This window comes from Neovison vison, chromosome 1, assembly GCF_020171115.1.
Source record: "Neovison vison isolate M4711 chromosome 1, ASM_NN_V1, whole genome shotgun sequence".
Lineage (NCBI taxonomy): Eukaryota > Metazoa > Chordata > Mammalia > Carnivora > Mustelidae > Neogale > Neogale vison.
Window position 1 is genome coordinate 268810442 of NC_058091.1, and position 288358 is coordinate 269098799.

The 288358-nt window shown below is 44.3% G+C and overlaps 6 protein-coding genes and 1 non-coding gene across 11 annotated transcripts; 4 read left to right on the forward strand and 3 right to left on the reverse strand.

The window, feature by feature from the left end:
* Nucleotides 1–18214: 18214 nt before the first annotated feature.
* On the reverse strand, nt 18215–144039 carry CYFIP2 (cytoplasmic FMR1 interacting protein 2). Of its 2 annotated transcripts, none has more exons than XM_044230560.1 (31): nt 143965–144039; nt 122933–123132; nt 121337–121426; nt 116446–116523; nt 114829–114930; nt 111217–111398; nt 109378–109474; nt 107930–108058; nt 104810–104914; nt 102714–102805; nt 100769–100886; nt 98240–98359; nt 97600–97725; nt 94017–94183; nt 93158–93305; nt 89920–90073; nt 88839–88995; nt 88198–88294; nt 84404–84480; nt 81441–81549; nt 79558–79677; nt 73789–73988; nt 72191–72278; nt 56794–56937; nt 55300–55390; nt 54015–54145; nt 31392–31464; nt 30828–30922; nt 24819–25057; nt 23769–23916; nt 18215–21161 (listed from the first exon to the last, which is right to left on the reverse strand). In XM_044230560.1, exons 2-31 carry the CDS (start codon nt 123047–123049, stop codon nt 20994–20996), a joined length of 3762 nt encoding a protein of 1253 aa, XP_044086495.1. In that variant the 5' UTR covers nt 123050–123132; nt 143965–144039; the 3' UTR covers nt 18215–20993. The 2 variants fall into 2 exon arrangements, with proteins under 2 accessions (XP_044086495.1, XP_044086505.1); XM_044230570.1 differs by lacking the exon at nt 143965–144039 and adding an exon at nt 90963–91037 and having other exon boundaries at nt 122933–123065.
* Nucleotides 66961–72073, forward strand: FNDC9 (fibronectin type III domain containing 9). The gene is made up of 2 exons (XM_044230580.1): nt 66961–67482; nt 69446–72073. The coding sequence occupies exon 2, from the start codon at nt 69453–69455 to the stop codon at nt 70170–70172; it is 720 nt and encodes a 239-aa protein (XP_044086515.1). The 5' UTR covers nt 66961–67482; nt 69446–69452; the 3' UTR covers nt 70173–72073.
* LOC122898248 lies at nt 96546–96648 on the reverse strand. The gene has a single exon (XR_006382933.1). It is a non-coding gene; the product is annotated as a U6 spliceosomal RNA (small nuclear RNA).
* Nucleotides 144040–154040: 10001 nt separating the features above from the next.
* ITK (IL2 inducible T cell kinase) lies at nt 154041–219372 on the reverse strand. The gene is made up of 17 exons (XM_044241064.1): nt 219096–219372; nt 197620–197724; nt 195508–195589; nt 193671–193799; nt 190408–190448; nt 187703–187854; nt 183052–183117; nt 178620–178674; nt 168701–168783; nt 166843–166976; nt 166377–166451; nt 164119–164290; nt 163576–163792; nt 162580–162644; nt 162369–162487; nt 158458–158615; nt 154041–154790 (listed from the first exon to the last, which is right to left on the reverse strand). The coding sequence occupies exons 1-17, from the start codon at nt 219231–219233 to the stop codon at nt 154719–154721; spliced, it is 1863 nt and encodes a 620-aa protein (XP_044096999.1). The 5' UTR covers nt 219234–219372; the 3' UTR covers nt 154041–154718.
* Nucleotides 219373–232496: 13124 nt separating this feature from the next.
* On the forward strand, nt 232497–235321 carry FAM71B (family with sequence similarity 71 member B). Its single transcript, XM_044241076.1, has 2 exons — nt 232497–233117; nt 234122–235321. The coding sequence occupies exons 1-2, from the start codon at nt 232497–232499 to the stop codon at nt 235319–235321; spliced, it is 1821 nt and encodes a 606-aa protein (XP_044097011.1).
* A 15040-nt stretch (nt 235322–250361) lies between these two features.
* MED7 (mediator complex subunit 7) lies at nt 250362–257418 on the forward strand. Of its 4 annotated transcripts, none has more exons than XM_044230591.1 (2): nt 250362–250416; nt 256079–257418. In XM_044230591.1, exon 2 carries the CDS (start codon nt 256096–256098, stop codon nt 256795–256797), a length of 702 nt encoding a protein of 233 aa, XP_044086526.1. In that variant the 5' UTR covers nt 250362–250416; nt 256079–256095; the 3' UTR covers nt 256798–257418. The 4 variants fall into 4 exon arrangements, with proteins under 4 accessions (XP_044086526.1, XP_044086547.1, XP_044086534.1 ...); XM_044230612.1 differs by lacking the exon at nt 250362–250416 and adding an exon at nt 250484–250505; XM_044230599.1 differs by lacking the exon at nt 250362–250416 and adding an exon at nt 250514–251111.
* Nucleotides 257419–265331: 7913 nt separating this feature from the next.
* HAVCR2 (hepatitis A virus cellular receptor 2) lies at nt 265332–286036 on the forward strand. The gene is made up of 8 exons (XM_044241086.1): nt 265332–265614; nt 271061–271120; nt 272376–272714; nt 273612–273695; nt 278445–278485; nt 279918–280044; nt 283734–283770; nt 285558–286036. Exons 1-8 carry the CDS (start codon nt 265521–265523, stop codon nt 285715–285717), a joined length of 942 nt encoding a protein of 313 aa, XP_044097021.1. The 5' UTR covers nt 265332–265520; the 3' UTR covers nt 285718–286036.
* The last annotated feature ends 2322 nt before the right edge of the window (nt 286037–288358 follow it).

Consider the following 288358-nt stretch of genomic DNA (forward strand, 5'->3'; position numbering starts at 1 on the left):
GAGGTGGAAGGAGCTGGGATCTGCTGAAGGGCCTTTCACACCCTCTCTGGGCCTCAGGCTCCTCATTTGTTCTAGAAGGAGGCGGGGCTTCCCCAGGGCTGGCATCAGCATCCCGGGAGCACAGAAATAATGAATCCCATTGAACCGCAGTCTCCTCGCCTGCTGTCCTGACAAAGCCCTTTTCTCCCTGAGCCACAATAGCACTGTCAGGCAGGTAGCAGGGCCTGTAGCATTGTCTCCCCAGAAAAGAACAACAGGGTTCACTGTCTGTCCTAGGCTCGTTGACCAGGGGAGGGCGGTGGCTTTGGAAGGGTCTGACCAGCCAGAGACAGATGGGCTCTGTCCTTAGCCGGCCAGACTATGGTGAACCAGTCACATCTCCTGTGGCCAGTTAGCTCTCAAGAATAGGAGAACTAATTTGCCGAAACCCAAACATGTCCGAAAGTTTTATGGTCTAGAACTGAACTGTTAATATGGTAGCCACCAGTTCCGTGTGACTATTCAGGATGTGGAAAGTAGCTAATGTGAACGATGCTAAGTGCATAAAACAGACACTGTTAATATTTGGAGCCACATAGTTGTTTGCTGTGGGGGGCTGTCCTATGCACTGTAGGATTTTTGGCAGGGTCCCTGCTCTCACCCCAGCGCATACACGGCTGCCCATTCCCAGGCTCCCCACATTATGACAGCCAAAAGCATTCCAGACAATTGCCAAAATCTCCCCAGGTTGCAACCCATGCAGATTGCAAGGACTTAAGGAGAAAAACAATGTAAGCTATTTATAACTTTTTAGTATTGATCACATGTTGAAATGATAATATCTTGGATACAATGAGTTAAATGAAATTTATTATTCAAATTAATTTTCTCTACTTCTCTTTACTTTTGTAAAGTGGCTACAGAACAATTTAAAATTACATAGCGGCTCACATTATATTTCTATTGGGCATTGCTATTTTAGAGAGCTTGTTATATGGTGTATGCATGTAAGTTACATGTATATATGTATACACATGCTCATTTCATCTTTGCAGCAATCCTAGGAAGCAGATTTTATTATTATCCCCATTTTCCAGATGAGGAATGAAGCCCAGGGAGGTCACTGAGCCTATAAGGAGAGAAGCCAAAAATCAAACACACACATACTTTTCAGATCTGCACATACTAAGTTTCCTAGGTCTAATAACATGCCACGAGGCTTCCTGGGATGTCACTTCCCCTCCTGGCATCTTACCCCAGGTACAAGGGCTGGACAAGATGCAGCTTGTGGTCCTTTCCCACCCTGCAGAGCTGGTCTTCTGGGCAGGGCGGGGAGGGACAGATGGCTATCACCTCCTTCAGACTGACCTGGAATCATGGGAATCTTGCCTGTTGGCATGCAGAAGCCGGCCAACTCCTCTTCTTTAGGTGGGTCCCCGGGATGGCTGCTGTTCTCATAAAAAGCTTTATTGTCACTAGAAATAATACTTGGGATGGTCACAGGTACACTCAGACTGACTCTAAGTAGAGCACTATGCCTAGGGATGAGTCCAAATGCAGCTGGCATCAATAATGATGATTAAAACAACACACTGTTACTGACTTCTTCTGTGTGTTAAGCACTTTGCAGGCATTGCCTCAAATGGTCATTGCAATCCCTTACTCTGGATACCATTTTAGGTCCCATTTTACAGATGGAGGAATAAAGGCTCAGAGAAATGAAGTGACTGTACCAAGGTCACATGCAATGGTAAAGACAAAATTTCCAGCTGGGCTTGTGTGTCCCTAGAGCAGCTCTCCTAACCAAGGCACTGGTTTTGGGAGATCAGAGGCTTCTTTCCAGACCTCTTCCTGGTCCTGCTGTCTATGGGTAGCTGGGAAGACCGGGGCCATCCAGAAGCCACACAGAGAGCCACAAAACCTTCAGAGTTAGAGCTGAACTAATCAACCCTCATAGTCTACAGATGGGGAAACTGAGGCCCAGAGAGGGGAAAGGTCACACCCAACATTGCTGCTAACTCATGGCAGAACCAGAAACTTATTGATAATCACTCCAACCCTGATCTAGCACTTTTATATCCCACGATACTTTTTTTATGAGCAGAAAAGATTGACTTTAGGGCAAATAATGAGAGTTATTATTTTTGGCCACTTTTTGAGCATGAGCCAGTGCACTAAGGATTTCACACACATGGATTTCACAATAAGCCTCTAAGTCAGGTGCTGCTATGATTCCCATTTTAGAGATAAGAAAACTAAGACTAGGAACGGCTAAGGAAGTTGTCTGCAATTAAATACTGCAGCCAAGAGGAAAACCAGCAGATTCTAGAGCCATTCTTGACCACATTCCTCAGGCTGATCTCACTGCATTTTAGGGGATCCCCTATCAGAGGATCTGACCACAGGTGGGAGACGTTTCAAATTATTACAGAGAGCAGAGCTCATGGGGAGGAATGTATGTGGAAGTGCTGCATTGCTTGGCCTTGGCATGGATGTGCAGAGAGCCTAATGCACTTAATTCATGGAAAAGAGCTTCAGATCTTATAAAAAACTAGCTATGGTCCCCTTCCTATTGAAATGAACTACGGCAGTGCATCGTCTATGTTGCAGGTTCTCTGATCCTCGTGGCAGTCCCATGAGGCAATGGAGTTATCCTAGTTTTATAGTTAGCTGATGACAGAAAGAGCCTAGGAGGGCTGGTGACTTGCTCAAGGTCACGCAGATAAGAAGTGGCTAAGCCCAGATTTGAGCAGGTCCTCAAAGGTCTGCTTCAGTCTCTTCCTCGTTCCCTGTCTTTCGCTCTTGGGAGTCACCGCTCAGGCTGGCGACTGAAAGTGGGGGATCTGGGGGACCATAGTGATGCTCCTCTCCCACACCTGTTTGTGGGAACAGAGAGGGTAAGGGCACAGGGTGCTCTGTGACCAGAGGGAGGCCTGTTTTTAAAGTGGGAAGAGTCACCCTGAAAAGGAAGGACAAACTTGGGCTCTGTTTTTTCCTTTTGAGCTTTAATAAATGAACCCATCTTAGACTTTGATATCTAAGAGGTTGGTATTAAAGGGTTAGGGGATGTGAGTTCTAGTCCCCATTCTGCCACTAATATACTGGGACCAGGGGCAGGTCCTTCTCATCCGAATCTCAGTCTTCCTAATATGGGTAATGAAAAAGGAGGACTAGATAGTGGTTTTTAAAGCTTTTTTTTTTTTTTTTTAAATGAGATGGGGGTAGATACCGAACTTTTCTTTTCCCAAGGAGAACGTTAAATGGAAGGACAACATACAAATGTCCTTCAAGAGGCACTACTTTCATTGTTTTGGGGGAAGAGCCTAGAACCTTGCCTCCTTGGCTTCCATGTTGTCTCCCGGCTGCCCCTCCCCTGCTGCTGACACCCCCTACCCATGCTAGGGCTTGGAAGATCCTATGTTGATTGTGGGGTGCCTGTGTGGCCTCCTGAGCACACAATGTTTGCATCTTACGGGATGCTTCCCTAGAGCTGGTTTGGGGTTCAGAAGAATGGCCAGAGACTTTCCTGCACAGGGGGCTCTTGAAGGGTTGTCTGTGGGCTCAGGACCTTAGTTCTCTAGGCCCATTTGTTCTCCAGGCCCCAAGACACAGTCATACAGTCGCCAAGTGGGTCTGAATCCCCCTGTGTAGGTGGTACAATCTGAGTCCCAAGAGGAAATTCCCACACACTCTGGATGCATTCAGCATTGGGTGTGATAGCGCTGTAGGCGGAGTGGGCTGGGAGAAGTGTTTTACTTGCCAGCCTGTGAATAGCTCAGCCTCCTTCAGGGCTTCTGGGGAGGAAGAGCAGGTTTGGGGTGCGTGTGGGTCTCACCTCCATTACACACAATGGCTGTGTGGCCCTAGGCAAATTACTTACCTTTCCTGTCCCATCTGTAAAACAAGGATAATGACGATGATAACAATGGTAATAAAGTTACTTACCTCTCACTGAAGACCTGCTCTGTAGATTCTGTGTAAGTGCATCTCATCTGTTACTACCCAGCAAATTCTCACGTTAACCTTATGAGGCGGGTGTTACAGCATCCATTTATAGATGTAGAAGTTAGTAAGTCACAGAGAAGTTAGATGGTTTGCCCAAGGCACACAGCTCCAGCTAGCACGAGGCAGGAAAACTCTTGTTTTTCTCACTCCGAAGTCAACATTTTCACCTGTGATATTATACTACCTTCTTAAACTAAACCTGCCTCCAAAGGCTCTTTTGAGAATCACAGAAGACAACCTACATCATAATCACAGAGCCGGCATGTAGTAGGTGTTCAGTAAATGGGTTCTGGTTCCTCATCTTCTGCCAGATGCCCCAAACGTCCCCTGCAAGCCTGAAGGGGGATGTCCATCGACAAGTCTCTTCCCAGTAAGTGAAAGTAGGGGAAGGGAAGAGAATTTTACCTGATCTCAGGAAAAATTACCTTTCTCCTGCAAAAAGTGCTTCTTTAGCGACTGTTCCCCAACCCGTGATCCATGCAACACCATTCCACATCGTCCCATGTTCAGTGAAGTCTGGGAAATGCTACATCCTCAACTCTCCTCTCAGAGACGCTTATCGCATATTAGCACGTTAAAGGCACAGAGAAGTCCTACCCACAAAGAATCCTGCTCAGTTTAGTTTAACCCAGAGTGCTCCAAACCCCCCCCAATCATGAGAGTCCCATGCCTCACCCCACAAATATCGTATTCCCATAAGACCTATTAACATCCTGTTCTAAAGAACACTCCTGGGAAGGAAGCGGATTCTTTCCCATTCCTGCAGATAAGGTGACTAGAGGCCAGAGAGCTTACTTGGATTATCCCAAGTCATACAGCTATAAGGGTAGGAGCTCTAAACTCAAACCCACTACTGAGGCACATGCAGGGCAGAATAGTGGTTAAAAGCAGAACGTGGAGTTGGACAGACTGGGTTTCCATCCTCCTCTACCATTCCCTAGCCAAGTGTCCCCAAGCAGGTTACTTCATCTCCCTGGGCATCAAGTTCCTCATCAGTTCCATGGGGACAAGATGGCATTTATCTCCTCAGGAAAACTGGGGGACTCAATGAGTTAATACAAGAAAGGTGGTCAGATCAGCAACTGGCATAACGTAGTGAATGATTACTGTTCCTACTAGAGTTTGCATAAAGTGAAGTTTACCCGAGTGTCCGTTGCCCTGGAGGGGAGTTTACTGCTATTTTAGAGAGTCAGCTACTGGCAGCCAGGACCCACAGGGCCTTGCTGGAGGGAGGCCATGGATTGCCAGCAGCTTTCGGGGGCCCCTTCTCCAGCCAAAGTTTCTAGAAGGCATGTGTGGAGGGATGCTCCTCCCCATCTTCCCCCGGGGCCAGGCCTCTTCATGGTACCAGACCCAACAGCCCACATGGCTGCCTTCTCTCCCTGTCTCTTGTCCAATCTCAGAGGAATCCTTGCTGGAATTGTCACTTTGCAAAGCTGAGATGGGCCCAGGAAGGAAAGCTGGGATAAGCAGGAAGCTTCTTTCATGAAACGCTGGCTTTCGAGCCAGATGGTCCTTCTGAGCCAGGCTCTGGCACTTTCTAGTTTCGTGGTTTTAGCCAGATCTCTTAACTTCTCTCAGTCTCGGTTTCTTTGTTTGTAATATGGAGATACTAATGGTACCCACGTCCTAACTTTGCTGTGAGGTACCAAGTAATAGAAAGTAATGTCTAATAGGTGCATGCTGTATGTCAGTTCTAGCAGCCCGGGATGGCTAATCTCATCATAGACAGGATCCTGCGCTCATGGAGCTCACGTTCTAGAAGGGGCAGACATGATACAAACAAGCAAACAAACAAATAAAAAGTAAATCAGAGTAGAGTAGCTAATGCAGAGAAAATAAAATAGAATAAGGGGCAGACAAAGACTGATAAAATGGTCAGGGAAGGCCTCACTGAGGTGGTGATATTTAAACTGAGACCCGACTGACAAGGAGTGAACCATTAAGAAGATGTAGGGAAAGAAGCTTCCGGACAGAGGGAACAGCTAGCACAAAGGCCCTGAGGGGCAAGAAAACTTGGTTTGAGGGGCAGAAGGAATACCCCTTTGATGAAGGGGGAGGAAGGTGGTATAAGACAAAAATCATCCGCTCCTCGTAGAGACCTAAGAGAAATAAAAACACCAAAACTTGTCCTACGAAAACTTGTACACAAATGTTCGTATCAGCGTTAATCACAATGTCCAAAAAGTGGAAGCACCACAAATGTTCATCTGATGAGTGGACAAAGTCTGGCACATTCATTCAATGGACTATTACTAGGCCCTGAGGAGGACGAAGAGCCCGATACATGTTATAACATGTGTGAACTTTGAAAACATTATGCTCAGTGGAAGAGGTCAGACACAGAGGTCACGTGTCATATGAAAGGTTGAGAATAGGTAAATCTCTAGAAACAAAAAGTAGATTAATGGTATTCAGGAGCTGGAGTGCAGGTCGGAGGAGAGATGGGGAGCAGAATGTGGAGGGATTGTTAACGGATATGAGGTTTCTTTTGGGGTGATTAAAATGTTCTAGAATTAGATGATGGTGATTGTTGCACAACTTTATGAATATATGAGAAACTGCTAAATTGTATACTCGTAAATGAACTTTATGGTAAGTGGATTGTATCTCAAGTTTCAAAAAAATCAGAATTCTAGGCAGGGGCCAGGTTAGAGGTTCTGCTTAAGAGTTTAGGGTGGATACTGCTAGTATGTCCATTACTAGAGAAGAGGGTCCTAACAGACACACACACACACACACACACACACACACAGAGTACACAGCCGGCCCAGGGCCGCACAGCTACAAAATGGTCAAGCTGTGGCATTCACACCTCAGCCCTCTCGTTCAAGCCCCCCCCCTTTTTTTTTTAAAGATTTTATTTATTTTTTGGACAGAGAGAGATCACAAGTAGGCAGAGAGGCAGGCAGAGCGAGAGAGAGGAGGAAGCAGGCTCCCCGCTGTGCAGAGAGCCCGATGCGGGGCTGGATCCCAGGACCCTGAGACCATGACCCAAGCCGAAGGCAGCAGCCCAACCCACTGAGCCACCCAGGCACCTCAAGCCCTTTTTTTGATGTAAGACTTGTGTAGAGCCCAAGGCCTGGTGTACATCCAACACGCACTCAATACAGGCAAGTGATGAATTTTTTTTTTTTAAAGATTTTTATTTATTTATTTGACAGAGATCACAAGTAGGCAGAGAGGCAGGCAGAGAGAGAGGAGGAAGCAGGCTCCCCGCTGAGCAGAGAGCCCGATGCGGGCCTCGATCCCAGGACCCTGAGATCATGACCTGAGCCGAAGGCAGAGGCTTTAACCCACTGAGCCACCCAGGCGCCCAAGTGATGAATATATTTAAGGGTTTCCAGCTCGTGCACCTCAGGGCTTTCATGCTCAAGGCCGGCCTCCACTCTCTGAACTGCACCTCTCCCATCCGTCTCTATTGGGAGAGAAAGACCGGATCCACTGCAGAGCGTGCAGAGGGCGCCCAAGCCTCCTCCTCTGTTGCTCGTTAACTGAATACCAACACAGTCACACTGGAAATTCTGGTTTGTGAGCCGGGACTGGATAAGGAGGCCCAAAGGAATCCAGAGCGTGGGTTAAGGTTTCTCCACGGCTTGTCAGGTGGGAGAGGACACTCAGCCCCGCCCCTCTACCAGAGGACCTCTGCCTCCAGGGGCCTGGGATGGGGATGTGGAGGAGGGGGCGTGGGCAGAGCCACGAGCCTCCGGATTGGACGCAGACCAAGGTTCTGGGCCAATAAAAAGCCACGCCCCTCCTCTTTTTTTTTTTTTTCCCCCAGTTGAGTTTAAGATGAGCTGGTGATAATTATCTGCATTTAGCTCTGCGAAGAAAAATGTAGATGTTTGTTTTGCGACCAGTCCAATAAATATGTTTGTGCCTCTCTGTCTTGCACTCTGCCTTCCCAGAAAGCCTGGTCTGTACAGATGGGTCTGACATTTAGTCACACCCAAGCAGAACCAAGAGTGAGTAGTCCTCATTTTAGGGAAGGGCCTGACTGGTGGTTTTTACTTTTTTAGAGATCCCCACATCCCTTTAAGACTCTGACAAAAATTGTGAACTCTTGCCCCAGGAAGACACACCGAGCTCTCCGTACATACTCTTCAGGGGGACTCAGGTTCATAATTGATTTTTGGCCAAAGGGGGGAAAATACTAACTTTTTGAATGTACATTTCATAAAGAATAGTGAAGATCAGGAGTGTTCTATATGGAATCTGGATGACAGATTCCTCTGGAATCGAGACTTTACACACGCGTACAAATCCACTATCTTCACACTTGGCATGGTAAGCCTTGAAGGTGCCTTTTCTGGTTAAGTCACTCTTAACTAATAATCACAACTACAAGTCATTGAGTGCTCATCCCACAAACCATGGAGTACTAGTAATCACAACTCTAAGTCACTGTGCTGCACATGACATGCCTAACTTAAACTCTCACATCAAAGGCAAGCGGTGTTACCACCATTTCACACAGAGGTTTACTGAGGTTAAGAGCAAGACCACAAAGCTGGGCAGCAGTCACAATGGAATGCAACTCCGGGCCTATGTGACATCACGGGGCCACCACTCTAGGCTAACTGTCCTCTTTTCTTGGCTCTAGTAGCAGGAGGGAGGTGGGGAGTGGGGAAGGAGGAGGGTGGGAGCTGAAATTACAGGAAGAGTTTATTTATTTGACAGAGAAGGAACACAATTAGGCAGAGAGGCAGGCAGAGGAAGAAGGAGAATCAGACTCCCCACTGAGCAGGGAGCCCATTCGGGACTCCATCCCAGGACCCTGGGATCATGACCTGAGCAGAAGGCAGAGGCTTAGCTGAGCCACCCAGGTGCCTGGAAGAGGAGATGCTTGTTCTCCCTCATGCCTCCTGCTCACAGCTTCTTAAGGATAACCTCAGAGTTGGGACTCCACTCCCACCACTTTTTTTGCTCAAAGTGCTGAATTTCAGTTGATTTCAACTGAAATTGAAATACGGGGTTTGAAATATGGGGATTTGAAATTGAAATATCGGGTTTGAAAGATTTTTTTTTTAAGTAATCTCTGCACCCAACATGGGGCTTGAACTTACAACCCCAAGATCAAGAGTGGCATGCTCTACCCACTGAGCCAGCCAGTCGTCCCTACCCCTTAATGTATGGCTTTGGCTTTTAAATTATAAAACTCATAATAGTTTTTAATTAAAAACATTATAGTTCAGGAGGGTATCAAATAAAGGATAAAAGCCCACCGGCTAACTGTGGTCAAGAGACAGTTGCCACCAGTAACAGATTCTCCAGTATCCATCTAGAAATGATGTGCACATACCCACAAAAATGTGCATTCTTTTAAAAAATGGGATCACATTACACAGATTGTATTTCAAGTTTTTTTTCACCTTGAGGTATCTTACAGACTTTTTCATATTAGTATATATGAATACACTTCATTATATGTAGAATGCTGCCTTTTTAGGATATCCCAATGTGGGACTATTTCATAACTTAACTACATTTCTACTGATTATCAGTAAGGCAGGTTGTCTTCCGGTTTTAGGGTTATAAACTCTGCTATAATGGACATTCTTGAACATCTATCTTCACACATGCGGCAGTTATACCTGTAAGAGAAACTCTGGAAGTGAAATTGCTGGGGTAAAGGGTTTGCTTATTTAAAATGTTTCCTCCTGGGGCACCTGGGTGGCTTAGTGGGTTAAAGCCTCTGCCTTCGGCTCGGGTCATGGTCCCGGAGTCCTGGGCTCCTGGGATAGAGCCCCACATCGGGCTCTCTGCTCAGCAGGGAGCCTGCTTCCTCCTCTCTCTCTCTCTCTGCCTGCCTCTCTGCCTACTTGTGATCTCTGTCAAATAAATAAATAAAAATCTTAAAAACAAACAAACAAACAAAATGTTTCCTCCTAAAGGGCTGTGGTAGGCTGAATATTAGTCAGCGCCCTGCCCCGCCCCCATTCACATCCACATGTCTGGAATCTGTGAATCTGATACCTCACATCCCACCAGGGATTTTGTAGATGTGATGAATTGTAGAGTCTTGAGGTGGGCAGATTATCCTGGGTGGTCTGGGTGGACCCAACGTAATTACTAGAGTCCTTTCAGGAGAGTGCGGGAGGGTCGAGTCAGAGGAGAGGGCCGGGAGAAGGTGGAAGCGGAGACTGAAGGGACATGGCTCTGAGCTGCAGCCTCTGGAAGCCACAAGAGGCAAGGAACAGGTCGTTCTCTGCAGACGCTGGAGGAAACAGGTCCGCTGACATCTAGATTTTTAGCCTAGTGTCCAAATAAATAAAATCTAAAAAAAAAATTTTTTTTTTTGTTAAAAAAGAACAAAAAGGGGCACCTGACTGGCTCAGTGGGTTAAACCTCTGCCTTTGGCTCAAGTCATGGTCTCAGGGTCCTGGCTTGGAGACCTGCATCGGGCTCTCTGCTCAGCAGGGAGCCTGCTTCCTTCCCCCCACTCCTGCCTCTCTTCTTACTTGTGATTTCTGTCAAATAAATAAATAAAATCTAAAAAAAAAATTGTTAGTTTTTTTTAACCTAGTGTCTAAATTGGAAGACTTTGGTCTTCCGATGTCCGTAATTTTAAGATAACAAATTTGTATTGCTTTAAGCCATGAAATCGACAGTAACTTGTTAAAGCAGCAATAAATTGGAGACCATGACAGGGCTGCATCCTCTTCCGACCAGAAGTTGTTAACCTGTTTAGATTCCTTTTGGAGTATGAGGAGATCTATGAGGCACTCTCTATGAGGAAGAAAAAAATGCACCTCTTTATGTTTCTACTATTTCCAAGAAAACACGGACCCCCCGAAGCTTGTCCCTGGACCTCCTAAGGTTAGAGCTGTCCTTGTAGGGCCCCAGCTTCCTCTTCCCTCACCAGCTCCCCGAAGGCAGGCTGAGATTCGTATCTGTGGTCTCTGGTTGGGAACTAGCCGCTTGTTGGTACAGGAGGACCCCTTGGAGGCCATGTGTACCACACTCGCTTTAGAGATGGAGGAAAATGAGGCCCAAGGTAGAAAAACTAGGACCAGACCTAAATCTCATGATTCCTGGTCCTGGATACTCTTTGGTCTGTATACCTTTTGTCTGCCAGGGAGGAGGAAGTAGGGAAGTATTTCTGGGCTCAGCTGGGTGTTGGAAACACTTCAAGTTACAGGTGAGGACAGTTTTCTTAACCCATCAACTGCAGACCATAAAGGCCTCCCTGGGTTGCCCTTCGGCTCTGTTGGGGTAGGGAATGTTTCCATAGAAGGCCTGTTCAGGGACCTCTGGCCTCAGGCTCCAGGTCCTCTGAATTCATTATGGGTTTCTCTTGAAGTCAAGGGCCTCTCAAAAAAAGGGGTGGGATGGAAATAGACCCTGCCTTTTCCCCATTGGTTTTTAGGAACAACCCAATATGATTTCCTGGCTTCTTGATTTTGGGGACAGTACCCTCCAACCAGGTTCTTCTCCCTCCTCTAAGCTCTTTGGTTGAGTCTGTTGGAAAACAGCTTTGGATTGAGAAGCGGTGGGGGAGAAGTGGTGACAAGATCTTCCAAGATATGCTTTGACCTTCCCTGGGGTGTCCTGAGAGGAAACTTCGGTAGAAGAGAAGGAAATAGGGCCCCCAGCTGCACAGGGAAAAAAATGAATGATCCTGGCAGGCTGAACCCCCTTTTCAGAATCACTTCCTGTCATTGGGCACTGCCAATGTGCAAGGCATAAGGTAAGATAATTGGGCGGACAGTAGTCCCCCCTTAACCACAAGGGATATGTTTCAAGGCCCCCAGTGGATGCCTGGAGCTCTGGATAGTACTAAACCCTTTATATATATTGTGTTTCTTCCTACATACATACCTATGATCATGCTTAATTTATAAATTAAACTGTAAGAGATTAACCACAATAAAATAGAGCAATGGAAGGAAAACACTATAATAAATGTAATGTGGTCTCTCTCTCAAAATGTCTTCTTGTGCTGTCCTCAGCCTTCTTCTGATGATGATGTGAGACGTTAAATGTCTACGTAATGAGATGAAGTGACGTCAATGACGTAGGCATCGTGATGTAGTGTTAGGCTACTGTTGACCTTATGACAAGACGTCAGAAAGATGACTATTTGCTTCCAGAGCACAGCTGACCCTTAGTAAATGAAAACGTGGAAAATGAAATGGCGGTAAGGGGGGGATACTGTAATATCATTCTATCCTTGCCACAACCCCAGAAGTAGGGATTATCACTGTTACTACTCTTATCCATAAGGAACCTGACATTCAGAGAGATTCAGAACTTGCTAGTTTCTGGCAGAACTGAGTTTTCAGAAACTGAGCTTTCAGCTAGTTAACCAGTTAACTCTTTCATCCCCATTCTTGGAGGAGGAAGGTCCCAAAAGGGAGGGAATCACCATCACCAACACCAACGGCTCCCAGCAGGTTCTGCCTGCATGTGATCCCCCAGGCCTAACACCCCTCCACTACTCTCTCTCTTTCCTGTATTTGTCCCTGCCCTCCTGCTTCTTGCGCACCTCCACAGTGCTCCCCACAGCCCTGGAGAGTACGCCTCGAAGGCTTACGGGCCACACCAGACAACTGGTCCTTTTCTCTCTTGTGTGATAGCTGTCGTTTTGAGGCAGGCTAGCTTGTTGACATCAATTACATGGTGTCGTGGAATGACAGGGGCAGTATGACACCATGACACATGTCATGTAATGACACATTGAGTTCGTCAGTAGACACAGACGGAGCACTTATGGGTCTGTCACCTGCTGTGAAAAGCACAGCCCTGGGGATGGTGAGCAAGACAGATGCAGCCCCCGTCCTCACGGACTGTATCACTCAGTGGTCACAGTTCACCTTGAACCACAGTTGCGACGAACGACAAGTACAGAACGCACGGGGTATTTAAGAGGGTGACCGGGACTGAGGTTTCCAGGAAGAAGGGCATTTGAAGTGAGACTTGAAGGATGATGACAGAACGCCTTAATCTGTGAAGATGGGTTGGGGGTGTGGGGGGGGACAAGCATTCCTGGCTGCCGGGGGTGGGGGGCAACGTGAGCATATGAGAGGACGGGGAGAGCCTGTGTCCAGGACGAACTGAAAAAGGCCAGTGGTGTGGTGGCTTAACGTCTACTGTTTTCTGAGTCGGGATCCTCGAGTGGAACATGGGGATGCTGGTTAAATGAGACTCGGTGGTAGCCAGGGCTGGGCTGACTCAAGGCTGTCCTGTCTGTGGCAGCCGCCCATGAGGCCAATGAGCTCTCTCCAGTCCAAGGCCTGGCTCCTCGCCAGAAAGGTTTTTAGAAAAGCCCCAACCAGGAGGCTCTCTGATTTCCCCTCTTCCTGTCGGTCTGAAACTCCAGAAGGCAGAAATCCCTGGGTTTTATTCTGACGAATGAAGGTGGAGCTCAGGGGCTGCGTATTTTTAGCTCTGATAGCATCTCACAGCATATTTTCCCAGGGAAACCCTCCACTCTCCCCATTCCGCCGGAAGCTCTGGGCTAGTGAGACGGTGCGGCATCTGGGAACGCGGGAGTGGGCCGAGAAGGGAGTGGACTGAGGCGATCAGAGTAAATCAAACCAGATGGGGACGTGGGGGCTGGCTTGGGGAGCTGGTTACTCTCCTCCTTGCCTAGATGCACACGGGTCTTTGTCTCTTTCCCCTTCTGGCTTTATTCACATTAGGGGAACTGGAGGCAGAAGCAGGGCCCTTCAACCATCTGTAGGGTCTGGGTCAAAGGTACCAAATACCAGATGTCTCTAAATAAAAAGTTCTCAATCACACTATTGAATGGTTAGAAAATACGCTCTTTCTGACAATGAAATACACCTTTACAACACAAAAGAAGGTGCATGTCACGTTGTGGGTTTTATAGGGCAGGAAGCTGGCAGAAATATCAAAGAGGACTGAATTCACTACCATTGCGTATTTCCGGGTGTTCTGTTGTTGGGCTGGTGGTGTGTGGATGGATAAAACAGAGACATAAATCGAATTTGTAAATCAACAGGCATTTACACTAGACTTTTTTACCTCTCTTGCCTTCATTTCAGCCCCATTGAATGGTATAATCAAGACCTCCCATTCCCTGGCTTTATTGAGATATAATTGAAATAAAAATTGTATCTATTTAAGGAACATATGATGGTGCATATGTGTGTTCACAGTGAAATGATCATCACAACCAAGTTAATTAACTCAGCCATCACCTCACAGATTACCTTTCCATTTTTGGTGTGGTGAGAACACTCAAAATCTCGGTATCATCAGGCGTTTTCTATCCTTTGTGCTCTACCGTTAGTGACTTTCTTGAGTCACTATTCCTCTCTGGTTTTCACTAATTTTAGTTTGAAGAAATTCTGCTCTTATAAGAAGATGGCACCTGAAATTGTTGATAGGACTTTTTAAGCAGTACTTAGAATAAAAAATAAGCAAGATAGTTTACATAGCACGTTCAACTCCTGATGGGGTCACATACAATTATTATAACAGAAATATTATGAAACATTTTCATTTTATTATATAAATATCCCTGATGATAGAATTTTCACTGTCTCTTAAAGCAGCATCTGGAACATATAGTATTTTGTGTTATTTCAAATTTTTCAATTTTTGAGATGTTATAAGGAACACCCCCCCCAAAATTGGCCTGTGGCTCAGTTTGTTCTGGTCTTCCTCAAGACTATACTTTGACCAATCATGGCCAAAAAATAGTTTGTAAATAAGTTAGTTTGGCATTATTTGCATATGAATCTTCTTAGTCATGCAAAATATTTTTTGTTTCACTGTTTTGATTTCTATTTCATTGCAACAGCGTTTTTGTTGCATATTTCACATGCATGTTCGCTTAGGAAGGTCGATTTCTCTAAAATTTGTAAAAATATTTGAGTCCCCTTGAAGAAATTAGATAGACCTAGATGCCATTGATTTTGGGGGTAATGTTAATAACAGTAAGCAATAGTGCAGACCAAATGACTATCGTGTAATCTGAAAATGAATTTGATTGTCTCTTAAGATTGCTTCTCACTTTTTTGGGGATCTTCTGTGCCTTTATTTAAATTTTTAGTGCATCTTTCATCTTATCTAAATTAAATCTAATTACTTGAACAGCATTTTCCAGCAGTTTCCATTGAGTGTCTGAAAGTAGTTATGGTGTGAAATCTGATATGTGATTCATCAAACATTCTACCTTTGGACAAACAGCTCCATACACTGTCATATATAACCTTTTTTTTGGTTTCAAAAACGGTGACATCATTAGAGGCAGAGTTGTCACTCATGTTTTCTAGCAACAAATTCAAGCTGTGTGCCTTCTGGGGCACAAAGATGCTCCCGCATTTTTGGCTAAAGTAGCCATTCTCATAGTTTTGACCTCTTTCCTCACCTGTGTGCCTCTGCAGCTCCAGCTTCCACACTTTCCAAGCAGGACGCACCCTGGTATCTGGCAGCATGATGCCTGAACCCTTGTTATACTTGGAAGTCACTGCGTTCAGTGGGAGAAAGTTCTCGGCGGGCCTGAACAGCATTGGTCATGGGGTGGGGGTGGGAGGTTATGTAAGATTATAGGCTGTGGTGGGCCCCGCACTGAGTATGGAGTGACGTAATTGCATAACGCTACTTAATAATTGCACTTCTATGTAAGAATGTGATGTTCAGGGCCTGGTAGAGTGTAGGGCTAGGGGCGGGAGCATGTTGCATCTGATCTAAGCCAGTCAGGGCCTTTTCTTGGCCAATATTTGATGCTGGAAGATTCTTTCTCTTCAGTCTCTTGCTACCTGCATTTCCTTATGTTCAAATGCTCATTTTTCAAGTTTAGACTGAAATGGAACCTCTTCCATGAAGGCTTTCTTGATATTGCCCTTACTCTATCCTACCCCAGCTGGAAAAACACTGTCCTTCCTCTGATCTTGAAAAACACTTAGTCTGTCGCTAGGGATCCCTTAGGATAGAGGTCCTGCTAACATATTGTCATATGCTTGGTGGTTAAGAGCTTGGGCCTGGATCCAGACTTACTGGACTTTGAGTTCTAGCTCCTTTCCTTCCCATCTTTGCGCTCTGGGCCTCAGTATCTGTATCTGTAAAATGAGGATAACTAACAGCACCCACTTCCTATAAGTTGTGACATTTAAGTGAAGAATTTCCTATAAGTTGTGATATTTTTCTGATGCCTGGCCTGAGGAGGCCCGATAATTGCTAGTGATCATTAGAATCACCATATTCTCTCCTTCGTTCTCATCCACTATATGCATTTTTAAAAATCCCTCCTTCAACTCCCAGGAGTTCCTTTAGGTCTGTGGCTATGCTCAATTTTTAATCTTATAGAGAGTCTTGCAAATAGTGAGTATTCCAGATGTGTTTCTCAAAGCAATGGTCTCCCAGCCTTCAAACAAGTTCAGGGACCCCAGAGACAGAGGCTTTTTTAGCTCTAGCCTTTCTCTTCTCCAGCGTTAGGGACCAAATTGTGTCGTCCTCCGCCCCCTCCCCCCAGAACTCATGTTAAAATCCTAACGCCCAGTACTTCAGAATGGGGCTGTATTTGGAAACAGAGCCTTTAACAAGGTACATTAGGTAAAATGAGGTCATACGAATGCATCTGAATGCAATATACCCAGGGTCCCGCTACAAGAGGAAATGAGGACCCAGACACAGCCAGAGGGAAGTCCGCGTGAAGACACTGGGAGTAAACACCGTCTAAAAGCCAAAAAGAGACACTTAGAAGAAACCAATCCTGATGTCACCTTGGTCATGGATTTCTAGCTTCCAGAACAGTGAGAAAATAAACTCCTGCTGTTTAGACCATGCGGTCCATGGTATTTTGTAATGGCAGCCCTGGCGAATGGACACGCTCCACCACCCTATTTTCTCCCATCGTGAAAATGCTTCCCCTTCCCTCTGAAACCCTTCAATACATTGCCAGGTCCCTCTTCCCCTATTGTGTCCAGGTGTTGCGACTGCCTGTGAGGCAGGGGTCCTTCTCCGGTGGGAGTTTTACTGTTGTTGTTGTTGTTTGTTTGTATTCATTGAACATGGATTTCTATGTTTTCGACCCCGTATTTTTCAAAGCATGTTCCATGAGAAGCTCATTAGTGCTGCTGAGAAAGGGGTTACCGAAGTCATGAGCACTAGGTTCTGGGGTGCCATTCTGGGCTGGTTAGCGCTGCAGGACTCAGAGCCCTACAGATCTTCAAGGAGGGACAGAGCAGAAGACATTCCTCAAATCCACGTGACCACCGTACCCTCTTTTCACTGAGCATCTCTCAGGATGAATACCAACTGCCCCCCAACTACAGCAGCTCAAATATGCAGCCCATAATGATGAGACTCCTTGGAGGGGGAGACATCCGGCTGAAAAAGATTTCAAGTTTGTGAAGTAGTTGGGCCCCTCGAAGTACCTCACTGGGACATTCCCAAAAATCAGGGAAGTAGAGCTGGAAGGGACCTCAGATTATTTTGTCCAACTTGAACAAGAGGGAACCAAGGCCTGGAGACACAATAGGGTTGGCTGTCCAAGGCCATAGCCAAGGGGGAGTCACTAATGCCCTAGGACTCATCCTTGTGGATGGTCTTCGGGAAACTTGCCGCTGTGTAAAACCCGAGACTCCATGAACCAGTGTTGGTCTTAAACACAACCTTCTAGAGCACTTCTGGTGTCATCTTTTCTGATGAAGGTGAGTTACCTTCAGCCTGGAGACAATCTCCCCCGCTGCCATGCTGGGCCTTCTCCTGATCCCAGGCTCTGCTCCGTCTTACTCACCGAAAGCCCTGAAAAGTCCAGTGGCCCTAAGTCTAGTTTAGGGGTCTAGCCTGGCTGATCGGTTCATTATAGTGTGCAGGCAAACACTCAGGCTTTGAAACTGGGTTCAAATCAGAATCATCACTTACTCACTGTGTGAAAATAAACACGCCACAGAGCCTCACTCTAGAAGGTGGGAAATAACAGATAAATTGATTGCAGCTAATTCAACAGGCGGGAGGAATGGGATTTAGCCTGAGGCCTGCACACATCAGACCTCATTAAACATTGGTTCCCTTCCTTCCTCTGAAACTAGGGATCCCTCAGTGAGACTATGAAATTCTGAAGCACAGGAACTACTGCTTGAATCTTGGCCAGTGTCAATCAACCAGTAAAGGTAATACCCCCAGCGAGAAAGCACCGACTCGCTGTACCCCATCTCCTTCCCTTCTCTTCAGGATGTTTCCTTACCAGCCAGTGTTCACACGACCTTCCACAGATCAAGGAACCTTAGAGTAGGACCATAAATGGGGGCCAAGATGCTGGTTTGGAAGCAGTTTTAATGGAGATGGAAATGTTTGTCAACTCAACACAGGTACCCCAAAATACAAAGCAAAATATCATCTTCAGCTGCATAGCAAATATGATTTAAGAATTTAACATCATTATTTGATCACAAGCGTAAATATAAGTCACCATAAATAAATGTAAATTCATTGTACAAAAATCCCCAACAACTCTTAATACAAATATGGTACATTTGACAGTTTCTGAAACATAATTTTTTTTTTAAAACTTTTTAAAACCTAAGATTTTTTTTTCCTGGTTCTTAGACACACACACACAAAAATCAAATCAAAGGGAGGCAGGAATACCAGGGAGGAAAGAATATTAAACCTGTTTGGTATTCATAAATAAATGCGCCAGTGAGCTAGGGAAGTGAAATGTCTCTCCTTAAGGTGAAGACCTCAATTTACCAGGGTCAAGTCTCTTTAAGATAACAAGATTCTATCCAGGAGTCAGATTCAGGGTTACAAACGCAGGATGGAGGGGCAAGTTGTTAAAATAGCAATCCCATCAAATGGATGATCCAAATCTCCACCAAAGCAGTGGGCAAGGATTTGGAAGAAACTCTAGGACTTAATAGCGGGTCATCTATCTGAAGGACCCACTGTCCACACACAGGACTAAAGATTCAGAAGATTCTGGAGCTTAAAGATTTTATCTGGTTTTGGAATGCGGGTTCTATCATATGGTGTAGCCTCTCCCATCTGCCTTTGGGACATATCCATGGTCATCAAGAGGAATAAACAACAAGAACAACAAATCAGAATAGGAAGTGACATCTCTAGACAGGGGGATCTGCCAGTTCCTACACTGAATTGTTCTCCTACCTTACCAATATTTTCTTTCCTGGCTCAGAGGGAGCTCAGGGCCCAGGCTCTCGATGGAGAGACCCTCCACAGCAGCCATCCTCAGATTTCCATGGGCAACAGAACAGCTCAGAATGCTTGTGAAAGGTGCAGATTTCCCTACCTGATTCCCAGGGATGCAGACTTAACTGGTTTGGGGGAGAGCCCGGGAATCTGCACCAAATGCATGAACCTCAGGACATCCTGCTGGAGGCCTTAGGGCCACACGTGGTGAGTCCCATCTCTCTCCTCCCTGGGGAGCACAGTGTATCACACAAACCTGCTATAGACTGTTTCTGCCCTTTCCACGAGTTAAAATGGGCCATCTGAATGACGGTAACCATTTCCATTCATCTGCCCTGAGGGAGGGGATCATTGTTGTTCTATTTTCTCATTTTTCTTTTTGTCCCTGCATTCGGGGAGAGATATCAAATGTCTCACTGTATATTTTCTCACAAGCTCAGGGTCACAGGCTCCCTTTGAAGAAGAGGAGCTCTGTAATGAGACAGTCATTCCCAAAGGCGTCCATCCTTCTCAACAGGCTCCCCATGCGCGGTGGGAGATTCGGCAAAGACTTTGGGTTCTGTTGGAGAAATGGAAGTAGACAGGCCCCTGTGATAGGCATATGCCTTGAAATCTAGGTTAAGGAACACTGGGGATGTTGAGAGCAGAAGATTCACTAAATCCCGATTCACTAAAACAGGGCTCCTTTTCTGGAGCGTATCCTGGTATTAAAAACTCATTGACAAGGACTATTTATATTCCTCACCCCCCTGACCCAATACATTTTGGGCTTCTGTTGAAATAACCCCTTAATATTTTCTTTCTCCTGGGAGCTTTCCTTGATGAGAGAGTCTGTGCAGAGAAGCCGTCCCGAATGAGGTCGCCGGCTGCTGCTGCGGGCAGCACGTGCCTGCCCTTGTCCAGGGCTGTGCTCCCACCGTCCGCGGCCCTTGGCACCTTGCTGCTCACAGGATTTGCTTCATGAATAAAGGAACCACCTCGTCATCAAGCTGAGATAGTCCCACAGCTTTCTGTCTGGGCCTACGGAATTTCTGGCTATGTCAATAAACATTGCTTCCGCACAGCAGGCCGGACCACCTTTCTACCCGAATTCCAGTCAGTGAGACACGGCTGTGAATGTGTTTCTGAGTCCTCTCTAGGAGTGCCCTGAGAGGGGAGTGTGTTTTGGGGGAGTCCAGGGAAGGCCAGAGCCAACACCATCTATCATGGTGCCAGTACCAGGCACCCAGCCTGTGGCTTCTCTGAAACTAGAGATCCTGTGGCTCTCTGTTTCCTGTGGCTCTCAGCGTCTGGTCCACAAGCATTGTTGGTGGTTGAATCCTCAGCATCCAGAGTAGGAGGAGAGGCTGCCTGGGAAAATGGGGGCTGGGGGAAGAGGCACAGGAAATGAAGAAGCCAGGAAGTGGAGACATGCCTGTCAGGTCGGGCTGATATCTGATATCTTGGGGTACGGCCATGCTCTTTTCTCCATCTCTGAGACTTCACTCTGAGGTCGTACGTGGGCCCTGGGAAAGAGGTCACCATCCGGGAGGAGGTCTTGAGAAGCAACCATGTAGGGGGAGGGGGCTGTGAGATGGAGAAGGGGTGAAACTAGGGCTCTTAACACGGCTGAGGGGAAAAAAGAAAAGAAAAGCACATACTGCCCTGTTTCTTTTCTTTTTTTTTTTTTTCATTGACGCTATGGAAAAACCACCATGGAGATGTCATGGGACAGCATGCACAGGCCCAGCCCTTGGGAGGCGTAGATGTGTTCGGGGAGGTTCTTATTTGCTTCCAGGCTGATCCCATACGCTGTCCAGCCGGACCCAGCTGCAGGCTGGCCATGGCTTTCTCTCTCCTGCTTCTTCTCCTCCTCCAGGTCAAGGGTCTGCAGGCCCTTCCACCTAGCAGGTGGTGGCCAGGGACTGGTGGATGGGTGGCTGGAAGCAACGCACGTGCTCTACGGTGGAACTGTCTGTCTCCACGGACTTCATGTACTTGTTCAGGATGGCAAAAACCTCATTGTTCAAGATCTGGTACTTCCTAATTCTGTCTGCCATCTTCTTCAGGGGCTGCAGAAGGACAGGGATGTGCAGGTTTGGGGCAGGAGGAGGGGACAGAGAAATAAAAAGCAAGAGCAAGAAAATGCAGTGAGGTTGGGGTCCTGGGTCCCGAAGCTTCGATGATCATGTCACTTTCTTACTTACAGGCCTTCTGTGGGTTTCCAGAGCTTAGCAGTCAAATGTTAACTTGGCCATAAAACCCTTTGTGAGTTTCAAGACTTACTACGAGACTACAATAATCAAAACAGTATGGCAGTGGTATGAAGATAGGCCTATTGATCAATGGAATAGACAGCCCAGAAATAAACTCTTCCATTTATGGTCACATGAATTTTCACAAGGGGGCCCCAAACATTCAGTGGAGAAGGGGTGGTATTCTCAATAATTTGTGCCTGGGGGAGGGGGCGGGCAGGAATGGCCAGCGAGCTCTAGGAGGATCTGTTTACGGGAGAGATACGGTATGCTAATCTGCATGTTCTATGAGCTCTGCTAAACATAGCCTAGGGGACAATGCATACATCTCTTAGATCACAGGGTGGCTGTTTGGGCTAAGAAAGCTTGGGAAGGCAACTCCCCATGGGCATTCCTACCACTGCTTGGTCACGCAGGCCTCTGCATTCCAAAGACCTACACCCTTCTCCAAAAGCTTCCATCGCCCCCAGTGGCCTCCATTACATGTAACACAGTGGCCTTGTGTTACATTTCAGCAAGCCCGGTATTCTGGATGATGACATGCTCTACATTAACCCCAACATTGGGAAAACTGGATATCCACATGCAAAAGATTGAAGCTTGATCCTTATCTTATATAATATACAAAAAAATCCCCTACAACAACAACAACAACAACAACAACAAACTTCAAAATGGTTTAAAGACCTAAACATAGGATCTAAACCGTAAAACTCTTAGAAGAAAACACAGAGGAAAATCTTCATGACATTGAATTTGGCAATGATTTCTTAGCCATGACACCAAAAGCCCAAGTAATAAAAGAAAACATAAATTGGACCACATCAAAATTAAAGACTTATCTGCAAAAAGGATACTATGGACAGAGTGAAAGGGCAACGCACGGGACGGGAGGAAACGTCTGTAGCTCGAATATTGGATGAGGGATTCATATCCAGAATATATAAAAAACTTCTACACCTCGACAACAACCCAGTTACAAAGCGAACAAAGGACTTGACAGACAAATAGCCAATAAGCAGGTGAAAGGACGCTCAACATCACTCGTCGCTAGGGAAATGGGAGTCAAAACCAGAATGTGAGAGCACTTCACATCCATTACGATGGCAAGGATCCCAAACCCCAGAGAGCCAGTGCTTGGAAGGCTATGGAGAAACTGGAACCCGCGTGCACTGCTGGCGGGAATGTAAAGCAGAAACAGTATGGCAGTCCCTCAAACACAAAAAGTGGAATTAGCACGTGATCCGGCAAGTCCATGTGTAGGCAGATACCCCGAAGCAATGAACACAGGGGCCAGAACAAGCGTCTGTACGCCCACGATCCCAGCAGCGTTCTCACAAGAGCCGAAGAGTGGAAGCAGCTCAAGTTCACTGAAGGAGGAGTGGGTAAATGGAACATGGTGTAGACATATAATGGAACATTACGCAGCCTTCCAAAGGAAGAGATTCTGACGCAAACTACCACATGGTGGCCTCAGGCATGTCACGCTTAGGGAAACAAGTCAGCCATGGAAGGATAAAGACTGCAGGACGCCTCTAATCTGAGGTTCCTAGAGTGGACAAATCCTAGAGACACACAGCGGAAGGGTGCCTACCGGAGGCCTGGGGGAGTGGAGTTAGTGCTTGACGGGCGCAGCGTTTCCGTTGGGGAAGCTGAGAATGTTCTGGAGGGGAGGGGTGGGATGGACACGTACACTGCACTGTACATGTAATGATGGCTACAATGGCAACGTTTCCGTTTATGTATGTCCTACCACAACAGCAACAAAACACAACAAAACAAAACACACCCCTTTCAGAGGTAGTTCCTGCTTCCTTCTCCTCTCAGCTGGTCCCGGAGACCCACTCATTGTTGCAGCCGTTCCCCCTCACATCTCTGTGCCTTTGCGGTAGCTAGCTATTCCCTCTGAAAGAGCACCCCTAGCCTGCACCCCATTTTTGGCTGGGTATTGGCTGGTGGTCATTCTGGACTCAGCCCAAGCATTGCCTCCACAGGAAGCTCCTCTCTGGCCACCCTCCCCACCTGTCCTCTCGGCCCAATTTAGATCGCCCTTCTCTGTGCCCCCACAGCAGCCCTGCTTACCCCACGGCCACGCTCCTCCCAACCCCGTGCCTGCACGACTTCCATGTTCAGTGAGCGTCTGCGTGCACGGGGCACCAGCATCGGCCGTCTGACGGGCACAGGGAGGGGGTAACTCAGGTCTGGAGCCCGGCCCAGCCCTGCAGGGTGACCCGACTCATCCCAGCAGGTTATGAGCAAGTGACTCAAGGCTTCTGACGAGAAGGTCCCTGGCTGCCGAGCATCTTTGTACCTACCCGTGGTGTGGGGACTTGGCCTCCGTAAGCAGCTCGCCCTCTTTTTCAGATGAAAGCCTGCTTGTCAGGTCTGGCCCCACTTCCCAGGCCCCAGCCCTTGGCTGCTTACCACATTCTTAATGACCTCATCCTTCCCGTCCTGCCTCTGGACTTTCAGCAGGTGGTAGCAGAAGTCAAACAGGTCGAAGCGACGTTGCTGGCCCAGCAGGACGATGATGGAGCAGCCGGCCCAGTTCAAACCGTCACCAAAACATTGCCTGGGAGCGGGGAGAGGAAGCAGCTGGAGTGAGGGGCACGGGAGGGTGGGGGAGGGCCCGCATCTTGGGCCAGGAGTACAGGGAGGGAGCGAGCCAGTCCCGGGCCAATCCTCTTAATCTGTAAAGTGGGTACAAGGGAAGATGCGAGTGTACGTTCATTTGTTCCAGGGACCATGGTTATGAGTCCCTCCAGCCACAAAGAGGTGTCAGCCTGTTAGCCACTGATGTAAGAAAAAGAAGACAATTTTGCAGGGAAAAGATTCAACTAGTCCTTGAGATCTCTATGGCTGATTAGAATTCGGATGAGACTCTGTCCCGCCTCTGGGAAGGAGCCAGCAAATGCTTGGGAAGGAAGGACCATCCGAAACCAGAAGCCCAGGTGGCCCATGTAGGCTGAGAGGGTGGAGACAGGGTATGGAGTGCTGGGGTGCGGGGTCTGGGAGCGCTCTCGGTCTGGCGGAGCTCGGCCGACTCTCTGCCAGCTCTCACCGGCATCCTGGGCAAGTGCAGAGGCTGTGGGCTCATCTCTCTGCTGTTGTTCTGTCCTCAAGCAGCAGCTGCAGCCTAGCGGGCAAGTTTCCCTGCATCCCCATCACTCTGGCTAGAAGTACAGGCCCAGCAGCTGCTCTGAAAACAGCTGGCCCAGCCCAGCCCAGCCCCAAAACCACTTCCTCAGGGAAGCCTTCTCTAGCCCTCACTGGCTTGTTCTCAAGAGCTCCCGGCTCCTGGATGGCAGCATTGGTGTCCACCCAGCCCCTCGCACATCATAGGTCTTCCATAAACAGCTGGTGGGCAACCCGCCCCTGCTCCCCGTTCTAGTTGAGCCCTGGTAGCCTAGAGACTCTTGGTGAGACCAGAGGTGCAAGCGGGGCAGTGAGCCAGCCTTCCCTGGGGGAACTCACTCAGCTGTGAACTCGTTGGTCCCCACGGGGATGCAGTAGACGAACTGCATGGCACTCCAGAGCCGGTGGAACTCCACGCACTCGTCAACGTGCATGACGCCGTTGGTGGGTGGGGGGCCCCGCCAGATGGGGTCTTGCAGGTAGCTCCGAATGCGTGTCAGGATGACCTCGAACATGGACAGGCCACAGCACAGCCGCTCCTTGGTCAGCAGGTCGCCCTCCCGAGCGATGGCGATTTGCTGGGAACAGAAAAGTGCATCAGCCATTTATCCTCACGCCAAACCTCACTTTCTACCTCTCACCGGAGATTCCCATACCCCGGAGCTGACTGTATCGGGCATTCACTCACCAGTGTGGATATCTTTTTTTTTTTAGGATTTTATTTATTTACTTGTCAGAGAGAGAGAGAGAGAGAGAGACAGCGCAAGCGAGCAGAGGCAGAGGGAGAAGCAGGCTTCCTGCCAAGCTAGGAGCCCGATGTGGGACTCGATCCCAGGACCCCGGGATCATGATCTGAGCCAAAGGCAGCTGCTTAACCAACTGAGCCACCCAGGCGTCCCCCAGTGTGGATATCTTGCCCAGAGCTGGGCACTAACTTTGTAAGCCCTCGTGCAATAGAGGGATCTTGTGGTAAGACTTACTTGGGACAAGTGAAATCTAGGTGGCATCAAGGAGTAAGAGTCAAACTAAAAAAAAATTCCGTCTACCACATAATGAAATGCCATATATCTACTGCAAAGACAGATGCTACTACTACTAGTTCATACTCGCTGAGTGTGTGTACAATACATCAGGCCCAAATTCCTCACATCGACACCATGAAATCGGTGCCATTGTTATCCCCATTTGACAGATAAAGAGACTGAGGTTCAGAAAGGGAGCCACTGAGTGGTAAAAGCTGGCCTTTGAATCCTGATAGTCTACATGTACGGGTTAAATTCTTAAGTGAATATAGAGCAAATTTCAGGAAAGCCTGTATACTACAGTCCTATTAAAAACATCAAAAACAGAAAAAAATAAAATAAAAAAACCAGAAACATCAACAACATGCAATCACACAGACAAACAAACAAAGCCATATGTGAGGTGTGTGTTTCTGTGTGTCTAAACTCATTTAGAAGGAAACATCAACTGTGGGAGCAGATGGGCTTGGATAAACAGGCAGGATTTTCACTTTTTACTTTAAATACTTTAGCACAGTTGAATGTTCTGCAGTAAGCATATGTTACTCTTAAAATTTGCCACTGATTTTACAGCATCATTTCCTCCCATTGGAAGTCCTCTGACCATCATAAACGATCTCTATTAATAATTTAAACTAGTTTCACATCTGGGTCCTGGTTATTGCATCTCTAATAATCAGATGGCTAGACCAGCACATCGAAACACATTACTGTCTGCATTATGAGTAAAAATACCTAGAAGTAGAGGTCTCAAAACCACCTGCAAATAGTAGATAGATATTAAAATCTGAGGTCAAAGGAAGGTCTCCAAATCTAGGGACAAAGCTAGAGAAGGCCGGCCTCGGAGATGGAGAGGTCCACGGAACGCTGGCGGAGTCAGCTCCCCAGAGGGAAGTCTCCCCAGAGAGCTCACGTTACAGAGTGCCTGGGAGGGGGGCACCTAACTTTCCCCTATGAGTTCCCGCCCTGGAGCCCCCAGAAGAAGGGCAACCTTTAAATTAATCCACAGAGGGAAATAAATCAGGAAACACAATGCGGGAGCCTGTTAGGAAAATGGGCCAGGAGCTCAGTTGTCATGACAACTATAAACTGAGAGAAGTCCAGGACAAAACTGTGAATTGGGGAAGATGAGTTTGACAATGTGTTTCAAGCATGAAGCAGAGGGAACTCTGATTCATGGTGATGCATCTTGCTTCCTTAGGCAGAGAAAGCTCCTGAGCAGAAAAGAGATCATTCAGGTTGCCACAGGTGGCTAGAAATAGGACTTTTAAAAAAATCCTGAGCCAGGCAGAGCCTGGGTGGCTCAGTGGGTTAAAGCCTCTGCCTTCAGCTCAGGTCATGATTCCAGGGTCGTGGGATCTAGCCCTGCATCAGGCTCTCTGCTCAGCAGGAAGCCTGCTTCCTCCTCTCTCTCTCTGCCTGCCTCTCTGCCTACTTGTGATCTCTGTCAAATAAATAAATAAAAAATCTTAAAAAAAAAAAAAATCCTGAGCCTAGTGCTTGATTCTGTTCTTACCAGGCAACACTCTGTGCTGGTATTTGGACCCTGAAGGGCCTCTCCACTCAGAGTGTGCCAGGTGCAAGGAAGATGGTCAGTAAAAACATAAAGGACCCATATTTGTTCTCAACTCATGAATATTCTTCGTCGTAAATTAACACACTGACTTCTGGTTTATGAATTAATCTCGTGTGCATCTAGTTAGTGGAAATCAACCCCCAAGGCCTGACTATCGTGGTGGGGAACTAAAAATTAGCCATGGGATTTACAAATCTGCAGATAGACTTGGAACTCTTGTGACCTCCCACGACAGCCAACCAAAAAGGGCCCCCGAAAGAACACGTCCAGGGGCTTTGCCGTTCCTCAGAAAAGCGTTCACCCTTCAGTTTCTCCTGGGAACTGGAAAAGTAATACAGTAGCTTGGGTCAATATGGAAAAACGCTTCCAAAAAGTCATTAAGAAAATAAAAGTCTCCCACAAACCCCATTACCTAGAAATGAAGTTTCTTAGGATACTGATCTATGATTTGTGTTAATGTATGTGAGTGTGCCTACACATCTACAGCTAACAATTTGGATCAGATTATCTTGCTTTTTTTTCTCTTCAGATAGCAGCAATCTCCAAAGCCACTTCCTTCAATATTTTCAGTAACATAATTTTTTAATGGCTCCAGAAAGTGGCCACGGACAGAGCCACCATTTATCAAGCCTTCTATGCTTAATGGTTATTTTTAAGTGTTTACAATTTTTCATTATTACAGATAATTCTTAAGCAACCGTCCTCACACGCAACCCTTTTTAAGCTTGTCTCTGATTATTTGCTCAGGATTAAATCCTAGAAATAGAATTCTGCAGTTGAAGTGGGTACATATTTTAAAAGGCTTTTGCAACATCGTAGCAAACCAGTCTGAAGGAAAGCTGAGCCACTCTGTACCATCCCCTTCTTTTTTTTTTTTTTTTTAAGATTTATTTATTTATTTATTTATTTGCCACAGAGAGAGAGAGAGAGAGAGAGATCACAAGTAGGCAGAGAGGCAGGCAGAGAGAGAGAGAGAGGAAGGGAAGCAAGCTCCCCGCTGAGCAGAGAGCCCGATGCGGAACTCGACCCCAGGACCCCGAGATCACGACCCGAGCCGAAGGCAGCGGCCCAACCCACTGATACCTTCCCTAGCTCTCTCTTATCAGTAAGGAAAGTTCTCTGCCAACTTGAAGGATGAAAAATTATACCCCTTCTTCTAATTTCCATTTCAGTGATTGCTGGTAAGGCTGAACACTTTTGCTGTTTTTTAGGGTGTGAGTTTTCTTCCATGTCCTTTTTCCTATGGGTAGGTCTATCCTTCCCTTCTTGCTTTGAAAAAGTGCATTGAACTGTTTGCAGCAAAGGCCCCCACTTTGTGACTTGGTGTTATATACATATATATTGTGTATGTTTCACAAAAATTTCATCCATTTCTTTTCTGTTCTACTCAGTGCAGGATTTTTCTGCCATGCTTTTCTGAATTAACAAGAGAACAAAAAAAGCATCTGTGAAAATAAACGTGGAAATACATTTCTGCATGGAATACTTTCATTACATTTAGTACACGCTGGAGGAAAATGATAGCTCAACAATCCTTTCTATAATGCCTTGTGTTTTTTGAAAAAATTTTTTTTTACTCATTTTTGTTCATCATGACATTCCTGAAAGGCAACAAAGGCAGCAAAGCAGCTCTTAGCCCATTTCACAGGTGGGGAGACAAAGACTGAGAGTGGCTAGCTAAGTGGCTAGCCCCAGATTGTGCATCAGTTCAAGTGTGAAGCTGGGACAAGAACCCCTGTCTTCTGACCTCCTGCCAGAGTGTGCTTTCCATGAGAGTACCTTAGTATGTCCCCAAAATAAACGGAAATAGGGCAATACCATTAAAACCTCTTGACTTTAAACTACGGGGCGGAATCTCCCCGCCTTGGACTGAGATATTATGTAAGTCCCCTACACTCCAGCGAGCTTGGAAGGTAACATTTTGTTAACTTTTCTTTGGTCTATGGGACGACTAAGTTTCCTTGAGGGCCAGTGAGTAGCAAACTGGTACTTCATTTGCAGCAGAGCGTCTAGGCTTTTGTTTGACAAAGACTCGGCATTCGACAAATTGAGATTTCTATCCGTCCCAAGGAAATCGTGTTCACCAGAACAGGGAAGGAATTCATAGTCTCCTAAGTGGAAACACATGCCAAACCCTGGGTGCGAGAGGCCAGATTCTTGTAGGATGACACCAACAGTGGAGCAGACACATTTCTATGTCGCTGGCTTGGGGGATTTCTCCCTAAAAGGAAATCTTTCGAGGACTCCTCTGTTCAGCCTCTGAAGGCCAAAAAAGAAAATGCGTGCACTCTGCAGGGTCTGAAATCTCTCTGTGGTGACTCAAAGAACCCAAATACCACTGAACATTTAGTCACTGTTTGCAGGAGGAAGTGGGTGGCACGCAGGTGGTCCGGCGAGGGTTGCTGATCGGGGGACACCTGAGCGGATCTCGTCCTCAATGTGCTCCAGATACTTGCCCTGATTTCTGAGTGAACAGGCTGCCTTCTGCCCCCTGCTGAGGATCCGAGCCCTTCAGGCTCCTCTGCTTTTGTGATGAGAGCAGAGAGGAGCCCCAGAATGGAAGTTCAAGTACAGATTTGAATCCTAACCCTTCGACACAGTTGGCAAAGGCAGGAAACGGACCACCCCAGCTTGTCTCACCACGGTGCCCCATTTCTCTTTCTCAGGAATTTCTCCTCTGCCCACTTCCCTAAAATGGGCAGATTACTCAAGTCACTGTGAACGGAGACACAGCACATGCTTTTGGCCACCTCCCTCCTCTTTTCTCTTCCTTCCTGACTCCTGCCACAGTCTGTGAGTTCTCTGAGGCAGGGGTCCTTCCCCACTTGTCTCCATGTTCAGAGCAATACTGGTTTGTCAAGCTCAAGTTTATTTTCCAAGATTTTATTTTAAGTAATCTCTACACCCAACGTGGGGCTCAAACTCACAGCCCCGAGATCAAGAGTCATGTGCTTTACAGACTCAGCCAGCCAGGCACCCCTGTAAAACTTAATTTTAATTACAGATTTAGCCTATGAGCTTATTCACTTTGGAAAATATTTGAACACTACAGAGAAAGCTGAAGTCTCCTGACCCAGGAGATCATCACCTCATTGCTGTCTCTCTTATCTTTCTTCAGAGGGTCTCGCCATGAGGAACCATAAGTATTATCATGTTTTAGGAATACTTTCACTGGTAGGGTTTTTGTATGCTTTTTTCTCCTAACCACACGTTTATGCTCTGTCCACACTGATGCACCCAGACCTCATCTTTCCTTTCCATTATTATTTACCAAGTAGTCAACATTTAGATAACTTTTCCACATTTTATTTAGTCAACTCTCTACTGGTTGTCTCTAGTTTTTGCTTTAATGAACAATGCTAAAGTTAACATCTGTGTTCTTGCAGGTGTTTTTCTAGCAAAGATACCCAGAAGTGAACTGCTTCTGGTTCTCAGGGAGTGTGGAGTTTTAATTCTGAGGGTTGACTTAGCCGAATTCTTGATATCAAACAGGAGCATAACAGATGATTGCCTGACTTCCTTCTTTCTTGACACAATAGCTGATATATGGCGTAGAAGAAAGAACTCGGGCCTGGGAAATAGCAAATCTCCTTCCAGACCCGACCCTGCCACTAACAGGCTTGGTAGACATGCTTCCTTACCCTCTCTCTGGGCCTCAGTTTCCTAGTCTGTAAAATGATGGGGTTGGACCAACTGCTCTCCCTCTCAAGTTCCTGTTGGTTCTCAGAGTCTGGGGCAGAAGGGTCCTACCTGGGGGGTCCCCAGCCGCTCTATCAGAGGGACGAGGTGAAGCGGGGCATACTTGGCTTCCAGGCGTTTCATGCGGACCTCCAGACGCTCCCCTTCTGCGAAAGAATCAGCAGAGCAGAAAATGAGACTCAGGGTACCCGGGGGAAACTGAGGAAGGGAAAACTCTCAGAGGACCACTGACCAATCTGTGCTCTCAAACTTGGATGGACTGTGCAGAACTGCTCTCCTTCGTTCTAAAGTGTGATTCAGAACTCACTACAAGGAAAAACGTTCTGGTGTCTGTCCAATGACAGAATTATCAGCCTTGTGGGGTGGTGAGTTCCCCATCATTCAGAAGAGTTAAACCAAGGCTAGACAGGAATGCACTAGGAATGATCTAGAAAGACCAAGGAACAAGGCCTGAAATGTCACTTCCAACTCTGAAATTCTATGAATATTGAATAGCTGCCCAAAGCTTTATTTAACCTTTTCCTTTTCTGATGGCAGATCTGAGTTTATTGGGATTAAGTGAGTGTCAAGTTCAAATGCAAGTTGGCTATTTAGCTGTTGTTAGTGGTTTCTTACCTTTGATGTAGACTCTAGGCAAGATGTTTTGGAAGGGTGCAGCATGGAGCAAATCACAGACTTCCTCCTGAGACTGCAAACAGAGATGGAAGGAAAGAAAGGAAAAACAATTCTTATTTTATTTTATTTAAAGATTTTATTTATTTATTTGACAGACAGAGATCACAAGTGGGCAGAGAGGCAGGTAGAGGCAGAGAAAGGAGGAAGCAGGTTCCCTGCTGAGCAGAGAGCCCGATGTGGGGCTCGATCCCAGGACCCTGGAATCATGGCCCGAGCAGAAAGCAGGGGCTTTATTTAACCCACTGGGCCACCCAGGTGCCCCAACAATTCTAATTTTGAACCATGAAGAATTTCCATTCCTAGAACTTTGAGCACCCCAGTCAGCCAGGGGTCGAATTCTGGTTTCTCCTCTTACTAGCTGTGGCACCTTGGACAAGTTGCTTAACCTCTTTGAGCCTATTTGTCTGCAAAATGAGGACCAGAAGAGTACTTATTTAATGAGATTTTGTAAAGATTGAGTGAGAGAATGCATAACCTTTTAGCATAACCCCTGACACATAATGAGTGTGCAATGCACTTCCATTCTAATCTTATGAAGAATCTGTGGAGGATTTCACACGAGTGACAGAGGAATGGAACAGAGCTGGTGAGCCCAGACTGGGCTGTGAAGCCTGTAGGCTCCAAGTAGGCGCCTGGGCCCATCTGCCAACCCACCCTGTAGACAACCAACTATGGAGAAAAGAGAAACCAAAACCCAGGACAGATGGGTTTTGATGGTGACCTGTTATGCAAATAAAGTGAGCTTTACAACCACTTGAAAAGAGGGAAACATCTGGGAAGGACAGGCCTGGGGGATAGAGTCTAATGGGCTTGCTGTCCCAGGGCCAGTTTGTGATCACTGGACTTCAGAACAGGGGATGGGGTAAGGGCTCTAAGTCAGAGAAGCCACTCTCCATGACTCTTGGGTTTCTCTTCCTTAAACTGTGGGGATTTGGACTAGGTAAGATCCAGACTTCATTCAGCTCTGGCACTCTTGGATCTGAGAAAATCAGGATTGTGAGTGCTCGTGGCTTGCCTTCTCCAGACATGGGTGGAATGCGCCGCCCTAGAAATCTGGAAGGCTGGCTGCTCACGGTGGGGAATCTCCAAACTCCTTTTTTACTCTCGGTCACTCCTTAAAGTGAGGCTAGCAGAGCAAAAATGAGTGAACCCTTCAAAGGGCCCTGCCTGAGTGTCATGCTTAATTTATTAGCCAGAGGGGAAATTTTCCCTCCTTTTTAAGCTATGTCTCTCATAACCACTAAATCATATAATCTGGTATTGATTGCTATTTCTAAACATAGGCCCTTGGATTCATCATATAATTATAACTTGGCTTACTGGTCACGATATTCTTTAATTCACTAATTACACTGATTGATTTTCAATGATGAACCAGCCTTGCATTCTGGGCAGAAATCTCACATGGTTGTGATGCATGATGCTTTTAATATATTGTTGGAATTGATTTGCTAATATTTTGTTGAGGATATCTACTCTATATTCATGAGAGGCACTGACTTGCTGTTTTCAAGTGTCTTTGATCTTGGTAATAGGATAATGCTGATCTTGTAAGATAAATTGGGATGCGTTCCCCTCTTTACTGTATTTTGGAAACAACTGTGAATTGTTATTATTTCTTCCTGAAATGTTCGGGAGAATTCACAAGTGAAACCATCTGCATGTGTAGTTTTCTTTGTTGGAAGTTTTTTGTTTTGTTTTTAAATTAGAAATAAGATTTCTTTAATAGATGATTCAGGATACCAATTTTTTTCTCAAGTGAGTTTTGGGGGTTTATATATATCAAGGACATGGCTCCTTTCACCAATCCCAAACTCCAGACTTGGCTATCCAGTTCCTTGCTGGATATCACCACTTGGATATTCTGCACCTCATTTCCAAAGTTGACCCTTTCCCCACTTCCTGCCTAGGGTTCCTCTGCTCACAGAAACACATGACCATCTCCTTACCTGCCCAAGCCTAAAACCTGGGGCTCATTTCCTCTCTCTTCTTCACTTCTCATGACCATTAAATCCTGTCTCTGGCTTCTTTCCACATTCCTTCCCACTGGCCACCACAACACTCTGAGCTCCTTTATGTGTGGGGATGCTGTTTCTAATTTTGCCTCTAACATCCCCTAGGATGTAACAGTTTCTCAATAATTATTGATTAATGAATGAATATTTGTTAACTCATATTTTTCTTAGAGAATAAATTTATTTAGCCACATATTTAGCCTCCAAGTATGAGAATACCATTACATCCATTCATCCAACAAATACTGGTTGAGTGTCTGGCACTGTTCTAGGCTTTGCAGATATGATGTTGAACACGTTAGACTGGATCTTTGCCCTCATGGAATTTGTGTTCTAGTTGACAGAGACAGATAAAAGCAAGCAAACAAATCAGAAAAGTTCAGATAGTGATGAAAGAAAACAGGGTAATAGGCTAGAGAGGACTGGGAATGGAGGGGGTACTGTTTGAGGAAGGGTGATTAGGAGAAAACTCTGGAGGGAGAGACTTTTGAAAGATGGAATGAAGTGAGGGAACCAGCCTTGCAGATATGAGGTCAGACCATTCCAGTACAAAGGCCCTGGGGCAGAAAGTAAGCCAGAGCATAGTACGCCATGTTGGGAATCACGGTCTAGACTGAGGCCCTAATGATAGGGAGGGACCACATCATGTGGGGTCATAGGCATGGTATGAAGTCTGGATTTTCTCTTAAGTGCAGTGAGGAACCATGGAGGTATTTTAAACAGAGGACTGGTTATGATAGCTCTGCTGACAAGTCTTCCTATGTTTCCTCTTTTCTAAAAATTTCAGTTGTCCCTAGAAATTTCTTACTAGAAAAGCTGCCCATTGCATGAACTTACTAGAAAAGTTGCCTATTGCATGAACTATCAGCTTTCTATTTTATTAACGTAAATAAAATTGACGTTGGGTGCCACCTTAGGGGATGGCCTTCCACTGTGCCCAGGAACCCATCCAGCCCTTGGCATGTGAAGTGCCCAGAGAGTGGGTTTCTTCCCCACGTGCCCCTGGCTCCTTCTGCTGCAGCCATAACTAACAGCTTTTGTTATCTGAGTGTACCATCTGTGCTCCCATCATAGAATTTTTACCTTCTCTCTGGAAGGCTCCCAAACCTACCTCTTGCCGCACTCCCTTTGCTTAATAAATTCCCACTCTTCTTTCAGATCTCAGGTCAGCTACCATTCCTTCAAGGGAGACTTTCTTGACCCCCTCAAGGAAGGGGGGTGGTCTGAGCCTGGGTGGGTTCCTTACGTGTCCTCAAAGAATCAAGTTCTTTTCCTTTCAACGTTTGAACTCAATTTTTTTATACTTTATCCTTGCCTACCCATGACTATTTGATTAACATCTACCTCCCCCTACTGGAATGTAACCTTCACGCAGGTAGGGACAATGTCTATTTTTGACCATATTTTAGTCCCAACAGTGAACCCAGTTAGATGGCAAATGCCCAGTAAACATGCACAATGAAAGCTTAATGTCTGCAGCATATAAGGGAATTGAGACTTAGGACAGCATCTCTCCTGTTCTAGGATGTGGGCCCATCTTATGTGGGTCTGCACGTTTCCTTTTACTACTAATGAAAGTATTTTTTTTTTAGTTTTATTGATTACCCTGTGTAAATTATATGAAGCATTTTAAAGAAATGCTACAAGTGGTGGGATTTTCAGGTGTTCTTGATTTTCTATCCCTCTCTTTCTCCCTGTTTTTTGCCCCCTACTTTTTATGTATATACTGAATTTTCTACATTGAACATATATTACTTTTAAAACAGTGATTTGAAAAAACTCTGAAAGTAACTACTTTTTAACTTTAAAATATGGAACTATGGGGGTTTTGAGCTGGCATTAGAGAGAAGGAAATGAATTCCTAGCATGCCACATGGCCTAGCAAGGAATAAATATCTGCATACATTTAACAACGCAAATCGTGTATGCTTTTGCTTTGTTTTGTTTTCTTTAAGCTACACTGAAGGGTAAGTTACAGATGCAGAAGAAAATACAAATGCTACAAAAATACAGCTTTGAGCACAGAGAAGTAAAAGTATAGCTGACACAGGGTACGAGTTTGTGGAAGTGTTAGAAGTGAAGTTGGGGATGTTAGTTTCCTCATCTTGTACAGACAGGAGTCAAGATAGTAAATACTGTTACTATAAGAAGCCACAGTGGTGTAAGTATATTATCTGTAAGTATATTATATTATATGTAAGTATTATTATATTTTATGTAAGTATATTAAGAAGCAACAGACGTAATAAGTAACAATCAAATATTAAAAGGAAGTGAGGGGAGAGATGTAAATGAGCTGAAATCTCATCTTTCCAACTGGGGAGTCAGTAAGTCGTGTCTAGAGCTGCCAATAAGAAACAGAAGCCATCCTCCTATTATTAAGCATCATGGAGAGAACGACAAGAGCTAGAAACAGAAATGATGAACACAAGTTGCCTTGGGGGCTGGGATACAGGTGGGAAGAGGTGCAACGGGGCTTAGAATGATGATTCTCATCATAAGCTCATCTGTATTATTTGATTTATCATGTGCAATTAAGAACAACTTAAATGGAACAAAATGAAGAGGTCGGATTAAATGGTCTCTGAGGGTCTTTCCCTAGAAGCGAGAACCTATAACAACATAATTGCTTCTTTCTTCAGGGAAGGAGAGGCAATGAGCACTTACTGAACGCTAACTCTGTGCCAGGTGCTTTGTACCTGTCATCTGCTTTGCACTTCAGAATAGTCTAGGAGGTAGATTTACGGTTTCCATCCTTCAGACCAAGGCACTAAGACTCTCGGGGAGGTGACGTTTCCTACCCAGGCCCATGTGGCATTAAAGAAGCAGTAGGGCTGCCAGGATTAAGGGCAAAGGCCGCTTCACTTTGATACCCATGGTTTCTCCTTGGCAGCCTGTGTGGGCAAAGCCTGAGGAAGTGTGGATTATTTCCCCCCTCATGATACATACGCACGTTGGAAAAAAGAAGTAAAATTATCAAAAATAGAAACAGGAGAAGATTACTTAAAGCCTCATCACCTGAGAAACTTCTTAGCCTCACTCATATCTGATAGGATCATATCATTTGTTGCTGTATTCACTGGGTTTTTAGTTGTAGCTACTAACGTTCCTTAAACTTAAAAAGTTGTGACATATACAGGCAGTTTGAAGAATGAAGAGTCTTGAGCCACATTCTAGCCCAAGCAACAGGGAATTACTGAAACCTCTCTTTTCTGATATCCAGAGGTAACCCCCATCCTGAATTTGTGTAAGTAATTTCTTTGCAGGCCACTAATTTTCAGAGATCTGCTGGTTTGATACTTAGGCAAACAAGAGGACCGCTCACGTGGCCAATTTGCACCTATAAATTGATTCTTTCTCCAGCCTCCCAACCTCTACTCAACCTTATCCTTCCCTGAGAGCCCCATTCAAACTTTACCTCCTAGGAGTCTTCCAAGCCCCTCCAGTCTACAGTGGTTTTCTTTTTAAAAACTTACCCGAGTCTTTATTAATTCAGGGCCCCCACCAAGCTGTCTGTGGGCTGAGCGGTCTAATCTAGTCCCAGTCCAGGGCCCTAAAGTCTGTGATTCATCCCATGAAAACACTGACTGATAGTCTTCTTGGAAGGACCAGCTATAGAGAATATGGGTATATCAACTAGAGATCAAAATCAAGCAAGGTCTAAACTGAACACTTTCTTTTGGACTAGGATATAGTCTGAGCAGAAAAGAAATCATTCATTTCAACAAATGGTAAGAATGTATTATACACAAGTCTCTTGGCAAGGGGAAGACCTGATGCATGGTGCTTATCAAAATGATGAGGAAAACAAGCAGATTGAAAATCGTGGGAATTGCTACAGTTGGGGCATGCATGGGGCTAGAGCAATACATAAGAGGGGCAACCAACTCAGGCTTTTGGGGAGGATGATAAGGTAAGCTTTCAGGAGAAGGGGACAGTAAACTGAGACCCAACCCAGGTGTAAGTGTTGGACAGGTGAGGGGGAACACTTCCTGCAAAGGCCCAGGAGCGAGAGGGAACAATAGGGTAAGGGGCTGACAGCTGAAGAAGACTGAAGCCTCTGGTGCTGGGGAAGGTAGTATGAGATGAGGAAGGAGGGGGAAGCAGGAGGCAGATCAGGAAGGATCTCACAAGCCCCACTCTGGCATCTGAATGCCATCTTGCTGGTTTCCATCAGGGAAATTGGCAGTTTCACCTTCTGGTTGCAAGAGAGAGAAAGGATTGTGGTGGGGGGTGGTGGGGGGAGGACAGAGGTGTTGAGATAGTCCAAGCAAGAAAGAGTAGGGGTGGTGGCAGAGGAGACAGAGAGGAGGGAGCAGATGTCAGAGACCTGCTGTCAGATGGGAAACAGGAGCAGAAAAGGAAAGGACACCCACGCCCACCTATTGACAGGGTCCTAGGACACAGTGAGTTTGCAGGCAGCAGGGAGCTGAGATCAGATCTGGGCAGGATGAATGTCTGATATCTGTGCACGTCCAAGAGAAGATGTCTAAAGGGGACCTAGAGGTAACGTGTGGGGCCCTAGAACCTGGGGAATGGATCTGAACTTGGGAATCATCTTCATGAGGATGGAAAACTGACTCGAGGCGAGGGAAATAAATCAGTGAAAGGGCAGGTGTGGGGGGGCATTTCTCAAGGTGACCAGACCCTTACACATACTTCAGCTCTTTGGACACTATGAGACCAAAGAAAGAGAGGGTGCAAAGAAATCAAAGTGGGACTGATAAATTCTGGGCACTTTGGTGTCCACCTGAAGAGAGATGACAGGCCACCTGACAAACCAGGTGTAGGGAAGGTTACTCCTATGCACCTGGTGCTGCCCCTTCCTCCCTTCACCAAATATCCTCTGAGCGCTTGCTCTGTGATCCGACACACAGCCTAAGAGCACAGAGATGAGGATGGGGTCCTTCACTGGGTGCTGAGGGGCCTGGATGCTGCAGGAAACTCCGAGGGCAGGGAAGACCAGAAAAACTACATTTGAATGACGTTTCCGATGTAGTGGAGGAAGAGCTCAGAACACCTGTGACTGGGAAACAAAGGGCTCTGAAGACTGGGAGGTGGGACAAGGACACCAGGTGCCTGGCAGAGAATAGGCCTTTGGTAAGGTGTGTGCTGAATGAGCTGGTGAGGGCCCCGGGACGGTTCGAGAGAATGGGCCAGGTCCTGAACCACAGGCAAGGTGCAATTGTGCACTCGCAGGCAGAGGCCGAGGGGGACAAGATCCAGATCAGTGTGAAGAGAGCAGGAAACCATCTGCTGGGGCTCCTAAGAGAGGGGTGGGCTGACAGGGCTGCAGGCAGTCAGAAGTTAGGCTCTCGGTCTTGCGGACTTGCAGAAAAGGCTGGGCCAAAGCCTCTTTGCTCTGGGAACAGGAGAGAAGAAACTCACGGGAGCTGTGGGCCTGCGTATGAAGCCCTGGTGACTTCACCTTCAGAAATCAGAATAGGTATTCCCCTGCTATCCAGAAGTAAAGCGTTCGAATGAAACCTTTCCTAACCCCAGTGGCAGAAAGCAAAGCAATGATCCCTAATTTATATGGAAAAAATCTGAACATTCCTAGACCTTAAAAACAACTTCTCTTAGGCTTCTCTGCTACCTCAGGACACATCTTTCTAGAGAATGTGCAAAATAAATTAAGATGAAGCCCAGACAGAGCCCAGTGCAGAGCGCTGGTGGGCTGATGCTAGGTTCTGAGGGTAGTTCCTGGGGCAGAGCTCTGTGGGGGGTAGCGGGGGGCACTCGTGCTGCCTCGAGAGAGAGACTTGTTGCAAAACAACAGCTGAATGCCGCTCTTGCTTTTCGCCTTTTTTTTCCCTGAAAGCAAGAACCACTGTAAGATACCACTGTAAAAGCAAAGTGGCAGAATGTGAACTTTCAAAGACAGGGGATCCTTGCCCTTGGCCCCAGCATTTTGGGGGTGTGGAAAATAAGGCTGAGAGGATTTCATCTCTTCCTTGGACTCTCTTAGCTATTATGTACGGAGGCCAAACTTGAACCCAGGATTTCTAACCCAAAGATGCACCTGGGAGTCAGGCTGACATCAGGCTGGGACAAACCCATATAACTCAGCCTTGCCTTTTCCTGGGGCTCTTGATGCATTTCTGGTCTTATTCTGTGTAACGGTCTCCAGACTTAGTGACACTCCTTTAATTGTAAGGCACTGTGTATTCTTCCGGATGTGGGCAGAGGAAAAGAGCTGAGATCTCTCAGAATTCTCTTGCTGACCTGGGCCTGGCCCCTGGGCCACCTTCCTAAACCAGCCTTATCCTGTTCTTTCATTCGGCTCTACTGTCAAGCTCTACAGCCTTGAGTGAGACACAGATCCTTCTCCTGAGGACAAAGGCAGGAAGAGCGAGTGCTTGTAGCAAGTCTCCAAACGGGAACGCTTTTTTTTTTTTTAAATTGCAAGTGGCCATTTGGAACCTACTGGGTGGTAAAGGTTCTTACCATCTGAGTTTCCCTTACTCCTCATTAGGTCCAGTGGGCACAACCCCCACAAGACATCTCCTTCCCAACCACTGAGCTGCACACCCTACAAGCTGGGTGTTACGAGGGAGGGCCTGGCCTAACAATGTGGCCAATGCAACAGCAAAGACCCCAGGGAACGATGTTCATTGCAAATCACTGGAATGAGAAATCAGCAGATTCATGGACTGGGAAAAAATGGAATTAAGTCTGAGTCTTCATTGGAACAAAGACCCACGGTCTTCCTTGAATCGTGCTGCCTTGAAACAGAACTAGCTGACTGGTTAATAATATCCAGCTTGTGTTCTATGCATTGCCATATTGCCTTGCCGTCTATATTGGACTTTGCATCTGACCAAGAAGACGTGGGCATCTTGGTTGCCTCCTAGATCCCAAAGCAGGATGCATTCCGGCGCCGAGAGGGTAGGATGCCTGAACAGGTTCCAGGGGTCTTGGGCTACTTTGCTTTCTTTGGGGGATAACGTCATCTTGTCAGGGTTTGTTTATTTTGGGGGAAGGGGCTAATAATTTCCAGCCGAGGTGACAAAAAGCACGGCCCAGGATCGCTAGGAGTGGTTTAGGAAGACAGTATCCTGTCCACCCAGTCTAGCGGGCGCCACGCACGCCACAGACACCAGAGACTGACTATTTATAATGATCGTTTTCTGGTGGATGTATTTGGTTCTTTAAAAATCAATATATTATGGTAATATTTCAAAAGAATGAAGGGAAACATATCAAGGAAGGAGACCTTCTCATGATTTGCGGCAGGCAGCATGAGGCAAGCAGAGGCCCTGGGGTCATCTCCTGTCCCACCCCTGACTGAGGCAGTGGCTCCCTTTGGAGAGCATTTTGGAAGGCAGCTATGCTCACCACTATACCACCAACGCTGGAGAGGATTTTGACTACACGTTCAGGCTCAGCGGGATCCATTATGACTGCCTGCCTTGGGCTAGCAGAGGAGCAAGGGCACTCAAGTTACGAATTTGTTATCCTTGATCTCTAAAAACCCCCACCCCCACCAACAGACTAGTTACTTTATATGTGTTCATTGAGCTGACATTTGTCATTTTTTTCTGAAAATTCACCCAATATTTAATTCAGGCAAGGGCTGTCCCCTGAAAAACTGTTAATTTGGTAGATTTTCCCCCAGGCTTTACTAAGATATAACGGACATACAAAACTGTTTAACTTTAAGGGGCACAATGTGATTTTTCTTTTTAAAGATTTTATTTAGTTATTTGAAAGCAAGAGAGAGCGTGAGCAGGGGGAAGGGAAGAGGAAGAAGCAGACTCCCCGCTGAGCAGGGAGCCCCATGAGAGGCTCAATTCCAGGACCCTAAGATCTTATCTTGACTGGAGCCCGCGGCAGACATTTAACTGACTGAGCCACCCAGGTGTCCCTGTGATGATTGGATGATTGGGAAATTGTTATCAGAACACGTCTTTCACCTCATACAATTACCCTTTTGTATTGTGGTGGTGGGGCTGGGGAGGTCCTATAAGATCTACTCTCTCAGTGGCTTTCAAGTATACGACACAGTATTGCTAACTCTGGGTACCATGCTGTATGGGACATCACAGCAGATATGTTTTTAGAGTTCCTACTCTAAGCTTCTTTCTTTTTGCTGCTCAAGTATTTATGCTCATTTTTGGAAAAAGAAGAAGAAGAAGAAAAGGAGAAGGAGAAGAAGAAGAGGAAGAAGAAGAAAGAAGGAAAAGAAACTGCCCATGCACTTTTTTTTTAAAGGAAGAAATTTATAATCCCACCACCTAGGGGTCATCACTGATAAATTTTGGGCTTTATCCTGTCAGGATCTTCTACACATGTATTTTACAATAATGAGATATGGCTCAGTTGGTTGAGCATCTGCCTTCGGCTCAGGCCATGATCTCAGGGTCCTGAGATCGAGCCCTGCATTGGGCTCCACACTCATTAGGGGTGTCTGCTTCTTCCCCTCCCCCTACCCCTCCTCCCCATTCATGTTTCTCTCTCTCTCTCTCAGATAAAGATCTTTTAAAAAAATAAAATAATGGAGCATAAAACATCTACTCTGCTGTAATCTCTTTTCATCCCTTAGCATATATTATCAACATCTTACAGAACTTCTCCTTTAATGTTTGCTTTGTCTTTGTTTTTGTTTTGGCCTGGAGGAGTCTTATGCTTCCCCACACCCTTGCCCGAGTGACACCCACTTCTCAAAATTATTTGATAAATGATTACCCACTAAAGTACTGGCTATCTTTCTCCAAACCCATCTCAGCAGACTTTGTGTTTTTAGTGGCACTTTTAAAGATCAGGTAACATTCCAAATCAAAAGTCTCTATTAGGAGAATTTCAGACACTGATGGAAAGGGGAAAGGATGCTTTTGTTTGGGGTTGGGGGGAGTCCTCTTGGTGCCCCTTGAATTATAACACCAAGGAAGTCAATGTCAATAAGCATAAGGGTAGAAGCCAAGGATGGTAGGATCTCACCATACCCTGACCAAGACCTTCAGTGCACCTTGGTTTTCTTGTCTGTACCCTGACCTTCCAAGTCTGCTGTGAGGCTGCACTGTGCACCCAGGGACAGAGAGTCGTAAGAGATGAATGAGGGTAGGGGATAGGCATGGCTGAATCTTCTGGGTCTCGTGGGTCATGGCTGGGAGCTAGAATTTTAAGTACGAGGAGAAGCCACCTGTCAGTTTTAAGCCAGAGAGTAACAAGATCTGATTTATAATTGTATGAAGGTGCTTTTGCTGCTACCTGGAAAATCAGCTCTGCCATTTTCTTCCCAAATGCTTCACCTACTAGTAAATTCCACCCTTAACAAGAATGGAAAGGCAGCAACCCTCAAAAAAGCTGGGCTTGAGACATTGCTCTTAAATGGCACCTAGGGAGAAGGCATTATTGTTTTCTTTTCCCTAAAAGACCCTGACGTAGCGGGAAAGCCTCCCCACCGTGGCCCTCGGGAAGAGGGCAGCTGACATGGCCCACTGGCTATTCACTCAGGGCCGCTCACAATCTTTTTCTAATTTGGACCAGACAGCTTTCCTGGCTTCATCTGCCTTTCCACGATTCTACACGGATCTTTCCTGCTTATAAATCAAATGGATGGGCAGCAGGAGAGCCCTGGCTGAGTTTAGCACTGGCAGATGCCTCTATAAATTAAAAAAAAAATGAGGTCAGAAGTAGCTCCTAAGCATATGTTACCAAAAATAAATCTCACCCACTAGCAGAAGTAGCTGGAAAAAACAAAAACCCTCATAACTTTTCTTCCTCCTTATACACTCTGACCTTGTCTGCTTAAGTGACCCTTTTTCTTCTTAACTTCCCAGATTCCGTAATGAAGTTTCTCCCCCCTCAACCCTGTTATGAAAAACACCGAACCTATAAAATATCCAAAAGAACAATGCACATCCTTACAGTCTTGTCATAGTCAGAGTGACCCATTCTTTTCCCATTTCTGCTTTGACTCCGTGCATTTTACCAAATCACCGACAGCAAGTAGAAGTCATTGTTTTCCTCAGTCTTTGCTACTTCAGCAGTAAAACTGAGAGGATCCTCAGTACTGTTAAGTGCAGGCATTCAAAGATATTCTTGATTTCATAAAAGATGCAGCTGATACTACAATGTCCTTAGTTGTCTCTAAAATGTTATTTTATAGCCCCCCCTTTCTTTTTTTGGAACCAGGATCCAACCATAATGGGTTTTCTAAAGTGTGAAGAAGTGTGACTGCTCTACACAAAAGGAATTCAATGAATTCCTTGCTGGGGAACTGCGGCACGCTCCTGCTTCCACATGGGGCTCTCTGCATGGGGCTCTTTCTGGAAGGAGCTAGTGAGTGACCATTGCCGTCAGGCCACTTTTGGACTTAGCGAGTGCCATGCTCATGCGTATTATTCCTGCTGCTTAGGACAACTCCTAACACCATATGGCTATGAGGGCAGAGATCCTGAGATGATTAATAAGAACCAAAAGCTACTGTGAAATTGTGCTCTGTCAACAGAGCGAGTACAAGTGAAGATGTTTTGGAACTGGGTTGCAAACATATTTTATTGTAAGGGACCCTCATATAAATTCTTCAATGGATGACCACTTTATTTTTTGTATTGGCTTCAGTTTTAAAATTTTTTCTTTGCTATTAAAACTCATGGACCATGAGGGATTTCTTTCCTTCGTTTCATTTTTTGGGGGGGGGGGAATATTTTTAACTACTGATTTAAGTTTGGGTTTTTAAATTTTTTTTTATTTTTTATTTTTTAAGTAAACTCTTTGCCCAACATGAGGCTTGAACTCATGACCCCAAGATCAAGGGTCAGATGCTCCACTGACTGAGACAGCCAGGAGCCCCGACCATGAGGGATTTCTACCAAATACCATAAAACCTCATGTTCCCAACTCACTCAGCCTGAGGCTAACTGGAGACTTGATTTCTCTTATGTAAAGGACACCCTACAGATTCAGGATACATATTAAAAAAAAAAAAAAAGTGTCAGTGTGATCCTACACATGTTGGATTTACATACAACAGCATCAGATGCTACCTTTAGGCTCCAGTTCTGGGTGGAAAAAACTATGTATCAGTTTTAGCCCATCTCCTAAAGGGAATCATCAAACCAGTCTCAGAACACTGTTTTCCTAATATTCTAAGTTTTGAGGTAACAAAAAGACAGTTACACTAACACTAATATTTTATGTTTTTGTCTTTGTCAAGCGAGTGTGGAGAAATGAGCTGGGAACTGGAGGCCGAGGACCCCTCCGCCCCCCAGGAAACCCCACTCTGGTATTCTGGTGGGAGGAGTGGGGGGGGAGCACGGGAGGGGGATGTACAGGGCCTAACCAGAGAGCCCAGCACTCTAAACATTTCCTTATATGGACACACATGGGTGGTTAGTGAAGTGTTCCTTGCATGCTGATGTTAAGCCCCAAAGGTATAGGGCCCCAAGAAGCAAGCAACAAATTAGGCTTCCCACACCCAGCTTTGCAAAGAAAGCATGAGCCCCAGCTTCTAGCCCCTCCTGGCCTGGTTCCAGATGCAGTAGAAAGCTCGACAGTGATACAGTCCATCTGCTCCTGCTCTGTGGGGCCCTGACTTCCAGGAGTTCTTTGTAAACCTGGCCAAATAAATCTGTGATCTTATCTGATTCTGTGCATCTGTGGGTATGTTTGTGTGTGGGCGGGTCTGTCCCCACCAATCTGCCCCTCATTTGAATAATGCTGTATGTTACCATGTCTCACCTCTGCTCTTTCTCCCTGCTTCCTGAAGGGTCAAAGGGAAAAGGAATTATGATTCGGGATCAGAGTCATGTCTGGTCAGCTGGGAAAGATCTACAGCCAAGAAACTGGTTTAAGACGTCGCTCCCCACCACCACTCCCCACCCCCGGTGCATGTCAGTGTCTTCCAAGGCTGGCATTTCCTAAAATATGGGTATTGGAGATGCAGGGAAATGATATTTAACAACACTGAGTCACGGTGAGAAAGTTCTTTCCTTCTCAGTTTCTGACAGCTGCAATGAGAAAGTCTCCATTTGGCTCCAGCACCTCTAACCCCCTCCCTAACATGTGCTCACTCCAGTTTTAACAGAGAGCAGGCCTCAGGCTCAGAGGCCGGGGCAGGTAGCAGCTGGAATTACATTACTCTGTTTCATTTTGATTGAATTTATTGCTCTGGTTGCTTTCTAAAGATGGCAAGAGATAATGTTTTTTTGTTAATGAAAGTGATATAAAGCATCCTTTTAAAATAAACTTAAGTTACAAAGTTAACTTAAGGGGCGCCTGGGTGGCTCAGTGAGTTAAGCCTCTGCCTTTGGCTTAGGTCATGATCTTGGGGTCCTGAGGTCGAGCCTTGCATTGGGCTCTCTGCTCAGCGGGGAGCTGCTTCCCCCTCCCCCCTGCCTGCTTGTGATCTCTCTCTCTGTCAAATAAATAAAATTTTAAAAAAAGTAAATTTAAATAAAAATATTTTGCAAACAAGGGGACTAGGAGTCTGTAGATATGGCAAAAATTGTGACAACACATCAATGGCTAACCTCTGGAAACCGTGGCTAAGAAGATTCCTCCTAAACCAGGGGTTCCCCATCCTGGCTGCACATTGGACTCCGGCGTGGAGATTTGGGCCTGGGGTCTCCGCCAGGGCCTCCTCGGGGCAGGATGCAGTACAGGGGATGCTGAAGGAGCTCTGCGAGCGACTGTGCTGAGTAGCCACAGCTGGGACCACGACACCACTTCCTGGAAGCCTGGAGACATTTGCTCCCCAGTAACTTGACGGAGAACAAACTGCATTATGACTCCCCGAGTCCTTGGCTTGTAGGCATTTCTATCCTTGGGGGCTCCCCACAGGAAAGTCGTTGGTCCAGAACTAAATAACCAAGGCTCTAATTTCTTGGCAATTATTGGCAAGTAATGAAACAAACAGGACATGTCTCAGGGACCGGATATGGCTTTGGATTAAGGTGACTGGCCGTCTCTGTCTCAAACAGAATACTCTTACCTTGGAACAGACTGGAGGATAAACAGGGATGTTTTTACTTGTCAGCTAGAACGGAGCTAAAATGCCCCTTGTTTAGGCCATAAGAGCCCTGTGTTAGGCATGGAGGACATGAAAATGACCTTCAAACAGGAAATCTGTCCTATCATTTCCTCTTCCCTGTTTCCACCATTTTATAACCTTATCACTCTTTCGTTGTGGACCATGGCTGGTGGTCCCCCCATTTTTTTTTTTTTTAAAGATTTTATTTACTTATTTGACAGAGAGAGAGAGAGATCACAAGCAGGCAGAGGGGCAGGCAGAGAGGAGTAAGCAGGCTCCCCGCTGAGTAGAGAGCCCAATGTGGGGCTCCATCCATCATGACCCTGGGATCATGACCTGAGCCGAACGCAGAGGCTTAACCCACTGAGCCGCCCAGGCGTTCCCAAACTTTTTTTTTTTTTTTAAAGACTTTATTTGTTTATTTGACAGGCAGAGATCACAAGTAGGCAGAGAGGCAGGCAGAGAGAGAGAAGGAAGCAGGCTCCCCGCTGAGCAGGGAGCCCGATGAAGGCAGTGGCTTTAACCCACTGAGCCACCCAGGCGCCCTTTCCCAAACTTTTTTGATCACAAGCTTACCTCAGTTAAATTCTGAGCAAACACCCCAACTGACATGTATTTATTTGATCAACTCCGGATAGCTGTCATTTTTGAACAGTGTATTAATAAATAGGAAGGTTTAATTTCTTTCTTATTTTTTGAGTAACAGGTTAAAAACGCTGAGATCATCTTGCCTCGTCCCTGGGCAGCGAACCTTCTATGCTGTAGACTGTAGGTGTTGACTGGGAATGGCGCCGTCAGGGAAGGGATCCTGTCCAATGACCTCTGAGTCCTGAAGTCCCACACACTGACTGGCCCATGGCGGGAGAGGGGGGACTCTCAGTCATGTCTGCAGAATCTGTGATTCTCACTAGTCGGACCAAGTCTGATGAAGCTAGTGGGTTTGTTTTCTAGATTGGGACATAGCTGAAAGGAGGTCAAAATACTTAAAAACTGTAAAGCCATGGGGTATCTGAGTGATGCAGTCAGTTGAGTGTCTGACACTTGGTTTCGGCTCAGGTCCTAATCTCATGGATCATGAGATCAAGTCCTGAGTCAGGTTCTGGGCTCAGTGTGGAGCCTGCTTGAAATTCTCTCTCTTTCTCCTTCTGCCTATCCCCTGGCACACTCACTCATTCTTTCCTTCTCTCACATAAATAAATAAATCTTAAAAGACAAAAAAACAAACAAAAAAACTATAAAGCGGTGTACGAGAAAGTTATTACTGGGAGTCAAGGTGCCTCCTTTTCACAAAGCCTGGCTCATGTTCAATCTAGAACATCACTGGGCTCTGAGTCTGGGCAGAAGACATGCTGCTTGCTGGTGGGCTGAGGGGTGCTTCTTAGTGGTGCCTGGTTGTGGGGACAGAATGTGTTTCCTCAGTGGCTGGAGGGGTCTTTGGTCAGGGCAATGGGAAAAACAACCTTGGGTCAAGAGCAGGTGGGAATATGGGATGAGGGTCTGAGATGGACAGTGAAGGGTGGGCTTTGCTGTTTTACTCCCCATGCCTCAGGATTGTGTACATTTGTTAACTGTGTACTTCCTCTTAAGGGAAAAGAAAGCAAAAATATTTATTGCACAAAATTCAAATAATTAAGAGTGTAAAGTGAAAAGTGGGAGACCCCTATCCTATCTCTTGCTCCCATCACACCCCATGTAGGTAACTACCCTTCCTAGCTCAGTGAACATTACTTTTAACTAAACAAAGTTTAAAAAATGAAAAATTAATATTAATAAAATCAATATTAATTTTATTAATTATTAATAAAATCAATAATATTAATATTAATATGCAAGGATACCCTTTGGAATGTGAACAGTGGCTATCTTTGTGTGGCAAGGTGGTTTCTGTTTTCTTTTTTCTGCTTCTTTGGGTTTTCTAGCCATGAATTCATTTCAGTTATGCAATAAGAAAAACAAAATTAAAGGAAAAGGACTATAAAGTGGAAACAGGAGAGAGAGGGGTCAGATGTGCAGCTGGAACCAAAACCAAAACAGAAACCAACAACGCCATGGGCAAGGCACTGCCGAGCAGACCGCTGTCCCTGCGTGCGCGGACTGTGTCTTTGCGTCTCACCCCATCTAGTTGTAACCCTGGGAAAGTCATCTCCCTCATGGGGCCTTGGCTTCCTATCTACAAAATGTGGGATTGCACTAGATCAGTGATTCTCAACAGGGGGAGGTTTGTTTTGTCCTCTAGAGGAATAACAGGCAGTATCTGGAGACTTTTTCTGGTTGTCACAATGGGGGAGGGCGCTACCAGCACCTAGAGAGAGGGTAGAGCCCAGAGATGCTGCTCGACATCCTAATAGGCACAGGACAGACCCCTACCACAAAGGGTTATCTGGCCCACACTGTGAGTGGTGCCAGCGTTGAGAAACCTGGCTTCCACCATGCTCGGTTCTGTGAGTTTGGGCCCGGCCTGTCCAGGAGCCTCCTAAAGAGGAGCCGTGCGTTCATGACCCCAGACTCTGTCTTGGCCCACTCGATAGGAGAGAAGGAATAAACAACAGGGCCCAAGGCAGGGAACATTGGAGTCCTGCAGGGGAAGTCCTGCCATCAAAGGCAGACAGGCCCTCAGACAGGCTGTCTTCCTTCAAGGGCCAGGCCCTCCCTTGCTCACGTGGACAAACAGGGCCCTCTTTTGGCCTGCGTCCTCACAGTGAACAATGGGCCGGTGGCTCAAAAAGCACACAAAATTTGAGCAAAGATTCCGTGACTGTGCAGTATTTCCCTGAAATACTTACAATCTCTCAGGGTGGGGGATACTAAAGGAAATACAAGTTGTTAATAACTGAGTTTCCTTCAAAAACATAACAGGACTTATAAATAGATACCTAACAAATGCTGATTTCTTTCAGGCTAGACCCAACAAATATTTAAGAGGCTACAGAGGATAGACCCTTTGTGGGCCCCTGATCATTGACCACCATGGGGCAGGGAGAAGCAGGTCTTTCTAGTCGCCTGTGCTGGGACAACTGAGGAAGGAAGGAAAATGCATTTCTACCTCCCGTGAAACACACACATCAATTCCAAGTGGATAACAGACTTAAAGGTCTGTTAAGCCTCAAAAAGTTAAACTCTAAAACTTTCAGAAGATAACACATCTTCATGACGTTAGAGTAGGAAAGATTTTTTTTTTTAAAAACAAGTCACAAAAGCACCAACCACATAGGGGGAAAATGATAACTATACTAAGTGTTAAGAACTTCTGTTTATCAAAAGACACGCCACAGAAATATATTTACAATTCAGGTACCCACAATATATCAGGAATACATATAAATCAACAAGGAAAAGATGACCTGATTTAAAAACAGGCAAAAAGGGGCACCTGGGTGGATCAGTGGGTTAAGCCTCTGCCTTCAACTTGGGTCATGGTCCTGGGGTCCAGGGATCAAGCCCCGCAATGGGCTCTCTGCTCAGCGGGGAGCCTGCTTCCTCCTCTCTCTGCCTGCCTCTCTGCCTACTTGTGATTTCCGTCAAATAAATAATAAAATCTTTAAGGAAAAAAAAACAGGCAAAAATATTGAACAGGCTTTCTTTCACAAAAGAGGCTGTCCCAACGGCAGTGCCCTATGAAAAGAGGCCCGGTATCCATGGTGATCAGGGAAATCAAAGCCGTGATGAGATATCACAACACACCCACCAGAATGGCAATGACGGAAAAGACAGACAGAGCTAGTGTTCATGAGAATGTGAAGAAATGAAAACTCTCCCACATCGCTGAATGAGCGAATACATTGGCACAGACACTTTGTAAAACTGCTTGGTAGTGTCTAGTCTAGTCATGCACTGACCTAGCCATTCTACGACACGGTAAATTCACCTAATAAAAACGAGAGCGTAGATTTACCAAAAGAAACAGACAAGAACATTCAAGGCATCTTCGTTCATAATAGCCTCACTATTCACTCTGCAGACAACCCAAACGCCTACCCACAGTAACATGGATGATTTGATTACTCTATGCGGTGAGAAGACTGCATATTCCATATATTGATATATGTTATAGATCATAATTAAACACGCCAAGCAAACAACCTGTTCACAGGTATAGAGGATTCCATACTAATACTACCCCCTGGATTTTGAGAAATATTCACAAGCACCAACTTAAAGAGAAAAAAATATACCATTGTGGAAGTAATCAATCTTTTCAATTTATATTTTGCCTACCTACAAATTAATGATACAGTAACATCTTGGTAAAAAACAAAAAGATAAGCCACAGAATGAGAGAAGGTATTTGCAGCAAAAATTTGATATGGAATCCCCAATCAGAAATTCTACAAATCTATTAGAAAAAGACAATGTGAGATGAATAGGCAAAAAACTTCATATTTTGGGGTGCCTGGGTGGCTCAGTTGTTAAGCTACTGCCTTCAGCTCAAGTCACGATATCAGGGTCCTGGGATCAAGTCCCACATCTGGCTCCCTGCTCGGTGGGGGGTCTGCTTCTCCCTCTCCCTCTGCACCCCCCGACCACCTGCTTGTGCTCTCTATCTCAAATAAATAAAATAAATAAAATCTTAAAAAAAGAAAAAAAGCCTTCCTGCTTTGTGCTTTTCAGTATTCTTCCAGTTTTTCTGTTATTATTAATTTATTTAGGTACTATTATTTTTTGAATTAATTTTTAGTTTAATAATACATGAAAATACTTTCCTTGTAAAATATTAGACATTCCAGAAAAAATTAAAGTCCCTGTTGACCCCTAATCCCAGTTTTCTCCCTGATACCTAGAGAAAAAGACTGAACTATTTGGTATACTTTTCCTCCTAGATTTTTGTTTGCAAGGCAGTGGTATTTTGTGGGTTTTATTTCTTGTTTATCATATATGTATGGCATCATAATGTGTGTTTTGTCCTGTGATTTTTTTTCTTTCACTCAGTACCATGTCTTTCAGCATTTTCTATGTGGGCATACACAAAGGTACTTGAGCACCTTACTCTTTTTAACTGTTTCCAAGTCCTCCATACCAGTAGACGTTCCACAGTTTAAATAGTCCTTCCTCTGTGGATGGTCCTTAAAGCCCCTCCCTCCCTTTCTTTTAGTGCTGGTAGTACCCCTCTTTAATTACAACAATGCATATGTCATGCCTCTTTCTCATCTCAGGAAGCACTGTCTGGTTTGTGGAGTCCCCCAGTTGTCAGGTAGAAAGCACGGGCACAGCTCTGGGGAGCCCTAGCCCTTGCTATGTGGGCCTCCGTCAGGCCTGGAATCAGTCCTGGAAACCGGGGCTTTCCTTCCTCCACCCCTGCCGCTGACGCACCTGGGACCCCAGGAGAGCACTCCACTCTCTGGTTCCCACTGCCTCGCGTATGAATGGAGGGGATGGGACCACAGGCTGGGGCCTCTCTTGGCTCTACAGGTCTTTTATCCTGAGTGTCCTCTTGTCTTCAGTGATATACGCAAGTGACCACCCCGACAGGGATGCCTGAGAAAAAATTTTCCTTTCCTTGTATCCCCAATAAATAATTCAATAAATAGTCTGCCTCTGGGGGCTTGTACAGGGGAAACTTAATTGCTGCTCCCCAGGTCACAGCTCCTCATGAGAGAAGGTGCTAACAGGAGACACATAGGCCCTGGGTTTCCAGGGGCCAGCCCGCCCCCAGCTCCCTTCCTCCTGGTGCCCCGGGAGCCTCTCGCCATCTTCCTGAAGCCTTGAACAGAGCAATGTTTCCTCCTCATCTTGTCCCTGTGACTTCTGAAGGCTAAGTTTCCATGGCAACTAAGGCCACTGAACCCTGTTCAAAACCTATTCCCGTAAAAAGGAACACTTAGCTGTCTCAAGAGTCTATTGAAAGGGGAACAGAAAGGCAATTACCCCTTATGCAGGGGGAGCAAAACCGTGTGCATCTCTGAGTCTTTCTGCAGGGAAGGGTCTGCGAGAGCATATGGGACGTGTCCCTTGTAGAGGTGGGGACCCCAGGATGGAGTGAACCAGCTCACTCTCATGGGCGATGAGGACAATGAAAAGTAGGAATCTTCGGTTCTCATTCTGAGCTTCCTTCTCTGGCTCTACCTGGGTTCTGCCTCCTCCCCAGCTCCTTCCTTCCCTCCTGCCCTCTCCACACACCTCCTGCTTCCAGAATACTGACCTGGGCGGCTGCAAACAGCCTCGGTCTGCTTACGGTCAGTGCTTCTCTGGAGGCTGAAAGGGCCTTTCGCCAACAGGAACCGACCCCTTCATTCTCCATCTCAGGAAACTCCAGTGGTTCCCCCCCGCCCCCCGGCCCGCGACTACCTGCCTCTCGCTCCTCAGCCACTCTCTTATCCCCTTTGCTCCCCACTCCAGCCGTTCCAGGGTTCTTTCTCTTTCTTGAAGACATCAGGCTCCACCCTCTGCAAAAGCAGAGCGGCCGGACACCCAGCGCTCACTATCCTGTTTTGCTTTTCAGTCTTTAACAGCACGTCGCACCCTCTGCCTTCCCAGTTTTCGGTTGTTGACTTCTCCAGTGGTGCTCCTCTCGGGAGCTTAAGAACGCGGTAATTTGTCTCCCTCACCCGAGGCCGTTCACCCACAAGCTAGCACTGCACGAGCAATGAGGGGGCTCTTGGTCCCCTTGCTCTGAAAGAGGCTCCCACTGCCTCCTGGGGATTAGGCCTCTCCCTTTCCTTCCAATGCTCCGCTCCACTGCACCTGTGCCCCCAGGGCTGGAGGGCTGTGGACCCCACAACACGGAGGGAAGCAAGCAGCGCAGAGCACTAGGGAGAATGAGAAGAAGGCAGCCTCTGTGCCTGAGCCATGAGGGCTGGTGGGGGCAGATGAGCCGTCAGGGGGGGAAGGGTGTGCTGGGTCCGTGTGGGCCTGTGAGGTCGGGGAATGGGGAGGCAAGCCTCTGTGCGGTGTGATAACTACGAGCAGTTATTATGCACTTTGCATGCCTTCTCTCCTTTGGCCTCTGAGCTACCCTGAAGGTGAGAATGGCCACCTCCCATCACGACCAATGAAGAAAGCGCTCCGAGCTCTTTCCTCAGCCTGGACCCTCACCCTGGTTCCTCACCAGGCCAATTCCTGGTCATTCTCCTGGTCACCTCCTCAGGGAAGTCCTTCTCCCCCAGGACCATGTTCCCATGAAACCCTGCACCCCTCCCTCCGAGCACTTGCGGTAACATACACACAGCATCTCTGCGTAAATACTTGCTCAGCGTGAGTCTCCCTGCTACTGTCCAGGACACGGGGCAGGGACTGGCCACCACTATATCCGCCGGGGCAGTGCCTGGCCTGTGGCGTCCAAGTGGTTATTATTTAATGAGAGGATGGAAAACTAAACCCGGCTGGGTGGCCAAAATCTGCCGCTGGACAAGGTGGGGCCGGGACAGGAACCCAGGTCTGCCTAGCGCCCATGCCTGCCCTCCTCCCGGGGTTCAAGTGGTCAGAGCTGTGTAAAGGCAGAACGGAGATGTCGGGTGTGCCTCGCACGGGAGGAGCATGAGTCTATGCTGCAGGCCTCCCGGGCAGGGTGCGCTAGAGGGGCCTCAAGTATCTGGCTGGGGGGTGGGGGTCCCCAGTGTCTTTGGGCTCAGGACTCACCAGAGCTTGCTCTATGAGCAGGCAGAAGAGGATGGCATTGCCCACCTCCCTCAGGCTCTGGAACACGTCTGTCTTGAGCTCTGCGTACTCAATGATGTCCTTTAGCTGGTGGTGGAAGAACTCCAGGATCCCTGGGGGACGAAGGCAGCTGGTTAGCGGGAAACTGTCGCTGCTCGGCCGGGATTATGGGAAGTGCTGGGAAGTATTATGGGAAGAAGTATGGGAAGGAGTATGGGAAGGATTATGGGAAGCAGCAGTCCCAGGCCTGAGTGGGAAAGCGGAAAACCAAACCCATGCCTCTCCGTATCTGGGCCAGGGGTGAGATTTCTTTCAGGGCTCAGGACTAAAGAAAGCTCAGGAGGCTGGCTCAAATCTTTTTTGGGGCAAAAGAGATGTACACAAATAAAGCATCCCTAGATCTCTCCCAGTCCCTCCAAACACTGATAATGATCCTGATAATGGCATGAATGAACGTTTATTTATAAATGTAGGTATTGCGCGAAGCACTTTTCACAACCTCTCATTTAACACTCACAAGAATACCATGAACTGGGTGGGCACTTTTATTCATTTTCAGATGAGGCTCAGAGAGGGTAGGCGGCATGCCCACAGTCACACAGCTAGTAAGTGGGGCAGCTGGGATTGAAAAACCAGAGCTTTCGAGTGCAAGCCCTTTTCTCTTCTGAATCACACCCACTCAGCACCAGACAGCTTGGTTTTTAGGAAAAAACACCAGGTGCCAAACTCACAGCCTCAATCTTTCCCCATCCCCCAGGCCCCAGATTCAGTCCCTGTGCCATTCATGCTTAAGGAAGGAAAGAATGAGTCCTCTGCCCAGAGGCAGAGTGGCAAAAACTCCTGTTTCCTGACTCACCCTGGAAATGTCACTTGTGCCACCACCGGCAACACCTGCCTCCCACAAGCGGGCAAACGGAAAAGGGACCCTAGAGGGGCTGAGCTAGGAAAGACTTTAACCAGCAGACTGTAAACGCTCCCGCCCCTGCTGTCCTCTCCAGGCCCGCAGCAGTGAGGCAGGTCCAGACACATCATTTACATTCATCCGGGAAGGTGCTTAGGACTGCCCAGAGGGGTTAGAAGTGGGTCAAGGCTATGTAGCTAGTGGCAGGGGCAGGACACAAACCCAGGGAGGACCCAACTTGTCTGCATGTTAGAGAGGTGAACATTCCCAGGGAGAGGGCCAGGCCCCCTGCCCTCCCCCCAACGTGGGATGGGCCTGCAGGATTTCCCTGTCACTACCCTCTGCCCCTGGAGCCCCCTCACCCACCTGGAGAGCCATACTCGTGCCGGGGCAAGCGGCAAATCTTGGGCATCACCTCGATCAGTGTTTTCACGTACTGGAGAATGGTTCCTTGGAGCTGACAAGAGAAGAGGGCCACGTAGGTGAGTAACCACTGTTCCTGTACAGGCGCATCTCTGGACTGAACGCAGGGCTACTGGGGTGTACGGGGTTCTGCTGCAGCCTGTGGGCCAGGGCTAAGGATGTAATGTTTGTGTACCCCCCCAAATTCATATACTGAAATTCCAGCCCCCAATGGGGTGGCATGTGGAGACCAAGCCTTTGGGAGGTCATTAAGACACGGGAATGGAGCCTCAAGATGGAATTTGCGCCCTTGTGAGAAGAGATTAGAGAGAGGGGAGGACACGGTGAGAAGGCAGGCATCTGTACAGCAGGAGGGTCTACACTAGAGACCTACCCCGATGCCGACACCTTGATCTTGGAGAGCCAGCCTCCGGCACTGTGAAAAATCAGTAGTTGTTGGTGAAGCCACCCAATCTGTGGTATTCTGTTCTAGCAGCCTGAGCTGCATAAGACAGGAAGACACTGCTCCTTAGGAGGTTCCTCCTAAAGCTGGGGCACAGCCCCATCCTCCTTTATATAGAAAAATGGGCCCTTATGAGACAGAAGAGATAGCTGTCTCAGTCCGTTAGGCATAGAGACTTCCAGGAGGGCAATTTCTAGGCACAGGGTCTTTCCTGGGCATCGAGGCGCTTACATAGGATCCAGACTAAGATCTAAAATGTCATGGGCCAGGGAACTGTGGAGCCTGAGGCACGTCAGGTAATTTAAACACAGACAATCCATAGGTTTGTCCAAGGCAGACGCCTTTAATCCGTTACATTTTCTGGCTTTAGCTCCACAATCTCTAACAACTCATGGCTCTACACAGCTGTCCCCAGAGGGCTGCCGTCAGCAGGTGAATGCTCCTTCCCACCTCCGGCATGGTTATTCATTACTTTGTTTACTTCTGTTTCATCATCTCCAAATTTCGGGAAAATCCGGAGTGTCATAGGGAACTACATGAAGGCTCTGATGATCATATTTGGGGCGGACATAGAACTCTCTTGAGGCCAGTGCAGTACTGCAAGTGTTTAGCAAGAGATCCTCAAGAGAGAGCGAGGCATGGTGATTGATTAGAGATGTCTGCCGTGAGCACGGGTTCGGGGGGGAAATGGTGGCACGTGTGTCATGGATTTCTCATGCTCAAATTAGAAAACGCTACATAGGAGGACGGTACAAGCAGCAATTAGTAGACCCTAACAGTCCAAATCAGGATTGCTGAGTTCAGTTATCAAGCACAATGAGTGAGCTCTGGGTCAGAAAAGGAGAGTCAAAGCCACAAGGTCTGAAGGTACGCAGAAGTGTCACAGAGCGCTAGGTAAGAGGAACCTGGGGATAAGGACACAGGATTCCCAGGCTGATTCCCATGGGCAGAGCTGAAGGCATGTCCCACGCCTCATGGAGAGGGCCTTTCCTTACCAGGCTCTTGACGATCTTCAGGAGTTCCTCCATGACCACTGCGATGCCCTGGTAACCCAGGAGTCTGCAGATGGTCTTGAAGTGAGGGGGGCCCACAAAGTTCCTGTACGAGCTGTAGATGTGGCTGTAGGCAATGTTGAGAGGCTGGAAGACAGGTTGCGGCAAAGTAAGAGGCTGGGAAGTAAGTGGATGCTGGCATGCGTCCCGGAGGGAGATTTCTGGCTGCTCAAAGGGACGAAAACCTGACATCATCTGTGATCTCTCACTGGGGACCCCCACGATTATGTTTGCAAGAAGATGGTCACGGAGAGCGGTGTGGTCCGTGACCACAGGGTGGCGTGAAGGCCACTCCGTGAAGAGTGGTCCCCAGCAGCAGAGGAGGACGGGTCTCCAGGCAAGTATCTTTTTTACAAGCACCCCTGCCCCCCCCACCAGGACTCTGACAAATTGAGGCACAGGGTGGAGGTAAAACCGATGATTCTGTCTTTCTAGAGACATCTTTGGGACCAGAAACTGACTAGAAGAACCGTGTGGCAACTCAGTAGCTGACTCAGCACTGCCTCCTTCTACTTTTCCTTGTCTCCATTCGTAACGGGGTGGGGTCCCGGGACCGTATGGGACTGGGAGGCAGGAGACCTGTGCTGAGTGGCTGCGAATCACCAACACGTTTCCGAGCCTTCCATAGATGAGGGTGGTGGATTAAATCAGGGGTTTCATGACTACTGAAGTAGTCCAGTGAAATGTATCATGTAGCTGGGGTATGAAAGAGACCAAAGCAGAGTGGCATTGGGGGCCCAGGGCCCTGGCCACTGACCGGCCACCTCTATTGTCCTCTAGACTCCATGACACACCTTCACCGAATTCATGGAATTTGTTTTGGATTTTTCTGTCTGGGAATATGTGACTAAAATATAGGGCCCCGAGCTGGTCTCGCTCGGTGGGTGACTTACAGTTGACTTGATTTTTGAAATGCTGCTACTTAAAAAACACCTCATGTCAGGCTTCGTGAAGCCCTCCATGTGCGTTCTCGTTCAATCCTCACAACACACACATGCACACTACAGACACCTCTTAGCCCCATTTCACAGATGAAGGGACTGAGGTTCAGGGTGGTAAAGAGCTTGTTCAAGGTCACGGTCGTTAGGTAATTGAGCCCTGACTTGAATCCAGAGAGGTCTGATTCCAAAGCCCACATTCTTCACCTCTATATATAATAGTGGACTTTGGAGGCTGAATTCTATTAGAGACCATACCCCGTTTTTTAGATAAGGCGTCACTTTAAAACTTAGTTCCGAGTGTAGTTTCCTACCTGGAATTGTAAAAATCTTATACATGGAGCATGAAAATATGTAAAGACGACATCTGATGTTTTATTAGTGGGAAATTTTCTATTAGTTGGCTATTAGAAATTCTATATAAATTAAATACAAACTGTAATGATGCTTTTGGAGGACATAAGAGTCTCAATTCCCTTTGGAGCTATTGAAGGAAAATGTAATCATGTTCAGTCTAGGCTTTGTAGTAAGTCTGTTTTACTATATATGAATTCTAAACTTTACAACATAAGCATCACATTCATAGTACTCTCTAATAACAAGGATGCATGAAGAATACAATTCGGGAACCCACTAATAATAACTTGTGAGGAATCAGAACACCCCTGCATCCAACAGGTTGAATAATAGCTCGTTTGGTAAGGGAATGCGTACATCTGGTAAGGCTTGGACATGAGAAGGGGCAGAATTCTGCACTCGACACTGATGTACCATCACAGTGAACTCTACTTGAACCTGGGGGAGGATATCTTCTACGTAGTTACTGGAGATTTCTAAATGTTGTGAGGCAGGGAAGGTTTATGTAGGGAGGGAAATATAACGGATTGAAATGCATGAAGTTCACCAAAGTCCATGTTCAACAAACCCTGGAAATGTATGAATGAGTTGTTGAGTTTGATTCAGCCAATCATGGAACCAAGCTGGGCACTTTCTGTGTATGAAAATAAACCATTTCACTGTCTCTGTAAGAGGCCACGCAGCAAACAGGGCTCGGACACCGTGTGGTGAGATGCTCACTCTCCTAACTGAGTGCATCCTAGCTCTGTCTCTATTATCAAAGCCCTGTTCTGTCTTCTCCTGCTTCCAGCACTAGGGATAAGAAGTATACAGCAAACACCGCGGCCAACTTCTGGTTGGGGAAGGAGACTGAGGAGAAAGGGGCAGGAGAGAATTGTCTAGGGGTTGGAAATGCCCCACCTGGTGCGGGGGTTGCTGTCTACACAGATAGATGTATACCCTTGTCAAAACTCATGAAACTATATGTACACTCATGACTGTGTATGGTACAGACTGAAAGGTTGGATTCCCTCAAAATTCATGTGTTGAAATCCTAACCCCTGCTGTAATGGGATTAAGAGGGGGACCTTTGGGAGGTAATTGAAGCCCTGAGGGTGGAGGCCAAGTGAATGGCATTAGTGCCCTGTAAGAAGACAAGCAAGGACTTGCTCTCCTTCTGCTCTCCATCACGCGGGATCCAGTGAGAAGGCATGTGCACACCGTCAAGTGGGTCTGTGCCAGACATCCGATCTGCTAATGCATGGTCTCAGACTTCCCAGCCTCTAGGCAATAAATTAATGTTGTGGAAGTTACCCAGTCTATGAGAGTCTTATTAGAGCAGCCTCAAATCATTAAGACTGTACAACTTCCTGTATATGATTCTAACTCATTGTAGAAATAAACTGAGTAAAACCCACTGGACCATACCATAGCCTAATTTACTACCCAGCATTTGTTTTCAAAGCTTAAAAAAAAAAACCAAAACCATGATTTGAATTTCCTCCTGAAAAGGGCTGCAACTCAAGCCTGCCCAGGAACAAGGGAATGACAACTTGGCTGTGCTAAGGGCATGTGCCAGAGCTCACTGACTTCCAGAACCATCTTCTCATCCTCCCACATGCACCAGGCCCTCTGGACCCCTGCTCAGAGCATTTCTCCTTCATCCCTTCTCAAGTATCCTACGAAAGGGATTTCTGAGCAGCAGGGAGGTTTCCAATGGATACCCCTAAAGGGCACAAAAATAATCAACTACTTTTTTTTTTTTTTTTCGGATTCTCTTTTTTGTCTTGCTTTGTCTGATTCTAAAGGATCGACTCAAGGGTGGGTATACCTGAGTTTGAATCCCAAGTCCACAAATTTACTAGTTAGATGATTCTGAGCAAATTATTTAAATAGTCTAAGCTGTGGTTTTCCCTAAGTAAAGATACTAATTTGAACTCCAGTGGGGTTGTTGAAAATTTATTTTTATTTATTATTATTTTTTAAGTAGGTTCCATGTCCGGCGTGGAGCCCCAGGAGGGGCCTGAATTCATGACCCTGAAATCAAGACCTGAGCAGAGCTCAAGGGTTGGCTGTGTAACTAGCTGAGTCACCCAGGTGCCTCTGGGTGATGGAAGTTTAGATGAGAGAACACATAGAAACTTCACTCTACGTGTGGTGCCTGACACAGTGGGCAAGTACATGGCAAGTACTGCTGTAAATATTCCTTTGTCTGGGGGCACCTGGGTGGCTCAGTGGGTTAAGGCCTCTACCTTCAGCTCAGGTCATGATCTCAGGGTCCTGGGATCGAGCCCCGCATCAGGCTGTCTGCTCAGCGGGGAGAGCAGGGAGCCTGCTTCCTCCTCTCTCTCTGCCTGCCTCTCTGCCTACTTGTGATCTGTCTGTCAAATAAATAAATAAAATTTTTTAAAAAAATATTCCTTTGTCTGATAATTTGGTAAGTGAAGATGAAGAACATACAGATTCTTGGTCACATGGCCCCCAGCAGTGTTAGTTATAGTCACACTCCCCTGAACGTGGAGAGGGGAGTGCATACCTGGGGTACGATTTTACACAACACATGGTATATCCCCCGTGGGGATGGGGCAGAGGTCATAAGGGCTGGGACTAGATGATGGGACATCGGAGATGTGGGTTAGCTCCATACTGACAACACTTTTAAAGTGGGAGCTGTCCAAGCACAGACTGTGTTGGGCAGAGGCTCTCACGGCTGCCAGGGTCTCAGGGAGACTGAGAAGCTGTTGCTAGAAGGGACGCCGGCCTGCACTCAGGGCTGGATAGATGTGTTGCTCCCCCGTCAGAGTTCCCGGCTGTGGGTCTGGCTTCCTCGGTGCCCGTCCTTAGCAGTCCTAAACTTCACTCCCACTCAAGGAGCTTCCAGGACCAAGTCTCCCTTAACACATGTGGCAAGTGCAAATAAAAACATATTCCAGTAGATGGAAACTGTTTGGCAGCTTCCGCAGTTCTGGGCTGAGAAGGAGAACAATTTTGGGATCGTTTAAGGACACACAGGGGTGTAAAGAAGTTCTCTTACAGACCCGCTCAGGGCACAGTAGAGGCCTCTTGTAGAGAAGCTGACATCAGGCTTGGATTCTGGTTGAGACCAGAAATATTTAGGCCTCCGTCGTTGTCCCACGCTCAGGAAGGATCAGCACGAAATGAGCGGAATCCAAGTCCCCCCAAGTGAATACGCTCACCGGACCCCCCCAGCCCCCCAAACCCCCAAGCCATGCAAGAGAAAGCACACACACATGCTGCAAAGTGCATGCACACACACACACATACACATATATACACACACACACCCCCCCGCAGGGCACCCGTCTAACCTGCTGGCTCAGTAGGAGGCTGGGCCCTATTGAGAAAATGTGGGAATATGGGAGCCTGGCCATTTTCTGAGGTTTGGCAGAGAAAAACAGGAAGGCAACAGGACTTGAGACATTGGAAACTTGCCACACATCTCTTAACACAGAACCAATTTCGCTGACTCAGGTGACAACCCACCAGCCTGCCTTGCGAACTCATCATGTCCACTAGTTAGGATGTCTCACTTCAAATCAAGCTTGTTGGAATCCATACTGCACGAAAGACCTACCTTTGTGAGATCTCAAGAATAATCCTGATTCAGAAACTAGAACCATTATTTTTAAAACGTGACATCGATGTGCATTTTTATTTTGTTATTTTTTAAAAAGGCAGGATAGTCTTTTAAGGAAAGACAATGAGGTGAGTTTGATCTGGCAGATCCTGTGCCCTGTGATATATTATGATATGGATTTAAAAAAAACCACACCTGTGGTAATGTATATATCACATGAAAGTTACCAGTTTTGTCATTTGTAAGTGCTATATAGGGGCTTTTAAGTCCTAAGGCCTCTACCTCTCATTGACAGTAAACACAGCGAGTCCCTCCAGACAGCGAGGACTATGTATTCGGCAAACGGAATCTGCAAGCAGCTTGCATCTCTGCTTTCTGGAATCACAATCCCTGTTTTCCGAGATCCCAAGAGGAGTTAAAACTGTTTCTAATTTCCTACATTAGTCACAATTTCTCTAATGAAATCTGAAATCTGAGTAATCTGAATCCCAGCAGCCCAGGGACACAAACACGGGCCCCCAATCCAGGCTGAATTCAGGCTGCAGCTCAGCTCTCTGAAACCCACAGGGCAAGAAGACTGAGAGATGAGTAAAACTGCACGCTGCCATCCTTGTTGGGAGATCCACTAGCTAAGATGGGTTGAAGGACTGATACATCCTGAGTTACAGGTTCAAGTGCATCAGGACTGCTTGCTGGCGTTTCTGTCTGTCTCTTCTTGATATGTAGTGAGCCACAGGCTGGGTCTCCAAAGTATGGGTTCCTTCTTGGGCTTCTCAGCTCAGAGGTTAAAAAATCCAAGGGAACTGCTCTAGAGACCTCAAGGGTTGATGCTCCTCCCTTTCTTGTCTCATGAACAAAGACGGAGAACAGGAGCTGGAGATCTGTTCGGCAGTGTCCTACCAGTGCTATGATACTTAGAGATTCTAAAAGTTTTGGAAGAAACCGATGTCATCGCTTTTTAAATAACCTGTACCCATACACAAGTGTATAATGCGTCTTGGCTCGTGAATAATTCCTTCATCACTACCCAGGTGTATCGTTTTCTGTGGCAGCTGTTAACAAATGACCACAAATCTGGTAAAACAGCAGAAATACATTCTCTTATAGTTCTGGAAGCCATAGGCCAAAATCAGTATGACTGAGCTAAGATCAAGGTGTCAGCAGGGCCACACCCCCTCCTGAGGCTGGAAGGGGAGAACCCATCTCTTGCCTCTTCCAGCTCCTGGTGGCTGGCTTGTGGCCACCTCTCTCCAATCTCCTGAGAGCTGGGCTCCTCCTCAGTACTCAGTACTCCCTCAGAGGGAGTGCTCCTCCCTCTGCCTCCCTGATAGCATTAAGGACCCATCCTGGTAATTATATTAATCTTCCCATCTCCTGGTCCTTCACTCACATCGACAAAGCCCCTATTTCGAATAAAGTAACATTTCCAGGTTACAGGATTAGGACCTGATATCTTTGGGGGCATTACCAGCCTCCTACACCAGGTAAGGCAAGGTACAATCACCCCCATTTAGCAGAGGCAGAATCTAAGGGAAGAAAAACACAAAAGGCTGTTTTGCCATGCATGCCAAGTGCCAAAATAAAAGCCTTCTAGACTGGTGGATTGAAGATGCTGTGTAGCTGGGGAGCGGTGCCATGCAGATATGAGGGCGGGGGGGGGGTGCGGGGGGGGTGCACAGCAAAGCCAGTGGTGCGGCTGGTGGTCTTGTCAGTGGGGCTGATGCAGACTCCCTGGGGCAGGCAATGGTGGGAAATGCCGGTGGCAAGGCATGGACCCAGAAGGGACGTACTCAGTTGTCTGCAGCAAAGCACTGGGCCCTAGGTCCTAGGACCATGACATGGAGAAAGCACTCCAAGAGTGGGATGAATTTCCCTGAGGTCAAATCATGGCTTAGACGGGGTGACGATCACGCCAAACACAAGGTCCCACCGACAATTTCTAAAGACTGAAAAAGTGTTGGGAAATTATTGGTTATCATTTAAGGTCTGCCTTGTGTGACACTCTATGTCACCTGGAAGGTGGTATTTTGATAGACTCTATATAATTCACTTTACTTAGAGAAGTATATGTTTAAAACTTAGGCTCATATACTAGTTTCCATTCCTAGACCAGTTGTGAAAGGTTTTTTGACATTGAGGATCACCCCTCACCCTAAGTGACAGAGCTCTTGGTCAGGGGTACATGGACTCCAGGCTCCAGAGCAGGAAGCAGAAACAGTCACTGAATGCGTTTCTCCAGGTGTATTCGATGGTGTCCCTGCTTCTGCTGGCTTCACTCAGGTGGTTGAATGTTCTCTCTGAGGTATTTTAGTTCCTTGTCTGCTCCCATCATTCTGGAGTCCACTAAACTGTGAAGTCCTGTCTCTACTTCTCCACAGAAGCTGAGTGAGGGTGAGTGTTCCTGTTGACAGCCATTGACGGAAGAATGACAGTGGAGAGGAGCAGTGTGTCAGGGAGGCTGGCCAGGAGCTCCGGCTCTAGGGACCACAGACCAGAAGGTGGCATGGCTCTGCCAAACCCCACTTCGTGATGATGGTCAAGGTAATGAACCGCTGGGAGCCTCAGTTTCTCCCTTTGCAGAATGGTGATAAGAAGCCGAAGGCTCAGGTCATGATCCTGGAGTCCTGGGATCGAGTCCTGGGATCGAGCCCTGCATCAGGCTCCCTGCTCTGCAGGAAGCCTGCTTCTCCCTCTCCCACTCCCCCTGCTTGTCTTCCCTCTCTCACTGTCTCTCTCTCTGTCAAATAAATAAATAAAATCTTAAAAAAAAAAGAAGCCTACCTCAAAGAGTTGTTTCCTGGGTAAAGTGACAAAGCCCAGGTAAGATGTACTAGAATGTTCTCACTGATTATTTCTGAGTTGTACAGGTTTGATTCCTGTCTTTGGGCTTTCTGTATTCTTTAATTTATATACAATGAGCATTTTTTTTCGTAAATAATAAAAGCAAAAAAAAAAAAAAAAAGGAAGGAGGGAAGCGTCACGAAGTTGTCCTTGACAACTCCTGGTGAAGCTACAGTCAACTCAGGAAATGGCTCTGGCCCACAAGCTGGCCCAGCACTTATGGGGAGAGGCTCGTCTCATGGCCCAACACTTCACACAGTGATTCTTGATATTCCCATCTGACAGGAGAGTTAACCAAGGTATAGAAAAGTGAGGGGATCTGCCAAGTCTACATAGGCAGGATTTGCAACCAGCCTTGGGATTTTAGGGCCTGAACTCTGAACAACTACCTTCTCCTGGGTGCCGTTCAGCTTTGGGATTGGCCCAGGAATGCTCTCTCATCATCCCTTTGCTGCCAGCTCCAGGAAGGGCACGGGGACACCTGTAGGGCTGATCTCTGGCAGTAATTTACTAGAGGTGTGAGTCATTCAAGGCCCTCCCAGGCTGCCTGCGCACGAGGCTACAACTTGGACACACTACGGGAAGGTCCTCCGTGAAGGGGGAGAGAGGGGGGTCTGGCTGGGGTGTGATCTCCTGAGGCCAGTGCCCCGGAAGATTTACCTCACACCCTGAGGGCTGCCCTGGCTCCTCTGCTGCTGGTGAACAGTGATGGTCCAAAGGGGCATGACGCACCCAGGCCTGCGAGTCGGGGACTGGTTTCCACCCCTGGCTTTGCCACTAGTCAGTCATTGGGCCTGAGGAACGCCACCCTTCTCTCGGGACCTGGGAAACAGGAAGGTTTCTAGGCCTCACTCCCATTCTCCATGTTTCAACTTCTCAAATGAAGAGCTTAGTGTTAAAAATGGCACCCAGGAGCATTAAAAATAAATCTCCATTTTCTGTGGCAAAGGTTTGAGCTTTGTCTCGTCACTCTACAGGCCTCCTAAGTCTGGTATTTTTATTTCCCTCAAAATAACCTTTTCAAAAGGCACCTGCAAACTTCCACACTGGCCTTTCTGGGGCGCGGACACTTTGATGTTCTGCAGGGAGCTGCCATGAGCACACATTACAGCAGAGTTTAGACAGGCCCCCGGGAGGACCTAATGCCACAGGGAAGCCGCAGAGCAAGTGTCTAATCAAGGCATATCCCAAGATGCGAGGCCTCACAGAGACCCTTGGCCAGGGGAGGGTCTGCAGCTCCCTAGGAAATTCTTCTTAACTTTTTGATTATCACTCCTGTGAATCACAAGGAGACTTTCATGGGTTCACTTGGATACTTTGGCCAAGAACCAAGAAGAGGAAAAAAATAAAAAAAACAAAAACAAAAAAACCCCCTGACTTTTAAAAGCACATAATTTGTGTAAAATAATTCAGGTCTAAATCTGGCTGGAGCTGCTATGACAAATTTCCACAAACTTGGTGGCTGAAGATAACAGAACTTTATTCTCTCTGTATTTCTGACATGCTCTGTGATTGTCCCAATAGTGATGGCAACCAGGAAGGGATGGAATCTCAGAGGCAGGTACACCTTTATAGGAAATGGAAGCAGAGTCAGGATTCTTCAAAGAAGAGGAACTTGGAGGACCATCCCATCTGGGAATAGTAAGCAGTTTCCATTTCCGGGATTTACCCCAGGTGACTGGCTGGTAGGCAGTTTTTTGGGATGCTTGTTTCTGAGCCCAACTGGAAGGAGGGCTGTAGTCGTTTCCCCAAGCCGTTGTAACAAATCACCACAAACATGGTGTCTTAACACCGTAGCATCTCAGTAGCATCTCAAAGTTCCGGAGGCCGAAGCCTCAGCTCCGGGAGCTGGTGGGGCCACGCCCCCTCTGAAGGCCCCAGGGCAGACCCCTTCTTTTCATTTTCCAGCTCCAGGTGCTGCTGGCGCCCCTTAGTTACAAAAGCATTATCCCAACCTCTGCCTCTGTGTCTACATGGCTTCTTCCCTTTGTGTCCCTCTGCGTGGAAACTCCTTCTCCTGTCTCTTATAAAGACACCAGTCATTGGATTTAGGGCTCCCCTTAAATCTAAGATGATATCCTTTCAAGATCTTTACCTTATTCAATTGATAAAGACCCTATTTCCAAATAAGGTCACACTCTGGGGTTCTGGGTAGACCAGAATTTTGGATGGGACACTCAAATCAACCCAGTGCCAGTGCTGGGATGGTTCAGCAAGTCCGACAAGGGTTCTGGACTGGGCAGGGGTAAGCTCCTGCTTTCCCTCTGCCATCCCCCTCGAGCCCAAACCCAGAGCTTTACAGAGGATGGAACCGAGGCCCAGAGAATAAAAGACTCTTGACCAGGGTCATACATATAATTGGAGAATGCCACAGGAGGTAAGAATGAAGAAAGAAGGTGATATAGAGGGAGGGTAAGGATGGGAGGGCTTGGGATAAAATTACTGTTTTAATTGTTGGATAACTGAGACGGGCATCTTTACATTGAGCCATTGTCCAAAGAGGGTCTAGATGGGGCAAAAAACGATCACCAACCAATCACAGAGAAAATTTGGCAGTCCTGGAAGAATTAGTACCATTCTGAGGATTAGTTTGCAGGAGACTGTTTGCCTTTTTTTTTTTTTTTTTTTTTGGCCAAAGGAATGAGAGCTCCGCTCAGTGGGCAAAAGCCTTTCCAGACTGGTCCCTGAAAGCATCGTGCGTACAGATGCCTGCTGGTTGCCATGGTGAATGATGCTGATCTGAAGAAATGAATAATGTGAGCGTTGGGGGCGACAGTGGGATTACTCAGACAGTGGCGAGAGAGGCATCAAGGAGAGCCCAGAGCAGAGGAGGGGAGAAGGCTCCATCCCTTCAGCTTTGGTCCACTCTGTCCCTGCCTCTGCAGGCTGCGTTCTAACCAGATCCACCGCGAGCATCAGGTAAGGGACATAAATGGCTCTTCTTGGAAATGGAAATGGTTTTTCCTTTCACACTCTGCCTGGCGGAGGGCCAGGCGATGGCAATACGAACAGCTAAAAATAGGGGGAATTTAGAAACAGAAGCAGGAAAGGAAAAGCAAATAAGGGAGACTCATCTGGTCCCCAAAGCTGAAGATGCTGCTACAGTGTCTTGCCAGAAAGCTCTTAAAAATGTCTGCTGTAGAGAACTCAGTCTGCAAAGACAGCCAGCAGCAGATGCGAAGCAAACAGGAGAAAAGATTCATGACGAAACACGGGATTCCTGATCACCCCTGATGGAAGGGGTTTACAAAGGCCATTGCCTCTGTATTATAAGCAATGAATTAAGCTCTTTTCATGGTGGTCAGAAGTGTGTTTACAGGGATGTGTGGGGCGGAGAGGATGGGGGAGATCACAAGAAGGGGGACTGATGAAGAGAGCGCAAACAGTCTCCTTCGCAATGACCTTCCCGGGAGGGATCTGAGCACACCTGTCTTGTCCTTTTCATTACCCATGTTTCTGGGAAGAAATTCCCAACCAAACAGAAGGGAACTCTTTCCCTTCCTGAGCATTTCAGCTCACTGTCATCCTTAGAGAAGAAAAACGAGGATTGAAAAATCACTTAGTGCTGTGCTTTTCTGCAACCCACCTCCTCTAGGTAACCGGGCATGGAAATAAAAGGTTGGAGGGAGGCAGGGAGGTGAGAACGCAGCTTGTCATGGAAATCACTTTGGCTTCACATCCAATTCAGGTTAAAATCTGGTTGATGGGTTTTTACTAGGTCATTAAGATCTAAACCACAGGCTTCTGCATTTCACTTTCACGTGAGACAGGAAGGGGAGAGAACAGGGCTGGGGGAGACCGTATGTGAGCACACACAGGCTGGAGGAATATGGCTGCCCCTGAATTTTACCAGGGGAAATTCAGTGGAGGGGACATTCTCTCTCTCTCAAAGAGACAGTATTTAAGAGAAACTAAAAAGCTTGAAGATGGTGCTCTCTTACCAAAGCGGGAGGGCTGATCATCTGAAGAGGGCTCATTTGATTTGTGGAAAAACAGCAACTGGGTGTTAGTACCAGCACCTCAATGTGCAATGACGATCTGTAACTAAACCCAGCAGCCTTGCCTCTGGAAATGCTCAGAGGGTGTGACGAAGATTAAGGGAAATTTATTACAGTATGTGAGCATCAAGCATGACACATACTAGATGTGACCCAGCAGTCACTCCCTGACCGTTGGTGATGACTATCATTGTTAACACGCACAGGACCTGAGGTAAGAAACAGCAGCATTTATGCTAGTCTTAGGAGCTGACTGCCTTGACCTACACAACAGATTTCCTGGGTACCTCCGGCATTGAACAAACAAACAAAGGAACAAAACATGAGCAGAGGCTTTGGGGAGAAATCAGCTGGCAAGGAGTGATGACGCAAATCTCCTCTCTCACGGGCAACAGAATTGAGAGGCTAAAATAGCAGTGGGCAGAATGTTCTAGATGACTGAGCTCACAGCACTGGAGGCAGAAGCAGAAGGTCCAGAAGGGATACTGTAGGTGATAGAATGGTCTGACTTGGTGACTAACAAGGGCACGTTAATCGGGTTGTCTGATTTCTTTTATTGCCTTTCTTCGTTTTTTAAAGGGTTGGAAACTATGTTGTATCTAAAGGACCTGAACCAGGGGAGGATGAGGCTGGGGGACGTGGGTGTCTCTTTTTCAGGCCTGCAGGCCAGGGCTTTGACATGAGACAGCCCCAATGTGAACTTCCGATCTCTTATTTCTTAGCTACACCTTTGCTGAGTAAAGTAACCTCCCGATCCCCATTTCTCTGTGAAACAAGGGCAATCTTAGTTCCCACCGTGAATGCTCAACATATGGTGGTTATGAATATCGTACCTAAGTGCCTCAATAAGGGGATGTCATTTTTCACTTTGATTCTGGTTCTAGAATCAGGATGAACATCGAGGTTGGGAACGTTTCTCACACAGGAGCCATCATTTCCTGGTCATCCTCGGAGCCCTGCCTGGAGGACTATTACCATATTATGTATAGGCCCAACTGGAATAGCATCTTCTCCGGCTATCTTCGCTACAGCTTCCACCACGAGGAGAAGGTGCCTCGAACCATCAGCTCCGTGGTGCTGGAACACCTGGCCCCTTCCACTCTCTACTTCCTCTGCATCAGCTGCAAGAAGGCTGCCTTCCCCTATAGGCACTACTGCACCATGTTCCATACCCTGGATAAGAGTCCGCTGGCAGCTGGGAGCTCGCTGGTGGACCCCCAGATCTCCCTGTGGGTGTTGATGGCCATTCTGCTGGCCTGCTTCACAGCCGTCTTAGCTTTCATCTGCCTCCAGTTCTGGTGCATCCGTTGCCATGAGCCTCGATGGTCTTACAGAGCCGGCCACATGGAGGAAGCCAATGGGTTGGTGAGATGGCCAGAGGAGGCCCCCGCCCTTGGGCAGAGAGAGGAAGACCTGCAGGGCCTCCCCCTGGTGGAAATGCCACGCAAGAACTCCGGAGCAGAAGCAGAACCAGAAGCCGAAGGGGAAGCCAACCAGGAAGACGAGGCTGATGAGGATGCCGCCAATCAGGATGTCCCCGACGTGGGGGCCTTACTGCAGGGTGGTGGTGGGGGAGATCATGCTGCCATGCTGCCTCATTTTAGGGAGTGAGGGTTAGGGAGGAGGCGGCCCGCATCCCGTAGCTTAAAGCCCTCCATACAGTAGATCTTTCGTAAACATGTGTTCCTAGACCACCCTTCTGCCTCCCCTCAATGTTCTTGTCGAAGCTGTCCAGGGTCAGTGCTCCTGTGGGTCACGCGGGTTGGACGAATGCCCTATGACAAAGCTTCTCAAGCTGCAAAGCATATACCCCCAGAGTATGCCAAAGGAGAACACGGCGTCTCTCAGGAGTGTCCGTTTAGGGGACCCCCGTTAGGAATGGAAAACAGCATTTTAACGCTTAAACAAACATGAATATATTACGGCACAGAAAGCAAAATTTGCATGACTGGATAAAACACAGTACTTTGAGGAAACTTTTGAGTTGAAGATGGGCTCTTTGGGGGTATGTTCTCAGTCAGTGGAGGCGGACGTCCTGTCCCCTTTGCTGTTGGGGGGATGGTTTTGGAAAGACTGGGAAGCCTTGCTCTATAGTGTTGTCTGGCTTTCAGGCTATCATATACCACCTTGTACCCCATCTCCATTTTGTTTAAACCACAGGCTATCTTTACTATTATTAACAACATTTTTCTTTAAATCAACCCAGTTTTAAAACCTAAACTGGATTTTAAAAGATAGACTTATATGACTCCATAAATGAAAAACCAGTACCCTCCTGCTATAAATAGAAGAGGCATAAGAATAAATACAATGGAAACAAAATAACATTAAGCTTGACTTAGATTCTATGGCCTACTAACAACTCTGAGCTTAAGGTTGGCTCTCTTAGCTTCGACAAAAAAGGAAATTGGAGAGCAGAAAGTACTAAAGACATATAAGCATCAACATAAATGTGTCTTTCTCCTTCTTATAATCACAAAGATTGAAAGAGATTTGGAAAGGGGGGTGTTGTTCTTACTTTGTGAGTCAGGGTCATTCAATGACATTTCTGTGAACTATCCAAAATGCTGGTTCCAAGTGTCCCTTGTTTAGAGAAAGCTGCCAGAAAGCCTGGCTGTCCTTGAGAGGACATATGCACTGTCCCAGCATCATCCCAAGATGTCTAAGCCTGCCTGTAGGCCTAAGTGGTAGGAGCACACGGGTTCACCACACTTCCCAGTTGAGGGCTCCCTGACCTAGAGGAGTACCTTTTCTTACATGTATTCAGTTCTTCTGGGTCCATCTGGGCTAACTTTTTGAAAATGGGGTCAAAGGTGGCCATTTCTATTCCATCACAAAGGAAAACATTGGCTTTGTTTTCGTGGACATGTTTCCCTCTTGCAGTGGCATTCTTCCCCCTCAAGCCCACAGGGTAAGAAACAGATCTCCTACGTCTATCATAGTGGTGGTGAGACTCGGTGAACATTGCCCTCTGTCCCCACCACGGGTATAGAGATTCGAGGAGGGTAGAGATGGTGTTTGTTTTAATCTCTGATACATCCCCAGCATGCAGAATCTAGTCCAATATCTGGCTTATTGTGGGCGCTTAATAAATGTTTGCTTCATGAATGGCAAAGGACTGAAGGTCTAGAACAGGGCACCTTTGGGAGGCCTGGTTAATGTCAGGATGCGTACTGTGAACGAAGCAGCCGAGAGATGGCAGAAGACCCGTCTCCTGGCTCTAGCTCCAGCCTTCTGGGATTTCCTTCAAAACTATACCTTCCCCATGGCTACCTCTCAGCAAAACCCTTGCCTTTCCAGAGCACAAAATCCCAGAATCTCACGACCACACTGCAATGAATCAGCTGAGTAACAGGAGGACACAGGATGAAGACGAGAAGCCCCACACACCTACTTCCCTGCTCGCCTCAGTGAAATCCTCCCAAATAATCCTCACCCAGCAACCACCCTGCCAAGTCTGCTTTACCCCCAGCCTGGCTAGCTGTGCACAAATAAAGACGAGTATACTTACAGTTGGTTCTGCCTCTCTAGCTCTGTACCTTTTTACTTTTTCTGATTTGGGGAACACTTTTGTATTTGCTTAAGCTCACTAGTCTTCTTAGGAGGAGGACACAGGCAAGACGACTCACCTTGGATCCATAGAGGTAATAAGGCTGGACGTTGGCGGGTTTATCTCTTTGCGGTTCTTGGGTAAAAGGAATGGCAGTTCGAACAAAACTAGTAGAGGAAAAGAGAGGGGGTGGGAGTTAACTGGGTCCTGAGAGCATTCTTCATGGGACACCACCCAGCCAGAGCCCTTTCTGACCAGGTGCAACCACAGCGTTTCCAGGTGGCTGTCTATAAAATGACTAAACTCTTATGACACAGTCCCATTCATTCATCTGCTGTCTCCTTCCCATAGGTGGGAAAACCGTGCTGCAGACTCCCAGGCTAGCCTCTGGGCTATGGCTGCTCATAGGGACAGCGGGCAAGAAAGGGACCACTGGCTAGGCCTGGAAATGGCCTTCTCTGGGGCTCTGATCCCTCCCTCCACCCCCGGCTGGCTTCTTCAGAGCAGGGTTTCACAAACTCTTTCTGGAAAGGCCCGGATAGGAAGTGTTCTCAGCTTTGCAAGCCAGATGGTCTCTGTCACCATTACTCAAGTGTGGCTCGTAGCGTGAAGCGCCCAGAAAAGACTATAGATGAATGAGCACAGCGGGGTTCCAGTCAAACTTTATGAATTTCAAATGATTTTTCACTTGTCATCAAACTATAATTCTTTGGATTCTTTTTCCCAACTGTTCAAAAACGTCGATAGCATTCTTTGCTCCCGGGTTGTACAGAAACAGTTGGCAGCAAGATGTGGCTTGTGGGCGATCGCTTGCAGACCTCTGCTTGAGAGGATTCAAAGTCCCAAATGGTTACAGAACCACAAGTCTGGCTTGCTAAGTGTGTGGGCTCAGGCTCATCTGTGGGTTCCCCCCCCCCAGCGCCTTCGTTTCACTCAGAACAGACTTATTGAATCCTGGCCGTGAACCAGGCCCTGAGGGTTATCAAGAGGACCTATAAACACACGCACGTTTGTGGGACCTCGTGGACTTGTTCTGCGGGTGAACATGTCTCTCCACTTCCGGGAGGATCTGAACTTCTGTGAGGATAAGGGATTAGGTCATGTCCTCCCCTCGGTGCCTGACACAGGGCTGTGTGTGCCCACTTTGCACGAATGTATGCAGGTGTGTGGATAACGTCATCCAAGTACCATCCGCTCAGAAGGCGCCATGCCTGCCCCTAGGCTGGGCTGTACTAACCCCCGTGGCACCGCCTCATTCCGCTGGTGCCATTCCCACCGCACACTCTCGGCTCCTCGGAGACGTTGCCTGGGAGAGTCTTCTCCTGTCTTTTCACCTTATTTACTCCTACTTACCCTTCACATCTCTCCTCAAGCACTACTGGTCAGAGGAGGAAGCCTCTCTTGGGGTTCCCATCACTTCCCAGGCCAGATCAGGTGGCGGTGTTTTCTCTCTCATGCCTGCAGCTTTCCTCCATCTCATAATTCACTCTTCCCATTTTTTCCCTGCGTCCTCCTTGCCTGAAGGCCCTCAGAGGCAGGCCTGTTCCCTGTGGCCTCCCCACCCCCAGCACAGAGACTGTGCGGACACGGGAACTCCCCAAGACACCTGTTCCAGGAAGGGACCGCTTCCCCGCCCCCCAGCCCACCCCGGCCCCCTGCGCACAGGGACTCCCTTACCGGTTGGTGGACCCGTTGTAGCAATAGTTGGGGAGGAAGTCGAAGTTCAGCTCCCAAAAGACGTGGAGGGTGATGCGGCCGTAGGGGGCAGACACGTTGTGGTTGGCCTCCCGGAACATGGCGTCGAAGCTGTCCAGGGTCATGTGCTTACAGAGCAGCCGGTGCGTGAGCCGGTTGATCTCCAGCAGCCACTCCAGCTCCTGCCAGAGAGAGCCCACGGCTGCTGAGGGTGGACGCACACACCCTATATGCTCCCCATGCGGCCCGCTTCACCTCACAGCTTCCTTTCCCGCAGGGGAGAGCCCCTCAGGCAAGCTCCCCACGTCTGAAGGGAGACCATGCGACCACATGTCCCTCTTCGGAGGAGGGATCCCCGGACTGTGTGCAGGAAAGCTGCACGCCTGGCCTGGGAAGGGGGCCACAGACCGCGTACGATTCCCGTCTGTACCCCCTTGGGTGGAGACATGCCTGCTTGCCTTCCAGTTTCCACAGTGGTGAGGAAAAGCTTGCTTCTCAGTGTTGCAGGTAAACAAAAGGAAGGTGGGCCTGGCCGTTACCAGGGGCTGTATGTCTGCCCTGCAGAAAGCTATCATAAGAGTTACCACCTGTTACGTTCTTACTACTTGGTCAGACCACATAAAATTACTGTTTTTTTTTAGATTAAATACCATCGAATAGGAGTAGTTTTGTGTGGTTCAATTTAATATACACCAAATAGGATCCTTGGCACTTAATGTGTCCTAACTCATTTAATGCTTAAGAAACCCCTTAATGCATTAGAGAAACTGAGGCTTGGAGAAGCTGAATCACTTGACTCCAAATCCAGGAAGCTGGGCTGCGAAGTCCATATCCTTAATCACTGTATACTACAGGACTCTTAAAACTAGCTGGAGGCAGAATGCCCCCTCCTTTGGATTCCTCCTGGGTCTGCCGGTCACAGGGTTGGTTACGAGTTGGCAAAGGTTGCAGCTGAAAGCCGTGGGCTGAGGTCTCACATGAGCTGTGGGCTGACTGCTTGGAGCCCTGTCTTCAGGCAGAGAATGGGAGCAAAGCAGACAATATGCAGACACGACAGGTCACCACATTCATTGGCAAGTATAAGGAGGGTGAAACCCTCTGGGCTGGCTTTAGTCCCCTGTCGTGCTGCTATGAAAAAGAATCAAAGCACAGTCTTGTGCAGAGAGAGAACCTGTCCCCCTTTGTGAGGCTCCAGGACACTCCCACATTGTTGTGGTCAAGCCCTCTTTTGAGACGGGTACGACGGCTCCTGTTTCATAGAGGGGACACATGAGGCTCAGAGGGTGAAGTAACTTGTCCAAAGTCACACAGAGAACACAGACCACGGTTTAGTGAGTGATCCCAGGTTTTTTGCCTTCAAATCACATGTGTCTGGGCCCCTAGGACAGAGCTGCCTGGAATAAAGAAGCAATTTGCTAAGAAAGCCCTTGGAAAAGTAATGATGATTACAGTAAAGATGGTCTGACAATTAAAAAAAAACTCCACGAACACTGGCAAGGGCAGTGGACCAGAGGGCGGCCAGGAGGTGGGACAGCCACAGGGCCAGCTTCAGTGGCTGGGATAAGAAGCTCAGGTCCCTACAGTCGGTTATAGGACACAGCCCCACACCAGGGAATCAGTTTTGTTCTCATCGACCCCAAGGCACCCTCCCATGCTGGCTGGGGTCCCAAGTGTGGCCAGGTGGAGGCCCCAGAACACACTTCCAACCTTGGAGCTTTGTCCTTCTGAAAGTCAGATGCTGTGGCTCTAGACTGGGGGTGTAGAAGTGGTCGGAAGCTGGCCAACTTCGACGGCTGTGGAAGCCAGCCAGCTCGGGGAAGGGAGACGGGCAGGGGCAGGTGGGATTCCTGGGGTCTGGGCTGCTGGCTGGGGCACAATGTCTGGCCAGACAAGTGTGGAGCTGCTACTTAACTCCACAGAGCTGTTGCCTCCTCAGAATGGGCTCAGTGAGGCCAGCGCTCACGGTCTTTCAAAAGAAGGTCAAAATCGAGATTTCAGTTCTGGAACAGCAGCTGCAAGAGCAAGTCTCCAACCCCTGTGCACCGTGAAGTCGATGAAGGGCAGAGACACAGAACCACCTCTCAGCTTCGCTCTCTTGGGGCCGACCGAGCCGGACCCTTTGTGCCCATTTGCTTCGGATGGGTAAAAAAAATGAAATATATAAAATAAATGGAGTAAACGTCAATGACTTTACGGAGTCCCGTGCACACGGAGGGGCCGTGTTACCAGGAAGATTAACTGCCAGTGAAGAACCAGGCAACAGTTTCTGTTCTAATGTTCTGTGATTTTAAGTCTCACAAATGCGTGTCAGCATTTACGCGGGAGACCGCAGGAGGGAATTCTCAACGCTGCTGATGTGGGGCTGCTGGAAACGCGGGTCCACCTCTCCCTCCACGCAACAGTTTCTGATGGGTGATCCTATCGAGGTTTCTGATAGGTAATCCAAGCCTAGTGTTGCTCTCACTGGTGTTCTTCCGGCCTTTAAATTACCAGAGGGCACTTGCCTCTGGGATGTGGAGCTCAGGGCATCAAGCTTGGCGCAGGTAGGAAAGGCCTCCTGAGAGGTTCAGCCGCCTTCTGGGAGGGTCTCAGTTTTCTGCAGTAGAGCTGGTTTACTGGGGGGAACACAGAGAAGCAGAACTGGGGACATAAACAGCTGGTGGGGCGACTTCTGTGAAGGCTGGAGAGAGCTCTTGGATGGGAACCAGAAAAGCTGTGTCAGCCACAGCGGACTGCTGACCAGCTCTGCGGCCCTCGGCGGGCGAGAAGAACAGGGGTCTCGAAGTCAGGTGCCGCGGGGCATGGAAGGTCCTACAGAGGAATGAGGTGTGCCAGCGGGGCTGGCCGCAAGCTGAAGAGAGCAGAGCCTGGCTGATGAGATTGTCTAGTCATTTCTAGATGATCGCTGCCATCTGGAAAGGCTGGTGTGAGGTTGCCAAAGCTTCTGCACTTTTATTCAGATTCTTCCAAATGTTAAATGTTGGCTCAAAATTTCACATGTGCTCTGCAGCAGAAACAAAACACAGCCTGCAAGCTGCCAGCCCTCAGATTCAGCGTCGGATCTCTCTGGGAATCTATTTGCTTGACTGCGTAGGATGAGGACGGCTGACTGAAGAAATCTCTGTCACCCTCCCAGCTTGGCCTCGTCAAGCTGCCTTCCCAACTCAGGATGGAGTTTCCAAGGTGGAGGGAAGGGCTGAGGGAGCAGATTCTGCAGGCGTTTCTCAGAAGAGGCAGAAGCTTCTCAGCCAAGGCCAGTAGGGGCCTCCAGACCCCACAGGAGAAAGCATCCCTGGGGTCTCCTCCTCCTCGTCTTTGCAGGGAGTGGCTCCTCCCTGAGGGCTGATGTTCTCACCTGATAAACAACAGCTTTCACTGCTTGTTTTGATTTTGCTCTCATCTAAAAGAACATTCAGTGCCTTTCAAGGGATGGGAAGAGGCTGTGGACACCCACACACACCCCAAACCAGTTTTTCCATGAGATATGCCCATTCATTACTGGACAGCTTGAAGATACTGATAAACAACAAAGATGAAAACAAAAAATCCCATCCCTTGGAGATGATCACTGCTAACATTCTGGCATCAACAAACAAAAACCTGTTCCCTCGTTCCTTTCAAGAAAAATCTACTTCTTAAAATAGATCTCCCAGAAGATCATGCGCTATATGTTAGTCTCCTAAAGTAACTGACCCAGGACTTAGGTGGGTAGATGGGGGCAAGTCCTTGTAGGAAACGCTGCTGAAAATTCACCCTGAGAATGTCTCATTGTAGCCCCAAATTTCTATGCTCCTATCTTTTTTTTCCCTTTCTTTTTCTCACTTTTTTTTTTCCAGAAGCTGTTATTTATTAAGTGCAAGGGAAAGAGTCATCCTTATAAAAACACTGTATGATGAATTCTAATATTCCTCCATCGTGTAGATGGGGAAATGAGCCTGTAGAAATTAAGTAATTGGCCAAAATTGCCGGCTAGTAAGTGGCAGGTCCAGGACTGGAGCCCCAGGTCTTTTTGACTCTAGAGCCCTAGTCTGTAGTCACTTTTTTTTTTTTTTTTTAAAAACGATTTTGTCCATTTAAAAAACAAAATTTTTTAAATTTTGAAATAATTTTAGACTCACTTTTCTGTGAATGAAAAAGCAGAGTTCCTGCATATCCTTGACCCAATTTCCCTAATGTTAACAGCTTACATAACCTTGGCATAATTATTTAAAGTCGGAAATTGACATTGGTCCCCTTCTATTAACTAAATGACACAACTTACTCAGATTTTCCAGATTCTCCACGAGGGTCCCTTTCTCTGTTCTATGATTCAACTTGGAATCCCACACTGCTTCTGGTTGTCATGTCTTCTTAGACTTTTTTCAATCACTGACATTTTTCAGTCTTCGTCTTTTTATCATCTGGATGCTTTTGAGGAGTGCTGCTCATTTTTTAAATGCCATTTAATTGGGGTTTACCTGATATTTTCTCATGATTAGATTGAGAAGATGCCTTTCAGCAAGAATACCACAGAAGAATACACAGCAGGGGTTACATGAATATAGCTTATTGTCAGTGTTGTTGACTTCTGATGCCTGGTTAAGATGGAGTTCCCAGGGTAAAATTACTAATCTTCCTCTTGGAGTTCATAAATATCTTGAAGGAGATAGTTTGAGACTATGCAAGAATCCGGCTTCTTCTTTTTTTGTTTGTTTTTTAAATTTCTGAGTAATTTTTAAAATTGTGGTCAGTTTTACATTTACATTTATATTTTTTATTTTTATAAAAAATTCCATTTATATTTTAAAAAATATTTATATTTTTATATCTACAATGTAAGTAATAGAAAACTTACCACTGACACCATTTTTGAGTGTATAGCTCTGTGGCATTCAGTTCACTCACATGACTGTGCCACCATACCACCACTGTGCTCCAGAACTTAATTTCCCTCAACCAAAACGCCTTACACTAATACCCTTGTCCCCGTAATCATCATCGCACTTTCTGTCTCTATGCATATGACTACTCTAAGGACCTCGTAACAAGAAGAACTATAAAATGTGCTTTTTAAAGTCCCACCTACTAATTTTAGCATCCATTGCTGGATTTTGCCCACAATTGTCACTGTGGCATTCTCATGGTGATTTTCTGCTTCTCTCATTCCTCCCACTCATCTGCTTTTGAGACATTAAAATCTTCTGTTGATGCAGACTGGTTGATCAAGTTTATTCTAATCCTTGGAGAGGAAGAATGAGCAGAGAGCATCTCAATGAAGGGAGCCTGCTCCTTGCTCGTGCATCAGGATCAATGACAGGGTTTTCAAATCCCAGAGCAAAGTGGAAACGTGGGAACCCTTATTTAAAAACCAAGGATTTCAAGATGGCAATGGCAGAGCAGTAAACCCAGCACAGAGCCCTTCTGACCCTATACTGCACACCCACGATGCCCACACTGTGTGCAAACTTCTCTAGCTTCTCAGGACCTCCCATGCACTGGCTCAGCTCTGAAACCCAAAGGACTTTGAAACCCAAAGGACAAGCAACTATGCCCCAGGGCTAGGCATGTCAGAGATCTCAAGGCAATCAGGAGACTAAGATCACTCTCATTCTTTTTAAGTCCCCTTCTCCCCAACCCTGTTCTATTCAGTTGGGAAAGAGACTAACTGCTTCTCTTCAACTATAGCTCCGTACTAGGCTAGCAACGCCTCCAACTAGGCTTCAAGTCTAAGGAATCCCAGGGCAGAACTCCCACGGGCCCCCAGTCTCGTACCACAATGGAAGTCAGGTCCTCACTCTCGAAGCGGCTGATGGCCTGGTCCAAGGATTTATACATGGCAGCAGAGATACGCTGGGTAATGAGTCTGTTCAAGTCGATTGATCTACCCAAAAGCTGCATGGAAGTGATGGGGAGAGAAGTTATTTAAGGTTCTCATCGGCACATGACAACTAAATGCAATGCAACATAAGAAATTGGATTAAAAGCATAAAGAACATTACTGGGCCAAATGGGGACTCTACGCATAAAACAGTATTGTTAAATATCCTGAGTATGATCATTCTATCTTGATTATGAGATAATGCCCTCATTCTTAGGACATAAATCCTGAGGTATTCATGGGTAGTGTCATGACATCTGCAACTTACTCTCAAATGGTTAAGAAAAAGAGTTCATATATTTAAAACATAAATACAATTTAATGTTACATATATATATTCTTTTAAATTATTTATATATACTATATCTTTATATGCTATATTTATTTACTACTTGTGTATTTATTTACTATTTATATGCTATTTCATTATATGTTATGTTTATAATATATATTATATACTAATATATTTATATACTATTTACCTATATTTTAGATACACACACATACACATGCATATTCATATATGGCTCTTGGCTAAGTGTCCGAGGATTATTCTTAACTATTTTATTTTTGTACTGTATTCACGAGAAAGAAAAAAATATGTATATAAGAGAAAGTAAACCAATTGGGTAAAATATTAATGATCACAAATCTGCCTGTAGAGTGTATATATATTCATTGTGTTTTTCCTTCAACCCCTGTAAGTTTGAAATATAAGAAGCTGAGGAAGAACAGGGTGCCTCCAGACTGTTGGAAAGGCTCAGGACAAGCTCTGGCACCCCCTGCAACGTTGGCATCCTAAATTTAGCCGTGAGGTCCTTCCCACAACGGTCCTGTGCCCCACCTCCATCACCGGAGAGTACCAGCTCCCACAGCAAGGGCCTACTGCCGGCCTTTCTGGGGATGAGTACACAAGCATGAGAATGCAGGGCTGGATGGAGAACGGAACTTCTGCTAATTCCCACCAGGGCACACCCATGTAGGCTTCATCCCAGATGCTGTGCAAATACCAGTAAACATCTACTCGGTACCCGCTGTGGGCACTGTGCTTTGCTAGGTCTCCACTTCCCTTTGATTTCTCACGGCAATGAAAACGCCCAGGGTTTCCTGGGTAACCCCTTCCTCTGCACCTAGGGCACTTCTCAGCTGTGGCCCTTCACCTGGGTCTGCCCCACAAACCCCGTGCCCCACATCCTGAGCGCGGCAGTCCTGGCATCAAGGCCGTACCAGCTCCTCGTGGCTGACCGCAGGAATATCTTGTATTTTGCCTCCCTGCCTCACGTGAACATTTTAAAGCAGGAATATGTGTCTGAGCTCCTGGCAGCATTTATTGCCTCTACGTCTGGGGTCAAATGTGAACAGAAAGCAACTCCACAAAAACAAAGTGATTTCTAGCGTGGGCTGGCGGACACGCTTCATTTCAAAGCCCAGAGCAGCCTGCCTTCGCTTGGACCAGTGTGCGGGCCCTGCTACCCGTTTCTGAGTGGCAGCCCCCATGGAAGGAAGTGAGCCATGGCTTAGGACAAGACAAAGGCTTTAGTGGCCACGACTCCCCAGAGGTGAGCTGCAGGTGGACTCAGAAGCCAGAACTTGAACCACAGGATGTCAAAGCCTCTTTATCGCTTGTAAGACTGAGGCTGTGCCATACCTATGCTCAGAAGTCCACACGGGTGGCATGTGGGGTGGAGAGTATGCGGTCCTGATCTCCAATCTCCCCGCTCACTTCATGGCTACTCTCTAGCCTGTCCCATTTGCCCTCTGGCTTCCTTAACCGTACCTGTACATGTCTCTGTTTCAGCAGTGTTTCGTAGCGGTTGGATGGTGGGTATGGAATGATGACTCCATAATTCTTACATTCAGCCCTAAAACGTTTATCCAACAGGACGCTGCAAGGGAGAAAAGTTACGTAAGTAAACATGACCATGGATGGTTTTCAGACACCCAGCCACATCTATTTCCGACCAGAGGGTCTACTCTAGGAAGCGCTAGCTTATGTATTTCAATTACAACTGTTTTTTGCTTTAGAGCAAAATGCAGATCTCTTTTTAGCCACAAAGCTCAACATGAAGCATTATTTCTAAGTTGAAGACAAGCAACACAGAAGTGGAACCACTTCCCTCTTTTATTCATTTACCAAAAAAGCAATCGAGTGCATGCTTGTTATATCCCAGGGAATACTCTGGTACCAGGGACACAAAGTTCCCGTCCTCATGGAGCTTATGTCTAGTGAAGAGAAACTGGTAACTGGATAAATAAAGGAATAAAATAGTTTCAGGGAAGAGGAAATAACTGCACGGCATTTACGACTTATCAGGCACACACCTGCGTGTACACAGTCATTTTTAATCTCATGACAATCTTCTGTAGATGTACTATTATCACTTTTTATACCGAGGTACAGAGTAATAGTGCTCTAAAACTAATAAAATAGGATCATTCAGTGTTTGGAGGTCAGGGAAAGCCTCTCTAAAGCAGTCTGGCTGGATGAACTCTCAAATGCTAAAAATATTAAGATCTGGAGGGGAAGAGTGTTTCTGGCAGAGAAAAGAAAAGAAAAGCTGGTCAGCATGCATAAAGGACCAGGCATGCTGGAGACCATGATGCAAAAATGAATTGATAAAATTCACCTGGGGGGGGTGTCTAGGTGGCTCTGATCATTCTGATCGTTAACTGTCTGCCTTCGTGATCCTGCGGTCCTGGGATCAAACCCTTTTTTGGGCTCCCTGCTCACTGGGGAGTCTGCTCCTCCTCTCCTTCTGCCCCTTCCCTGGCTTGTGCTTTCTCACGCCCTCCCTCTTTTAAATAAATAAATAAAAACTTAAAAAAAAAAGTTAACCTGGGGGCCGGATCACATGGGACGTCAACCACAGTAAAGAAGTTAGATTTTCCTAGATGTCACTGGCAGCCATTGAAGGGCTTTAGTAGGAAAGTGACGTCATCTGAGCCATCAGGCACAGATAGTGGCCACCAGCTGCGGAGCTTCCCGGGCACCTGCAATGTGGTGGGTCCGGGTGGAGATGTGCTAGCAGTATAAAGCACACACTAGATTTTGAAGACTTAGAAAAAAACAAGAAAACTAGCTCTTTAATAATTTGTATATTGATTTCATGTTGAACCCATATTTTAGATATACTGGATTATATAACATATATTACTCAAATTAATTTCGCCTATTATTCTTTCCTTTTTAAAATATGACTACTAAAAAATTGTAAAATGACACTTGCGGCTCACATTTGTGGTTTTACTGCATTTCTAAGGGACAGCACTGACCTGGATCATTCTTTCCCTGACGTGCTTTCTGGGACTCTCCTCACCACTCTCAATCTTGCCCAGCCCCCCATAATTTTGGAAACCATTGATCTTATAGGGTGTAGTACAGACTCAGGGGCATTTTTTCAGATTAGAATATTCTGTAAACTCAGTATGCAAAGACCCAGGGTTTGACAAGTCTGAGTTTGTGTATACAGCATATTTGAAAGGAGAACCATCTTAGAGACACTGGAAGCCCAGCTCCCTGTTGTAACTGCATCCTATACAACCCAGATGCTAAGTGACTACTTCATGGAAGGCTGTGTAGCCTGTGTCTTCCCTGGAAGTACATGCTTTGTGTACTTTCCATCATCAAGAGCTGTTCACTTCACTCAATGTGCATCTCTGTTAACAGAAACTGGTGTGTTCTGACATCAACTCCTATCTGAAGTATGTCAGACCAACTCTAGCTGTCAAAGCCAAAGGAAGCAAATGCCCCATGTGGAAAGAAAAATAATTTATGACAGTGGAGTAACTATTCTTGACACAACTGGTTTGTACATTGGGTTTCCAGTAAGAAGGGAGGTACCTATTTTGAGGTTTTTCTTGACTGGTACTGTTATGAGTTCTTGAAACCCAGGAATTCACTCAATCCACACATACTGGCACTACCAATGAGCCTCCCAACCCATGAAAAGTATCTTACCCCGACTTCTTCACCAGTCTCCTATCTGGCCTTTATATACCCATTCTTGCTCACCACCAATCCATTCTCCACATTTTGTTTTTCACAAGGGCAAATTTTTAAAAATAAAAATTGAACTTGGTCCTTGTCATTCTTTTGAAATCATCCTTGGATTCGATTTCTCCTAGAGAAATGCCTACAAGCCTCATCACGTGAGCCTGGCCTATCTCTACAGCTTTTTTGTGTGGCTTGCCTCCTCTTGTGGCCTGTGGACAAGACATTTACAGGAACTAACTCACAGTAATGGTCTCAACTGCCCTATGGAGTGGGCATGCTGTCAGTATAATATTTCTGCCACAGGGACTTTGCACAAGCAGTTCCTCTGCCTGCAACTTCCTGTCCCATCCTTAGTTTTATTTAATGTCTATAACTTCAGATAAGAACTCAAATGTTACTTTCTCAGGACAGCCATTCCAGTTCCATTCCCCAAAGACTAGTTCTGGTTTAACTGTCATAGATTCGCAGATTACCATGAATGTTTCCTTCGTGGGAAGCATGCAACCTCACTTTCGTTGTGCTCTCATTGGTTTGTATTAATGTCTGATATCCCTCCTAAACTGTAAGCTCCATGAGGGGCAGCACCAAACCTGCCTATTTTCCTCTCTCCTATATTTTAGCACCCAGTCCAGGCCCACAAGATCGCTCAATGGCTAAAGAAGAAGAGAGGATTTATGACAGGAAACCATGTCTCACAGGTGGCTGACTGAGAACGCTTGCTGCTCACAGCCCCGGGACCCTCATACCTGCCAGCCATGGCTTTGTAGTAGGCGAAGATCTGGTCTGCCAGCTTGTAAACAAACTGATCAAAGCACAGGTTCACCTGGGGACAGGGAAGCAGGAACGTCAGCTGTGCGTGTCTAGCTTACATTATACGTGAGAGGCAAGGGGATTGCTGGGTGGTATTGTGTGCTGTGGGGCAAGACACTTTGAATAGCAAAAAAATAAAGATTCCAGAGTTAAGGAAGTTAAGAGGTTTGGTCCCTCACTTTCAAGGCCCTTAGGCAAAGAGAAGGCAAAGTTCAAAGAGCTGTTGGGGAACAGCCCTCCTCGGGGAAGGCAAGCTAGCGCTTCATACCCTGTAGACGCTCACATTGTTCTACCCGTCCTCTCTCCTGCTGGACTTCCTCACTTTCCTTTCACTCTATTTGCCCTTGCTTGACCAAGGAAGAATTGGGTGGTCCTTGGAAACTGAAAAGTCTCTTTTTTCCAAACTTAAAGTTTCATTAAAAACCTTTGGTTCTTAATGTATATGGGATGCTTGTGCCATTTCGACTTGTCACATTGGTGGCAGACCGTGAGGCTTGGGTGAGACGTTCCTGTTGGACACAGGATCAAAACCAAACCATCCACGGAGGGCAAGAAGGAGCCAAGGGTGGGACTTCGATGAGCCGGGGCTGCGTGGTGGCAGGGCGCCATGGGACTGCCCAGTGGAGCCCATTTAGGTGACTGATCTTCCAAATTCTCAGCTCCAGAAGGTTAATTCTTTATCTGAGGGGCTCCCGCATCTCTGATTTTATACCCCAGATGTTATTCTGAGCATGCAACCCAGAGCTATGTGCAGCTCTGCCCTCATCTGCAGGGAACCAAGGCCTCTGCTCTGGACTTTGTGCTTCAAGGGTCCCCACTGGGCCATCCTCCAACTGAAGAACCTACAGAGTCAAGGTGGGGGTGCCCACTCATACCCTAAGCCTTGAGTGTCCTTGCCCCAGAAGCCCAATCCCCTTCCAGGCCTGTCTGCTATTCTACCTGGGATCACCCCTGAGGGTGGACCCCACGGCAGGTGTCGGGAGTTAGCTCAGGGGCTACGGTTTGTGGGCAGCGGTGGCAGCCACAGCTTGGCTCTCCACACCCAGGCACACGAGGCCCTTTGTCATGCAGGATAGAGTTGGAGGATAGAAAGAGAAAGGGGGCAGGCCACAAGTTGGGGGTCTCAATGTGTACTTTGGCCACACGCCCTCGAAATATTACCCAGGGCCTGCCTGGTTGTGTGCTTTCTTTCCATTTATTTTAAAAAAATCTTACTTGGCCACATGACACTCTAGATCTGTTTTGTTTTTCACCTGCTGGAGAACACAAGTATATAAGATCACGTCAGAACATGAAGTTGTCAGAGCTGAGATGCAACCCATTCCCTGGTCTCCTGGAATCTCTCTTCCCAACTCTGTGCTTGGGAGAAGAGATCTGTATCGGGGCCCATGAAGATCTTTAACTCCCATAGAAATCGGAGGCTAGAGAAAGCAAGCAGCATCTCTACTAGATCTCCTTTGAGATACATAAGCTGTCAGACTAAGTTGGTGGCGAAACGTTCATGTCTTTCCTTTATAAATAAGAATGTGGGGCGCCTGGGTGGCTCAGTGGGTTAAGCCTCTGCCTTCAGCTCAGGTCATGATCTCAGGGTCCTGGGATGGAGCCCCGCATCAGGCTCTCTGCTCAGCAGGGAGCCTGCTTCCCTTCCTCTCTCTCTGCCTGTCTCTCTGCGTACTTGTGATCTCTCTCGAATAAATAAATATTTTTTATTTAAAAAAAAAAAGAAAGAAAGAATGTCATAGATTTCTATGACATTTTCACCTAATGGGCCTCAGTCTGTGTTTATATAGTCCCATGCAGTTAAGCCGAACAGAGACTACCAACCCAGTTCCCAGAAGGCAAAACTGAGAAAGTTTGGTAGCCATCACTACTGTTGGCCTCATGCTTCTGGTCCTTGCTCGTGGCAGAGTTGTACTTCCTTGCTCCTCTCTGAAAAGGAGGTGTGGTCATGAGACTTTCTTTGACCAATGACATGTGTCATTTCTAGGTGGAAGCTTTAAGTACCAGGAACACCTCCCCCCGCCATGGCAATCAGTGAATGTTCCATGTGTCCGGACTTGAAGACTATATGGACCAGAGTTCCCAACCAACCTGTAATGGAGAAATAAGCCTTTGATTTCAAGGTACTAAGAACTTGTGATTATTTGTTACTGCAGCATAACCTAGCTTATCCTGACCATCAGAGAAATAAAGCTACTGAGTGACTCTCTAATAAACAGCTTATAGTTGGAAGGATGGTTTCTTCAGTCCTAGTAGTACTAGCCAGTGACACCCTAAGCTGTGTGACCTTGGCATAACAAAACTGACCACTTCAAGTCTAAGACTTATTACCTGTAAAACAGATAATAGCATACACCTCTTTAAATTGCTGTAAAGGTTATTGAAAAAGTCTCTCTCTACCATGGGTAACCCCGCACCTGGCAAGTTGTAAATGTATAAAAATTGATACATGATATTGTTGTTGTTATTATTATTAGCCAAATAATTCAACCATAAAAAACCTATTAGAAAATTAATTTTACTCATGCAGTTCCATCATCTGTCGTCCCTTAATACATTTGAAAAAAGAAAGACCATCCTCTTGGTCTGGGTCCTTTTTGATGATCATTATTTGCAAAGACCACCCTCCATGTAGTGAATGATATTATAATAGCTCTGCATGGGGACAGGCGGGAGCTCATCTGTGGTGAGCACAGCAGGATACACAGAGTTGTAGAATCACTGCGTTGTACACCTGAGACTAATGTAGCATTTGGTGTCAACCGTATTGCAATCTTAAAAAAAAAGTCATAAAAAGAGATCACTCTCCAGAACCAGTCACTGCTCCCGCACTGCTGCAGTCTGAATGTGTGTGTTCCCCCAAAATTCCAATGTTGAGATTCTAATCCCCAAAGTGAGGGTATTAGATGATGAAGTCTTTGGGAGGTGATTAGGTTATGAGGGTAGAGCCTTCCTGAATGGGATTAGTGCTTTATAAGAGAGAGACGGGGACACCTGCGGGGCTCTGTCGGTTAAGTGTCCAAGAGATTGGGTGTGGTGAGAACAAGCCCCACCCTGTGTTCTACGCTCAGCCTGGAGTCTGCTCCAGATGTTCTTCCTCGGCCCCTCCCTCCAGTTGTGTGCATGAGCTCTTTCTCTCTCTCTAAAATAAATAAACAAATAAAATCTTTAAAAAAAGAATGGAAAAAAAATTAAAAAAAAAAAAAAAGAAAAAAGAATGAGAGTGAGGGCACCTGGATGGCTCAGTGGGTTAAAGCCTCTGCCTTCAGCTCAGGTCATGATCCCAGAGCCCTGGGATCGAGCCCCACATCAGGTTCTCTGCTCAGCAGGGAACCTGCTTCCCTTCCTCTCTCTCTGCCTGCCTCTCTCCCTACTTGTGATCTCTGTCTGTCAAATAAATAAATAAAAATCTTAAAAAAAAAAAAAAAAAAAAGAATGAGAGTGAGCCTGCCCAGAGCTCCCGCACCCCTTCCACTACGCAAGGACTATGAGAAGTCTGTGACCCAGAAAGGTGCCCTCACCCAACAGTGCTGGCTCCCTGATCTAGACTTCCTCCCTCTACAACAGTCAGAAACACATTTCTGCTGTTTATAAACCCTCGGTCTGGGGTAATTTGGTACAGCAGCCTTTGAGTGGACCAAGACAGCCCACTTTGTGCTGATAGCAACAGATTTAAAAAGTCCAAACTCTCGGAATAAGATTACAGGAACACAAGAAGCGTATCACTTGCCTCGGCTTCAATCTCATCGTACAGGAACTGCTTTTTAAACTTGGTCAGAGCATAGTAGGCGCTGTCATTGTACAGGTCCAGGGGGTAGAGGACGTACCTGAAGAGAGAAAAGCAGAGGCCGGCAGCTTACTAATCCCTCCGAAGGCAAGTCAACTGATGCAGCTTGGGAAACACAGAGGGTTGGGTGAACACGGGAACAGGCTTGGGGTTGGGAAGAGAGAGCCTCCCAGCACTCGGATGTTTCCAGGCTGCCTCAGGAATGCCTTACTTTAGAGTCTGCCTGTAGAAGTTGAACATTCATGATGCTAATAAATCCAAGGCCTGAAAAAATGAGTCTGGGACCAAAAGAAATGAGGTGGCAGTTAAGGACATTAGCTTCCTGGTCCCCAGAGATGGCTATCCTCCAAGCACAGCTGCTTTGAGATGGACAGAACCCAGGAAGGGCAGCTGGGCCAGTACAATCCTGAGCCTATCTACAAGGCTGAGTCAAATCTGGTGTGACCTGATCCTTGGGATGAGCGTTCTCCTTAGAAGGGCACACTGCCTAATCTGGAAAGTTCTGGAAAGAACAGAGCTCTGAGGCAAACTACTCTCCATCTGCACCCTGGGAACCTCCTTGCGGACCCAAGCCTGCCTCTTACTCCATCATGGAAGGTTCTTTGGTTTCCAGGATATGGTCTGTTAGAATCCAGGGCATGGACATCTCAATTGGGAACTGGATTCGCCGGCCCATGGTTAACTCCAGGAAGAATTCTCGGAACCAGAGCTGAGAGAGGTCACAACACTGCTGCAGGGCTTCTGAAAGCATAAAGGAGAGAGTCGTGGCTTATACACAGAAGCACCAAAAAGTCTTTGCTCTTATTGTTATTAACTTGTTCTTACTGCTTTTTTGTTCTTACCCCTACACTACTACACAGCAGGTGCTCATTAAGTACGACTTGATCAGTAGGTCCCACTCGCTTGTACCTGGAGGTCAGTCTAATATCTATTTAGAAAACAGCATTTATTAAGCTCATGGTAGCAGCCCCAGGCAGGAGGAGAGCAGTGATGTTTTAGAAATGTAGAGGCGCCCGCAAACTCCATGATCCCCCTACAAGGTCATCCTAAAAACCCACAGTGAGGCCTCCTTGTACATGGTAATTCTGGCTTCTATCCACTTAGGAGCCTTGGAGGGCCCTGGTCTGCATTCTGATGGAGAAGTTCTCAGTAACGACAGACGCATTATCCCTTCCACGTCCCTGGATGCCGCTCTCTACCGCCCCCCTTGCCCTGTCCCACCTGCACAGTCGTCCTGCTAACAGGGACACAGGAAACGGGGACACAGGGCTGCGTGTAGCCTAGAAGCCTCCTTCGCTACAAGCAGCAAGACTAATCAGCTCAAAGCTACTGCTTAGAAACAAAAGACTGACCGAATGCCTGGTCATTGTGGGTGTGCTGCTGATTTAATAAAGTCCTCAGTAGAGGGGACTAAGACCAGACAAATTTAACAGAGTGAGAATAGCTGGACTGAGTCTGGCCTTTCCAAGCCCACCAGAAAGGGTGCCTTTTTTTTTTTTTTTTTTATCTCGGTAGCAAAATGTGCCTCTTTTGATCAATGACCGCGTTTTTTAGGTTTGTTGTTGTTGTTTGTTTGTCTTCTTTTACAACTTTTAGTCCAAAGCCTTAGTGGGTCTGGGACCTGGGACCCTCATCCTCTCCCCATGCCTGGACACGGTGACTCACCACTGATATTGAGCAGGTGCGTGAAAAAGAAGGACTGCTTGTGGAAGTCCTCTATGGCGAGGACAATGGGCCCATCAAGGCTGCTTCTCAGCGTCTTCTTGGAGCCACTTTTGTCTGCGATGAGCGATTCGAGCATGGTCCGCACCATGTACAGCTTGAAAAAGAAAGTAAGACCAGAAGGTCAGGGGCTGGCTCTCTACCCTGGGGTAAAGGTCTCTGAGCTGTATTTATGTTTTTCTTTTTTTTCTGCAGATGTCTGCTCTTAAAAAGCACTGTCTTAAGGAAGCACCAGTTTAGGGTTGGAGAAGTGAATCTGGAACATGTAAACCCTCAGGAGGGAGACTGGCCAGCCCAGGAAGGAAAGTCTGCCCAGGGCCTGATACTACGTCATTCAAGGCCCAGGTTTTTGCCCATTCTGCTTGGCCAAGGGCGTGGGCATCAGAGGAGAACCCCAGTTCACATCACTCTGGAGTCAGTCTCTGCTTTACTGGTTGGTTGGGTGGCACCATGGGTAGAGCCCTGGACTTGGGTCTAGGGCCAGGCACTGCTACTGTCTTGCTGTGTGATCTTGGGCAACAAAGTCCCAATTTGGGCCTCAGTTTTCTTATCTGCTTACATGAGGGGTTGCACCAGATGCTTTCTCAAACCAGTCCCTTCCAGCTCTAATATTTTGAGGAACTGCGAAATGCCATTTGATCAGAGCAAGCCCCCCCACCCCACCACCTCAAGCTCCTGATCCTTAGCACTCTGAATCCATTGCCGAGGAAGGCGCCCTCTGGTGGCGCCAGCTGCGTCGCACAGCCAACCAAAATCCTGGTGGAAAGCGGGTGAAGACAGGTACTTACACAGGAGGTCTACTAGACAACCAACTCCCACTTACAGAGGGCCTTAAGTGCAAAGGGTGCAAGTGCTAATCTAGATCTTTCCACATCATATGCCTTTGAATCTTAGGGCTGGAAGGGGCCTTGAGGAGCCAGGCTAGTCCATTCCTGCTGCCTCCTGGAGAAGTGTACCCCAACCAACCCAGCCAGGCGGTGTTATACCAGGGATCGGCAGCCTCTTCGGCCCTGTGTGCCACCAGTGGGGTGAAACAAAGCCCGCGGGGACCACTGGCAGGCCTAAGACATAGATAGGAGAAAGGAGGAGGGGATGGGAGGGCAGGAGAGACAGGGAAGAGGGAGAGAGAGAAGAGAGAGAGAGAGAGAGAGAAAAGCAAGAGGTATTGTATACGGTGGGAAAGCCGCCGCGAGTGCCAGGGGCCACTTGCCGACCACCTCTCAGAAGCTCCAACCTCCCTCTGCCACCACATCCGCCCTGGCTGCCTCCAGATCTCCTCCAGGACTGTCCCCACCATGCGCTTGGCCCCGGGCTGGGGGGGGCGCAGCCACAGAGGGAAGGGGCACAGTGCCCCTACCGCAGCACTTCCCGTGACGGTCCGCGAGCTAGCACGGTGGCCGGTCCACCCTCGCCAGCCTGATCATCCCTCAGCACTGAGAAGCACCGTTCTTATGATGGCCTTGGGAGTTATCCAGAAAAGGATTCCTCAAGTACAATCCATGTGGGATTGATGGATTTGTATAGAATTCTATTTGAAAATCCATCCTCTCCCCACCTACTTCTACTGAACAGGGCGCCAGCCAACATCCCAGCTGGGCTAGGTGCCCCTGTCTACGGTGCTCGGAAGGCCCTCAAAGAGCCCCGGGGTGGGAGTCAGGAGACCTGGGTTCTTGTCCCACCTCCACCTGTGACTCGCCTTGTGACTTAGACAAGTCACTTCCCCTCTCTGGACCTCAGTTTCCCCATCTGTAAAACAGGGAGGATACTGGGACTCACTTATCTCTAAGGGCTCTTCCAACTCCGACTGTTGGGGTCTCCCCGATGCACCGTGCCACCTCACAGGATTCGGCGGTGGTGGGGGGTTAACTCCTGGTCACACTCCCCTCTCAAAGCACCTGTATAGACACTCCTTCCACTCCTCTGCTTCTCTCCCTCCCTCTCTGCCTGTTCGGCCCTTCGCCTCATCCTCCTTTCCTGTTTCCCTTCTGCCTTGTCCATGTCTCCCTCACTCAAGTCTTGGGATTTACAAACACACCCAAAAGCCCTGCTTAGCCCCTCCAGGATAGTCTAGGCTGGAGAGGCCTCTCATCCTGGACATTACACAGAAGTGTTTATAGAAGCTTCCTTGGGATTTCCAAGGCCAACAAGTTTAGTGCACACTGGCCCACAGGCTCTGAAGCCAAGGGAAGTTACGGTGCTGAGAAGCCGTCCTGCCCCATTCCTCCTCCCCAGGCACAGGCACAGATACAGACACAGACACACACACACACACACACACACACACACATAGAAGGGGGGTGGTGGGCTCAGACAGCTTATCTCAGATGGTTCAGATTCATGGCTGCAGAGCTGAGACTGGCTGAAAGGTCAAGTCAAGGGGGAGCTCCTGTAAGACCCCTGAACATTTGATGGACCCTTATGCTTTTTTTCTAATACCTCAAAAAGCCTACCTTTATCCTTAAGGAAGTGACAAGGATTCAACCAAGATGCCCAGATTCTTTTTGACTTGTGTGTGTGTGTGTGTGTGTGTGTGTGTGTGTAATTTAATGACTACCCTGGGTAAATCACAGGCGACCTCTTGCTCAGAAGCTTCGCTTAGCCACTCTGAATATCTCCGATTACTAGGCTTTCTCTAAGGGGTCAGGCTTCTGATATTTGTGCATTTGAGGGGATAATCGTAATAATGTTTGGTCGGGAACATGATCTCCTTCAAATTTTTCACCAAATGGAGATGATAATCAGAGTACAGAGAGATCACGGCACTTGCCCAAGATCACACAGCACGTCAGAGGCTGAGCTCCTGAGTTCCCAAGCTAGAATGTCAATGCAAGGTGAGGGGGCCCGGGTTCCATGAAGAGGGACAGCATAGATGCATACAGAGTCTACAGGAAACTCCTCCTACACTTTGAAGCCTATACTCCACAGGGCTAGGAGAGAGCCAGTCCTGGTATGACCCCCATTTACCAGATTAGACAACTGAGGCACAAAGAGACTGTACAGCGTGCCTGAGGTCACATGGGTTTCTAGGACTAGAATCCAGGTCTCCTGAATCTTAAGCTGGTAGTCCTCCCTCCTGTATTAAAACAAGATGGCAGAGTAAGACTAGCACTGCTGGGGACCTGCCCTCCTGCCTGAAACCCCCTGCCCCTGAACTACCATGGCTGGCCTCAGAGCCACTTACCTGTGTGCTGGAGGGCCCCACAGCACGCCGGGGCACCTTGATGTCAAATCCCCCCTTGGGATCCTTCTCCCCTCTCAAACATGGGTCATTGGGGGGCTCTCGGCCCCCCTCCCAGTCACAGATGGTTTTTCGAATTGCCTGCAGGACACTGGGAAGGAAGAACCGATACTCAGACCTGGCTTTAGCATTGGAAGGAGGCCCTGCAAGCCTGTTTCTGGAGTCTGTGATGGCCCAGGACACCCTGTCTTAGAATTCCTGCGCACTGTGGAAGTACGCACATTCCTGCCCCCCACCTCCCTGCCAAGAGATTCTGGTTTCCCAGGCTTGAGCCACGGTCCACAAGTCTGCTCTTCAATAAGCACCACAGGCGACTCTGATGCCCATTGGCTATTTTTCCTTCTCATTACAGGGGAATTTCATTAGTCCAATTACATTTCCGTATGTTTGAAGTTTTAATAATAGCTTACATTTGTTGCATACTTACTCCGTGCTGCCGTGTGCTTAGGTCAACACGATGATTACCTCAATTTATCATACCAACAGCCAATGAAGTAAGTACCATTATATTCCACATTTCACAAATGAGGAAAACTGAGGTTCAGAGAAAGTATGTTACTTGACTAAGTGCACACAGCTAGTGATGGGTACAGACTTCAACCCCAGAGCCTGAGGCTTCATTCATTTCAAATATCTGATCTCCTAAGGAGGCCTCCTAGAACATGCTGGAACTTGCTAGAGAGGTCTGTGTGTGTGCAGAGGTGGTGCTCAAGCTACCTGAGCCAAGAACTTCCCCTGTGGTCTGGACCTAGCACCTCTGATTTTTGATGTGACCCCTGGAAAGGGCCATCTGAAGACCCACCTGATAAGAACGTTCTTCTTCTTCCGCACTGCCTGTCTCAGGGGCTCACGCAGAGTCACCTGGGCGAAGTCCTGCAGGGCCGCGTAGATGGTGTTCCTGATGGCCTGGTTGAAGACGCTCTCCATCCTGCCCATGAGGACCTGGAGGCCTTTGATCATGGCGATCACCTGGCCGGGCACAGATCAAGGTCAGTCTCCCCGGGCCTCAGCTTACCTATCTGTCCAGCACCCTGCACCACAGTGCAGGAGCGGTGCTGAGTGAGATGTCCAGAAGAGAGAGGCCGGTGCCATTCAAAGAGCCGGTTCACAGTGAGGTGAGAGACGTGTGCCAGAATGGAGAGGAGCGCTCTGCTTCTTGCATCAGACAAGTCCTGCCGCAAGCAGAGATGTCAGCTAAACGGAACCGTGACCTTCACGATGCGGGGGACGTCCACTCTGACACCAGCTCCCCATCTTCCTGCTAATGGCTGACCAACAGCAGCCAGTTCACGGTTCTCTGATTTCCAGAGACCTCTCCTACCTACCATGCACCCAAGACTGTGTCAAATAGACCTTTGTTTGACCATAACATTTTCTATAGAATTTTTACAATCTTTGCCTTTGAAATAACTTGGCCATTTGCTGCTTGAGTCCAGAGAGCTTCCTCTTGTGACATAAAATTTCTACAGAAGTCTCAGGGGGGGAGGGGAAGCCTCTGCCCCTCTGTTTGCCGCTTCCCTAGTCCCTTCACCTGCTCCCTGGGCTGCAGACATGGGGAGACGCGTATTTGGAATGAGTGTATCCTGGCCTGTGTGCACATGTACCTTCTCTCCCGAGTTCCTCTCTTCTCTGAGCAATTACTCCTCCCTCCCTGTCCCGAGGAAGAGAGGCATGTGTTTCTGCCAGTGCTTTGTTGGTTTCCCAGTAGGTAAGTTTAACGGGGTGGAGGAGGAATAAGAAGTCTTGGGTGGCCTTGGGTACAAGCCACATCCCTAGTCTAGCTTCCCCAGCAAGAAGCCTGAGTCTTTGGCCCCTATCAGCCACAAGTGTTAACATCTAGGGTGATTCAGAATTCAGAGGGTGTAGCGCAAGCCATGTCAGCCCCCGACATGATGGGTCGGGTCTGATGACATGACAGCAGGTCCTCATGATGATGTTCCAGACTCCCAGGCTCTGCTCTGGGCTCTCAGTGCACAGGGGCAAGGCCCAGAGACACCCTGCATGCCCTACGTCCCCAACTCGGGCCTGTAGTGAGCCATCAGAATATATTTGTTGAAAAGGAATGAATAAGGCAATGAATGAGTTTACATGCTAAGACATTTTCTTCCTCTAAACCTTAAAGGAATAATAGAACATATATCTGAGTCAGAGGAAAGGGTGAGAACAAAGTTCAGGCAGTGAGGCTTTTCATTAGAACAACAAATATAGTGGTTTTGCTAGAGAGAAGCTTTAGTGCAGAGAGATAATGGGACAGAAGCTTAAGGGAAAATTACATCACAAAAGTATCTGGGTTTCTGGCTAGAGATGAATATATATTCAGGAATAATGAGACAATAGAAATAATGGGACAAAGGAAGGAAGAGATAATGGAGATGTTTCAAAATATTTCCAAACACAGCAGAGTGTACAGATATGTTACACCTAAGGGAAAATCTTTGCAACTCTGGGCGAGGCAGAGATTTCCTAGCTAGAACACAAAAATCACAAACCCATAAAATAACTAATAAGTCGGACTTTATCAAAATTAACAACAGCTGTTCTTCAAAAGGTACCCCCCCCAAGAAAATGAAAAGACAAAGTCACCAATTAGAAAAAATAGTTACAATATATATATGACTAGAGACTTGTATTTGCAACAAAGATTCTCATAATTCAATACAAAGAAGACAGAAACCCGATTTTAAAAATGGGCAAAAGATTTCAGAAGACAGGATTTCTCAGGGAAGATAGATGAGTGGCCAATAAGCACATGCAAAGATGCCCCATGTCATCGGTCTTCAGGGAAAGGCAAGCTCAAACCTCAACTCAATAGCCACTCGAATGACTAAAGTTAATAAAATTAACCATGTCAAGGACTGGGAGGGTGTGGAGCAAAAGCACTCTCAGATACAGTCAGCAGAAACATGAAACAGCACATGCGTTTTGGAAAACCACTGGACAGTTCCTTAAGAAGTTAAGCATTCTCCAACCATACGACCATTCCGAGAGAAAGAAAAACCTACATCAACAGGAAGACTTCGGCTCAAATCCTTAAAGCGACTTCAGTCATACTGGCCGAAAGGTGGAAATGCCCGATGTTTATCAACAGCTGAATGGGTAAGCAAATCACAGTATGTATCCATACAACAGAATAGTACTCGACAAGAAAAAGAAACAAACGATTGATACACAGAACAACGAGGATAAAACTCAGAATTATGGTGGTGAGTAAAAGAAGCCAAACACAAAAAAAATACCAACCAAACAAAAGGATAAGAGATTTGGTAATAAAAGAAAGTGAGCAACACAAAGTCTTTAAGGGGAGATGGAAATGTTCTGCATCTTTTTTTTTTTAAAGGGAATGCTCTGAATTTGTGTGTCATCCTTGCAGAGGGGCCATGTTAGCCTTCTCTGTGCTGTTCCCATTTTAATAGCCGTGCTGTCAAAGCAAGCACAGAAGGTTCTGCATCTAATATTTGTGGTTTTACAGGTGTGTATACAACAGTCAAAACTCTTGGCATTATATGCTTTAAGTGGATACATTTATTGACTATAAATTATACCTCAATAAAGATAATAAAAATAGCGTACTATCCTCATGAAGATTTTGCACACATGGCACAAGAATGAGGTCTTCTAAAAGGAACATTCAGAGGACAAGACAGAGCTTCTGGACATTAAAAATATAATAGGCATAATGAAAAATACTAATAGAGTAGAGAGTGGAACTTTAGGAAACATCCCACAAAGCAGAACAAAACTGAGCGATGGACATAAGATAGAAAAGATAAGAAAATGAGACACTAACTCCTGGGGGTCCAACCTGTGACGGCTCATCTCATCTTGGTTTCCACCTGTAGTTCTTTGATCATTCATCAGTCTGGACATTTTTCTTATCTCTTTTAGCCATTGTCTGTGTTTTCTGCTGTTGGTTTCCCTTTGCCCATTTTTCTAGTGGAGTGAGTGCTTTCCCTTGGATTCTTAGGAACAGAATGAGTTTCTAATCATTTTTGAATGGCAAGTTTTTTGTTTTTTTTTTTTAAAGATTGATTTATTTTAAAGAGAAAGAGAGCAGGAGCAGGAGAGCAGGAGGGAGAGAGAACCTCAAGCAGACTCTGCCCTGAGGGTGGAGTCCAACACGGGGCTCCATCCCACCACCCAGAGGTCATGACCTGTGCCGACACCAAGAACGGGTTGCTTAAGCCACTGCAACACTTGGGTACCCCTGAAGGGTCACTTTTGAAGAGATGAATTCAGGTGGGAGGGGGAGGACGGGAGCGTATGCACACGGAAGGCCCATGGCTGCCACCCTGTGCAGAAGCCCTCCTGGAGCCACCAGGATCGACACCAAGCAGCAGCCTCGGGGTGGGAGCAGGGGCGGGGGGGGACCAGGGGTCAGCACCCACCTCCACGAAGGCGAACTTCTCCTCGCTGGTATAGTTGTAGCGTGTGGCTCTCTCATACTCCTCCGCCGTGCCGGGGCAATCCTTGTTGCAGAACTTGTCTGTGGGGTGAACCAGCTTCCAGGAGTACTGGGGAGAGAGGGAAAACCCAAACTCCGTCAGCGGATGAAGGGAAAAACCAAACGTGCTGTGTCCATGCAGGGGAGTATGACTCGGTCATAAAAGGGAATGAAGTTCTGATTCATGCTCTAACACAGATCCTGGTTGAACGCATGAAGTGAAAGAAGCCAGACGCGAATAGCCACATAGTATATTATCGTACTTGTGGGAAACATCCAGAAGAGGGAAATCTTTAGAGACAGAGACAGATTGCTCAGGGCTGTGGGGATCGGGAATGGGGGCTGATTGCACAGGGTTTCTTTTGGAACTGATAAAAAGATTCTAAATTTGACTATGGTTGCACAATTCTGCAAATATACTAAAAACCAATGAATCTACATTTTCAATGAGTGAATGGTATGGTGTGCAAATTATATCTCAATAAGGCTGTTAAAAGAAGAGTGCTGGGACAAGGCAGGGGCAGAACAGAGGTCAGGCTGGAGGGGTTCGGGGAGGGCAGGCCCTCTGCCTGCAGGACACCTACCACCTCCATGACATGGGCGCTCCACTTGGATAAAAGCTGCAGGCCCCGCAGGGCCAGGTCGAAGAGCTCTCGGTATTCCTCATCTGACTTCTGGCTGTCCAGTCCGGAGCCTGTCACCACCTGGGAACATGGGCCGTCACCCTCACCATGGACACGCCTGGCCCTTTTAGACGTTATTTCTCTGATTCCCCCAAGAATGATATAAGGGAGGTGCTATTGTTATACCCCCTGGAGAGACAAACTGAGGTTCAGACAAGTTCTTTGTTGAAGGCCACATGGCCTGTCCATGGTTGAGGGCTTAAACTCAGATGGTGTGACCCACAGCCCCACTCAGAACTACCCTGCAGGGCTGTGGCTTTCAAATTCTTTCAACTGCAAATACAGTAAGAAGTGCACACCACATAGTGACTCAGGAACACATACCTGCCTAGAGATCCTAAATATAAATATAAATATAAATATAAATATAAATATAAATGTAAATATAAATGTTTTATATATATATATATATATATATATACCAACTCTTTTCATATAGTTACTTTATCCTTAGCACATGAGAATTCCTCTGATGGGCTAGTCCATGTCATACAAAATGCCCATCATAAGTCACTGAATTAATTGCACAACTCCTTAATTAGATACGACCCACCAGCTGAAAAGCGCTGAAGACTAACATCTATCTGGATGTGCACTATTCCATCAGGCAATACAGATGTATGCAGGTGTGTATGTGTAAGAATGTGCACATCCGTACACACGTATCGAGTCAGTCCTCGTTATTGCTGAGTTCTGTCGTTGTGAATTTGCCCACTCCCTAAAATGTATTTGTAATCTCCAAGTCAGTACTTGCAGTCCCTTTACTGGTCATTTGCAGGTACGTGCAGAGTGGTGACAATTCTGAGTCATGTCCAGCGGAGGCTGAACACGGCGACTGTGCTTTCTCGTTTCAGTGACACTACTGTATATATATGGTTCATTTAATGCCATGTTTTCCACATTGTACTTTTTACTGGTGATTTCACTATTTAAAATGGCCCCAAGAGTAATACTACAGTTCAGTGCAGTCATCTTAACTGCAAAGAAGGCTATGACGTGCCTTAGGGGAAAAGCACCTCTTTCAGATCAGCTTTGTTTGCACGTTAAATGACAGTATTGTCGCATGTGAGTTAATGTCCATAAATCAACAATATATATTACAAATGGCATCTTTAAATGGAAATGCACAGAAAACAAGGTTATATATTCATCAGCCTATGAACATGTCGTGACCAGAGGAACTTAGCTCTGTACTTCCTTTGGGAGGAATTGTTCAGTATTCGCTGATCCAGGCTTCATGCCCACTTTTCAGAATACAATTACTGCAAATAACGAGACTTGTTTGTGGATACACATGCATAAAATGTACAACTCTAAAAAACCTTGACGTCAACTTCGCTCTTACATCACACCAAGACTTGACAACGATGAAGGAGGCCTGGCTTTGAAATTATTCCCATTGCTTTAGTTCAGATGATTGTGGCATGTGGTCAAGAAAGCCGAAGGGTGGGGCTTGACCTCGGTCCATGTCTTCCAGGAGCCCTCATAAAAATATGGGCCACCTGTCTAACGACCACACGGTGTGCACATGTCTGACTGTCCTCATTTCAACTATGCTGCCCTTCGATCAAAGACCTTTTCAGAGTTTGGGTTTGGAAAGCATGCGCACTACGGCTGCCAGCCACACGGTGGAAGCAGTGAGCAAACATGGGATAGTACACAGCCATCCGGGTTCAAATCAGGGACCGTGTTTATCAAACCAACATACACATTTAATAGAAAGGTATATATGGGCAGAGTCCAGGAGGATAGATAAACCCAAATATTAATCACAGTTGGTTCTGGCTGGTCAAATTTTACATGGTTGATTTCCCTCCTTTGCATATCTGTAATTTTTCTGAGGTTTGTGCATTGATTACCTTTCCATATTAAAAAAAAGAAAGAAAGAAAAACGTAACACCAGTAAAAATGTAATTGGTGGGATTACAAGAGATTTTACGGGCTTCATCTGTCCCAAATTGCATTTTCTGATGTGTTACAAGCATAATTATTGTGGAGTTTTAAAACACTCCATGCTTTGACCAAGTGTTCAGAACTGTTTCTCTTGCCATCCAGGGTGGAAATGGCTGGGATCTTGTGCAGATGAACCACATTACTGGGCCACTGTTATCTGCTGCGCAGGATGCATTTTCCATGCATCCTACTGTGTTAGCCTCTCAGTGAACCTTTCCAGACACGATTATCCCATTTTACAGATAAGGAAACTGAGGTTCAGAGATTGTGAATAACTTGTGAAGGTCAGTGGCAGAACCGGTTCTGTCTAGCTCTAAAACCCATGCCCTTGGCCCCTTTGCCCTCTTGCCTCCGATATGTATGGCCTCACTCCTGCTCTCCTTCATCCTTGGGATCATTTCCTTTCTGGCCAGTCATTGCCCCTTCACACCCTGAGCCCCCACTGGGCTCCCTTCTCAGCAGGCAGGGCGAGCTTACCTCACTGTTGCTGTAGCGAGCAAGTTCAGAGATGAAGCGGATGTGATCGTCCCGGATCTGAACCATCTGCTCGCAGATGTTGTACTGGGGGCTGATGCTGCTCTGGGTACACGTCCACCTGGGCAGAGAATCACACGGTTGGAGAAGGTCCTGGCCCGATGTGCCACAGTGGGATGGGCTCCTTGCACTCACTAGTTGTTCTTGGTGCTCAGCCAAATGTGGCTGGCTGCCCTGGGTGGACCCAGCACGTGTCCCAGTCACAGAAAGACAGCCTGCCACAGGCTGAGCAGAATAGTCTTCTTCCTCCTCTAAAACCCAATCACAGGCTTTCCCAGGTAACTTGTGTCCACAGTACTTACCAGTTATACGAATGAGGAGCCTCTCTAGGGCTACAGAGAGCTGGAAACTGAGCAAAGGAAAGGCCAGGTGGGCAACCTCCCCGGGCCTGCCTCCCGACTGTCAGCACGGACATCCTGGGACCGAAGCTAGCTTTGTTGCGGCCGTTAGCATGGGACTGGGGAGGCTCACAGGGATCCTGCCTCTTGTTTCAACAGTGATCGGGCAACATGAAAGGACTCCACGTGATGGATAACGTGTGTTCTCAGAGGTATTGCTGGCATGGTCTCCCTCCTTCCCTCTCTCTCTCCCCCCACCACCTTCTTGCTCCCCTTGCCCCTCCCCTTTCTCCTTTGGAAAGATATCATTGGGAAAACCATCCTAAAATGGAGAGGAAATCAATGAGTGAAAGATTTTACTTCCTCCCCTCCTCCCCCCACAAAAAGACAGGCCCCTTCACCGCCTTCTGTCATCTGGTGCTGGGTGACCCAGGAGACAGACTAAGCATGGGCACCAAACAAGACAGATAGACATTCTGGAAAAAATTTAGTCTCTCAAAAGGATCTCCTTGAAGCGGAAGTGGTTTTCACAGGAGTGCCTGGACTGGGGATGGACTTCCTCATGCTTATACTTTGCCCTGACTTTTATCTTGGCTTACTTGTCCAGGAATGGGGACGCAACCACTTACACCTCTGACACCCCTCTGTGGCCACATCAGCTCCCACCCAACTTCAGGTGGCCCACAGTACACACAGGAAACGTGAAGAAAGGAGTTCAGGCTTCTCGGTTCCATGCTCTTCCGAGAAAACCTCCTCACACGCTAGCAGCAAGCAGGTTATGAAGAGACTAACCCAGCTTCCTTGGTGAGACTCCCTCTCGGGGGCTCAAGGCTGTTAGGGTTCAAGGACACTCCGTTTACCTATTTTTCAGGCACAAACCCTCACTTGTGACTAAAGGACAGTCAGCCCCTCTCTGTAGGGAAAGGTCATATTCATTCAGCTTTGGGCAAGATGCAGACAGAAGGAACCTTACTAACAAGCCCCTAGATCAAAGGAGAGGCCCAGACCGCAGCTGGGTGTCACCCACCTGCTGTGAGTCCCTGACACCCCAGGTTTTAGCACAGATGACCTAGAACAGTGGCTTAAAAAACAATCCAAGGCAAAGCTATCAACTCAGTTCACAGGCAGAGCCGTCTAAACCATATCCTCAATGACATACTTACTGCACGGACACAAATCGGAGGAGAGAATGAACGTGCTGAAGAATGCCATCTTGCTCCGCCCGGCCACTGAGGGCCAGCCAGTCCTCCCCCTTCTCCAGGGAAGGAGGGCTCCTGCTGTCCCACTGCGGGCAGCATGGGTCAACGCCGGGACACAGAAGGGGCGTGGCTGTGCTCTGAGAGCTTTTGAACCCTGGCGGCAAAGGGCAGATACAAAAGGGCTCAGAGCACCCTCCGCTGTTCCCTTCCGGCCGGCTGGGTGCCAGTGTGGCGATGGAATCCACCTGCCCAGGGCTCTGGGGAGGGGGGAGGGGCTGAAGTGGCCCCTCGGCCCCCTGCCCGGGCCGGGCGTCCTCACGGGAGCCGAGAGACATTACGGCAGGCACTCACTTGGACTTGTTCTCTTCATAGTGAGCACTGGTCTTAATGTATCTGGCCAGCTCTATCTGCATGTCGCCGAAAAGGGGCACCACTTGCAGCTGCTGCAAAGGAAGCAAACACAAGGCATGAGATGCTGACGGAGGGGCCGGCCAGCTGCCTTCCCCTGGGGAAAGCAGGCCTCCTCCATGGACCTCTGGGCCGACCCCTAGGCTCTGCTTCTGATCAAGCTCCTGGGTCACCAGACAGTATACAGGGCCTCCCCTGCCTCCAGCCAACCCATGTTCCAGCAACTGAGCTCAGAGGGGCAGAGCGATTTGTCCAAGGTGACACAGCAGCCAGAATGGATGAAGGAAGAGGACCAGATGGCCTGCCTCCCAGGGCAGAGTTCTCTCTGCTCTAACTTCCCTGGGATTCGTGGGTCCTTGCCGCTGTGAATGCTGGACTAGGAGTGGGTACCTGGACGCCGCTAGCTGGGTGAGGCAGACAGGTCCTAAGTGAAGACCAGCCCAAATGGAGAGGAGGCCGGTGCGGACTGCTGGCTTCTAGGTGGTAGGCACCCATGTCAAGTTCTTCAAACCCCCAAGATCCTTAGGACAGTGGTGGATACACATCATTCTGTGTTCGTCAATGTTACGTAGAATGTAAAACGCCAAGAGCGATCCTTAATGTAAGCTATGATCTCTGGGTGATAATGACGTGTCAGTGGAGGTTTGCAGATTGTAGAGGATCCAACACTTTGGTGGGGGATTTTGATAGTGGGCGAGGCTGCTCATGGCAGGGGACTCTGGGGAAATGGGAAAACTCTGCCCTTTCTGCTCGATTTTGCTGTGAACCTAAACCGCTCTAAAAAATAGTCTATTAAACAAAAAACAGCATCTCAATCCCTACAAACACTCTGTAAGGTCAGTACTATTATCATCCCCAATTCCCAGATGAAAAAACTGAGGTTTAGGTAACTCAAGTGATTTTTACACAAAGGACCCAGGACTATAATCCAGGGCTCTGACCCACCTATGTCCTTCCTCCTGAATCCTCAAGGGAACCCTAGAAAGTAGATACCCTCAGTGTTCACATTTTCCAGACTGGGGAACTCCATTTCAGAAAGGTTTAGTGATCTCCCCAGAGTTATCCAGCTATCGAATGGCAGAGCCAGACTAAAACCCAGGTCCGACTGTGGCAAACTGTATTCTTCAACTGCACCCCGATATCATTCATGCTGACTGAGGGCAGGGAGGATTTTGCAAAGTTTCCTGAGATGGCCCCTGTTTTCATTTGGGGCAGCTCCAGAGAAAAGTGAAATTTCCTGCCCTGAAAACATGCAAAGCCACAGGATACCTTTTCGTGATTTATTTCCTCCTTAACCTGAAAGAGTCAGTGAGACCCAGGCCCAGCCCAGCATCCCCCATGCCACACTTTTGAGGGGTTCCACTCTGAATGTTAAGCCTGGTTTTTCCATATCTGACCTCTGAGGCTCCACTCCACCTTGGCGTGCCCAATGCTGGTACAAATGAAACCATGGAATTCAAATCCAAAGCAGGAAATCCCTTCATGAAAGCCTCAAAAGCTTCATTTAATCCCAAGGTTTTATTTTTAGAAATTTGGGGCCATAAGATCACACATCTGAGGCACTGCAAAGGTCTGAGTATATAAGGGACCATGATGAGGCCTAGTGCCCAGAGGAAGGGGCAAGCCAAGGGAGCACCACCCCTCACCAGGAGAGGCTGTGACTTTGCAAATGAAAATCAATTTAAAATCCAGTCTTTAATCCTCCTGCTTCTGTGAGCTCTGATTTACGTGGAAAATTAAGGCAGGCACTGTCTTCTGGGATGCACCTCTTTCTTTAGTTGGCAAGGAATTTCAGGAGAGAGCAAAGGCAGTATGCAGAAAAACTGTAAAGCCTCTCAGCCAAGCCCTGAGCAGACTTAGATGGTGTAGCAGCTTCTACGGACGGACGGCAGCGGGAAGCCCTCTCATTCTATCCTCCTCCTCCTCCTGGGGGCCTTTACCAGCTCCACCAACAAGCCCCACTGCTCGGAGCCGATTTCTTCCCTTTCCCCAGAGAGACCACCCTGCGGCCCGGCCCGGCCCCACCCTCAGGTGCTGACCTTAAAGAACTTATCAATTTTGCTGAGGTTGATTCTCTTCTTGGCATCCAGTTTGTAAATGTTACTGACGTTTCCATCCATCAGGTAGAGACCAAAACCCATTACCTAGAGTGAGAAGGGGCAGAGCACAGAAGCCCATTACAACCATTAGAAAAGCTTTAAAAAAAAAAAAAAAAGGAGGACCGTGCACGCACACATGCACATCCTGTAGGGATGCCTCCTCTTTCAAAACCCACGTGTCTTCAATTGAAGAAAGGAGACATAAATCTCACTTGAACTAAACTTGGACTTCTGTGTAGAGGTCCAGACCACCCCGTAGTAGGTTATCATGGTGGTCGCTTGCTGAGTCCTTACTGGGGCCGGAGTCCGTGCGTAGGGCTTCCCTGGATATTTTCCTCAATTCTCACAACCATCTTAGGAGTCAAGTTTACACAGTGACCTTATTCTACAGACGAGGAATTAGAGACACAGAGAGGTTGGCCAGCCTGCTAAGGTCACACAGCTAATAGGTTGCAGAGACAGGGTCTGAAGGCAGATCTGACCACAACTTCTATTTAAGTAGAGGCTTCCTGCAAGACAGGGCTGAGCGCTGCCTGTTGCTGCCTCCCTGGGGGCTAGCCCATCAGAGGGACTTGGGAATACCTGCCCGTTGTTGTATGAATGTGTAAACTATTCACTTCTTTCCCCGAGGAAGCTAAAACAATGCACGGATTCCCAAGGAGCTGCTGGTGACTTCATTCAGAACACATTTTGTTGTTGCCGGACAACGCTCTATAAGCAGGTCACCAGGCTGACTCTTGATATGCCGGTCCATTTAATAGCTTCTTGAAAGCTGACATGTTTTGCTCCTTTTATCAAATGTGCAGCAAGGCCGACCAGGGCCTGAACAGCTAGGCTGGAAGCAGCTTCTCCTGGCTCGCAGCTACTGTGACTGTGGGGAATTCACCCTTGACACGTAAAGGCCTGGACCAGAGGACCATGAAGGTCACACCCCCTTCTTTGTCCCATTCGGTCCCGTGTAGGGCGTGTGCCAGACTCTCCCACCTTAGATGAGAGGCGCCCTGGTGGCATCTGAGTTCATGAACACTAACTGCAAAATGGAGGAACAGCCAGCGTCGAGACCCGGAGCCTGGGCTGGGAGAGGTGGAGAGCTCAGGGCTGGGAAGCAGAGGTGCGGCGACCGTAAAAGCCGGTGAGAGAAAATCTGCTGGCAGCATCTCAGAGTGCTTGGTGGGCTGGGATTTAGTGAGCTGGTGTGTGGCAGCAGCCATTCCGGAAGGCACAGCAAGGGGCAGAGAGAGACTACTAGGCTCTGGGGCACTCTGGGTTTCTTTCTTTTTTTTTTTTTAAATACTCTTGGGATCCTCAGTAATTTTTTTTTTTTTAATTTTATTTATTTACTTGACAGAGAAAGATCACAAGCAGGCAGAGAGGCAGGCAGGCAGAGAGAGAAGGAAGCAGGCTCCCGACTGAGCAGAGAGCCCGATGCGGGCCTCGATGCGGGGCTCGATGCGGGGCTCGATGCGGGGCTCGATCCCAGGACCCTGGGACCATGACCTGAGCCGAAGGCAGCGGCTTAACCCACTGAGCCACCCAGGCACCCCGCACTCTGGGTTTCTGATGGTGCGGAGGAAGCCGGAGTGAACAAGTCACTGAGCCACCCTGTCCTGCGAACACGATCAAGGCACGATGGGAATAGAAAGAAGGGAACCCAACAGGGCTGGGGTTTCTAGGGTAGAGGGGGTGGTACGAAGGAGAGGAGGAAAAATAAAATACCAGAGAACATCAGAAGGGGAGGCTTTGGAGAAGAAAGACTCAAAAGGGGCTGGGCGGCGTGTCAGAAGAACCTGCAGAAGGCCACTCGTCTCTGTGCTACCGCTGCCGAGAGAAATCAGGCACAACCCAAGCAGCCAGAGGCGGAGGAATGGGTAAGAAATGCAAGGGTAGGGACACCTGGGTGGCTCAGTTGGTTGGACGACTGCCTTCGGCTCAGGTCATGATCCCGGAGTCCCTGGATTGAGTCCCGCATCGGGCTCCCAGCTCCACGGGGAGTCTGCTTCTCTCTCTGACCTTCTCCTCCCTCATGTTCTCTCTCACGGTCTCTCTCTCAAATAAACAAATAAAATATTAAAAAAAAAAAAAAAAAAAAAAAGAAATGCAAGGGTATCCAGACTGCATCACTGAGCGGCAGCATAACACTCCCGCTACGTCTAATCAAATGTGATAAAAATGACACACACACATAATTTATGCATATGGCATATGCTGAAAACGTCTGTACGCACAGAAAAAGTACAGGAAAATACATCAGAATGCTAAAAATGTTACCTCTGGATGAAAAGACTGTGAGGGAGAAAAATTTTCTGTGCTTTTCCATCTATTTCTGATTTTCTACAATAACTATTACTTGATAATTTAAAAATGACACTTGTAAACTGCTAAAACCAACGTGACCACTTTGACAAAATACAGCAAAAGCTGGAAGATGCTGCTTTCCCTCCGAGTCAGCGATTTCTCCTCTGGGACGTCTGACTTGGCAAGAGTGTGGACACAGGGGTTGTGCTGTAAGAATGTTCACTGCAGTTTAGCAAACAAATGGCCAATGACAGGATTTGTTTAATGACATGTCCACGGGCATTGGGATACTAGCAGCCATTAAAAACGACATCACAGGGGCACCTGGGTGGCTCAGTGGGTTAAGCCTCTGCCTTCGGCTCAGGTCATCGTCCCAGGGTCCTGGGATGGAGACCCGTATTAGGCTCTTTGCTCAGCAGGGAGCCTGCTTCCCCACCACCCCCCACCCCTGCCTGCCTCTCTGCCACTTATGATCTCTTGCTCTGTCAAATAAATAAATAAAAATCTTTAAAAAACAAACAAAAAAACCACATTGCAGAAAATACCCTTAACAACATCTGGAAAGGTATATATGACATATTAAAGGCAAAAAAAAAAGGCCAGGTTATAAAAAATGATGTCCAGTAAGATCTGTATCAGTGTTTAAATAAGAAAAAAATAAATGTGTGTTTTTTTGTTGTTGTTTTTTTTAAGATTTCCAGTAAGCGGGTGGGGGGTGGGTGGGAGGGGCAAGCCCAGGCCCGGGCTGTGTGGCTGCTGTCATACCTTGAGGAGCATGTGCTTCTCACTGGGGGTCAGGTACATCTTGTTCTCGTAGTAGTCCACGCAGATGTTGACAATGTCTGCCAGCAGCTCCTCATAGCCTGGGATCACTTCCAGTTGCTGATGGAGACACTGAACAGCAGCGCCCCCCCGCTGGTTAGCCCCTTTCCTGCTCCGTGCCCTCCCCCCAACTGCCCCCACCCTGGAAGGCCCACAGTTGGTTGGCAGTGACAGGGCATAACCCCCCTGACCATCCCAGGTGGACGGAGCCTGTGTCTCCTCCTCAAAGTCCCCACAGTGGTTGGTCAGAGCTCCTGCGACTCTCCCACAGCAGGGAAGCCACCCCGCTTGGAGCCTCCATTTTATTTCCTGGCAATTCTGACAGTTAGAAATTCCTTTCTTGGGCTGAACTGAAAAGCAGTACAGCTTTCCAGCAACAGGCCTGCGGTCATCTAGGCTTGGTTTTGAGGGTGTAGACTTAGCCATGACATCTCAGATGATAACAGAAAGACCCAGTCCAGGGGAGGAGAGCAAGACCAGCAGGTGTGCCCCTCCTGCAGGGCACGGTGGTACAGAAGCACTTCTCATCAGAGAAGAGTCTGCGGTGTCCACCTCAGGCCCTTTCTCTCCAAAGGGACAACCTGGGGCCCCATGGGGGAGGCCATGGGAGGTACTGCTACTGCTTTCCACAGAACCTGCGGCTGAGTCTCAGGAAAGAAACATATCAACACTGACAGCCTTGTTCAGTCAGCCAACAGGAGGAAGGGCCCAGTGAAGCCAGCAGCATCCCCAAGAGAGGTCTGGGCCTGAAAACATTTCCAAGATGGAGGGCCCTCTCAGCCTGCACCCTGCCCACATTCTCACTGGCGCCCGTTTAGGCTGGCCTAATGGGTGAGCAAGACGGGTTACATAAAGTCGGAGCGGGAGAGCCACAGCTGCAGGGGTGCCCGGCAAAGTGGCGGCAGTAACCATAGCTACGGCAGCTTATGCTCTTACCATTCGTCAGGCTCTGCTCACCACGGCCTTTGGAAATGGTCTCTCATTCCTCACAACAGTCCTAGGAGATGGAATCTCATATTCTCAAAATAACAGCTCTACTTCACAGATGAGGAGATGGTGGCTTAGACCTGGCTCACGTTCTCACAAGGGGTCAGTTCTCACAAGGGTCCAGGATTAGAAAACGAGGCCGTCACACTCCAGAACCCAGGCTCTGTCCTCACTGACGTGAGGGCGGCATGTGAGGGCTGAGAAGACTTTCAGGGAACAAAACCCCGCAGAGGGTAAAAGGGTCATCCGTGCTTGGGAGAGGAGAATTATGTCTGCTAACTCACGAGTAGGAAAGTGGGGATGCTCATCTGGACTGGGCTTCCCTGCTCGTGGTCCCTCAATCGTCAGGCCCCTGCCTATGTCCTGAGACCCCAGGCCCAGATGAACAAGGGACGTGCCATCACCTGGGTGATCCTGTTGTGGTTGGCCAGGAACATGGAAAGGTTCTGTGACTCCTGGATAGACTGAGGGTCCGCCATCTTCCTCAGGAACTGGGCTGCCCTGTACATGGTGCCATGGAGAGGAATGCTCAGACATAACCCGCCCAAGCCAAGCCTCAGGGGCTCCCACTTCCACCTAAGCCAGAGTTCCACCGCCCCCTGGGGTTAGGGAGCTCTGAATATCACAGGTGACTCTGACATCAAAGGAGAGTGTGTTCTGGAGTCATTTCGTCTGGGGCTATGTACACCCTATATTAAGGGCACCTACAATTAAGAGGCAAGAATAGGTCCAACCCAGCAAGTTTACGGGCAACTAGCATCCCATCAACCAGCCAGAGGTGACAAGACAGAGTGAAACGAGCACCCTCGTGCTGGGCTGTAACCTGTCCTGAAACCGCAAGTGGTCATGGAGAGGAATCCCAGGCAGGGTGTGTTGGTTTTGCGTGGATTATGTTATTTACAGAAAACCTCCAAGTTTCTAAAGCAAAGCACTGCGTGGAAACAGAAGTCTATTCCACCTAACAGGATTGGAGGTGAAGGGATGGTGGGCATGGGGAACATACACAGGGCCCAAAGGGGGAACCACACGGCACCCTGCGCTGTTCCAGCCTAGCCTGGTGGTGGTGTGTCCTGAGTTGTGGCCAACTGTGAGAGCATAGACACGCCTTGCTCAGGTGGTTGGTGAGTGTGTCACTTGGGACCATAATGCAAAGAGTAGCCCAAATGGGGAGAAATGGAAGGGCGGTGGGGAGGGACATGGGAGATACTATGTATGCCATGTGTGCTGTCTGCGAAATCTTTGTGAAAGCGGCCGTTTCTGAACCAGGCTGGAGAAGGGGCTCTGCCTGCGGACATGCACCCCGGGGTTATACAGTTCCCTTGGGAGGAGAAAATGGTGGGAATCGGTCTGTTGCCAGGTTTCTCCAGTTACCTTGGAGGCCCAGAAGGATGTGATTCAAGGAGGAGGAGCCCTCTTCATCAGTGACACAGAAAAGCCTTCCTAAGACACGTCTCCAGACATTGCAGGGCTCACGTGAGCCTCAGCAACATGCAGGAAAAGTATCTGTTGCTTTCGAATGCCCACTGCCACCTTCTGCGTGGCTGTATCCTAATTTCTGGAGAGTGACAGTCCCTGACCCACTCAGTCCTTCTTTCAGCTGACGCTGGCCAGCACCTGCCCCTTGGAGCCCCCACTCCCGGCAGTAACCGAGGGAGGGCTCCACACACCACCCAGACCAGAGCCAGGACAATCCTCCATGGGACTTTGGCAAAAGTACTTGAAAGAAGTGCCCCTTCTTTCCTTGGGAGCTGGGGCTGCCACGCTGGTCAGAGGGAAGCCGCCAGCCATCAGCCACCAGCCACCAGCCACCACCCCAGGGCACAGGCCTGCCTGTGAATGAAGCTGCTCTCAGGGAAGGCTGAGCCAAGGGGTAGCGGGAACTGGACCAGCATCACCTGAGGATCTGGATCCAGATAGAGTGAAACCGTTCCATTCCGGGGGCTAATCCAGTTCCTTCTTTTACAGAAACAGTGTGAATTGGCTTTCTGAATCTTGCAGGAAATGACCGATGTGACCATCTTACGATTATTTTTCTGGTCCCAAGCTGCATGGGAAACCACTATAGGTCGGGGAAAATGAGACTGACCCGGTTTTGAGACCGAACACGAAAACAGAGAGCCCGCCCCCAGCCGTGGCGGGGAATGGCTGGTTGGGTTCTGGAGGAGGAGCCCGGCAGAAGAGCTCCAGGCTCTGCCTCCCCCAGGCCGGCTCTGCAGGAGGAGGGGCGGGGAGGGTGCCCTGACCTCTTATAGGCAGAGTGGTCGTTCTTGACGCTGCACTTCATATTCTTTAGTTCATCCAAGACGGCAAACATGTTGATGAACTTGCCCAGGGTCAGGAGGTAGGCCTCGGAGACGAAGTCCTTCCTGCGCTCGGCATGGCACAGCCGCTTCACCTCACTGCAGAACCGCTCGATGGCCTTGCGCTGCGGGGGGAGGGGCAGCGGGTAAGGACAGGCGGCCTGGAAGGCGCTCGGAAGGCGCTCGAGATGCTCTGGGTGGAGAGGAGGATCAAGACTCCCTCCTCTGGGGCTCTGGTCAGAGTGTGGACATTTAGAGAGAGTCAGATCTGCCAGGAGATCTTTCTTAGCGGCGCCCCTAAATCCAGAGCTCCTTTGGAGAGGGGAGCCTGGGACCTGCAGCCAAGTGAGTCAAACCAAGGAATTCATTCACTATGCCTTTGCTGAGCAACATTATGTCTTATTCATTTTTTGTATCCCAGCACCTAGGACAGTGTCAGGCACCAGACAGGGTAGGGTAGGGACCAAGAGTGAGAGACACACTCATAGAGAGAGGCTTATGCAGCCAGTAAATTGTATTTATTGAGCATCTGCTACGTGCCAGGAACCATTCTAGGTACTCCAGGAAAGTAGAGAACAAAACAGAAACAACAAAAACAACAACAACAACAAACCCTGCCCTAAAGTGCTTATATGTGAGTGAAGGCAGAAGACAAAACAAATACTCTGTGTCAGAATGTGATATGCACTGTGGAAAAAAATAAAGCAGGAAAGGGGGATAGGGAGGGCAGGGAGAGCTGTACACTTTAGTAGGAAGATTAGAGAAGAAATCATGCAGAGGCGACTTATAGAAAAAGAGTTTGAAAGAAGAGGAGAAAGACAGGGATAACTGAAGGAAGTGCATTCTGGACAGCATGAGTGCCCAGTGCAAAGGCCCTGAGGTAGAAGTATCCCTGACATGTTTGAAGAATGAGCAAGAAGCCAGTGGTTGAAGTGAAGTGAGCAGAAGGAAGAAACTGGAGGCACAGAGGGACCAGGGCCACTGGCTCTCACAGGACTTTGTGAGGGCTCAAGTCTCTACACTCAGTGAGTCAAGGATAACATGGTCTGAATTATACTGTAAGAGGATCACAATAGCTGCTGTGGTGAGAATCCACAGTAGGGGGCAAAGATAGAAGCAAGGAGAATAGTTAAAAGAAATGAAAATATGTCTATCCCAAAATATATACATGAATATTCACAGTTGCCTTGTTCATAAATAATCCCAAAGTGGATATAACCTTAATGTCTATTAACTAATAAATATGTAAATAAAATGTGGCAGATCCATACAGTAGCTTAGGATTTTGTCATATATTTTGGTACATGTTACAACACGGATGGATCTTGAAAACAATATGCTGAGTGAAACAAGTCTGTCACCAAAAATCACATTATTCTGTGATTTCATTTATATGCAATGTTCAGAAGAGGCAACTCCATACAGACGTGAGACAGATTTGTGGTTACCTAGAGCTGGAGAGGGGGAGGGGAGGGTATAATGGGATGGTAGCTAAAAAGGATGAGATTTTTTGGGGGCGGTGAGAGTGTTCTATGACTGATCGTGGTGGTGGATGCACAACCCTGTGAATATATGAATAAAAAATGGTTGAATTGTCCAATTTAAAGGATAAATTGTATGGTATATGAATTACATCTCAAAAAATCTGTTACCAAAAAAAGCAGCTGACCAATAACAAAAATAGGCTAAAGCAGCAATTCAGAGAGAGACACAGAGAGAGGAGGAAGTAGAGGAAGAAGAGGGGGAGGGGAGAAGGAGAGAAATCCCTCCTGGTATGTGAACTTCACTCCATGGACATGGGATACCCTGTCCCAGTCAGTCATTCCCCTCCTCCAAAGCCCAGACGAGCCATCCTCTCTCCTTCGAGTCCAGGTCCAGTGGAACTTTCCACAATGATGGAAATGTTTCATAACTGCACTGTCCAATATGGAAGCTACTCATCACATGTGGCTCCTAAGCCCTTCTCACCTCATGGCTAGTGTGCTGGGGGACCTGAACTTTATTTCATTTTCACGTAGATCGTCCCATATGGCTAATGGCTACTGTGTTCAACAATATAGTTCTAGATTACTCCAGATCCTCCCTTCTCTAAATTCTTTGTCGGAAGACCCCCCCCCCTCATTTAGCACTCAGTCAGCGTCTGGATAGTTCTCTCTTGGGCCTGCCTTCCTGAAGAGACCAGGCCCCTGAGGGCAGGGCCATGATGCTAGTCACAGCAGCAGCCATTTGTCACACCTACTCTGCAACCAGGGCTCCATCTGGCTCTCCACAGAGAACTCCTTTATCCCCCCACACACCGGGGATGAGGCATGATTTCCAGTGTGAGAGAGCCGAAGGGGTAGATGTTACAGAACACACAGGCTCACAGGGACAGTGTGCAGAACCTTGAGTTTCTCTGCCTCGGAGGCAGCTTTCCTGCCTGGGCTGCACGCGTGTGCGCCCTCCCCAACCATTCCCATCTCCTGCCCCCAGAGACCTGGGCAGAGCTGGGCGCGGGCTGGACACCCGGCCAGGGTCTGCGAGGCTCCTGATGACGCTCAGCTCTTCCGTGGAACGTGTGGAGGGCACAGAGTGTGTGCCACGACTCCCGCCCCAGGGTGCAGACCAGCCTCGAAGTCTTCAGCCTGCATTCCCGCACAGGGTCCGACATGACTGTCGGAACCAACCACTCTGCTTGATTCTCCCTTGGCCATTCCTGTTTAAGCAGCCTGCCCTCTTGCCTTCCATTCATGGAGGCCCCACGGCGCTCTTTTCTCTTTTCCTCCTGAAATGATTTCCTCTTCCTGGCTTCCCAGCTGGCATCCCTACTGTCACTCTTCTCTCCCCTCCCACCTTCTGCATCTGCAGCTGTCTCCCCACCTCCGATCCATTTCCCACACAGGGGCCAGAACAGTGCTGCAAAACCTCAAACCAGATCGTGTGTCACGAGGACACAGGGGTTTCTATGAGGCCTGAGTGAAATGCACGTAATCTTTTCATGTCTGACCTCCCGGCCTAGAGTGTCCTAGTGATCGGGTCCTTTCTACCTCCCCGGGTCACCTTCCACCAACCACCCTACTCACTGCGGCGCCCTGGTTGCCCGTTATTTCTCAAACATGCCATGCCCCTTCAGGCCCCAGGACCTTTGCCTTTGCAGTTCCTTCTGCCTGAAACCTTCTTTCTCTGGTCACCACACGCCAGATGATTGTCACCTACAGAGTTCAGTGCAAAGGCCATCCCCACAGCTGCCCCAGGTCATAGACACCCTCCACCCCTGACTTAGGATTTTTTAATTTGGTTTTACTCACAGCACTGACTACACCCTAAAAAGGATTGTGTGTTTTTTACTGGCAGTCTCTCCTCCTCCCGAAACACACTCATGGGCTCCCTAAGACGTAAATCACGTGGACAGAGGGAGGCTTGTCTATCTTGCTCACTGAGGGGTGTGTCAGGAGCACACAAGGGGTATCTGCTCGGTGGGTAAGGTAAATAAGCTGGGTCAAAAATCCACGCCCCAGCAGCTGGCAGAGCCACGCCTCTCTTAGTCTTCTGATTCAGACCCACCCTTACCCTCACCTGAAAGTACATGAACTTCATGAGCTTGGTGACCTCCGGCTCCAGCACCTCCACTGTCTTCTCATAGATCTCGACCCGGTTGGGCTGCTCATTGCATTTCACCTGCGGGGAGAGAGGGGGATCACACACCCTCCTTTGCCAAGGCAGTTCTGATTCACATCTGTCGTCTTATTAACAGAGCCCTTCTGCACCTCATTTAGGATGATACATGCAGTGATCACCCTAGTGAGTAGGGGGCTGGGGGAGCCCTGTCTGATGGGTCTGACCAAGAGCAGAACTGCTCCCCAGACCCTGGCTGTGGGAAAGAAACCAGCTGGTTCTGAGATCAAACCCCACTCCTCTTCAATCTGTTCAGTGCCCTGACCTTGAGCTGTTTACACACCCACCCTCGTCTACAAGGTCTCTCTCCTTCAGCCTTTCCCCCACTCCTCACCCACTGCAGCCCACCAGCATCTAAGCAGAGAACAATGTGCCAGCCACTGCTCTGTGTGCACACGGCGTGAGGCCCCCTGGCCATGCCTGGCCCCATCCAGAAACCCATTTTTTCTGTCCATTGGTTTTCAACATATCGGAATCTCATGGAAGCTGTTTCATAGCCTGCACACACAAGACTGCTAACTGGTCAGGTGAAATTGAACAGTGAGCGAAGGATAAGAATGAGGACATTCTCCACACCGTTGCTTAGGAATCCTTAAAATGGTAGCAGGAAGGTAAATACCCACCAGTCGATGATTAAGTGGATAAAGTATGATATATTCATATGATATCATCATAAAGCTGCTAGAAGGAACATGGGAAGCTAGAAGTGACATGGAGAGATTGCTACCATAAACTGACAGGTGAAAAAACCGGCAGGACGCGCAGGGTAATTGAACTGCATGTTTGTTAAACAAAACACAAAACAAAACTGTGTGTGTGTTTGTGTGTCCGTATATAATAGAGGCATAGAAAATCTGAAAGAGTTCAAAGCAAACTGTTAATAAGAAGTTACCTCTGGGGACTAAGGTTAGGAGGAAGAGAGAGGAATAGCTTCTGTTTACTTTGCACACCCGTGGTTTGTTCATTTTGTTATAATGGACCCATGAACTATATGATGTTGATAATTACGGTAAATACAATAGCTACATGAGTCAACACAAAAAAGTTACTAAAAAGGAATTAAGTGGAAAAAAGCAAATGGCAGAATAATATAAGTATAAACAACATACATTTATAAATATAAGTCAATGATCATTTACAATAACATTTGTAGGAACAGTCGTGATTTCAAGGAAAAAGATCCAGAGGAATATGCAGCAAACTATCCATAGTGATTATGCTTTGGTGGGAGGTGGGTTTGGGTGGTGGGGTTGAGGAGATGCGGATGTCTTGCTTTTTACTTTATACCTTTGGGCCATGGTTTGGGTGTCGCACAGGCAGTCCATACTGATCTTGAAATAAATTGAACAAATATTTTTTAAGTTGTCATCAGTGGTATGGGAAGCTCTCCACATGTCTTGAGCAAGCTCCTTTGACTACCAGGCCCTGCCTCACTCCCCGTCAGCTGGAAAAGCTCAGCTCTCTGGCTGGGGCTGAAGCGGACGGCCCCAGAGAGCCACCGAGCAAGGACAGGCTCACCTGCGGGATGGCCCGGGAACAGCTGCGCCAGGTGTAAAGCATGACCGCATACTCGTGCCCTTCCTCCAGCATTTCATTCTGGAAAGCAAAACATGCCCTCAGCAGGGAGAAATTATGCTGGTGACAGAAGGCTCCTTCAGGGCCCCCCAGAGCCTCAACGCCTCACAGTGGCTGGGGGACTAGCAGCATCGAGGAGACCTGGGAAGCGGAGGAGACATGCAGACTCTTAGCCTCACCCTGGGCCATGGAATTAGAATCTGTATTCCAAAGTACACCCTTAGGTTTAAGAAGCCCCGGCTTCAGGGAGCCTTCTCAGACACCCCAGGGAGCTACCAACTGGTCGCATTTTTCAAAGATGGGCAAACACCTTAGAAAAAAGGCGGCAGATCAAAAGTTGTCTCGGTATACTGTGAGCAAGAAAATAAGCAAGTAGCAAAATAGTATGTACAGCCGGTAGGTTAAAAAAAACAAAGAGTAATAATTATGAAAGTGTACTGCTGTGTACTGAAAAATACTTTGGTACAACAGGCATGAAGCTAACAAGTGAGCTCTCCGTGGGGCTGGACACACAGGGGCTTTCACTCTTCATATGACAGAGTACGAGGTCGCCCTTTTATAAGAGGCCATGCTACTATTCCAGAATCAGGAAAATGATTAAGCTCCATTTTTTTTAAATAATTCCCAGCAGATGGCAAAACCGGTAAGAGCACGGAAAACGAATCCGAAAAAAAGAGTGACAACTCCCCTCACCTCGCCAAGAGCTAAGAGCCCTAAACCCAGGTTCTACATAGCTGGGCTCAAATCCCAGTGGCATCACTTCTTGGTCCTTTGATCGTTAAGAAGTCAGTTAACCTAGAATTCTCCATTTAGCATCTGTTTAATGATAATGACAAGGACAACCTCCAAGGATTTCATGAAAATTAAATCACACACACACACACACACACACACACACACACCACGTCAGGTGGTCCATAAAGGGAAGTAAGAGTATTTCTAGGAAAAAAAGAGGAGTCCGGCACTTTCTCAAAGAGTGCAACACGGAGTCACCACGTGACCCAGCCATTCCACTGCTAGGTACATACGTCCAAGACAAATGAAAACACACGGCCACACAGAGATGTGCACCCTTGTTCACAGAAGCGCTCTCCTCACACCAAGAGGTGGGAACTAGCCAAAGGGCCACTGACTGCTTCGTGGATAAACATGGGGTGGCACAGCCACAGAAAACAGCAGTGCTGGTCTGTAGGTGGGAGGGAAGTGCTGATATGGGCCGCGGCGTGGATCAATGCGGAGAACCTTCTGCCAGGCCCCAAAGGCCACCTGGCGCGTGATTCATTCAGAGGAGCTGCTCAGCACAGACAGATCCACAGAAACAGAAAGCAGATTGGGGGATGGGGAGAGATAGGACTTAGGAGTGACGGCTAATGGGCTTGGGGTTTCTTTTTGTGGTGACAGAAATAAAATGGCAGTGATGTTTGTATGACATTGTAAATACACTAAAACCCACTGAATTATACCCTTTAAATGGTGAATTTGATGCTGTATGAAGTTGACAAAAAAAGCAATAAAAATGGCATCGCGAGACAATCTCTCTTGTAAATGTCTGTGCTGATAGAAAAATGAACCTAACTTTTTTTATTAAAAAAATTTTGGGGGGGGGCACCTGCGTGGCTCAGAGGGTTAAGCCTCTGCCTTCGGCTCAGGTCTTGGGATCGAGCCCCAAGTGGGGCTCTCTGCTCAGCAGGGAGCCTGCTTCCTCCTCCTCTCTCTCTGCCTGCCTCTCTGCCTGCTTGTGATCTCTGTCTATCAAATAAATAAACAAAATCGTTAAAAAAAATTTTTTTTAATGAGCCTAATTTTTGTATTCCATGTATCACATCTACTTCATAATATCTCCTTAGCACAAGATTGAATTTGGAATTTATTACTTCTTATAATTTTGTTTTCCATGGCAAATGTCGATGAGGAGCCATACTTTCAATTCTTAATTTGGACCCCCTTTAAAATCAGTAACATGTTGTCCTTGGGACCAGAGAGCACCAAGATCAAGCCTGTGGGTCTCCTGCTGCTCCTGCTTCAGAACAGAGATCAAAAATGGGAAGGGATAGCATCACACAGCCCACCAGCAGGGGGAAGAGTCTGACTTTCACTCCGTGAACGCTTTACTAAGTGGTCGGGGTCCCAGGCTCCATGCTGCGTGCGGTGAACAGGGCAGCAAATGAGAACAGTGTAGACTCTGCCCTGTGGGTATTTCAGTGCCCATCCACCAGATCTACTGTATGCCTGGAGGACAGGGGTCAGGACGGTGTGGCAGAAAGAGCCCTAAGTGGGGCCTCAGGAAGACGTAAGTCCTGGTCCTGGCTCTGCCTGGGCTCACCTTTTACCTTGAAAGTGTCACCAGTTTTCTCAGGTCGACTTGGCCCCAATCACCAGTTCACTCCTGATGCCCAGGCCACGCCCCACCAGAGCCAAACCCTTATTCCTGGGGGAGGAGCCAAGGCCCCAATAGTTTTTAATGCTCTCAAGGCAATTCCAGTGTGTGGCTCAGGAAAGGGAATTTAGGCACAGAAAGGGACATCGTATATGTGCATGCGCAGAGACACCCGAACCCCGGGAGTCTCTGAGAACCTCTGTCTGTGTCTTTCCTCCAGCTGTTTCCACCACCGACGATGTTTTCCCCACCTCATCTCTGACAGATAAGTTCCAACTATGTGGGACAGCAGAGATGCGTGGAAAGAGATCAGGACTCGGAATCAAAAGCCTGGATCCCAGGTTCCACCCTGTGATTTACTAGTTGTGGGATCATGAGCAACTTGCTTGTTCACTTCTCCAGGTCTCAGTTTTCTCATCTCTAAAATGGATGTAATGATCCCTTTGCAAGTCACAGGGCTGTTATAAGGCTCCAATGATATCATGTATGAGAATATCTTATACATTTTAAGTCATCTTACATATGGTTGAAATGTGTGTGTGTGTCTATACATAGAGTATATCAGGCCCTATTCAAAAGCCCCTTCTTTCATCAAGATTTCTCTGACCCTCTCAAGGACCCTTCAAAAACAAAGAGCTTTAAACTTTTACCATGTCAATTACCTTTGAATTTGTGCATTTTCTATTTGCCTGCAGAGTAATCCAGAACATGGGTTTTGTAGTCAGACAGACCTGCATTTGGCAACATCACTTCTCAGTGGTGGGACCTTGAGTAATTTACTTAAATTTTCTGGACTCTGGTTCTCCCTGTCTGTGAAATGGGTATTGTGATAAAGCTTATCTCACAGGGTAGAGGTGAAAACTGACTCAAACAGTGCAGTTATAATATCCAAAACATAACTTACGAACAGACATCTCTCCAAAGAAGATATACAGACAGGCCAACAGACACATGAAAATGTGTCCAAAAAGACAAAACATCAGGGAAGTGCAAATCAAAACCATGATAAGATATCACCTCATATCTGTCAAAATGGCTAAAATCAAAAGCAAAAGAAACATCAGGTGTTGGCGAGGATGTAGAGAACAAGGAGTCCTGTTGCACTCTGTTGGTGGGAATGCAAACCGGTGCAGCCACGGTGGAAGTCCATTTGGAAGTCTCCCCCAAATTAAAAATAGTACAAGAACATTAATTTGAAAGGATATATGGACCTGTTTATTGCAGCATTATTTACAATGGCCAAAAGATGGATGCCACCTTTGTGCCCACTGATAGATGAATGGATAAAGAAGATGTGGTAGAGATATACAACGGAATATTCAGCCACCAAAAAAGAATGAAATCTGGCCATTTGCAACAATGTGGATGGACCTACAGAGATCTAGAGACTAAAATGCTAAGCAAAGTAAGTCAGTCCGAGAAAGACAAATACCATATAATTTCACTCATATGTGGAATTTAAGAAATAAAATAAGCAAACAAAGAGGAAAAAAAAAGAGACAAACCAAAAACCAGACTCTTAACTACAGAGAACAAACTGATGGTTACCAGAGAGGAGGTGGGTGGGGGCTGGGTGGAATGGGACGGAGAGGATGACCCCCGAGTCATGTACAGAAGCGCTGAATCACAGGATTGTACACCTGACACTAAGATAACCGTGTATGCTAACTACACCGGAATTTTTAAAAATTTTAAAATAAATAAACTCTCTACACAAAAAGTGTTCAATAAAGGGAAAACTTGTCTATTTCCCACTTGCCTCACTGAGAATCAAGACTGGTCCCTACTTGTCCTTGGACATCCCCTTCCAACATCTAGCACAGTCTCTGCAGGAACCAGGTACACCGTATTTATTAAATGGATGGGGTCAGGGACGGTAAGTCCAGGCTTTAGCATATAACTGGTACAGTGAGGTGCAGTGAGCTGCAGACGAAGCCTCAGAAGGAGGATTCTGGAATGCTTCAAATTCCAGGGCTGCTGGAGAATAACATCAATGAAAGCCCAAGAGGAAAGAGGGGGCTTCCTCACAGATGGGTCAGGTACAGACCTATCTGACCATCCCCCCCCTCAGACCACCAACTTCTTTGGGTCAATAACATATTATTCTACAACCATCATCTCTTCATTCTGAGAAATCTTCTGCTTTGGTCAAGAGAGAAATGTCCACCCAGCCAGAAAGTAACCTGTAGAGTATAAGACAAGGCAGGATCTGATCATATGTTAGCCTACACTGCTCCAGAAGTTCAGCAACGGGAAGAGTAGGGTCAGATGGGGCCCTACAGGTGAGTAGGGCTTGCAAAGCTGGAAGACGGGAACAGCGTGCCCCGGGCCCTGGGAGAGGGTGGGGCAGGGGATAAGAAAGGGCTTATGGAGACGGGTCTGACTGAGGCAGGCAGCTCCCAGGAGAGCCGAGCACCTGCCCCTCCCTCCAGTGCTGGCAGGATCGAGGCAACTTACCATGCTGGAATGGACCGTAGCCTGCTCAATGTACCTTGCAATGCCTGTGACAAATGCATTCCTGTCCTCGAAGTTTGTGTCAAAGTTAGCCTGTAGGAATTAGAGGACAGAAACGTTTGTTGGAAAACAAGTCCAAGGTGGCTAGGTGTCCAAAAATGAGTCCAAATCGCTGCCAACCAATGCCACAGGTCTCTGTGGAAACCTATCTCCACATCGTCCTCTGATCTTCCCCCAAGAAAATCCCACTCTGACTCACTCACACTGGGCAGGCGCCGGCGAGACGGGGCCCGCACCTGCTTCCCCAGGTTGCCTGAGACTTGGAAGTAAATGGGTAAACTTCAGAAACCTAACTAGCTGCTGAATGTCAAGATGGGCATCGCTTTCATCCGGCAGTTGCATAAACACTCACCTGAGGCTGCAGATGCTTACGTACAAGGACGATAACTGTGGCATTTTTTGTGACAGAAAAAACTGGAAACTGTCCAAATGTCCATTAACAGCAAAAGGCTAAATAAGTCATAGTATATCCATACGATGGACTTTAAAGTACTAGGTCGTGGTTAAAAATAAAATGGTGGCATTGCAGTGTTGTCATGGAAAAATAACCCTAATAAATTTTAAGTTAAAAAAGCCAAATCATAGACCAATATATGTAGTATGGTTTCCTTTTTGGTTAAAAATATCTCTATCTATGTATGATATATATTTATATCATACATATAGTAAAAAGGGGTGGCATGTGTGTGTGTGTGTGTGGTTTGTGTAGTCACAGTTACAGGGTGATTTTTATGTGTTATACTCTTCTGTATTGCTTATAATAAAAAACATACTTACGTAATCAAAAATTCAACCTGGGTTAGAAAACGTGAATAAGCCAAGTTTGTGACTTGACCCTTCAGCGAAGTTTGTGCTTAATAAAATCTAACTACTGAACGAAATTACAGATATATTATGCATTCATATTTAGTCTCAGTTTGCAGCCCCAGAACCTACAAAAGGTCAAACACAGCTAAAAATCTGTGTAACTTATTCTTTCCTCACGTGGCATACTCAACCAGCATGCCCAGACGAGGGGCTGTTTGCGAGGCTGACTCTAGCTACACCGATGCCCTTCCCAGCTTGCCCTAAGGTGAGGAGGGGATCAGCCATGGTTTTAAGCAATCTGATCATGGTTTGTCACAAGCTCAGGCAAAGGCAAACAATGGTGACTGGCTTCCCTGAGCCATTAGCTGCTATGGGGAGCTGAAAGCTCTTCTCACATACATGACGGAAAAGTAATTACCCAGGCAGGCTCCAGGGGTTTCTAAATTGTAATATTTAATTCATGAAATGAGAGCTGCCAAATCCTTGGTTGGTGCCGCAGCAGGAACCGCCGGGAAGGTATTTGGGGTCAGAGCGGATCAACAAGCCTTCCCGGGGGAGGAGAACAGCCCTGGTGTACGTTTACGAGCTAATCTATTCCTCATCCTCAGCTCCGGCAGGGCGCGAGGGACTCCATCAGCTCGGGACCTTTCACCTTTCAGAGGCAGCCAGACCCCCTCCCCGGGCCTTCAGGGCAAGCCCTCGGGGGACGCCCGGGGCTCCGGGCAAGCAGACCTGGTACATGATGGAGGACGGCGGCGGCTCGATGCACGGCTGCTGGTCGGGGAGGGGCAGCTCCTCCAGCAGGTCCACGTTGGACAGGGCGTCCTCCAGGGTCACGTGGGTGGTCATGGCTGCGGTTGCCCCGTTCTGCGCTGTCGGAGAGGGACGTCAGGGGCCTCCAAGGGTCTCTCAGCCTCCCCCTGGGGGGGCTCCTTCCAGAGAAGAAAGAGGGTTTACACTCACTGAGACCACTTCCACGCACTCCTTCTTCACAAAGTGTTTGCAACAGATGCCTGATAGTTGACTATCTCTTTGCAGTTTGCAAAATCCTGTGCTGTTTTTTTTTTCTTTTGGAACATCTATGTCTGGACGGGGCCACCCCGCAACCCCCTGTGATCAACACAGCGGGTGGTATTTTGGCCACAGAACCGATGAGGAGGGAAGGCTCGGCCCAGTCATGGGACGCCCAGACAAGCACCGTGATGAAGGCCCAGCGGCCCCCAGCTTCAGCTACTTCTGAGGATATGCAGCCGGTCCGCACCTGAATCACTGCACAGCACCAACACTCATGCGGGAGAAGCCACGATTCTCCACTTGAAACCAGGGCCTACGTTTTACAGGCCAAGTAAGCCAGAACTGAAAGAATTCAGACTCTAGCATGCGTAACCTTATTTGCAAAAATGGAAGTGCCATGATCTTCCTTGGCCTGGAGGGGTTTTGTGAGGCACACCAAACAAATCAGTCCTAAAAATGGATATTTTTGTGTCTTGGACCCTGACGGAGTGCGGTGGCTTTGATGAGAGCTGCATCGGGCAGTGAGGCTAAAGGGAATCTGAAGACGTGCTTACTTACCCAGGCCGAGCTAACTACTATTTTAAGAACTCAGCCCCCAGCAAACAGAATACTCATTTTTTTCAAAGCCTCTGTGAGACGCTGATAAAAAAAGATCATGATTTAGGCCGTAGAACAGGTTCTCAGGAGTTCCCCCAAACATGACATCCTAGAGGTCACATTCACTGATTACCATGAGTACGATTAAAAATCAAAAATGCAGATTGCAGCCTAAAAAACACCCCTACCTATGAAGATCTGTAAAAAATACCTCAAGGCCATTCGTCGTTAAAGAGGAATTCAAATAGAAATTATAAACCATTTAGGACTGAAAGAGAACATAACGTTTTAAATGCATTTAGCAGAAAATAAGAAAGTAAAACTAAATGAACCTAATTTTCACTCAAAAATCTAAAAAAAAGGGGGCACCTGGGTGGCTCAGTGGGTTAAAGCCTCTGCCTTCAGCTCAGGTCATGATCCCAGGGTCCTGGGATCCACACTGGGCTCTCTGCTCTGCAGGGAGCCTGCTTCCTCCTCTCTCTCTCTGCCTGCCTCTCTGCCTACTTGTCATCTCTGTCTGTCAAATAAATAAATAAAATCTTTAAAAAAAAATCTAAAATAAGAAATCAACCCAAAGAAATAAGAGTGAAGGCACTGATCATTACAAAAGCTGAAATAAATGAAGCAAAGAACAAAACAAAGAGCAGACTAGGTGAACGAAAGTCTAAAAACTGAGTTTCATACGATTAATAGTAACAGCGAGCTGCCCCTTTAGCACACTTGGATAAAGAAACCAACAGAAAGCCCACTGTGCTGACGGTCTGAGCACCCCTCCCTTCCCCAATCTCAGGCAAGTGTGAGACAGGCTTGCAGACTCGAGTTCTGAAGTGTCAGAAAATGTGTCTTGATTGCTTGTCAGGAAATGTGGTGTCCAACACAAGGGCAGAGAAGGGTCACGGACATGACAGCTGGGTATAGGGGCTGCAGAGTGTACCCCAGGTCATGCTGCCCCAAACCAGTGTCTCCTTCCCACCCATGGCTGGGAGGGCAGGTCAGAGCCGAGCAGCTAGTGTTGCTGCACCCATCACTGAGTCTTCTAGCACACCTCCCCATCATGCCTGGGACAACAGCAAAGGCCATAGCCAAGGAGGGCTTGAGGAGCCCAGAAGTGACTTCCCCTCTGTTCTCTGCAGGCACTCAGCCTCATGGGGGTGGTTTTAGGTCCTCTCCATACCTACGCTTCTTCCTGTTCTCTCCCCTGAATTCGAAGTGTGGTATCCAGTTCTACAGCAAAACCATTTGCCAACCAACACACAAAAAATTGTCTCCCTTCTTACATTAGTATTATGTTCATTTTATAGGAAGGACTAATAATTTTATAGAGCATAATGATCTACAAGCACCAAAGCCCTAAGAACCTTCTTCATTCATTAAAATAATAATAGTAGTAGCAGTAGTAGTAGTAGTAATAATAATAAAACCAACATATCTTTACCCTTTATGCTCTGCCAAGCACTCCCCTATTTTAATTTTGCATGGACCCTACAAAGGTAGGTGCTATGATTATTCCCATTTTACAGAAGAGCCAACAGAAGCTCAGAACCGAAGTAATTTCACAAGGTCAAGTGCTGAAAAGTGTGGGGCTGGGGCTGGAATCTAGATGTCTCCAGCTCCAGATCTGGGGTTTCCTTCCAAGTGCTGAGATTCATATTGCAAGTCTGTATGTACTGACAAGAGGTCCATCTCCATGCTAGGTCTTCTCTTGAAAAAAAAAAAATTTGCTTTTTTTTATTTGACAGAAACAGAAAGAGTAGAAGCACGGGGAAGAGGCAGGCAGAGGGAAAGGGAGAAGTAGGCTTTCCGCTGACAGGGAAGCCTGATCCCGGGGTCCTGACTAGATCTCAGGACCGCAAGATCATGACCTGAACCGGAGGCAGACACTTAACCGACTGAGCCACCCACGGGCCCTGTGCTAAGTCTTTTCAATTGTTGGTGCTTATGCCAAAGTACTACAGGCACAGCATTTTTTTTAAAGATTTATTTATTCATTTATTGATGGTGGGAGGGATAGAGTGATAGGTAGAGAGAGAATATCAAGCAGACTCCACACAGAGCACAGAGCCTGATGTGGGGCTCAATCTTATGACCCCAACATCATGACCTAAGCCAAAATCAAGAGCCAGATGCTTAACCTGCTGAGTCACCCAGACACCCAGCACAGGCATGGCTTTTTAATAATAAAAGGCTTGGGCTCCATCCCTAGGACCTTAGTAAGGATGTGAAAGAGCACAAGCAAGGAAATCTGGCAATACCTAACGAACTCATATAAGCATTTCACTGTTTGACCAGTAATCACTTCTAGGGAACTACCCTAGAGACACGTCGATAAAAATGCAAAGACGTTTGCACCAGACTATTCCCCGGGGCACTACCTGCAGTAGCAAAAGTGTGCAAAATGCAAACACGCCTCAACAGAAGATTGTCTGAATAGACCATGTGCCGCCACACAGCGAGATACTAGGCAGCAGTAAATAGGAATGAGGAATCCATCTGTACACGCCAAGTCTGGGGTGATCTCCAGGATATGCTGTGTACAATACATTGTCATTTATCTAAGAAAGGAGTGATGTATACATGCACACACACATTAAAAAACAAACAGTGGAAGATCAACCATCTAATTTTAAAATCTGGCCATCCCTGGGGAAGAAGGATAAGCAGGAATCTGGTTAAATGGGTACTGATAGAGGCACGATTGCTTTGAAAATAACCCATTTTGTAGATTTGACTTTGAAACCATATATTTTATATAATTATAAAATATTTTTAAATTTAAAAAGCAACCACTCCGGGTGGCTCTGTCAGTTAAGTGGCTGCTTTTGCCTCAGGTCATGATGGCAGGGTCCTGGAATCAGCCCCACCTCCAGTGCCCTGCTTGGGGGAGAGTCTACTTCTCCCCCTCCCTCTGCCTGCTGTTCCCCTACTTGTGCTATCTTTTGGTTAAATAAATACATAAAATCTCAAAAACAAACAAACAAACAAACAAACAAAAAAACAACCACTACCCCGCAAAAGTAAGATAAAACAAATTAATGTGTATGTGTATTAGTTTTCGGCATAACTACACAGAAAGAACCTATTCCACGTGATATTTTCTTAAGATTTTATTTATTTATTTGAGAAAGATCACAAGCAGGCAGAGAGAGGAAAGGAAGCAGGCTCCCCACTGACTAGAAAGCTGGATGCAGGGCTCGATCCCAGGACCCTGGGTTCGATCCCAGGACCCTGGGTTCATGACCTGAGCCAAAATCAGAGGCTTTAACCCACTGAGCCACCCAGGCGCCCCTCCAAGTGATTTTAAAACTCAGAAATTTCTGGCAGAAGATAGCTTAAGAATGATGAAGAGTTGCAATAAAATATCTCGAGCTTTTTTTCATAAAAATGGTTAACTGTGGCAGTGAGAACGTTTGAATGCACTGTAAGGTAAGACAAATTAGTGATTGTGGAATGCTCTATCATTCCTGATGGTGCTAAGAATTGGTATTTTTGATGAGAGAAAGGACATACAAAACCAAGTCAACTATGAATATGAATTTGGGGTATCAGTAGGAAGTCATCACATGTTTTGACTTTAAATATACCATATACACACATGTTTGTATGTATGGGTATGTGTTTATCTCCTAGCTCTGTGCATGTAAAAGACAAGGACACAATGACCAACCCATGAGCAATGAGCACTTTTACTGCCTGGCTTTGGTCTGCAAATACTATTTCCTGCTAAAAGAACCAATATATTGGAGAAATAGCTCAGTCCAGGTCTGGGACAGAAAATATATAAGAAAGGCTTAGAACAAGTTGTCAGAGCAGAAAGCAAAGCAGCAGCTCTCTATCTAGGACTCCTGTGGTATGTCCAAGGGACCCAGGAGCCAACTGGAGGCAGCATCCACTGGCCAACGAAGGGGCACTGTGAGAGCATCAGTTAGTATAACTCAGTACAACGGAAGCAATATAAAATATGTGTAAATCCATGAAATCATAAGGACACTTACTAAAATGTTGTCTTTTTAAATTACTTTGTTACTGCTGGAGGATGCCAGTGAACCACCTTTATGTTGAAAGTAGGCACAAAAAAGCAAAGAAGCAAACATTTAACATGCCTTTCCTATACACACTGACCACTGGGTAAACAAGAGGAATGTTCATCTCTAGAGATAGAGAAGTTCTTTTTTTTTTTTTTCCAGAAATACTGACAAATAAATTATCCCTGGGTGGCTCAGTCAGTTAAGCATCTGCCCTCAGCTCAGGTCATGATCCCCAGGTCCTAGGATTGAGCCCCACATTGGGCTCCCTGCTCAGCAGAGGGCCTGTTTCTCCCTCTCCCTCTGCTGCTCCGCCTGTTTGTGTTCTCTCTCTCTCTCTCTCTCTCATTCTCTCTGTCAAATAAATAAAATCTTAAAAAAAAAAATTCCCTATATTTCTAACTCCTCAAATGGATATAGGCACAGATGATCATCCACCGCTAACATCCCTAAGTGAAAGACAATCAGACATCATGTGCCTCCTGATAGAAGAGCACACCATCGCCTTACAAAGAATGCTGGACCCAAAGCAAACACTGGACCCAATCAAGTCCTTGACACCCATTGATAGTAAATGAGCAGGACAGAAGAACACGTTAGAATATGCCACAGTGATGTAATCAGTAAAATATAATCTATGGGAAACTATGCAGGACGAATGACTCAGTGTCACATAAATTCCGTTGGGGTGAAAACAAGAGATCCAGGGGAAGCCATCGCTGATAGGGGACTAACAGACTGCCACAGTGTGTCCCCTTGTTTGGATCCTCTTTGAAACAAGCCATCAGAAGAAAATCGTATATAAGGAAACTGGAACATTTAAGAGTGACTGGGTTCTTGATTGTATTAAGGAAACGTGCTATTATTTTTCGGATGTGAAAATAATATCAAGGTTATATTTTAAAAGAGTTTGCACCTTTTAAAAATATCTACTAAAATATGCATAAAATGATACAGGGGTTTGCTTCCAAATATTAGAGAGGGAAAAAGTGAGTAACAGAGGAAACAACTGTGAACTAGTAACTGTTAATGCTGTGTGATGCTTACACAGGGATTTATTGTATCTTTCTATTCAATGCCACATGTTTCAGAATGTTTGTCAAATCCTCAGGCTTGGTGTATACACCACCAGCTCGAACTGATCTCCCCTTCCTTCACCTTCCCTGACTCTCACTTGCCATGATCTTTCCCTTCACCTTCCTCCTACACCCTGGGTTTCTTCTGGACTTCACACACTTCAAAATAACTCATCTACCAGAATAACCCTAAGGTTTTCTCTTTAACACAATAACACCCCTGCACTTCCCTCGAAGAGAATCAGTAAGTGAACAGCCTACCAGCCAGTAAATTAGGAGTCTTTATTTCTGTTAATGCAACCGTTCTTTTCTCCTTGTAAATGCAGCTTCTCTAATGGATTCCTGTGTTTGTTTGTAGATCATTCACTGTCTCAAGGAGAAGGAAATCAGACATTTTTAACTCAAGGGCTATAAGTGATTGCCAACTCCAAATCAATCAGAAAGAAAAAAAAGACATTCTGGAAATTTTAAGCAATACACATGAAAATAAGGACTTGCTTTCTGGCTCAAGTATCCTGCCTATTTTGCAATCTTCCAAAGGAGAGTAAGTCTTTATATCCAGTCAATGAACACGTGGCCACTTTGCCAATTTGGAAGACAAATTCATAAAAATATTTAAAAACGAACAGTGTTCTGGGAGTGTCGCTTTACCAGGCACAGCTGCGGCCTCTCAGGGTGGGGCATTCACAGCCGATTTAAATTCAGCATCTCTCTAACGAGCTCGAACGCAGTGGCCTGGTTTCACCGAGGACTAACAGCACCGGGCTCCAAGGCAATCTGCTTTGGAGAAGGGCTTTAGGGGCACCCTGGCCGACATGGCTGATGGAGCCCGAGCAAGAAGGGGTAGGCCCCCAAAATGCCAGGTGGGTGCCAGGAGAACCTGGCTTGGGGAACACAGGTGCTGACTAACCACACCCTAAACCCAGCAAAAGATCTAGAAGCAAAAAAGATCTGCATTGTCATTTCCTATTTGACTTTCTGGAAGGAAAAGGAAAAATAACAAGATCTTTTTACTGAAGTGGAATACCGGGCTAACTATAGCATGGGTTCAAATCTGTCATCTGCCACCTACTAGCTACATAACCGTAAGTGTATTACTTAACCTCTCAAGTCTCGGCTTCCTTACCTTTAAAAGGGCAATAATTAATAATGGTCCCTGCCTTCAATGATTTATTCTGGGGATTATATAACATTACAGAATGTGGAATGCTGCCCAATAGCAGGCAGAAAGTAAGCCCTTGGGAAATGTTAGCAGGAGGGTGGCCTCTTTTTAACGTGGTGAATGGATGAATCAAACATTGCCACAATTCTATTTAAAAAAAAAGGAGGGGACTACTATTATCTCAGCTCTAGCATCTCAACTCTATAGGTCTTTCATATTGATTTCCTCAGTCGCAATCACCCTGCAGTTTCGAGAGGACAGGTGTTATTTTTGCTGTTTTTCTAAGGAGGGCACAGGGTTACTGAGAAGTGAAAAACGTTCTTTCAAAGTCACGTGGCCAGCTGGTGGCTGAGCTAAGGGCAGAAAGCGGATATCTTGACTCCCAATTCAATGCCCTTTCTTCTAGACCACATCTACTTTTGTACCTTTATAAAAGGTACCAAGCACTTTACTTCTTTTTTTCGCCTCCAGGTTGGCTGCTTTTTTCCCTCCTCAAGAAGGACAAGACTCTGCCAACCTAGAAAGATTAGGTAACTGTCACCTTTGGGTCCTACAAACATCAAGAGGTCAGGAAATATTTTCCCTGCCTGTAAATCTCTCCAGCTAGAAAGCAATTAAATACATAGTTAAAAGTGATAAATATGTGAGTATGTATGTATAGAAATATTGTATAATTAAATATGTAAATAAATAAATACATAGGAAATAAAAGGAGGCTTACATTGTCCCCCTAAAAAAATGTATTCTTGCACAGCATTTGACTGAGCAGGAAAAATCCTAAGAAGGAAAATGGAGTGTATTATGCGTACATGGGCATGTTGGGGACTGTGCAGGGACCCAGGTTTGCAGTGACAGGACATGGGGCCATGGGTCAGTATTTCCTCTGCAGCCGAGACCCTTCCACATGTCAGAGGCAGCTCTTTCACAGGTGCGGGACCCAGGCAGGCTCAGAGTCACCCGTGTGCATCTTACAGGACTTCCAAAGACCCCACCAGAATGGAGCATGTGTTTTTTCCTGAACAGTCTGGGGGCGAAGAATTTTACAAGAACATTCCACTGACCCCATGGTCAAACCTTGTGGCTCCAAACCTCACTGCAGCCACTTGGCACTTCTTTTAATGCATCGCCCGGTCCATAAAATAAAGCCGTAAGTTAGGCGCTGCCCCAACGATGACAGCAGCAAACCTCACCGTGGTGCCTGGAGAGGAGAGGCCGAGCCATGCAGGATGGAGAGGAAACTACAAGCATGAGAGCTGGGGCCACATAGTGCAGAAGCAGAACTCTACATATTCCAATAGCTTAAGAATATCAGCAATATCACAGCACACAACCACCAAACACTTCATACACTGCCAGGATGACCCTAGGGCTCGGGGAGACTGAAGGGAATGGTTAACTCCTTAAGGAGCCTTTCTGACTCTCTTACCCACTACACAAATTCACTTTCCCTTTGGCTCTCCTTAAAACCCAGTGTGCCCCTACTTCTGTGGCATCCATAATGCTTTATTACACCTATTACCACATTTTCTCTCCTGCCCTAAATGACAAATTTCTTGAGGGCAGGAGATGTCTAACACCCAACTCTCAGCACAGTTTCTTTTTCTTTTTCTTTTTTAAAGATTTTATTTATTTATTTGACAGAGAACACAAGTAGCAGAGAGAGAGAGAGAGAGAGAGAGAGAAGCAGGCTCCGCACTGAGCAGAGAGCCCATTGCGGGGCTCGATCCCAGGGTCCTGGGATCATGACCTGGGCCGAAGGCAGAGGCTTTAACCCGCTGAGCCACCCAGGCGCCCCTCTCAGCACAGTTTCAAGCACACATTTGTAGCTACATAAAAATTTAGTCGATGAGTAGGTGCATCTCGGTGGCTTAGCTGGTTAAGCATCTGCCTTTGGCTCAGGTCATGATCTCAGGATCCTGGGATCAAGCCCCGGGTCAGGCTCTGTGCTCAGCAGGGAGCGAGCAGGGAGCCTACTGCTCCCTCTGCCCCTTTTCCTGCTCATGTTTTCCCTCTCTCTCTCCCAAGTAAAAATCTTTTTTCACGAGTAATGGCCAGGGAACCCAAGACCTCAAGAAAGCCATCACTATGTCCAAGATACCAGGATTTTAAAAGTGGGAATGGAGGAAAAGGAATATAAATAGCAAAAAACCTGTTTATATTTTAGAAAGAACTCCTTCAAAATGGTTCAAATAGTTAACATGCGAGCACTTAAAGCGAAAAGCTTCAATGTCTTGTATACAGTTATGTCTGAAATAAACTCTCTCCCTTCTCTCACTGTATGACCTGATTTCACTCACCCTTCAAGGTCACTCACGCTAGGATGTAATTGCTCCCTTCCAGTGTTGGTGAGGCTGTGAAATAGGAACCCTCAGACATGGCCAGTAGGAAAAGTAAAACAGTGTGGTACTTTGGGAAACTGTAGCAGTTCCTCAAATTTTAGAACAGAGAGTGACCTTGTGACACAGCAATGGCACTCCTAGGTCTACCCGCAGTACCTCTCTGCTGACATGTGCTGCCTGGGAAGGGGGCGAGTACCGATACTTCCTCTTTCCATGTCAGGGCCACCGTTACTAACTGATAATGGCTTTATTTCTCAGTGAGTCCCCAGGCAGCCTCAGAAGCCTTCTCGTGAAATACAGAGGTCCAGGTGGCCACCGGACATTGATCTGCGTTTGCCCGTGAAAGAAAACACAGATGTGTAGAATGAGGTATGCGTGTGTAGGCTCCATGAGGTGACAGGCCATTTCTTAGCCGTCACTGAAAACCTCAGAGACCTTAGCAGAGTTCTGAAGACAGATTAGGCACTGAGGAAGTAGCAGATGAATGCGTGAACACATATGAATCCCCTGACGACACAGGAGAAATGAGATGACCTGAATTGGCCATGTCTTCATTTCTAGTTTTTCCATTCCTTCTCCTTCACTACTGACAGCACAGATAACTTAAATCAATATGAAATATGCAGTCATACCCATAAATTGTCTATACAATTACTTACTTAATATTTTTGTCTATAAAGAATTTTTATGCTTAGTTTTATAAGTATACTTTAAAAGGAAGCTCAGATTACAATCACTAACAGAGACCTAGTATCACTTGGCCATAAACAAAGGGAAACTATAAAATATAAAAACAATGAAAACAATGGGTATCATCTGAAAATCACCTCACATCACTCTTGGTATGTTCATGAGAGGTGGTTTATCTGGTGAGAGTGGGATGCAAAACTAGCTCGAATCCTGACTGCCACTGCTGGCTCTGTGACCTTGGGAAGATGGCATTATGCTTCTGAGCCCCAGCTTCCTTGTCTCTGATAGGAGGAATAATAACAGTTCCGACCTCCTAGGCTTTGAAAACTGAATGAGTTAATTCATGTAAACAGCTTGCTTGGTAGAGAGTGCTCAATAAAATCTGCCCAACAAAACCAAATCCAGCATTGTATAAAAGGGATTATACATTATGACAAAGTGAGATCTATTCCTGAAATGTATGAGGGTTTAACATTAACATCCAAAAATCAATTAATGTAATAAGCCATATCATAGAATAAAGGACAAATCCCACAGGGTCATCTCAGTATAAGCAGAAAGAAAAATGGACGAAGTCATACGCCTTCATGACAAAAACACTCAGCATACTAGGAACAGAAGGGAACTTCCTCAACCTGATAATGGGCAGCTAAAACAAAACAAAATCTACAACCAACTTCAGACTTAATGGTAAAAGACTGAATGCTTTCCCAAAATTAGGAAGAAGACAAGGATGTCTGCTCTCTCCATTTCTATTCCACATTATATTGGAGGTTCTAGCCAGTGTATTTAGGAAAGAAAAAAAATAAATAAACGGTATCCACATTAGAAAGGAAGGAGTAAAATTATCTCTATCTGCAGACGCTTAATCTTATACATAGAAAATCCTTATGAAATCCACTAAAAACTATTAAAATGAACAACTATGTTCAGTAAGGTTACAGGATACAAGATCAACACACAGATGTCAATTGTATCTCTCTATACTAGCAATGCATGGTCAAAAAATGAAATCAGGAAAATATTCTATTTATAACAGCATCACAAATAATACAATACTTAGGAATAAGTTTGCCCAAAAAAAGAGCATAAAATGTACACTCTGAAAACTATAAAACATTGTCAAAAAATTGAAGAAGACACAAATAAATGGAAGATATCCCATTTTCATAGATTGGAAGACTTAATATTGTTAAGATGGCAGTATTCCACAAACTGATACAGATACAGGGTAATCCCCATCAAAATCCTAGCTGGCGTCTGTGAGGAAATTGACAAGCTAATCCTAAAATTCACACAGAAATTCAAAACGATCCCCCAAAAGAACAAAACTGGAGGACACCCACTTCCCAATTTCAAAACTTAGTCCAAACCTACAGTAATCAAAACAGTGTGGAAAAAGAAAGTGTGGTATTGGTATAAAGATATAAAACAGAACTGAAAATCTAAAAATAAACCCTCATATTTATGGTCAATTGATTTTTGACAAGGGTACCAAGACAATTCAGTGGGGAAAGGATATTCTTTTCAACAAATGGTGTTGGGACACCTGGATATCCACATGTTAAAGAATGAAGCCAGACTTCTACCCAACACCACACAACAAATCAACTCAAAATGGATCAAAGACCTATAACGGCCAAAACAGTAAAAATCTTAGAAGAAAACACAGGAGTACATCTTTGTGACTTGGGAATATGTAATGACATCAAAAGTACAAGCAGTGCAATAAAAAATAGGTTAAGTATCTTTGATTTTATTAGCTGTCTATTAATAGCATCAAAATTAAACTTAAAACTTTGGTACCTCAGAAAACATCATCAAGAAAGTGAAAAAAACAATCCACAGGGTGGAAGAGACCACCTGGATGTCGTCTGCTATTTACATAGACTATACAAAGAATTCTTAAAATTCAGTAACAGAAAGGCAACCCAATCTTTAAAATGGGAAAATGATAGGAACAGACCTTGCTCTGAAGAAGATATACAAATGGGCAATAAGCACATAAAAATTATTAATATTTTTAGCCATTGGGGCAATGCAAATCAAAATCACAGTGAGTTATCATTTCCTATCCATTAGAACAGCTATTCTCAAAAAGACAACTAACAACAAATGTTGGTGAGGATGTGAAACTGGAACCCCCATACCCTGCTGAAAGGAAGGTAAAATGGTGCAGCAACTTTGGGAAACAGTCTGGCAGTCCCTCCAAGTTTCAAACACAATGTTACCAAATACGACCTTGCAACTTCTGTGTCTAATCCCAAGAGAAATGAAAATATATGTCCACATAAAACCAGGTACATAAATGTTCACAGCACCACCATTTGTGATGGCCCAAGCCTGGAAATGACTCAAATGTCCATCAGCTGATGAATGGGTAAATAAAATATGGTATATCCCTGTTACGGAATATTATTCAGCCATAAAAAAGAATGAGGTAGAGACACATGCCACAACGTGCACTTCAAAAATCTGATAAGGGAAAGAAACATAGTGTGCTTTTTAAAGGAAATGCCCAGGGTGAGCAAATCAAAAGAAACATTAAGTAATTTGTGAGTCCATAGGCTTGGTGTGGAAACTGGAGGAAATAGATGATGCTGCTAATGGGCATGAAGGTTCTTCTTTCTGGGGTGATGAAAATGTTATAAAATCAATCACGATGACTGTTGCACAACTCTGTGAATATACTGAAAATTACTGAACCATATGCTTTAAGTGGTGAACTGAAGCGTCAGTACCAAAAAATGTTCTTATATGCGTGAGTACTTGGGGACAGTTTGGGTATTACATATGCAGGAGTGGTACAAAGAGAGGGAGCTGGAGTAGGAGCTTGGCAAGTTTGGGAACCACGATGCTGCCTTCCGGCAAGCACAGATTCCACTGAATAAAAATCACCAGAGGAAGTGGGACAGAACCAGAGAGCAACAGACACACCCATCCAAAGGACCCCATGGGGCAGCCCCTAGACCGCAGGACAAGCTGGACCACCGTGGGGCAGGGCCCAAACCAGCACCCCAAACCCCCCAGGTTGATTGCACTGCCATCTGTTGAGGGGGTGGGGGGCTGCCCCACCCTGGGGAAGAGACTGCTCAGACAGCAACAGCCTCTGAGATGGGGGAATGGGCTTTGAGGTTTAGAATAAGAAAAAGACCAGTTTGTAGTCCTCCTCCTTCCTTGAGCTCTCTTTCTGCTGGGAGTGTGGGGGGGGGGGGGGAGTGGGCACTGAGGCTGAGAGATAAGACAGACCAGTGCAAGGTCACTTAGCTAGTTAGGGGCGGAGCTGGGGTTAACAAAGTAACTTCCCCGGAAGATAGGAGGATCTGATACACTAACAGATAGGACAGAGCTCTTTTAAAAAAAAAAAAAAAAAGTGATATTAAATAGGAAGGAAGGAAGGGGAAGGGAGAAAATTCTAACTCTGCAATAAAACAAAAAAGCCATATAGGAAAGGAGATAAATCAAAGGACATTACCTATCTTTTTTGTGATCATCATTTACATGTCTTAATAATATAGATGCTTCAGACATGATTTAGGTTAAAACAGAGCTCTTGCAGTGGCGCCTGGGTGGCTCAGTGGGTTAAGCCTCTGCCTTCAGCAAAGGTCATGATCTCAGGGTCCTGGGATCCAGCCCCACATCAGGCTCTCTGCTCAGCAGGGAGCCTGTCTCCCTGCAAGCCCCACCCCTCACCTGCCTCTCTGCCTACTTGTGATCTCTGTCAAATGAATAAATAAAATTTAAAAAAAAAAAAAAAAGCCAGAGCTTTCACTATATTGGGAGATGGGGACAGGGGAGGGAGGTGGATGGTATAAGAAAGCGAAGTCTTCATCTATCACAGCAGGAAGTAAACAGACAATGCATAGAGCAGATAAATCAAAAAATGGCAGCGTAAGCATATTCCTAAGAGATCTGGAAGCACGAGCTGGGAGAAACAGTGAGTTAGAAGTGACAGCCTCTCTGGGGAGGTGGGCACTGGATGGCTATTTTCATTATGCGTCTTTGAATACTATTTGATCTTTTGTTTTTGTTTTTTAAAGATTTTATTTATTGATTTGACAGAGATAGAAACAGTGAGAGAGGGAGAAGCAGGCTTCCTGCCAAGCAGGGAGCCCGATGTGGGGCTCCATCCCAGGACCCTGGGATCATGACCTGAGCTGGAGGCAGCTGCTTAACGACTGAGCCACCCAGGCACCCCACTATTTGATCTTTTGAAAGCATGTATTGCTTTGATCGAAATTTTAAAATTTACTTTAAAAGACAACAACCCAAGGCCTCCTTCCTAGCATCGCTGATGCCATCTGGCCAGTTGCTAGCACTGTCTTCAGGCAGCCTTCACTCCTGGACTCCCTCACTGCAGGTCTTCTGGGACAGAGACCCCCATCCCCAGCAGCTTCTCTCCACACAAGGGACAGGAGGACAGAGCAGAGAAGTCCACGCCCTGGGCCTCTGGAGAAGGCCTACCCTCCTGGTTGTTTACAGCCAAGAGAAAGACCCTGGCTGAGTTAGAGACATTGCCACCCCACCTCCTGCCGGCCGTTTTACCCAGCTGCTTCCTGTGTTGTCAGTGTTGAGGGTTGAGGGGGCCTTTCCGTTGATAACCCAACAGGGCAGGGCAGATCCCATCCTCTGGCAAGGCGGGAGGCGGGGGTGGGGTGGGGTGGGCAGTCATGTCTCTGAGAGCAGCTTCCCAGCTTGCCGATCTGCTCCCAGTGGGGCCTCCTGGGACAAGCCACCACGTGAGGGGTGCCAACGAGACCTCTGTCTGGGGAGAGGAGCTGCGTCTCAGCAGCACCTGCTCAAACTCAGTCACCCTGCATCTGCCCTGGAAACAAAGAGCGAGACGGCAAGTTCAGCCACAAGAGCAGACCATGCAGGCCTGTTTCACGAGGCTGCAGCTCGACTATGGCTCCAACTGAAGACTGACTTAGGCCCTGGAATCACATCTTCACTCACTCTACAAAGGTCATTTCCTTGTCGGTGAAACAGGGAGGTTGGTCGGGCAGTGGTTTTCTACTGTGATGTCAAAAAATGTCCATTGTCAAGATTCTTATGGGCAACTTTTACCTAGTGACGGTTTAAGTATGAGGTTTGCAAACAAGGTACTTTTTATTACATGTTTGGGAGAGCTCCAAGGGCTCCCATGTTACCCCTGCTTGCAGGTTTATCTCTTTCCCTGAGTGGGGGTGCATTGGGGAGGGGCTGGCTGTGGCTGTGGTGGGTTGAGCATGTCAATATTGTCCATGTCCAACTCGAAAAAAAAAAATGACATTGGCAGCAGACGGACCCTCCATGCAAAGGGCTTCCTTCAAGACCACGGTTCTCTAACATGGACACCCACTCTGGCCAAGATGTATGAGAGGCCATGAACCTGCCTATGAGCATTCTTGCCTTTGCTCCAACTCTCTCCACTCTCCAGTAGACTGTCCTCTCCCCTTCTGGAATCCTACCCTTGACCACTGTCAAGGCGCAATTCAAGATAGGCCTCCATGAAGTTCTGAACAGTCAAACTCCACCAAACCTCCATTTCTCTGGATTCTTAAAGGGCTCAGTCTCAGCGTTCACAACTTCCTACTGCATTATAAATTGCTTTATGTGTTCACTAATTCTTTGGATCACCAAAACCAGGAATAGTCTTTTATTTTTTATTTATTTATTTTTTTTAGTTTCACCCATAGCCCTAGTACAGATCAGGGCACATTCTACACATTATTTAGTTAATAAGCACTACAGGAACAACTTGTTGACTATATTGGCAAGTGACCCAAATTCGTGTCTTCTGGTAAAAAAAAAATTTTTTTAACTTAAAACATTATAGTCCTCTATGATATCACATCTAAGTCAGCCTTATTGCTAGAAGACTCTGAGGGGACTTCTTTAGAGCATACCGATCTCACCTTAACCCGTAAGACACAAGTCCTTATTTCTCTTTCCCATGTGACAGTATAACATACTTGAAGGATGATGGCCAACCCCTAGTCCTGAATTCTTTTCTCACCCTTCATACCTTGCCAAAATCAGTCTTAAGACGTCACGATTTAAAAACACAAATTGGCAGGCGCCTGGGTGGCTCAGTGGGTTAAGCCGCTGCCTTCGGCTCAGGTCATGATCTCAGGGTGCTGGGATCGAGTCCCGCATGGGGCTCTCTGCTCAGCAGGGAGCCTGCTTCCCTCTCTCTCTCTGCCTGCCTCTCTGCCTACTTGTGATCTCTCTCTGTCAAATAAATAAATAAAATCTTTAAAAAAAAATAAAAATACGAATTGGCTATCTTTCTCAGGTATCCCTTCACTTAATACTGGGTTACTGAGTATCTTCTAGGAGGGTCAGCTCTGCAGATTCTCTGGTCTCAGAAAGTAAGACAACCCTCTCATTCATCCCAGCTGATTTCTTATTCCACCCACAGAGGCAGCTGTTCCAAACCTCCAGAAGTCTCCTGAACTTTCCTAACCAGTCTGCCACCTTTACTTTCTGCAGAGGACATCATCTCCTCCCTTATTTAGAAGACAGACACCAGACAACATGGACATACTAAACATCCTTCTATCCCATGAAGAGATTAAAATCTGAGAACCGCAGCTCTAAGATGACCTAATGATGATGCAAACACACAATCAAAAGGCCTATTGATGAAGTCATCACTGGGTCCTTCTCTGGTATCTCTCCAGAAGGTCACATTTACTTCCCTCTCTCCTTGCACTATTTCTGAGTTGCTGTAAGTCTAGCCATATGCCACTCAGCCAGAAGGGTCCCTGCAAGAAATTCTGCCTGAACCTCAGCTCTACCTCCTCAGAGCAATCTCTTTCAAGGATCTTGCACTGAACTGGTTTCCTCCTCTACTGCCAGGGCCCAAGAAGTACGGCTTGAATGGTACTTCCTTTGAGGCACACCACACACAGCACTTGGCATAATGGTCATGGCTAGGAAGCCAGTATCCAAACTCTGCATCCTGGGAGGCGCCCCACACCCACTGACTGAAATCTGAAATGTCTTTGTACAGACAAGGCCGTCCAGGGGCCGTGACAGAATCTGTGAATCACACAGTGCCTTTCAGTGTCCCCTTGGCTTGCTGTTACAGAGAGGCCACAGATTTGTCTTCTTAAGTTGACACACAATATATAATTAATAACTTGTTCCTCTAGGAATAAAGGGCAGTCCTCCCAAAGAGCCACACATTCAGAAACCTCTTTCTCTTCTGTTTCCATGGCCTTTTCTTCTAAGACTGGGATTTATAGACATTATCTCATCTGCAGGCTCCTGTGGCAACAGGTAGGTAACAGGCTGGACAAGCTGCTTTCCCGTGGCCAATTCGGAAAGTCAGAGAGAGGCAGTCCAGGATTTAAAGGCACACAGCAAGTCGAGGATAACTCCTGTGTCCGAAGGCCACGGCACTGCTCTGTCTGCCTGGGAAGTGAAGCGTGCACTTAACATTTTTGGCTGATTGCAAAATGCTAAATGCACACAGAAGGAAATTTCCTTCCTGACCTCTCTTTGTGTGTTGAAATGTGAGAACTACCTCTGGGCTTGGGCTCAGTGTACTCCCTCCCCTTCTTTCTGCCTACTCAAGTTATATTCACCGTCAGTGAGCTGCTCAAGAGCACTTCCTACCTGAAGGCCTTACTGGTAGCACATCCTATCACTCTCGTGGCTACCTTTTGCAGGTAACCCTGCCGGGGCTAGCCAACTCCCTGTGGGAAAAGCAAAATCCAAGAAGGCCCTGGAGGTAGAGGAGTGGGAAGAGCTATGGATTGACTACACACATGAACCATATTCTTAAGGATTATGTAATTAGTACATTAAAATAATAAATACATGGGCACCAGGGTGGCACCTAAGTGTCTGCCTTCGGTTCAGGTCATGATCCCAGGCTCCTGGGATCAAGTCCCACATCGGGCTCCCTGCTCAGTGGGGAGTCTGCTTGTCCCTCTCCCTCTGCCTCTACCCCCTGCTCGTGCTCTTTCTCTCTCTCACTCTCCATATCTCAAATAAAATAAAATCTTCAAAATAACCAATAAATACATAAATAGAATAGCACTTCACTATGTGCTAGACACTCTACTCAACATGTGCGTGTGTCCCTCACTTAAAAAGAGCACCCAGTGAAGGACCAGCTCCTTCCCCACCTCTGCTGGCTTCCCAGTCACTGCCCAGCATGCTCCACTACCAAAACAGGTCTATCCTCTAGAACCTAGGCATGGGTGTGCTCCTCAGAACGACAAGACCGAAGGCCTGTTACAAAGGCTCCAATGAAGTGACTGATGTCTGGTTTCATCAAGTACAAGTGAATAATTAATACTTGCTAGTAAAGAAATAGACTCATTATTATGGTGGCCACACGGAGGCTACAAAAGACCATTTTGTGAAGTTCTTGGTGGATCCCTGAGGCCAAGAGCAGCCAAAAGAAACCTCTCTGAGTGAGAGTGTAGGCCAATCCTCAAATATAGGGACCAGAGCCTGTGCTGTTTTCCAGGAGTGCTGTTTCCAATGCTAATTAGCTTGTTGCTTATTCATCACCTCATTCAGCTTGCTGGTCAATGACAGCAGTGGAGGCCCACGGAACTCCCAAGAGGGCACAATTTATCAGAGGGGATGTGGAGTTTTCTCCTGGGGTGCTTTTCCAGATTTTAAATTCATGTCTACCTTTTCTGGGCCGGTCTCCGATTTGATTTGAGGAAAAACTGTCCAACCCTACTGGATCATATACCCCATTCTTGGCCTAATGCCCTAAAGCAAGTATTTCCTTTTCCACTTTCAGCAGGGACAGAACAAGGCAGGCTTGGGTGCCTCCAGAACTGGTGAGAACTGGCCAGGAAATATAATAAAGAACCTTAGTGAGCAGAGAGCTAATGCCCACAGCCAGAGGCTCAGTGTTCAGAACTAGAGAGAAGCACTAGCTTTGTAAGCAACAACACGCTCTTCTTGTGGCCTCGTAACTGCCCGGGCAGATGGCAGCCGGTACCAGTGAGTAACTCTCTATAGGAAAGTTTTACCCTCCCCCCCCCAAGTGGATACTGGGTGCTCCACACATACCTTCCAGTGACAGTAACCCCTGGCCAGTGACACATACACATGCTCCTACAGTACTTCTGCCCCAGCAGCAAACGGAGCTGACCACCGCTAGTTACTGTCATTTAAGTGAGCTGTTCCCCAAATTGCTACCCAGTTCCCCGTTCCTACTCGCAGCCCACTGTCTGAAATTCCACCGCTAGAGATATCAAATATGTTGACTTAAAGCTTTGTTTTCCATTCAAATGCCTCCTGGCCTCTGTTTCCTTTCCAGTTAAATGACTTCTAAAGGGCCTGTTCTGCATCGAATGGCAAATTCTTTTGTATTTAGCTCTTAAAAGATAAACATGTTCACTGGCTCCTTTCTTGGGAATAATTTTTGACACAGGAGAATGGGGGAAGCACAGAACATGGAGGTGGAGGTGGGAGGCCTCAGGGAGCATCACAGAGAAGGTCTTATGATGCTGAAACAGACTTCATGGCTTTTGCAATCTTGCTCAGGAATATGGACCTAGAAATTTGCACTCTAACATCTGTAATCTCCGGGGTTAGCAGCATGGCTCCCAACAGGGCCTGTGCCCAAAAGTAAGTAAGGTAAGACACAATGCCCTAAGGGAGACCTAGGTAAAAGGTAGAAAAGTGGAGTATGAGAACGAGCACTCCCCTAATTCGTTCCTCATGTCTGCAGGACAGCCCCAGTCTCCTCATCCACGCCAGGAAGGCACAAGCACTTGGGAGCTAGCAGGAAAAGATCCTTGCCACCTTCTTGTCCTGGCTGGAAGGGGAGCAGATGGCCCATCAGCCCTAGGTGAGTGTTTCTGCTGAGCTGGAGACACTAGGGAAGCAGAGGTCAAAGTCAGATCCCCTGGGCTGGGAAGGGCCAGGGCAGTGCCAGTGTTCTTTCCTGCCATGTTCTCCTCAGCACAGAGAACCATACTCCTGTCGGACCGTGCTTCCTGCCCCCACCCCCACCCCTAAACAGAGAGCACCCCCTTCTCTTCCTTTTCACCCACCCATCGAGGGGGAGGGCTGTCCTGAAAAGCAGAAGCTACAACAGACAGGTAGGCAATCTTTCCGGTTCTCCAGAGCTCAAGAAAATCCAACCTTTTCCCCAGGAGTCAGCCCACTCATCCCCTTCCCCCTGTCATCCCCCGCCCACAGCCAACCGGCTGGGGGAGTGATGCTAGTGTAGGCCAAGAGGCTTCAAAGCGGGTCAGACTTGCCTTCTCCCTCATTAAATCCCCCACCCCCGAACACTGGCGCTCCGACCTTCGCCCCACCCATCTCTCGTTCACTGCAGGGCGCTGTGTGCCCCAGGCGTCTGCCAAGCAGGCCCACGCGGCTCTCGCTGGCCCTGGAGCAGGTGATGGTGGCCTTGGCGGCAGAGGCGGCGGCCGGCGCTCTGCAATACCTGGGCTCGGGGATGTCAAGCCGCCGGGCTCGCGGCCGAGGCAGGTGTCTCCCGTGCTTGGGATTAGCGCCGCTTCCTCTCCGGCCCGCGGCTCCGGCCCAGGCCGCGCACCTGCTGCTGCTGCTGCTGCTGCCGCTGCCGCTGCCACTGCCGCCGCCGCGCCCGAGCTCCGCCCGAGCTGCTTTGAGTGTCCGCGCCTCCTCGCAGGGGGTCCGCGCCCCGGGGCCCAGGGTGGGCCGGAGGGCTAAGGGGGCCGCGCAGGGCCTGGAGTCCAGCCTCCAGGGGCTTGTGGGGGGGAGGGAGGCCGCGCTAGCCTGAGCGCCGCGCCGAGCGCCCCCCTCGGGCTGGGAGAAGGGGCGCCGGCCCCTTGCGCATCCTCACGGCCGCATCGACGTCCCCCGCAGCATCCCGGTCCCCATGCCGGCCCCGAGGCCTGCGAGCGCCGCTTACCTGGGTCTGCGGCAGGTCCAGGGGAGCAGCCCAAGGCTACGGCGGGGCCCCGCGCCGGGGCGCAGGATGCTCTGCCTGGCTGGGCTCGGCTCGGCCGGCCGCGGCGCTCGGCCCCGCCCTCGGCCCCGCCCCCCTGCCCGCCGCGGCTCCTCCCCGCGTGCGGTGCCGGCCCCTCTGCCGCCGCGGCTGTCACACAAAGAGCAGGAAATGGCTGCGGCAAGGGGCGCACGGCCGGCGCATCCCTGACCTGCACCCCGGCTGCTGCCCCAGGACAGCCAGCCGCGCGGCCCTCGGGGTGGGGAAGGGAGAGAGGACCTGCCGCCAGGTCTCGCATGCCTGGGAGCCACACCTGCGGCAGTGGGAGGGCGGAAGCTCTGGGCTCGGTTCGGGTCTCATCGATCTCACGTTATTTCCAAGTGCTCATTTATCTACCTAATATTTATTGAGCAGCTACTTTGTTCCGAGCCCCATGCCAGAAGCTGAGTACGCACTGGTGTACTGCCCTTTTGGAGCCTGTCATCTACCAGGAGAGGCAGGGCGTAAATTAACCTAGTACTGTGCAGTTAAAGCTGGAATAAGTTCTGCGAAGGAAAGAAACAGGGTGAAATGATGGAAAATAGAGCTGAGGTTTGGGGAGAGGGGACTCCCACCAACTGAGTCTGGTACCCAGTGCTGCGCCTCTGCTCAGGAATACCTTCTCAGTTCCTTGGAGTCAAATCCCTGAAGCTGCCGTCTCTTAAGCAGGGACCTGCCTCAGCTTCATTCAGGAATTGCCTAATGGACAAAAAGGAACACACAGGGTGGCAGGAGGAACCTAAAAGGACAGGCAGGCACCTACCTTTCTCTTCAAGGCTTATCTGCCATTCAGGGCTGGCCAAAGAAACGGTTCTCCCTGAGCTGCAGCCTGGTGGACCTTCGGATCCAACCTCCAGACCCCCTGCTCAAGTCACTTCAACAGTCTTGTTCCTGAGAAGCCTCAGTAACTAGAAAGTGAGGAATAATATCTGCCCTTCTTACCTCACAGGTAGACACACTGGAAAGCATTTGAGACATTTTAATGTGTGTGTAGATATATAAGATAAAGTCCTGTTATAAGGGAAGCTTTCTGAAATGTTTGTGTAGGGCCCACAAATTTATACTTAATCACTTAGCTGTTCCTGTTAGGGGCTATTTATAGAGGAGCCGTATTACCCGAGTCTCTAGCAAAGGACTTGTGAAGTCTTTGCCCTCACTGATCTCATACCATTTCCCAGACACTCAGAATTCATGATCCTTTATGGTTTGATGTTACATCACTCATTCTAATTTAAATTGCTATTTCAGAAAGGATGACTTATCTATATATGCACACACACACACATTTCTGTCCCTGTGAGAAAGCTGTGGAGGTGTTTGTGGAGGATGGCTTTAAAAACTGAACTGGTTTCTTTCTTTTCCTTCCTTTCTTTCTTTCTCCTTCCCTCCTTCCTCCCTTCCTTTTCATTTCTCCCTTTCTTTTTTAATTTTTCATTTTCTACCGTGATCCTTAGGATTTTGAGTGTCAGTGATTATAAATGTATAACAAGAGAGATTGGATTTTCATTCTAAAGGGACAACTATTTTGGATATTGTAGATTTCTGGAAGACATATTTCTCCCTGTTGTTCCTTTCCTGTCTTTTCACCTTTCAAGAACAAGTTGCTTAAAAGAAACAAAGAGACCATTACATATATATTTGTTGAGATCTTAGGCAAAAATAATTCCCTGACCCCTGATTTCCATTTGCTTATAAGGGGAAGCAAGGTGGTTTGTTCAAACCACTATGTTGGAAATCCAGAGGCTTGCCTTTTGGTCCCAGTTTTGCAACTAAGTGACCGTAGGCAAGTCACTTCACCTGTTTCCTCCTCTATACAGTGAAGTAAGACGGATATATTCCAAAATCCTTCTGCATGTAGAAAATCACATAAGTTAAAATAAAAGACGTGCTCCTGCCCTGCTTAAAAGACTTCACTAGCTCCCCATTGTTCTCAGTGTGGAGCCCACACTCCTTAACAAATGGCCCACAGGAGTCTTTCTTCATGATCTAGCATCTACCTCTCCAGTCTCTTCTGTTGTGAGCAAGCTCTTTGCTTTTAGCTAAAAGCAATCTTTTAGGTTCCCAAATCTGCTGTGTTAGGCCTTTGTGTAAGCTGGGCTTTTGCTTAGAATGGTCTATCCTCCTTTCCCTCCCACTTGTGCACTTGCCCACAGTTTGCTGCCTAACTTCTATTCATTCTTCTGGGATCCATTTACCTGTCTGTTCCTTCAAGCTCCCTTCTTGTCTGCATTAGGCTAGGGTTAGTCATTCATGCATCCAGAGCCCCCTCGACTTCCTCTGTCATCCCCCCTTGGTGTGCTGTGTGGTGATTGCTGACATAATTTCCTACACACCATCATTAGAGCATAAAATCAAAGAGGGAAGGGATGTGTCTTTCTTGCTTCTCAACATTTCCTCGGAGACTAGTACTTAATAGGAGTTCAGTAAATATGAGTTGAATGAATAATCAAAAGTAAAATCTTAGCTTACATGTTGCCAGTGAAATGTGTAGCCATCTGTCTACTGCCTCCAGATATGTTTCATGTCCAACCCCCGGCTGCACCATCAGCAATGAGAGAATCGAAGCTATCAGGCAAAAATTGCTTTGCCACTTGCTAAGCTGTGGCCCACGCACTGTGGTTCCATGTGTGGCAACATTGCCTTGTTTTTAGAAGAGTCTCGGGTCACTTAGGACATCTAAGACTCTGTTTAAAATTCACAGATCCTGCTTCAGAGAAACCAATAGCAGAGAATCTGAAACAGGTATAAGAATTGGTTCTGGAGAGAGAAAAGATAAATACTAATATTAACAATAATGGCTAAAATGCTTTAGTGTATATATATATATATATATATATTTTTTTTTTAAGTAGACTCCATGCCCAGTGTGGGGCCCCATGCGGGGCTTGAACTCACGGCCCTGAGATCAAGACCTGAGCTGAAATCAAGAGTTGGGCACCTAACTGACTGAGCCTCCCAGATGCCCCTAGAATCACAAATAAATTTTTTAAAAGATGTTATTTATTTATTTATTTATTTGAGGCAGAGAGTGAGAATGAGCACGTGAGTGCAAGTGGGGGGAGGGGCAGAAGGACAAAGAGAATCCCAAGCAGTCTGAGCTCGAAGCTAAACTCAAGGCTTGATCTCACAACCCTGAAGTCAACCTGAATCGAAATCAAGAGTCGGAAGCTCAATCAACTGAGCCACCCAAGTGCCGCTCAATGATAAATTTTTAAAAAGAAAGAAGGAAAAAGGTGTGAGATGGCGAGAAACTGTGAATAATACAAAACAAGTTTCTAAGTGCAATGGGTGTGCTCCATACAGTACGCTCACACACTTGGTGCATGTTGTTAGCAGGAAAAGAGAAACTTGATGGTCAGTTATGCAATTTACCTTGTCCATTAGATAAAACCTGAGCACTTGCTCAAAATTGCTTCAGTTTACAGATGAAAGAACTGGGGCCCAGAAAGAGGAAGGGTTGCCCAACAGCGGCTGGACCCAGACCCAGGTCTTTCCATAGGAAACTGGGTTGCCTATTTCCTTCTTTGAATCTGAATAATTTGTTAAAGCATATGCTTTTTAAAGATTTTATTTATTTATTTGACAGAGATCAGAAGCAAGCAGAGAGGCAGGCAGAGAGAGAGCAGGGGAAGCGGAGTCCCTGCTGAGCAGAGAGCCCGATGCAGGGCTCAATCCCCGGACCCTGGGATCATGACCTGAGCTGAAGGCAGAGGCTTTAACCCACTGAACTACCCAGGTGCCCCTAAAACATGTATGTTTTAACTGACATTTATTAAATGTCTTTTGGGGGCCAACCTCTGTGCTAAGTACTATATATGAATTGGCTCATTTCATCCTCATGAAATCCTAAGAACTAGCCCCATGATTTTATAAATGAATTATTGACAGCTGGTGTGCTGCTGAAAGACTGCAGCTCCAAACTGGGCCATTTGGAAATGCATGTCCTCCCTTCATGCTGCCTTTCTCTCACTTTGCTCATTTCTCACGACTTCTACGGACCTGGTCTCGCTTGAAGGTCAGATCGTTTGCACATAACTTCACAGCAAAGAACCTTTCATCTTCATTTAAACAAATTGTATACATAGTAATTGTAGATAAGAACTGTTAAGGAGGGTAGAGCATATTCTGAACAGAATTTGGAATGCAGCAATGTAACAGGCACATGGCCACGTGCTGCTGTACAGTCCGAGGCTAGCAAAGGTGACCTCCAGTCAGCCCCACAGAAGGGATGGGAGCATGGCATTTGGGGACAGACAGGTCTGGCTTCAAGCCCCCATTCTGTCACTCATTAATTGTGGGACCATGAAGTGTTTTCCTAATGTACAGAGACCCATTCTCATCTGTAAAATTCAAACGATTGTAATTGTACCTACCCCTTGGGCTCTTAGAAGATTAAATGAAATAATAAATGTAACATGCTAAGCAGAGTCATCATAAGTGCTCAAAAACAGAAGCTTTTATTGTTATTATTGTTATTAACATGGTTGGAATTTTGGTGTGACCTCTAGGAAGAATGCAGGACTTGGAAGGAGATCTGAGTTCTTTTTTTTTTTTTTTTTTAAAGAGTTTATTTATTTATTTGACAGACAGAGATCACAAGTAGGCAGAGAGGCAGAGAGAGGGAAGCAGGCTCCTGCTGAGCAGAGAGCCCAACATGGGGCTTGATCCCAGGACCCTGAGATCATGACCTGAGCCAAAGGCAGAGGCTTAACCCCCTGAGCCACCCAGGTGCCCCGAGATCTGAGTTCTAATGTCACCTTTTTAAATAGCTCTACAGCCTCTGGCATGTTCTCTATCACTTCCTTTTCTGTAAGGTGAGACCCATGCACTCCCACTTTTATCCCAAAGGTGCGGAGAGATCAAACATCATCTTAGATGGGAAAGTGCTTTGAGATATACAAAAGAGAAAAGCAAATGAAATGTTTGTATCGATTATTTCACCTTATAGGCACTTGTACTCCAAATCATTCTGAGAAGCTGGAAAGGGACCAGAAACTCCTTCACCGCTACAGATGGGTGTCGATGGGTGTGGGTAGAGGTGGACCTGGATGGTGAGGAGTCACAGTGCACTCAGCTCCTTCGACTGATTGTCCTGTGACCATGTTAGCTAGCACCTATTGCCTTTGTCCTCCAGGTTCCCAGTCCTAACTAAAAAATAATGCAAGGGAAGAAGGTGGAATAAGATGTATTTTTTGTTTGTTTGTTTTGTTTTATTCTGGTTTCTCTCCCTGAAATGTCCTTCCAGACTCTTTCTTCCTTGCGAGCTTCTATTTACCCTTCAGCACAGCTCAAACATTACTTCCTCTGGGAAGCCCTCCTTGAACCCTTAGGTGTTTTCACCCTCTGTGCTCTCGTATTGTGATCACTGCTCCATCCTATAATCTACAACAGCCCTTTGCAATCACAGGTGATTCTCATTATTTGGTATGTATGTTCTATAAAGTTGCCATGGACACTGAAGGAGTGAATACTGAACCATTGCTCCTAGCGGAAATATAGGGATAGGTTCCTGTGAGCCTCTGGTCACATTTTCATCAACAGATCTATACATGATCCTGTTTTACCCATATTTGTGTTTAAAAAAAAACAAACCACTTTATTTAATATACCTGTGGGTTCATTAACATTAAACTCACAGTTAACAGCATTATAACTCATGCCTGAATGAAACTTATCTGACACACACTTTCTTTGAAAGAAATGTCACAGCCTTCTTGCTCTTAGGAACACTACACAGCACTTCAGCTCTGTGCTTAAGGACCATTTTAAACAGCAAAATGACCAACAAAAAGTACCCAAGTGCAAAACATGGCACTAAATAGACCTCAAAAAGGATACTTGTTTACAGAACGAGAGCTGAAACGAGAAGGCTGAGCACCTCCTTGCTCCATCTCAGCTGGGGTTGTGCGTGCAGGGCAGCTCACGGTTTTCATGGCGCTGGCCTGGGCATGCCATGTATGACTATGAGAGGACTGATTTGGGAGTTACAAATAAATGTCAGCGAGCAGACAATCTGCACGTATAGAAGCTGTAAATAATGAGCATCAACTGTATTTGTTTATGTGTTGGACTTTCTTTTAGTAGTGTGAGGACTTCTTATGGGAAGGCTGGTGTCCGTGCTAGGTAACCAACAAGAAGTCCCAGCAGTTGATGGGGTAAGAGAGGAGAGTGTGTAAGATTATGCATAGATCAGTTGATGAAAGGGTCAGTGTATTTATTCCCCTGGGCTCCTCTTTGTGATGGACATTGCCTTGCTAACTGAAGGTCTTTTCCTCTCAAGGCAACCTCCTCCAGGGGACTGTCTGCTTTCACATTCAAATAAGCACTTCCTCCTCCTGTCTCTTCAGGCCTCCAGGTAGCAACTGCTCCTTGGCTTATTTTCCTCTGTACTACTTTCTGTGGTTCTCCTAAACCTGACCCCACACTCTTTTAAATAATCCTTTCCCTTTCATAAATAAGTCCTCCTTGATGTATCTTAATTTGAGTGTGAAGTGTTTGGTGTGTAACTGATAAGATATCCTATTCACCTTATACACCTGACAGTACCAGGCAATGTCAGGTGAATCGGTAACTATTATTTATGAAGTAAAGAAATGATCTCTAAAACTCCTTCTGACAGTTACTTTGTGACTCTGTGATCCCACAAGCCAACTACACATCATGACTTGCAGAGAGTCTCAAAGTCATTGAAGACACACGCACACACAGAAATACACAAATACACAGGGCCCATCTTGCTGAATGGATTATGTTCCGTCTCTTCCTCCGAGTGGTGGATGTGTGTCTTGGGAGATTCCAGAGAAAGTCGGGTCTGCCAGATAAATGCTCTGAGAAGCAGAGCTGCTCATCCAACTGCTTCAGGAGTTTCATATCCGGGTCATTTCCCAGTGGGAGGCAAGCCCAAAGGACTGTGTAGAAACCACAGACATTTTCCCTCATGCTGAATGGTCCTCTGGTGCATGAACCAGCTCCTGCCATAAACGTGGGCATTTGGCAAACTAGAAGGTACAGGGAGAGCTCAGCGGACTGAAAATACAAGCCGGCTTTTATTTCACTGGGATTTTAAGAGGCAGGTACAGGTACTTTTCGCTGCCCAGCTGTGACTGAAGAACTCCGAATTACAATTTCCACGTGTCACTCACACAGCAGATGACAATGAATGAGTATGAACCATACTCTGGTACTCAGAACAAGGCAAAAAATCATCTATACATTGGCTTCTTTTCCATCAGTGTTGCTCTCTCAAATCCACTGACTATGCTGCTGCCCAAATGCACTTTTAAACACAGATTTGACCTTCTCTCCTTGCTCCGTGACATCTTTCCTATCTAGCAGTAGAGTTCCCACATTTCTTGTCTTTCAAAATATGGTCTTTATCTAGATTTATAGCTTCTGTTTCAATTTGCTTAACTCCTTCCATCATCCTTACCTTTGCCAACACCTTGCGCCCACCCCCATAACTTAGGCTCCAGCGACATAAACTGATAATAGCTTCTGCACACGTTCAGTTTCCTCTAACCCTACCTGGAAAGTATTTCTCTTATTTCTGCCCACTTACTTCCTAAAAAAACCCCATAATTCATCTTCAGAACTGAGTCGGACATTATATCCTCTATGATTGTACTTCTCAAACTTTAATGTGCTTATGGTCACCTGTGGTTCTTGTGAAAACGCAGATTCCCATTCAGTGAATCTCAGGGTAGAGTCAGAGAATTCAGATTTCTCATAAGCTGGTCATATTGCTATTGATGGTCCGGGGACCACACTTGGAGTAGCAAGGTTCTAGAAAGTTTTTCCTGATGTCCCCCTTCCCCTGAGAGATTCCATCACTTTTTCTGAGCTCTTCTCCCCTTTGACCAATTTCTGTTCTTTCCCTAAATGATGGATTATAATTTTACTGCTTTTTTAAAAAAATGAGTTACCTGGGGTTTCTAAAAAGTAAAGACTGCTTTTTTCATCTTTGTTTCCATAGCTCTCAGCAGAGTGTATCATAGGAACACAGGAAGAATTTGGTGTTTACTTGTTGAACAAATGTTGAATGATATGTAGTCCATTTTATTTTATTTTACTTATTTTTTTTTTTTGTGGAACATGAAGCCATGTAATTATTTTTATTTAAGGAAAATTTTTGGTTGTTTGACATTTAGGCAAATACTGAACCCAGGCCATATATATTGTATTTATTAAAACATACAGTTTCATTTGCTAGAACAAACCTTTAACTATGTGTGATTTATAAATGGTTAGAGATATTTATAACATTTTCATTGTGAATCCTAGAAATCACTGTACACTAATAAATATTCAAAACATCCAAATATAAATAGCCTCAAGAGGTACAAAATGCAAAATCTAAAAAATGCACCTAGAACCAAAACCTTGGATAAGGGAATTCCCTGTGAATGCATGGTACCATTTTCAAAATGTGAGAGGGGTAGCAAAAAATCAGGCAGGTAGCCCATTTTGTAAGATAGGACACTGGGGAATTAACATATTCAGTTAAGGCCCCAGTGAATCTGAGCTTGAACACGATAACACCATACAAGGGGCAATTTCTGAAACCAGACCAGAGAAATCAGTCAATTTTGATGTTTTCCTTCAGGCTGGATGTTCCGGAAATTATCTCTAATTAAGGGTTCCACAAGAGAATGTACAAAATGCCAGAAAGTAAACAGGGATGATTTTGGATATGTTAAGTAAGATCATCTTCTGAATGATAGAGTTTTATCTGGAGGCAACCAGTTTCACAATAATTATAGTTACAAGTTATGCATCTGAATCTCCAGCTGGTCAAAATATCACACGGTTTAGAAAGAGCTAATTGCAACACCATCTAATAATCTCTCTGAAAGTTTTATCGGAACGCTGCAGGAAAATGAAATCTCTCTTACATCAGGGAATACCCTTCCCCACAAAGTGTGGAAGACCGCTGCAGCTGGCTCGAAGTCGAAATGATAATTAAAGGAAGCATTTATATACCTGCAGGCGGAACTTTCAAAACTGCTTTGAAGCTCACCCATAAATGGCTTCATGCAACATGACTCTGGAGGGGTGGGTGAGTCAAAGGGTTAATTAACTGAGTGACTCCAAAGTCATTAACTCTAACAAAGGTGAGAAGACAGATGAGAACAAGAAGATCCTATTCCAAGTTGGAGGGCTACACGACCAACCATAGTGGCCTCTGTGGGAGAAAGAGCCCTTGGTGGTTGACTTCTTTATTGGCTTTCTCTGTCTTGCTCCCCAGCTTATTTAATTCCTCTGCAATCCCTTTCATCCTCAGTAGAAGACAGCGTTGAACAGAAATAAAGAAAGGGCATTGGCAGCAGACAGATGTGGGCTCTAAATCTCCTGGCTCTGTCATTCTGGCAAGCTCTCTTGGCTTTTTAAAGCCTCAGTTCCATCATCTGTAAAATGGGAATAAGAATACATTCTCATGGGGTTGGTGGGAACGCAGGACGAAATGAAATTGTGCAGATAGGCCTGTAGCTCAGTACATATTCACTTGGCATATTTCAGTGCTCCATCAACAGTGGGCTGTCTTATGCCTCTTGGAAGCACCCCACTCAGCTTGACTCACTTTCCATCCAGATGGTTTGAGTGAGAACAGACCTCTCGTTTCTCTCCTAGTCTTTCAGAAGACTTGAAGCCTCGGCCTTCAAGATGGAAACCTCTAGGGCCTAAATAAGCTTCCAGGTCTCTGCGAGGCCACCGCCCGACACCCTGCTGCCCTCTGCTGATGAGGGTTGGAAGAGCGCAGAGAGGGGACTAACCCCAGAAGCCAAACTGATGGCGGAGTCCTCAGTCAGAGCCAGCAATGCGAAGCAAGCATCTTCTCCCAGGATGCCCGTGGAAGCATTCTGTGCAGAGGCAAGGCACAGTCCCCTGCCTGGCTTGGTACCAATGCCACTTGGTAGGTGGGCATTGGAGTGGTAACAGCCTAAGGTCCATCTCTGTACTAGCCAGTTCCCCACCATCTGAAGTGCTCTTTCTGTCCTGATGCCATCTCCAACCATGCGGTTGGAACTGTTCACCCCAGTCCATCATGTCCCTTCAAGGAGGGAGGTGGCAGTATGTTCGATGAATAAAACCTCCTAAAACTGCTTCTCAGCCTACCTGGCCTCAGATGGGAGCAGGTGTTCCTGAGGATGGCAGGAAGCTGCAGCTGACAGGATCACAGCAGCTGAGCTGGCACTTCCTGACCTTAACTAACTCACCAGGTCTCCTTGAAAAAGAGTCACACTCCTCATTTCTCTTGCCCCACCATCCTGGGATTCTGTGTTGCCAGGTCAAGTAAAAACCCTCGACCATACCATTCAGATCCATGTTTGAAATAATAATAAAAATAATAATCCACAGCCCTACCATGTCCCTCCTCTTCTCTAAGAAGTGCAAGAAATGGTGCCTGCAATCTGTCAGGTTGAGGTTTGAGGACCAGATGAGATAAGAGGCTGGAAGGAAGGGAGAGACTTCGCTGCTGCTCGGGCCTCCCTCCCAGTTCAGGGCCCTGAGCCTCCCGCCTCCGTCAGGGTGGTGCCTGCGCCATGAGGCTCAGGGACTGACGCCACAGGCCAGTTGCGTCTGGTGAATGCTGGGCTGGTGGCAGATTTTAATGCTCTGTGAAGGGAGAACTGGCTTCCCCCATGAGGATCTGCAGCCCCGGGCCTGGTGCTGAGTCTCTGCTAAAGTCCTGATTCTGCAATTTCAGCCAGTTGACTCAAGAGTCTGCAGAAAGGTGGCCGGTCTTCTGGTTTCTGGAGAGGGAAGAGAAGGACTCTGTGAGTTCCTTGTACTTGTGTGTCATAGTTAATTCCAAAGCAACCCAGAATTCAGAAGCCCTCTGCTGACTGTTAAATATGCTTCCATATGTACTGTTGAAGGCCATAGTGTCTCAGTTGTTAACAGCAAGGATTCTGGAATCAGATGAACTGATTTTGAATCTAACTAAGCTTTTCCTTTCCTTAGCGGTGTGACTTTGAGCAGGTGACTTAACTTGTTTGAACCTCAGTTTTGTTGTCTGTAAAATAGGGATAATAGTAGTATCTCTCTCATAAGATGGTTGTGAGAATTAAATAAAATCATTTATTAAGAATTCATCATAAAATAAGTGCTAAATAACATAAAAAAAGAAAATCCTTAGGTATAAATCTCACAAAATATGTATAGGACCTATATGAGGAAAAATATAAAATTTTAAAGAAAGAAACCAAAGACCTAAATAAATGGAGACATTTCATATTCAAATATAGGAAGACTTTATATTATTAAAATGTCATTTCTTCTCAACTCGATCTATAGATTCAACATAATCACAATCAGAATCCCAGAAAGTTATTTTTTAGATATTGACAAACTGACTCTAAAGTTTCCATGGAAAGGGAAAAGACTCAGAATAGCCAACAAAGTACTGAGGAAGAAGAACAAAGTTGGAGAACTGACACTACCCAACTTCAGGACTCACTATCAAGCTACAATAATGAGGAGAATGTGGTATTGGTGAAAGAATTAACAAACAGATCTCTAGGACAGAGTTGAGAGCTTGGAAATAGACTCACAGTCAACTGATCTTTGAAAACAGAGCAAAGGCTCCATTCAATGGAGAAAGGGTAGTCTTTTCACCAACAGTGCTGGTACCATTGGACATTCACGTACAGTATAATGACTCTAGACACAGACTGTATTAACCCTCACAAAAACTAATTCAAAATGGATCAGAGACCTTCATGTAAAATGCAAAACTTAGAAAACTCTAGAAGATAACATAGGAGGAAATCTGGGTGACCATGGGTTCAGTAATAGGTTTTTTTGATACAACACCAAAAGCATGATTCATAAGAGAAAAAATTGATGTTGAGCTTTGTAAAATCAAAAATGTCTCTTCTGTACAAGACACTAAGAGAAAGAAAAGACAAACCACAGGCTGGGAAAAAATATTTTCAAAACACATATCTGATAAAGGACTTGTATCCAAAATATACGGAGACCTCTTCAAACTCAAAAGCAAGAAAATAAATAGTCCAATTAAAAAATGGGCAAAAGATCTCAACAGACACCTCATTAAAGAAGATATACAAATGGCAAATAAACATATGAGAAGATGCTCCATATCATATGTCATTAGGGAACTTCAAATGAAAACAATGAACTACATACCTATATGTCTATATACCTATTAGAATGGTTAAAATACAAAACACTTGATAACATCAAATGCTCGTGAGGTTATGGAGCAACAGGAATTCTCATTGCTGGTGGGAATGCAAAATGGTACAGCCCTCTTCAGAAAAGTCTGGCGGTTTCTTACAAAGCTAATGTAGTGCTATCATATGATCCAGCAATCACACTCCTAGTCAAGCTGAGAATTCATGTTCATACAAAAACCTGCACACAGATATTTATAGGAGTTTTATTTACAATTGCCATAAACAGGAAATGATCAAGATGTCCTTCAGTAGGTGAAGGGATAGCCAAACTGTGGTACAGCCATACAATGGAATATTATTCAGTGATAAAGAGAAATGAGCTACGGAGCCATGAAAGGACATGGAAGAATCTTAAATGCATAATTAAATGCATAATGCTAAATGAAAGAAGCCAATCTGAAAACGCTACATACCATAAGATTCTAACGATATGACACTCTAAGAAAGGGAAAACTTGAACACTAAGAAGATCAATAGTTGCGGGGCACCTGGGTGGCTCAGTGGGTTAAAGCCTCTGCCTTCAGCTTGGGTCATGATCTCAGGGTTCTGGAATTGAGCCCCGCATCGGGCTCTCTGCTCAGCAGGGAGCCTGCTTCTCCCCTCTCTCTGCCTGCTGCTATGCCTACTTGTGATCTCTCCCTTTCTCTGTCAAATAAGTAAATAAAATCTTAAGAAAAAAAAGAAGATCAATAGTTGTCAGGGTTTTGAGAGAAGGAGGGAAACGTAAATAGGTGAAGCTCAGTGAATAGTGGGGCAACAAAACTATTCCATATGATACTATAATGGTACATACACAATATTATGTATTTGTCAAAACTCACAGAACTGTACAGTACAAAGAGTGAACCTTAATGTAAACCATAGTCTTTAGTTAATAATAACGTATCATAGTGGTTGATTAATTGTAATAAAGTACCACACTAATGTAAAATATTATTAATAGGGAAAGAGGGTATATGGTAACTCTCTGCACTATTTGGTCATTTTTCTGTATATCTAAGAGTTCTAAACAATAAAGCCTATTAACTTAAAAATTTAAAAAAAGTTTAAAAAAGGAAAAAGGGCTAAGTAAATTCAGCTTTCTTAATTATCATAGTATGTGGGCTTGTGAAGTGGACTGGATTTGTTTTGTGCCCTTCTTTATAGCTTCCTTGTTTGTTTGTTTGTGTCTGAGTATGTGGGCTCTATGAGCTTATAGAGCAATCATTATTTCATTCTCTTATCAGTAAAAAAAGGAGGCTCAGAGAATTGTCCAAAATTAATGCTTAAGAAATGCTAAAGCAGAGACAAAGCATAAGTACCCTATACTTTTCCCCTTCCACCTTGTTTCCCTTCAAAAATCTGAATTTGTGTTCATTCTCTATTCAGCAACTTTCTTTTTCTTTTTTTTTTCTTTAAGATTTTTTAAAAATTTATTTGAAAGAGAGACTGTGAGAGAGAGCATAAGCCAGGAGAAGGTCAGAGAGAGAGAAGCAGACTCCCCGTGGAGCTGGGAGCCTGACGAGGGACTGGATCCTCGGACTCCAGGATCCTGACCTGAGCTGAAGGCAGTTGCTTAACCAACTGAGCCACCCAGGCGCCCTATTCAGCAACTTTCAGTTGTGGTTGAACTTCGAAATTTTCTAATTCACCAAAGGACATGGACACTTCTGCTGATGTGGCTGAAGCTACAGCCTGCCCCCCAAGCATGGGATAACTGGGACATCTGGGAGGGTGCAGAATAATTGGCTTCTCATTCTGAATTGTTGAACAAATAAAATGAATTTGAATTAAGTCTTTTTAATATTTTCAACAGCGCAAGTGAACTTCTGCTCATCAACTTCTACCACTACCTTCATGTACCCTTAATGGTTTTGTGGTGTTCCAGTCAGGATTTTGGGGACAATGATGGAATTGTAAATAGGTGAAACACAGTGGATTTTAGGGCAGTGAAACTTCTGTATGATATTATACTGATATCTTACCCTCTCTTCCTCTCTAACAGTGTGTTAATGGCTGGTGACATTCTATTACAGATCAAATAATATTTAAGGTCGCTGCCAGCTCTTTTAGGGATGGGCAACCTCTTTCGTTAGTAGACGCTCAAAGCCACTTCCTTGCTAATCTACTTCAGTATACCTACTTCCTCATCCTCTAAGAGGGTTTCTTTCTCTAGGGAAGGGGACAGACCCTAAAGTTGTAGATTACAATGTAAGGGGAAACCACTTCCTTTACTGACCTCTTTCCAGCAATGATTCATGATCTGGTAGATATTCGCAGAGGCCAGCCGGGGCTTGTACAAGCGAAATCCAGTAGTGATGTCTTCTACCACTTCTGAGTTGCTTCGGTTTTCATACGGGATTTTGCCTTCACTGAAGACCTCCCACATCAGCACGCCTACAAGAAATGGTGAGTCCAGCACAGTGAATGATGAAGTTCACAACTAGCAGACAAATAAGCCTACATCGAGAAAGGCAGATTCCTCGCCATGCAGATTCAAGTCCTTACCTTCAGGAAGGAGAATACAAAACTATCTGAGGCTTCTTAAGCCTGGACTATTTCTTAAGAACAGAGATTTCCCAGTCTTCCTAGGGGTGAGGAAATTTCAAGCTCAGCCCTTTTATATATCTAACTCAAACGCTTCTAGTAAAAGTTGCAGGGAATGTGAACTCAAATGTCTACACATCATGTAAATGGATGGAGTGGATGAGATGTGCCGTAATGGAGATTAGGGAGGACTGCGGAGAACCGGGAGTCTAGTTCTGTTTTCAGAGAACAGCTGTGATTTAGCTCCAGCCACCATAGAGCACATGGGGATGAGGGTTTGGGATTGCCACATTTTCTGATTTTTTTAAAAAAAGAACTCAAAAATTGAGAGTTTAGAAATAGAAATTCAATTTGATTTTTAAAAATACTGTGTAGACAGAGCAAAACACGTCTCTGTGTTGTCTATTTTTGACCTGTGATTTAATCCCCTTTCCTCTTCTATCTTTAGCAGAAATGTCACACCCAATTTTATTATGTACTAATATATGTATAGGATGTCAGTGTGGGAAGAGAGCTTGCCGATCACCTATTTCAGTGGTTTTCAAAGCATATTTCGGAGATTCTTAGGACAAGGTTTTTCAAAGTATAATTCCCAAAGCAACTGAACAAAAATCACCTCAGAAGTTTGTTCAAATGGCAGCTCCCGGGCCTTGGCCCACACCTCAGACTAGGATTTCTAATGGATTCTCAGAGGTGCCTCTGGAGTTTTGGGAATTTGGAATCTATCTGTAAATAAGACTGTTTAGCTCCCCAAGTTGCCAGAATTTCTAGTGAGATTTCTTTGGAAAATTGAAGCCTCTTGCTCAAAGTTCTTTTGAAAACAATTGCTTTCATGCAAACCTTGTAATGCATTGATTGGAAACTGAGTGGGGTGCAGAGAGTTTACTTGCCTTGCTTGAAATAGCACAGTTGATTAGGGCAAAAACCTTAAAATGCATGACAAAGCTCAACGTCTTAGAAGCAGGCATCAAGCTCTCATCATCAGGGTTTCTGTTTCTCAGGCTGTTATCTCGCCCTCTCTACCCTGCTTCCATTGGTCAGTCTCATTTTCGGACACTTCAGGGGGCACATCCTAGGCAGTGATGGACTGTAGCTCAACCCTCTAATTATATGATGCAACACAAAATTCCCAGGCTGACAACCTGTGGCAGAGTAAGCCTCATGCAGAGTAAGCAGGTGAATGTGACAAAATGGCCATGGGAAAGTGGGCTTGGTGCAGTGTGACCAGCTACATCGCCCATAGAGATGGCCACACATCAGCCATACCTTTCTCCCCTTCACTCCCACTTTGGTCTCTCTTTTTTAAAATCTTTTTTTCTTAACATGTAATGTATTATTTGTTTCAGGGGTACAAGTCTGTGATTCCTCAGTCCTACACACTTCACAGCACTCACCATAGCACATACCCTCCCCAAGTCCATCACCCAGCCACCCCAACACTCTCACCCCCCCTCCCCTCCAGCAACCCTCAGTTTGTTTCCTGAGATTAGGAGTCTCTTATGGTTTGTCTCCCTCTCTGGTTTCGTCTTGTTTCATTTTTCCCTCCCTTCTCCATATGATCCTCTGTCTTGTTTCTTAAATTCCACGTTATCAGTGAGATCATATGATGATTGTCTTTCTCTGATTGACTTATTTTGTTTAGAATAATAGCCTCTAGTTCCAACCATATCTTTGCAAATGGCAAGATTTCATTTTTTGATGGCTGCACAATATTCCATTGCACATATATATATACACATATATATATATATATATATATGTCATATATATATATATATATATGATATATATATATATGTCACATCTTTTTTATCCATTCTTCTGTTAATGGACATCTAGGCTCTTTCCATAGTTTGGCAGTTGGTGGACATTGCCGTTATAAACATTCGGGTGCACGTGCCCCTTTGGATCACTACATTTGTATCTTCAGGGTCAATACCCCATAGTGCAGTTGCTGGGTCATGGGGTAGCTCTATTTTCAACTTTTTGAGGAACCTCCATACTGTTTTCCAGAGTGGCTGCACCAGCTTGCACTCCCATCAACAGTGTAGGAGTGTTCCCTTTTCTCTGCATCTTCTCCAGCACCTGTTGTTTCCTGACTTGTTGATTTTAGCCATTCTGACCCGTACTTGTAAACTTCTGAGATTGCTCTGGTGCAGTTTTATTTCTTCCAAGTTCATCTTTAACTTAAATTTGAATAACAAAATCTTACTGGGTCTGTCAAATAGGGAAGCTGTTTTAAGGAACAGTTCAGAAGAACTAGAGATATTTTTTTCATTTTATTTCTTTTCAGTGTTCCAGTATTCATTGTTTATGCACCACACCCAATGTTGCATGCAATATGTGCCCTCCTTAATACCCACCACCCGGCTCACCCAACCCACCCACTCCACTACCCTCCAAAACCCTCAGTTTGTTTCTCAGAGTCCATAGTCTTTCATGGTTTGTCCCCCCCTCTGACTGCCCCCCAACTCACTTCTCCTCTTCCCTTCCCAACCACTCTGTTGTCAGAAGTTGGCTACTCTAAAATACTGGGAGAAACTTCATAACTAGTTCTCTGAAGAGATTTAATTAGCTTTCCCCTGGCTCCCACTCTTAAATCAAAACACTTGGCAAAATCAAACTCCAACTCATTCCTTTCCAAAGTATAACTCTTCTTATGATCCAAATCAAAGAGTTTGTCCAGTATGTTGGACAAACAAACTGTGGCTTAGGAGGATATGACAAATCCAGCTTTCTTTCTGCCACACCAGCATCATTCACTCTGCCTTTCATTCATGCCCATTTGTGCTTATCAGAGTCAGTCTGATTCCTTATCATGGGCTGCCAACTTCATTGCCTCTCACTAAGACAGTAGTATCCCTCTTTTCTTTGGACACACCAAATTTTTATACTTGCTGGTTTTTTTGGTCAGGGACACCATTCCCTGGATCTTCAAGTGAGGATGACTCTCTCATCATTCAGATCTATGCTCAATGGTCACCTCCTTGGAGAAGCCTTCTCAGACCATGCTATTTAAAACAGACGCTCCATCCCAGTCATTTTCTATTCCATTACTGTTTTATTCATAGCATTTACTTACCACTATGTGACCTTGTCTCATGTACCTACCTATTAGTTTGTTTATATGATTGTTATCTGTCTCCTCTTAAAATTTGCCTCCAAGAGAATAGGGATCTTTCTTATCCTATGCATCACTGCATTGTAAGCACCTAGATTAGCCCTGGCTTATAGTAGGTGCTCAATAAATTGCTGCTGAATAAATGAGTAAAATATTTATTGAGGGTTAAGTGTTGAACAAAATATGCTCCTGGTCCTTGAGGAACTCATATTCTAATCTCCTGACTCCTCCAGCTTTTGATCTTACAGAAGCTGTCACCTGAATCTGTCTCCATCCTCATTTTAAACCCCACTTGAAAGATCTCCAAGAACAAATGCAATAATGAGGGCCTCTTCAAATTTTCAGAGCAGTTACCACACATAGACTATCAGTGGGATGCCCTCACCACCCAGTCCTGGGCAGGGAGAGTTCCTAGTTTGACAAATAAGACAGGTGGCTGGCAGTCCTCTATCATGCGGGTGTGGGGCCAGGATGACACTCACCAAATGACCACACATCCGACTTGCTACTATAGCGACTGAAGGAGAAGACTTCTGGGGATGCCCACTTCACTGGGAACTTGGTGCCTGTGGAACTGGTGTATTGATCATCAAGGACGAACCTGGGTAGAGAGTGGAGAAAGAATGTGTCTGAATATTCTGGGGGCCTGTGTCCCATTCCTGAGACATTCCTGGCGCCACATGTCCATGTTACCTTGTCATCCCAAAGTCAGACACCTTGATGACTTGGTTTTCTCCCACGAGGCAATTTCTGGCAGCCTGGAGTAGGGACAGGCAAACAAAAGGGAAAGGAAAACTGTTGGTGGAAAATCAATGCAAGGAATCTCCTATAATCTCAGGCTTTTGGGTTTCTATGTGCTGCTGTACAAGGGCTTTACAGATGTTAATTAAGCTTCACTAGTGCCCAGAAGTGAGCTAAAATCAAAAGATCCTTCATTAGGATGAATAAGTTTGGTCTTGTAGCTTCATTCTTGAGATCCTAATTAGAAGAGAAATCTGGTGTTGTCTAACCAACGATGTGATCTAATGCAACCTGATGCAATAGACAGTGTTAACATTAGGGATGATACGAAGAAACTGTCACCCATTTGACTAAAATAAGAATGTTTTGAGGTTACTAATTTTCTTAAAACTATTCCTCAATAAGAAGAGTACCTAGTCCCGACTTAGTATCACAGAACTGCACTGGAAGAGCCCTTAGTGTGAAAAGAACCCACTTTTTTCTCACAGTTGAAATGTACCTACAAATCCCAAGGGGGGTATGTTAAAATGGATATCCTGAGCCCTGACCTCCAGAGATTCTGAGGATGGTTTGAGCATCACCCCAATGTGATTGTAGTAGATTCTTGGGTAACAGTTTGAGAAAAAACTGTGCTTGTCCATTTCCGTCACTTTATCAAGAGGAAACCGAGGCACAGGGAGGTTAAGGAGAGGCTATAAGCCTCATTTTGGAAAAATGTAAACTCAGACTCAGAGGGTACAAGTCAGAAACAAGACTGGGATTAGAACCCAGATCTGAGTCCGACTAAGACATCGCCTAGTGGGTGGAAGAAGGAAGAAGTGGAGAGTAGAGGGGAAGTGGTCTGTGACCTCTTGTTTATCAGTGTATTCCTAGTCTGCGTAGTGCACATTTCTGTTGCACATAGCCCTTCACCCCAGACCTACAGATGTTGGCCCTGCATCCTCTTACCAGGTCTCTGTGGATAACACATGCCTCCTCCAGGTACGCCATGCCCTCGCACACATCCAGGCACATGCCCAGCAGGGTTTCTGCAGCAAAGAGACCCCGCTGGCTGCGCAGGTAATCTGACAGGCAGCCATGCTCCATGAACTCAAACACCAGGCAGATGGGGGCCTGCTCTAGGCACACCCCATACAGCTGGACCAGTTTGGGGTGAGAGAGTTTCCTGAAGGAAAAAGGTCAGGGGTGAGATGGTCTAAACTCAGTCTCCCAAAAATGCATTCCCTCCCCCAAACAAAAACAACCTGAGGGATGGTGAAGAGTCAGATGGCATGGGTGACAGTGAATGGAGGTCAGTGTGGCTGGGGGATGAGACTGGTAAGTGGGGGGAAGGGCAAGACCATGACGGGCCTTCTAGGCCACGGTGAGGATTTTGATTTTATTTTCTGTGCCACTGGAAACCATTGAGAGATTTGAGCCGCAAAGTGGCATGACATGGCATCAAATATCCTCCCCAAGACATCTTTGCATATGCTCGTTTTGGCCACTCACATCATGACTTCAGCCTCCTCTATGAAGTCCTCTTCAGACATAGCCCCTTCTTGAATGGTTTTGATGGCCACCTTGTCCTTGTTGAGCCAGTAGCCAAGATGTACCAACCCAAACTGCCCACTGCCAATCTCCTGCACAAAAGTGAGCTCGGAGGGATGGATCACCCATTTCCCTGGAAAAGAGGGAGAGGTTTTTTCCAGGAATGGCAAGCAGTAGATATGAGGTATAGGGCTACAAGGAGACTATCTGTAGCCCTAGGTAGCATGTTACCTTATTGTTAATATCACCCAAAGATGGCAAATAGTATAAGCTTTACACATAGAATGATCATAGATAGGTAAAATTATTATCTTTGTCGCCCAAATCATAATGTAGGATATGCACTTAAAACCATGAAAAATGTATGTGGGGGGAGATTACATGAAAGGAGGAAGGAAAGTGACATTAATCAAGGTATCAAAGAAAATAAATGAAAGGGTTCTTATAATACCTCAACTATTTTCTATACCTGATTAAAAATGTTTTATTGCCATTTTTCACATAGAGCAATTTCATTTGAGCTGATCATTCATTCATTCATTCACTTATTCATTCATTCATTTATCCACCAAGTGCATCCACAGCACTCTGTTCCGCCATAGCAGGGGTTGGGAATAAGTATCCCAAGGGGTCTCATACAGAGGTACCACTCAGCACAATCTGGCACATGGTAGGCTCTCAAAAAATGTTCGGTAAATGAATAAAAGGAATCCGATTCTCAATTTTTACATTGACAAAATGAGTGGGTTCATAAAATAATCTCTGAGATTCCATCCAGCATGGATACATTAAGATTCTACAGTTATTAGAATTACCTTATTTTCATAAGGGGACTACAGAGACATTAACCTTTCCTGGCACTTGGCCTAATACTATAAACAGCTCAATTTCTACCTCTTTGAGGCAGATTTAACAGAAAATAGTGCTGAGTTCCCACTGTGTACCAGATATGGTGCTATTTAGTGATGGAGAGCCCATACAAGTGTTTCTCAAAGTCTGAATTTCTAATTACCTGTGTCAAAATCACCTAGAGCATTTGTTTAAAATGCAGACTTGAGGATTTTATGATCAGGGATTGTGTTTTGATAAGTGTTAGGTAGTGTCCAGGAGCCAACATTCTTTTTTTTTTCTTTTTTTTAGATTTACTTATTTATTTTTAGAAGGGGAAGGGGCAAGGGAGAAAGAGTATTAGGCAGACTCTGCGCTGAGCACAGAGCCTGATGTGGGGTTTGATCTCACGATCCTGAAATCACAACCTGAGCCGAAACCAAGAGTCGGACACTTAACCGAGGGCACCACCTAGGTGCCCCCAGGAGCCAACATTATTATTTTTTTTAAGATTTTATTTATTTATTTGACAGACAGAGAGCACAAGTAGGCAGAGAGGCAGGCAGAGAGAGAGGAGGAAGCAGGCTCCCCGCTGAGCAGAGAGCCCAATGTGGGGCTCCAACTCAGGACCCTGGGATCATGACCTGAGCCGAAGGCAGAGGCTTTAAGCCACTGAGCCACCCAGGTGCCCCAGGTGCCAACATTATAATAAGCATCCCAGATGACTTAGATATACACTGGAGTCTGAGAACCACCCATCTAGGAGACCCAAAATGAAAATTACTAGAGCCTTCTCCTCGACCACAACTGTTAAGACCTGAGGATGCAAACTGAAATGCCTTTAGGCGCCAAGTCGATAATAAAAAAAGGGGGAAGCAGTTCCAAAGGATAAGAGGGAATAAGATGCAAGCTTTGCCTAAAGGCATTGGAAATTAACACCGTGTTATGCAGACAAACACTTCTGAACACTTCTAACTTTCAGCCCTTGCAATGGACCATACCCAGCAAACTAGATGATACAGAAGTTCTAGAAGATGGGTGGTAGTAATAACGGTCCTAAAGCATCATTTTCTAACATTTTTTCCTAATAGCATTTAGTAGATAGAGTGCTCTGTACGGAGTAGGTGCTCAGTAAACACTTCATTGATGAACTCTTCAGTAAAACCGATAGGCATTGATTTGACCTCGGTAAGTGTGCTCATATTGACATCTCTCTTACACACTTTGTAAATATTCCTTTGTGCAGACCATCTCCGGATATACAGTGTACCTGTTGTAATGGTTATTTTAAGTCTGGGGAAGAATTACGTATGTGGAAAGTCCACTCAGAATTTGATCTTTAGGGATGTGAGTTAGTGCAAATACTTAACATCACGGAATGCACGGCTCACCGTATCTAAGTCCTGCTGTGACCGGCGCTTTCTGCCTCCAGGAACAAACTGGGTACCGGAGTCTGGTGACCAGACCTGGGTTGAGTAAAATGTGAAGGGCGGTAGTAGTTAGAGCTTAGCTGTAGCAACTGTTTAAGTTAAATCACCAGCAAAAATATAATCCAATGCAAAAGCTATTTTTATTCTGGAAAACAAATCCCAAAGCCTAGTCACTGACACTATATCCTGTCCGACAAGAGGGATAAATACAGCTGGGCAGGTGGCAAAATCCCGTGAGTCTAACAACAGAATTTGGTAATGGAAAATACATAATATGATCAAATATTTGGCATCTTTTTTTATTTGGAGATTTGGGTTTTATTTATGGTCAGCTTGTCTGAGATGAAGAAACCTGGCGGGGTGTTTGTCATTTTTTTTCCAAGTTCTCCTGCAAGGGTTCCCCCCAGCCTCATCCTTTAGCACTCACCTCCTCCATTATGCTGGTGATAATTGATGAGGAGAGGGATGGAGTCAAACACATACTTCTCAGCCACATAGTAACGCTTGGGGTTGTCATTTGTTTCTTTGATGTGATAGTGCTTTATACAGGGGTTGTTCTCACTGAAACAGAAGAAACATAAATGTAGTGGTTATTAATAAGCAATATTTAGACACAAACATGTCTACCAGTATCAGACTTTATTTTTTACCCTCTCAGAAGGATGGCAGGTGTATTTTAACTTGTGTGTCCGTCTTGACAGGGTGGCCCTGGATGCTGGGGTAAGAAGGACTGGGAGGCTGTATCTAGTCCCAATTAGAGTCAGTGCCATGATGGGCTGGTGATGCTTCCTCTATAGCCATGAAGTGGGGAACGTTCTCGTGTGTGCTACATGCTTGCCTCCTCTGCTGTGTGGAGCAGACGAGAAGGGAACATTCTGGACCCTTAGCACTTACGTGACTTTACAGAGCAAAGTTAACTGAACAGCTCTGAATGCTCTCTTTAGAAAGGCCTGCTCGCAAGGTTGCCCTGTGGCTGGCATCTGAGAACTGGGATTTAGGAAGGGCTCTTACCACTGTCTAACTGATAAGGATGGCTGTTCTAAATTGCTGTGGTTTATGTTCCATGCCTGCTTTTCTTCTGAGATAATGGAATTTTGCTATGTGCTAGGCAGAGGGTGCCTAGGTGACCAGTCCCCAATGAAAACCTTGAGCTCTGAGTCTCTCATGAACTTCCCTGGTAGACCCCATTTTACCCTTGTCAAAGCTTGTTGCAGGAGGCGTAAAGCATGTCCTGTGTGACTCCGCTGGGAGAGGACTCTTGGGAGCTCAGGTTTGGCTCCCTCTGGATTTTGCCCCATGTGTCTTCTCCCTTTGCTGCTTTTGTTTTGTCTTCTTCTGCTATAATAAATCTTAGCTTTGAGTATGACTCACTACATACTGAGTCCCGTGAGTCTTTGCAGTGGATCACTGAACCTGGACATGGTCTTGGACACCCTCAGCATAGACTTTGTTTCTCATTCCTTCTCCATCCTATCTCATGGAGCTGCAGCTCACTGTCCCCATTGTCCACAGCCATGGCAGAGGCACAGCCCCTCCGTGACATGCATTGTCTGCTTTTCCATCCCTAGGCAGCAACCTTCTTTTCCACCGGGCCCTGCTCTTGCTCCAAGTCTTGCTTATGCCCTCCTTCTCCAAGAAGTGATGCCTCATTTTTTTCTCTTTTCTCTTAATTCTTACTGGACCTTATGCATTGACAAACTTCTTTTTTCTTACTTATTTTTTAATTAGAAGAGAATTTGAGACCTGGAGAGGCTCTTGGACATTTGTTTTACCGAGCAGGAAACTGAGGTACAGAAAGGGGAGACAAGTGGGGTCTTGCAGTCAGCCGGCTGGAGCATAACGCTGGTGTGGCGATGTGAGTTGCCATCTGCTCTTTGAGCCTTGTTCTTTCCTATTACGGAAGGATCATAGTAATGCCTGCCTTTGGAACTTGTTAGGATCAGAAACAATAACACTTTGGCACATGGTAAGGACTCAGTAAATGGTAGGGAGCTTTATTAGCCAAGCCAGAACTAATACCCCGATCTTCTCACTTCCGTCTGAAAGTATCTTCTCTGTTAGCTGTGGGTTATATTATAAACTCATCATCTGCAGCTCAAATACTTTATTTCTTTAGAGCTCTGCACTCGTGAGTGCTAACTTAGAAGAGAACCTGGGGTCTGGACCCAGTTCTGTTACTTTCTAGCAAAACGACTTCAGCTTTGTCCTTCACCTCCCTGAACTTGGCTTTCTCAGAGGGATCAGGGAAAGCACACCGTTTCTAGTGAGCTGACTTGGTACCATACCTTACAACGGCTTTGGTGAAAACAGACACGGTGTATGTTCCCGGGGTCCTGGAATCTCGTACCATGAAGGCTCCTTCTTTGCCCTAGAATGGTTAGAAAATACAGAGGGTTAGTGATCCCAGGAAACCAGCCTCATGCCTCCAGCTCCACTGGCTTGTCTGTGAAAGGACGAAATACAATACGTCAGCTTCACACAGAGCACACTTTCAGCAATACTGGCTACCGTTTCATTTGTTCGTTGAACAGGTATTTCCTGAGGGTCCTATCGTGGATCAGAGACTTCTAGTGATGACGTAAGCAGGGAATGAAGACAGATAAATGGAGCTCTGTTCTTTTGGGGCTCCCCACATACCAGGCTTGTACAGATGTTACCCACCCCTCACTACAACATGCAATCTAGATTTTATATCCTCAGTTTACTGATGAGGACACTGAGTGCCACAGGGCTGAGGTGACTTTCTCATAGTCCATAGCTAGCAATTGGCAGACCTGGGTTTCGAACCTTGAATGTGGCCAGTGAGCAAAGCTCATGTTCCTTACACGGTTCCATGATACCGCCCCTCAACACATGTTAGAAGCCACTTCTCCATTTCCCTCCAAGAGCACAAAGCTTTCTGATCTTGAAGCTTCATCAGTTCCTTAATGGGAAAGGATGTATTAGCTCCCTTCTAGAGTGCTGATTTTGCTGTGGGCAAAAGGAGGAAAAAAACCATGAAGTTCCTCGTCTAATGAGGGAAGTAGAGAGAAGGGAAGGTCCCAAGAATGTACTCTTCACTCCTACCACCCCTCAACAGTTTTGCCAGTGCTGATGGAAAAAGTACAAGCAAATGCATATGCCAATGTGTTCATTCCTGGTGGGAACTTTAAGTCTGAACTCTGTCTGGAGTACTTCATGTCTAATGCTCTGTTCCTATCCAACTGTAAATCTGTGCTGGTAATTTTTTTTTTAAAGGTTTTATTTATTTATTTGACAGCTAGAGATCACAAGTAGACAGAGAGGCTGGCAGAGAGAGAGAGAGAGGACGAAGCAGGCTCCCTGCCGAGCAGAGAGCCCGATGTGGGGCTCGATCCCAGGACCCTGGGATCATGACCCGAGCCGAAGGCAGAGGCTCTAACCCACTGAGCCACCCAGGCGCCCCTGTGCTGGTAATTTTTGCAAAAACTGTTATTATGATCTACTCAGCTTCAACATGGTGAGGGCCTCAGGTGAAGGCCAGCGAAACACATGAGGCTCATGTGTGTGCCACACATACTGGTAGCACACGAAGCAAAGCGCATGCAATTTAGAACAATGTAAGTTGTTTCCCCAAGCTCCAAAGTGGATTGTCTACACACAATAAAAGCAAGATACACAGATGGCCATGCTAATTGTTTGACTCCTAGAATCACAGCATTTTAAGATGTCTAACAACATCCCTGGGCTCTAGCAACTGGATGTCAGACCCTGCCAAGTGTTCCTTGGGGGACACAATCATCCCGGTTGAGAACTATGGCTCTGGCTTAATTCCCTACACCCCTGTGTCCCACACTTTGTTGATTATCACGGTCATCTGAAGAAACTGAGACATAGAACAAGACAAACACCAAAACAACAACAGTGAACCATGCTTCACCTCTTACCTACACACTTAGAATCTCTAGGACTGGCACCCTGGTTCCTGAACTTTCTAGAAGCTCAACATGTGATTCTTATAGACATCCAGCTTTGGTTGCCATTGACTCAACTGGACATGTAGCTCTTACTTATAATAGACCCGATGAGTAGTCTCTCACTCTCTAAACAGCGTTAAAAGTTAGAAAGCTCATCCAGAAATATAACCTGCTACCTCTAACTTGGCCCTAAACCTACAGGGGTGTGTGTGTTGGGAGCAGGGGAGTTGGGGGGGGGGCGACTGGAGACAACTGGCCCTTATATCATTGTGCATTCTTGTCAAACCTATAATTTACCACATAAATGTGAAACTCCCAAAACTCTTCTTATCTCTTCTGGGATTTCAAGAATCTATTTTGAAAATCAGAGTGGGGGTGGAAGGTGGGGGAATTGGATGAAGGGGGCCAAAAGGTATAAATCTCCAGTTATAAGGTAAATAAGACCTGGAAAGCAAGGTCCAGACTGATGACAATAGCTAACAGTATTGTACTTTCTATTTGAAAGTTGCTAGGAGAACAGAACTTAAACATTCTCATCACAGGAGAAAACAATCTGTAACTATGTGTAGTGATGGATATTAATGAAACTTATTATAGTAATCATTTTGCTATATATAGATATCAAATTATTACATTGTACATCTTAAACTCATTACACACATATGTATATATATACTGATAAATATACATATATTTACATATTTATATACACACATATGGATAAATATACATATATATGTATAATATACATATGTATATATATGTATATATACACACATATATATATACACATATATACATATTATACATATTATACATATATATGTATAAATATATACATACATATTTATCAGTCATATCTCTATTGAAACTGTGGGAGAAAAAAGAAATTTGAAGCTGAGACCTGAATCTTCAGGTCCTTCTTGCTTAGCCGTGATCTCCCTATCCTAAGGTTGTAAATTTGGGTTCCTCTGGCTGCTGCCTGAAAACAGGGCAAGAATTGAGAAAAATGCAGAAAGCTACTGGATTTCTTTTTTCTAAGACATCCTGAAACAGTCCTAATATTCTTTGTTCACATAGAATTTATTTTAATAATTTTTATTTCATGATTTCTTTTTAAATCTAAGAAAATCCCTTATAATCTTTCTGGAGGAATATAAGATCTTGAGCCTGTAGTTAGCATCCTACATTACCCACAATGTGTTCTGTGCAGAATCTTGGACATGGTGAGAGCAGATGAGTGCTAAACAGATTCTTATTTTCCGTTTCTCAGATATAAATGTAAACCATTTATCCAGTGAAATTTTAAAGACCCTTTTAATATTTGCTTACAAATCCTCCTTTAAAAACCTTGATTTTTCAGGTACCTGGGTGGCTCAGTTGGTTGAGCGACTGCCCTCGGCTCAGGTCATGATCCTGGACTTCCAGGATCGAGTCCCGCATCGGGATCTCAGCTCCTTGGGGAGTCTGCTTCTTCCTCTGACCTTCTCCTCTCTCATGCTCTCTCTCACTCATTCTCTCTCAAGTAAATAAATAAAATCTTTAAAAAAGTTTTTTTTTTCTAAAACAAAACAAAACTTGATTTTCCAAGCATTTGAATTTTTTCCCCTTTAGGGTTAGTAGCGTATTTGATTTCTAAAATAAAGGCAAGCTATATGACATAAAAAATCCCAGATTAGCTCATTTGATTTTAAAATAGCTTTTGAGGGGCCGCTGGATGGCTCAGTATGTTAAGCCTCTGCCTTCGGCTCTGGTCACGGTCCCAGTGTCCTGGCATCTAGCCCCACATCGGGCTCTCTGCTCAGCAGGGAGCCTGCCTCCCCTCTCTCGATGCCTGCCTCTCTGCCTACTTGTGATCTCTCTCTCTCTATGTCAGATAAATAAATAAAATCCTTAAAAAAATAAAATAGCTTTTGAAGCATAATTTACATACTATGAAATGCTCCCAGTTCAAACATACAATCCAATAATTTTTAGTACACTGATAGAGTTGTGCCATTTAATCTAATTTTAGAACATTTCCATTACTCCCCAAATATACCTCTGTTTTTTGGCACCCCTGCCACACTAATATGCTTTCTATCTCTATAGATTTGCCTATTCTAGACATTTCATGTAAATGAAATAATATAATAGGTGGTCTTTTGTGCCGGGCTCCTTTCACTTGACATGTTGTTTACAAGATTTATCCAAGTTGTAGTGTGTATCAGTACTTTGTTCCTTTTTATGGCTGAATAACATTCCATCATATGACCATACCACGTTTTGTTTATCCATCCATCAAGGGACAGACATTGGGCTGTTCCCACCTTGCGGCTACTGTGAAAAGTGAATCCGCATCTGGCTTCTTTTGCTCGACATCACGTTTGTGATAGTCATTCCTGCGCTACATGTAGCAGAGTTTGTCTTCAGGGATTTCCCCCTTTGCTAAATACTGCAGCTTTTTCTCTTGCCTAAGTGGAATGTGATGGGTAAAACTCAAGGCAGGAAGAAACCAAACTTTAGCAGAGGAAGATTTTGTCTACAAATCTAAGTTATTCTAAAATGGGAAGAAATAAACCAACAAAAAAACAAACCTCACAACAACAGTAAAACAAACGCAGATGTTTATCAAGTGTCTATAAAGAGGGGAGTGCAAATATCTATTTAATTAGGAATGTTTTATTTTTGTTCTAATTCCTCCAAAGAAGCCATTATTATTATTTTATAACACTGTGATCAGAGTGGGGTCCAACTGTTAACAAGAGTAATCCACAGATGTGAGAAAAAGGGGAGGTGAGGTTTGCAGTCAGCTCAGCTGAGCATGGGAGGCTCTGAGCCCTTCCCCCATCATCGTTGCTCTAAGTAACATTCAGTGAGGTGACAGGAAACTCTGGTCTGTGGCTGAGGCAGTCTAGAGTTCTGAGGAAAGCGAGGCATCTAGAATGTGCTTTACCACCTACTTCCTTTAAGGGGCTCGTTCAGAGGAAGTCACAACCACCAAGAACACTGGAGCTTAAAGGGTATTTGCTCACATCCCGCCATGCCAAGGGGCACTGACTTGTACAATACAGCCGAAGGGGGGCCCTCATTCCCTTGGGACACTTTCAAGTTCTCAGTTTACCTTGTACTAATTTACCTAGAAAAATAAAGAGGCAACAATAGGGAAAAATGTCATGGAGGTGGTGAAATACATTGATGGGAATTATGGGGATGGGAGAATGCAAGTTAACTCATATATTTCCTTACTACCGTGTGTGTGTGTGTGTGTGTGTGTGTGCCCACGCACACCTGTGGGTTTGTGTGTGTATGTACCCGCCCTCTAGTCCAGAACCATGCCACCGACTCACACTCTGAATTTGGCCTCAGTTCACTCTTCGGTAACACAAATGTTCTTTAAATGGAATTCTTACTTTACCAGCCTATAATTCTGTGAATTCCAGGTATTTCCTGATTAAATATATGAGCTTTGGTTTCCTCATCTATAAAATGTACAGTTGTTGGGAGAATTAAAGTGCATAGAAGATTTCCTGGAATCTGCCAGAATAAGGACTCTTAGGGCTATTGTTATTATTGTTATTATTGTCACGTGCTATGTTACACCATCTGTTAGAAGTATTAACTCTACTGTTTGCCTTTATCTGAGATATGTTGACTTATTAGGAGTCTGTTGCCTTCTTTCTGTCCATATGATTTAGAGGTGAGTTTACAGAAGGTAAACAGGGTAGGTTACTGCACAAGCCAGACTGATAATTCATAGCCTGTCGTGTGGCATTACACTTAGGAGAATGTCACTGACACATTCCGGAGCTGGTTGTTTTCTTCTCCTGAAATAAATCCATTATTAAGTCAATATTGCATCTTTAATGACATCTTTGAAATAAGATAAACCAATGCCTTGGAATTAGGCTACTGCCTGAAATTCAGGTCACCCATTGTGTGTGAGGCTGTAAGGTATGGAATACCTGCTTCGAAGGACTTTACCCTCTACCTAAATGGGTTAAGACCGAAGAGAAATTCCTGAGACCCATTGGAATTAGGCTACTGCCTGAAATTCAGGTCACCCATTGTGTGTGAGGCTGTAAGGTATGGAATACCTGCTCCCAAGGACTTTACCCTCTACCTAAATGGGTTAAGACAGAAGAGAAATTCCTGAGACCCAAGGCAGAGTGAGAACAGTACCACTGGAGAAATAATGACATTGCACCATCAGGGTTCCAAGGCCAGGCCACCACCTTCCATGGCCAGGGAGAGGGAAAGCATGAGAGGCTTCTTAGAGGTGGTGTTATCTGAGAAGTTGATTGGACGGTATAAGAGATGCCTTTCTGCGGTTCCCAACTGGGGTAAGTCCCAGGAGAACCGCCTGGGGGCCACGTCCAGAGCTTCTTCCTGGTGAGGGCTGGAGTTTGGAATTTGTATTTTTAAAAAGATCCCCCAGTGATGCTCCCAATCAGCCAGATTCTCTTTAAGCATGGTTGTTTTTTGTTTTGTTCTGTTTAAGTATTTTATTTATTTGACAGACAGAGATCACAAGTAGAGATAGAGGCAGGTAGAGAGAGAGGAGGAAGCAGGTTCCCTGCTGAGCAGAGAGCCTGATGCGGGGCTTGATCCCAGGACCCTGAGATCATGACCTGAGCTGAAGAGAGAGGCTTAACCCAGCTACCCAGGCACCCCTAAGTATGTTGTTAATGGAAAAACCTTTGTGAAGCATTTGATGTATTCTTTCATTCAACAACTATTTATTGAGCAACTGCTCTGTCATAAATCCAGTTTAGTTTTCCAGGTGCAGCGGGAAGATAAAGCCTTTACATCCTAGTGGAGCACTATAGATGGGGCCGTACGTCCGGAGGTCTAGTCAATAAAAATATATCAATCCACCTCTTCAGGGTCCTATGCTTGTCAGACAGATACTAAGCACACTCAGGAAACAATTCTGCTTTTGTTTCAAGCAGTAGACAATACAGGGACTCACTGAAGTTTGCCCTTATATTACCCAAGGAGGTGAAGTGTTCGGCATAGGAGTAAGGAGGAATGTTTCAAGTATTCCAGCAAGCAAAATGTGTTTAAGTGTCTCCAAAGTACTGCTATAAAACAGAAAACCTCTTCCACTTGTCATTCATGTGGGTTGTTTCAAGTGCTTCATGGGTAACACTTCATGAACCAACGTGTGATTGAAAATAACACAACTGCACTTGTTCAAACATTATAATTCAAGGTTTTAATTAATTCTGCAATCATCTCAGTTAGTTCTCATTGGTCAGGTTTTACTGTGTTATCCGATAACACAGGCTGGGGAGCTCAGGGCTGAGGCGGCTGCCCAGGCATCACAAGTTTGACTTGGAAAAAAATACAGATGCCCAGGGACTAAGTCTGGAGATTCTGATTCTAGCTCTGGGGCAGGGCCCATTCGGATTCTGGATTTTTAAGAGTTTCCGGGTGATTCTAATGCATGACCTCCTGGGGATCACAGGATGTGATCTTAAGTGCTGAGTTGATGTGGAACCAAGGAGAAACCAGAGTCCATCCATGACTCAGCTCAATTATTCTCCCCTCCCATGAGATGTGACTCCTGGGAATCTTGTCTGAGCTCCGAGGTCACTGAAATCCTGCCTCACATTCATAGTTTACCTTGGATTGTCCTCTCTCTAGTTTGTCTTGCTTCCCAGCAGAGTTTAAAGCTTACTGAGGCCCAAAGATCCTGTCTCAAGCACCCTCTAAGGGCTTCGTCCTGCGCTCAGCAAAATGGTAAAGTATTTGAGTTTGTAGCCAGCGATTGTAATGAAGGAAATGGTGTGCACACAGCGTAGGTGAGGTGGCCGCTAACGGAGACACAGACGGCGGCGGCCAGAACACGGGCGGCCTCTTGTGCCTCACTCCCTGGTAAGCACAGAGTCCTTTGGGAAATCCATAAACAACTGAGCTTCCTGTCTTTGATGAGAACAAGTTGCTGAAGGGCAGAACATCTCACCTTGTCCTCTAGGCTAGCTGCTTGCTAATCGGCAACTTACTCAAAGAAGATGGGGTTCGTTGCTACTGGTATGACTGTGGGTTTTCCTTCTCCCCACCACCTTTCCTCTTTTAGAAATTCTATTTTTGCCTTTGATAGGATGAATCAATCTGTTACCAGTTTCCCTTTCTACAAAAGTACATAGCATGATAATAATTAACTGTGTGCCTTTAAATTATTCTTTGATAATATTCATCAACCCTCCACCTTCCCATCACAGCCTTTCATTCCCTCCCTGGCATGGTCCTGGGTCCCCTTCTTTGTGGCTCACCCTTAACCACTGTGCAAATAGTGGCTATTGGGTTGGGTGACCAGCTGTCCTAGTTTGTGCAGGACTGAGCAGGGTAGGGATTCCTGGACACAGGACTCTCAGCTGGGACCCAGGCTGACCAAGATGAGTAGGTCACCCCACCTGTATTCTGTGCAGGAAAGATCAGCAATTTAATTTAAAATTCTTTAAGATAGGGTGTCTGGGTGGCTCAGTTCGTTAAGCGTCTTCCTTCAGCTCAGGTCATGGTTCCAGGGTTCTGGGATGGAGCCCTGCATTGGTCTCTTTGCTCGGTGAGGAGCTTGCTTCTCTCTCTCCCTCTGCCTGCTGCTCCCCCTGCTCGTGCTCTCTCTCTCTCTCGATCCTGCTCACTCTCCCTCTTTATTAGAGATTTTGTTTATTTAATTAATTAATTAATTAATTAAAATAAATAAATAAAATCTCTAATAAAAATAAAAATAAAATAAAATCCCTAAAGATAGGAAAACCTCAAGATCCAAACTTGAAAATGTTATATGGTGAAATGGCAGGAATAGGGTTGACATTTTGGCACAGAGAGACTAATGCTTCCATTAACTCATACATACTGTACTGGTGTCACCAGTAAGGCTAGTGGTGGGCACAGGTCATTAACATCGTCTGAATATCAGACTCACCTGGAGAGATTTTTCTCTGAATTGCTAATGCCTAGATCCTACCAACTAGATATTCTGATTTAATTAATCTGGGGTGGGGCTTGGGCATTGGTATTTTAAAAACATGTTTCCCAGGGGATTCTAATGTGCAAACAATCTTGAGAACAACTGCTCTAGGCACATATGCTGGTAAATTCATTGACTGCTCTGTGGAAGACCTTTTCTCAATAACTCCATGCATTTGGTTTCTCTGAAAGAGCCATAAATATGCAATTTTCAGTGCTGCTCAAAGTGCAGTCTGTGGATGGGGGCCAGTTGGCACACTGTTGCTGGTCTGCCACCACACAAAAAGAGAAATCAAGAGTAGGCATTTAGAAATTTTTTTCATAGTAATCAGAGTAATTTTATGTCTAATGAATCTAAGACTAATATAAAACTGAACTTGCATTTTTTGTGTCTTTGCTTCTTTATTTTTTCTAGGAGTTCATTTTCATTTCTTTTATAAAATATAAGTGCGTGACAAATTAGAAATTGAAAACCGACCACAAAAAAGCGAGCCATCAACACAGATATTGGAGAGGCACTGTCCTGGAATAACAAATGGCCTTCTGGTCCAGGCAGAGAGGGCTTGCCTTGGGTGCCGGTCACCTGAAGGCAGCTGCCTGGAGCCCCATGTTGTGGAGGATTCCAAAGCCATACACCATGAGCAATGGTGTCATAGAAGATCGGGAGCAAAGGGTAACAGCATGAGGACTGGGTAACTGTCATCACTGACTTAATCCAACACTCATCCTGTACTCATTGAGAAACGAAGGTCCAGGAAGAAGAAACATCCCCCAGATCAACCACTGTGTTGGTGAGAGAGCAGGAACTGGGACCTGTACTTTCCCCACCGCATCCTGCTTTCTCTCTTCTCGTCCCTCTCTCCTTTTATTCTGACATCGCGGGGCAAGACCAGTCCTGCTGCTTCTACTGCATGGCTCTTAAGAACTGCTGCATTAAAAAAAAGTTGAAACAAGGGATGTATTTCTTCTGGACACACAACCCAACTAAGTAGTATAAGTCACACTCACCCCTGACCTCACCAGAGAAGCAGGCAAGACAAACTAGCCCCAGGGCTCCCTGGGGTCAGGCATCGTGGCTGGAAAGGCCACCCTACCTGTTGTCATAGTTGCATGTCAATACCAAGGCCTTGGACGCTCCCCAAGTTTATCCTATTATATGCTAGTTTCTAAAAATCCCCAGAATACTTCCATTGGACACGAAAACCACTGTAATCCAGTATGTCAGTTTACCGCAGTGGCATAAATGACAGCGTGGCTGGAAAAAAGAGCACAGTTCATTTTATCTTAAGTCAAAAGGTAGGTTAAGGCGACTTACTGTGTCCAAAAGAAGTTTTTCAGCTTTGTCTCGGCTGATACTCTTATTGTACCACCTGAAAGCAGGAAAAAGTCATATGTCAATGACAGTTGAATTTTTTTTATTATTTACTTGTAAAAGATAATGCTAGAAAATGATTTGGTTCTTTTCTCTCTGCGCCAGTGCTTTCCAACTCAAAAACAAAGGCACAGACCATTTCCAGGTAATAAAATGTCTAATTGGAAGGGAACAAATGAATCAGAATTGGTAAAGTATCAAAATGAATCAAAATTGGTAAAGTATCAATAATTTTTGAATTTGGGTTTTGGGTATATGGAGGTTCGTTATGTTATTCTCCTTACTTTTGTGCATTTGGAAATTTTCCGTAATAAAATTTTAGAAAACCTTCACCTTTTCCATTTTGTAAGTCAGTGGGTGGTTATAAGTAGGATGATGCTAGGACAGCTATAAAAACTGAGCACAAATTTGAAAGTTTAGTCTTGTAAGGCAGTTGTGGGATTTTCCTCTTTTAGACTGGTTTTCAAGATCTTCTGCAAAGTAATTATATTATTTTTACAATTTTGAGGTCTGATAAAAAAAAACCTACAAAATGGTAAGAAGATTATGAGGGATTTTTAGAGGTGAAGCTTTTGAATGTTGCTGGTAATGCTTGAGCCACCACCTGGCTTCCTTGGCTACTGATTAGATAAGAGGGGATAGAAAGATCATCAGTTAACAATCAGTTTCAGGAAAGTATAAACCCCAGAGGAGAGAAGTTCTGGGTGGGGAAGGAACATTACTTATCAAACTCGTGTGGCTACTAGAAAGCAGCTACAAATTAGGGAATTAGTGGATGTGCCTGAGCTTTAGAACATCACGCAACTGAATGGTACTTTATACCTCGGTGGGCTTTTGTAACTTATCCAGTTGAGGGATGGCAAATACGCTTCATCTCATGTGCATGCTCTGAACAATTAGTCATAGCTGTCTAAAGCTGCACACCTGAGCTCAGTGGGTACATGTGTCACTAAGAGTGATGTCTACCCTGAGCTCAGGAGCGGGGAGGGAATGCCAGTTAGGTGCCTCCTTCATCTTGTCTGACCCTTCATTTTAAAAGGAAAGGGATCTAAGATCCAGCCTCGTGAGGAAACTTGCCCAAGGTTATGCCCCCAAATCAGGGCAGGAGACCTGAAGCCAAACAATGGATGTACCAAAGCATGATTATGCTCCCAGATGGTACCTTTTTGAGTTCTTATGCAGATGTCACTTGAAACTAGACAATATTAAGTTCACGGATTAAAAAAAAATCATCATATTGGGTATCATACACACACACACACACAGTTCTAAATGTCTGGATGTTTGCTTGTGAGTCATATTATTCTCTAGTGGTGATCCCATAATGTGAAAAATGCAAACCAACAGTGTATAGAATAAATAGGGCTCACAGACAGTTTTGCTTCTATGGTCCAGTGTTTTGTTTTCTTTTGTTTATGACCTAAAATACCTTTGGGAGAAGGAATATCTTTTTTTATTTGCCCCAGGCCCCACCATTCTCTAGTGGTTTATACTGTGCTAGAATATGAGTTTGCCCCCTCCATTATAAATGATGAGAGAGTCTGATTAAAAGCAAAAGCAAACAAAACTTCCCAACTTAGTGATCATTTGAAATAAATGCCTATTTTTTTTTCCTAAATACATTGGCTATAAAAAAAAAAAAAGGAAAGAATTTTATTCTATTTCCTACACGTTTCATTGGTGCTCAAGTATTCTTGGAACCAATGACTCTGCCGTTAGGGGAGGGAGGGGCTACTCACACATACTTGATCAAACCTACTCTCAGATTGAGAGACTCTCCAGAAAATGATGGCTCTTCACTACAGAGTCTGTTAGAATTTCAGCAAAGAATAACTTGACCACCTTTGAACTAATAAGAGCTCAAATAAGTTAATGGAAGTCTTCATCAGCTAATATTCTTCAACCCTGGCATCTTACATTTGGTGAGGACTTGAACATTTTTCATCTTAAAAAATTTCAAATGTATAGAAATGTTATAAAATACTGTAAAAGAACACCTATATACACTTGACCCAGATGAACTAATTTCTGACATTTTACATGTTTGCTTTACCATTCCCTCTGAATAGACAAATACATATATATGTTTTCCAAACCATTTGAGAATAGACTTTTACTCCTAAGTACTTCAGAATGTATTTCTAAGAAATAGAATATATACTTATATAAACACAGTATCATTACCAAAATCAGAAAATTCAACATTGGTGCAATACTATAATCTGATTTCAGACTTTATTCAAATTTCATCCATTATCCCAATAATGTGTTTTGACACTTTTTGGGGGGTGGGGGGGGAGGGAGGAAGAGAGAGAGCAAGGTGGGGGGAAGGGGCAGAAGGAGAGGGGGAGAGAGAGAATTTTAAGCAGGCTCTATGCCTAGCATGGAGCCCAACATGTGGCTTGATCTCACAACTCTGAGATCATGACCTGACCTGAAATCAAGAGCTGGGCACTTAACCGACTGAGACACCCAGGTGCCCCTACTTTTTTTTTTTTTTAAATGGCTCAAGATCCAATTCAGGATTACAAGTCCCTTTAATCAACACTCATATCCTTAGGCTCCTTCAGTGTGGACCAATTTTTCAGCCTTTTGAGTCTTTTATGATATTAACATTTTTGAAGAGCACAGACCAGTTATTTTGTAGAATATGGATTTCCCTATTATTTCCTCACAATGAAGCTCAGATTATGTGTGTTTGGGCAGGAATAGCACAGAAATAATGTGTCCTTCTCAGTGTGTCATATCTGGAGACCTGGGTGGTCTTGTCCTGTTATTGTTGTGAGCTTGGATCACTTGGTTAAAATGGGGGTCTACCAGATATTTCCCCTCTATTACTAGTAAGTGATTTCTGAGAAGATACTTTGAAACTAGGTAAATATCAAACTTTCACCTCCCTCGTTGTGAAATTTTCATTGAAGTGTCTTGCCTGAATTAGTTGATGCTTTGAGTTACAAATGATGATTTTTATTTATTTATTTATTTTTAAATAAATTTTATCTATTTATTTATTTGACAGAGACAGTGAGAGAGAGAGAGAGAGACACCACACACAAGCAGGGGGAGCAGCAGAGGGAGAAGGAGAAGCAGGCTCTCCACTGAGCAGAGACCCGGATGCAGGGCTTGATCCCAGGACCCTGGGACGGTGACCTGAGCCAAAGGTGGATGCTTAACCGACTGAGCCACCCAGGTGTCCCCAAATGGTGACTTTTTAAAAAGATTTTATTTATTTGACGGAGAGAGAGGAATCACAAGTAGGCAGAAAGGCAGGCAGAGAGAGAGAGGAGAGGAAGCAGGCTTCCTGCGGAGCAGAGAGCCCAACGGGGGGCTCCATCCCAGGACTCTGGGATCATGACCTGAGCCAAAGGCAGAGGCTTTAACCCACTGAGCCACCCAGGCACCCCTCCAAATGGTGACTTTTAACCATGATCATTCCTTCTACATTCATTAGCTGGCAGTCTATGGTAAGAAAGAACTTTCTTGTTTATTCTTGTATTTGCTTACTTACCTGTCAAATTATCTGTTTGTTATCGATTCTTATTTTATTGTATGGATTGTAGTCCATTACCCTTGTTACTTATTTTAACACTCAAACTGTTGTATATTTGGCCAGAAGGAACAATTTTAAGCTGAATTCTTTGCTCATTCCACAAGTCCACATCATTAAAATATTTTGGGAGATGGGCAGTAGTTCTTTACTTTCTGGTGCAAGGTGTTCCAAGTTCATTCTGTACTTTCCCTGCCTTGACTCTGAATCCCCAAGCCATTTCTTCAAGAACTCTATTTCAGTGGGAAGTGCTATTTAGAAAGGAAGATCTGTGAACACAGAGTTCTCGTGGTGCTTTGGGGCTATTGCATCAAGACCTCCAGCCGTGGAGCTAGGGAGCATATATACATGGTGAGTGCATTGTCCGTTACAATTGGATTTTATTAAATACTAAGTAGTTCCATTAAAATTATATCCATGTGAACTCTTCTATACATGACAACTTGAAATAGACCATACAAGCTAAGCAGATATTTAATTCCTATTTGTCTGCTATTCTGGTATTAGAAGTATTGCCTTAAAGCATGTTTTAAGTGAGTTTGCATTTGATCCAGTGTTCCAACTGCTTTTTTCCTTCTCAAGTGAGACAAGATTCCCGGAAGAAACTTTTTCCTTTTACCCAATCTATGTGGGTATCTTAGAGTCATCTCTTTGATAAAAGGCGAGGTGGGTACATACATCGGCCCCCTTCTCCTATTTAAAGTGTTCCTCTACTCTTCACTTAGGGATCAATGTACAAGAAGAAAAAAGATGCCCAACCAATAATTTATTCCTAATCTAAGGAGGACCTTAATGACATATTTTTAGAAAACAAGGAAAATTTCTTACTCATAGGTTTCCAGGCTGTTTGGAGATTTTTCCACCAAATAACTGCTTGGTACATATCCTTCATGCCTGTTAAAAGGGAAATTCATGTTTAGACTATTACAGGATAAATTTTCACATCTCCGTTTTAGAGGTGGTTCAATCCGCTAAAAAGTCATTTGAAGATGGGGGAGTCTCACATTATTTGGCATTCATGATAAGACATTTTAAAGTTTCAGAACAAAAGTTAAAATAGAATAAAAGCTAAAAAGAATGAAAATCTGCCATCTGCTAAAAGAGGTAGATTTCACCACTAAAATATGAACCATAATAAATAAGAAGCGGCTACTTCACTTAAAATGCTTTGTTTGTTGCTCTCCTCGTCGTGAAATTTCCTCTCATGGAAAAAAGATTAATGTTCGGTCTCTATTTTCTATAAGGAAACATTTTCTTTGGGGTGTGACAATCAATATTTTTTCCACTTCAGTGCTACCATTTCATAGCCAGGAAACCAAAATAATATAAAAAATCACTTTCCACCCACAGGTTCCAAAAGATACTGCCAGTCAGCATTGTAAACTTTTAATGCAGGGCCTCCCTAATATTTTGTTGTTGTTGTTAATTAAACTCCTTCAGATGTAAATGGTAAAACAGGAGAAAAAGAATAGAGTCACCCGGGATTTAGAGATGGGAGTTTCTTCTGAGCAGGAATACATAACTGGGCATAAACAAAGACATATGGAAGAGACTAATCGACATATCAAAATACTTTACATTTGTGTATGGTCTTGTATTTTTCAAAGCAAGTTCACATTCATTACTGCAATTAATATTACAAGGTGAAAACAATGTCCTTTCTACTCTCTGGGCCTCTGGTTCCCTCTCTGTAAAATCTACACGAGATTCCACATAGAATTCCTCCCAGCTCTGCCAGTCTATAAAAAGATGCCAGAGAGTTTCTTACTCTTTACTTTATAAAGCATATTTCAATTTTTATATAATAAAGCCATTTTTTTAAATCTGGTGATGATGTTTAGGGAGGAATGCATAATCTGTCTCACAGAATTTTTTTTTCAGTTTTTTTAAAAATTAATTAATTTATTTTCTGCATAGCAGTATTCATTATTTTTGCACCACACCCAGTGCTCCATGCAATCAGTGCCCTCTATAATACCCAACACCTGGTACCCCAACCTCCCACCCCCCGCCATTTCAAACCCCTCAGATTGTTTTTCAGAGTCCATAGTCTCTCATGATTCACCTCCCATTCCAATTTACCCCAACTCCTTTCTCCTCTCTAACAACCCTTGTCCTTCATGCTATTTGTTATGCTCCACAAATAAGTGAAACCATATGATAATTGACTCTCTCTGCTTGACTTATTTCACTCAGCATAATATCTTCCAGTCCTGTCCATGTTGCTACAAAAGTTGGGTATTCGTCCTTTCTGATGGAGGCATAATACTCCATAGTGTATATGGACCACATTTTCCTTATCCATTCATCATTGTTTTGAGGAGTAGGGATATCAAGAATGGGGATGCCAAATATGGGACAACTGTCTCATATCCTGGGCCCGTGGCTGAGTCAATAGTGACATGCTTCCCTTGGAGAACTGAACACCCGGCTTCCCTATTATGGTGTTCAAGGCAGTCTGCTCCAAATGATAGAAGTCAAGTTGTTCTAAAATTTGCTATTTCTTTTATATCTGTCTTTTGGAATCCACTTGATTATGTCTGGTTTTGCCACACCATATGTTTACAATTCTAATAATAGGTCAAATACTATTTTTACTTTCAAATAGATAACTGTGTTCTAATATGCCAACCACATAACATTATGTGATAATATGATTATCACAAATGGTGATTCTCTTTATTTGTATGCGGATGTAGAATTTACAAAGCTCGTTTCACTTGTAGCATTTCATTAATTTCCTCAACCTTGTGAGATAGAAAGAGCTGATATTATCATCTGCATTTCATAGATAAGGAAAATGGATGCCCAAAGTTTAAGTGACTTTTCCAAAGACCTACAACAAGAGCAGTGGATATTAAAATGAAAGTCTTCTGTCTCCTCATCTTCTGTATTTTCCACTATATTGCATTATTACAAAGCACACTGGGGAAATTCCCAAAACACCAATTAGATTCTCGGGTGTCCTCTTTGATGGCCTTTGAAGTGCAGAGCTGATCATTTCCACAGGCCACTGAACAAACGGTAAACTGTCATTTGGGGAAGTGAAACCTAGGAAAAGACATTTCCTGGCACATTAGGTATGCTAAATAAATGTCATTTGAGGGGCACCTGGGTGGCTCAGTGGGTTAAGCCTCTGCCTTCGGCTCAGATCGTGATCTCAGGGTCCTGGGATCAAGCCCCACATTGGGCTCTCTGCTCAGCAGGGAGTCTGCTTTCCCCTCTCTCTCTGCCTGCCTCTCTGCCTATTGTGATCTCTCTCTCTGTGTCAAATTAAAAAAATAAAAAATAAATGTCAGTTGACTGGAGGTGTGAATTTCTGAGTAAGTTCTGGTGTTTGTAGAACCGGGCAGTCTTAAACCTGTTTCTGATATGGGACACCTTATAATAGGCAAAGAGAGAGGCATGTGACAGGCCTCACGTGACAGGCCTCACTTGCCTTCACAAGTCAGCTAGAGAGGGAGGGAGATTCCACATGAAGTGCTTTGGGGTCTATTCCCAGCTAGCCAGCAACCCTGTTCCTGGACCACAGTTCTTTAAAGAACCATATTTTACACCCTTCCCCCACTCCCCCTGTAGTGGCATGAATAAGGTTACTTAAAGAGAAAGTGCTTTGACAAAGCAAGTTTTGGTGTATGTGAAAAGTAAAGCCTTAACCCTAAAGATATTTGTGTGCCTCTTTTTTTGTTCATCAGATTAGCTTTTTTTTTTTTTCCCCCTAAAGGTTAGTGATACCCAGTGTTGACACTCCCACGCACTGTTGGTGGGTAGTGGGGATGTAAATTTGGCAGTCTTTTTGAGGGAATCATCTACCAAAATTGAGACAGGTTCTGATTCAACAGTTCCATAGTTAGAAATGTGAGATAAACATTTTTTCAAAAGAAAAATATATTTTCAAAAATATATATGTTGCAAATTTTTTTCAAAAAATTGCCCAGAAATAAGTGAAACCATATGATAATTGACTTTCTCTGCTTGACTTATTTCACTCAGCATGGCTTGCAAGGAGCACTGGGTGTGTTGAAAAAATAATGAATAATGTTTTTCTGAAAATAAATAAATTGGGAAAAAAATAAATTAATTAATTAATTTAAAAAAAAAAATTGCCCAGAAACATGAGCATGAGCAATACAAGATCTTCATCATGCCCTTGTTTAAAATAACAAAGAAAACAAGTAACTTGGAAACTAAACATCCTATTATTTAAAATCATTCAAATATTTATAATACAAACACACCTTCCAAAACTATGCAATTATTTAAAAAAAATTTGTATCTGCAGATATGGAAAGATCTCCAAGATATATTACTAAAGGTCAAAAGCAAGGTGAAGAGCAGAATGAATCACCTTTGTGTGTAACTTTTTGTTTGGGATACACAAGAAAGTGTTAGTTGTGATTACTTTTGGAACTGATATGGTGACAAATGGATCTTTTTTTTTTTTTTAAATAAAACATGGATGAAGGCCATCAAAACATTGCAGTGATGGAGTGTTTTTCTTTTGTGTATTTTAAAATCACTAATAATCTCATGCTTTAAAACTATATTAACCTGTAATATTAATATATACGGATGTTCATTGCTGTGCTATTAATATCTGCAAGATACTGGAAATAACCTGAGCGCCCAGCAAGTGAATTGCTAAATTATGGTACACTTCTGTGTTGGAGTTATTGCTATCACTGAAATAATATTCTGGAGAATATTCCAAGGCTCGGGTAAATACCTCTGATATATTAAAAGGAAAAACTAAAGCCTTATAAAGCAGCATGAATCTGATGCCTTAAAACTAAGTACTGGTATCTAAGTCATATATATCCCAGAGCACTCTGAAGATTAACAAAAGTAATTTTGTTGTATTTCAGATCAGAGAAAGGCTCATAATATATGTATTTTTTCATTCAAAACTCCCATAGTGGGCAATTGGTATTAGCACAACTCAACTTTCTCCCTGAATCATGTAGATGGCTAGTTCTAAGACTGGTAGTATAGCTAAGTCATCAGTATTTTCTTCCTGATGCTTCTTCTTCTTTTTTTTTTTTCCTTCCTGATGCTTCTTAATATAACCACTAATCATTACCATTTCTACATGCCTTTTCTTTTCACTGCAAATAGACACTTCACAATGGGATGTGCCTTCGGCCTCATCTAAACACTCAAGAACAATAGTTCTTCCTTGTAGAACAAGCTGCCAATCTCCCACTTTGTCGATGTTAGTGAAAAAACCCTGGGGAATTTTTAGATGGGTGTGGGAGCTGGGAATTCTTAATGGGGGGAGAGCATAGCAAGTGACTGTCTCCACCACTCCTGAAAAGTGGAAAGGTCTCCTCAACCACTTCTGCCTTCCTCTTTCTTCTACCTTTGCCCCCCTCTCCTAACTCAGTGCAGTGGTCATGCTGATGGAGGCAGAACAAATCATTCCAGTGTTTTCTCTATTGCCACCTCCCCTCAAGTCCTGGGACAGCAAAGAGATCCTTACCCATTTCTGTCCTGCACTCTCCACCAGTGAATCTCAGAACTGTCCAGTAGGTAGTACTCCTCATTGCGCTGTAGCATAAGTTCCTGTGGATCATTTGTTTGGTAGTCGTACAAAGCAATGACTATGGTTTCTTCAGGTTCCTGAAGTGATCGCTGGGGGAGGTAGAAAACAAAAACAAGTGATGACATAGAAAGGAGGTAAGCTGCAGAACAAGGTCGACAAGTCCCTAAATTTCAACTTACTCCTGGTTCTATGCAAGGTCAACACACCAGTTCCTGCAATCCATTGGGTAGTCACTGAAACCATCTGCCTTCTCTAGTTGGCTTTCTTTTGACTTAGGATTGTAGCGCTGAATATGACACAAAGACAACCAATACCTGGAATTCCTTGCCCCTCTAACTCTGTGTGCTGAATTTTGACCACAGTGAATTCCAAGCAGCCACATGCTTTTCATAAAAGTCTATTGGTCACATGTTGCAACCTCTCTGCTGGAAGCATCATATTCTTAATTTAAGTGATGCCATCAATGTTAAGTTACTCAGTACACACTTTTCTGCTTTGACTTTTGGGTCTGTCCAGATCCATAGGATCATAGACTATTGGAGCTAGAATGCCTCTGAGAGGTCATTCAATCCATCCTTTTGTTTAGAGTGGGGAAACAGAGGCCCAGATGGGAAAATGGGTATAGCTAAGCTTAGCCCTGGAATTAGTCTTAATGCTCTCTCTATGATAGCACATGAAAGTCCTTCTTCCTCTTAGGGGCTCTCTTGCCTAAGTCTCTACTTCTCAGTACCTTTTTAAGGATGACGTGTTAAAGACATGAAGAAGAGATGATAAAGCAAACAATTGTGGGAGTTCAGGAAGGGCACACTTGATACAGGTTGGCAGATTTTTGAGACAGGAAATATGGAAGAGATTGAGATTACTAGTGGGGATGAGATTTGGTGTTGAGAAGCGAAAATTTCTATGAGCACATCGAAGCAGGTGGTATAAAAATCCTGGAGATCTAGAAAGAAAAATCTTGTCCTACTGATGTAGTATGTCATCTCAGCTGACCCAGATTAGGATTTGAAGTCTAGATATTGATGGAGCTCATGAGGTGGTGTATTGAAGTACTGCAGACAAGAGCCAATGGGACTGAGGCTTTCACCCCAAGAGCTAATGGAGGAAGGAGTTGTATACAAGGGTCCCTGAAGATTAAGGAGGGTTATGACATCATGGGTATTCATCCCATTATAGGCCCAACTAATTGATCAATCCCTATGAAAAGAAAGCTAAGAGCAAGGTTCTCTAACCATGGTGGTACCTCTCTATAGGTAGCATCTTCCACAATTATGGGGATGTTTTGAATGTCACAAAGATTTAGGTGTGCTGCTAGCATTTAATGGGAAAGGGCAAAGAATGCAAAAATATATGCAGTATCCCACATTCTGTACAACTTTTGAATGTCCTGTTAGACATTCATGTGGTGAGAAACCTGCTTATAATAATAATAATGTATAGTAATACTCTAAGTCTAGATCCTACCTCTACCCTATATAGGTGGGACTATGGGGGAAACCATTTGGAAGCCAGAGTTGGCTTCCCCAGAGTTGGCTTGGTATGACCTAAATCTTTTAAGTCAGTATATTAGATGAGTGTTTTTCCCTACTTCATTGTGCTCCAGAATCATCTGGAGGTCTAAGAAAATGCAGATTGCTAGGACCCTCTTCCAGAGTCATGAATACAGTAGGTCTGGGTTGGGGCCTGAGAATTTATATTGCATTTCTAAAAAGATCCCAGGTGATGCTGATACTGCTGGTCTAGGGACCACACTTTGAGAACCACCCCTTGAGTTAAAGATCAACTCTCAGGAGCTCAGCTATCTACTAGCTTGACTATTAAATTGTTGAATGGCCTTGGGAAAAAATCTCAAAACCTCTCTTGGGACTTGATTTCCCAAGCTTTAAAATGTGAATAAAACTATAACCCTCTGAAGTGGCTAGAATAGACAGTGAGGAAAGGAGACTCATATACCTATATATACATATACGTACATATATGTATATACATGTATAAGTATATACATATATATGTATATACTTTTTATATAAAGATATATATATCTTTGAAATAGTAGAAGCATGGAAATACTTTGAAAAATATAAAGTATTATCAAAAGTAAGGTGTGGACTAAATACACAATTTTATTTTTTAAAAGATTTTATTTATTTATTTGATATATATAGAGAGAGCATGAGTGGACAGAGGGAGAGGAACAAACAGACACCCCACTGAGCAGGGGACCCAACTTGGGGCTTGTCCCAGGACTCAGAGTTCATAACCTGAGCTGAAGAGATGCTTAATCATCTAAGCCACCCAGGTGCCCCAGTACACCATTTTATATAAATAGCTGTCATTTGACCACCTCAAAGTGGTCAGGTGGCTGGATACGCAGTTTGATATCAGTAAGTTTTTGTTTAGTGAATAAAGTAAACTGAGGATTTAGCAGCCGAGCAATCATTTTATGTAAACAGACCCATGAGACAGTTCAGGTCCAAGAAATCCAGTGGGTTCATTTCATCTGAAATTACTACAACCTGCTGCATTTATTTGCCCAGGATTTGAGAAATCTGGGCAGATAGGGAAAGTGCAAAGGGGACATGCCAGTCAGGCAGCTGCAGTGATGGGCGCCCACTGTGCCCAGAGTTGGAGCCCTTACTTACCCTATTGTCTTCAGGAGTAGGAGGAAGAGGCTTCTTTGAAGCTGAAATGAGAAAAACAGAAAAAGAAAATGAGCATGAAACCGAATGTACCCAACCGGAGGTGAGCTGCCAGGGGGCTTTTCAGAGAAAAGGGGCCCTTAGGTAAACAACAGAAGAAAAGAGCCAGAAGAAGATGATGAGACACAGAGAAACAAAAATTGGCCTTGTAGCACCCATGTTTTATATCTTTTAGCCTGTTGGTTCCCCATTTTATTTTCTAGAAGACACCAGAAACTTCTAGAAGTCAATATTCTGTACTCCCAGTTAAAGCCTAATCCAAAAGTTCCTTCAGAGACATTAGGATTATGTCCTTCCCTGTGGGCTGGGAGACCTCCACAAACACACCTACCAACACACCTACCACCTGCCATACCCCGGAGTGGGAACTGGTGATTCAGGGTAACAGTGACTCATTGGCTTCCTGAGGTAGCCGTGGGCTTGGAGAGGAGGTGGGGAGGTGAAGGGTCATGGTGTTTTTCGGGGCGAGGGCTGGAAACTACTTTTAGTTACCTTAATGCTTCTGTTCCTGAGCATGTGTTCCTGCTACCTCCTCCAAACAACACCCTCAGCACCTCTCTCTCTGTTTATCTGTTTGTGTCTCCACAGCTCCCTCTCTTCACCTCTACTCTAGGCCTTCTTCCCTCCTCTCTTCTTTTTTCTCCCTCCTTTCATCTCTTCCTCTCTGTCTCCTGGTATTTCTCTGCTGAGGCCCTGGAAAGGTCAGGCTCGGAGTCAGTAGACCAAGGTTGAATGTCTGGGAGTCGGTATGGACATAAGCTTCTGCTCAGTTCAAACCATAATATAATAATTAGAGATAGTATGGGAATAGGCTCCATGAGGAGGTGGTGAGCTCCTCATCTCTGCATGAGGTTGACCAACCCATGAGGTTGATCCCTGCCTTACTGGGACAGCACTTCTCAGGAATGAGGTAAAAGGAGACCAACACAGTGACATGGGAACCCAGCCCATGTGCTAACTCTTTAAGAAAGGGCAGGGTGGGGTGTTGACTTGGGTTTGTGATTAACAGAGAAGCAGCAAACAAACATAACTGGAAGCACGGTTCCTATTCCACACACAACTCAGAGCACCAGGAGACTGGGGTTCTCACCCCAGCTCTGCTGGGAATGAGATGTGTGGCCTTGGGCTCCTCCCAACCCTGAATATTCTGCGATGCATAGCTCTTCCTCTAGCCTTACTCTTCCCTCCTTTCTTCTCCCACTGGGTGATACTAGATTGTATGACATCAGAGCCAGTTCTGCTTGCAGAAATGAGTGTTGCTGTTGGTTGGGTAGAGCAGGTCCATTTTTACCCAGCCGTCTCTGCTGCTTTCCAGACATACACACACACACACTGCTATAACTCAGCTTCAGATTCTTCTGTCCACAAATAAGAAAGAATAGCACGCACAAATACCATTTGTTGAGAGCTCAGTAAGTGCCAGCGGTTGTGCTAAAAGCTTTCCACAAGCTCATTTTTGCAAACATGAATGTAGGACCTCTCAGAGAGTGACTGTAGTTAAGCCCTGGGTTTATGGGGTGAGCAGTTCAGCATGAGCAGCCATCTCCAAGTGTCATGATGGTGAGTCATTCAGACGCTCATCACCCTCAGTCGTGTGTCTAGCACTCAGCACAGGGAAGTACTATGTGCCCTGAAGGGATCAGCTGCAACATGCACAGTGAAAACTGCAAAATGGAAACACAGACTCAAGGGATTCCAGAACTGGAAAGGGGCTTGGGAGATTGTTTCATCATAGGACACCTAAAAGTTCCCCTCACACTGGAGAGATCAGGGCCCTAAGTCCAAGGGCCCACAGCAAAGGTATTGGCAAGAATTTGGAGACTAGACCTCTGGCTTTGAAAAGGGCTTTCTCACATTGGGGAAATCCCATGCTGTCTTGTTAATATGGTGGATTTCACCCATATAAAACATTCTGTTTCTTTTTTATGAAACACTAGCCTTTGTGAATATGGTCCATAGGGTAATGTAGAAGATCATTCGCTTCTAAAACCAGGTATATATTGTTCTTCTGGGCCAGGGGACTGGTAACCTTAAACTTTCTCTCCCAAGGTTGAGGTTGAGAAGTGGTGGTTGTTAACGTGGTACTAAAATGGGCTGTGACTCAGGAAGCCACGGAAAACCCAGCCATGTGTTAGATTTTGCACATCCGTCTTGGGCTGTCAATGTGAGGTATTTGGTTTTCGTGCAAAAGAGAAACTGACAGATGAGAAAAGGTGGCTAGGGTAAGAGAGGTTGAGAGGAGAGGGGAATGGAAGCAAAACAATTTACACTATCCATCATTCCTATTCAACAATGGCTTTGCAGAGCACTTCCTCACTGTGTACCTTGAACATTCCCAACTGCTCAAGGTCTTCAGCTTCTGTGACCTCACACTATCTCCCCCAGATGACTCTGGGGAATGGGAGCATACCATGTGTCAAAGTGCATGCAAGTGAAGTTGCACTTCATTGAAGGTTCTGGTCCCAGAGCCATCACAGAAGGGTAGATCTAGCACCCCACTCCCACATTCCAGGGCTTTTGACCTCCACAGACCAGAAACAATGTCTTTTGTTTTCATTTTGCATTTGGGCTGTGGTCTCCTTTTCTCCGAGATTATAGAGATCAACAGTGAGTTTGAAGGGGAGGCAGAGAGAAGCCACAGTGTACAATTAGTAGTTCTTGGTTTTGCTTTCTTTCCCTCCAAGACTATAAAGTTGAGCTGGTGGAATTAAACCCATGTGTGATGTGACACCACTGTAATAAATAAATGATGTTATGGGCCTCTAAGTCTGTCTCTACAACTTAAGATTTAAGTCGACCATGCCGATCACATTTTCTAACTTGAGGGTTATGGTCATGTTTTCCAAAGTTTACCATGCTCACAAATCTCCAGGAAATTTGTTAAAATACAAATTTTGATCTAGCAGCAGACCTGGAATGGGGCTAGAGAATTTACATTTCTAACTGGCCCACAGGTGATATTGACACGGCAGATCCAAGGATGACACTTTAGTAGCAAGGAACCACAAAGACATAAGGTTTGAGATAAGAAACATCAACAGACTAGTGGTAGAGGCAGATAATATCCCTCTGAAAGTTCTGAAAATACAAAATTTTGTATTCAACCCCTGACACCCCTGATGATGGGAAGCTGAGAGCTTTTACCTCCTAAGACTAGAGAGGTCAGTCATTTTGCAAAGAAGAAAAGGGAATTCCTAGTCTCTTACCATTCTTGGTTGGGTCGTACTGGGCACAGCCCACTGCGAGCTTCTCCAGCTGAGCACAGCACCTCCACCTCCCATCCATCCAGAAATTCGGGTGATACATGGGTACCAAACTGTTATTATTCCTTGTTTCTGAAAGAGATTGGCACCAATAGAAGAGTTATTTATAGGTCTGTCTATCAAGGGCTACCAACGAGACTCCCCGAGATTGGACCCTGCTATAAGCTGGAGTGAACAGTACATGTTGGATTTAGGCATTATTGGGTCTGGGTCTTGTCTGGCCTTGTGTTAATTGCATGTCCCAGGTTGGACAACACCTTCATCCAGCTCAGCGTCCCCTCTATGCAATGAGAGTGTTAGACTGGACCAGTGGGCCCAACAAAGGTGTCCAAGGGCCACTGGGAAGTCTGAGTGGGAGGAATTCCTGCCCCTTCATCTCTCCCACCTTCAACCACAGGAGTTTTGTTTTATCCATTCTATATTTGCAGCTTTAAAGTGAGATTTTGGTAGGGGGGAAAAAAAAGAGGTACTCCTGCTGAAGAAAAGCATGAGAAATGGAGATGTAGACAGGCCGTCTCAAATGTTCTTTCCAGCTCTAACATCCTGTGAGTAAAGCCCTACACAGTGGGAGAACAGCCAATGGACATAGTTAGGGCCCTTCTGATAACTTTCCATTTTAATGTTTCTACTGAGCCCTATGACTTGAAAGCATTTTCCGCTTACCCAGTCTTGGCCTGTTCATACCCCATTTGAGACAATGACCTTGGAAAAGGATAACTGTATTTTTAGTCTCATTTTTCTGATACAGGTATCATGGCTTCCAAGATTCCAATGGCTTGCTTACTTTTTGTCCTTATCGGTACTTAGAGACAGACAAATACCTGAACCCCAGTTCTCCTGTAAACCCAGGGCTCCAGGCGAAATAACAGTGCTACTGATTGAGTGCCTTCTTTGGGTATTGATCTAAGTGTCTGACACGTCTTAACACATTTAATTCTCACAATAACCGTGTGACCAATTGTTACTAGTCAGAATTTATAGCTGAGAAAATGGAGACGCTGGAAGGTCGAGGAATTTGCTCCAGGTCACATACTAGTAACTGACAGACTGGGGATTTTCACCTTAGCGGTCTGGCCGCACCTCTCACGTGTACCCAAGCTCTGTGCAGGTTCTAATGATGCCATGAGGAAGGTTAACCTTAAGAAATACCATTTGTGCTGATCTGAAAACTTTGAAAGCCAGCTAACATTTACTGGGTGTTGACTCTGGGCCAGGATAGTTCCAGAGGCTTTACCCGTAACAATTCCGGGGGCAGGAACTATTATTATCACTCCCTCCTTCTTTCCTTTTTTATAGATGGGGAGACTGAAGACAGAGCCAATGAGGACGTTGCCCACCCACACGTGGCTATTAAGTAGCAGAGTCGGCATTCGAATTCAGGTCATCTAACTCAAGGCTCCGTCCTCTTATTCTTCATACTAGACCAGGAGTCGGCAAACTCTGCAATGGCCAGGTAGTAAATATTTTAGGTTTTGTTCACCAGCAGGCAAAATCGATATGAGATGGAGGTACTCCTCTATTCCTTTAAAATGGGACCATTTAAAAATACGAAAACCATCCTTAGCTCAGAGCCTTACAAAAACAGGTGGTAGGCTGGATCTGACTGACCCTACACTGTACTGATCATTGCCTCTTGGGCCCAGGGTGAAAAGTTGGAACCCAACACCAACACCAAAAGCGAGAAATATTTGACCATCCGCTGCCTTTTGTCTAACTGCGGAACCCAAGCCTGCTAGAGCATCAAGGGATCTTGGAGCCATTGGTGTAGGAGAGTAATTACCTTCTTTAAGGGCCAGAACCCAGCGCTGCCGGCTCTCACGGTCTGGAGCAAACACATACAGAAGGTAGTTGTCATGCACAACCTGAGGATATAGGCAGAGTCCAAGGTGAGTGGTGCACCCAGAGATGAATGATTGACAGTAGGCCCACCTAGCATACGGGGCCAAGATTGGGCCTCAGGTGTCTGTCACTTAAAGGCAAACTACCAGGTGATTAGGAGACTGGTGTCCTTTTTATCCAGATATTTGAATGCTGTGCAGACACAGGGTGAATTTCCACATCTCAGACTACTTGTCTGAGATTCCATGTTACTAGTAAGCCATTGCTAAATTAAAACAGCAGGACAAAATGTCTCCATGTGACAGAACATTTATTTCTCATATTAACTTTTAAGTGATTAAAAAAAACGCTTTCTGCATATGAAAGAGTAAAAAAGTAGATGAAAAATGTATAATCGAGATTTTTAAAAACTTCTTATTTTGGAATAATGTAAGACACCCCAGTGGTTCCATAAATAGTACAGAGTTCCTGTGTTCTTTTCACCTACCTCTCCTAAATGATAACATCTTATTACATAACCATAGTACAGTTTCAAAACGAGGAAACATTGGTCTAAAACTACTGACTAAAGAACAGATCTTCTTTGAATTTTACCAGTTTTTTTTTCATGTACTTTTTTTTTTTCTTTAAGTAGGCTTCATGCCCAGTGTTGAACCCAGCGCAAGGCCTGAACTTGTAACCTGAGCTGAGATCAAGAGTGGAACACTTAACCAACTGAGCCATCCAGGTTCCCCTTTAATGTACTCATTTTTTAAAAGATTTTATTTATTTATTTGATAGAGACAGAGAGAATTAGAGAGCAAGAATGAGTGGGGGGGTGCAGAGGGAGAGGGACAAGCAGACTCCTCATTGAGCAAGGGGAGCCCAATGTGGGGCTTCATCCTAGGACCCTAGGATCATGACCTGAGCTGAAGGCAGACATTTAACTGACTGAGCTACCCAGGGGCCCCTCTCACATTCATTATTAATTAGAATTTTTAAAAAAAGATTTGTTATTTATTTATTGTCAGAGAGAGAGAGCACAAGCAGGCAGAGTCGCAGGCAGAGGCAGAGAGAGAAAGCAGTCTCCCTGCTGGACAAGGAGCTTGTTGCGGGACTCGATCCCAGGACCTTGGGATCATGACCTGAGCTGAAGGCAGTGGCTTAACCGACTGAGCCACCCAGGCGTCCCATTAATTAGGATTTTAATGATAGGAAAATATATGCTATTCATTTTACTTTTATTACTAAAAATTTCAACTCATGGAGGTCAACTTTCTGGTAGAAAAGAATACTTTTCTATGTCACATTAAAAATGGAATATTTACCTCTCAAATTGGCAAAGAGGAACAGTACTCTAGAATGTGCAAGGAGATATCTGCTGCTTTGGAGTCATAGATGCAGAGAGTGATGACATGTTTTAGAGGATATCATAACCTAAAGACTAATGATAACCTCCACCAGCTCTGTCCAGTAGGACTTTCTGTAATGGTGGAAATGTTTTATAATCTGCTCTGTCCAACACATAACTATTGAACATGTGAAATGTTTATTCACTCAGTATGGCTTAGTGTGACTCAGGAATTTTTAATATTGTTTAATTTAAATATTAAACATCCACATGTGACTAGTGGCTACTGTATTGCACAACACAACTCTAGATAGTTCTGACATTATAAAATTCGAGACTTTTTGTCCCAGAACCTCCAAAGAATTTATAATCAACAGTTGCCTCAAAACATGAGTAAGTTGTACTTAAAGAATATTAGGTTTGGGCCATTGATAGTTTATATTCCCTTGCCTAGGAGCAGAGAATTCGGATTTTTGTTGAGGTAGGGAAGATATGAGAGAAGAAGAAAAGAGGAACGAAAACTTTTTCAAGGTTTTATGCTTTGTTGAATAGAATGAATAAATGAAAGAAACAAAGAAAGAACACAACAGCTTTCTTTTGGACTTAGTAGAAGATCTAAGTATAGGTCAGAGTCATTGGTGTCCCACCTTCTATTACAATGACAGGATTTTAACCATTGTCCAAGGAATGGGGGACTAGTTCCCGCAGGCGTAGTGGACTTACCTGAAATGGATATTTATAGTGGCATGGGATACTAATGTCACTTTTCACAATCTCAACACATTTGATTCGGGAGAGTTCAATGGAGCCCTTCAATGTGCGCTTTTTCTGTGAGGGGAAAAAAAGCATATTCTATTTAAGAATAGAGCAGACGGTATTTCTGTCCAGGCTGCTTATAGAAATCCACTACTAGATAGGATCCATTAGTTTTGTAAACTAACCCCCTTGAGTATCCAGAAGCTACTTCTTGTCCTTCTGTACCTCAGAGAGACACTCTGAGCAGTTTCCTGGAAGAACATACCCTGTGAATTGTCTCTTGATGGGATGATTGATTTTTACATCATTTACTCATGGCATCTTGTATCTCAGTGACCTTTTGACAAACAGCAGCATTGTAGTTGGGGTGCAGAGGACAGTATGGAAACCAACTCATGTGCCTGTTCTCTCTGTTTTGTGCCAATCCATTGTGTGACCTGGATGGTGGTACATACCTTTACTGGCACCTTTCTTTTCGAAATCTGGTTCCTCTAGGTCCCTTATATTTATCAATAATCCCACAATGACACCCTTGTAGGACATTGCTAATTCTGCTCTGTAACTATCTCTTCTTCACACTCCCATCATCCTACAGGCTTCATGTCTCATATCCTTGGAGATCTGTTAGGTTTATTTCCTTGGTAATTATTTTACATTATGGTCATTGACAGTTATGATTTATAATGATTTTACATGTTACTCAATTCTAAAGGTACTTGTAATTGGAGAGTGGATCCTAAGGGATGTTACCTAATGGGATAGATTCTATTATTAACTATCAGTCTCCGAGGCTAGTTAGTGAAAAGATTTTGTGGAACAGAAGCCTTTCAGAAGTCCCTACAATTAGGCTTCCACTGAGAATAGAATTGAGTTCAGCTGTGGAACCAGATGCAAAATACTGTATTGTACCTTATCTTTTAGAAAGAGGAGCAAATGGTGGTGAATTGGACAAAAGGTTGAAAAGGGCAAGGTTCAAAGTTGGGTTCTGTTTCCTTATTGATTTTCTGTCTGTCTGATCTGTCCACTGATACAAGTGAGGTGTTCAAGTCACCTACTATTATTATTTACTATCAATCTCTCCCTTTATGTCTGTTAATTTCTGCTTTATGTATTTAGGTCCTCCAGTGTTGGTTGCATAGATATTTACAATTGTTATAACCTCTTGCTGTATTGGTCCCTTTATCGTTATGTAGTGTCCTTCTTTGTCTTTTGTGACCATTTTCGTTTTAAAGTCTCATTTTGACAGATATAATTATTGCTACTCTGGATTTGTGTGTGTGTGTACATTTGCATAGAATATCTTTTTTTATCCCTTCACTTTCAATCTGTATCTTTGCATCTGCAGTGAGTCTCTTGCAGGCAGCATGTAGATGAGTCTTGTGTGCATGTGTGTGTGTGTTTTTTTTCATCCATTCTGTCCCCCTATGTCTTTTGATTGGAGTGTTTAGACTATTTACGTTTAAGCAATTACTGATAGGTGTGTATTTATTGATTGCCATCTTGTTACTTGTTTTCTAGTTGTTCTTGTAATTCTCCTCTGCAAAGTTGGCTCAACCTCTAACTAAGCTCTGTGACCTTGGGCAAGTCATCTCACCTCCCTGAACTTTAATTTTTATATCCGCTAAGTGAGGATATATTTAATGCCTACCTTTGAACGATTATTTAGAGAATAAAATGAGCATATGTAAACAAATTAATGGGCTTATAACAGGTGCTCTCAATAAAGAGTACCATCCCAATTAAAAAGGTTAATGCAGTCCTAACTATGGTAAGAGAGCCATGACATCATAAAATTCTTCAGAAGTGAGCTTAGTCTGTACTTTCTATTTTTTTGAAATCCAACCTGGCTGTTGGCCTTTGTTGAGGCCAGAACTGAGATGAAAACAATTCAAGATGTGAAACATATCCCTATCAAATACAGCGATGCTTTGTAGTGTTTCTTTTAAAACTTTCTTTCTAAAAACTGTTTTATTCATTTTTGAAAGTACAGAATTTATCCATGTTCATTGTAACAAATAAAATAATATGGAAGTATGTTAAGAAGATATTTATAGTGTCATATCATTCTACCCTCCTCCACAACCATGAGGTAGCCAAGGTTAACCATTTGGAATGTATTTGTCTTTGCCACACACATTTATAGGATACACACACACACACACACACACACACACAAACACAAACAAGCATCTGCTCCACACAGTGGTCTACAGCTTGCTTTTGTAATCTGAGGATGTATTAAAAGGTCAGTTTTCCCTTAAAAACCTCTGAAAACATGTATCCTTTGAGCTCAAAATATCTTCTCATTTAGAGTCTTCCACAGCTAGAAATACATGCCTGGTTTCTGCCCATAATCATAGTTCTTTAAGATGGTTAATCTGGTTTTTGAAAACAGAAGAGCACAAGGGAGCCGCCTTTTCAACAACCTTTCCCCACTGTGGGTAAACATGGAGTCTGAGCTTTGAGGTTATCCTGTTTTTTTGACCTCTGTTGCATTATTTCCTTAGTAGTATACCTAGTAGTATGCAACAAAAGACTCATGGCAGTAATAGGACAACTGTGTTTGTAAGACATGTTTATGCTTGGAACCCAATAAGTCCTACTCTCCCTGAGAATGAAACTAGGACTTCTATCACCATACCCCTAAGGCATAGTGACAGGCTGACAGCAGGTGCTCAGTCAGAATGAGATGAACGAAGGGCTCCATGTTGAAATACAGTTTAAAGAATCTTACTCAGATTTAAGGTTAATGCATTTAGTTTTTCAGGAACTATTTACTGGGGACAGCTATAAGCTAAGTGCTGCAGAAAATAGAGAGATGAACATGGTAGATCTTTTCATGGAGATCATAGTCTTGTTGAGAAGGCAGACAATAGAAACGAGTGCCATAAAGAGAATAGAAGAGGTTGATGTGACCACCCTGAGGACAGCACAGGCCTGTCTGGGGAAAGGGCCTTTGAGAAAAGATCAAGGAGTTGAAAAAGGTGCCAGACATGAAGTCTGGGGTGTGGGAGTGGGTAAATATCTTGCGTAGACTTCACAGCAAGAGCAAAGCCTTAGGGAAGCAAAGTTCTGAATACATATTGGTTGTTAATAGTCTAGGAGCATCATAATCAGGGTATAAAATGGAGGTAAGTATTAACCAGAGTTGTGGATAAAGATTCTGTGTGCTATTCTAAAGCTGTGCTGTCCAAGAATAGCAGAATGGGAACCATATATGTGACTTAAAGACTTCTTGTAGCCATACCAGAAGGAATGAAAAAGAAACAATAAAATTAATTTTAAGAATGTATTTGTTGGGTGCCTGGATGGCTCAGTGGGTTGGGCCGCTGCCTTCGGCTCAGGTCATGACCTCAGGGTCCTGGGATTGAGGCCCGTGTCGGGCTCTCTCCTCAGCAGGGAGCCTGCTTCCCTCTCTCTCTGCCTGCCTCTCTGTCTACTTGTGATCTCTCTCTGTCAAATAAATAAATAAAATCTTTTAAAAAAAAGAATGTATTTGTTTACCCTATTATATCTAAAGTACTATTTCAATGTGTAATCAACATAAAAAATTAATGAGATACATGATTTGTTCGTACTAAGTCCTTGAAATCGTGTATTGTAGAACATATCTCAATTTGAACCTGCCATATTTCAAGTGCTCAGAGATCACACATAGCTGTGGCCCCATTATTGGATGGTGCAGCTTCAAGATATCCAAGGAGGGCTTCTCCTCTAACCTCAGATTATCTCTGTTAATCTCTTAATAGTCATTAATTTCAAACATGGATTTTAAGAGACACTGTGTTAACAGCCTGTCAGGTGAGCTGGCTATGTGGTTTGTGTTTCTGTTGGAATGGATTCCATGTTCCACTATCAAAACCCACTCTTTTTCTTAAATGAGTTCCCTAAAGTGGGTTGTCTTTGAATTTCATAAGATCTAATACGTGGTCAACAAGAGACCAGCTGCGCATCTCCCCCCGCAGCTGGGGACTGGGGAGTAGCCGGTCAGTGAGCTATACACAGTTCCATGTCTGAGAAATGGTGATTGCCTGTAATCATCCCAAACAACTGTGCTATTTTTGAAAAATGCCAGGGTAAACCTTCCAAGGAAACCACACAAGAGCCATCAAGAAAAGAGAGACACCAGTAAAACCTGCTCTCATTCTTACTTGTCATTCCATCTGCATCACTTGGGTACAAGTCACAAAACCTCACTTGTCTTTGTCTCTTCTCTCAGCCATGTTTAAAGCTACACTGTCTTCATATTCCATAGCTTTCCTGTGGTAACCTGGCATGTGTCAAACACAACCCAACAAGATGTTGGTGTCTACGCTTGTGCACACAGCTTAAGTATCCCTTCTTTTTTATGTTAATATATTATATAAAATAGAATTTTGGGCTGTTAGTTTCAAAGAAAAAGGCAGGGAACAAAACCAAGATAAAGGATGATTCATATTTTTTAGCATGTCTTATACTTCAGGCACTCCGCAGTGCCCATTTGATCTATGATCCTGCAAAGTATCATTGTCCCATTTTGCAAGTGAGGACCTTGACGTTCAGAGAGACTAAGTCTCTTAATAAGTGGAATGGCGGGGTACAAGCTCAAGTCTATGACTCTAGAGGCTGAGTGCTTAACAACTGTGTTTCATGGCTCTTGCATTTGCCCCGACTTTCCATAGGAGATTTTCTTTCTCCAGACTCCACACTGAATAATCAGTTGCATACTCTATACCATAAGCTGTGGTCTGGCAGACCTGTGTCTGTGCTCTATTTGGTCATGCAATGCTTATGCTGGATTTGAAAGGGCGAGCAAGTTCTCTGCTTCCTCAGAATGATATTAACATTGGCTCCTTGGCTCTTTGGCTAGTCCAACAGATATGCCAGTGAGAAGTTAGGTATCTGATACCTATGAAAGAGGGTATCTCGGGACGCCTAGGTGGCTCAGTTGGTTGGACGACTGCCTTCAGCCCAGGTCATGATACCGGAGTCTGGGGATCGAGTCCCACATCGGGCTCCCAGCTCCATGGGGAGTCTTCTTCTCCCTCTGACCTTCTCCTCTCTCATGCTCTCTCTCAAGTAAATAAATAAAAAATCTTAAAAAAAAAAAGAAAGAAAGAAAGAAAGAAAGAGGGTATCTCCACCCCTCTGAAAAACAGCCAAATTTCAGCTTTCTGCTTTGGAGAGGCAGAGTGGGCGAGGATTGGGGCTTTCAAGTCATTTAGACCTGCATTTGCCCAACCAGTTGTGCAATCTGAGGCAAGTGTCTCAACTTCTCAGTTGCCTTGTTTTTTTTTTATTTAAGTGAGAATGATCATAGTCCTTGAATCACTGAGCTAATTTAGAGGACTTTAAAAAAAAAATCACATAAATCTACTCACAAAATAAACTCATTCAAACGATAAACCAACCACTTGAGCATTACGTCCTTTCCTTCTCCAAATGCTGTACATAAAATAAGACCTTGTTCTCTTGCCTTGATGTGTCCACATTTTGGAAGGTGATTTTCTTGTGGGCAAATATGTAACCAGGAACCACCATTTGGGAGGCACAATGTTAATTTTTAACTGACTATACTGGTGATTTTGACATTTCAGAGTCATTTGTTTAATTTGCAAATTATTTGTAAAATCAGACCAAAACCCCAGAAGGGACCTATTTCTTGGTCTTCCCAACTCTATTACATTTGCTCTCTGAGGGCTTTTGCTTTCTGCTTTTCCTCCCACTTGCCTGTCAAAACCTTCCCCAAACAGTCATTCACCAAGGGTTTAACTTACTGATAGAGTAAAGCTTGGCTTGTTTCAGAGGAGTTTGGATTAGGACAGATATTAGAGACTGTAGCCAAGAAGGAGCTTCGATAATGGAATTTCAGGCATTAGCTGAGAGGTATTTTTCAAAGCTGAGTGATACATTTCAGACTTTCCCAGATCACACCATAAAAGCAGCCACAAACTGCCTTTATCAGAGTTTCTTTGTGACTAGAAAATCTTTCTGGTGATACTTTTAACCAAGAGTATTTCAAATATTTTGCTCAATGGCTCTTCTGGCCTTTAGTACATTGTACAAATCTGAAATCACACAATGACACAATTAAAATTAAAACAGATATCCTGCGAAATGAAACTTAAGTGACTGATTTGGGGGGGTCATCCCCCCAATACACAAAGCAGAATGCCAGTTCTAACATGGGTTTTAGGGCTCTTCCTGGATTTTAGTTTCATCCTCTCTGCAAAACATGCTCCAGGTAGCCCACAAATTCGTTCCCAGTCTCCCAACTCAACAGAAGACTTTGATGACTGAGGGGACCTCATGGTGCCGGGTGGGGGCGGAAGCAGAGATTCAGAACTCGCAAAAGACACGATTTGAATCTCTGTGGTGACAAGTAGCACAGGGCTAGTCATCTCAGTTCTTTGGGTTTAGTTCTCTTCACTCTTCTTCATTCTTTTAGTTTGTGAAGAGTAATAGGATTGCTGACAGCTGCCGTGCAGAGTCACTGTGACCTGAGATACGGAAAGATTGCCTGATAACCAATAAAGATGCAATCACTACATCAGAAACCAATGGGGTGCTGTATGGTGAGAAACATAAAATAATAATAATAATAATAAAGATGTGATCATTACTGTCTCAATGGAAAATGTAGCATCTTCTAAAACACTGGGGTGATGTGAGATTAGCTATTGCTGGCTCCTCTCTTCCCCCAACCCATCTTCACCAGGCCCTTTGTCCACAAAACTTTGCTGTTCTGGGAGAATCTGGAGCTAAGGGGACAGATTTTGAGGCTCCTTGGCTGACTTAAAGTCAGGAAACTATGATCCATCCCACACCTGCCTTCTTTTCTTTCCTCTTTTCTTTTAGTCATAGCTAAACCAGAATCAACTGGCTTTCCTCACCTTAGTTTTTCACAATGTGGTTTTTGATGAGGCTGGTGGTGTTGTGAGGAAAACCTCCCTTAAAGTCGGCCATCTTGTCAGTAGTAACACCCTGACTACCCCAGAGGAAAAAGTGAGGATTTTACTCAAAAAAAGAAGAGAAATAAAGAAAAGAAGAAAAAGAAAAAGATAATGGACTATACTCTCATATAGTTTTCAGTGGGAAGTTGGGGATCCTTTTTTCCCCCAAGATTTATTCATTTATTTATTTACTTGGCACATACACACACAGAGAGAGAGAGAGAGAGAAAGAGAGAGAGGGAATACAAGCAGAGAGAGTGGGAGAGAGAGAAGCAGGCTTCCCACCAAGCAGGGAGCCCAATGCGGGGTTGATCCCAGGACACTGGAATCATGACCCGAACTGAAGGCAGATGCTTAATGACTGAGCCACCCAGGCACTCAATGGGATCCTTTCTTAAAATTATGAATGTATTTTCTCACAAGACGCTATTAAGAGCAGACACTTGTGGAAATGGTTCTTGCATTTGGGAGTAGGAAGTAGAGAGCTTTGCTCTTAATCTTATATCCTTCTATACTGTTTCACTATTTTACCGTGAACATATATATTTTTTATTGTATTTAAAAACAGTTAAAAGAAAGAAAGAAAGAAAGGGGAAGGAACAAAAGATTTCCCTTATCAGATTTACCTGATAGAAATATTTGTTTAAAATATATAAAGATGTAGGGAAAGGATTTCATAACAGCATTATTTATTTCACTAAAAATCTACAGAAATGTAAATATTCACCAATAGACAAACGGTTAAATTACTTATGGTTCAACTGTCCTGTGACTACTCTGTAGCCAAAAGAGAAAGTAATTTATATAGAGGAACAAAAATGTATACATTAACTCAAAGAAGTTTAGAGCCATAGGTGGAGCATCACCTCATTGGGGGAAAAGAAATCAATTATATAATAGTATGCACAAAACTCAAAGAAATAATGCGAAAGGAACACTGCTAAGTCTGGCTCTCTCTTGTGGGTGGCATTATGGTAGACATGCCTGTGTACATTATATATTTCTGCAATATTTGAAGCTTTTGCAGTGCGCATGTAAATTTACTCAACAGAAAAATGAAAATAATATTCTAAAGCAGTCATAGATTTAAAAACAAAACACAACAACTGCTAAGGTACAACAACCTTAGCAGATGACTATGGGAGAGGGGTGAGGGGTACACGTCGAATGCTGGGTGTGCAAAATGATCTAGCTTTTTGCCCTTGTGGCCTCCTGACCCCATTAGTCCTAAGTGGCAGTGAGGAAGCACCTGTCACCTGCTCTTCTATATCCATGGAGATTCAAGTTCATGGCAGGTCCTCTCGCCTTCTTGAGTGATAGCCATTTTCTCCATAGATCCTAAAAAGGCAACTCTGTACTTTTATGTGGGTGTATTTATCTTAGAGGTGAAGCAATAATTCAGGAATAATTTCCTGACCTCATTCATGTTAGTTAAAGGTACTAGTGATCATAGCCTTAAAAAGAAAAAAAAAAAAAAAAGCCTGTTTGTTTAGGTTTGATTCCAAAAGGGAGCAGAGAGAAAAGGAGATATGTAGAAACCCAGTACAAGAAGCGAGTGCTACGTGCCGGGGGAAAGCAGATCCTCCAGTCGTCCTGCACATTTTGTCTCTGCTCTGTGATTGCTCTTTCAAAACCTTCCTTCTTTCCAGAATAGGCTACGTGGATTTTTAAGGAGTTTGAAAGAGTATATTTTCCATATATCTTTCAAACACTGGAGAGTTAGTAGCCAAAGCATATCAATTAATAGCTTCACTGCATTTCAGAAAATAACCCTAGCATAGAGGTGACGCTCCATCAATATTTGTTAACTGCTTGATTGAAGGAACAGCAGGTAAGGCTAGGTGTGCAGCAGAAAGTGGTGAATATGAACCGTATGATAAAGTTTTAATAGAAACGATTTGAGGGGCACCTGGGTGGTGGCTCAGTGAGTTAAAGCCTCTATCTTTGGCTCCAGTCAAGATCCTGGGGTCATGGAATCAAGCCCCGTATTGGGCTCTCTGCTCAGCGGGGAGCCTGCTTCCCTTCCTCTCTCTCTGTCTGCCTCTCTGCCTACTTGTGATCTCTGTCAAATAAATAGATAAAATCTTAAAAAAAAAAAAAAAGAAATGATTTGAAAAGATTTCCAGAATGACTGGCAGGTGGATACCAATACCTCAACAATGAAAATGTAGTTCGAAACTAGTCTGCCCAAAAGATTGAGCCAAGAAAGATCTCCTACAAATTACTAAGGAAAATACTAAGATTATAGAAAAACAGGCAAAAGGAATAGAAATTGTTCTAAAATAGATGAAAAAAATGCTCAAACTTACTACAAAAGCAGAAATGCAAACAAATTATACTGAGATATCATTTTTTCAACCTGTCAGACTTGCAAAGATCAAAACATATGGTAACGGTGAGGTTTTAACAAAGCATGCATCTCACATGTGGACCTGGGGAATGTTCACTGGCACAACTTCTTGGAGAATAATTTGGTCATGTTCAATAAAACAACAGATGCAAATATCCTTTTACAACAATTCACTTCTAGAAACATTTTTTAAGGACCAAGGCTTCTCAACCTTGGCCCTATTAACATTTCAGCTGGATAATTCTTTGTTGTGGGTTTATCCTGTGCCTTGTAGGACGCTTACCAGCACCTTGGGCTCTGCCCAGAAATGTCAGTAGCCTCCCCTTCCAGTCATGACAACTAAAAAAGTTTTCCAGACATTGCTAATGATGGGCAAAATCACCCATTACGGACATATTGATATAGAAAGTGACATACAGATAAAGTTATTCGCTCCTTGTCATTCGCATTGACCAAAAAATTGGAAAACAGACTATGTCCACCATTAAGATAACTTTTTAACCATTCAACGAAATATTATGCCACCACAAAAAAGAATGAAGAAGCTCTTTGTATATAGGTATGGTTTGATCTTTAAGAGGTCTTGCTAACAAACCAAAAGAAAGGCTAAGAAGTGTGTGTAGAGTATGCCATCATTGTATAAAAAGGAGGAAAAGGAGAATATTTATCTGTTTTTACATATAGGTGCATAAAACATCATTGAAAGAATTGATAAGAAATTGATTATACTGGTTGCTTTTAGGCCATGAAGAGCTACAGCTTAGGACAAGGGTGGAAGTGGGCCCTTGCCTAACATTTTGTAACTGGTTTTAAAACATTTATGTGAGCCTGGTGGTGGCTATTAAGGAGGAAACGTATTGCATGGAGCATTGGGTGTGGTGCATAAACAAGGAATTCTGGAGCACTAAAAAGAAAAAACAAAACAAAACAAAACAAAATTTATATGAATGTATTATCTATTCAAGAATTTCTAAAAAAATTAGTCTATATTTTGCATAAGACGGTCTAATAAAAGGGCTATTCTATTCATACAGAGGCCTGAAATCCAATAGGCATAGAGGCAAAGGGGCAAGAGTTCATCCCACTGACAGTTCTGTTTTGTGAACAATTTCAATTTGCAACACAGAGGGAAGTAACGTGAATAGCAGTAACCTAATCTCACTGAGATTTATAATGGATTTTTCAAGAATTCTACCAGCTTTCTCTTGAATCAGAGAAACTTGGGGGTCAGACATTTGTGGCAGCAGGCTCCCTTGCCCCAACTCACGGCTTTCTAGGTAGAGCCGGGGCGGGGGAGGCTGAGAAGATCTCTTCCGTGCTCAGCTTTCCAAGTGCCCTGGCCTCTAGGGACGCACATCTGTGTCTTTCCATGTCCAGGGGGATGTCACACTTCCCTCTCTGAGCAGACTAGGTGTCTGTTATTTAAAAGCAAAGAATCTTGAAAGATGATTCATGTTGCTATTCCACGGATTCAGTGTCCAGTCTTCAGTTTACAACGTACCCACGAAATCTCCACCATTATGTGGTTCCACCAACTGGTCCCATATACTTAGTGCTGTTATTTAAATGGACTGATTTTTCACCTCAACAAATTTATTCTAAAAGGAATTTTTAAAGCACTACCATACATATAAAAATACTCTCTTCTAAAGTAAATTGTAATAAATATATAACTATTAAAACTATGTCGGGGCGCCTGGGTGGCTCAGTAGGTTAAAGCCTCTGCCTTCAGCTTGGGTCTTGGTCTCAGGGTCCTGAGATGGAGTCCTGCATTGGGTTCTTTGCTCAGCGGAGAGCCTGCTCCCAGTCCTTCACCCCCAACTCTCTACCTGCCTCTCTGCCTACTTGCGATCTCTCTGTCAAATAAATAAATAAAATCTTAAAAAAAAAAAAAAACTACGTCAAAATCAGATTTGTTCATGTACCATCTAATGTGCACCTCATGGTACCCCACTTTGGGAAACATGTAATTGGATCGCTGTACATGCACTTGGCCATGGTACAGGCTGTGAAGAGGGGTTGCATTGGTGTGAGGGCCTTCAGTCTGGCTTTCTGGGCCGCTGGCTTGTATCCCTATTTGTTGGTCCTTCCTATATTACCATTCTGGATATGCAGTCCCAGAATGCTATCCAAAGAAAGTGTCCACTAAGGGGTAGCCATTATGGTGATTAGCTAGTCTGGGAAACTCAACAGTGCTGAGGCTGATATGGCACCTTTCCCTGGCAGAGGTCACCCCGGGAGCAGAGCATCAGGTTTACAAGTTCATGAGTGCGCTCCAGTCAGCCCGCAGAGGCCAGGACCACCGAAGCACACTCTGCAAATTCACAGGAGACTGGCGACTTCACAGACTCACGGTGAGAAATAGAATGGCCAAGATGTTTGCATCAGTTTTGCAGAGAATTCTCACAGAAGGAGATTCCACTTGGGCGACCAAAGTGGTATCAGAAGAGCATGTGTTAGTGGGGTCAGAGCAGAGGGAATTACGCTAGCCCAAGGCAAGAGGCTGCTTTTACACTTATTACCACAACTGTGACCTTGGGCGAATTTCTTAACTTCTCTGAGTCTCAGTTGCTTTCTCTTTAAGACGGAATATTACTTTCATCTTCTTAAGGGAATTGTGAGGATTACTAGAGGAAAGTCGTAGGAATTTGTTCAGTCCTCTGCTTGCGGTGATGCAGGTTACTGTTGGTGGTGATAATGCTGTGCTGTCCTTCAGGTAAGCCCGGGGGTCCCCGCTTAGAACCTCCATTACACAGAGTTGGAAACTCACCAATGAAATCTTTGCCCCAGCTCTCTCCTCTCAGAAGCCATGGTTTCTATTACACGATGTCTAAGTCCAAACAAGCTTAGATTTGAAAATACCCACTGATGAACATTTAATATAGCTTTCAATATTTGTCCCAGATGTGTGGCCTGGGAAAACATAGCCTCTCTAAGCCTCTCCTTTCTCATCAACAAAATGGGGATCTTTGGCAGAGGAGGAAGCTTTTTGACACTCCTTAAATTCTGCTGCACAGGTGGGTGGGTTTATCTACATATATGTAAGACTGACTTTAAATCAAATCATCTTATCCATGTATAAAATATTATGGGGGCAACTGGGTGGCTCAGTGGGTTAAGCCTCTGCCTTCAGCTCAGGTCATGATCTCAAGGTCCTGGGATCGAGCCCCACATCGGGCTCTCTGCTTGGCAGGGAGCCTGCTTCCTCCTCTCTCTCTCTGCCTACTTGTGATCTCTGTCTGTCAAATAAATAAATAAAATCTTAAAAAAAATTATGTATCTTCCCTCTCTCTCACCATCACATTCAAAGCCTATAAAAATAGCACACTTGAAAATCACCACAACAATGGGATTCTTTCATTTTCGTGGGTTCCTGCTTAGAAACATAGTCTTCTCTAACGGTTCTGGTAACTTCTTGTGGCCCCATGCATTGCTTTAATTTCTGTAAGATGATATAGCAGCAAACAGTAGAGGCCATAAAATATCTAACCCTAAGACACAGTTATCCCATACACAGTACTAGATCATGAGGAGCTTATTTTAAAAAGGAGAAAGTTTTATGTTAGATTTAATACTATTTTTTAGTGTTCTCACCATACCAAGAAACAACCTGAATGTCAAAGAATAGAGGATAAGTTCATCAATTTATTCAGGTGTATGGAATAGATAAATATATCTCCAAAGTGAACTAATTTGATCACGACAAAAATCATACGTGTGAGGAAATGATTACTTTGGAGACTACATAGATATGTAGAAATGTCTCTATAAAAGAACAAACGAAGAAAGTACAATATAAAATTGTCATGCATTATGATTATAACTTAAAATTGATGTCCTCACAAGAGCAATGCTCATTTCCACAGGGACTGTAAATTGATGTCTTTAGACAAAAGAATCACATAGAACTCTTGAGTGTAATTTTATTAATTTTTAAAAATAGTGTGGGGATATGAACGTTTGCTGCTGTGCCTCTTGTGATTAATCAACATGGATCGAACCTGATTCTAACCTGTCCTCAGTCTTTGCTGCTAACGGCAGCTTGAGCTCAGTGCAGGTCCTGAGGTCCTCCGTGTTGGTACACCAAACACCTTTCCACCAAAACATGGAGTAGGCTGACTCCAGACAAAGTATCCCCAGAAGAGGGATGCTATAAGATGTCAGCAAGAAGTCCTGTCTTGAACTCTGTATGTTTAAGTCTCTGTTCCTCAAATAGGAAAAGCCTTTTCCTACCTCAGATTCTTTACACTGTCAGTATCCTCTGCCTGAAATGCTTTCCCCCATTTCTTCATGTCAGAGGATCTTTCTCACCCTTCAGGCCTTAGCCTGGGTATAAATTCTTTCCCTGGCCACCTTTTTTCACAACTCAGCTCCAGCTATGGCTTAGTCTTTCCATAGAACCTACCACTGTCTCTATACGTCCCATGTATTTACACACTTGCTTGTTGTCTGCCTTCTCCACGAGCACGCAAGCTGGTGAGGGCAGACACCTTTCCTCTGTATTTCCCACTGCACTCCCAGCACCTAGCCCAGATGCCAAGAAATGTTTGCTGAACAAATGAATGAGTGTTTATATACCAAAAAAGAAATGTTTCCTTGATTAAGTGTTAAGTTTAATAATAATAATAATAATAATAATAATATTGATACAAATAGATGTAGTTTGGAGGAGGAAGTCCTGTATGAATTTTCTATAATAAGAGGTATAATTTCTGTGACTTTTTAAATATGAAAAAAAAAAGGAAAATATAATGAGAAGCTTGCTTACAAATACCTTTATATTAGTAGGAATTATCTGACAATGTAAGACTTTGGATCAGGTTCTTATTTAATTAAAATACTGACAAATTTATTGAAATTTCAAGGACCTGAGCAGACACTGGATCTAAAAAGAGAAGTTTATGTGCATGGAAAACTGTTTCAGAGCTTCTGTTTCTGTCCCTGGATCACTTTAAGGGAAGACCTGCTGTGTCATGAGGTCAAATCCAGACTGACCTCTGAATGAAAATTAGATCCTGGAAGGTCTACTTTTTCAGTCGGCCTAATACCTCATGAAGTCGAAGAATTTATTACTAGTTGGTAAAGAAAATGGAGAGATGAAGATTTAATCTTTGATGTATGAAAACTTAAGAGATTTAAAATGATTTTCTCTGGGGTCCATTTCTGAGTTTGAAATGAAGATGTCCTGTTTTACGTGGACTTCATAACTCAAGAAACTGAGCTCTTGGGCTTTCCGGTTAAACCTTTCTTCCAGACTGACATTCCAGACATTTATAGTATTGCTCCATGGCCTATTTTTACTGCAAAGACTGGTTGACAGATACACCAGTCCCTGAGCAGTAGGAATCAAATTTAATTTTAATGTGGGAGTATTTGCCTCCAAAACAAAAACTCTCTATGTACTGGCTTTCTCCTTAAAAATCAACATCATGTCACAAAGGCAAAATCAATTCACAAAGAAGATCCATTAAGGCAGACGCTGAAACTGCATACGTTTTTGGCCTTGAGTGGCCTGACTTAAAAAGTACTTTGCTTTGGATCTTTACTTCCCTTGGCCTCAATGAACAAAGCCCACATTTTTTTTTTTTTAGCTCCCAGATGCTCTTCTGAATTCAATTTGACTTTTGTAACCTTTGTTCACTCCCTGGATGTTTACTGGCCCCTTTCTGTGCGCCCTGCACTGTTCTAGGTGTTGGTGATGCTGTGATGAGTAAGGTTCTCCAGGGGATACACAGACAGAAAATAAACAGGGAAGCACATCAATAAACAATTACTATATGGAGATGCTGATGTATTGAAGTATCTGTGTACTTAGAAAAGAAACAAAACAAAAGAAAATATTTAAACAGACAGAAAGAATCAAGCACCAGCCCTGCCAAAAGCCCGAGGGTGCTCCTGACCACAGGAAAAATGAATGCAAAACCCTGCACTTGCATACCCCACAGACTGAGCTCCCCCAGGTGTACCCCTCACTTGCCTTATTCTAGTTCTGGCCATGTCCAAAGGCCCTAGGGGGAGCATGAGCTTGGAGTGTCCAAGGCTCAAAAAGAAGGCAGATGTGGTAGAAGCCTGGTGGATCAAGAGAGTGCGGTGTGAAATGAAATTGGAAAGGCATGTAGGGACCCCCGGATGAAGAGTCTTGTAGGCTATAGCTGAAGATTTACTTAAATACTCTAAACAGCCTTGGGAGGCTTTAAAATCTGGAGTAAGCCCTGATTTGTCACTTTAAAAGTTCATTCTAGATATTGCATGGATAATAAATTGTATGGAACCTCAAGTGTCAGCAAAGTCCCAGCCAGAAGGCAACTCAATCATGTAGGAATGAGCGGGAGAGACTGTGACTGATGAAAGCTGCAAACAAAAATGCTCAGGTAGCTTTAAGAATATTATCAGCAAAGGGTTTAGCTGTAGAGGGGAAGGAAGGGTAAGACAGTGAGGAGGAACAAAGAGAACAGAATGCTTTGTTCTCCTAAAAAGAGGTAGGGGAGGAAGGCTGGCCCACCTGCTGGTTCCTACAGGTGCCTCTCTGACCCAACTCTTAATATTCCAACCTCCTGAAGCCTCTTCTTCCTCTTTCAAAGCTGGGCCATGAACTTCTACCTCCAGGGAGCCTTGTTTACTTACTCCTACACCAGAACTCTTCCCTTTGAAGTCCTAGATAACTTACTTTGTTCTCTGCTCTTTGGAATTGAACCTTGTTCTTCTAGGGGTTCATTTGTATAACTCTAACCTTTCCAATGGTATCTACCCCTCCTGTCCTTGCCCTTTCCCTCCTTTTCTTCCTTCCACAAATAATGAATGATGAGTAGTATTTGCTAGGCACTGTTATAGACACTGGTGAAGCCCTCTTTACCAAACTGGGTGATGGCCCTCGTAATGCTTATAATCTACAGGAGGGTGGTGGAATGACATTAGCACAATTATCACTTTAATAAATGGGTAATTGCAACTCTGGACATGTTCTGAAGAGAGGATATGTATGGCTAAGCATAGGATAACAGGAGCAGATGACCTAGTCCAGAGAAATCAGGGAAGGCTTCCCAAGCAAATGACATTCAAAATGCGGGCCTTAACATTGGAGGAAATCTAATGTAGTTGGATCCCAGATAGAGGGAAGAAAAGGAGACATGAGATGTTACGGAGGACGGCCTGTGATAGATTCTGGTGTCTGCTCTAGGTCTAAGGGGAGAAGCGCTACAGGGACATGTCCGCTTCCAGTAAGAATCATCAGGCCATGATCACAGTCACCATGTGCCATGCTGGCTGCTGTGTGGGGCATCAGGTTGTGGGGGCCTGGGGCAGAGTGGGCACAGGGATACCATTGGGAAGTGGTAGCAGTCCCAGGTGAGAGCAGCTAGCAGCTTTCATGGGGAAAGTGACCATAGAAAATGGAGAGAAGATTCTAGAGGAACTTTAGGAGACAAAGCTGGCCATGGCTCTCATTCCTTTTTGAACACATAGTGGGGCTCCCTGAAGCAATGAAGACAAAGATTTGTCCTGAAGTATGGGTGGAAATGATAGAGCTGACGACATGCTTTACTGCAGAAATCCCTTGCCCTGGCTTGCTGATCTTCTGGACTGCCCTCTCCACTGAGGACTTCAGAGCAAGAAGGCATTGTGCATGCTGCAGTGACCCGGAGGAGGTCCCAACTGCCCTGGGTCACTACTGCTAATAGTAATAAGTACCATTTATGGAGGGCGGGGGGCTGTGTAGACCTTAGAGACACATGGCAGTTATTTAAATTCTTCCAACACAAGTTATTGAAATTTTCTTTGCCTCCGTTACCTGCTCTGTAAATTAAGATACTACTACTTCCGAATTTAGAGGGTGGTGGTAAGGGTTAGATGAAAAAATCCACATTTCGCACAGTGACTGACACCTAGTAAGTGTGCAGTAAATATTAGCTACTATGATTATTGAAGTAATGGTAACCTCCCTCTCACTAAAAGAAACAAGATGAAGACGAAATGTTTAATCATTACAAAAAATGTAAATAGCTTTACGCAGAGTCATGCAGCCTTAAGCAACTTACTCAAAACTGTGGCTTATAAGTGGGGAAGTCTTTGACCCAGTATTACGTGACACCAGAAACTATGTTTTTGACGTGCAAGGAAAGCAAGGAAAAAGCAAGGGAAGGGGACGATCTTTAAGAAAGATGCATGTTCCTGGAGAGGTTTCTGCTGCTAGGTCGGACTGCAGGCTCCCGGGAAGAGCCTGTGCGGAGTGGAGACCCATGATCAGACACTGACTGGCACGGTGGCCTTGGCTGTGTATCCTGCCCCACATACATGGAATGTTTCCCACACACTTGTGAGCAGCACAGGCTTAATCTTAAAGGTGCAGAGACATTAAAACAGGGAAACCTTTGCAATTCTCCTGGAGTCCTTCCGAAGATGGAGGTGCTACCCATAGGGCCCAGCTTCTCACGTGCCTTTCTCATGAAATACTCAGCATCACCTGAGGTAGGTAGGATCGGGGTCCTCACTTCACAAAGAGTGAACAGAGGCTTAAAGAGGCTAAATACCTTGCCCGAGAGCCACATCCAGACGCTGATAGAGCCGGAATTTGAACCCAGTGCTAGCTGGCTCTACTGGCCTCATCAGTTGGTGCTGCTTGTCTCCATCGATGCTGCCCCCTCCATTCTGCACTTACTAGAAGGACCCAAGGCCCTCCATTTCTCTCTGACACCTGGAAAGGGTCTGTTCTCACTCATGTGCAGCCAGGCACGTTGCCCAGCTGGTGACCCCCCTCTCTGACATTATTTGTTTGTAAAGCGGCCCAGTGGTGTGTTGGTGTTGGCTTGCTGTGGCCCATGAGGGCTGAGGGTTAAATTTTGAGGAATTTTGGGAGCCAGGAGACATCACAACAGCAGTTTGAAATGGGCCATGATGGGAGTATTGACATGAGAAATCCGCCAACACTATGGATGGGGGCTCCCTGAGACTCCCCACTGCCACGGCCGGCACAGCGGTTTTAAACCGCTACCCACACACCATGGGGCCCCGATCTCACTGTCCTCTGCTAAAGAATGCCAGGCATCACGGGCCACTCTGCAAGGAAATTGGCAGGAACGAGGAGCTGTCTGCAAGCACACCGGCCAGTGAGCCACGACCTGCCAACTCCAGGCTTCCTTCTGGCCCCCTGCATCAGGGCCAAGGCCCTTCCCGGCTCCACTGAGGACACCCGCACATTTCACTACCTGGACCCAAATCCGTGTTAAAGTAAGAGGCTCCATCAGTATGAACGTGGATATTTAAGGATGGATATTTAAGGTTAGAAAATGGTATTTAGAGTTGGAAAAAGACTTACTGCATTTGCAGAAGGACAGACTTCTTTTTTCTGAAAAGGTGGGATTATTTTTAAACTGCAAGGAACAGCATTTTACAGATAAGAAGAGTGAAAAAGAAGCGGTGACCTCGAGAGGGCCGGTAGTTGGCTCAGCATCCTGCGTTTCATCCTGCATGCGTATCTCTCTCCGCAGACCTGCGTGTAGTCACCAAGTAGAAAGAATCCAGGCCCCCGATGTGAGCCTGACTTTGAAGACTACTTTGATGTTTTCCTTCATTTGAAAGTGAATGCATTATGCCACCCTGCTTGCTCCTTCGGAGACACGATGATGATACAAATAATGGCTAATTTTTACTAAGTAGCTGGACTTATGCTAAGCACTTCATCTATTAAGTTGAACTCTATGAAACTGCTAATCTTCGCCTTTTTGATCTACTGAGTAGTCATTTCAAGTAGTTCAGTCTAAATGCATTCTATCTGGTAATCTTTACCATATTCTCACGAAGTGAATACTATTATCACACCTACTTTACAGATGGTAGGACTATGGCTTTAATCTTTTTAAAATCGTTTCTTCCCACAAGTGTTATGCTATTGTTTTGTATAGGTGCACACTTGTGTGCAAATCAATGGCCCTAAACAATGGAACATACATAGAGCATGAATAGTAATAGCTCACATACCTGACTTTCTCAATGACCTTGGAAAAATTTCTAATGGATTTTTATAATATTTGAAGAAATGCTTTTATCAATGTTGTATAAGAATATAAACCATAGGCATTAGAAAACAAAAAAAAATGATGTTTGTACATGATATATCTGTTATATCCCATATGGAAATGTTAGGAACTACAGCTTATGGTTCCCCAGAATTAAGTGTTCTGGAATTTTTTTTTATAATAACTAAAGAATAAGTGAAGGGCACCTGGGTGGCTCAGTCTAGTTAAGTGTCTGCCTTTGACTCAGGTCATGATCCCAGTGTCCTGGGATTGAGCCCATATAGGGCTCCCTGCTCAGTGGGGAGTCTCCCTCTGCCCCTCCCCCTGCTTGTGCACTCTCTTTCTCTCTCTCTCTCTCACATAAATAAAATCTTAAAAATATAAATGAATAAGGCAGTGATTTTACACCATTGCCTATATGCAAATTATAATCAACAAAATTCAGAATCAAGACCATTTGGTTGTGTGATTATTTGCAAATAATATTGTACTGAATTCACCACCAAACAGCCCACAAACAGCAACGCTGTTCAAAAATAATCAGCACTAACCAAAGCTGACGATGCCTGGAAAACAAATGTCGGGAAAACAAATTGGAGAAAGCTGAAAAATGGGCTCTGGAAAAATAATTAAAAGAAATGACTGCTCTTTCAGTATGAAACAAGAAGTTCTAATGTCACAGTAAGAGAGAAAATTGACCGATGCCATGTGTTTTTTTCAGTTCTGTATGATGAATCCTCCGAGTTGACTGTTAGCCCAATGTTAACTTAGTCAATAAATATGTACCGAGTATCTAGCAAGGGGGCCCTGTCCGTAAGTAATCCCATATGCCTTCCGATTGATTATTGACTGTTACCAATGCGAATCTGCTGAAGATAAGCGCGCCTGAGCCTCTACAGAAGCAGCAGTCTGATTTCAGCTGCGGCATCCATAGGTTCCTTACCCAGCCTGACGTCCTTTGAGGCTTCATTTCACTGCACACGTCCAAGCCTGGCTCTCAAAAGATTCCAAATTCATGTCTATACCTATGAAATCAGATCCCAGCAAGGAATGGGGATGCCTTTGTCTCTAAGTCTCCACCAAGCCCCTAATGTTATTTCCCTTGCAGGAAAATATCAGTGAAAATGCTGCCTTCCCTCCCTAAGGATGGGGAAAAAATAATACAATGATAGAGTCAAAAGTCACACACACGCTTCAAAAACTGGCTGAGAAGGGCTCAACAGGTGCTAAAATGTTTAAAGAACAAAGGACTGTTATAGATAGTATTTTCAGATCTTTCATGTTGGAAAGAATCTGGAGCAAAAAGATACAGGCATTTATTTGCTCAGGCTCAGTCACCTAGAGAGTAGAGTTTGATCTAATAATGGTATTATTATCAGTGATAACAAAGCAACACGAGCAATCATAACAATATCACTAATGTGGAATATAAGAATATCTCTAGGCATATAAAGATGCTAAGTAGCTATAATCTTCTGACTAAGAACCACTGGTCTATACTGCACAACATCGTGACAGCCCCTGTCTCTTGTGAAGTTTTCCAAGGGATAAAAAAATTTACCATTGGACTTTGTAAATGTTAGATAACTAAATGCCCAGGGAATATTATTCCAAGATAGTAAGTGAGTAATGACCATTGGGACAAATAGAATTAAATTAATAAAAACATTACACTGAACTTATCACTTAACCATTGCAAGTATCAGTTTCCTCAACTTTAAATTAAGGAAGCTGAGCGAGATCATCCCTTAGGTCCCATTAAATGCTAATATTTTGCTAATCTATGTCCCATAAAATCTAGTATACTTCAGGTGAAATTCAAATTCTATCCAATCATAACATTTGTCACATAAAATATTATAATCTTATAATTAAACTTAAACTTGCAGGAAAAAACCACCAATGAATATTAAACTTATTCTTTTGCAGATGTTAGAACTAAAGTCGCCTTAATATAACCCCCCCACCTTTGGACATTTTTCCACCTTCTCTTCTGATGACTCTTACTGTACTTTTTAGGCTGATATTTAACAAGCATGTCTGTGGCCCCTTTGGCTTGATTTTATTCCATGTATATCTTCATAATTCAGTCCACTCTAAATTTAAAAAAAAATACTGTTTAAAAAAAGACAAGACAAAGTGCTCACATACCCCTTGACGATTCTCAAAGTATGCCAGGCTGGTTTTGGTTAAAACAAAGAAACGGACTTTAAAGTTTGAGGGAGAAGTTCTTCTCTTTTGTTGTGATTTCTTGATGAGCTGTTCTTCCAGGAGGATAAAGTTGTTCATGATCCAAGTCTTTGGAAGGGAGGCACCATGGGCATCACCCCGTGGCACCTCCAGTGGAAACGGCTCCGGCACGAGGAACGCGCTGGGGAGGCGGTTGATTTTCCGAGAGCTGTGAAAGGCCCCTTGCCTCCAGTGTTATCTTTTCATCAGTGTTCAGTCAACACTGTGGAGCTTCTCCTCTGATGTCAAAGGCTATAACCACATCCTTTCAAAATTCACAAAACTAAAAGGCATATGTAAAAACTATACACACCCTTTGCTGTACGGTTTGGAAATGATATTTGAAGAATCTTAGACTCAAAGTGGTAGGAAGCATTAGAGTTTAAGCTTTACAGTCCTTGGTTTAGCCTGGCTGACGGTTAAGGCATTCTTGCACGTGGGGTGGGATGACAGGCTGTGGAGCCAATGGGGATAGGCTGTGTGTTAGCTTCCTTCTGCTGCTGTAACAAATGATCACAAATTCAGTGGTTCACAATGTATTAATTTACAATTCTGTAGTTCAGAAGTCCAAAATGAGTCTCATCAGGCTAAAATCCAGGTTTCAGCAGGCCTGTGATCCTTTCTGGAGGGTCTTTAGGGTAGAATTTGTTTCCTTGCCCCTTCCGCTTCTAGGACCACCCGTATTCCTTGGCTTGGATCTCTTCCTCCATCTTCAAAGCCAACAATGACTGGTCAAGTTCTCTCACCTTATACCACCATAAGCAATTCTGTCTCCCTCTTCCAAATTTAAGGACCCTGGTGCTTACCCCTGGGTCTGCCAAGATAATCTAAAATAATCACCCTATTTTAAGGTCAGTTTACTGCAACCTTAATTCCATCTTCTACCTTAATTCCTCTTTGCCATGTAACCTAACACATTCACAGGTTCCAGAGATTGGGCATCGACATCTTTAGGGGATCCATTACTCTCTGTACCACAGTTTGAATTCTGGCTCCACCATCTAACTAGCTGGGAGACTCTAGGCAAATTCTCAAGAGCTCTGAGTCTCAGGTTTTTCATCTGTGAAAGGGGATAAGAGTGTCCCTATACAAGGCACCACAGGGCCGCTCTCTGGTTTCCTTGCCAGTCTCATTTCACAGCTTGCTCACCCATTCTCACTCCAGCCCTCAAGCATACCCCCAACATCTCTTCGAACATCTGCTCACATTGCCTTGAAACAGTTTCTCTGCCCTGCTTTGCCTGTTTTAACTCTAAATTATACTGCAGGTCTTAGCCTTCATGTCAGTTCCTCTGGGAAGCCTTCCTGGTGTCCTTAAGTCAAAATCGCCAATTATACGCAGATGAGCCCTTATAGCTTTCTCTTTATACCCATTATGACAGTTGTCACTGTACATTTTGGAGGGTGATTTTTGCATTACTGTTTCTCTTCCCCACTCTTCTAGAAACTCCATGATGGTAAAGACTATGTGTGGTTTTGCTCACTGTTATATATTCAGCAAGAATCACAATGCCTGGTACGTATAAAGGCATGTTAAAAAAAAAAATGTGTTGAATGAATAATCACCAAACTGGGTTAGACAGTTAAAAAAGACGATGATCATAAAACACTTCAGAGAAATATATTGAAGTTTATTGTTTTGTGAAGTTTAAATGAAAGCCCATAGGAGTTACAAATAGATGATTACCTTCTTACCCTAAAACTTAGTGGAAGAGCAGAAAACCAGTATGAATTCCATAAAAAACAAGGTGCATTTGGGCTTTGAGACAAAGAAACTTTTTTGGAATTCCATTTCTCTTACATATTAAGTTACTTCTCTTTGAGTAAGTTACTTACTCTCTCTGATCCCAAGTCTCCTTGTACCATCCTTTTGAGGCCTGAATTCCTAAACTCTGAATGGTGGGTGCTAGTCACATGTCTTGCCTTAGAAGTAGTATATTGTTGAAGTACAATATGGGAGTCTTACTTCTGGCATGAAGGAAATAACCAAGAAATCTCAGTGGAAGCAGAGATGGCATATACTGGACAGGGATAAATAATGAAACATTAAATGAAAATTATTCCATCATTTTTGCTGGATAAGAATGCAATTATCTAAAATTTTCCATTTGAATGTAAATTACCAGACTACAGCTTAATTTTGTTTCACATATTAGATGCCCTATATAGTCAAGACACTCAGGAGTGTGGAGAAGGGAGATAATTTACATGATTCCCTCTCCCACATTCTGAGGTTTTAAGATGTGTGTGGAAATACCTTTGCCCAAAAGATGTAGTATTTTTTTTAATCTCTCTCTCTCTCTAAATCTGGGCTCGAGGCAAGGAATGCTGTTTTCTCTAAACAGTTACTCTCCCTACTTCTTTCTGGGTAACTGACTTCCAAAAGGTTATCTGGGCCTAGGGCTTCCAGAATAAAGGCTACATTTTTCAGTCAGAAGACTATTTTTTAGCCAATGGAATATGGTAGATGTGATGAGCCCAATTTCCAGGGGATGTCCTTAGTGGCAGTCATCCTACTCTTTTCTTTCCTTCCTACTGACAAGAACGTGGATATGATGGTTGGAGCTGGAGCAGCTCTTTTATATCATGAGGTGAAAATTGCATGTTTAAGACAACAGAGGGTAAGGTAAAAGAGCTGTAGGTCATAATGAGCTTGGATCCTCTATGCCAGCATGGAATCACTTTTTTCTTTTTTAACATAAAGAGAAATAATACTACATTTTCTAAGCCTCTGTTATTTTGAAGTTCTGTCACTAACACCAAACCTAGTGTTAACTAATATAGTACTATATTTTAAAATAGACTGTAAATTTTTTTGAAAAGGGTAGATTTATACCTATTTGGTTCAGGTTGAAAGATTTACAGACTTCACAAAGTGTTCTCATCTGGGAAAGCAAAATATCATCAGTAACTATTGTAATACGTGCCTTTCATTTGCCAAGTCTTCATGAAGTGCAATCATAAGTAACTTTATTCTCTTTCTCATAATACCTTCAAGCTCATTCACTGGGATTTGTCTTTGTCCTCACCTAAATGTAACCCTAAAAGGCCTAATATTTTCTCATAGCTTTCAGAAAACATTCATAAAAATACACAATCCCTTTGTTATGTTATTTTTTGTTTTAAGATTTTATTTATTTGAGAAAGTGAAAGAGTGTGTTCAAGCAGGGGGAGGGGCAGAGGGAGAGAGAGAATCCCAAACAGACATGCTGAATACCCAGTGCAGAGCCTGATGCAGAGCTCCACCCCAGGTCACCCCAAGATCACGACCTGAGCCTAAACCAAGGGCTGGATGCTCGACCTCCTGAGCGACCCAGGTGTCCCCCTTTGTTTTAGTTTTAGAAAGTCCAATTCACTGGAGCTAAATTCAAGATAGAACAGTTTGGCAGTTTGGGCATCAAAAAGAATGGTAACCATGAAGAATAGAAGAACAGCCAAATGTTAAAATCATGAGTTTATAAGATGCTTAAAAAAAAAAAAATCTCGGGGCGCTTGGATGGGTCAGTGGGTTAGAGCCTCTGCTTCAGCTCAGGTCATAATCCCAGGGTCCTGGGATCCAACCCCACATCGGGCTCTCTGCTCAGGAGGGAGCCTGCTTCCCTTCCTCTCTCTGCCTGCCTCTCTGCCTACTTGTGATCTCTGTCAAATAAATAAATAAAAACCTTAAAAAAAAATCTCAACCTATTGATCACTTTTGGAGGATGCTGGAGAACCAAGGTATTGTTCTGAAAACCAGCAAACAAAGGGAAAGAATAAAACATGTCTTCTGCCTTTCTTGAAGAACCATATCTCAGTTTAGTATTCAAATATTTAATAAGGGAAGGTCTTTCTTTAGAGAAGAATATCAACTAATACATGAAGAAGGAGTGATAGAATACTGTCATAGTGCAATCTCAATGACACAATGGATTTAGCCAACAATCATCAGTGGTTGCTAAAATCATTATGTGAAAAGCCAGCAGGAAAATTTATAGTTTATACACTAGCTTGATAACACTGTAATGTACTGATAAATCTTAACACAACAGAGAGACAACTAGACATATTGTGTTTCCTGATGCAATGCAATAGGAAGTACACAAAACCACCTACACAGAAGTCTTACTCAAAAAAAAAAAAAAAAAAGTCAGACCCAAATCTCAAACCCCTAGATCTAAATCCAAGCTTGCAGGAAATATTGGAGATAAAGGAACATGACAAATGACACAGACAGATGCAACTGGACGAGTCCAGAATACACAAAACACTGAAGACAAGTGACCTTGTGTCTGCAACAAGTAAGACAGAGAAAGAACTTGTAGATTAAAAGACTTTAAGAAGCATATATCAAGCATGTGATGGTTTTGTTTGGATTTAGGTTCAAACAAACCAATTGTATAAAGTCATTTCCTTATTGTACAAAACAACAAGGAAATCTGAAATTGCAATTTGATGATTAATTATTAATTTTTAAGGTATGATAATGGTCCTGTTATGTTAAAAGTATCCTTATCTTGCACAGAAATATATTGAAATAATTATTTATAAAATAATAAGATGCTCAAGATTAGCTTTTTTACAACTTGGGGAAGGAGGAGAAATATGTAGGGGAAGAGATGAAAGATGTTTTGTCCATGAGTTGACAATTACTGAAACTGGGTGATGGGTAGGTGGGGATTCTTTATTCTATTCTCCTTATGTTGCGGCATGTTTGATAATTTCCATCATGAAATGTTAAAAAAAGAGAAAGCAAGACCAGTCCAGATCAGCATAATAATAAAAAATCCAAACATGTATTCAATTTAATGCTTTTCCTCAACCTAAGCATGAACCTGCTTCTGACTTAGAAGCATGGTGACTTTTCCACCATGTCCTAGCTCCTCCTCTTTCCCTTCCCATTAGCCTGGCTCTGGACCTACCTGTTTGTGCTCAGGCTGTGGGAGAGAAGGGAACAAGGCACAGCATTCAATGAGACTACCACTGTAATCTGGGGTCGATGCCCTCTGCATGTGGTGGATACGCAATTGTTGTTTTTTCTTCCATAGTAAAATTTGGTCATGTGTTTTGTTGTTGTCATTATTTTCAGAGGACTCTGACAACATTATTTTCAGAGGACTCTGACAGCAGTTCTCTTAATGTGAGAGATGCTACTTGGATTGGGCAATGAGCCCAACCCTCAACTCTTGGACATCTACTGCTGCAGCTTCAATGTACCTCCTGCTCCTTCCAGCTCTGCGGGGATCCCTTTCCCCATCTTGGTTGTCCTCTTGGGTGAATTTTCCTTGAAAATGAACTGCATGCCATTTATTCCTTCCATGACTCTACTGCAAGACTCAGGGACCCTTGCCCTGCAACTGATGGGTGCGCCATTTGTCCCAAGTACAGCTCTTCTCCCTCTTGAGACCAAATAAGCAGATCTTCCACAATCTTTCACCAGTACTTTTTCTCCAAGTGGGACTTAGACACCAGTCCTTAGGTCTCCTAAACTCTGTTAGATAAGTGTCAAGTTCAGTGAGTAGTCCCTTCAGGCCCCTGTCACTTGGCTTCTCATGGAGGCAAGCACCCACTTTCTTTCCCCCATGTGGGGCTGTGAGAGGAAATTTGTAGTGCACCAACGTCTCTTTCCCTTGACTTTTCAAGCCCTTGTTTTCTAAGGATGGGAGGTGGGCAAACGCTATTACTGGCAGAATCTGTTTTGTTTCTTAACTATGTCACAGATGATATAGTATTCTATTTTAGGATAGGAAGATTCTTGATTCCTTTAATTACAGTATTATAGACCTTTGTGGCCTCAGCTGAAACTGAGTTAGAAAACCTCACTGAACCCCTAACAAAGAAGATAACAATTCAGTCTGGCACTGCTGGATCCTGACATCAGAAATGTTCATTTTCACTTCTCAGATCTGTGTTGACTTCATGTAAGGCCCACTTTCCTTCATGGCCACACAATGGATGCCAGGAGTTATCAGTTGACTCGTTAACACTGGAACTGGGTTCTTTTCCCTAACAGTTCCAGCAAACCCTTCAGAACTATGGGTCATCCTCCTGGCTTGGGTGGCATGACCACAGGCACCTCCAGCATCACAGCCAAGGCAGTAGAATGTTCTGTTGCCTATTTCTAGGTCTGTACTCTCTCCTGGATTTGGGGGTGGTGTAAGGTCAGCCCTACCCAACCATGCATACGAAGAGCATGGGGGCGGGCAAGGAACGCCAGCGTGTTGCCACCAGAGAAAGTGGGATGGTTGTCAGTTCACCAATAAATGATCTGCCTTTACACTAACCTAAGGTCCATCTTTGTTGCTTTATCATTTGAGGTCCCACAGTTCCAGTCCTCTTTCCTGGTCTGAGGAATAACCATTCAGATAAGGGAAGATGCTTCTTATGTAACCACAGAGATTTCTTGTTTCCAGGCCAGAGATCCTTTAATGGTCCTCTTAGGATGTGGCCTCAAAGCTCTTTATATTTTCCCTGTCGTTCTCGTCTGAACTTGATCAGGTTTATTTATATCTGTTTAAAAATGATACCCAGAATATTCTGGTAATTACATAGCCTCTTCTGAAAAGCGTTTTTAAAACCTCACAAACCTTTATTCCTTCTAGAACTACTAATCCTACAGGGGGAAAAAAAAGAGCATGAGCACACAGCCATATATGCACAAAGTGTTCCCTGCGGTGTTTTTTGTAACAAGAATGGTCTATATTTGCCTCACTGAGAAACTTATTGAATAATCTATGGTGCGTCCATTTGACAGGACACTCTGAGACCGTGAAAATGAGTAAAATTAATCTATAATGTATCATTCTAAAAAAGTACTAGATATATTTAAGATAAAGGTGCAGACCAGTATGTATGGCATAATCCTGTTTTTACCTGGAAAACTTTTGTGTTTATATTAATGTGTGTGTGTGTATGTATACCCACAGGGCGATGTCAGGGAATTTACATATCAATCATTCCAGTAAATGGAATTAAAAGGGTAGAAAGATGTTTCACTTTTCAATTTATATAAATAAAAAATGACATTAAAGAAGAATTCCTTTCTACTTTCCAATTTAAAATAAGATAAAACTATGCCCTTTGTCAGAAATCTTTGGTTTAATTAGCAGAAGACAGAGATAACAGATGGCCAGAAAGCTTAGAGCTAATTTTCTGAAATAGATATATATTTCTGGTTCTAACAGTAAAATACATCCTCGCTGGAAAAGGCAAACCAGCAAATAGACAAAATTCTTCTAGTGTCACCCCTCAGAGATAATCAATTTAATACTGATTGTACATTCACCCAGGGCTTTTTAGGGTTAAATTAAGTATTTCATTGTAATAATTATCTTATCCTAGCTGTTGAATCAGCTACCTGTATGCAGTGTCTAATCTTCATCTTTAGTATTTGTGTGTATATTTAATGGCAAGCTTCCTTAGTATCACATCAAAGAGAGAAATATATAAGCCAAGGGAGGCCATCTCCCAGCTTATTAACATAGCAAGATTGGAAGCTGAGAGGGAAATAGTCTCGAAACAAAACGAGGGCAAAATTTTTGGCTCAACGGGGGACTACACGTGGCTGTGCAGGACAAAAGAAGGAAGGAAGCAACAAGAAAGTAGAAAGGGAAGAGAGAGTGACAGGAGTTGAATCATAATGTTGAGAAATGAAATTATTTAGATCACCTGTCTGGCTTTTTTTTTTTTTTTCCAATTTATTTATTTTCAGAAAAACAGTATTCATTATTTTTTCACCATGTCTGGCTTCTTTTATACCTACCAGCTCATTTTCTTTTTAAACCCAAGGCAGAAGCAAACTGATTTGCATCCTGCCCCTCAGGGGAAGAGTCAAGGTGACTGCAGTCTTGATCCACGGCCAGAGGTAGACAAAGCAGGTTGGCTTCCTGAAGTCCTAGGTGTCTAAAGCTAACCACAGCTCATCCCACGCCACCTTGCTTAGCAGCATTGACATAAAAGTACTGGGGATTGTATTTTAGGCCAGGGGATTTACCCCACAGATACATACTGTGTACTGTATGGAAATCTCCCCACCCTCACATCCTGCCCTAGCTCACAATGCCCTCTCAGGTGGCATATTCATTAAAAATGCTATATATAGCGTCTGCTTGCCTTGGCTTTCAAAATAACAGACGGGGGAACAAAAGTTATTGACTGAAACCTCTTCCCATGATATATATGTAGACTTCAACCACTTATAGTCCTGCATGTCTACATATACGCAGTATATCATATATTGTGTTTTTACTTCTTATGTCTCTTTAATCTTAGGCCAATTAAAATATATATGGAAAATTGTGCTTAGAATTGCGGCTTTGGCAAGTTTTTTTTTTTTTTTTAAGATTTTTTTTTATTTATTTGAGACAAACAGAGACAGAGCACAAGCGGTGGGTTGATGGGGCTGGAGAGAGAAGCAGACTTCCTGCTGAGCTGGGAGCCGAGATGAGGCTCCTTCCTAGGACCTGAAGACATGACCTGAGTCGAAGGCAGATGCCCAATCATCCAAGCCACCCAGGTGCCCTGGCAGTTTTTCATACAAAATAATTACTGTTGGTTTTAATATCGGGATGGGTGCTACTAGGCTCACCATTCATTTAACTCATTCACTATTACCCTAGTATATATTTAATTGCCTTCCTGTTTTATTCCCTGTTTCTACCCTGTGTTCTCCTCCCAGATCGTGTGCTTTCTGAAATTAAGGTCATGGCACACACATACTTCACTATTTTCCTTGTTAAGAAGAATTACCCATGGGTGCCTGTGTAGCTCAGCCGCTTAAGCATCTGTCTCCTGCTCAGGTCTTGATCCCTGGGGACATGGGATGAAGTCCCACATTGTCAGGCTCCCTGCTTGGCAGGGAGCTTGCTTCTCCTTCTCCCTCTGCCCTTCCCCCCAGCTTGGGCTCTCTCTCTCCCTCTCTCGCTCTTGTCTCTCTCTCAAATAAATAAAATCTTTAAAAAATAAGAATAAAAATAAAAAAAAATAAAAATTACCCAAAACTTGTAAATAAAACATTTGAAAGGCAGGCAACATGTACTTTTGGTGCCATAGTAAAGGATTCCTTAACATGCTAGCCCAAGGATTATTTAATTGTCTAAGAGAAGGAAGTAAAACCATGGAATTGTATCAGTAAGACTTAAGTATTGCTATCTATTATTTTTAGCAGCTTTTTTGAGATACATTTCACATACCATAAAATCCATCCATTGAAACTGTATAGTTCAGTGGTTTTTAGTGTATTCAGACTTTGTAGCTATCATAATGTAATTTGAGAACATTTTTGGTCCCTAAGAATGCTATCAACTATTGATTCAAGTATCAGAGTCTGTGAAGTTCTGTAATGACTTACAGAGTTTTGTTTAGAAGAGATGCAAATGATTTCTGCCTTAAAAAGAAAAGATAACCCCAAAGGTTAAGATTTTATTGTCTTGTAGAGATTTAACCAGTTCAGTAACTAACTTGGCTACATCCACCTGACATTCTTTCTCCAATGCCAATGGCTATTCCTCCGATTCTCTTTGGAACTAGTTTTCCCATCCTGCTGGTTCCCTCATTGGTAGGTTAATTAAATCTTTGAGGTGTTTCTCTATACTTGTATGAGAGTCATGTTTAATAATTTTTGAGACTTACCTTTGATAACCTGAATGCTCTTAGCACAATAATGGGCAATGGAATGGCCAACTGGTAAACATATCCTGACTTATTGATCTCTATTTTTTTGATAGGAGATGTGTCAGACTTTTAAAGGTTGGGAAGAGAGAATAAATTTTGGAAAGGTCTTCAAGAGAAATCAGAAAACAAATTTTGAATGATATTTTATGTTTTGGTTCTCAAATTCTGAAATTTTGGGCTACAGAGAGTTACCTTTGAATGAAGCTATATATTTCTTTCTATATCAAGGCCTGAATCAATGAATGGTTTAAGAATAGAGCTTTACTGACATAACGTTTTTATAGCTCTGTAAGTCTTAGAATATTATCTATTTCTGTAAAAGTAGTATATGCAACAAATCAAAATCTGAAAGGTATAAAAGAGAGTGCCCTGGAGAGCTAGGTCTCCATCCCACCATTTCCCCCAGCCAACAAGTTGCCCCAAGGTCGTACCTGTTACCAGTTTCTTGTCTATCTTTGCACACATATGTACACACACACAAACATGATTTTAAGATTTTTGATTCAAAAACATATGGCATACCATATATGCCATTTTGCAACTTGCTGTTTTTCAATCTACTAACATCTATTGAAAGTTGTTTGACACCAGGATACATAATAGTTGCCTCAATTAAAACACATCTAGCAACTGATCATTTTTGACTTCTTGAACTGCTACCACACTCCTCTTACCATCATCATCATCATCTCTTGCAGGAGCCTCCCAGTCTCCACTTCTGTCCCCCTGCACCTCTGTAATCTCTCTTCAACATGATGGCAAGAATGATCTTCTCTCTACAGCATCATCACCCCTTTAGAGCAAAGCCAAAGACCTCACAGTTCTACAAGGCCTGTCCAACACCATCTGCTCCCCCACTGTCACCACAGTTGCTTCTTGGTCTCAACTCCAACCACTTTCTTTTATTCCACTCTTGTCACCATCATCACGGCCCCCTTGGTGTTCCACTAACACACCAGCAATGCTCCTACCTCAGAGTCTCGGCTCTTGCCATTCCTTCTGATTGAGAGGCTACACCCTTAGATGTCTGTACAGCTTCCTCCTTGACCTCCTTTAGGCCTTTGCTCAAATATTGTATCTCACTGAGCTTTTCTTGATCACCACCTCCTGCTCCCCCTTCCCTGAGCATGCTCCCATCCAGTGTTCCTACTTTATCTTTCTTCACAGCACTTACCATCAATGGGCCTGCCAACTATTTTACTCATGTATTATCTATATACAAGCTCTGTGAGAGCCAGGGTGTTTGTCTGCTTTGTCCACTGCTGTACTCTTAGCACCTAGAACAGGGCCTGGCACAAAGTAGGCACTTAATAATATTCATTAAGTGGAGGTATCGATGCTGCACAGTATTCATATATGTGTGTTCTATTTATGTGATTGAGTCTGGTGTAGTTTAACCACTGCCATAAGTGGGGACTTCCATGTGCTTTTGATCTCTTGTGACTTTGAAGAAGTTGTTTAACTTCTTTTAGACTTGATTTGCTCCTTTATAAAACACGGATAGTAGTTGTACATATAATTCATAAATCTGTTGTGAGGATTAAATTTTTAAAGGAATGTGAAGTGGCTAGTAACATGGCTGGCTTGTAAGTTCTTAAAAATGATTGTGTTTTCTCTCATTATCAGTCATTCATCAGAAATAAACTTATGGGACTATGTGGTTGGCTATAATATAGAAAAAAACAACTTCTTATTTTTAAACCTGAGAGTGTTAACTTTTAGTGATTGTCTCCTTATTATAGAATATAAGCCACTTTCTTCTTTTTTTTTTTTTTTGAGAAGTCACTTAACACCTTTAGGAAAAAAATGTTTAGTTCTTCAGAAGTAAAAACCTTTATCTTTGCAATTCCATTTTCTAGTTGGTCACCAAATTCATACTTGCTCAATCAATTTTGTGGAATAAACAAATAGAAGAATTAATCTCAGTGGCCAAAAGCAAGTTCCTATTTATTGGAAAGCGACAATGTAGCAGGTACTGTGGTAGGCACTAGGGATATAAAAAGAACATTTTTATAACCTGGGTGGCTCATTTGGTTGGGAGTCCAACTCTTGATCTCAGCTCAGGTCTTGATCTTAGGGTTGTGAGTTCAGGCCCTGTATTGGGCTCCTGCTAGGCAAGGAGCCTACTTAAAATAAATAAGTAAAGTTTTAAAACAGAACATTTTTTTTTAAAAGATTTTATTTATTTATTCGACAGAGAGAGATCACAAGTAGGCAGAGAGGCAGGCAGAAAGAGAGAGAGAGAGGAGGAAGCAGGCTCCCCACCTAGCAGAGAGCCCGATGCGGGACTCGATCCCAGGACCGCGAGATCATGACCCGAGCCGAAGGCAGCGGCTTAACCCACTTGTTGAGATTTATTTCAAGACCTCCACCCGGTAATTTTTTTTAAGGTTTTATTTATTTATTTATTTTTATTAACATATAATGTATTATCAGCCCCAGGGGTACAGGTCTGTGAATTGCAAGGTTTCACACTTCACAGCATTCACTATAGCACATACCCACCACCTGGTAATTGTTGAGCTGGAGGGGGGCACATTTTATTTTAGAAGTAGTCTTCTAACTGGGGGAGGGGGTATTCGGATTCATCACCTGTGTAAAGTAAAAAAAAAAAAACAAAAAACAAACAAACAAACAAAACAAAAAACAACGCCAGAAAGATGTCTTTGCCATAATTTCTCTGAAGAGCTTTTCAAAGAAGTGAACCATCAGTGGTTTATCAGGTAGACATCAAGAGTGAAGCAGCAGGCGTACCAGTGCAGGAAATCCTATGGTGATTCAAGACTTGTATGAATTCCTGTGGTTCCCAGTAAGTCCCCACGCATATTGCTAACTGCAAACGATTCCATATTTGGTGCAGAATGAGTCTAATGGTGAGCCATGAACTTTGAGGCAGAGAAAAATCCTGATCTGAGTCACAAGACCTGGACCAGGTCTGCGTTCTGACCCTGACCAAGATAATCCTGAGCCTTAGTTCATCATCATAAAATTACGGTTTTAAGATTTCATCTCCTTCATACTAGAAAATGGGTGAGAGAAGCCTCCCTACCCTGGAAACCACTGTACAAATGGAGCTCTGGTTCTAACAGGTAGCAAAACCCCCTTGGGGCTATTTACTCAGCAACTCCTTCTGAGAGCCTTTGAGCACATGCTCTATGCCAGGGCAAGGAGAAAGGCAGTCCCAACAGGATCCCTGCCCTTAGCAAGCCCACAATCCGCTTGGAGGATTGGATCCCTAGGACATAATGTAGCGGATGCAAAAATACACTTGCAGGAAGATGATCATTATAGGGATCTCTGTAACAACGACAAAACTGAAAGCAACCCAGATATTTACAAAAGCAGATGGTTTCATACATATGCATCCTAACATCTTGATTGAAAGAATATGCAGCCTCCCTACACCTCCACCCTGTGGGAGTCAGTCTTTGTCCCCGGAGTCGGGGAGGGGAGGTGGCCCTTAGCTTGGGGAGAGACTGGTGACCCTGCCCCCAGGGGGTGGCTGCTTGGAGGCTGGGACAAAGGGATGTGTGATGGGGACAGGTCACAAAGGACTGTGGAGGATAAATGAGGTGGTGAGAGGAGATTTAGGCAGAGCCCTGCAGGGAGATGGGCAGTTGCCTTCACTCCCTCTCTCTCTCAAGGACTCGATTTGTGGCTGGTGGAGCTGTCTCAAATGAAGAGAACAATGAGCAGCGAATGTTTGTTACCTTACTACACGGCCCACAGCTACCGTTCAATGGGCGTGTTCAATACCTCCATGGGGGACCTGCAACGACAGCTGTACAAGGGAGGAGAGTATGACATTTTCAAATATGCTCCAATGTTTGAAAGTGACTTTATTCAGATCAGCAAAAAAGGAGAGGTGATCGACGTGCACAACCGTGTCCGAATGGTGACCGTGGGCATCGCGTCCACCAGCCCCATCCTCCCGCTACCTGATGTCATGCTGCTGGCTCGACCAACAAAAATCTGTGAAGAGCATGTCAGACACGCCCAGACCACCAAGGGGAGAGGTCGCAAGCCCACGAAGACCCTAGAGCTCACCAGGCTGCTTCCCCTCAAGTTTGTCAAGATCTCCATTCACGATCGGGAGAAACAGCAGCTGCGCTTGAAGCTTGCCACCGGCCGCACTTTCTACCTGCAGCTGTGTCCCTCTTCAGATGCACGAGAAGACCTCTTTTGCTACTGGGAAAAACTTGTCTATCTCCTGCGACCACCAGTGGATAGCTGCAGCAGTACCCCGACGCTGCACACGGCGGAAGCAGTTCCCCTAGAGGATGACAAGGGCCTAATGGTAAGCATCAACAGAGACTCAAGAGAATGGGGCAGGGTGCTTTGGGAGCACAGCTCAAAGTTGGTCCTACAGAAGCTCAGGTGCTCTCTGAGGCTCACCTGGAAAATGCACTCCACTTGAGTAGGCTCAGAGCCAAATATGCCCCCACTAGGGCATTTAACATCTCAGGGAGTTTCCGAGTGCTTCTCCCACTTGTTCCACAAGGCTGAATTTCAGAGAGACGTCGCAGACCAGCTGTTCTGGTCTCATACCCACGGTTGTAACCCCTTCCCTCCAAATGGGCATCCTGCTGGCCCAGGCTCTTCTCCAATGCTTACTCCAACCCAGTTAGTCTCAGCAGCTGTGGAACATTATTAGCAATTAGGGAGCCATTCCTTCACTCTGTATCCCTGTGACTACCGTGTGCTGATTAAAATCCGGACCACCCATGTATGTGTGCACACCCACGATTTTCGCAGTCACCCAAATGCAAATTGTGTGGATCCCTTGACCCAGCATTCCTACTTCTAGGAATCTGTTCAGCAGAGATGCAAACAAGTGTATAAAAGACAAATATAGGGGCACCTGGGTGGCTCAGTGGGTTAAGCCTCTGCCTTTAGCTTGGGTTATGATCCCAAGGTCCTGGGATCCAGCCCCGCATCCGGCTCTCTGCTCAGTAGGGAGCCTGCTTCCCTCCCTCTCTCTGCCTGCCTCTCTGTCTACCTGTGATCTCTCTCTGTCAAATAAAGAAAAAAAAAAAAAAAGACAAGTATATGAGGATGGGAGTTATATCAGTGCTTTCCCTGGTGCTGGGATTATTAAGGAAAAAGCAAGTGACCATTTGACAGCGGTGCTGTAGATGGGATCTTGCCTCAAGTGGGAGCATAGATTCAATCATTTGGAAGGTCCTGCCGCTTAGAAGCCCTTGAGTAGCTCAGCTTCAGGTCCACGCTGAGAAAGGAGCAGACAGTTCTAGGCTCAGTTTATCATCTCTCTCTTACCTGTTTCTTCTCCCCTTGGCACAGACCACAGAGCACCATAGAGAAGGGGATCGGGATGAGTTCAGGCTTCACAAGCCTCCTCGCGAGGTGTCCAGAGCCACCTCCTCGGGGTACGCTGGGGGAGAAGGACTCCATCACGCGCGCAGCCGAATGCCGGGCTCCCCTGCAGTGGCGAGGGCTGCCGGGACCGCCGAAGGGGCAGCCGCCAGGGCAGCCGGGAGCATGGCGGGGGCGGCCACGAGCGCTACCTCGGGCTTGGCCATGGCTGGGGCAAAAACGAGCTCTTCGTCAGATGCGCTGAGCTTAGCAGCCACCAAGACTTCGAGCACAGGCCAGGTAAGCACGGCCCTGTCTGGAGCCACCAGCAGAAGTCCGGGAGAAAGTGGATCCAACAAGGCCATTGCAGGGGCTCTCAGTATATCCTCAGAGAGTACGAACGTGGCATTGGGGGCTGCAAGCACGTCCTCGGCAGGTGCCTCGGCCCCAACGACGGGGCCTACCAGCCTCTCCCCAGGGAGCAGCCTGAACGTGGTGTTTGCAGGCGCATTGACGACGGGCGCACCTGCTGCAGAGAAAGCCGCCGCCTGCTCAGCGGTAGGACCCCTTGTCTCCACCTTGCAGAGTGAAGGCTACATGAGTGAGAGGGATGGAAGCCAGAAGGTCTCCCTGCCTCGTGCTGAACCCCGGAAGGAAAAAAAAGAACGAAGAGAAAAGAAAGACAGGACATCCGGGAGGAAAAGTTCCCGTCACCACAGGACCAGGGAAAGTCACCACAGGACAGGAGGGGACAAGTCCACCCGGAGATCATCCTCCCACCGGTCCTTATCCGGCGACGACAAAAGAGAGGACAAAAAGGAAAAAGGGAAGACCCATGGAAGAAGCAAAGGACACAGCTCTCACAAGGGTGGCGGCCACAGCGCCGGGGCAAAGGAGTCAAGGACAGCTCACAAATTGGGGAAGATCAAATCCATAACCAGTTCAGGCACAGTGAGTAAGAAATCCAGTAAAATCGGCTCTTTCCTCAAGAACTTGAAAGTCATTCCTGGCTCAAAAACTGTGGTCAGGTCACACGATAGAGGGCTAGACTTCGTGGCTAAGACAGTAGAGAAGCGCAACATAGAGGCCAAGTTAGAGAAGGCCCCGGGCAGCAAAGATCTGGAGATCTCTGGTACCATGACATCTGAGACAATGGAGACCATAGTCATTGAAGCTAAATCCGTTTAAATAGGAGCCCGGGCAGGAAGCTCGCAGTGGAGATCCAGCCTCAGGGAAGTATCCCTAGAGAGTCCATTTTTGCTTTCTCTAATAAAGGAAATCATGCAACCCCAAAAGAAATGCTGTCTCGTTTGAATAGTCTATATCTCCTAGCCTGCTAGTGACCTCACAGTGGCTCCTGTGATGTGACCCAGGCTGCAGCCTGAGACCCCAGCCTCCAGTCAAACAGAACCTCACCTTCCACCCATGACTGGCAGATCCAGTATGAGTACCATGCTGTGCGTCCACTCCTCTCTGCCTTTGTTTTCCCCAAGACCATGTCTACAAGTCGCAGCCTGGAAAGCACCACCAGTGCCATGTTCCCATGTTCTTCTTTCTCTTCTCCAAAGGTCCCTGAAACATGGACTTTCAGTCCAGTCCACAGACTAAAGACAGGACTCGTGTCTCCTTGGAATAATCAGGAGGTAAATGGGATATAGTCACATTTGTAGATGATCAGAATGAGGAGCTTACCATCTAGATGAGGAATTGGCAGCCAGAGAGCCAAATCTTGCCAACTGCGTGGTTTTGTAAACAGTCTTATGGCAACATAGCCACAGGCATTCATCTATATGTTGTCTACGGCTACTCTCTCATTAAAGTGGCAGATTTGAATAGTTACAATAGATTACCTTTAGACCTGCAAAGTCTGGAGTATTTACTATCCGGCACTTTACAGAAAATGTTTGCCTACTCCGGATCCAATATTAACGGCTCTTCCTCCCAGCTATAGACTTTGGAGAAACTCTCAAATGTGCTTACCAGGAGACAACTAGGAGAATGCTTACAGTAAAACAATTTGTAATAGCTAAACTCTGGAAAGAGCACAAATGTTTATCAAACAGGAGGACTGATAAATTGTGGTAGATGACTACAGTGCATATTAGATAACAGTGAAAAGGAATCGTAGCTCTTCATGTTAGCTTGGATGAATCTCATATAATATTGAATAATAGAAGGAATAGAAAAATACATAGGATATATTCCATTTACAGAACACTTCAAAAACAAGGTCAAACAACATGTTTGGGGGTACATACTTGCTAAAAGTATAGTGAAAAATGAGAAAACAGTAGCACAACATTCAGTATAGCAGATATCTATAGTGTGGGAAGCCAAGAGGGATGATCTGGAAGGTACAAAAAACTTCAACAAAATGGAGATTGTTCCATGAAGGAAAGGACTGTATCCATGCTAATTTATTAAGGAATCTTTGTTTTAAATTTTAACATCCCTGAAATGAGGATGGATTTTAAATTGTTATCAGTCTGGTGGCAGTCACCACTTAGAAATACCTTGACAAATTTCACTTACATTTTCCTATTAATAAAGAGAGGTAGATGTTAAAAGATCTATGTTTGAAAGATCTCTTCCAGTCAGTATAAAATAAAAATCTAAGTGATAGGGACACCTGGGTGGCTCAGTCATTCAGCGTCTGCCTTTGGTTCAGGTCATGATCCCAAGGTCCTGGGATCAAGTCCCGAGTCAGACTCCCTGCTCAGCAGGAAGCCTACTTCTCCCTCTGCCTGCTCTGCCTGCTGCTCGCCTTGCTTGTGTTCTATCTCTGACAAATAAACAAATAAAATCTTAAAAAAAAAAACCCTAAGTGATATAGATACTCAGAAATCAGGAACATAGAAAAGGTATAGATATATTGTTAAAAAATAATAGAATAGTCAAAACTGCTGTGTACAAATGAACTATTACATATGCATGTGGAAAATAATTCCAAAGATAAAAAGTCATACTACGTTCAGAATGAGATGATAAATTTTTATAAATTTTAAAAATGCCTATTGTAAAAAAGAAATAGGGTGCTGTTAAGCATCTCCCTTCAATTCAAGTCATGATCCCAGGGTTCTGAGTTCCTCATCAGGCTCCCTGCTCAGTCGGGAGTCTGCATCTCCTTCTGCCCCCACTTCTGCCTCCCACTCCCCCTGCTTGTGCTCTTTCTCACTCTCTATATCAAATAAATTTAAAAAATTAAAAAAAAAAAGAAATAATATTGTCTTTTCAATTTAAAAAAATGTTGTAAACAAGTTTTACAAGTCTATGAAAATCATTGAACTGTTAACAGATGATAAAGGTTGGTTTTGAGAGAAATGATTCTGAGAACTGGTGTGTTTGTATGACCCTGGAGGTCATCCTCAAGACTTGCAATTCTTTCCTCATTCTCTCTGACAATAGAGTCTGCTAGGATGGAAGGTGGGTTTCCAGTAAAACCTGGGGACTTCCTCTGTAGAGCACATTTGTGTGGCAGAGGTGGGGGAGGTGAGAAATGAGGTACTCTCTGGAAGAAGTGGTAACTTGGGAGTATCAGGGGGAAGTCCTTCTCAGTTGCTCTGGTGGGTGGCTGGAAAATCCCACCTTGTGATTTCCGATATACAAAGATCAATAGATGCTGGGGATTATAGTGTCCTTGGACAAGTAGAAGGAGATAAAGAGGCATGTCCTCAAAGACCTGACAGGGGCTTTGGAGAAGTCTTCTGGGAATGTGAGAGGTTATGGGGTACAGGGGAGAAAGAAAGTATACCCACTCCAAAGCCTATGACTCAGAGTCCCAAATTTATGTTATACCAGAGATCGAATTATTGAAGATACAGATGCCTTAACTGCATGATTATATAGACCATGACTTTGTCTTTTGTCCTTCTCTTAGTCTTGTTCTGTGCATTCCTACTTCCATATCTCAAAGGCCTTCTTTAATACAAATCTTGTTTGTTCACCATGCATGGTGTTATCTAAACAGACCTATGATTTACACAAATGCCACCAAAGTAAAATGGAGGTGGGAACTTGCACACTACAAAGTGCTCTGCCAGGCACTTTCTCTGCATTTCCTTTTCTATCTTGACAGTCATCGAGAGACTCATGCATAAATTCGTAGGTATTTCAAAGCAACGACCTCTTCCTCCTGTGGGAGATATCAATTGAGGCATCAAGTCAATATACCCTATCAGATAAAGTCAATATTTTTGACAGCAATATTCATCACCATGGTAGCAATTCTGCTGCTGTAAGTGCAACGAAGCAGTGGATGGTTGATTACTAACCAGGATCCCAAACATAAAGTCTGGCACACACACAAAACATGAAAAAGGGATCTTTGGCCAGTAGCAAAATAAGGTCATTCACAGTGTTGCTGAGATCGAATGGAGTCCTTAAGACGCAGGCTGTGCTCTGGTGAGAAGAAGCAAGGTGCCTCAAAATATTGAGGAATGTGTCAAGACTGATGTGAAAGTGATGGGAAACAATGCAACAGGGACAGGCGACACAAGGCTTTGAGGTCATCTAAAGGACTTTAACTTCTGAACTTAGAGTAATGGAAGCCACTGAAATGTTATATTTATTTATCTTTAAAGATTAATTATTATTATTATTATTATTTTTTGGTTTGAGAGAGTGTGCACCCACACCTGTACAAGTCGGGGAAAGACAAAGGGAGAGAATCTTTGAGCTGATTCTGTGCTGACCATGGAGCCCAATTCAGGGCTGGATCCCATGACCCATGAGATCATGACCTGAGCCAAAACCAAGAATCAGACACTTCACCGACTGAGCCACAAGTGCCCCTGAAATGTTTCAAATAAAGGGGTAGCTTGATCAAATTTGTACTTTGTAAAGGGCACTGTGGTTGCTGTGAAGAGAAATATTTGGGGAAGAGTTTGTTGATATGAGACCTTATGTCATTTCCTGTCTTTTGCCACAGGACCCATAAAATGAAGAGATTGGAGGGGATGTTTTAAAAGATACATTTCCATTTGAAATAGCCGTGTAGGGTAGTCATTCCTTCAGGAAGGACTTGAAGCCACAGCTGGGAGTGCTGCCCATGGACAGCCTTAAGCTTGCAGTGAGTCTGGAAATTGCTTCTGCTTCAGAGAACTCCCTCAGAGAAGGTAACACTTCCCAGAGTACACAATAAGAACGGATTGATGTGGAGTGAGAAGATATGACCAGCTTATTCCAACAGACCAACTCTCAAGGGCTGTTCTAGTTCAAGAGCTCCCCCTGGAGCCTGCATCACAGCTTGGCTTTGCCCTGAGGGCACTCCTGCTTGCGTCCTTCTCTTACACAGGTGCTGGTGTTAGGGGGTGCTCCTTAACATCCCTCTCACAAATGCCATCTCCAAATCTGCTTCTTGGAGAACACAACTGGTAATGTTGTGTCAATGTAATGTGCTGTGATCACCTTCCCTGATTCCACAAACCTTGTGAAAATAGTTGGTGATAGCCGATAAGGGTATGCTACACTCTCTACACAGCTTTGAGTTTAAATCATTTAAAAATGAAATACATTTCTTTATTGAAAAATTGTATCTATTTTATAAATTTTAGAACATGTAGATATGAAAATGAAAGAAACTGATTGCCTTGATAATTCATTGCTTGCCCCCAAATGGACCAGTTAGACTTATGCTTCCAAAAAGATTAGAGTAGATGTATTTTTCTCTATTCCTCTCATTGTTAATATGACTAAAGATCTATCAGAAGATTCTGAAAGATGGAGAGAAGAAGACAGATCAGCCATGAATTGTAGGAAATGAGAAACAACATGGTGATGAGTTCCTTGGATTTTCTTTTTGCCTTATACATTCCAGACTTGGAGCTGCAGAAGAAGCTGGTAATCCTGGAAAAAAGAAAAAGTCCCAACAAAAGCTTTATCTCTCTAGCCAAGAGGCCAGAAAAGGAGCAGGCAAGAAAGACATAAAGCTTTCAGAAGAAGAAGAAGAAGGAGGAGGAGGAAGAGGAGGAGGAGGAGGAGACGGCGGCTTTTAGACAAGAACTAGACCAGCTAAACACCACAGAAAAAACCATGCTCTCTAACTCCCACAGCACACTACATATTACACTACCCATGCAAGCAAGGGTCAAGTGGGGAGTCTAGACTAATAAGGCATCCCATACGCCCAATTGGGTGGTGTCAGAGAATGGCAAGTAAGGAACTAGGGCTTTTTTAGGCAGAAAATAAAAGGCATATGGATCAGGAAGAAAAAAACCCTGCCCTCGTTTGCAGAATTTATAACTACGTATGTTGAAAATCCCAAGCAATCTACAAAAAAAGTTCTAAAAAGTAGGTGATAAAAAAGAAATAAAAACAATAACAAAAAATAAAAAGTAAGATCAAGTTTGCAGAATGCAAAACCAATCATATTTCTCACCAAAGAAGATTCACACATGGCAAATAAACATAAAAAAAAAAAAACTCCACAACATATGTCATCAGGGAACTGCACAGTAAAATAACGCGACACCACAATATACCTATTAAAATGACCAAAATTCAAAACACTGACAACACCTAGTGCTGGTGCGTATGTGGAGAAACGGGAATTTACTCATTGCTGGTGGGAATGTACAATGGAACAGCCACTTTGGAAGACAGTGGTGGTTATTTTACAAAACTAAACACACTGTTATCATATGATCCCGCAGTTGGGCTCCTTGGTTCTTACCCAAATGTGTTGACAACTCCACACAAACCTGCACATGGATAGCAGCTTTATTCATAAGGGTCTAAACTTCGAAGCAACCAAGATGTTCTTCAGTAGGTAAGTGTTATGATAAATAAACTGTGGTACATCCAAACAACGGAATGTTATTTGGCAGTAGAAGGAAATGAGCTATCAAACTATGAAAAGACATCAAGGAAATTGAAATGCATATTACTAAGTGAAAGAAGACAATCTAAAAAGTCTACATACTGCATGCACCCTACAAAGGGCAAAACTATGCAGACAGTAAGAAGATTAGTGGATGTCAGTTTCAGAGGAAGGGAGAGATAAACAGGTTAAGTCCGGGAATTTTTAGGGCAGTAGAATTTATATATGATACTCTAATGGTGGATTCATATCACTACATATTTGTCAAGGCCCATAGATATTTAGCACCAAGAATGAACCACAATGTAAGCTATGGACATTGTGTAATAACGATGTATCAATGTTGATTCATCAGCTGTAACAGATGCACCAGTCTGGTGGGGAATGTCCATGGTGGGGAAGGCTATGAGTCGTTGGGGGAAGGGGTTGTATAGGAGTTCTACACTTTCCACTCAATTTTGCTATGAGCCCCAAACTGTAAAACTTTGAAACTGAAAGCTCTAAAAAATAGATTCTATATAGAAGTTGTGCTTACAGAGCTTTTCTGTTATGGAATTATGGAACTCTCTCCTGAACGCTGGGAGGAAAAGCTTTTTCTCCCCCATTGTATGTGACTTTTCACATGAGCTTTGAAATGTGTGAGATTGCTATCTCCAAGGTGTATATATTCAATGATACATACAAAGAGGGATACCAATAGAAATAATCGATGTCAAATCTTTTTTTTAAGATTTTATTTATTTATTTGACAAGCAGAGATCACAAGTAGACAGGGATGTAGGCAGAGAGGGAGGGGGAAGCAGGCTCCCTGCTGAGCAGAAAGCCCAATGCGGGGCTCCATCCCAGGACCCCGGGATCACGACCCGAGCCAAAGGCAGAGGCTTTAACCCACTGAGCTACCCAGGTGACCCTCAATGTCAAATCTTTTAAAAAAATTAGAAACCATGTGATTCAGTGATTTCTAAACTTTTGGTTCAGTTTGACCTTTAAAAATTTTTTACGTGAGGGGCGCCTGGGTGGCTCAGTGGGTTAAGCCTTGGCCTTCGGCTCAGGTCATGATCTCAGGGTCCAGGGATCAAGCCCTGCATGGGGCTCTTTGCTTAGCAGGGAGCCTGCTTCCCCCCTCTCTCTCTGCCTGCCTCTCTGCCTACTTGTGATCTCTCTCTCTCTGTCAAATAAATGAATAAAATATTAAAAAAATATTTTTATGTGAAATCTTCAATGGAATCTAGTAAACAAAGAGATGAAAATATAGGTGTTCTGGCTGAAGGTAGGGATAGAGTGATCAGGCTAAAGATCTACCAGTTAGGCTGTCCTTTACCTCAGTAGATACCTGGGAGGCATTTCCATGACTTAGAGGCTACTGACTCTGCCTAAGATTCTCATTCTGCTGAGAAGAGATTATTGGCTTGCCTGAGGTTATCTACCAGACTGGTTGAACTCTGGTCCTTTTGACTCTTAGACCAGAGCTTTCTTCACCCTGCTCAACTCCGATTAAATTGGAGGGTTCCTCAGCCCAGGTTAACATGTGCTGAAGAACAGATTGGGACTCAGGTGTCAGAGCTGGAGAAAAATGATAAAGGGACAAAGGAAAATAGATTCAGAAGGAAGATAGCCACATCCTGTATAAACCACAACGGCTAGAGTCAGTATATATAGGGTAAGAGAGAAGATGGGAGTCCAAATTCATAAAAGCTCTCTCTCCACCCTTTGGAGGCCCAAAGTTCTAAGAGAAGTCCATTTTGGACCTGAAATAGGTGGAAACAAGTGGACAAAGACCTACTCAGATAACTGCAGAGAAACATCTTCCGGGCTTGCAGTGGGTTGGGCCACATTATCCGCAGCCCCTAGGATGGTAGCTGGCTTCTGTAGATAAGCAATATATTTTGGTGAATGAACACATTTTTTTAGAACACAAATGCATCTGCCTAAGAGGATGCTTTCAGGAAAATGATTCCAATCTTTGAATGATAGAGTCCCCCGGAAGGATCTCTCTTCTTTAAATGACAGTATGTGAACTACTGATCCTGTCTTTATTTAAAATTATAATATTTTATCCATCATGGATGGATTTTTTCCTTTTAATATTTATCTTTAAAGTATTGCATTAAATAATATTTATCTTGATTACTGATTTGCTCCCCCTCCTTAATTTTGCATGTGAGGCAAGTGCCTCACACCTGACCCTAGTCCCAGTGTTGATGTGAATTGATATCAAAGGCAGACAGCTCATATTGTACACACTTGCCATTCGGAAGACATGGGGTTTTTCTTCTTTCTTTTGCTTTTGTTCAATATCCATTTTTCAACAAAAATATATTTAGCCCTGGCTATGTGGGAGGCAATGCTGGGAATGTCAGAGCTGATGCCAGATAAATCAGGAACTGAGCTCTTGCCACATAAATAAAGCAGGTGGATAATTGCAACTTAAGGAAGAGAGGTGCTGTGAGCACAGAAGAGAGGCTATAACAGGGTATAGAGGTCATTTTTATTTGGGTGAACCTGAGAAACCCTTTGGAGAAGGTCACATTTGAGATAGACCTCAAAGAATGACCTTAAATGGGTAGGATATAGCCCAGATTCTTTGGGGAATCTGTAGGAAATAAATAAAGCAACCAGTGAAATGGGTAGATTTTGTGATGATTCCGAAACAGTTACAATAATGGCAAGGTTACCTTGTCTTTGGTGAAATTCCACATCATAATGTAAATGTGGACTTTAACCATAGTAACAGCTACAACAAACCATCCAAAAGGGCTTTCCTGCCTTTTTGTAGGATTCTAAACCCTTTTAAATTTCTTTAGCTTGTGAGAGCTAACTGAAATTGTCCTTCGTGGCACCTCCTATGTGGGACACAGATCTTGCTGTTGTAAAAAAGTATAAACTGGGGATCTTCCCAAATGCTAGGGTTACTGCTGCCCCCTGCTGCCATGGAAAGGTGTAGCAAGCAAAGCAAAATGCTGGCATCCTCCCTATTTGCCGGAGGCAGGTCTGGGTTATTGAGATTGTTGTGAAGATAAGGTCTGTAGTACGAATAACATGAAAATGGTAATTACAAATTGAAACTAGGGCGCCTGGGTGGCTCAGTGGGTTAAGCCTCTGCCTTCGGCTCAGGTCATGATCTCAGGGTCCTGGGGTCGAGCCCCACATCGGGCTCTCTGCTTGGTAAGGAGCCTACTTCCTCCTCTCTCTCTCTGCCTGCCTCTCTGCCTACTTATGATCTCTCTCTGTCAAATAAATAAATAAAATCTTAAAAAAAAATTGAAACTATACAGCAAACTTTGGGGGAGCAATACGTTAGCCATGACTCTCACCTAAAGTGCATTGTTTAAACAATATATGTGAGCTGATAAAAATCATATGACAGGAAGAAACAGGGACTGGAGATGAAAAATTTAATTTTCCAGCCTCCATTTTTCTGTCTGGGCTTAACAAGCAGAGATACAATATAATTGACTAATATGACCTCAGAGATTTTTATTTATGAACTCTATCAATGATGAAGGTAGTAAGACCAACAAAATCAAAATCTGCTCTGGTCATATTCCCAGGATCCTGGGATCAGGTCCTGCATTGGGCTCCACACTCAGCGAGGAGCCTGAGTCTCCCTCTGCCTGCCACTCCCCCTGCTTTTGCTTGCCCTCTCTCTCTGACAAATAAATAAATAAAATATTGTTTTAAGAAAGAAGAAGGATAGAAAGAAAACATGGGGAAAATCTTTGTGATTTCAGGTTAGGCAAAGATTTCTTGGATAGCATACAAAAAATATAAACCATAAAAAGAAAAACAATAGACAAATAGGACTTTATCAAAACTAAAAATGTCTGCTCTTTGAAAGACACTGCTAAAGAAATGAAAAAGATTAGCTATAGACTGGGAGGAAATATTTACAGAACCCATATCTGATAAAGGATTATCATCCTGGGTGTGTGAGTGCACCTGCAGTCTTACAACGGAATATTGAGAAAACAAAAAAGCCCGTTAAAAAAATGGACAAAAAATTTGAGCAGATAGTTCATCAAACTGATTGAATCGAAATTAACCTGAAGTTAATTTTATTATATGTAAATTATTCCTCAATAAACTAATCTTAAAAAATATTTCTGCTACCATTTAGGCTCAAATGATAAATACTGATGTCTTTTATGATGTGCTGACGTAAGACTCCAGTTACCACAGACCCCTGCCCTTCATCTACCGCTCTTCTTCGCTCAATCGTTAGAGAGCACATAGGCTCCCTCCATCTCTGTAACTCGGGAAGATCATGGCAGCCTTGGGCTCTTTGCTCCAGGTCTTTGCATGGTTGTCTCCTTGTCATCGTTCGTGTCCTATCTCCAAAGTCACCTGGGGGAGAGGTTTCCCTGATCATCCTCAATAAAGTAGCTACCCCCAAAGCACATAATTATCACATTATTTTATGTTATCTATTCCCTCCATATCCCTATCGCTATCTGAAATTCTTACTTGTTTCCATGTTGCTGTCTCTGTCTCTCCATTAGAAGGCAAGGTTTTGTCTTTTTTACCTTCTAGAACAGTGCTGGGCACAGTAGACAATTTGTTTCATGGACATATTCCTTATCAAGCTATAGGAGGTATCTTTAAGGAGTAAATTTTCCACTCAGATTCTGAAAATATCACCACACAAATAAATATTTATTACATGCTATATTTTCACTAGCCCCTTTCACAATATGACTTTCATACCATTATTTATTTGTAGTTTATTGTAAAGAACACGAGACTGAGAGTTAAGAGTTATAGATTCTAACCTTGATCCTGCTATTACCCAAAAGACACTGCACCTATGGGTCCAGCAACTCAAGTTCCAGGACTTTATCTCAAGGAAAAAAGAAAATGGATATTATGTACAGACAGATATGCACCAGGATGTTCATCCAGTATATTCATAATAGCAAAAATTTAGAGGAATATAATTTCACACAATGGGGCTTTGGCTAAATAGACTGATTTATCCTTCAATGTCACATTGTGAATTCATTTGAAAATGTGATTGAATTCATTTTGTTGCTTATACAATAAATGTCCATTGAGTACCTGCCCATTTCAGCCACCAGTTCTAGGTGCTGAGAACGTAGTAGTGAATGAAACAAAGTCCCTACCCTCATGAACCCTGTAATTTGATGGGTAAGAAAAACGATAAAAATAAATAAAAATACTTCATAATATGAAATCACATAATATGGTATCACTTCATAATATGGTATCACATATAAGCTCTATGAAGAAAGGATACTGCATTGTAAAGGGACTGGGGCATCCCCCAGGAGAATGATTAGGGAAACTACTATTTTATATAGTGACCAGGAAAGACCTCTCTGAGAAGGTCACATTTGACCAGAGACTGGAATGAACTGAGAAAGTGAGGCAGGTCAACATCTGTGGAAGAGAGTTCCAGGCGAATACAATGCCCCTGAGGCAAGAGTTATGGTGGCAATTTTGAGGGAAAGAAATAAGGCCTGGAGAAGAGTGAGCATGGAAAAAAATGGTGGGAAATTATATTGGGGAAGCAGCTAAGGACTGGGTTTTTTAAGGCCTTATATAGGCCATTGTGAGGATATTAGATTTTTATTGTAGGTATGATAGAAAACCTTGGAGAATTCTGAATAAAGATAATCTTCTATTATAAGACTGTGATCAATAGGCTAGGGGAGGACAAGAGTAGGAGCAAGGAGACCATTTAGAAGTCTATTTCAGAAGTCCGGTTTCCAGTCCTGTGGCATGGACTAGGACCATAGCAGTAGGAATGGTGAAAATTGGTTATGCTTGAGACTTTTATTCATTCTAAATAAAAGTAATACAACAGGTAGGTATGGTAGTATCAGAGAAAAAAAGAGCAAAACATTTTTAGATCTGAGTCTTTGCAATTGAGTGAAGTGCCATTGAGTAAAGATGTGTGATAGTGTTGGGTGGGGGGCCTGAGGACAAAGAAGAGTGTGTTGCCAGGGCCTGGATATCACCTGGTTATTATCACCTGATGAGACCCCACCAAGAAGTGAGAACTCAGTCCTGGGACAATTCAAAGGATCAAACGTGTCAAATGTGGCTGAGCTTGGAGTAAAACGAGGACTAAGAATGACCATGGGAGGGCCTGGGGTGGGTCACATTGAATAAGGAGAGGGGTAAGATCCAGGCAGGAAAGATAGGAGGCCCCTGACCCCACTGAGGTGGCTCCCACAGGGCCTACATGACCAGGCTCACAGAAATCCAACATGTGGAGAAACGCGGAGGTGTACAAAACCAGAGAGAAAGGGAACAAATCAGACTGCCTGGCCCTGAATGTTAGGGAGTACTGCCCCCCCCCCCCCCGCCAGCTACTTTGTAATCACAGAAACTGACCAGACCTCAAAGAAGTAAGCCATTAAGGATGTTATCAACAGTCCTTGATTAAACCAAGACCACACAAGATTTTCAAGGCCACAGTCTTCCTGGTCATTCTCAATAAAAGACCGCCAGTAAAAGGCCATGGTGGCAACCCATTTGGGACCCCTCTCACTCTAGAGAGCTTTTTTCTTTCCTTTCTCTTCTCACCTTCGCTTAATAAATTTTCACTTCACTCTTTTGTGTCCATGAGATTCATTCTTTGACTCTGTGAGACAAGAATCCTAAAACCCTGGAAAAGCATTTGTCTTATTTGGGAAGAAGAGTCTGAATGGGGTACACTCTCAAGTGAATGGATTTCTTCAACAAATACATTGGTATGAGGGGAGAGGAGAACTGAGATGGAGAAGGCTATTAAAAAGAAACCACAAAGGGGTTAAGCACCTGACTCTTGGTTTTGGCTTAGTTCATGGTCTCAGGGTTGTGGGATCCAGCCCCGTGGACTCCATGCTCTGCCTGTAGTCTGCTTCTCTCCCTCTCTCTCCGCCCCTCTTTCTGCTCACTGGTGCGCCCTGTGCTTTCTTTCTCTAAAATGAATAGATAGGGGTGCCTGGGTGGCTCAGTGGGATAAGCTTCTGCCTTTGGCTCACGTCATGGTCTCGGGTCCTGGGATCGGGCTCTCTACTCAGCAGGGAGCCTGCTTCCCTTCCTCTCTCTCTCTGCCTGCCTCTCTGCCTACTTGTGATCTCTGTCAAATATATAAATAAAATATTTTAAAAAATAAAACAAAATGAATAGATAAATCTTTTAAAAAATGGAAAAATAGGGGCACCTGGGTGGCTCAGTGGGTTAAGCCTCTGCCTTCGGCTCAGGTCATGATCCCAGGGTCCTGGAATTGAGCCCTGCATCAGGCTCTCTGCTCAGCGAGGAGCCTGCTTCTCCCTCTCTCTCTACCTGCCTCTCTGCCTGTTTGTGATCTCTGTCAAATAAATAAATAAAATCTTTTAAAAAAATGGAAAAAAAAAAAAGAAAAGAAGACCACCCAGGTCCAAGGTGGAGTCACTTGCCCACAGGATAGCAATCTAAGACTTAATTGGAGTTTCAACTTTTCCAGGAGTGGAATTTTGTTATTATTTTTTTAACCTTTAATTTTTTTGAAAAAAAAATTATTTTTGTGTGTGATCTGAATTTTTTGTAAAGATTTTTATTTATTTTTTTGACAGAGACCAAGAGAACACAAGCAGAGGGAGCAGCAGAGGGAGAGTCAGGTCCTGGCTGAGCAGGGAGCCCAGTGTGGGGCTCCATCCCAGGACCCCGAGATCATGAGTTGAGCCAATGGCACCCAGGTGCCCCAAGGAGTGGAATTTTATTTATTTATTTATTTATTTAACTTTTTTATGTTCAGTTAGCCAACATATAGTAGTATACCATTAGTTTTTGATGTAGTGTTCAACGACTCATTAGTTGTGTATAATACCCAGTGCTCATCACAACATGTGCCCTCCTTAATGCCCATCATCCAGTTACTCCATCCCCGCCCCCGCCCCTCCCCGCTCCTCCCCTCTGTAAACCTCAGTTTGTTTCCTGGAGTCCAGAGTCTCTCATGGTTTGTCAAGGAGTGAAATTTTAAACCAATCAATCTGGAATTTTCTGGTCAGCACAAAATGAGGTAATCTATGGCATGGACCATTGCCCCTCACTCCCAAAGGAAGATGAGGTTATCTTCATAATAAAGCCCCTGCTTTATTTTGACCTTGCGAGGACAAAAGTTTCTTTTGCTAATAACTTCTTTGCTCCACCCTGCTTTCTATAAAAGCTTCCCATTTGGTATACATCCTTAGAGCTCACCTTTACCTACAAGATGGGATTCTGCCCGATTCATGAATAGATTAATAAAGCCAATTAGATCTTTCAAATTTACTGGGTTAAATTTTTATTACTTAGCAGAACCTTTAGGTTAAAAGGTAATTGAAAGACATATTAGCCAGTCACAAAGGCTTATTGAATCCTGAAACAAATGGTATCCAAATAATCACTTGATTTTGATTTTCGCCCCCCCCCCCTTAGAGAGGGTTGGTAGGGGGAGGCGCAGAGGGAGAGACAATCTTAGGCAGATTCCAAGCTGAGCAGAGTGATCTCATGACCCGGACATCATGGATCTGAGCCAAAATCAAGAGTCAGATGCTTAGCTGACTGAGCCACCCAGGAACCCCTGATTTTCATGATTTTTAAATAGTTACTAATTTAATTTTAAATGAAATAATGTTTCTGTGTTTATGGGGGGGGGATGAAGAGCCCTATTTCAGAGACGCATGTTGAAATAATGTTTAGTTCTAACGGGCAGATACTCATTGAAGGTGGATGAGTACAGTTCTCTCTACTTTTGTATGTACTTGGAACCCCATAATTTTGTAAAAAATGAAATTCAAATAATCTTAAAGAGGTAAAGTTGAAAACCTTTATCAGAATAACAACCTTATTTTTTATGTCCAATATGCTCTTGTAAGATTCCCAGGAATTTATAAGTTTGTGACTTATGAAAATTACCTGTGAAAAAAATAATTTTTATATTTGTTAATCTGTTACCTGGAAATATAATTAGACATGTTTCAATTTCTAAATGAAATTAAATATGAATATATAGTGAAGAAATGAAAACTGAGAACGTTACTGATTCCCAGTCATGTTCACAAATATTTCCAGATTAAAAATTAATGTAATTTTATTTTTGACAGTGGGATCAGAGCGGCTATAATTAAAAATGATGTTTATCTGTATTTTCTAAGTTGCATTTAAGGCATTTGGATGCGCTGTTTAATTCTAGGCGTTAAAAAACAAGAAAAATAAGGAGTGAAGCTTACCAACTGCTAATTTTACTGATACAAAATACTAACACATACGCCCCCATCTCCAATCCCGCAGGCAACAAAACCGCCCAAGTCGCGGTAGAAAAGCACAGGCGCAATAGCAAGCGATTAGTTGGAGGCGGGCCTAGAGCCTCGGCTAAAAGACAGCTCTTTAAGCCAATCAAAAGACAGCATCAGGGGCTTCTTCCTGTAAGAGGCGGCCGGAAGTCGGATTTCGGTTGCGGAGGCGAAGGCGGCTCCAGTGTAAACCCGGAGCCGAGGTGAGTGGGCGGCGACGACTTTGGGCTTCGTTCCGCGTGCATCTCTCCTCCCGGACCCCGCGCCTTCCTCAGGGCGGGCTGGGAATGGGGTAGGCCTGGTGCGGGGCGTATGCTCTCCGACTTTCCTCTCCCGCGTCCCTCCGAGGTCGCCGCCTCGCTGCTGCTCGTGGGGAGCCGGGTGGAAGGTGGCTTCGGCGCGGCAGGCTCGGGGCTTTCTCTGTGTGCGGAGGCCGAGCCAGACCGCGGGTTGGGAGACCCGAGTTCTGGTCCTGCGCGCCGCTGGTTTGCTAAGCTGTGGGGAGTTGGCGAGTCCTTTAGCCTCCGGCCTTTGTCAACTGCCCGTGAGCATCCCCGCCCTCCCTCCTCAGGCGGTGATCCTGAAATCGGCTGAGTTAGTGGGGCGCGGAGGAGGCCGGCCGACCCCAAGCCTCCTGGTCACTTCATGTGGAGAGTTTTTAAAAAGCCGCTTTCCAGCGACCGCATTCGCCGTAAATGAAACCAGTCACATGTCTGGGGGCGGGATCCTGGAACACCGTCCTTTTTTGGTTAAGCGTCTAGCTTAAAACATGCCCTATGGAAGGTTGACTCTGGAGTCGGATAACCCACTGTAACGCTTGGCGCTGGCTTTACAAAAGACCTTGCCTCTGAAAAGCTCATTCGAGAGAAGCGATGCAGGTACACGCATAACTTCTGTGGTATGTCAAGTTCCTGTACTTCGCTGACTTAGAGCTTGTACTGAGTAACGAAAAGGACAGGGATAAGAATTCTTGCTGTGCTTTTTACTAGCCTTTTTTTTTTTTCTTTTAAAGATTTTTTTTTTCTTTTAAAGATTTTATTTATTTGACAGAGATGACAGGCAGGCAGAGAGGCTGACAGAGAGAGAGAGGAGGAAGCAGGCTCCCCGCTGAGCAGAGAGCCCAGTGCGGGGCTCGATCCCAGGACCCCGGGATCATGACCTGAGCCGAAGGCAGAGGCTTTAACCCACTGAGCCACCCAGGTGCCTCTTTACTAGCCTTTTGATCTGGTGCCAAACCCTTGCCCTCGTTGAGACTCGGGATCCTCCTCTGTAAATGAAGTTGACGGTAGTACTTAATTTATAGACTTTGTAGGAAGACAGAGGATTTAAAACGTACCTGCGACGGAGTTGGCCCTTGGAAAATGGCAGCTTGAAGAGAGGAATGCCCGTGGTGTTGGGAAGCACGAAACAGGACCCCCCCAACTGAAAGATGCCTGAGGGAGGTGAAACTTGGGCTCTCTAAAATTGTTTTTGAAATAACCAGATCGGCGCTAATTGCATGATTTTGGTAGTAAGGGAACGTTCTTATTTGAGGGAGACCACTAAGGCAAGTGAGGGGAAATGTTAACATTTTGAGAGCTGGGTGAAGAATATGGAATGTTCTTTATACTTTTCATTCAACTTTCTGTAACTCTGAATTTATGTTAAAAAGTTGTTTATCACTGATTGCAGTTATCCTGTGTTGTAAACAGGACACAGTGTTTTTAACCCTGCCCCCATGAAGTTTTACCAGTTTTTTTCCTTAAGGGCTGCATTGTGTTATATAGAAATACTTTATGCAGTCATATTGTTGAAGTCATGGATTATTTCCGACTTCTTCTCTTTTCAAGCATCGCTGCATTAAACACCCCTAATGCACATTTTTATGTGCTTCTGATGTAGGAAAGAGGTTAGGATCTGAAGTTGTGGCTGCTGCTGCCTGCTGACCCAGGATTACGTGGAGCAAGTGGGTTTATACCTTGGGATTGGGAGAAATAAAGGGAAGTTCCAAAAGGACTTTCATATGTTAAAGACGCACTGGACGCAGCTGGAGGAGTGTTATAATCTGCCTCTCTCAAGTATTTGTGGATGGGCTGCAGGTTATAAGATTTAATTTTCTCTGCATTCCTCCTTTGTTCCCCACATCACTTTCTCTCATTTTCTTCTTTGGGAATGTCATCCCAGTTTTAGAATCAGGCTCTTAGCTGTTCTGGCCCTGTAGGGAAACCAGTTGGGGTGCAAAGACCCCACTCACCTCAGTTCTCTCAGAAACCATCATTGCAACCACCCCACAACACTCTTGGGTACTGGGCAGGTAAAACCCAAGACATTATGGGAGAATTCTCACACACAACTGACAAGAAAGGAAACATATATTTGGAATTTAATTTGGCAGTATCAAAAGTTTAAATGGTAATATTCCTCGAGCCAGCAATTCTACTTCTAGAAATTTTCCTATAAAAAATATTGGTAAGAGCGATGTGGGAAACAGAAAAAAAGTCCTTGCTACCTACAGCTTGCTGACTAGGCCTTGAAACAGGCAGAGTGACATTCCTCTAGGAACTCAGCTGCCTTAATGTTAATACTTTGCTAAGGGCAGCCGGTAACCTTAGCCCAACCCCCAGGATCCTGTGAGTCTACTTTAACATATAAAAATTCTGTTGGAAACCTCCTATGTTTCTACTCCCCAGTTATATGTTAGCAGTCATCCCCCAAGTATATGACCCACTGATGTACATCTGAAGGGTCTCTTGACTGAGTTTTTACTAACCAGTAATAAATGACCTTTCCTAACAATAGCTAGCCTCCTCAGGGTCCTGGAAGCCTTGTTTCCTGGAGGCTTACCCTATCCCTAACTCCCTCCCAACTTGAAAGTATTTAATGGACCACTCCTCAGGACTCCAGTCCAGCTCTTTCTGTCCATGGGTTCTGTCCCCAACCTTTTGCACCAAAGACGTCTCAAGAATTCTTTCTTGGCCCTTGGCTCTGGACACCATCAAATCTGATCAAAAACATTCCAAAAGAACCACATCAAAAGGATAGTGTGACCTCTGCTGGAATCCAGTGCCTGTCACATGGAATGTGTTATAATATTTGTTGAATGATGGAATATTTGAAATCTTGATAGTCTGTTAGATGAAAAGCATCGTTTTTAGAAATTTGCTTTTAGAAATGTATTAGTCTGAATATTTTCCTGCCTTTATTCAGCATACGCATTTTCCTTGTCCTCTTTTGTTTGTTTTTCTAGGTTTTAAAAAATAGAGGTAAAAAACAAAAACAAAACTCATCCACGGGGTCTTTATTGAGGATCTTCTAGGTGTTGAGATGCTAGAGGTGGAGTTGTGTACAAGACAGGCAGTTCCTGAAGTCCTGGTGCTTTCCTTCCGGTGGGGATGGAGTCAGAAAATGTTTTTAAAAAATCAAAATAAAATTTCTAGTATTTGCTCTTGGTTAGCTTGCAAGCATTTTCCTTTCCCAGAAGAATGGGATTGTGTTTTAATTTTGCTTGTGATACATTTTCCTATATGTAATTTTTAGACTTATTTTTGGTAATTAGATCTGTTTGTCTTTTGTATTAGCCTCAAAACTTGGTAGTTATTTTTTGTCTGTTTTCCTTGATAGGTTGTAAGCAACACTAGGATGGTGGGAGTGTTTTTTGTTTATCCTTGAAAGATAGTATAGTGTAGTGTTTGAGATCTTTAGGCCCTAGATCCTTTATTCCTTAATCTATGACTTTATGCAAGTGGTTCAACCTTTCTGAGCCTCAATTGTCTCATCTCCAAAGTGGAAAGAGCAGTTTTTCTCACAGCCCTGAGAAAAGTAAACTGTCTGGCACATAGTATGTACACAGATACTAATCTGTTGTCAAAGTCATCATCCCTGGATACTCATTGTCCTGTATTAGAAGACAAACAATAAACAGTCAAAAGAGGGAATACACATTAAGTATGTTTGTACCTGTTTCCAAATTCCACTGATTTGGACCCCTCCTGAAATGAGTGAAGTTACTCAACAAATATTTATGAAGATTCTGTGTGCAAGGTTGTAGACATAGAACTATGATAAGAGTTCTTTCCCCATGGAACTTACAGTCTGGTCGGGGAGAGAAATCAAATACTGCTTCAGAGGATAAAAGAAGAAAGGTAGGATCTGTTTTTGATTACTATTCCACTAAGTTATTTCTTTAGAGGTGACATTTTAAGCTACTGCCTGAAGCAGAGTAAAAAGCATATGGAAAGACCTCAGGCCAGAAGAAGTTGGTATAGTTATAAAATAGTGTAGAAATACTACATTAAAGACAGTACTGCTAGGATACAATGAAAGAGAAGGAATGATGGTTGAAAACAATTATGCTGGCTATTATGTGGAGGAACAGTAATGGAAGCAAAAAGATCCCTGGGGAAACGATTATATTCCTGGAGAAGAAATGGTGGCTTGGTCAGAATTGATGAACTTGAGATAGTGAAGGTGTGGAATCAACAGGACTTGATAGATTCGTGATGGTAGGGAGGAGAGGAGGTAATTCTTTTCCGGGGGAGGCGCGGTCTGAATGCTTTATGAGCCATCCAGAAGGAGTTCAGGCAGTCTGGATTGGAGGTAGAAACAGGGTTTCTCCACTTTGGCACAATTATTTTGTTGACATTTAGTGCTGGATAATTGTTGGGAGCGGTCATAGGCATTGTTAGTGTTTAGCAGCAACCCTAGCCTCTATCCATTAGATGCGGGTAGCACTCCATCGCCCAGTTGTGACAAGTAAAAATATCTCCAGACCTTGCCATTTATCTCCTGGTGGTCAAAATTGTTGTTTGTTGAGAACCACTGGTAGAAGTGGTGTTTTATAAAAGCCATGGAATTGACTGATACCACCCAAGGGAAAATAAAAAGCAGAGCTCTAAAATTATTGGCTCACAGACCACAAAGATTGTTGTAGATAAGTTCTTTTTGAACCTACAGCACTTGACGATTTCTGGAATTAATTACCAGTATTTAAAAACTGAGAAATTCTGGGATGCCTGAGTGGCTTAGTTGGTTAAGCGGCTGCCTTCCGCTCGGGTCGTGATCCCAGCGTCCTGGGATCGAGTCCCACATCGGGCTCCTTCCTCAGCAGGAAGCCTGCTTCTCCCTCTGCCTCTGCCTGCCACTCTGTCTGCCTGTCTGCCTGTCTGCCTGTGCTCACTCTCTCTGACTGGAAAAAAAAAAAAAAAAAAGTAAAAACTGAGAGATCTACATAAAATACGGGTTTTTGCTGCCTTTTAAGAAATCAAGAAACTGAGAAACAATGAGTCTTCTTTCTCACATGAATGCTAATGGCTGGAGACTTTGAGATTTGGCTTGCATGTGCTTAATTCATATGAATTCCTGCCCCAGAGTGCTTCAGTGTTCTCCCCTTGGCACTTGAGTTTGTGATTCCCTAATTTAGAGTGAGGACAGGGCCTCAGAGCAACCCTCTGAGACAGGTCAGCATTAAAATTTGGGTAGCGGAATGGTGGTAGAGAAGATTGAGAGGGAGTGGCCAGTGAAGTAGGAAGAGAACCTAACTGGAGGCTCACAGAAGCCAAGGCAAAAGGGAAGTGTGTTGATAAAGAAATGACATAACTGGTGAGGGATATGGGATCCAGATTTTATTTATAGATAAAAATACATTACTTAAATTTTTTTGTGTGTCAATGAAAGTCTTAAGCAGAGAAGGAGAAGTCGGATGTTTAGCAATATAATGCTAATTAGAAAAAGATGGCAGCCTTTCCATGTTTTAGAAACTAAGATCATTTTGTCCTGGGCCCCAAACTTGCCAGGGTGGGGGGGGGGGAGGAAAATACTGTCTGTAGTCACCCAAGGTGACAGGATTGTATTGTAGCTGTACTCTAAATCTTTGTTTTATTTCCACAGGTTCTTGATCTTCCACTATGGGTGAGCCGCAACAAGTGAGTGCTCTTCCACCACCTCCAATGCAGTACATCAAGGAATATACAGATGAAAATATTCAGGAAGGCCTAGCTCCCAAGCCTCCACCTCCAATAAAAGACAGTTATATGATGTTTGGCAATCAGTTCCAATGTGATGATCTTATCATCCGCCCTTTAGAAAGCCAGGGCATTGAACGGCTTCATCCTATGCAATTTGATCATAAGAAGGAACTGAGAAAACTCAATATGTCTATTCTTATTAATTTCTTAGATCTCTTAGATATCTTGATAAGGAGCCCTGGGAGTATAAAACGAGAAGAGAAACTAGAAGATCTTAAGCTGCTTTTTGTACATGTGCATCATCTCATAAATGAATACCGACCCCACCAAGCAAGAGAGACATTGAGAGTCATGATGGAGGTGCAGAAACGTCAACGCCTTGAAACAGCTGAGCGGTTTCAGAAGCATCTGGAGCGAGTCATTGAGATGATTCAGAATTGCCTGGCTTCTTTGCCTGATGATCTGCCTCATTCAGAAGCAGGGATGAGAGTAAAAACTGAACCAATGGATGCTGATGATAGCAACAATTGTACTGGACAGAATGAACAGCAAAGAGAAAATTCAGGTCATAGGAGAGACCAGATTATAGAGAAGGATGCTGCCCTGTGTGTCCTAATTGATGAAATGAATGAAAGACCATGAAGGATATTTCTTTTCTTTTCTTTTCTTTTTTTTTTTTTTGCTTTTCTCCTTTTCTTTTCAGTAAATGTCATATATTCGTTATTTTGCTTTTGGAGAGTCTTAAAAGAGATATAACTAGAAGTCATGTGAACGGCTTGACTCCTACTTCATCATTTAGGAGGCATTACTGTCTGTAAGTGGCAAGCATAGGCAAATGATTATATATGTATACATTAAGAGTAATCACCTTAAAAAGGAAGGTTCTGCGATTGTGTGAAACGTTCTTGGATTTGGAGTTGCAGAAAACATTGAAGATCTCAGTAATAGCAAGCTTTCATCTTTGAAAACTAGATTTGTCGGTTGCTTTAAGAATGATAGATAAATAAAGGATATCAAGCTGTATAAATGTGAAATTATAAAATCTTCAGATTTACTTTTCTTAAAAACTTACTTGATCTCTAAAAATGTGGTATAACATGTTAAAAGAGAGGAACCCATAGAGTTATAAAACAGCAATTTTATTTTTCCTCTTGACTGCTTCTGTAAATAGACTATCTCAGCTTCTTGTTCCTACCCTGGGTAGGTCTATTAACTTTTTTCCAGTTACTCAGATAATAAATCTTTTGATTACTTTTTGTTACATTCATTTTGGTAAAATGTCTATGTAATTAGCTGTGCATTTCCTTCGAAGCTATACTCGGACTCGCGAAGGCTGGAAGCCTGCAATGGGAAGGGAACTGGTAACGGACCGTTGGATTGTGTACTGGAGATGCTTGTTCCCCTGAGATGTGGCTGCCAGGGTCTGTGTTTTTTCACTCCTCTTGGGTCTACATTTAGCAATGGAACTAAGTTCTTAGCAATGAAATATGGGTCCATCACTGAGAAAGATAGTATCTTTTCCAGATACCTACTTTTCTTACCCAGTTCTTGGTATACCACCCTTCAGGGATTTGTTCTGTTGAGGTTTCTAGTCTTAGAGCTGGCAAAGTTCAGTTTAATGTGGCCACAGGCCTATTCTGTATGTGAAACATTCCTGCATCCTTTTCTTAAATCTCGGGAGTGTAGACTCTTGCCAAGTAGATGCCTCTCTATTGGGCAGCTAGTTGGCCAATTTTTTATTTTCCTGTATATGTTTAATACAGATTTTGGGACACTAGGGACACAGTCCAGGCTCTCGAGATTAAATTGAAGGGGGAGAGGAGCCCCCATATGCTTATGGGGGAGCAGCTGGATGTTGCACAACACTTGAACAACTTTCCAAAGAAGTCTCTTTCCTATGGCCTTAACCATTTTATAACTTTGAGGGTGTTGGGCTAGGAGGTACTAAACCAATTTTTGGCTGCTTTACAATTCTGGAAAAAACAGGTAACGTTATAAGAGTCACAACATAGTTTGTATAAGAGTGTGTATATGTAGGGAGGATTAGGGGTCAAAATTCCACAAGGAATCTTAAATTCTGACTTTTGGAGGATATAATCTTGGAGGTCCTGGGTGGCACTTGCCCAAAACTAAGTGAGAGTTCTAATGTGAACTGTAATTAGAATGAGATTTGGGAACACTAGTGGTCTGATAGTTGTTAAAAGTTTCAAAGTTAGTTTTTTGATCTTGTGAGGGTCAAATACATCTCTGCCTACCTAGTTACAGTGAGTATTCCTGATAGACTGATTCCTCAAAGTGAAATCTCTCGAATAGCCTGGCATCTCTTAAAATTACTGATTCTCAGACTACAGAGATTTTGATATCATTGTTATGGAGTGGGGCTTTGGCACTGGTTTTAAGAAATCTCTAGATGGCCTGACTGTGCAGTGTGTTAAAGAAATAGTATAGGCGCGCCTGGGTGGCTAAGTGGGTTTAAGCCTCTGCCTTCGGCTTGGGTCATGATCCCAGGGTCCTGGGATTGAGCCCCGAATTGGGCTCTCTGCTCAGCAGAGAGCCTGCTTCCCCTCCTTCTCTCTCTGCCTACCTCTCTGCCTGCTTGTGATCTTTGTCAAATAAATAAAAATCTTAAAAAAAAATATTAGTACACTCTGCTCAACCTAGTTGAAGGAAAAAGACCAATTTTTAAAAAAAAATAACCATGTTGCATGATTGAAGGATAAATTGAACAAACTATGAAGAGAACTGGGAGGATTTCCAGGGCAACTGAGATTCAAACTCAATTCAGATCTCTTCACTGTTTCTCCTGTTTTCTTTCCGTTAGCTCCATTCTCTTTACAAACCAGCCTTATCGTGAATGGATGGAGAACATGGCTGCTAGCAGTTCTCGTGTTAAGTCTTTGTGCACCACTGTCGGAAAAAAGGAAGACTAATTATTAACCAGGCCAGAGGGGGAATTAGGGGTGGTATTTCTGATTCCAGCTGGGCCTATCAGTTGGGGCCTGAATCCTCTAAGAATTTGGTAGTCACCCAAATGTCCATGTATGGGAGAAGGTAGTTCATTCTCAGGAAAGGAGGTGCTGAGTTGGTCATGTTGTAGATATCCACTAGAAATTGAGCGCACACAAATTTTTGATAAAAATAAGCAGATTGTGCATATTTATATTCCCAAACTCCCCACCATCACTATTCACTTATTTATTGTATTCATTTAGTGAAAAGTGCGGTCTTCCACCTGACACTGGTCTAGTTACCAGGGAAATGGAGAGTGTGGAGGAAAATGGAAGAAAGATAAACAAGAAAACAAGTGAATTGGTTTTTGAAGGTCTAAGTTTGTGTTTTAACTATCCAGCCATTACAACACTCAGAAGAATCTTGATTCTAATTTTACTACTATTGCCTGTTTAAAATTCCTTGTCCATATTATCTTTTTTCAAGTTATGTTTACATGTACACATTTGTTAAGGGCTTTAGAAGGGAGCTTCATCTGTGCTGGGCTGTATTTCAAAGAAAAGTCCTGTGCTAGGTTCTGAGGTCACTGGAGATAGCAAGTACAAGTGTCTTGTGAGGAAATAAAAGCATGATTTGGGTGAGAAAGGCTATTAATGGCTGCAACATAGGGAAGAGTTTGGAGCTAGAGAAGCAGATGGAGGGCAGATTATAAGCATTAGAAGGTCAAGGGAAGACGTTTGCTTTATCCTAAATAAGATGGGAAATCAATGGCAAATACACAGAGAGCTTTGCTAGTGCTGTTGTAATTACTTTATATACATAAATTCGTTTTTTTCCTCACAGCTTCCCAATGAAATCAGTATGACTTTTTACATCTATATGACACATAAGGAAGCAGAGGTTCAGAGATGTTACGTAATTTACCCAAGGTCACCAAGCTAGTGAGAGGCAGAGCTGGGATTGAAACCTAGTTTCAAAGCCTAAGCACTCAACTTCTATACTTGAGCACATTTGTACTTCATCATATAATTAATAAGTCATAATGGAGCCTAGACTGGGATCCCATATTTTGACCTTAAAGTCCATGCTCAAGACACTACACAATACTGGGCTAAGGGAGGAACAGATTTGTAAACGAAAATGATGAGCTTCCTTTGAACATGTTAGGGCATTTATGTCAGACTCTGCAGGTATCTTGAGATACCTGCCGTTCCTCAAAAACTCTTGGTAGGTGTTCTTCCACGTTATGAAACAGGATCGGTTTTGTGGCTTTCCCAGGTGGTATATCCAAATTAGAATCTAGGTCAGGAGTTGGCAAATTTTTCTGTAAAGAGCAGGTTAGTAAATATTTTAGGCATTGAGGACCATATTAAGGTCTCTGTCTCAAGTACTGAACTATATTCTATGGTACAGATGCAACCCAAGAATATCTAAGCAAATGAGTGTGGCAGTGTCTATGTTCCAACACCACTTTATAGACAGAAACTTGATCTAAATAATTTTCATGTTGGGAAATATTCTTTTGATTTTTCCCAACCACTTAAATAGTCGGTTGTGGACTGTACAAAAACAGGCAGCTGACTGGCTCAGAGGCTGTGATCTAGGTGGTTGGATTCAAAACCCTGGAGTGTGCTCACAAAACCAGTAATAACCACAGAAATAAAAATTATAGGATTGTTTTAAGGCCTAAAAGAGGTTATGGTTATAAAGCACTTGCTCAATTTCTGGTGTTTAGTATAAGCTATCAAAGGTGAATTGTATCTTTCCTGATAAGTCCTTTGTCTTCATTTGGCATTTAGATTCAAGAGATTTAGGAACTGTTTTCATATTGCGGTGTGATCACTCTAACAGTAAGTGGCACTCTTCCCTCAAGTTTAGAAGCTGCAGGCATGAAGTAGGCTGGAGAAACTTAGGTGCTGCTTATGATACTGGCTTGTTCTATTCAACAAGTGAGACTTGTTGCCTGTGCCTCTGGCCTACAAAATCTTTTCTCATGGAGTGAACAGGGTATGACTTTTTCAAAATACTTAATATTATGTTGTGGATACAAGTCTTTTGATCAGAGCCTTTCTCTCCTGGACAAGACCTGGGGAAGGCCTTAAACTATTGGTTAGTACTGAGAATGATGGTAAATACTTCTCTCATTTGCTTAACACACAAGACAAGGTTTGTGAAGCTGCTGGTTCCCTGCCCCCACTCTGATTTGGAGTAAGGGAAGATATTCAAAGGATGGGAGTCAGATGGTGTGATATGATTGGGCTGACCAGGAATGCATTGTATCAACTACAAGGAAAGATGTCTTTTGGGTCTTTACTGATTTTCCCCATTCATTCATTCATTCATTCATGCATTCAACAAACATGAAGATCTGCTATGGATGCCAACCAGCCGTTAGCCATTCAAAATGAAAATACTGACATGGAAATACATTCTAGATATATCAAAGCAAACTTTGTAGGCTGGGTTCATACTTGTGTCTATGTATATTCAAACTGGAAAAAAAAATGATTTCATGGATGAAGAAATTGAGACCAAGAATGTAACTTGCTATACACCAAGGACACTTCAGCTAGCAAATGGCAGAATTAAAACTCAGGTTTTTGTTTTTTTTTTTAATTACAGATTTTTATTTATTTATTTGACAGAGAGAGATCACAAGTAGGCAGAGAGGCAGGCAGAGAGAGAGAGAGAGGAGGAAGCAGGCTCCCTGCTGAGCAGAGAGCCCGATGCGGGACTTGATCCCAGGGCCCTGAGATCATGACCTGAGCCAAAGGCAGCGGCTTAACCCACTGAGCCACCCAGGAGCCACAAAACTCAGGTTTTTAAGAAAAGAAAGGAGAAGAGAGAAAGAGCAAGGCATGGTAGAATTGGGGCTCCACTGTTTATTGGCTGTTTAGACAATTGAAACTCAATTTCCTTAACTATGGTAATTCTCATAACCATTTCAAAGGGTAGGTACTGTTGATTTTGAAAATGAAAGAGTAGATATTCTCTTTCTGAAAGTCATTTGTTCCCAGGCAACATACTCAGGTCTCAGGCTTGCTAATCATCTGTGCAGAAATACTTGATCTGGAAGGGCCGAGGGGTTACCTGGGATTCTTACCTGGATAGGCTACTTAGAAAGTGATTAAAAAAAAGGGGCGGGGGGAAGGGAAGGCATAAATAATAGCAGAAATGAAAATGGGACATTCCTATAGATTTTTTAGATAGTATGAAATAAGAAAATGATATGGAAAACTTTATAACAATAAATGTGAAAAATTAGATGGACAAATTCTTATAAAATTATTAATATTGGTTTAAGAATAGAAAACTTTTAATAGTTTTCTAATGATTTTTTTTTAAACATATCAGTAGTCAAAATCTTCTCACAAAGAAAACTTTAAGTTCAAATAGCTTTGCTGGCAAGTTCTAGCAAACATTGCCTGAAAAAAGAAAAAGAAAAAGATAAATTTATTTTATGTAGACTCTTTCAGAGAATAGATAAAGAGGGCACATTCTTTTTTTTTTTTATGAAGCTAGCATAAATAAAATACTAGTATATTCAACCCAGGAATATGTAAAAATAAAAGGTAATGTTTTATGACCAAACCGTTTATTTTAGGAATGCAGAATAGAAAATTAGTGTATTAAGGAGGGCACGTATTGCACGGAGCACTGGGTGTTACGTGCAAACAATGAATCATTGAACACTATATCAAAAACTAATGGTGTACTATATGGTGACATAACATAAAAAATTTTAAAAAATTAGTATAAATACTGTTATGCTGAAAATAAATAAATAAATAAATAAATAAAATATTTTAAAGACAAAAAAAAGTATAGTGACAACAATAGTAGACTGAAAGAAAAATCACTTGATCATCTCAACAGATGAATAAAAGGCATTTATAAAATTTAGTATCCAGTCATGAAAAAAGAAAAAAATTCTTAGATATTTAGGAACAGAAGAGAACTTCTTCTAGGTTTTTTTTTTTTTTTAAATTTTATTTATTTATTTATTTGACACAGAGAGAGATCACAAGTAGTCAGAGAGGCAGGCAGAGAGAGACAGGTGAAGCAGGCTCTCTGCTGAGGAGAGAGCCCAATTCGGGGCTCCATCCCAGGACCCTGAGACCATGACCTGAGCCGAAGGCAGAGTCTTAACCCACTGAGCCACCCAGGTGCCCCGAGAACTTTCTTAATGTAATAAACAATAGCTCCATAAAACCGACAACATAATACATACTCAAGGTGGAAGCTGAAAACTTTTCTTTAAGAGCTGGAATGAAACAGGATGCCTGCTATCAAGATTTCTGTGAAAAAGGAACTAGATTTTTCCTCTAGCATGGTAAGGGGGAAAAAATGTAGGATTGAAAACAAAGAAACTAAACTGTCATTATTCGCAGGAAATATGACTGTCTACATGGAAAACTCAATATAATCTACAGATAATTTATTAAGAGAGTTTACTGGTTGGAGGGGAAAAAAAATCGCCATTCAAAAGTAGAGTACATTCCAGGGGTGTCTGGGTGGTTCAGTGGGTTAAAGCCTCTGCCTTCAGCTCAGGTCATGATCCCAGGGTCTGGGGATCTACCTCACATCAGGCTCTCTGCTCAGTAGGGAGCCTGCTTTCCCTGCTCTCTCTCTGCCTGCTTCTCTGCCTACTTGTGATCTCTGTCTATCAAATCAATCAATCAATCTTAAAAAAAAAAAGGGTACATTTCAGAATACCAAAACAAACAATATAAAAACTTAAAAATAAGATACATATAAAAAGCATCAATAATATGGAGTATCCAGGAAAAAGTCAAGGCATAATTTGAAGGTCTCTATGGGGAAAATTTAAACATTTTATTAAGGGATATTAAAGAAAATCTAGATATAAGAGGTTAAAACATGTTTATGGATCAGAACACTCAGTATTGTAAAGAGGTCAAATCTACTCCACAAAGTGGGAGAAAATACTGTATTTACAGCATATTAAATCAGCAGAGGACTAGTATCCAAAATATGTAAATTTCTCATAATTTATATGAAAACATCAATTTATGATAAAAAATTGGGTAGAAACAGAAAAATGGGTAAAATAAGCATTTGTCCCCTTAGTGCTCCCCAGTTCCAAATTGTTCATAAATAAAAGAAAAAGTGTTTATTAACCTTGCTAGTAAAGAGGAAAATGCAAATTAAAGACACAGGGAGATGCTACCCTATCCTTTACCAGTTTGGGGGGGAAAAAAAAAAAACCTGGTAATACTAAATGTTGATGAGGACGTGGAGTAGGAGAAATTCTTACACACTGCTGGTAGATGTCTTGGGAAACAGGCATTATCTAATATGTTTCAAAATGTATATCCCCTCTCAGTAATTTCACTCTCAGAAGTGTACCCCAGAGAAGGTTCTATACCTGCGCAGCAGCGTTGGTGTGCAAGAATGGCCAGGGGGTCATTGTTCATGATAACTGAAACAGAAGGTGAAGTGTTTATCTATAATATAATGAACAAATAATTTAAGGCATATCTGTTCCGAGAAAAAATATTCAATATTGAAAACAAACAATCTACAGGAATACACAACAGCATCAATGAACCTTACAAAGGTACTGTTGAGTGAAAGAAACAAAACACAAAAGCTTACAGATGATATGTCATTCATACGATGTTCAAAAACAAAACTATACCTATAATTTTGGAACGCATACACATGGAAAACCATAAAAAGGATGAAGGATTATTGCAAAATTTAGAATAGTGATAATTTGTAGGAGAGGACGAAGGTTTTGTGATCAAGAAGGGACCTATGGGCTTGGAGTGCATGTCAGCAGAACTTCAGGAGACTGGCAATATTTTACTTTTTTGGGGGGGTGGTTCCTGGTTACCTGAGTGCTTACTTTATAAATACTCATACCCTGTAAATGTGTATGTGCAATGTTTTGTGCATCTCTTATGTTTCCCACCAGACATCAGTTTAACCTTAAGCCTTATTGTGACATCATCGTGCACCCATCATCTTCGAAAAAAATTCAAAAGTCTGGCGGGACTGTTAACTGGCAAAGTCGTGGCGCATCCTAAGTGTTCTCTCTCGCTGGCTGTGAGAATGTCAGCTGGCATAAGTGCTTTGGGAAATGGCCCCACCACATTTGTGTAAAGTGGATGCCTATGAAGAAAGAAAAATGAAACTGTAGGTTAGGGGACGAAGGGGGAAAATAAGAAAAGAAAAGAGAAAAGAAAAGAAAAGAAAAGAGAAGAGAAGAGAAAAGAAAAGAAAAGAAAAGAAAAGAAAAGAAAAGAAAAAAGAAAAGAAGAAAGAGAGCTCACCAGATTGATAAGGACTCCATGCCTTGAACTGAGGAATATGATTAGCTTCACTATCTGACCCGAGAGTAAAAGACTAATAAGCCAACAAAAGAAAGAAGAGGTGCCCCATTGCAGAACATGCCCAGGATGGGTGCCCGCTCACACAGCTCCCCACACCAGCGTGGTCTCTGTCGGGAGTCGCGGGCCCTGCATTTTCAAGATGGGACTGCAGGTAGGAGTTCCCGCAGTGACTCATACGTAGTTCAACGGAATTTTCTTTTTTTTTTCTTTTTTATTATTTTTTTTTCCAATTTTTTTATTTTCAGAAAAACATTATTCATTATTTTTTCACCACACCCAACGGAATTTTCTTGATGGTAGACCCCTTTTCATTTTTCAGTTTCGTCACTGGGAGCCTCGCTGAGTAATTGAGGGTAAATAATTTTACAGTCCTCCCCACTTCCCTTTCCTCTGAAGAGGACTGGTTATGGTGGGCAGGGGCACCATTAACTTCCCTTAGGAGTTAGTTACTTGCTGGGCAAATACTGCGATTTCCCAGAATGCTGACTTTTCCTTGCCAGGCTGCTGTTTTCTACAGTGTTGTGAAGAGCACGTCCTTGTAAGCTAAAAAGCACTTTATTAGTAAAATGCCTTTTTTTTTTTTTTTGGCAAGGAAAAGAATCATGCTATTTGGAAGGTCAGGTTTTCTTTTCCCATCTCTCCTTCCCATCCCTTTCGGAGAGGGCATCTCTTGAATTGCACCACACTTTTTCTTGGGCAGAATCACCTTCTTTGACTTTAGAACACAGGGTTTGGGAATATGGCTCAGATCAACCCAATTAGTCCCTGTTGAGCCTGGAGACCCAGATAGTTTAGCAATGAGTCTGTGACCCCAGGTGGGCTTTTGAGGGAATGTGAATCACTGGACCCGTGTGAGCAACCGAGAGGTGCTTGGTAGGCGGCCGTGTGCTCTGCAGCTAGAGCGGGGGGACACTGTGGAGACTCTGAGGAACCGGAGACAGCCACAAACCAGGTCCCCAGTGACCTCACTGGGGCCACTGAGTCAAATCTGCCTGCAGCTGATCTTTTCAATAACGTCAGTCAATAAATTGCTTTATAGTTTAAGCTAGTTCGAAGTTGGGTTTTCTCTGAGCTACAACCTGAAGACTGATGAGGCAAAGGTTTATTGGTGTAAGAACAGCACTGAGATCTGGCCAGGAGAGGTGGTCCACAGCAAGGAGAAATTGAGTTGTCTTGTCAATGAATCATCATTCTGAAGACCTGGAAGTCCCTTTGGGTCTGCCCAGGGTCTCTCTTCTGAAGTCACCCTCTCAGTGCTGGGGCCTGGTGGGGAAGGCAATGCCGAAAGCAACCTGAGGCAAATGAGCGCTCTGAGACCACAAAAATGACTGTAAAATAAAAATAAAAGGACTTCCATCTGAGGTGGAGTCTTTGAACCGACAGGCAGTTTAATAGGAAATAGATGGATATGCTTTCTACTTTCTCCTTGATCCTCCTGTGTCCATGATGTTCCTAACTGTTCATGGGTGAGACGTTCTTTCCAGGATGTTGACAGTAGGTATTTTGTGCTACTGAGATTATGGTATTTTTAAATTTATATTCTTCTTTCTTTTTTTTCCAGAATTTTCTACAGTGGGTATGACTCATATAATAAAAAAAGTTTTCAAGTACTGTACAGACACACACGCCTATAAGCACTTTTATTTATTTATTTATTTTTAAAGTTTTTATTTAAATTTCAGTTAGTTACTGTCCAGTGTAAAATTAGTTTCAGTGTAACAGAGTGACTCAGCACCTCCAACCGTCACCAGGTGCTCATCATGACAGTTGCCCTCCCTCATCCCCATCACCTATTTCACCATCTCCCCGGCCACAGCCCCTCTGGTAGCCATGAGTTTGTTCTCTATAGTTAAGAGGCTGTTTCTTGGTTTGCCTTTCTCGTGCTTTTTTCCCCATGCGCATTTGTTTTGTTTCTTGACTTCTGCATGAATGAAATCATATGGTATTTGTCTTTCCCTAACTGACTTAATCCGTACAAGCACTTTTAAAGAGAAGTCACAGGGCTAGATGCAATGTGGAAGTCAGAAGACCAAGCTCAAAACTGCTTAACTTCTTACCCTTAATAACCAAACTTAGTGCCTGCTTTTGCAAAATTTTGGGACTGATACGACACGGAAATTGAAATGTTGTGGTTTAAATAAGAGAGGGCTTTTGATTCAAAACAAGTATGCATAGGATTCCTTATGAAGTCATCTCTCTGATACCCATTCTTCAGCAGCTCCCCCATTGTACAAAGTAGACTTGAATTGGACTGAGTTTTCCCAGATAATCCCATCTGTCTCACTCATGTTCTTCTGACTCCTGACCTGGGTCAAATTCCCTAACTTTCATTTTATAAATTTTGTCCAGTGGCCCTTCAGTTATCTATCGCTGTGAATTCTAATTACACATAATCCTAATGTTTTCATTTGGGGCTTGGAGGCTATCTTTAAGAAGCTCGAGATTTTTCTGCTGCAGAAGGAGAAAAGCAAAAACACAGACTTAATCTGTACAGTGGTATTGTTCTACACAAATTTTATACAAGCTGGAATGGAGAGATCTTTGGAATGGAGAGTTGAGTTTAGAAAGATGCAAGCTGATCAGTGTTAGTCCCCTGCACGCAGAGCAAGCAGATTATCGTGATGGGCTCTGATGCACGCAGCCCACACTGTGAAGAACTCTTGCCAAAAAGTCACGCTGAATCTAACCAAAGCTCTAGAGTCAAGTTTTGTTTATAGGAAGCACACATAAAAAGAGGAATAATTTAAATGGCCCCACAGAATGTGGAACATTCTGCAGAAGAACTGGTTTGTACAACCCGTCGAGGGCAAGAGGTGGGGGGATGGAAGGAAGACTGTTTTAGATGAAGTTTCTAAAGAGACAGAAAGCTGAATGCAATGTAGGGACCTTATGTGGGTTGGCATATAAACAAACGTAGGGTAAAAAGGTATTTTTGAGATAATCAGGGGACATTGGATTATGGACCTATTGAATTAGGTGCTAAGACATCATTATTATTATTATTTTTAAAGATTTTATTTATTTATTTGACAGAGAGAGATCACAAGTAGATGGAGAGGCAGGCAGAGAGAGAGAGAGAGGGAAGCAGGCTCCCCGCTGAGCAGAGAGCCCGATGCGGGACTCGATCCCAGCACCCTGAGATCATGACCTGAGCTGAAGGCAGCGGCTTAACCCACTGAGCCACCCAGGCGCCCCCTAAGACATCATTATTAATTTGGTCATGTGTGACAATGGTGCTGTGGTTATACAACAAAATTTCCACTTTTTTTTTTTTAATTTTATTTATTTATTTGCCAGAGAGTGAGCGAGAACCAGAGAGTACAAGCAGGGGGAGTGGCAGAGGGAGAGGGAAAAGCTGACTCCCCGCTGAGCAGGGAGCACGACGGGACTCAATCCCAGGACCCCGATCATGACCTGAGCTGAAGGCAGACGCTTAACTGACTGAGCCACCCAGGCGCCCCCAGAATGTCCACTTTCAAAACACAAAATGCACACCTAAGTCTGTAAGGGTGAAATAACAGGATGTCTAGGATTCATTTTAAAATAGAAGTTGATAATTTTAAATCTGTGTTTTGGGAACTCATACTTTTCTCTCTGCTTTTGTGTATGTCCAAAAAGGTTTTTTATATAAAATAGTAAATAGAAAATGTAAGGTGCAACACAGGTATGCAATTTGTCTAAGAAAGGAGGGAATAAGGATATGTGTGTGTTTTTCTTGTGTTTGCATTGGGGGTATACACAAGAGACTTAGGAAAACATAAACCTACAGGGTGGGTGGGGGAAACTGGTAGACTTGGTAGCCAGGGTGGAGGTGGGAACAAGGCTTCTTCATAAAGCTTTGATATTGCTTTGAATTTTAGCCATTAGGATGAACTATCTAACCACTGTTTTTTAAAGAAACAAATAAAAGTTAAATAAACATGAAAATGCTCAGAAACAGCTCCCCATACACGGAAAAAAAAAAAAGAGAAAGAGTTTAGAGTAAATTTCTAGGCTCCTTTATGTCTAGACTTCAGTGAATTAATAAATTGTTAATATTTTATAAAGCTGGTTCCAAAAGAGATGGACAGAAAACAGAGTAATAACAATAAAAACAAAACAAAACAAAAAAAAAAGAACACAGACTCTGAAGGCTGAAACTTTTAATTAAGAGTGTTGCCCGGGGTTATGCAGTAAACATGACCTCTGATGCCATGTTTAATTCATTCTGCCTTCCCCTCGAATATGGACATTTGCTGGTTGTTCTGAGTTCCATGGGCAGACCTATTAAGGGCAAATGTGAAATTCACAAAACAGTTTATAGTGGAAAAAATCTGGAGTTTGGGGGACTCCATTCTCACCTGAAATTACCAATCATGTGCCCTTGGGCAAATCAACCTTATCAGGTCTCAGTTTCCCCCAGGGGATGATGAAATCTGAGTCTGATCTCTTCAGTAAAGGCTACTGTTGCTGGGGAAGAACACACATAGGATAGGTTGGATATTTATATTAAATGCATTTAGTGCCACAAAGATGAGTAACATGAAAATTCAGCAAGAAAAGACAGAGGAGGGCCACAAGGCTTGCAGAAACTATTCAGTCTGTGAGCTCACTTTTGTAAAGAACCATTGGCTTTTAAGTTTCCCAGACAAATGTCAGACTCCCAGGGCTCAGACTGTTGGGGTCAGAGAAGTTACCTCTGTGATGGAGAGTGTGTCTGGAATGCCACACTTTCTGACAATTCATGCCCGAAGCCCCTGCGGTGGGAGGCAAGGGGACATCTTGTGTATGTGAGAGAGATGAAATCAAATATTGAGCCCCCCACCCATGGTGGGGGAAAAGAAACACGCAGAAAGGAATGTGCCTTTCCTAAGTGGAAGAGTTTGGAAGTTCAGGTCCAAGTCAGAATATTAGAGCAGGGAGCTGTGCCTATGTCACCGAACACAATTTCCTCACTTTGTAAACGAAGGAACCGAGATCCAGCACAATTTGTGTTAGACACAACCCAATTTGTGTTAGAGCAAGGGTAAGCATTAAGCTCCGGAATGGAGTGGAAAGAAGGATAAGGAAGATGTGGCTCATTGTGGCATTATCCAGCTCCCTGTCCAGTTCCCGACACAAGGCAGGTGCTTCATTAACATTGGTCACGTGACCAACCAACTGCCTGATCGGACTGAATGCACAGATGCTGTGTTCCTACCTTGCGTCCCCTGGTAACCAGCTGGACCCACACGCCACCCGTTTCACACAGGGGATTATTTCATTGGAGAAGCTTGAAGCCTCTCTCTACTTGCTGAGAGTTCTCTTGGCTGAGAGACACTTTGCTTCCTCCAAGTGTCGCTTCCTCTTCGTTGATACTAAGGGGTAAATACCAAAGACTGACAGGATGTCTGTGGTGTAGCAGGGCAGAGAACTGGAGTTTCCTTTGTTGTAACTGTGGACGTGGCAGCAATAACAGAGCGAAGACTGGTAGTCAGATGCCATGGTGTGCTGGGCCAGCAGCTGCGAACAGTGAACCCTGCTCCTGTCATTGTGGAGGAGATTCGATTTCTTTAATTCTCCAGTGTCACTGGAGAATCAAAGCAAAAGAGAGCCATTATTTGACTTGTCTTCTTCAGAATCCATGGTTTCACCTCCTTCCTTCGACTGTGTCCTGCTGTGGCTGCTGCTACTCACAGGTAAGTCCGGCCATGGGCTTTCACAATTGGATGCTACACGATAAAGATGCAGGGATGGTCATCGCAATGTTTGCAATAGCAAGTTTGGAAGGAACCTCAGTGTCCACCAGCGGGGGAGCAGGTAGATGAGCTGTGATCTACACTGCAAATGGGGAGGCGGACGACACACAGCGATACGGAATGCCTCTAAGTCCGAATGTCAGATGAAACAAGAAGGCGCAGAAGGACACGTGTATCAGGCTTCTATTTGTGTATGTGTGATGCAGGGAGTGGGAATATGTGAATGCTTCTTAACGTATGGACTCTGGGAAGGGGAACTGGAAAACAGGAAGGAGCAGGGAGAGGGAGTATACTTCTCATTTACCTTTTACACTGTTCAAATGTTTTACTATATATATATTTGTTTATATACATATATATTTGTTAATATATATATGCAAAGGCAATTAATTTTAAACCTCACGATAGCCTGTGAATTGTTTCAAACACACAAGCTTCTTATTCAGCCAATGGTTGTTATTCATCATGTGCTGAGGGCTTAAAAAGAGAGCGAGGGGCGCCTGGGTGGCTCAGTTGGTTAAGCATCTGCCTTCTGCTCAGGTCATGATCTCAGGGTCCTGGGATGGAGCCCCGCATCGGGCTTCCTGCTCAGTGGGGAGCCTGTTTCTCCCTCTCCCTCTGCCTGCCACTCTCCCTGCTGTGCTCTCTCTCTCCCTCTCAAATAAATAAGTAAAGTCTTTAAAAACCAAAGAGAGAGAGAGAGAAATCTTTATATCAAGTTAACTGCCTTTCATCCATGAGCAAGCAGCCCACTAGCCCAGACCGGTGAGCTGTTCTCCCGGCTGACAGTGACTCATTGTCTGATTATCTATTTCCATCAGCCTTGCCCTCCAGTGTTCACAGGGCTGGACCACAATTCTCTCTTAGGGCACTGGTTCTCAAAGTGAGTTTCCGAGACCAACCATCTCAACAGCTCCTGGGAACTTGCTGGAAATTCAAATTCGTATACCCCACCCCGGACCTATTGAGTCAGGAACTCTAGAAGTTGAGCCCACCCATCTCTGTTTTAATAAGCCTTCCCTGTGATTCTGATGCTCCTCAAGTCTGAGAATCATTGTCATAATGAATCATCCTCCAAATGGGACAGCTGCACTGGTTTCCTTTTTATTCTATAAGGCATTACTTGCAGTTTTCTTGAAATGGACCAACCTCACTCACTCATTGCTTGGGTCTTGTTCTCTTTCCCTCTATTCAGGGTCTTTGGAAGGGGTATACATAGCTGACGTGGGTCAGAATGCTGATCTGCCCTGCACCTACACTCCCAACCCTTCTGAGGATCCTGTGCCTGTCTGCTGGGGCAGGGGAGCCTGTCCGGTGTTTGAATGTCATAGTATGGTGCTCAGCACAGACGGAAGGAACTTGAAATATCAGACATCCAACAGATACCAGCTGAAGAGGACTATCCACAAAGGAGATGTGTCCTTGACTATAGAGAACGTGACTCTAGCCGACAGTGGGATCTATTGCTGCCGGATCCAGTTCCCAGGCCCAATGAATGATAAAAAATTAAACCTGGAGTTGGTCATCAAACCAGGTGAGTGGACCTTTGCAAGCCTTCTTGAATAAAATCACCTGCCGGTAATATTAAATATACTGATTGGTCGCCCTTCTGATCTCTCCAGTTACAGCCCCGCTTGTCCATCTGTCCCTAAGACCTACAGTTTAGCAGACTCCACCAGCGATGCCCAGCCACTTTTAACTCCCTTCATCTATTTTAAAACTCATGGACAGGATCTATAGAATGGGAGGAAAGGTCAAGATTGGTGGTTCAAGAGCCTGATTGCTTATTGAAATCACCTGGAAAGCTTTTAAAGACCTACATAGCTCCTTGGTCCCCACCCATGAACCACAGAAATCAGCATCTCTGGAGGCAGAGTCCTGAGCACTAGGATTTTACAAAGTCTGCCTTCAATGATTATCCCCCTCACCGTGCAGCCAGGATCGAGAACCTTCAGACAGTGTACATGTCAGGTACCTGTGCTCATGTGTTTGAAGATTTATAGAGCGTACAGTGTGTGGCTGATGGAGCAGAGTTCAAATCCAACTTTGCCTCTTAACTATCTGCCATCTTGGGCAAGTTATTTAAACTCTGTGAACTCCTTCTCTATGAAATATGGTAATTCTTACCACACAGCCCCCCCGGGAGGATTTTACGAGGTGTTTGTGAAAAACATTTAGCGTGGCCATTTGGGTGGCTGCTAGTTCCATCATTAACGATTAGACTGTGGCAGTGATGACTGTAACACTCCTCTGCCCCACACCTCAGGAGTGTCGTACACGCTCAAGGAAGGTGTCAGGTAGGTTTGGCAGTTGGCCATGTGCTTCTCTTTATTTGTTGCATTTCGTATTTTTTCTGCTGCCCCTTTGATTCCCTGCCACAAGCTCTCTGCTCTCAGAAGGGCTGCATCCTTATGTTGGTTTCTGATATTAGCCAAGGTCACCTCTGCTCGGACTCCATGGACAGACTTCACCGCAGCCTTTCCACGGGTGCTCACCACCAAGGAACGTGGCACAGGTAATGATACCGGAGGCGTAGCACGAAGCCTTTGGGTATTTTCAGAGTTCAGAGGATTTTGAGTATGAGAAAGAGACGAGAAAAGGGTTTGAGTGGAGGCCTGAACGTCCCTGTGGACTTGAGTGAGATGTGTGTGGGGAGAGGGGAGGTGAGGACAAACCTCTACTGGGAAAAAGGAGCCCTGAGCTAGGCTTCAGAATTAGTCACAAGTACTTCTGTGACCCGGGCTGAAAACTTTCACTTCCCTGGATCTCTGCTTCTTGTTCTGTCCAAAGAGAGGTTTGGAGACTTTAACTTTTGTGACCTAGTAAAATTCCCTCTGCCTCCAAAAACAGAATTCTGGTGATCCACATATTTTTCCAAATAAGAAAAAAAAATTCTACTAATGCCATTATTGCATTAAAAAAAGACATGCTTTTAAGTTAAATACATTTAGTCTGATGAAAAACTCATTGCGTTGCCTTTATTTTCCAACTGACTCCCAGACTGGGATGTTTTGGCATGATCTGGCTCCAGTTTGTGTTTGGGGTTGCATCTGGGGATTTCAAGAATCTCTTCTAACTAGAATGAAGCCCATCCTCTTCTTTGGATTCCAGCCTTCGAAAGAGCAGCTAAACTCTTTCAGTAATTCAGCAAGGACTTCTTCAGGCTGCCCTGGTAGAGAAGATAGGGTCAAAAGAGCAGACTGAGGGTTTCACTGAGCAGGGAGATTAATCTTAAATGTCTCCTGTCAGATTTCTGGTCCTTCTTATACTCTCTGGAGCTCAGTCTTCCATTCAGTAAGATAAGGGTAATAACCAGTAGGTCCCATATTTTAATCTCCGAAATCTCCTAACTCCCACCTTGTGAAATTTAACTAAGAAAGGGTGTCTCAAGTGGCTAGCCCAGTATTTGATCACAGGATGTACTCAGTTATTGTCTTTAATGTTGCCAGTAAGATGTGGAGGCAGAATGAGGTTGTGGCTAAGTACCTCAGTGACGGGCCTCCGCTACCAGCCCTTCATACTAGCTTTGTGAGTGTGAAGTAAAATTGCTCAAAATCTGTGAGGCTCAATTTTCTTACCTCTACTTTGGGTGTTTTCTCAGGACCTATTGCCTAAGATTGTTATAAAAATTGAGTGTGACAATGTATGCAAAATGCTCAGTGTCCTACCTGGCCCACAGAAAACCCTCGAATATTAGTTATTATTATAAGTATTAACTTCAGCTCTCTACTGGTTTAATCTTTGGTGGTTCTTTAGTCATTGGTAGCCAACATCTCTTATGAGAGGGAGAACATTAAATATGGTGAAACAAGATGACAACCGTTATCCCAAAAGGAATTTAAAGTGGATTTTAAAAATTCCTTTAAAAAGGAATTTAAAAACCACATTGATGGAACTGCTAAGTAAACATAAATCTTAACCACACGCAAGATTTTCTTTCTTTTTTTTTTAAATTTTATTTGTTTATTTGACAGAGAGAGAGAGCACAAGGAAGGGGAGTGGCAGGCAAAGGGAGAGGATTAAGTACAATCCCTGATGAGCAAGAAGCCCAACATGAAGCTCAATCCCAGGACCCTAAGATCATGACATGAGCTGAAAGCAGACTCTTAACTGACTGACCACCCAGGCACCCCTATTGTTTTTTTTTTTAATTTATTTTTTATTTATTTTCAGCATAACAGTATTCATTATTTTTGCACCACACCCAGAGCTCCATGCAACCCGTGCCCTCTATAATACCCACCACCTGGTTCCCCCAACCTCCTACCCCCGCCTCCTTCAAAACCCTCAGATTGTTTTTCAGAGTCCATAGTCTCTCATAGTTCACTTCCCCTTCCAATTTCCCCCAACTCCCTTCTCCTCTCCATGTCCCCATGTCCTCCATGCTATTTGTTATGCCCCACAAATAAGTGAAACCATATGATAATTAACTCTCTCTGCTTGACTTATTTCACTCAGCATAATCTCTTCCAGTCCTGTCCATGTTGCTACAAAAGTTGGGTATTCATCCTTTCTGATGGAGGCATAATACTCCATAGTGTATATGGACCACATCTTCCTTATCCATTCGTCTGTTGAAGGGCATCTTGGTTCTTTCCACAGTTTGGCGGCCGTGGCCATTGCTGCTATAAACATTGGGGTACAGATGGCCCTTCTTTTCACTACATCTGTATCTTTGGGGCAAATACCCAGTAGTGCAATTGCAGGGTCATAGGGAAGCTTTATTTTTAATTTCTTGAGGAATCTCCACACTGTGTTGGAGGGGATGTGGAGAAAGGGGAACGCTCCTACACTGTTGGTGGGAATGCGAGTTGGTGCAGCCTCTTTGGAGAACAGTGTGGAGATTCCACACCCAAGATTTTCTAATGTAAATCCAGGTTCTGCTTCCCTGTAATTAACCCTAGTCAATATTTACTGATGCCCATGTTCCCATCCAGGGCTCCAATGTTCTTTACAATGGCACTGCCAAGTGGGCATTCACTGTATGCCCACACACCTTCCTCCTGAGCTAGTGCATTTCCTTAGGGTTGTCCATATCATAAACAAGTCCTTTTCCCTTTAGTTTTTACTTGTTAGTTCCTTTCCTCTAGGGCAACAACGATGGGGTCTCCCCTTGCAAGTCAACTTGGTGTAGGTATACATACCTTTTCTTTTAATGTGGAATGTGGGTACATTGAATATGTTTGCTATTAAGTGGAGTGGAGCCTTAATAAGTAAATGTTCCAAGGGTCTTGGAAGCTTCTAAACATGCTTTGAACACAAAACATTGTCATGTCTCTTCAACCTGAAGGAGGTGGAGCCAGGTCATGGTGAGTCCTCAGCTCTGGAGGTCGACTTGGTTTGAATCTCAGGTTTGCCAGTTACTACTGGTTGTGTGATCTTACACCAAGTACCTCTCTGAGACTCAGGTTCTTCTTTTGAAAAGTGGAAAAATAATAGTACTTCTATATTGTGGTGAAGATTGAAAGATATGTGAATAAAGTGCTAAGCACCATGTGTGGCAGGTAATACGTGCTAGATGGTAACAATAGATTCATATGCTTCTGAGACCATCTCATCCTGCCCTCAAAGCCCCCTCCACTCCAGCCATTAGTTTTTTCTCTAGGAAAACTAATGCAGATTTTTTTTTAACTGTCCTACTCACCTTGGTTGATGGTTATCTATATGAAATTAAGTGTGATAATCAATAAAACAGAGTACTCTTGGGTTATTTTCACTGTAAATTGAATTTTTTTTTTAAAAGGAGAAGTCAGTCTTACCATTTAGAGCAAGAGAAATAATTACAGGGAAGCAGAAACTGGAATTACATTAGAAAATCTTGTGTGTGGTTAGATTCATGTTTACTTAGCAGTTCCACCAATGTGGTTTTTATACTTTAAATTCCTTTTGGGTAGTAATAAGAGCAGAGGCAAGTGGAAGAGAATCTCTTTTATTTCCTTTTTTTAAAAAAAGTATTCAGGCTGAGAGTAATAAAATTTTAATATTAAAATCATGGTTTATTAAACCAGGGGTTTTATATGAAAGGACTTGGACTTTCAGGCTTCTAGAAAGTGGCCATGACATTTAAGAAGTTTCAGAGCCTCTGACTCAGCCAGAGACATGAACAGGCATCCTTAAGTTCCCCAAAGCTGACATTCTATATTGATTTTTTTAGAAGGCAGCATCTGTGAGGTCAGGGCCTGTGCCCAGGCTGTTGGCAGCTCTGTACCCCATGCCTGGTATAGAGTAAGGGTGTAGACCATGTTCATCAAATAGATAGACAGATGAATAAGTAAATGGGTAAGAAGGAAAAAAAGGTGAGCTGGCAACTGGGCAGTGTGTCCACTTGGAAGTGACCGTGCCAAGGTGAGGGTTGTTGAAGGCAGCGGAGTGTCTGTTTGAAGCCATGCAGACCTAAACCAGAAGGCCATTTCTGTTATTCATTAAGCTCCATTACCCTGAGTAAGTCTGTTCCCTTCTGAAATTTCAGCTTCTTCATCTAAGTAATGGAGCTAATAGTCCCTACTTTAGAATAACTGTTTTGAATGCTAAATGAGATACTTTGCTCAAAGAATTTAGCACAATGTCTGTTCATGGTAAATTAGAGCTATTGTTATTATTATTTTCATTTTTAGGCAATCAAATACCCTGTCTCCCTCTTAATGAGTAAATGTTAAACTTTTTCAAGAAAATTAACTTCTGTTATCTTTTAAAGTCTAAATAAAATCTAATGCCTGCTTGAGTGATATCAATGTTGTTGGAATTCTGCAGCCGTCTTTGGGGCCCTGTGGACACAACAAACCATATATTCAACAGAGGTCTTCCTGGCAGAGGTCTCCTTTTTATTGCACCTAAATAGCTGGGTTCATTATCTGGTTAAAAAAATTTGGTCACCCTAGGAGCACCTGGGTGCCTCAGTGGGTTAAGCCTCTGCCTTCGGCTCAAGTCATGGTCTCAGGGTCCCTGGGATCAAGCTCCGCATCAGGCTCTCTGCTCAGTGGGGAGCTTGCTTCCCCCTCTCCCTCTGCTTGCCTCTCTGTCTACTTGTGATTTCTCTCTGTGTCAAATAAATAAATAAAATCTTTAAAAAATTTTGTCACCCTAAAATTGCTTTGTAGGTATTTAGAAAATTTTATTGGTCTAGTGATTAATTATTGTGAAGAGTATAAAGTAGATTTAATTTCAAATAGGATTATAGGTGTCTTTAGGATTTTTTAAAAAGTCAGATAAAAGAAAAAATTTCTGACCATTCTATTGGCTTTTTTTTTTTCTCTCTTTATGGCAGAGACTCAGACACTGGAGGGCCTCCATGATAAAGAACACACTGTAAGTGAATTTGTGTGCCTGTGTGTGTGTGTGCATGTGTATATGTGTGCTAACTTCATGCTCAACTCAGATAAAAGAAAGTTCAGCTTTAGTTCTTCTTGTTTGCTCTCTGCTTGGGGAAAAAAAATGCCTTAGTCTCCCTTAGCCTCAGTGCCCTTGGCTGATGATGCCAGTTCCAACTGCATAGGCCTGTTGTAAGGGTGGAATAAGGGAATATACATAAAGTGCCCGGCACGTAGTGTCAGAAAACCAAAACGAGGAAGCACTACCCTCTTGTCCCTCTTCTCCTATTTCACAACTGTATGACCCTGTGGAGGGTTCAAAGACCCTCCATCTCCCTAGAGTGTATTTCTTCTCATTTCCATGGCAACCCCAATGAAAAAGATTATTTAAATTTATTACTATATGACAAGGCAGCAGTCAGGAATATTGTAAGCCAAGAATTTCTATATCCACCTATAAAGAAATCAATATTTTAATTAACCACAAATTTAGTGTCTCCTACCTTCTCAGAGTAAAAGGAAATCCCCTAGATAGCAAGCTTATAGTGGCAACTTAGAAATTCTTTGGGGACATATCCAGGAGTCTGCCTTCATTTGACCAAGTCCCCTACTTGTGTGTTTACAACCAAGGCTCAGCACTCTGTGTTTGCCCCTCTCTGTGACCAAGGACTGACTCTAACTACCTCTGTATATCTATAGTATTTAATGCACAGTATCTTGCAATTAACACTCCTATAGTACATGTTTACTGAATAAGTGCAGGATTTAATTTCTTTGACTTCTTTGTTTTAAACATGTTCCCTATTATTGTTTTTAAACAGGAACATGGACTAAAATTTTGGAAGCAAAAGAATTTTCTGAATCTCAGTTAAACAATTAAACATTTCAATGGATCAGAGCGATAACCATAATAGTGGCCACTGCTTAAGCTGTGCTGAGCATTTTATATTTCTTATCACTTAATTTTTCCAAGGAGTCTATATGATGGTGGCAGACCTGGGATTTGAACCCAAGACTGTCCAGCTGTAAAGGCCTGGCTTTTAAATCACTGTCTTTCTGTGAATATGGGGGTTTCTCTGTAAGACACCAAGTTCTGACTGCTCTGAAACTCTCTGGAACACCAGGGCCCTTGAATGAATGGAGTTCCACTCTAAAGCCCATTTTTATTTGGGACGGGAGGGGAGTCCATTTACTAAGGGCTCCTTGTGCCCCCAACAGCATAGAATTGACACATTTTATTGCCTTACTAACTGTGAAGAGTATGCTCATCGCTTTCTTTGGGGGTGTGAGGAGACAGATCAGAGACCTCTCAAGGTCCCTGCCCTCTTGTGGTGCTATGAAAGGGACGGTCTGATGCACAAGTCATGAGACTGGCTGAGCACACAACTGGCTTCCGGCTATCTGCTACAGTTCTCTTTGTGTTTCCATAGCAAATACCCACGTGGGCTACTGAGTTACAAGACGCTGGTGCGACCACTAGAATGGGAGTCTACATTGGAGCAGGGGTCTCCGCCGGGCTGGCTCTTCTCCTTATCACTGGTGCTTTAATTCTCACATGTAAGTTGGTTGATGTTGCTTCTCTCTCCCTCTGATGTTAGAAAAGAACCAACAGGGTGTCTGGGAGGCTCAATTGGTTAAGTGTCTGCCTTCAGCTCAGGTCATGATCCTGGAGTCCTGGAATCGAGTCCCGCAATGGGCTCCCTGCTCAGGGGGGGAGTCTGCTTCTCCCTCTGGCCCTCCCCCTCTCATGCTCTGTCTCTCTCTCTCTCTCTCTCTCTCATTCTCTCTCTCAACTAAATAAATAAAAATTTTAAAAAAGAACCAACACAAACCTAGATAGAAATATAAGTTTATACTTATACCTGAAGGTGATAAAACTGAACACCCTGTAGTCCTCCCAAACCTATCAATAATAATAGCTATTTTTTACTCAGTGCTTACCATGCAATATGCAGGCATTGTGCTAAATGTTTTTACCTACATTTTATTGTCACCATCTTATGCAGTAGATAGTATTTATCACCATTTTATCATGCAGGAAGTATAGCTATGAGAGAGTAAGTCACTTTGCCATGGTTTCAGAATCCCTAAGAGGCAAAGCTGGAATTCAGACCCAAGCAGGCTGATTCGAGCACCTAGTCTTTACCTTTGGCTAAGAACAAAAACCTCTTTAAATCATGAATTAGGTTTATTAGGAAGCACAACAACAAAACTCATTTCTTTCTGTGCATTTTCCTATCTTATTTATTCCTCAGGCATAGGTCTTTAGGGAGAGGTGGCAAGTCCTGTTTCTGATGGGTCATGGGCCAGGATTTGTACATTTGTGTTTTGCTCCTTCACTGCATTCGCACACACATTGTTATCTAAGTTATTTTTTTTAAAGATTTTATTTATTTATTTGACAGAGAGAAATCACAAGTAGACTGAGAGGCAGGCAGAGAGAGAGGGAAGCAGGCTCCTTGCTGAGCAGAGAGCCCGATGCGGGACTCGATCCCAGGACCCTGAGATCATGACCTGAGCCGAAGGCAGTGGCTTAACCCACTGAGCTACCCAGGTGCCCCCTAAGTTATTTTTATTTAAAAAAATCTTCTTAAGTTATGGTTTATCATACTTTAACTGCATATTTAAAGTATGTCCAACTTGATGAATTTCAACATGGAAATCTATCACGACTTTTAAGACCCAACCAATGGCATCACCCCAGAAGCCCCACACACTGTTGTAATTATGATATATTCTCTTCTCTTTGAGGGCAGAGACTAAGGTCTTATACTCCATGGCTTAGTACATTCTAACAACCTTTCCTACTCTACTTAAACATGGACTGCATAGTGGGTGACCAGCTGTCCCAGGTTTGCCCGGAAATGATGGGGTTCCTAGGATGTGGGATTCCAGTGCTAAAACTGGGACAGAGATTGGAAAATCAGGATGAATTGGTCACCCTAGTTGTGTGGCTTAAAGCTGCTGAGTGCTTTATGCATATTAAATTCTCATAATTACTCTACTGACAAAGATACTAGTATTATTCCAATTTACCAAATGGAGAACTAGGGTGCTGTCCAAAGTCATATGGTTAATTGATAGATATGGAATCTGAAGACAAGATTCTCCTCTTCCTCACCATTACGCTATTCTGCCATTATTGGTAAATGGATTGTTCAAAGAAAAAAGCTACCTCATCCACACTTACCTGAGTTTACTGAGAGGTAGCAGGGGGGTTCATGAATTGATCACAAGGATGTAAAGCCTACAAGTTGATAAAGAGCAGTAATAGCACTCATTACCTTTTTGAGTTCTGCCATGGGCTGGATATTAGGGGCCATTCTAGTCTGTGTCAAGAGATTTGAAGTGAGGTTTTTTCTCATTGGGGGAAGTCTGACACTTTGTACCAACATCTTTATTACTCCAAAGACATGGTTACCTAGAAGAACAGATGGGAAAGTCCTGTTTGATATGTGATATTTTCCCTAGAAGTTGCTGGAGAAAATCTTAAAACCAGGGTGACAGGTGTTTAAGTCAGGATATCAAAGCCATTAATTGGCAACAATACAACTAGCAATCCTGTATCTTTCTAGTGCTCTCTTTGCAATGAACATCCATACCTCAGTACTACTCAAATCTCCCTCATTTCTCACTCAACAGATGAAGTATCAAAGACCTATTCATTCTTTGCCTTAGCCAAGACTTCATTCCTCCTTTTACCCCTTTCTCTAGAATCATCCAGTACACTTCTGTCTTCATTGTCATCAATCTTTCAGCAATATTTAACCAAATCGACCCTCACTCATTCTAGAAAGTCTTCTTTCTCTGGGCTTATAGAACACCATTCTCCTACTTCATTGGCCAATACTTTTCAGTCATTTTTGTTATTTCTTTTTCTGCTTCACCTTTAGATGTTGATACTCCTCAGGGCTGGTCCTTTCCCTTTCTTATACACCCTTTAGGTGATCTATATTTCGACAGGCTTAAATGTCATCCTTAATTTCCCTCTACAAGTCAGAGTGTTTGTACAGTTGATACCTCCACTTGGATGTCTCCCACATTTAACATATCCAAAATGGAGGTCTAGAGTCCCAGAACACAACTTCTGCCTCTCTGATCTTCCCCATTATAGCGTTTCACTACCATCCATCTGGTTGCTTAAGTCAGAAAGCCAGAGGCCATCCTTGAATCCTGTTTTCTCTTAACACAAAATTCAGTTTTAATTCCTGCAGACTTTCTCCAAAATACAATGTAAAATCCATTCATTATTCTCATCTCTCTTGGTCACCACCTTCCTCTGATCTGAGGCATCATGATCTCTACTCACTTCTCCATTTTTTTATGCCTCTTTTAATCTACTCTTCACACAGCAGCTAGGGTGATCTTAAAACTCAATTAACTCTCATATTTCTGCTCTCCAATTATTTCTAATAGGTCTTAGAATAAATTCCAAAACTTGATTATGATGTAAAAGGTCCTTTGGAGCTAGCCCCAGCGTACCTCTCAGACCTTATCTTGGGCCACTCCCTTATTTCAGTTTCAGGAACCCCCCCATCATCTTTACCAGGGGTTACCAGGGTTTACCATCTCTGGCTGAATTCTCCCCCTGGCTCTTCACTTGGTTGACACATTCTCTTTGTTCAGAACTGAGCTTGAAGTTCACCTCTTCTGAGTTTTTTTCCTGACCACACTCTCCATCATCTGTTCTAGAGCCTTATTAGTTCCACAATTTGAAATTATTATTTAAATGCCTGCCTCCCTAGAACACAACTTCTAAGAAGTCAGGGATCACAATTCACTTTTTTAAAAAAGATTTTATTTATTTATTTGACAGAGAGAGATCACAAGTAGGCAGAGAGGCAGACAGAGAGAGAGAGGAGGAAGCAGTCTCCCCGCTGAGCAGAGAGCCCGATGCGGGGCTCGATCCCAGGACCCTGAGATCATGACCTGAGCCGAAGGCAGCGGCTTAACCCACTGAGCCACCCAGGTGCCCCACAATTCACTTTTGCATCCCCAGTGCCTAGCATACTACCAGGCACATAGTAGACGCTTCATATATTTGCTGAATGTAAGAAATTCATCTGTATTACTTACTAGCATAGTCCGTGTAATAAATCAAGACATTGATAGTTTGATTTATTTCAATCCAAAAGGAGACCAGATTTCCCTAAACAATCCCTGCCTCCAGTGAGTTCATTTTATTTCTTATCTCTTTTGTTTCATGAGAATATTTTTAATTGAATTTTCTTCTACTTTTTAACTAGGGTATTCTTATAGCAAAGAGAAGTTACAGAACTCAAGGTAAGAATATTGGTGTTGTAGGGGAAGGTGGGAATGTCGGAGGCCCCTACTCTAAGACGGCTTTGCTCTTAGAAGTCCAGCCCTAGGATTTAAACTTAGACTTCTTTCTTACCTTAGGCATGGATTAATGCAATACTAATTAAACATGCTACTCTGTTTTTCTTTTTGATTTCTTTAGCTTCATGGCCTAAAGTTAAGGTGTAGAATTCATCTCGCTATTGATAGGAAATGCTTTTTTGTATAATAATTTTTTTTTTCAATGAATTGACCCTTCCAATGATTGAGCTACATTCAGTCACTGGGCTGGGCACTGGGTTACAAAAGTGAGTGAGAAACCCAGAATCTACTCTTGGGCTTTTATAGATCAGCCCAAGCATTCTTAAGTTATGTTCCTATTAGAATCATCTAGGGCATTGAACATATTGTTGCCAACCCCAGAACAAATAAATCAGAATCTTTGGGGATGGGACCTAAGCATAGGTGTTTTTCTAAAATATTTCCAGGTGATTCTAACGTGGAGGTTGAGATCTATTGGTCTATTATATTGCAGTCTTGGTATCCATTTTTAACTATATGTATATGAATACATATACACACATGCACATACCTCCATGCCAAATACATAAAGCTTAAATAACTTATAGTGGAATGTACTGATTTTTGGTACATGAGTAGAATAAAGTGTAAAAAAAAATGACTCTGCCTATTGAATACTATCTAGACCATGAATAATTTTAGAGAAAGTAGAGATAGTAATTTATGAAGACAGATAAGCTATAGTAATAAAGTCAAATAAGGCCAAATAAAATATTTAATTATCACTGGCTTTCAATCATCTGTGTGAGGATTTGTTATTAGAGCTGAAATTTGAAATGTGATACTACACATAGGTAATATTTAAATGAATTAGTTCATTATTTGGTTGAAATTATTTCGTAAAGTTATCTGGTTAATGTTCATCTTTATCTATATATGTAAGTTCCATAGAAAATTAGGGCACTCTTGCCCCATTAGTATCCCTACCTCTTGGTAGAGAACATGATGCTTAGTAGGCACTTTATCTGATGACTGAGTGAATAAATGCTCCTTATGGCAGCCCTGTGAAATAGAATGCTTACTATTCCCATTTTACAGATGACAACACTGAGACACAAAGTTTACTAACACTCCACCTTTATGGGATTTTTGTGTATTGTTCACTGCAGCATTTCTTGTTTCCTGGAATAGTGTCTAACATCCTAAATATTTCTTGATTGAGTGAGTGAAAAAAGAAACAACCAACCACCCAGTTTGCCTAAGATCCTATGGCTGGTAAGAGACAGAGAATTCTAACTCAAGTCTGACTTGGTCCATAACATATTCATACTTTTTTCTTTTTGAAATTATTCAAGCCCATAGAAGAACTGAAGTTACCATACAAGACACCATAGAACCTTTCAATGAAACCTGTGATTTAACATTTTGACATACTTGCTCGGTTTGTTTCTCTGTTTATATACACAGTTTTTTCTGAACCATTTGTAAGGACATATCAGGCATCTTCACACTTCACCTCAAGACTTCAGTGTGTCCCTCCGTATGAAACCATGCCAGTTTTGTACTTAAGAAAATGAAGATGAATTCAAATTTCCATAATTATCCCACATGTTATTTTATTGCTGTTTTATGGCCTTTTCCTCCTAGTTAGGACCTGATCAGGGATCATGTACTACATTTGGTTGTCCTCTTAACTCTATTCTGTGCTACCCAGGAGATGCTGAACTCAACTGGGACATTTCTTTCCACAGCCTCCTCACTTTGGGCAGCCCCCCTCCCTTGGGGTTAGCAAACACAGGAGCAGAAGGAATGCGCTCGCAGGAAAACATCTATGTCATTGAGGAGAACATATATGAAATGGAAGATCCATACGAATACTACTGCTATGTCAACAACGAGCAGCAATCCTGACAACCTAGAGGTTTAACCCTTTATGTACCACCAGATCCCACGACATCATTTTTGAGCATAGTGTCGTCTTTGAAAACTATGAAATGTGTCAAGTGATCAGTTTTAGAGACTCTGTCCGTGGCCACCAAGCAGAGCTTTTACACTTTCTGATGATAATTAGCTCCCAGAGGGAGGGAACGGTGACCTGCCCTGCAGTTGGCACAACATGACTTCTGAGTTTCAGCCATCAGGGCTACCCAACTCAAAGACTACTAATTGGGACATTATAGCTCAAATGGGCTTTTATATAGAGTAGGAATTTTTAATATGCAGTCCCCGAAATGCCAGGAAATTCAGTCACATGACGGATCCACAGAGCTCCTGAAAATATAGGGAAAATTATGTGCTGAGATACGTGCATGTCTTTTTGGTGACAGAAAGACAAAAGGGGCCGCTGATTTTCAAAGAGATCTGTGATCTATAAAAAGTTAAGAAGCTACTGGAGGAGGAGAGAGTCTCGAATGTTCGCTCCGAGTCTCAAGACTAGTGCTTCTCTGAATATTGATTCTTTAACAGTAAGTGCCTGCCACTGCAGAGCTCTCCTTTGCCAGGAGGACTGCCCAGCAGGTCCTGTGGTGTGGCAGGAGCTCCCAGAGAAAAAGGAAGTGTGCCTCCTGTGTGTTGCCAAGTTTTGTCTGGGGTGCACTCAACGGGAAACATCTCCCAGCAACTTCTCCATTCATGGAGAGAACTGGAGCTCTGTTTTTATAGAAGAAGAAGCAGTGACTGGGACACACATTCTAGTGGAAAGAAGGCAAAGGGCTGCAACAATCTATATCAGCATCAAGTTCTTTGAGGGAAAGACTGTGGTTCTTAAGCTTCAATTTCAAGGTGGTAGCGACTTGGTTTATTTTGCCCATTTTTTACCTGCCCAGTGCTCTCACACCTCACAGAAATTTATTAAACATTTTTGGAGTGAAAAAAACCTAAGAAAGGTAGCCTTCTGCAAAGTCTTTTCCATTGCAGGGTTTACATAGAGCTCTTCCAGAGAGCACGCAGATAGTCCCAAGATCCCATATCTGCCCTTACCTGGTCCCAGGTGGTGTTTGTTTCTTAGCTTCATTCCCAGCTCAGGCCTTTGGAAGCCTGTTACTCTTTTGTCTGTGTCCCCCTTTCTTTTTCTTTTCTTTTCCTTTCTTTTTAATCTTTTCTTTTTCTTCTCTTTCCCTTTCTCTTCCTTTCTCTTCTCCCTCTCTCTTTCTCTCTCTCTCTCTTTTTCACTCTCTCTTTCTCTTTCTTTCTTTCTTTCTTTTTTTTTTTTTTCTGGAGAGGGGCAGAGGAAAAGGAAGAGAAGGAATCTTAAGCAGGTTCCACACCTGGCACTGAGTCTAATGTGGGGCTTGAGCTCTAAGATCATGACCTGAGCTAAAATTGAGTCAGATACTTAACCAACTGAACCATCCAGCTACCCCTGTATCCCCCTTTCTGCTGAGCCTCCTCAGCACATAAATAATCAACAATAAAGTCCTGTTGCTGCCTTAAAACTGCTCCTCCACAGGTAATAATTAAATGGCTACCATGCCGTATGCAGAAAATGTTGGTCACCAAGGATATAGGCAGCCTGTTTGTTTCTAGGAGTCTTTCTGGCAGTCTTGTGTGAGTTATAATGTTCAGGCTGCATTTAGACAGTTTTGGGAAGTACTGGCTTTCTATAGGGAGATATATAAGGTAGATCATTTTGCAATGATAGGCATTGCATTGCATTGATAGGCAGCAGCTCTCATATAAGACTAAGAATTAATCATAAGTATTTTAAAGTTATGAAATTCTAGAGGGAAGGGATTTCAGAACCTATTGAGATCAACTCAATGGTTTCCCCAGCAGAAAGAAATTCCTATCCTACAAAAATCTTTAAACAATGGTAATGTACCCAGGATGATCATTGCAACAGTACTTGTAAGAGACTTTTCACCACCTGGGGAATCGTTGGTTATTGTGATGTCAACATGCTGGTGCAGTTAAAAAAAATTAAGTGGTGTTAATTCATCACTGAACTGTTTTCCTAATTCAATGAATATTTAAATGTCTACTATATGCCAGGTGTGCTGGTGCTGAGGTCATAAAGAGAGACCAAACAGACTTATCCTTGACCCCACAGAACTCATTTGATCTGACGTAAGGTGGATTCATTCCATTCATTCAGTCAATGAGCATTTACTGGTACCTACTTTGTGCCAGACACTGCTCTTCTCTCTAGAAATAGGGCAGTGAGGGAAACAGACAAAATTCCTGCTCTCATGGAGTTTATATTACTTGTTAGAGGAGAACACTATATTGTAAACAAAAGAAAAAAATTCTGGAACAATGTATGTAGTAGATGCTCATTTTTTCTTTTGCCTTTAAAAAAATCTGGAAAAATACACCAAAATTAATACGGCTGCCCCACAGGGGCAAATGGTCATGTGACAGACTTTGTCCTTTACGTGCTTTTATAATTGTTGGAATTATTATTATTTTTTTGTAATAGAAAATTAGATTTAAGCATTATAGCACTGTTTTCCTTTCTGTCTTCCTGATCATAGGAAGAAATGAAGACTAGGTTAAGCTAGATTTAAGGTCAAGACTGGCAGCAAGCCAGGACTGGAATCCTGGTTTTCAGAGT

Excerpts from the sequence above, each read along its gene's own strand:
- MED7 (XM_044230591.1), top strand. The coding sequence starts at position 256,096 with ATGGGTGAGCCGCAACAAGTGAGTGCTCTTCCACCACCTCCAATGCAG.
- ITK (XM_044241064.1), bottom strand. The coding sequence starts at position 219,233 with ATGAACAACTTTATCCTCCTGGAAGAACAGCTCATCAAGAAATCACAA. Across the intron at positions 197,725-219,095 it reads ACTTTGAGAATCGTCAAGGG|AAAAAGCGCACATTGAAGGG; the intron begins GTATGTGAGCAC and ends TTCCCCTCACAG. Across the intron at positions 168,784-178,619 it reads AAAAACTTCTTTTGGACACA|GGCAAAGAAGGAGCCTTCAT; the intron begins GTAAGTCGCCTT and ends TAACCATTCTAG.
- FAM71B (XM_044241076.1), top strand. The coding sequence starts at position 232,497 with ATGAAGAGAACAATGAGCAGCGAATGTTTGTTACCTTACTACACGGCC. Across the intron at positions 233,118-234,121 it reads AGGATGACAAGGGCCTAATG|ACCACAGAGCACCATAGAGA; the intron begins GTAAGCATCAAC and ends CCCTTGGCACAG.
- HAVCR2 (XM_044241086.1), top strand. The coding sequence starts at position 265,521 with ATGCCCAGGATGGGTGCCCGCTCACACAGCTCCCCACACCAGCGTGGT. Across the intron at positions 265,615-271,060 it reads TTTTCAAGATGGGACTGCAG|AATCCATGGTTTCACCTCCT; the intron begins GTAGGAGTTCCC and ends TGTCTTCTTCAG. Across the intron at positions 273,696-278,444 it reads CACCAAGGAACGTGGCACAG|AGACTCAGACACTGGAGGGC; the intron begins GTAATGATACCG and ends TCTTTATGGCAG.
- FNDC9 (XM_044230580.1), top strand. The coding sequence starts at position 69,453 with ATGAACATCGAGGTTGGGAACGTTTCTCACACAGGAGCCATCATTTCC.
- CYFIP2 (XM_044230570.1), bottom strand. The coding sequence starts at position 123,049 with ATGACCACCCACGTGACCCTGGAGGACGCCCTGTCCAACGTGGACCTG. Across the intron at positions 116,524-121,336 it reads CTACGGTCCATTCCAGCATG|AATGAAATGCTGGAGGAAGG; the intron begins GTAAGTTGCCTC and ends TTTGCTTTCCAG. Across the intron at positions 93,306-94,016 it reads AAGAAGAACGTTCTTATCAG|TGTCCTGCAGGCAATTCGAA; the intron begins GTGGGTCTTCAG and ends CTTCCTTCCCAG.